Source organism: Ochotona curzoniae, unplaced genomic scaffold (assembly GCF_017591425.1).
Source record: "Ochotona curzoniae isolate NIBS_2020 unplaced genomic scaffold, NIBS_Ocur_1.0 scaffold_4505, whole genome shotgun sequence".
NCBI classification, from domain to species: Eukaryota; Metazoa; Chordata; class Mammalia; order Lagomorpha; family Ochotonidae; genus Ochotona; species Ochotona curzoniae.
This window is the reverse complement of record NW_024467118.1, coordinates 42,553,174-42,841,531: the sequence shown is the minus strand read 5'-3', so window position 1 is coordinate 42,841,531 and position 288,358 is coordinate 42,553,174. Positions and strand designations below refer to the sequence as shown.

The 288,358-nt window shown below is 35.5% G+C and overlaps 1 pseudogene; it reads right to left on the bottom strand.

Moving 5' to 3' along the window:
* Positions 1-55,302: 55,302 nt before the first annotated feature.
* On the bottom strand, positions 55,303-178,843 carry LOC121146389 (annotated as a pseudogene).
* Between the last annotated feature and the right edge of the window lie 109,515 nt (positions 178,844-288,358).

Genomic DNA, 288,358 nt, shown 5'->3' with positions numbered 1-288,358 from the left:
AATACATATATGCAGTTTCTTCTGTTACTGTTAAGCATGCAAATATTCTATATCCTTATCTTCATTCCTTGTAAGAATTATGTAACAGAAATAAAGGGGAATATGCTAATTTTCAGTCACAGAAATGAATGTATCATTTATGTTTCATTTCAAATTAAATGTTTAATCTTATGTTCTTTCATACTTTTTATTATTTTTCTGGCTGTCTATTATCTTGGAGAGTATTGAAATAGAATAGACTTTTTTTTTAAATTGCATTTTGCTAATTTAAACAAGTTTAGCAACTACTAGCTACAACACAGTGAAAAAAAAGTGAAGCTATTTATAGACCACACAGTTTTCATTAGCAATTATTTTCCGTTATTACTCTTTTGTAATACTTTTAAAGTACAATCTTTATAGTTATGACCTCATAATTACATAGGTTTCAACATACCCAGGATATAAGTGTTTGACAAATTATTCATGTTGAGTACTTCAATAATGAGATGCTAAGACTATAGTTCTTCTTATTGAAGCAATTTCCAGAAATGATTGAATCCCTAGTGATAGGACCTCAAAAGCGTTTCATTACCCTCGAGAGTGTGTATGTTACCAACTTCCAGTTATTGGCTCTAATCTTTGTTAAAACATTTCACATACTACACGTGTATGTAACAATGCATTATTCACAATTCAAAATGAAAATAAATGTAGGATTAAACATATATACATAGAACACTTACTAAGTATTCTTTCCTTAAATACCTAAGAGCATATGTATATCACATTTTTTCCATAAAGTCCCTAATTAACTATTGGGGCTGGTAAGTTTCATTTGCTGCATGGTATATTATTTTTCCCAACAGATTTTGTCTGTTTGGTTGCTTCTTTATAGTTAGTAGTTTGGGGGACACTTAAAACATCAGGGGTTATCCACATAACATTTTCATATCTATGAGAGTTTTATTTGACGTCATAATACACTTGGAAAGTATTTATCAGTTTAGGTTCCAAAAGAGAAAAATAGACAACTATACAGAAAAGAAATTTATATGAAAAACAGCAGGCAGAGCATTCTAGAATTATCTGATAGGAGCTGAAGCCAGAGTCCATAAATGGAATTGCTTTCTTAGGGAATGTTCAAAATAAAATCTTACAATCATTGAGTCAATCCGTTTGAAATAATCCCATTTGCTAAAAAAAAGTCACAAGGTGAAAATTTTGATCACATCCTCAAACTAGCTTTATAAAGGGAGCCTGGTGCAATGACTCAAACAGTACATCCTCCCCTTGCAAGTGTCAGGATCCCATATGAGCGCCAGTTCATGTCCCAGCTGCTTCACTTCTGTCAGCTCCCTGCTTGTGGCCTGGGAATGTAGCAGAGAATGGCTTAAAGCCTTGCAACCCTGCACTCACGTGGGAGATCTGGAACAATCTCCTGGTTCCTGGCTTTGTATCAACCCAGCTCAGCTCCAGATGTCGTGGCCAGTTGCGGAATGAACCAACAGATCTTTCTGAATCCTTCTCTCCATAAACCTGCCTTTCCAGTAAAAATAACATAAATCTTTTAAAGAAAAAAACAACAAAAACAAAATAGTTTCATAGCAATAACTGTGTTAGCATTTGAATACCAGGAAATAAATTCAGAAATAAAATAAGGAAAAGGAGAGGGGACATTTGTTTTCTGGTTTTATACAATTAACATTCTTGGGATGGGTGCTGTGGCTAATCCTCTGCTCATGGCACTAGCATCCCATATTGGTGCTGATTTGCATTCCAGCTACTCCGCTTCTGATCCAGCTCCCTGCTTATAGCCTTTGAAAGCAACACAAATTGGCCCAAGTCATTGAGATACTGTCCCATTGTGGCTGACTCAGAAGTTAACTGCCCCTGACTTCCAATTGGCTTCATTGAGACCAATAGAGGAAAGAATTGGTGGATAGAAGATCTTTTTCACTCTGTCTTTGTCTCTCCTTCTGTTTGTAAATCTGGCTTTCAAATAAAAAAAAAATTAACAATTAACACTCCCATGATATTGGAAAGGCGAAAATATGGATGCTTAATTCAACTGCTCCTGAACTTGTATAACTATCTCAGCATATTAGATCTTACATCATTTATACATTCAAATATTTTTGACATGTATTTTGACACTGCACGTAAGTTTCTGTAACATAGGGCTAATTGATGTTTAAAATTGTAATTTCTGAAATGTTATATTTTAAGCAAGATCTGTGTATGATTTTGGTTCTATTATGATGTAACTCTTACTGCATAGCTGTGTTTGTAGGTAGTTCACCACATGCATGCTGTCTGAAAGATCTGAGGAATTTTTCTATGAGGAGCAAGCATTGTGGCACAGTTGGGAAAGTGCCCACTTGTAGTCTCACCATCCCATATGAAAATGCAAGTTAGAGCACAACTGCTCTGCCTCTGATGAAGCTTCCTAGTAATGCACCTGTGAGAACAATAGATGACAGCCCAAGTGTGTGGGTCACTATCATCCATAGAAAATCAGGATAGAATTCCTGACTTCTAAAATTGGCCTCACCTGGACCAGCAGTTGAGGTCATTTGGGAAGTAAAACAGCAGAAGAAATCTCTCTTGGTTGTTTACTGATGCTCTGCCTTTCAAATAAATGTCTTTTTTTTTCAGTATTTTATTATTATTATTGTTCTATTGTTATTGTTATGTTATGATATAGCTCCATAGGCTCTGGAATATTCTTGGCCCCCTCCTCCTCACACTGATTTCTCCCATGTTATTACAATAATATAATTCTTCATCAACAGTCATAAGTCAAATCAATGTCTTTTAAATAGTAACTTTGCTTGTCATATCCTAACAAAAATTTCCACAACATTTGATATTAGTTCAATGATATACATGATTTATTTGCACATAACTTATTTTAACACTGTATTTATGATAGAGTTTTTAGCTATACTGAACACATATCTTTTTGAATGATTTTTTTTTTTAAATTTACTTGAAAGGCAGAGTTACAGAATGAAAAGAGGCAGAAAGAGGAAGAAATCTTTTATCCATTTGTTCACTCCCCCCGTTACCGTAATGGGTAGGGAAGAGCCAGGCCGATGTGAGGAGCCCACAGTTTCTTCCAGTTCTCAGTACTTGGGCCATCTTTCACTGCTTTTCTAGGCTCATTGGCAGGAAGCTTGTTTAGAAGTGGTGTAGTGGGATCTTGAATCGGTGCTCATGTACAATGCCAAAATCAGAGGCAGAGGCTTGCCTCGATTATCTTAAAAATAAAGGTTAACTATTGATCTTGTGATTTACCAGAAAGTCTGTTCAAAGAGAAAAAATAATGCTTGCTTGTGAATTGCAGAAGCTTGCCTTGTGAAAGCCAAGTAATCTGGAATGACCAGAGTGGTGAATTTATTACATGGATGTAAAGGGGATTAACAGAACCAAGGACACAAATACCACAGGCCCTCCACCAAAAGGCCTTCATCTTGTTTAAGAAACGCAAAATTTTCTTAAAAAATACTTCACCTCTTTCACATTCCAGCTTAATGATATTCAATAGCCGTTTGATTGTGCACAAGCAAGTTTCTCAAGGAAGTGTGTTGACTTCCAAGATTGTTATTAGACTGACAACTACTTCCAGCTTGAAATTATCCACAGCTGGCTTGTCAGTGGTCATGCCCCCAGCACCCAGTCTCCCTTTAGCACTCCTTCACTGAATTGAACTGTATTTTTTGAGGTCACAGATCTGCTCCATTGTCATTTGTATGTGGATTAAATTATCTCCTTGCTTTATACTCAAATCCTTTTTGTTGTTGTTGTTTGCTATTGTGATTTAACACTGCTACCAAGATCTTGGCTTTCAGAAGCAGGTTGAATGGGAAATAAAAAGTAGCAACATTTCTAAGATCTAATTGACTATTTTAAAAATCACATTTTGCCACCCACAATGGTTTTGATATGATTTGCCCCCAGTAAACATATGCTTATCTAGTCCCCAGTGTGGTAATGTTGAGACAGTAGAACCTTTGAGAAGTTGGACCTGCTGTGAGATAATTGGGTCATGGAACTGCTACCTTCATGAATTAATTAAAGTCTCTTGAGAAAACAGAGTGTCTGATATAAGTGGGTTATTTCTCTAAGAGAATGTCATTGCAAAAAGGAACATTCCGAGCTGTTTCCCTAGACTGCTGCCCCCTTTCTTGCCATGTACCCTCTGTCTCAGCCTAGGCATGAAACCCTGCCATTGTGGCAAATCACTCTCTGGCATTCTGCCTTCCAAATAAATATGTAAATAAATAATTGTACATACATATATAATATACTCACATGTATATGTGTAAATATAAAATAGACTATTAAAAACTTGCTTTCCAGTGAGAATTGAAAAGAATATAATTTTCAAGTCGATTTTTAAATCTAACACTCTTGGTAGTTTTCAGTAATGCACACATTAATAAATTAAGATTAGCAAAATGTATTCCTATATTCTAAAATTTATCTTATAAAATAAGTCAAAGTTTCATAGATTTTAATTTCTTTGGAGCAGTTACACTTCGGTTAGATGCGATAACACCATCTTATTGTTCTTTTAAATGATTGTGTGTTATTAAAATTTTCAATATAGTTAGACCTGTCTTTATGACATTTATATGCAAACTTTTATTCTGGGATAAATATTTCAGTTTTATGCTACTTTACCCAATATTATATTAATCTATTTTCATTTTGTAATAATCTGATTTCCTTTGATTTATTCAACTGACATTCCTTTTTTGTAAATAATTTACTGATTCCATCTGTTTGATATGCACTATATTTAAAGTGCCTGTGTCGCACATGTTATAGTAACACAAAACAGTTTTATTAGTGGTAAAAAACAATCAATTTACATTATGCAGTAATTGGAAAGGACATTCTAAATTAACATTTTAATTTATATATATATGTTTTTATGAGAAGCATAATTTTAACACTGTTAAAACAGTGTTAAAAACAATAAGTAGATGATCTTCACCAAATTTTCTAGCATTCAAATCATATTTGAATAATTCATTACAAACAGGTAAATATCTTGAATACAAATTATTGGACTCAGAAACACTGCAAAATATTTGCTCATAATGAAACAATTATTATCTTAAAATAATTGGTTTTATTAAAAAAAATTTTACCCCAGTAACTTTAAGAAATACAAGGATATAAAAGTTTTAATATCTTGTGAAATTATTAAAGTTAAATATGCATGACTATAAGTAAGAATTAATGATATATAATATTGATGAAAATCTAGTTATTCATCTTAAAAATGGGCAGGTAGAGTTTACCAAAGCATAGTAATAGAGTGTTGCCATTACTCACTGTTTTAGAATCAAGCTTAGAGTTGAACACTACATTATAAAACAGGTTGCTTTGCAAAATAATATGACATTGAAACACCATATGAGTCTGAGTAGTAAACCTTTGGGAAACGATCTAATGGCACCAATTATACATCACATAATAGAATCAAAGTTCAACCATACGAATATTGAAGGTAATTATCTAATAATTAAATGCATGGTTAATACTGTAAATGCCATAAGAGAATTACATACTTCAGAAGAAATATTGTTTGGCAATATAATTAGAAACAATATTATTAAATGGTGCAATATTATAAATGCATCATTACATAGGAATTTTGATAGTTTAAGAGCAGGTTACACAGTTCATTGGAATGAGAAATGATGCTGTTCTCTGGGGGGGATAGCAGAAGTAACCTGAACACATACAAAACCATTAAGCAGTAGTTCACAGAAGCATAGATCCAAGTACTAATGCTTAAATCAGAATATAAAAATCACACTGAAAAACACTGTTACCTGAAAAAAATAAAAGTCTTGGTTTGTATTATATGAAAATAATTACTAAGTGCCATGTACAAAAGATCTGAAATTCATATTCTCTTTAAATAATCAACATTATTTTGGTTTAAATGTATGGTATCAACCGTAGACACATCTAAATTTTATGAAGTAATTATTATTATATGATTACTGCAATAATCAATGGTTGTATTTTCATTGTTTAAAGGTTATTTTATTCACTGACTATAATTACCAATGTTATAAATTTTGCACAAAGCATTGTATCTGTGTGTTAACTAAGTATTCATTTTTGATACCAATTAAGAATTAAAATATGGAACAATATTTAGTCAATATAACACCATGTTATTTTGGAAAATAATGTTTAAATGACATGAAATATTCCTATAGTGAATTTCTTAATATAATACCTTAGTTTAGTCAACAACAAGCATATGTGGTTAGACGTATTTTATTCAGTGAACAAAATGTGTTGAAAAAGTGTATAAACAAAAAGTAAAAATATATGATATTTGCACTGATGTTAAAGAGTTTTTTTTTAAATATGCTTTCTAAAATTTGGATTGAAACAATGGAAATAAGCTAGTTCAGAATTTTCTTTCTTTCAAAGTATTGTGGCTTGTAAACTCCATACTGAACACTAAAACATAATTAAACGTCATCAATAACAAAAGGCCAAAATATTTATGTTAATAAAGTGTTGCTGAAAACATGCATTTGCCATTCTGAAATGAAATAAAGAGCAAAATTATCCTGTTATCCTCACTGAATTTTGGCTTGATTGAGCTGACATAGTTAGGTTCACATATTCATAGAAAGAAAAATAATAAAACCTCAAAGTGAGGAACAAATATTATTCGCTGTAATGCATCAGTGGTTATTTCCTTAATTGTATAAACAAGTTTACACTGAATCCAAGATGCTTTCTGACATTGTGTCAATTTTGTTTTCTTTCAAGTTGTAATTAGATTCATATATTTCTATGAAATTTCTGTTTGTACGATCAAGACATTTCTGCTCTCTATTATGCTCCTTAACATGCAATTAAAGTCATTATTTAGCTTTTGTTTTGCTAGTTACAATGCTTTTAAACCAGGTAATATCATGCCACTTTGTGATACACAATGGTTTTCATTTTACAGTTGTTAAGAGACTAAAAATTCTTGGCCATTTATTTCCACACAATGATGTGTATAATACTGCTGCAAGGAGATGTTTTTGTTTTGTATTTGAGTCTTGGTTGAAGTATTGGATAGAATGAAAAATACAACCATATGTTTGTGTTAAGACAGAAAAAAAGTGAAATAAAATTATGCAGCCAATGGTGGTTATGACAATGAGGATAGCCAACCTTAACAGATAGCTACCCGTTAACCAGGCAGTAAGCAAATAAAAACCATAATTTTCTCCTTACAATAAATAATACTATGAAATATACATAATTAATATTTCTTATTTTTCAAATATGCAGTATTAGAGAACTCTAAAACTGAATCAAGTCCATTTGCAATAATTGAAACATTTAATCAATACAATAATCATCTATTATTATATTATGTAATTATAGTGACTCATTGCATAATGGAAAAAATTATCTGATAAAACATCTAGATGAGAGAATAATCCCACAGAAATATTCATTAGATTAATAGGAAGGAAATGAACAAAGTAATTAACACTGTTTAAGCAGCAGTTACATGTCTAGAACTATCTTAAAGCTAAAGAATGTATTCTAATTCCCAGTGTTTTAAATACTGGAGAGAAAATAAGTAAATAGGAGCTGCATTGTGAAAAAATATCGACAAAGAAGATGTGTGTGTGTAAAATCAGAAAATATGCCCTTTGGTTTGGTCAGTGGACAGAGAGGTGTATAATATATAATGTGGCATTATATTAAAAGAGATCCATAGGACTAGAACATAAAAATCATAGGGAATAGTGTAACAGAATAATAGTGAAGCAACAGGAATCAAATTGGGTAATATTCTGTTTCATGTGAATAATTCAGTGCTTTTCTCTGGGAGCAAATGCACTTTAGAAAGAATTTTAAACAGTTGGAATATAGCATAATAACAAAAATGGTTAAGGAGGGGATACGTGTTTTGGAAACGAGTGGAAATGAAAAGATGAAAAACATGAAATAGATAAATTAGGGAATGCTTTTGATGTCCTGCCTTAATCCAGGCAGTTGAACTATATCAAGTTCAACACATGGTGAGGGAACACTGTGTATCTGCCTCAGAATATAATGTGTTTTCTTGACAATAGACAATTTTATAACCATTTGTGCAGCAGGTTGAATGAGCGACAGAATTAATGTGCCTGGAACAAATCCTCAGACGGAAGGAAGTTCATAAGAAAGCATACAAATTCTTCTTTTGAAAGGAGGAACAACTTGGAGATGTATATTGTGATCTATGTTGGATTCCTTAGCAAGAACCGAGTCCAAAGTGGCAGTAATCTGCCTGATGGTACAACTTTGTTGTAAAACTCACCCCTCCTTTACTCAGAGCTTCCTGGATTCTTTCCCCTTCCATACTATATGAAATATATATACTTCCAAGTATATGTAAGTATTATATAAATACATGCTTGGAAATACAAGCAAAAATAATAGGATGTTGTCATTCACTAGCCATAGAAGAGCAAGATACTAGTAAAATGTGCCAGTGGTTCTGGTTTACTGTCCTTGCAAATAGGATGAATTTTGCACTTTTCTCAATAAAAAATAATTGGAGAATGCTTATGAGAATTATGCTTTAACATTTTGTGTTTGACTTCCTGAGGGGACAGTCAATGACAACATCAAAGAGTGCAAATGTGTTTCCACGAATATAGGGCAGAGATGTGAAACTTTAGAAGTTCATTATCATACATGTAATGCTAACGTTCTGGATGCAATTGTCCAGAATGTGTTCAGAAAGATGAGGATCTAGCAAATAGTCACAGAATCCTCACATTTCATTAGCAATGGGAAGAGAATGAGTATGAATATGGGAAAGAACAGATTAACTCACATCTGAGAAAATGAGTGTGATAGACAAACAAGAAAAGATTGCTTCCTCCCACGGTGTGAATCTTGTTGTAACTGTCAAGGAGATTTTCAAGGCATATACGGGATTCTTAGGGGAACAATTTGCCAACTTCAGCTTTTTTTTTTTTTTTTTTGGTAGAGAATTGACTGATTACTCAAAATTGTACAAAATGCTACCTTGATACTATATGTAACAGTGCCATGTAAAATAAGGACATCGCTACCATTCTCTACATTTTATGCCTTGTGTGCTGCCTGTAGCTGTAATCTAAAGAAAGGCCCATATAGATACAGCCAAGACTCATTTAAATTACAATTTCCTTGGGTTTCTATTGCAGGCCAATCACAAACAAAAATGGTTGTGTCCTTTCTGTTGAAAAATTACAGCTCTAACTAAAACTTATACCGCTAATGTATCATTAATTGCATTTCTATTTCCTTCTCCAATAGGAAGCTTATTAAAAGAAAGGTTAATGACATTGACCTTAAACACCTGCAGTTATGTTCATTTAATCAATATCACTTGACCAGGAAAGAGTATGACTAATAATGCTATGCCTGCATGGTTTATTACCTTATTAGTCAATCAGTGCTTTTTTTGTATTCACAACATGTCCCATTACTAATATTTGCTAAATATTAAATAATATTCAGAATCAGCTAAGGAATATCTGAGAAACTGTTGAATCAAAACTAAGTTGTGCTCTTCTGAATGGGCTATTACTCAGACTACTGAATCAAATAACTAAAAGAAAAATAATGCATTCTGATTTGGGATGAATACACAGGCAGCTAGGTAGGCCTGCTCAGTTGGCAAATCTTCAGGGAACAAATATAATTCTATTCTTCCTCTCCTCAGCCAAATAACCTTTTCTAGGATGTTTCTGGATGTTGGGTTTCTTGTTCAAATAAAAATTAAATACCAAATATTTTTTTAAAATTTTATCGCAAAAATAAATAACATATAATACTCAAGCTCTGATGACACTATTGCTGAATTGTCCCATATACTTAAATCATTCCTAAACTTGCACAAAAATATGAAATACTAGATATAATTACAGAAAATAGGTATGATTTATTTCTTTATTGTGTAGACATACTTATCAGTTAATTCACCAGGGTTTATGCTTTTATTATGGAATCTTATTATTTTTGAAATATCAGTAGATTATATTGCATATAATGTGAACTGTGTTTCCAAAAACCTAAGCAGGAACAGAAACTATTCTTTTACTTGATTTTTTACACAAAGAATCATGATTCTTCACCCCTATTTGGAACATTACCAGAACTTTTTTCTTATTTTTAAAATTTTATTTGTAATTTTGCATACATAGTTCAGATGGATGCATGCCCATGAAGGTGGGAAAGATCAAATATGGAGAAAGGTGAATGGGACAAACGTTCAGCTTAATTTAACTTAATTTAATTTAATTTAATTTAATTTTTCTTTTGTATCCACCTGGGAGAAAGGGGAGGTGGGCCATTCCTTGCAGCTACAAGTCTAAGAAAAATCTTTACTAAGCATAGTTGTTTCTCTAAAGATTTTCCAGAAAAGTTAAGATGCAAATATGATTTTCCTCTTGGACTAGATTTCAGACATTTATTGAGAAACAAAAAATGATAGGATTTTAAAAGATTTATATTATGAGAAAGGCAGATATGCAGAGAGAAAGAGACAGAGACAGAAAGATCTTCCATTCACTGATTCACTCCCCAAGTGGCTTCAATGGCCACAACTGAATCAATCCAAAGCCAAGAGCCAGGATCTTCCCGGTCTCCTAGACAGGTGCAGAGTCCCTAAAGCTTTGAGCCATCCTCTACTGCTTTCCCAGGCCACAAGCAGTGAGCTGGATGGGAAGTGGGATAGCTCGGACACAAACTAGCACACATATGTCATCCTGGTGCATTCAAGGCAAGTACTTTAGCCACTAGGCTACTGTGCTGGGCCCAAAGGATATTTTAAAATTAAAAAATATATATATTTTAAGTGTAAAAAGATAACAGATGTGAAAAAACAATTTTTTAAAACTTTATTAGCTTTCGGGCCCGGCAGCGTGGCCTAGAAGCTAAAGTCCTCGCCTTGAACGTGCCGGGATCCCATATGGACGCGAGTTCTTTTTTTTTTTTTTCTTATTTTTTATTTTATTTTTTATATTTTGACAATCTTTATATAGTTAATTAGGGTAAAAAGTTTCAAGGGCTACAGGAAAGTGGGTAAGACTAGTATTTTTTCCATATTGTTTCCTTCATGTTTAAAGGGGGTATTAAGGAAGAAGGCCCACCCAATTTCCCACTCACCCTCCCCAGGTCCCGGATGTAGGATGTGCTCCGAGGTTCTTGCTCAAGTGGTTTTGATATTTCAACAGTTATGAATCACTGCCAATCTTGCCACCCCAAGCACTATGAGGTCCTTGAAGAATCCACTGATTGACATAGTCCATCATAGAGTCTCTGTTTGCCCCGTATTTCGTTGCCAAGATACAGCTGATATGGTTGGTTGACCTGTTCTGTCTTCTCTCTTTCCTTGGTTAGGATTCTGAGCCCAGCAATTTGATTGGGGAGATCTCCAAAGAAACTTTGTCTGAGGTGTGCTCAAACCAGATTGTTGTATGTGCTCGCAAGTACAGGACCCAGCACAGTCCATCGCCCTGGTCAGCTGGTAGTTGCAATTGCTGGGTTGGATCTGTTTTCACTCCCGACTTCCACTGGAACCAATGGATGTTGCAGTGCAGCCTGGTTCTGCCCAGCACATACTTGGCCCTCACATAAACCAGTGGGAGCTGCAGCCTAGTTGGAGCGACCCGCAATAACCCCCATCAGGCCCGCTCCTTACCATGGTTTGCCAGTATGTGTAGCAGTAGTCCAGTCTGTCCCACACCCTATTTCACCCCAGCCACTGTCCTAGTTTTATGCCCTCCCGTGGAAGTGGTAACCCAAGAGGGAGAAGCCCACTATTTCCCTCCCAGTCCTCTCCCACTCCCAGATTATGCACTCTCCAGATAGTTCTGTGGTTTGACTTGACAGAACTTGCCCCAGTGCTAGCTTCTGCCAGCTGATGCTGTGGCTAAGCCCAAACAACCCTCACCCACTCGAATTTTGTTTGCACCAGTAGGAATAATCAGTCCAGCCCGGCTTTTCCCTGGTCTAGTCCACATGAGGCGCACAGGTGTTGTAGCCCTGCTTAGTCTGGGCTGCCCCATCCCAGCCCCCGCTCTCCAGCAGGAGTAGCTTGGACGCCATTTCTAATCCTGGCAGCTCCACTTCCCATCAAGCTCCCTGCTTGTGGCCTGGGAAAGCAGTCAAGGATGCCCCAAAGCTTTGGGCCCCTGCACTCGTGTGGGAGACCCGGAAGAAGTTCCTGGCTCCTGGCTTCGGATCGGCATAGCATGGGCCGTTGTGCTTACTTGGGGAGTGAATCATCGGATGGAAGATCTTCCTCTCTGTCTCTCCTCCTCTCTGTGTCTCTGACTTTGTAATAAAAATAAATAAATCTGAAAGAAAGAAAGAAAGAAAATCTATTAGCTTTAAACATATAAAAAATCATAAATATTTAGCTTGCCTTAATCTCAAAGCTAAATAATGAATCTCAAAATCTGCTGAGGTGTAACATAAAAAGCATCAAAGAATTGTTAGATAAATGATGAGTTGTTTAGTCATGTTTTTTCTTGGACATCTAGATTGTCATCTCTTGACTTAGCTTTTGTTGTCTTACAGATGGCTAGTTATTATTTACACTTTTTTTGTAAAAAAAAAAAAAAAGAAAGAAAAAGAAAATCTTGATTGTAACTGTTACTTTCCTAAAAAACTTTAGCATGCTTGATTGTACCGTTATGATAAAAAAAATTGTGTGTATAATTGTAATATGGAATTCTCTTAATTGTCTTGCCTGGAAGACCAGAAGTAGGTAAATTTGCCACTCACTCACTTAGTTGTCTTCTTAAGTATCACTTACTCTCTGCCTTCTATTTGGTTCTTAAAATTGAGTACCTGCACTATCTTGGAAACCACTGATCAGTCTAAAATCACTATTAGCATTTTGAATGTACTTTTAAAAATACTTTCTTAAGTAACTTCAAAAATGCTGGAAAATACCACAAACCATCATACTGTACATGTCAATTTCAATATAATATGTAATATACCATGAAATCATATATATTATTAGTACCATTTAGTATTTAAGCTATAAAAATTTATGACATTTAGATAGTCTACAGATACAGAATCTTGCTTAAAGCAGAGGAAAGCCTGGAAGAAGCATATTCTAAATGCATTTACAGAAGAAAAATAGAATTCAAGTGTATTAGGAAATGTATGGAACTTGAAGGAAAGAGAAGGGGGACAGATAGATGTTTGGCTTGGTAGTTTAAGCCTTTCCTTGAAACTCACTCATTTTGTATGGAAATTCTGGATTCTATTTCTCACTCTGCTCTGCTTCTGATCACAGCTTCCTTCTGAAGCTCATCCTGGCAGGCTGTTGTGATGGCTCAAGCACATGGATCTCTGCTATGCCCTGGAAGCCTGCATTGCATGCCTGTTAAGGATACTTAGGAAGTGGATGGAGTTCCACCTTACATGTATCCTTATTCCTCGATTAAAATAATTAAAACATAAAACAAAATTTATAAAAATCTTTAGAAATAGAGCTTAAAAACTAGGAAATTAATGTAGTTAAAGAAAAGATCATAGTCAAGTAATTGACACACAAAGGAAAATGGTATTTGAGAAAAAGAAAACTTTGATGTACCTAGAGTGTGGAGAAAAAAGGTTGGAATGGAAGCTGAGACAATGGAAATTATTGATCTCAAAGAGCATCTTGCATACACAGGTATTTATAACCATGATGGCAATAAAAGGGGAGGGAGTGGTCTTCTCAGAATGTCATTTCATATATATCAGTTAGTGATACAAAAGCTTTTCAAACATGGCCACAAGGAGGTGAGAACAGAAATCGGATTATAAAACTTGCAAAATGTAAGGAAAAGTACATTTGAAATATGGAGAAACTAAAATCTATAGATTACAGTTTGGGATAGGATCTCTAAGTGTGTTAACTGAGACACAGATTCTGGGTAATGAAGGTTCCTGGTGAATGTCACTGCTTGGGCTTACAGAAGCAGACCTTCTGGTGGGAAAGCAAAAGCAATATTTACAAAATTAGGGTCAAGATAGAAGCTTAGAAATAGTAAGTGAAAATCTGGCGGTATAACTGTTGTTGCACATAAGATAGATGAAATCAGAAATATCAGAAGTAAAAAGGCCAAGAGAACTGCAATAAGGGGAAATTGAGGAGGAAATAACCCAGCCCCAGTTAAAGAGCACTCAGATGAAGAAAAGCCCAAGAAGAAAATTGAAAATGGATATCCAGGGAGTTATGAAAGAACCATAACAGAATCATGTCAATTAGTTACATTTTTTTAACCTTTGTAATGATTATGTTGTTCTTGATGACTAAGATCATTAGTCTAATAATGATAATTAGTTATAATTATGCAAAATGGGAATGTAATTTAATGTGTTCTCTACTTACTGTTCTCAATAGATCTCATTAATAGTGTTTATGAACAAAGTGTTTATCTACATCTTGAACCATCTCTAAGGTCCTTCCAGCTATAAACCTAAGAGGCCCATGAACTTCTGCTATATTTAGCATTAAAGATTATTTACTAGACATGTAAGTGACTGACACAGGACTTTTTAGTTAATAGCTACTAAAAAATTGAAAGGACTTTCCATGCCCTAATACTCATTCAACTCATTTAACACTTAATCAAACCCAAAAAGAATATCAATGGTCAGATTAGGATAACATCAGAGACATACTTGCTTCCTGTGTGATCATTCATGTTTTTTCTCATAATATCGTGCCACCTCCTTTTAGCCAAATGAGGATATTTTCAAATTAATGTGTCTTTTGTGATGAAAGTATTCAATGAAGTGTGACTTTTGTTTATATGATACATTTACACTACCTCAAATGCCATTTTTTTTTAGTAACTTAAGTGTTATTATAGAAACATAGATGACTCTGGCCTTTACAAATAACATAACTCAGTTTTCTTTCTTTGGATAATGTTGTTTTATCTAGTAGCCAATTTACTTTTAAACATACATTTACTATAAATTGGTAAATAGTGATTGTACATAAATGTGGGGTACACTATGACAATTCATGGACACAACATAATTATCATATCAGAGTCATTAGCATATCTTATCACCTCAGAAATTTATTGTTTGCTTGTGCTACAAACATTCAAAATCCTTGATATTAGCTTTTTAAAAATTAAATTGTTGTCAACTCCTATTTACCAAGTTATTCATCCTGTGCAAATGTTTCCCTATATCCGCTAACCACCCTCTCTGCTCCCTGTTCCCTACATGCCTCCCAGGCTTTAGCTGTTGTTGGAAACAGAAGAAAATCTAAGTAAAATGGTTGACCAACAGTGTTAACATTGCATGCTGCTGTGTCCTCTTATCTATGCCTCTATGGCAACTGGGCAGATCCTAGGGAGAGATATGTTTTGTGCTTATCAGTGGGCCCAACAATGCTGATGCATTTTCTGCTAGGTAACTCTTCTGCTAAGGGCCACTGTTGTGTAATCCTCTTCCAAAGCAGGTAGCCCTGTGGGCTACTGTTGCTGTGTTTTGGCCACCTATGCTGCTGTTGCTTTTGTCTGAAAAATAATAATAATAATAAAATGCTTATTGCTTCATTAGTGTTCTTTCAGTTCCAGGCCTGAGTACCACATTGCCCCTGAGACTCAAGCATTAATTTGACAGTCATCAACAGCATTTTCTCTACTTCTATGAGATCTACATTTTAGCTTTCACATATAAGTGAGGACATGTAACATTTCTGTCAAGCAACTTCTTAAGCACTTTGATTATAAGATATTCCTATTACATCCTATGGATTGAGTTATGTGCCTGTTTTCCATTTTGATTGTGTCTAACAGCAATGAGAAATTCAACTTTGAATACAGGAAGAATGAGGGTATAGGAACCCTAGGATGGGGAAAAACCAAAAGTCAATCCAACCAGAACTCCATGCCAATCTACCAGTTAGGTCTCCATCTTGTTGCCTTGGTTGATTCCACACACACTCTACAGACTCTACTTGATATATGATTTTTTTTAAAGATTTATTTACTTTTATTACAAAGTCAGATATACAGAGAGGAGGAGAGACAGAGAGAAATATCTTCTGTCCGATGATTCACTCCCCAAGTGACCACAAAGGCTGGTACCGCACCAATCCAAAACCAGGAGCCAGGAACATCCTCCAGGTCTCCCACATGTATGCAGGGCCCCAAGGCTTTGTTGCTGTCCTTACTGCTTTCCCAGGCCACAAGCCTGGAGCTGGATGGGAAGTGAAGCTGTTGGGATTAGAACTGGCGCCCATATGGGATCCTGGCAGATTCAAGGCGAGGATTTTAGCCGCTAGGCCACACCGCTGGGCCTGATATATAACTTTTAAGTGGAGATTTTTTATGGGGGGATGGGGATTATATGGCTATTTATGGCTTAGAAAGTATATCTAATTAAAGAAACAAGGGTTGCCTTAGAAGCATCTAATAAAACTAAGGAGTGGTTCTCTATCTTTCCCGCTTCAGATATACTTTCAAAACACACGAGATTAAGGATATATCAACCCCACAGGATAATCTATTTTATTATATTTATTAAATCATTGCTTGGACCAAATTTTCAATAAAGTAGTTGAAGTTACAACACAAAATAGTATTCCATATTTGTTTGAGTTCCTGCTTCTCTGCTTCTAATTTAGCTTCCTGCTAATTTAGTAAGGGCAAAAGATACTCCAAGTTATTTGGCTTCTTGATACACATGGGGGTGATCCTGATTGATTTCCTGGCTTATTGGCTTGATCTGGCTCAACACTGGCTGTTATCAACATTTGATTAGTAAGCCAGTAGATGGAAGATCAATTGATTATGTCCCCTCCACTATTTCTCACTCCCGTTCTCCTCTCTCCCCCATTTGTGTCTCCCTCTAACTCTGCCATTAAAATGAAATAAAGCAAAAATCCTCATCCAAGGTTTGTAAATAATAATGAAATGACATAATTATTGCAAATACCATTTAAACAATTAAGTAGTAAATATTTTACAATATTTTAAATATCTTGATGCTTAAAACATTCTTTCTTTAAGATTTATTTATTTGTATTGGAAAGACAGATTTTTCAGAGAGGAAGAGACAGAGAGAAACATCTTCCATCTGCTGATTCACTCCCCAAGTGGCTGCAATGGCCAGAGCTGAAACAGTCTGGAGCCAGGAGTCAGGAGACTCCTCTGGGTCTCCCACACAGGTGCAGGGTCCCAAGGCTTTGGGCCATCCTTAACTGCTTTCCCAGGCCACAAACGGGGAGCTGGATGGGAAGCAGAGCCAGCAGAATTAGAACGCACTCATTTGGGTCCTGGGCACATGCAAGGTGAGGATTTTAGCCACTAGGCTACCACACTGGGTGCTAAAACATTCTTTTAAATCGTTAATTATTGATAGAGAAAAAGAACATAGGTAACGAGTGGAAGTCATGTTACTAAATTATAATGGCATAGTGGGAAGCAGAAATGTTTGATTTATCTATCTTCTTAAGTAGTCAATTATTTTTACAGATACTAAAGATGCAGTTTTGCAATAGTCATCTTTTATTAAATCTTCTCTAAAGATAATTTTTATTGAAAATATAAGCTTGCTATAGAAAATATGCAACCATAAAGATATTTATAAAATGATAAAAATAAGCATCAGGGTTCTTTAAACATCCTTGTTTTATAAAAATTAAATTTACAGTGTATTAAAGTATATTTACTTATACATAGCTAAAGAAAATATGTAATTTTTACACTAATGCTGAAAGCATTTTTGTAAGCAGTGTTTTGTGTGTTCTGTATGCTTGTTCTGAGGAGCTTTACAAATCTCCAAAATGTTTGATTGCATTGTCTAATAAAAATTGATATTACAAAAGGGAGTATTGAGTAGGAGTACCCTGAAACTGCTTTTGCTGCATATATCAGATATAAATCTGCATTGTATACACATTTGACTAGATCATCTTTATAATCAAAGAGGAAATATATCACATCCAATGTGCTTCTCTTCGTAAAAGTCTCTAAAAAGCTTTCATGATTTTATGTGATCATTTATATGGCTGAAGAAAATAAGGGTGACTATTGAAAAGTAATATAACGTCCTATTTCATGTTAATAATCCTCGTAGTAAAACAGCTAATAAATCCTAAAGTATTTTAGGTTGTAAATCAAGTTTATTTTCATACAGTTAATATAGTTTGTTTGGGAGGAGGTTGTCCAAAGAAAAAATGGGGAAAATGATTCAAATTGATATTTAAAATCAGTAAATCTCAGATAGGAATTCTGTGAAAATTATACATGCAAATACATCGATACCATGTCCTTTTATTTTTATCATCCTTTGAAGCTGAGATCAAAGATAGTACCCATGAAAAAATTATATATTAAAAATGTATGTTACTCATATTTTTCTTATGACTCGGTATTTATGCTTCTGAGTTTGGTGCATCCTCATGAAATTATTGTTTCTAATACTCTTACAAAATAAAATTATCACAATCTTCAGTTGCTTTCAAATTATGTTTACTTTATAAATAAACTTCTACTCTCCATATGTAACATATGCTGTAAAAGGTCATGATTTGGGGTCTGAAAACGTTTTCTGCCATCTAGAAAAAAAGTTTCTGCCATTTAAACAGGAATGTGATTTTGCAATGAAATATTTCTCACTATTTAATAGAAAATATACTTAGATTTTACGATTTTGACTTGCTCTCTGTAGTCAGATGCTGTCATACATCAAGATATCCTTATATACTTCTCAATTTGCTTCCTTGGTAATAATTGGACAGTGTTTCTATGATCTTGGGTACCAAAGAGCATCTTATTGCATAGGAGGCTAAAAATCTGCTTTTACTCCTCCTCCCCAGTGCTTGTGTGTCTGTTATAATAAACTAACAACATCTTAAATGAAAGAAAAATATCAGAATTAAAGATATGTTTTGTTAGAAATGCAAATTGCTTTCCTTGCTATTTGGTAGCAATTGTGTTATTTGGGAAAGAGCAGCAAATTAAGGTAACAAGCATGATCTCAAATTAAGGTAACAACCATGAAATATGCTTAAATATCTCATCCTATTAATATGAAATGGTGGGCCTGGCGCCATGCCCTAGCGGCTAAAGTCCTCGCCTTGAATGCGTTGGGATCCCGTATGGATGCCAGTTCTAATCCCAGCAGCTTGACTTCCCATCCAGCTCCCTGCTTGTGGCCTGGGAAAGCAGTCAAGGACAGCCCAAAGCCTTGAGACAGTGCACACCTTTGTGGGAGACTTGGAGGATGTTCCTGGCTCCTGGTTTCGGATTGGTGCATCACCAGCCTTTGTGGTCACTTGGGGAGTGAATCATGGGACGGAAGATATTTCTCTCTATCTCTATATATCTGACTTTGCAATGAAAATAAATAAATCTTTAAAAAAATTTAAAAACACAGGAAATGGTTAAATAGGATCAGTTTTGTTAATTTTTGTTCTGAATGTGTGTTAAGGAAAATAATTTATGTACATGGTAGAATTCATGCTTTCTACTCTATTTTTGAATTCATTTTAACATATTCAATGTGATTGCTAGAAACAGCTCTAAGAATGTAGTGATATTCGTTTTTAAAGATTTATTTATTTTTGTTGGAAAGTCTGACATACAAAGAGGAGGAGAGACAGAGAGGAATATCTTCCGTTCACTGATTCACTCCCCAGGTGGCTACAATGGCCGGAGCTGAGCTGATCCGAAGCCATGATCCAGGAGTTTCTTCTGGATCTCTCACAAAGGTGCATGGTTCCAAGACTTTGAGCCATCCTCAACTACTTTTCCAGGTCATAAGCAGGGGAGTGGATGGGAAACAGGGCTGCCAGGATTAGAATCAGTGCCCTGCATGGTGAGGACTTTAGCTGCTAGGCTACTCCATCATATATATATTTTTTAAGTAAAAATCACCATGGTAAAAAAAAAATGCACTGATTTCTCAAACATGAGGCAACATGACACTGTGAAGATTTTTTTCTTACCTTCTAAAATGCACAAAAGTTTTGTCCTGTGTTCTATCAGTACTTGTAAACTTAAGGTGTCATAGGTAAAATTCAAGGGATGAACATATTCAACAAAAAGGATGTTTTTTTTTTTTTCATTTCTTAGATTTCCTTCAATAAAACAGAAAATGTATTTAGATATAAAAATAATCATGTTATCTACTTCATTTCCCCCAAATAAATACAGTTGAGTTCAATGTAAAAGTGTGAAAGTGCTCCATTTGTAATGGACTTTTGGTTGTTTGTTTTGAGCATACAAGTCCATTTATTTGAACATAATTAAATCAAAGGGTGAAAACTCACCATCGTGAAAATTCCAAGTTTTTTACTCTTATTTTTAAATAGTTAAAATTGTCAGATTAATTCTTGGTAGATTCTTGTACATTGTTTTCATGGTGAGTTTCACGGTTTTGAGTTCATTGTGTCAGACTGAGTATATAACAGAACTCCTTTGCTGGACTTTTAATAATATCAAGCAAATTGTCTAAGCTCAGTGATATACGCCTGTGTATTCACAGTAGCTGTAATGGTTCAAATTCTGTTTGTGTTCTGCCTTATAATTCAGACATTTGAGTGTGACATTTAATTGTGCAATTAGCCTAAGCTTCATTCTGGCGATATAAATGTGTTACTGAATGCAGCACATTTAGAAAATAGCTTTATTGGAGTTAATCTTCAAAACAGGGAACTGTATAGCTAATACTGTTCACATTGAGGTAAAAACTTCTTTTCCTCAGTGATTTTTTTTTTTTCAGAGAACAAATATGGTAACATGGGATAGAGAATTTTGGAGAACTTAAAAAAATTAGTCATAATTTTACTACTCATAAATAACTGATTTTATTATTTAATAAATAATTTTCACAAATCCTTTAAAAATTCAGATTAAAATCATGAAGGCATTATTCACTTTATTGGGATGTTATATTTTGTAATCTGTCTTTGGTACTTAGACTATTTTCTCATACTCCTACAAATTTTGCATATATTGCAATGCCAATTTAATTCATTATGATCATGCATAATTTATTGGATGATAAAATGTTTAACTGCAAATTCAGTGATAGACTCAGATCTTGACTTTTGTCCCCATAAGCATTTATAGGCAGGGACAAATTAGAGTCATCCTTACACTTAAACCTCCTTCTCCTCTTGTCTTCTCTCTTCTCTCTCTACTACTTTTCCGAAATTGGTTTCCTATTACACACTACTATTCATTTTACTAACTGTCTTATAAGTCTTCAGAGAGGAATACCTAAGAGAAAAAAAAAAACAGTATGTTTGTATACAGATTGTACTGAAAGCACCTTATTAGTACATCATCAAAGATTGCAAATGTATCAATAATATACCTCACACATATATATGTAGTTTTGATATATGAATCCTGATTTACTATTTTATTAGAGACATTTTCTCAAATAGAAGGTGATGTTTATGAAGCTACAATGTTGTGATTTTAATAGATCTTAACTTTTTTTCTGTTAAACACATCATAGATGTCATGGTTTCACATTGTCATAAAGCAACCTATTTAAATAATGTTATTTAAGAATTTAAGCTATTGATTTGCCATTTATAGATAATGCAATGCAAATTATATTATCTTTCAATGGTGTCAATTTCCAGATGTGAGAAATTAAATTTTAAAAATTCTCTATAAATCTTAAATCAAGATTCCATGCAACCAATAAGAAGCTTTAATTTATAGCAAAGATTGATTGGTTATATTCTGTTTGCCACCTCCTGAATTTCTTTTCTGCTCTGCTTTGTGACCTAGAAGTTAATTAGCAAGAGTGTGATCACATCTTCTTTGCTTCCTGCCTTTGGTTTCTGGTTGAGATTGGGAAACTGAGTAGGAGGTTGGAAGGTGACAATATAATACCATGGGATTTATTCATACTTACCACAACCTCACTGTTTGCATTCCTAGCAATAACTGTTGTGGAAACCACCCCATTCAAAACTTGAACATTATCTGGTATTTAAAAGTCAAAATTAATCAGTGGCAACACTCTTTTGCTTAGCCTGATGCCAGGAAGATGTGCTAATTATAAACTCAAAAACGGGAGCTCAAACCATCCTATAAGTCCTTGTGATGTCTATTCATTCACTGACTCAAGCACAATGACCCTTTTATATCATGTAAGTTAATGAACAATGCCACCAAGTAACAAGAAAAAATTCAAGTGGGATATACTAAGCTTAAGCAAAAGTTTCATCAATTTGCCACAAACTTGCAGTATGTATAATATTTTAGTTGTTATACCACCAATTTTGGTTCTCCCTTTCCTTCATTTAGTCTTCCTAGATTGACATAATTCGCCATTGACATTTAGGGTCATAAACAATCTCTCATACATGGGGGTGTTGCAGTGGCATTTAATTTTCAGCAGTGAACATGCAAATTACTAACAACAAGTAGGAGTGGATATTGTAGCACAGTGGGTTAAGCTGTGACTTGGGGTGTCCACCCCCAGACTGGAGTACCTGTTTGAGTTTTGGCTACATTAGATGATGGCTCAAGTGTTTGATCTCCCATACACATCTACCATTACTAAAATCAGATACAACCCAATTCCACTGTGTTATTTTACTCTCTGTGTGTTTTAGTCCATCTGTGCTTTGTAACAAAATCTTTAGTCTGGATATTAATAAATAACATGACTTTGTCATTGACATCTGTGAAGGGTAAGATTCAGCTGGGTCAAAACACTGCTTGGTTCAGTAACAGGAAAGGATCATGTCTTAACTCCCAAGATGTTTTGAACACTGCTTCCTTTGGAAACGGAAAAATTCTGGGTTCTCAGATGAATTTTGGATGAAAGGATGAACGGCCACCAATATCCTCCCTTATTCATTACACAGCAGCAATCCCATAATGAAACCAAAGTTCTCATGGCCTAATCACTTCATAACATATAACATTGTAGTTATATGTTATGTTATATGAGTTAACTTCTTAACTCATAACATTGTAGTTTTTCGGATTAAGTTTCTACATGAATTTTTGGAGGGGACACAAACTTCCAAACTATATATTTAAATGCAGAAATCTTTTAGAGCTAGGAATCTCATGAATGATGCCATTTCTACAATAATTTTATTATAAAATAAATGCCCTCTTCACTGGCAATGCTGAGAAAAATGCCATGGTGATGAATAATATATTAAATAATGATATGAATAGTGATGGCAGATTTTACACAGGTTAAGAATACGTATTAGGAATAAGTATCTATTTTACTGAGGACAAATTGCTTCTCTTGTCATGAAGAATTCCAATGCGATCAATCTTAATTTGCCACTGGTTGACTTTTCTTCACTCAAGGGAATGGTGCCTTACCAAGAAGACAACGGTAGTCTCTGTTGTTGACATATTGGATACACAGTAGTAATCTTGGCTGTGCAAGTGCTGCTAGGACACAGAGCATGCAATCATTCTATCCTTGCTGCCACAGATATGTTTTCCATGTACTAATTTAGTGAGACCAGGTCAGTTGGGCAGGAGCCAGACTGCCCTTCATTAAATACATCATCTTGTCTACCTGATCACTGAAAACTTGATCTGTAGAAGATGCACTTTGATAATCAATCTTATTGCAATTAAAATTGTTAGATTCAGTTTTTGTATTGAGAGTTAGTTCATATATCTTATACTCTAATGGTATTCCTTCCAAATCTGTGACAACCAGAGAAGCCATTAGCTACTGTCCATGTATCAGTGTAGCTGCAAAACTTCAGTTATCTAAGGGAAATAACTTGAGTTATTTCAGGGAAAGTAGACATATTTATTGTCCAACACTTTCTCCACGGGCAATATTTCTTTACTCACTGTCATTTAGAGACATCCCCTTAAGGAACTGTGAAAGCACCCAGTATTATTCTAGACTGTATACGTGTAACAATCATAAGTAAATCATAAATAAAGCCCCAGGATTTCTATCCCTCATTTAATTATTCCTAAGTAATTATATGTGAAATTGTAGGTTTAGTTAACATAGAGGTAGTCATAGCAAAATAGATCGTGTTGCGTAAAGAGCCATTGTTCATGAGATTTTGTTTCTTCATTTTTTTCTTGGGAAAGAGCTCATTTCTGATTTTTATATCATAGTCATATTTGGTAATGGGATATTTGACCTTGTGGCATTGTAGATAAAATTATGCACATTTTCTGACAGAGAGATCAATCAAAAGGTCACATTGTGACTCAGGGTCAAACAATCTGCTGCTTTCAGTGCCCAACATTTTGCCAGAAGCTGTTGTCAAAAAGAAAACTTGCTTTTTTTTTTCTTTTGAGGAATAGAACATGTCTTCCTGAACCTGAACAATGTTTGACTTAACACGACTTATGAGGTGCTGCATACACTAACCATATGTCACATGCATTTGGGGTATCATTGATCTGGTTCATAAAGCAGAAGTGACTTAACAGTTTTCAATCTCCTGGACCTGCTCTTGGATGCAGAAAAATTAAAAACCTTATACTTCATTCAGTGAATGGCTTAATTTGATGCATTATACTAAATCATGTATAATGTTTCTAAATTGTAGAGTCATGGATTATTGTTTTTCTAAATACTTATCTATTTGAAACTAAGAGTGACAAAGGGTAAAGCAGAAGGAAGGGATGATAAGGGGAAGAGATAGAGGGAAAGGGAGGGGAAGAGAATTTCTATTCACTGGTTCACTTTCTAAATTAGCTGGATTAGCCCAAACCAAATGCAGGCTCTATGAAATCTATCCAGATCTGCCATGTGGACGGTGGGAGCCCAAGTACTTGGACCATCTTGCCTTTCCAACTGCAGTAGAAGAAAGCTGGATGAGAATTAGAGCAAATTAGTGCTCCAAAATAAGATGCCTGTGATGCAAGTGATGGTTTACCCACTATTTCACAACTCTGGCCCCAGTTTGTACCTAATTTTTACTTCCTTACTCCTGCGTGCATGGATATGTCTATTTTTTATCAAATGCTTTTCCTTAGAGACAGCCTCAGGTTAAAACAGCTAGATGTATAGATTCTTTCCTAAATTGGTTGAGGGGTAGGGAAAGGGAGATCATATGTTGCAGGTTCATGCCCCTAATACCTGCGTGGGCAGATGCTGGGCCATCTGAGTCTTCCATGTGGGTGACAGACTGAAGTTACCAGCTGCTTCCGACGGTGTAAGTCAGTAGGAGGCAGAGCTGAGATTGAACCTGTGCACTTTGACATGGAATCCTGACACTGCTCCAAGTGCCTGCCTAGGATCTGATGTTTTAATTCCTGCTTGCAATGTCTAAAATTTTGGTATTAAGTTTTATCTTGGTAAATTGTGGCCCATTGTCTTTTCATACATCAGTTTCGAATCTTCTTTTCCGAACTACACATATGTTGGTCCATTTATTTGACTTGGACTCTTTTTTGATGCTGTTTCCCCACCATGTTGTAGGTTAAACAAGTTCTATTAACATATATTTAAACTTATTCACTTTTAGTAGATTTCTACAACTTTAAAATTTTTCCTGGGACTGACATGGTATAACAGGCTATTCTTCTGCCTTCGCTGCCCACATCCCATATGTGCTCCTTTGAGTCTCAGCTGCTCCGTTTCCTAATCAGTTTCCTGTTGTTCCCCTGAGAAAGCGGCAGAGATGGCCTAAAGCTGGGCCCCAGAACCCACATGGGAGACCTGAAAGAAACCCCTAGCTGCAAGCTTTGGACCAGCTCAACTCTGGCCATTGCAGCCTTCTCATGCATAAATCATAGGACAATAGAGCAATTTCTTTCACTGTAACTCTTACATTAATATATATCTTTGAAAAAAAGGAAAGTTGTTCCTGAAAATATTGTAGAAAGTTTCCATTATTTGTTTTTGTTTCACTTCTACCATTTCATTTCCTTTTTTTGTTTGTTTTGTTTTCTCTGCTGAAATTTCACATCTGTTTAATCATTAGATCCTTTAACATATTAATCATTATCTTATACATCTGAACCATTTCTTCAGCTGATTATACATTACTTCAGTTTGTGTCAACACACATACTCCTGACTTATCCAACTTTATTTTATGGTTTATAATTTTTATTGAATGCATGATATTCAGGTTACAAGCCTTTGTTTAGTTAGTTGTTTTTATTCTTGTTTCATTTGCTTCTGTCCAATGGAAAGTTAGTTCTTTGCTTTTATCTTCCCAGCAGTTGCAGTTACTTTACCTGGTTCCTGGAGACAAGAAGGAGAGCTTTTTACCCATGCTCCAGTTACAGGTTTTGTGTTCAGTGCTCATCTAGTGGTCCCAGGGTTGAGAGAATTTGCCTTCTGCCCCACTGTGCCTTAAAATGTATGCCTCCTGTGAGACACACCTTTGAGGGACTGTTCTGTTCAGATATTCAGTGGCAACTGATTATACCCTTTCCTCCTTATTACCAAGGTGACTCCCTCACGTGCCCTGTCCTACACCCAGTCACAGTTACATAAGTTAGTAAACCATGCCCAACTGTGGGGAAAAGCATTCAATGAGTAGGAAAAAATGTTGATTACATATATGGGACTTCTAAATTCTGCTTTAAACTGACACACGTACAGTATACAATATAACTTTTAACTGTTTAATAGGTATCTGCTTCTAAAGCAGCTGCCTTTTCTTCTCATTTTGCTCAAAGGAAAGCAACTCATTTTTCTGTTTGTTCTAGCGGAAGTGTCTCTCTTTGCTATTCCGTTTTCTTCGTTACCTGTGGCTTCACTATCTCTGATACATTCTACGAAACTTAGGCCTTTGATAATGATTTTCCCACTAAATGTTAGAATTGTTTTTTCTTTGTTGCTCCATACTACCAATAAAACTTAATTTTCTTTTTAATTTCATTATTGTTTTACTCAAATGAGAGTTTTACCCATGGACTCACTCCCCAAATGCTCAGAATGATTGATGAGTAGGACAGGCTGAAAGTAGGAGCCTGAAACTCAATCCAGGTCTCCCGGATGGATGGCAGGGTCCCCAAAACTACTACCATCACCTCCTTCCTCCCATAGGGTTCATGACCTGAATGCTGATTGGACATAAGGGCAGCACATGAACCAAGGCATTTCAATATGGAATATGGGCATCCCCAGCCGGTGCCTGCACTGCTAAGCCAAATGCTGCACTTCAGAAGGACTTTTGACACAGGAAATTAGGGGCTAACAAAGCCACTGGAAAATTTGGAAAGTGAAAATACTGGAAACTCAAGGATTATAAGCATAATGTCCCTAATAGTGTTATCTGTGATTACACTGTAGTAGATTTTCAGTGGCACATCCAAAGCCTATAGGCTTCTCACCAACTTAACAAGTTGGTAATGGCTGTGTATGTACATGCAGTTGCTACTTAATAATAATCTATTTCACATTGTTTAAGTCTTATGAGAAAATCTTGGCAAAATCGGACCATAGCTTTGCTGACAAGAAAGCCATGAGTGTGGTGTTCTCAAAATCTTTGTTTCTGTGCATAGCAAAGATCTTTGGAACACGTTAGACAAACTATTATTAAACTGCACTTTCTGGTCAAATTAAATAATTTAATCACTAAACACACATTTACATAATCTAATCACACTTTTGAATAAATTTTACATGTGTTATAATCCCTAATTTATATTTAGAGTGAGCTGTAACAGCACTGCAAATATCAAAGGGCAAATCATTTTATATTTTAAAAGTACAAAATTAATTTTCCAAAGAAAACTAATACTAAACAATTATTAAAATTAATCTTTGCTTGATGTGCACCATTAACATTGAATATTTTCCATAACTTGTTAGCCGTGGATACCTATCCTTTTTCTTAAAAAGTAGTTAAATGTATTATGAAATTTTTCATTTTAGTTGTAATAATTGTTAATATATAGTTTTTTTTAAAGTAAGATATAGTTTTCCAGAAACTTTTTTTAATCTCTGAGTCAGTGCTATGAAATCTAACATACCATTCTCATTAATGTAATCCAGGCTCTTCAAAATATACCTAAGGATGAAACACCAGTAGACAATAAAAATGAATTTCCTTTGATGCATGCAACAACATACATCTAAAATATTTACTGGTGTGAAAGAGAGAGACAAGAATATGTTCTATGTGATTATAATCATATTAAATCTCAGATGTGACTACTTTCCTACTACAGAGCAGATCAGTATCAATGGTTGCTTAGGACCAAAGATTGAGGCAACTGACAAGAAAGAAAAGGAAGGGATTTTTGAGTTGATGGAAATATTCTGTCTTATTTTGGTTGTATTAATATCAGTGTATACATTTATCAAGGCATTAAGAATACATATACATGAATGTGTTTGTGTTAACTTATATTTGAAGGAAATACATTAAAAACAGGTAAACAATAAAAAAACTATTATCATATTGGCATAAGGAGGTAAAAATTAGTCTTGTGGAGAAAAGATTTATAGATAATTAAAGTCAAAGTCATCAGTGATAGACAAAATTATGCAGTTTTAAGAACAATTCTGATAGAAACTGTTCCTTATAGTGAAGTATCTTTGGATGATTTTAATCCTAATAAATTCTAGAAGAGACTTTAAAAATTTCATTGAGACTTAGAGAAATAAAAAGATAAATTCTTTCATTGATTGCTTTTCTCTTTTTTTCTTTCTTTCTTTCTTTCTTTTTTTTTTTAAGGTTTATTAAGGAGTCTTTTTATTAGCCGAGCTTGGTGATAACAGGGCCCACTAGAATTAACAAAACACAAGTCCAGATGGTAATACAATCAATTGTAACCCTGAGAACAAATGGTCATTACCCTGAAATCCCTCCACTAAGCTGACAATATAAATTATCCCAAGAGACAGGCAGCACATCACCTGTACACACTTACAAAGCAGCAGAGAGTCACCTTTCCTTGACTTCTCTACCTACATTCCACTACTGCTAGGCCTCACCTCTCCTGCAACTCTCGATAGTACACAAATTAAAAATATAAAGCATTGCAATCTTCATTGTCCCATCCAAGCAGTAAAGAGAGGGTGAGGAATACAGACACATAGGGGCCATGCTCAGGGGATACTTGTCCTCAGGGGGACTGGGGAGGTCATGAGTCGGAGTGCCAGAGCAACAAGAAGCATGCAGCCAAAAGAGCGAGCCCCTCCTTACCATGAGCCTTTACAGGGGCTGGTGAGGGGAGCGGTTACACAGTAATGCAATACCGCCCCCTCTCAGATGATAGGTGAGAGTCACAGTTGGGCAGGAGGGAACACCTAATGGTGGGAGAGTGGCTTCCAAGCTTATGAGCCTGAACTAGCTGCCCCTGTCACGCCACATTTCCCCATCAGAGACTTCCCAACTCTTGCTGAAGGACAAATTACTTTTCATTCATTTATTTATAAAGTTTATCATTTATATTTGAAAGTTGGCAAGAGAAACACACATATGGAGAGTGTCTTCATTCACTGGTTCTTTCTCCAAATATGTAATAATCAGGGCTGGGGCAGTTCAAAACCAGGATCCTGGGGTTGTGGCTACTGAAGCACTTCAGCCATCATCTGCTATTTCCCAAGGTGCACATTAGCTGGGAGCTAGAAAAATAAAACGACCCAAAACTCCCATCCAGATACTTCTGTATGGTATGAAGACAACTCAAGCCGCACCCAAAGTACTAGGTCAAAAGCCTGTGCTAATCTTTATAGCCAGCATTTACTCACGTTCTGAGCATCAATTGAACTAGGACAGGAACAGAAGTTTAGTGTTGGTTTTTTTTAGTTAGTGATCTTTATAGTATTTGTCATACCTTCCATGTTATCAAGCATTAAGATACAATATACATTGAATAGCATTCCATTATGGGATACTGGCATCAGACATGGCAACTTCACCTGCCATAGCACAATGCTGGACACAGAGACAAGTGTATTTATATCTTGAGGATATGACATGCAAAAGAGACAAAAACAGGCAGTCATGATAGGACTTGTGCCTGGTTTACTATTGACTAGAGGTGTCTATATTCTAACATCTGGAACCTGTGAATAAACCATCTTACATTTGTAGTTGGCATTAAGATTCTTGAGGCAAGCAAATTAGCCAATTTATCCAAGCAGGTCACTGCAAATATAGCAGACTTCATAAGAGTGGTAATGTGATGTGTGATGATGCCATCATGAGGTTTGTGTGATGTGAAGAATGATTCCTTATTTACAAAGAATGCATCCCTGGCAGCTTCGTGATTTTACACTTCTAACCTTCAAATCTGTTATACAGTTAATTTGGGCTGTTTTATGCCACTGTGTTTTTGCTCATTTCTTTTTTCTTATGATTTACTTATTTTTATTGGAAAGGCAGATATACAAAGACGAGGAGAGACAAGAGAGGAAGATCTTCTGTCCGATGAGCTGCACTGATCTGAAGTGAGGAACCCAGAGCCTCCTCCAGGCTCCCATGTGGGTATAGGGTCCCAAGGTTTTGGGCCATCCTCGACTGCTTTTCTAGGCCATAGGCAGGGAGCTGGATGGGAAGCAGGTCAGGATTAGAACCAGCACCCACATGGGATTCCGGAGCATTCAAGGCGAGGACTTGGGCCGCTAGGCCAACACACTGGGCCTTTTGATCATTTCTTGTAGCAGCGATAGGAAACTGCTCCTGGAATGCTAAAAAGCCGAGTTAAGAGACTCTATTTCCTTCTTAGAGATCCCTTGACTCACCAGCAAGCTAAAAACAGCAATCCTGATCCAATCTCCACGAGACCATCCCTGTTACAGATCTCTATTCTCGGGTTCCTTTGACATTCATCAGTCATCTGTATCCAAATGCCATCTCTCACCAAAGTGTGGCAGAGAATCTCTTTTTTTTTTCTACTGTAAAAATTAGTAGTTTAAAAGTTGGCTGTCTTTAGCCATTCATCTGTTAAATATGTGCTGTGGATTACAAGATTCTGGCTGAGCTAGCCAACAAATGACCTAGCTCATCAATGCTAATGGAATAAACATGAGGTTTTCCAGCTTAAACTGCAGCTAAAAAACAGGAAAGCTATCTATTTGTAGATGTATAAATCTCTGTTATATACTTTCCCCAGCCCCAGAAGTAGATTATAAATATGCTCACTTAGGATTTAAGAAAGGGTAGGATGGTTTGTTTATGAAAATGATACTTAAAATGAACACAGTTCTGATTCATTCTTGGAAGTGTAAATTTATAGTAACAACTACCATTTAGGATGATCAGTTCAAAGAATAGTGGTAGTTTTTTTCTGCCTTGCAAAGTGAGGGATCTCAGTATGTTCTTTAGATGAACAATTTTGAAGAGTGCTGCAGGTTGAATTGCTTTAGTGATAATGAAACATGCAATTAAAACAAAAACTATAATGACTATAATTACAAAGGAATGATTTATAAAGGAAAAATGCTATATTTGAGGAAATCTATTTTGAGATTCGTTTGTAACTTTAGATATAATAGTAGAGACAGTCAATATTCAATATTTCTCTGTGTTTGTGACTGCGGATGAAAATTCTCAGAAGTACTTATTTTAAGCACTTTGAATTGGATAACTCTCTCCAAAAAAAGATGTAATCGAGTTTTACAACGATGGGAGGTGTTATGATGTGAACATGATTTGGCTCCTGAAGTCACATATATTTTTTAGATTTATGTGTTTATTTGTTTGAAAGGCAGTCTTACCGAGAGAAAGAGAAACAGAGATCTTACTTCTGCTGGTTTGCTTCCCAAATGGCTGCAATGCCCTGTGCTGGGCCAATATGAAGCCAGGAGCTTCTTCCAAATCTTCCATATTGGTGCAGGGCCCAAGACTTGATCCATCCTCTACTGCTTTCCCAGGCGATAAACAGGAAGTTAGATTACCAGTGGGGCAGCTGGAACATGAACCAATGTCTGTATGGGATTCCAATGCTGCAGAGGGAAGATTAGCCACTCTTTCCCACAGAATTTTAAATGCCTAAGTAATTCATGATTGTGTTAAGAAGGTGCAAATGTAATACAATTGTGATTGGGCGGTCCACCTGGGGGATATTAAGCCCTGTGGACATGCCCTTATAATTAGCACTCAGGAGGGTGGTGATTATAAAAGCCTACATCAGCGCAGCCGTTCTCTATGTGGCCTGGATTGCCATGGACTCCTCACTGCGCACAAGCTCTACCAGGACGTCTATGCTTGTCTGATGCTGAAGCAAAGGTCTGTCCTATCTTGGGCTTGAGCTACTAAAACTGTGAGAAAAATACATCTTTCTATTTTCTTTTTTAAGTTAGTTGATTCAGATATTTGCTTGTAGTAGTGAAAATGCTGACTAATAGAAGCTGAGGTGAGAATTCAATCTCTTGTATAAAGTATAAAATTATACTGAAAACCCTGTTTTCTTGATGTACTAGATTAAGGATTTAAATCCCAACTCAGCATCTTCATCTAGAGTAGTTTTTCACTCTTGGCTGAAATTGAGGGTTATAGCCTTAAGATATTTCAAAATTTGTGGACACTAGATTCCTGCCAGAAAATACTGACTTAATTGGTTTAGGTGTGGCTTTACTGGTTTGAAACTTCCCACAGGTTGTGGTAATTTTAGCCTGTCTTGCCAACTCACCTGTATTCCTTACTGGGGTCTAGGGAAACTTTTGGATACCTTCTTAGTCTGTGGCTATGCTACCTTCCAATTAAAGCAAAAACTTTATTTGTCTGAGCCTTGGGAGCTTTAGTTGTCAAGATGACATTATTCCCTCTGAGAAAGACAAGTAACTAAGCTGAAGCCTACTACCCTGAAAATAGCTGTCACAATGATTTTATAAACCAAACATTATCAAAACACTCAAGATTCCTGCCACCAATTTTCTCTCCCCATCACAGAATACTTTAACAATTGTGATTTACACATTGAGTGAATGGGTGGCAGCACTTTCTTGGGGGAAGCCTCTTAATATTACAGATTCTGTCATTTATCATGAGAAATTTTGTTACCGCTTTGCACTTGTCCCTTGTTTATAGTAGTCTCTGACTTGTAACTAAAGTCTAGAAACCTGATGTACAAAGTGTTCCAAACCAATTAGCTGAGAAGGGAAATATATGCAGATATGTGAACGTTACAAGAAACCCCACTTTAACAGAATGTATGTTTTCCCTCAGGATTTGAAGCCTTGCTTAGTATAATACTAGTTTAAGAATCTGATATAAGATTTGTTAGTTTTTAAATGCAGTGAAACTGATACTAGCTTTCATCTGTTCTATAGTATACAGTCTGTACTTTTACTAATATAAAAGTTGAGTATAGAAAAATTGTTTTGAGGAGTTACTTGGTTTGGACTTCTCATGGAAGAATTTAGTGTGTGTGTGTGTGTGTGTGTTTAAAGAATAATTAAATGGTATGTGTATAACCTTCAAAATTTTAAAAAACAGAAAATTGTAATACAATAGTTTAGGTCTTTTCCTCTACTAGAGTATCTGGAATTGTCAGAGTCAGGACTGGCTGGCTGTAAAATTTTCATGTTTTTCTTTTTCTTTTTTTGTTTTCTTCTCCCATCTGTATAGATAAAATATGTAACATTGTCACATATAAATATACACAGAGCTATGATCAAAAAGACCACTGGTCCTAGAGAAATGCTTGTTATTGAACACAGGTGAAACTACTGAAGAGTGAATTGGTAGCACATGAGGAATGCTGAAATCTTGTGAACAAGAACTTCACTAGAGATAGTGGACTGATCAGAGGAATTTATACCTAGAGGTGACTCCACAAGCAGGAAAGGCTGAGGAGCACCAACCAGGGAGATTGCGTTAGTCCCTGCAGAGAGACCAGTCAGGCTGCTTGGTCATGGCATATTCCCTTCATCCCTGTCAGCTGCGGCATTTAGATGGGATGTCTAGTAACAGTGGGAACAGTACTGAGCACAGAATGAGCCAATGTTGCTGTGAGTGGGAGGTTACAGCAAGCAGGGAAGACTGTGGGCTGCTGAGCACTGGCAAGGCACATTTTTGCCTAGTTGAGCAGTAGGGAATGAATGCATGGTTAGGGAGGTGGCATCTTCCTCTGGACACAGTTCATGGTCTTAATAAGTGATGTATAAATAGGAATAGTTTCTGGGAGCAATTATTCATAATGGCTGTTGTGAACAATTCATGCATGAACACATAATTGCTGTGAATAAATAAAAAAACCTTCAAAAATGAACAAAGGAAATTCATTGAGAGGAAAATGAAATAACCAGTTCATATGAAATATCACTCAAATATCTAAAAACTTAGGAACATTGAAGCATGATTTCTTGACAGAATTTTGGAAAATCTTTTTATATCCGTAGAGGCAAAGAAGGAAATGTGCTTTCATATATTATTGATAGTAATAAAAATTGTTGTAGATGCAAAACATGGAAAAATTTAGTAAAATTAAAAATATATAGAATCTGTGATCCAGCTACTTATATTGCACTTCTAAAACCTAAAAGAATATATTGTTAATAAAACTATGTGTACAATGACATTCACTTTGCCAGTAATTTTAGAAGTAAGTGAAGACTTATCTTTTAATTCCACTTTTCTATGAGCTTTTTGAAGCACCGTCAAATCTTTTCTTTCTTTTACTGTGATTTTTTCTTTTTTTTTTTTTTTTTTTTTGCACTGGCTAAAATGCCCACTTTAGTGTTAAATGGAATCATTGAGAGAATACTTGCCTTTTTTCTGATTTTAGGATGAAAGCACACTGACTGTCACCATTAATTATGGTAACAATGATAGGTATATTGTAGATATCCTTTATTGTGTTCAGAAAGTCCATTTTTTAGTTCTACTTTGCTGAAAGTTTTACTCAGGAATACATATATGTGTGTGTGTGTGTGTGTGTGTGTGTGTGTGTATGATTAAATACTTTTCAGAGATTGAAGTTACTATTTGTTAGTATGGTAAAAAGTTTCTTTTTAAAGGACAAATCAACTGTATTTCTCAGCATAATGCATATATTTTTGAAGATTGTTCATTGGGAAGGGAGAGTGAGTGACATATGAAGAAAGAGAGAAACAAAACAAAGGAATCTACCATCCATTGGTTTACTTGACAAATGACTATTAACAGTTAGGTCTGGGGCAGGCCAAACTCGGGAGCCAGGCCCTCTAAAGTGGTCTCCCATGTGGGTGGCTGGAACTCAGGCACTTGAACAGTTACTCACTCGCTTCCTCGGTGTTTTAGCAGGGAGGTGAATGAGAAAGGGGAATAATTAGGATTCAAACTACCATTCTCATATGGGCAGTCCCCCAAGCAGCAGCTTAGTTGTATGCTCCAGGCTGCCATTCCCAATACGATGTATGTGTTAAGATACATGTACTGCTAAAGGTTTTAAAAGAAATTTTGCCTCTGTTGGGGAGGACATGTCAGTAGTTTCCTTGGAAATACCTATATTTGGTGTCAGGATAATTTTCATTTCAATAGATAGTGCTGAAAAATGTTTCATATTCTTATGTTTGAAATTCACTATGGAAGACAAATGGGCACATGATTTTTGCTGCTGAGTAGATTTTAAATTAATTTCCCTTAAAATTATTTTTCTCTATTTGAAAGAGAATTTCCATTTGCTGATTTATTGGCTGAGCTAGGGGAATGTCATGCCTCTCCGATGCAAGTGGCAGGGAGTTGGTTACTTGAGTCATCACCTACTACCTCCCACCAAGGGTATTAACAGGAACCTGGAATGGACAGTGAACATGGGCATTTAACCTGGGTAGTTTGATCCAAGATGCAGCATCCCATACAATTTCTTAAACTGTGTGTCGAACTTCTACCTGGAAATTTCCTTTCTTTAATAGAAGCAGACTTTTTCTTTTTTTAACATTAGGTATCTTTTGTGTTTGAAATAATTTTGCATGGTTCATCACATTGGAATTTATGTTTTGAATGTTGGTACAAAATTAGTTTATTGTCTTATATGTAGAATACAGCTTCTAGTTATATTTATTTTATCTCTTATTTGGGATATATTTAGCATGGATCTTAACATCTTTTATCCCTTGTCAGCTTGGTGAGAGGGTTATCAAAAGTGCTATCATTTCTTCTCTAGGTTGGCAATCTATTTTTCATTTTCCTATTACATATATTTACACTTTCATTTCTCTTGATTTCATAGGGCCTAATTTGTTATTTGTTTGTTGGTTGGTTGGTTTTGCTCTTATATTTTTAGTTCCTTGATTTACAGTACATGGTCATGAATATGTGCCTTTCTTTTGTCTAATATAGATTCCTGCCTAAATATATGTATGCATATATATGCAAATTAGTGGCTTTCACTTATTCTGTTATTTTGTGCACTCATTTACATAAAGTTGTAAATACTTTCATTTTCCATTTTTGATAGCTGCTTTTATACATGCTATTTAGAATTATTTATTTTGTAATTTGGGGGATTTTTTAAGAGATGTTTTCAATTAAATCAATAAAAATATTTCTATTAATTTCACTTCAAAATGGTGGAAATAATTTGTATGATTTGAAGCTTTTCAAATCTAGAATCTTGTATTATGACACTAAATGTGATCTGTTTCAATAGTCATGTTATGTAGATAGTCTGAAACTGATTAAATAACTTTAAGAATATCCATTGGTGGCATTTCCATTGCAGTATTATTAAAGTCTTCCATACACTTACCAATGCTTTTTTTCTTTTATGAATTTGAGAGAGCAGTATTGAAATCATCAATAGTAACTGTGGATGTATATTTCTCCTAAAACTTAATCCAATTCATTTATGTATATTTTTCCTAAAACTCAATCCAGTTTTCATCCATATATTTTGAAATTGTTATTATATCCATAATCTTTAGGATTATATTTTTTAATGAATTAACCTTTGCTATAATAAAAATATTATACAGCAGTATTCCTTATTCTGTTAACCTAACTTTGTCTTTTATTACATAATGCCTTTATTTTATTATTTTAGTAGGGCCTATTTTTTTTTTTTTTTTACTTTTTAAGCTACTTTTGACTTTATATTAAATACATTTATTTCAAGCAGAAATCAGTTGGAGCTTCATTTTAATTTGAAAAACTTTTAATTAGAATATTTATATCACTTGTACTTAATATTATCGGTATGGATGAATTTAAGTCTCATTTGAAGATGGCAGTGCAGTTTATAATTGCGCATCCTCAACTTTAACATTAATGAGGACATATTTAAATACATATAGATTTATTTTTCAAAACAATTTGTTGATTTATTTGACAGGCAGAGCTACAGTGAGGTTGAGTGAGAATGTGTAAGAGTGTGTTTGTTGGTGTGTGTATGTGGGGGCAGAAAGAGAAGAAGAATTAGGGAGAAAGAACTTTCCTCTGCTTTCTCACTGCAAATGACTACAAGAGCTGGAGTTTGTTGAGGTGGAATCCAGGAGCCAGATTGTCCATCATGGTCATTCATGTGGTAGCATGGCCCAATTACTTGAATCATCTTTCCAGGTCCCTGGGTGTGTATTAGCTGGAATCTGGATTAGAAGCAAAGAAGGCACTTCAATATGAGAGGGCATCCTCATGAGTGCTGGCTTGAGGCTAACTTGCTGAGACTTGATTCTGGCTCCTGGGTTTACAGCTTTCTAAGATAGCATCTACTTTTGCAGATGTTTCTAACATTTAAAGGCAATGATGGAGTTAGAAGAGCTCAGACAAATTACTTCAAGAAATGAAAGTGTTTAGTGCCATTATGACATGCTTAACATCCAAGTCAATGTTCTGCTTTTATAATATTATTATAATCTAATCTTTTCACTTATGAGGAACTACTTTAAATGTCCATCATTAAATTGTAATTTTCTCCATTGTCATATCAGAGTGCCTATTTGAGTTCTTGTTGCTCCACTTCCAATCCACATTCTTGCAAATGCCTACTTCAGAAAGTAAGAGAGAATGGTTCAATTACTTGGGCTGCTGCTGCTGTCCATCTGGGAGATCAGGATGGGCTTCATGGATTCTTTGACCTCTCCCAGACTAGGACATTGAGTTCGTGTGGGAGGGAATCTATAAGTTTCTCTCTCTCTCTGTTCTATTCTTACTTCCAAGCAGATAAATATTAAGTATTTTAAATACCATCAAAAGATAACAAGTGGGGTGATAAAACTGAAAGTGAAATTGTAACAAAAATCAATATAGTGATAAATTTTGTTTTTACCTTTACAAGTCTTGCTGACAAAATTAACTCCTACACTGATTCATATTGTACTTTTGGTTTCTAAGAAATTTTGAACAGGTATTATTATACCGTGTAGACACACTCTTAAATCTGAGTGATATGGTTTTGATATATTTCTCTCAGGTATCAACTAGTAAGGATAGATAGAAGTCTATTTCTATAAAAAATATCATTCATTATTATTGGAAAGGCAGAGTAACAAAGAGGCAAAAACAGAGAGACTTCCCATCTGCTGGCTTACTCTGCAGTTGGCTAAAGCTGAGCCTATCTGAAGCCAGGAGACCAGTAGTCTCTTCTGTGTCTCCCATGTGGGTACAGGAGCCCAGCAACTTGAACCGCTTTCTGCTGCTTCCCCAGGCCATAAGCAGAGAGCTGCAAGGGAGTTGGAGCAGCAGAGACAAGAAGCAATGCCATTATGGGATTCCAGTGCTACAGGTGTAAGATCAGCATGTTGAGCCACTGTACTGGCCCCAGACAGCAAATTTAATAGCTGTCTGTGTTGTGAAGATAAATCACCTGACAGTGTCTTTCTTTTTAATTCAGTCTGGTAGTTGTAACTATTTTGAGCCAGATATGTATACTTATATAGAAGTGATCTTTAAAAACATAAAATATTGAGTAGTGTGGTAATAATATTATCTAGAGGCCTATTAAGTTGTTAAAAACCTTAGGTCATAGAACAGTTTCACAGAGAAAACTAATACCAGCTGTGAAATCATTATTACTGAGCCATATAATTATCTTTCTGACACGAAGATATGGTACTTGTAAAGTGATTGTGTCAGCATATAGAACTGTGAAGTACATTCTGATATTTATTTGCCTATGATGCCTGAGTCTGACAGAGTAAGAACAAATATTATGAGCATTACTGCAGATAGAAGGGTTTTGTATTCAGTTATCAATATGGAGAAGCATGGTTGCTTCCGTAAGGGGAAAAGAGTGGTTTATAGGTCTCCCATGACCACATTCTGTTTCAGCAATAATTAGTCCTTAAACTCTCAGAATTTTCATCTGCAGCTTCTCATTTTTTAAGAAGGTGATTATGTGTTGAATAATTTCCTGAGGTTCTGTTGGAATGCATAATTTAGAAATTGGAAATTTTGTGGTACAGGTCAGAAATTTAAATCTTAGTAAGCCTTCCCCTGTGATTAAATGCAATTCTGATTTTTCTGGGGATTTGGAGGTGGAAAAATAAGGGAGAACAGCCAATAAAACAGTGTTCATATGGGGTTATTTTGCAGTACAAGTTCAGAAAGTGTTGTCAGCAAATGATAAGGAAATCTTCTGGCAACCCCATTCTCTGATAGAAACAATGTTATCACTGGCATCTGATTTCAGGCCTTCTCAGAGAAGCTTCTGAGTAAAATGGTACTGTTCTTAAATTTCTGAAGATGTAGGGATAATGCTATTGAAATTAATTAGTTACTACTTATAATATCCCACACAATTAAAAAAGGATTTCAAGATTTAAATACGAAAAAGTTCAGTATTATACCTACTTTTTTTTTTTTAAAGATTTATTTTTATTTATTGGAAAGTCAGATATACAGAGAGGAGGAGAGAGAGAAAGGAAGATCTTCCGTCCGATGATTCACTCCCCAAGTGACCACAACGGCCGATGCCATGCTGATCCAAAGCCAGGATCCAGGAACTTCTTCTGGGTATTCCACACAGGTGCAGGGTCCCAAGGCTTTGGGCTGTCCTTGACTGGTTTCCCAGGCCACAAGCAGGGAGCTGGATGGGAAGTGGAGCTGCTGGGATTAAACCGGCGCCCACATGGAATCCAGGTGCGTTCAAGGCGAGGACTTTAGCTGCTAGGCCACGCCAACGGGCCCCTATACCTACTTTTTGTGGAAGACTTTGTTCTTTAAAGATGGCTATTCACATACATACACACATATTTCATCCTGTGTACTAGACCTTTAATGTGATGCAAACATACTCCATTAAAAGATGTGATCAAGGACACCTGGCTGACTGCATTTACAACCAGAGATGTGAGTGAATGGGCTTTCCAACATTTCTAGGTCTGGGTTTTGAGTGTGCCACCTGCGTCCAGATGTTGGGGAGCAGAGATAACCATCCTACTGTGTCCTTTCAGTATTTTCCTGACTGATTTGCCTGTCTACACATATGTTTGTTGCTATGTCATTTGTAAGTATAACTTATCTCCACTGAAAGAATTAACCCTTCAGAACCTAATACCTAGTTCCCCTATTTCTGGTCCTAGAAATACAAAGTATATGACTTATCTATAGTGTTGTATTCACTATCATTAGTTAATAAGTGGATAAATACATTTCTGTGAGAAGGACAAATATTGTACTTAAATCTTTAAGCCTGGATTTCAAATGAGTAGAAATCAAAACAGTGACATAGTAGGAATTAAATACTGAACATTACCTTTGAACTTTTAATTTCTGAAAATATGATTAGAAATGAGATTATTTATAGTTGACTACTTACATAAAGCCAGCAGTAAGAAAAGAATGTTCAGTTTAATTGTGCTGTAAGAACTAAGTAAATGGATTTCAGGTATTTCTATGATAACTTTTATTTTCTTCCATTTTGATAAAATTTTCCTTCAAGTCTTGATTTTCTGAATTTCCAGAGACACATCATTTGGTCTTTAGAAATACAGGTTGTTGTTATTAGACTTTAATATATCAGTGTGATCACTATTTTTCCTTTTTGTTTTTGTTATTCTCCATATGTTTATTTTGAGGGTATTAGTTCTACCATCTCCTGCCTCAAAATGAACCTACCTCTAGGTGCACAAAATAGCTGAATAAATAATTTCAGCAGAATAATTTCACAATATGTAGCTAATTATTTATTCTAATTTCCAGTTTCACTTCTCCATAGTGGACATTTGTTCTTTTATTTTCTTAAAAAAAAAAAAAAGATTGATTCATTATTACTGGTAAGGCAAATATCCAGAAAAAGAAGAAAGTCAGAAAAACATCTTTCATTTGCTGGTCCAGACCAAAGCCATAACCAGGAACTTCTTCAGGTCTCCTATGTGGGTGCAGGATCCCAAAGTTCTGGTCCATCCTGCTGCTGTCTTAGGCCACAAGCAGGGTTCCTGATGGGAAATGGAGCAGCCAAGATGCAAACCAATGCCCATATTAATCCTGGTGCTTGCAGGGAGAAGATTACTTCATTGAGTCATTGAACCAGGCTTGAGATTTGTTTTTTGCTTTGTTTTGTTTTGTTTTCTACCAGAATCAATTCTTTATCCTCTGGCAACAGAAAATTGGGTTTTTAATTTGGAAGCCAAATCACCCATGCTTTTAAGTTCCTATGTCTCAATGAGACAGAATTTCTAAAGAAATCAATGAGTCAGGTATAAACCAATTAACATGTACAATCTCCTGCATGGATTGGTTTCTTAGAAATGAGTGGATGATTACCTTTACATGAACAAGAGATAAACATTAATAGTGTAATCTTGTGTAGATATTTTTGTAGAGTTTTTCTGAAAGGCATAATTACTGAGAAGCAGGGGGTGAGAGAGACAAGAGAATCAGAGAGCAAGAGTGAGGGATATCCTCCATCCACTGATCCACTTCCCAGATGGCTAAAAGGATCTACCTAGCACTTGGATTATGTTCTAATGTTTTTCCAGGCATCTCAACAGCAAACTGGATTGAAAGTAGAGCAGCAAAAACTTGAACTGAAAACCCATAAGGGATGCAGCATAGCAGGTGATAGCTTAATTTGCTGTACTACCAGGTCAGTTCCCTGCCTGTGGTTTTCAATCTCTCAGTCCAGGGAGTGGATTTTTTTTTTTTTTTTTTTTTAGGGTTTGTTTATTTTTCACTTGAAGTCAGGTTTTACAGAGGAGAGATAGACAGTGAAGATTTTCTATCTCCTGGCTCACTCCCCCAGTGGCAACAATGGCCAGCTGAGCTGATAAAAAGCCAGAATTCAGGAGCTTCTTCCAGGTCTCCTGCATGTCAGCAGGAGGGTACAAGGTCCTAAGGATTTGAGTCATTCTTCATTGTCTTCTCAAACCATTAGTAGAGATTTGACTCAGAACTGGAGTAACCAGAAGATGAACTGGTGCCCGTATGGTATGCCAGCACCACAGCACAGAGGATTAACTTGCTACGCGGCTGCAAGGACCCCACTTCTGTACTTCCAAGAGCAGCTGTTATTGTTTCATGCATTACTTGGGCTTGTCCAGTTTTGTTTTCCTTTTTTCATTCCATCTGTAAGTACTTAAGAAGTTACTAGAAAAATTCATAGATGAGAGTGCTCCATGATAGAGTGCTCTGAAAAAAAAATTCTAAAGAAGTAATTGAAAGATGGGTAACAACACAGTTTTATTAAATGAAAAAGGTATCATATTTGGTAATGAGAAAAATCTGGCATAAATATTGGAAGCTTAAATTGTGACCTACTATAGGGAAGGAGTTTAGTATTAAGTTGTGGTTATAAATAACAGGAAAAATAGGCTGGCTGTATATTTTTAAAGTTTGGGCCTTGTTTATAGTGAATACAGTGTGCATAGCTATAATAAATTGAAGTTTGCAAATGAGAGTGTAGTATTTAGGTAAGAAATAATAATGTATTAATGTGATTTATGATTTATAATTAACTTAATACAGTATTAATTATAAAAACAGAATAGTCATTTTTGACCTGTATTTTTTTGAGTCCTTTGTTTCCAGTTACAAATAAATACATTAAATATGTGTGGTAATCTAAATTTGATTTAAATGCATAAAATGACATAGAATAATAAAAGTAAGAACTTTTAAAAATTCCGAGTTTATCTTATGATTTATGGGAATGGAACATTGAAACAGGAAACCACAAAATGATAAAGTATCTACAAATAGGTATATTTTTGGCAAACCAAAAAAACTGGTGTAGAACTTTTGTTCATAAAGGAAAAAAAATCCGATCTAAATTACTTCCTCATATACAATTGCTCTGACACATAATCAATGCAATTCAATAATGAAAATTTGTGCCTAAAATATCCACAGTGATTTCTATGCAAAATTAGCAAGATGAATTATACCATATCATTTTATTGTTATTGTTGATCTAGAGTAAAAGTTGCAATCAATCATTAAAATGTATTTTGACATTTTGTTGTAGCAAAACATCTGGAATTTGTTTTCTTTGTTTTCATTATCTGCGCACAGTTTCATTCAGCAGCTTCCTACTTTAGCTATGTAGAGAATGCTATACTTACCTCTTTTCAATATCCGCTAAGTATTTATGATAAATAATGGAGTTTATACATTATATCATGCTGATTCTTGTGTTCTCTGAAATGGTAGCCATTGTTCTTGCTTTGTTATAAAGCATTACTTGTGTCTAGATTGAGATGGGAGTCGTTTTCATTGGTAGGTACACTCTGGCTTTGGAAAGCTTCATATGAAAAAGAAACACAATTATACATATATATGTATATTAAGCATGCATTACTAAATCTTTCTTAATATTTTCTGCTTTTACTATGACCATCAGAAACTTAAAATGATATTTGGGTTTTCATTGTGTTTATCATACAGTACTGATATAGAACTTAAAGCATGAAACCATTGTAACTGTGGGAAAATAAAACTGTTTCTTCTCAAATTCTCTGATCAAATACCCTGTACCCTAATCATGGAAACAAGTAATTATTTTACCAAGCATGTGCATAGCTTGCTGGAATTGATTCTCTAAATACGTCTGGCTGCTACATGTGCAGTGAGGGCTTTTCAGTGGGAGTTGGATAACCCAGAATATGGACCAGTATTGAAAGAGGAATTTCCTTCCTTACTCCTCATCTGTACAGTACAGCGAGGAAATAGTGGATTTGGTTCAAAGGCAGTGACACTCCCTAGTGGGTGTACAGGAACTGCCAGGCCTCCAAGATCAGGAGAGTGAGATTTATCTTTATTTCTATGGTCTATTGAATACTAGATCGAAGAGCTTGCTGAATGCACTGAGTTGCTTTTAGTTAAATGTCCTTTTCAGGAACAAATATGTTTTAATATGAATATTTAGGATTTTTAATTTCAAAACATCAAATAAAATTTTAAACAGTGGTTTGTGTTTTTTTTTCTAGAGGTGGTTGAAGATGACCCATGTCACCATATGTACAAAAAATACTATTTCAGAGATAGTGGATTCCTAAGGAACATTAATAAAAATTTATAATGCCGGAAGCCAGCTCCAGCCAAGTTTGGAACTTGAGGAGGGTGCATGGAGTAGGCATAAAGAGAGAAAAAAAAAAGAAAGAAATGGATCAAATTGATCACTATCATTTAATTTCAGGATCATAATGGACAATACGAGAAAGCTGTCCCCTTTATTTAAAAAGAAGCAGTTGCAACCTCTGGCCCAGATTTTTAAAATCATGGTCAAGTGGGTGCTTCCAAAGATAATGTTGCCATTTGTTTCACTTTAAAGCAGGACATTATCCATCCTGACCCTGCGGTTAGGCAGTTCTCAATAGCCAAATCAATCAGTAACACATTCCTACTACAATCCTCATCCTACAACTTAATCTTGAATCAGTTAAGGGAGGAAATACATCACAGAAGGAGGGACCAAAAGATCCAGGATGGTCAATGGAGGCAGCAGAGACAGCATGAATTGTAAAAGACCCTTTTGCAAGACATTACCAGCAACATCAATTTTGCAGCTCACATTGATAGTAAAAACCAACTCCACAGAGGCAAACAGCAATGCCTTAATAGATTACAGAATTCTGAATGGGTTGGTGAGGTGTCCATGCAAAGGGGAGTGGAACTGCCTTGAGGTGGCTGCAGAGACATCCATCCCAGCCTTGCCTAGCAGCAGAGAGCTCCTTGTGGCCCTGCCTGCAGGGGAGCAGCTCTTCTCACACTTTGTGTCCTCCACACCTACTGTATTACAAGATTGTTTTCTATTGTGCTTTGCCTGTTGCTGATCTGTTCTTGATAATTCCTTTATATACTACAGCAAAAATGACCCGTGGTACATTCTGTTGATGATATTATTTGAATATAAATTAGACTTATAATGAATGCCACTATGTCAAAGTACTTAACTGAGAGGAAACATTGTTAGAATGCAACATTTCCATTTGGCACACGTTGATAATGAGTGGACATTCCACTCCAGCGAGAGAGCAGGAACTTTGCCCTAATGCCCACATATTTAAAAACTAGGCGATGAATTTGGAAATTTTTCATTTTTAAATATTGTAGAACAAATGATTTTCCAAAGAGTTCTCCAAAAGGTTAAGCCTATATAGCAAGCAGTTTTTAAAAATCATTTTGTTGAAGGTAAATCGCTCTACATTGTACATTTTTGAATGTGGTTAATCTTTGCATTACCTGTTTGTGAAATTGAAAATTGCATATATGGGAATGGAATCCTCGCATTCATAGTTTAGGTGGTAATTGTCAGTTACCAAAAAGTTTAATAAAGCAATACATGTGCTATGAATCATTCTGATTTAGTTATATATACTATACCATTAAATATACCATAAGAAATATATGGAAGTGTTATAGTAAGCTATTCTAATATTTTATGCCAAATTAAGTGAAATTTGTAAGTATGTAAGACACTCTCAAGCTGCTATTGAAAGAGAAAAATATTCTTTTCAACTAATTTTACTATTACATCTATTTGTACTACAAAAATTGAGTATGCCTATACTGTGTTAAAATGTAGACCAAGTATGGCAATATTGTACAATTGGGTAGGGTATGTTTTATAATGTTCTCCATAAGCTATATGCATCAAATAAGAGTAGCTTAATACAAGTTAATATTCTTTTTACAAGTCACTTTATAAGGTACTTCCGGTTAAAATGTGTCTTTAACCTAAATCATGTAATTCCAAACTTTATGTGTTTGGGAAAGATTTCTAGTGTAAAAATAGAAATTAATTAAAAAATGTGTTTTGATTTTGGTCTGTTTGGAAAGATTGAAAAGATAAAATAATTCAGCCCCAAATTCACATCTTGTTCTGACAACATGACATTTCCTTTTCTATAATTTTCTTCCTTGTTTTGACTGCTTTTCCAGTAAAAACAATGTATCCAAATAATATTACAATCAATAGTATTATTTGTATTGTCACATTAATGTTTCAGAAAACATATTTTAATTTTCCTGGGTTATTTATTAGTTCTCATATTAATCTTCTGGTTTTAATACCATAATCATCTCTTTTGCCAGATGAAGAAAATAGACTAAAACCAAAAAAATTCATATAGATTGCAATAAATGAAGTCAGATCTTGGCCCATGAACTGAGTCCAGCTAATGCTATGCCTTTTAAGTGCTGATTTTGTATTGCTACTCCCTGCCTCTCCATGGATAAATACTTAATTCACCTTAATTTTCTTCTTGAAGTCTTGTTGTCATTATCTTTCACTTATTTGCTTACTACTTATTGTTTTCTTAATCCCTGTAGTTTAATTCTAATTTCATTTTGAGAAGTTGGCTGAAGCTGTATACCTTCCAGATTTCTGCTTTATCATTACCCACTTAGCTTCATTCTTCTTGACTTTGTTCTGACATCTGATACATTTAACTAGGTCATCCTTTCAAACATTTTTTCTTGATTTGATAGCAGCGTATTATACTACATCCTGCCTATTCCTCCTTAATAGTGCTTTTTTCCTTCTCATTTACTCCCACCACAAGTATTTCTTGAACTCTTTATCTTTTGTCCTCTTTCTTTAGCACTCATTTCTGAAGTTTCAATTCTTGTTTCTAGAATGATAATGCTTTATTATTTTTTTTAAAACACATGTCCTGGATTCTCAATTGATGTTTCTTCTAATCTTTTGAGTTCTCCAATGTTTGCTTTCACTGGGTCATTTGTCTATTCCAAGTGAAAGCTTGTATAATAAATTAGGCAATTGTTCCAGCACCTTGCTTTCAGAATAAGCAATATAAAACAGCATTTTCATCAATGTATTCCCCTCTTAAAATAAGAGCAAAACCATATAGTTAATATATATGCTTTTCTGTATATATTCATCTTGATTTCCAGATCTGTTTTTATTTGGTATTATAATTAATTCCTCTCTGCAGTAATTTTTACCCTATGTTTTTATTTGTTCTTCTATTCTAAATTCCCCACTTACTGCATTCTTATCCCATTTTCTTTTATTTCCATGTACAAAAATTAGTTTCATGCATTGTCCATAATATAATTGATATTTGCCTCTTTGCCTGCCGTGATGTTTTTCATTCTTTCGAACTGTCCAGATTTAGTAAATTGTGATGTTGAAATGAAAGCCAATATCCATTGAGGGAATAATTCTACTTGTTCCTCTTCATTTGTATCTTTTTTATATACTTGCTCTTTTATCCTGGCATAATTTTTTAAAACTTTAATGTCTTTATGTTACATTTTATAATTTTATGATTGCTATTTGTTAACTTTTTGATCTTTAATATTCCTTGCTATCTCCCACATAATGCAACACTGCTAAGAACGTAATACTTATTAAAGTACTCATTTTGATGGGCAAATTCTTCATCACAGATGAGCTTTGTGTTTCAGAGAAAACTATGTGATGAATTAGCTCCTTTTATATGTGACATGACAAGAATTATCTTTTCCAAACTATTATATTGGTTACATAATTGCTGAAGCTACTTCAACTAATTCTAATGACTTAAAAAAATAAAATATTAGACTTACTAATCAAGAACTAGAGAAGAAAATATTCTTTATATAATTTATTTCTCAGCGTTCAATGAAAGCATGCATTCATGTAAACTTGAATGATACCTGCTAAACTTTAATGATGGAAAACACCACATTAGACTTTCAGTACATTGGTGGCATCAGCTTCCAGGCACCTGCCATGCAGTGTATGTTGCCGTTTACCCTTTCTCTCCCCTTGATTATCCAGCACAGAGACTTAGCGTTGTATAGCTCCAGCAATTTATTCATGGAACTCTTTTGTATTAATTCATGCTTTTGTCAACAGGAAGATCATGTCAGACAAAGGTGAAAGTCCTATGCGTACACTGTGACCCATCAAAAGATGGTTCTGATTGTAGAACCACATTTACAGAATAAAATCTCGGCCCGACAGCGAAAGAGTGTTTTCACCATGTACAAGAGGCCATTTGTCAAAACTGACCTTTTCTGTGAAACAGCTACAATTATTAGTTGATTCAAGTGTCAAAGCCTCATCATAAGATAAGGAAGTCGGCTGGGAAATTTTTTTTCTCATCTGATAATAGGTTTCAGAAAAAGTTATAGATGGATTTGATGTTTCTGTCTAAGGTTGGAAATTTAGCTTGAAATGTGCCTGAAACAATTGAAATAGTCACCTTTGCTGAACCGAGTTATTTATGACAACTTTGGTTTCCTTGTAGATTGCTCATAAATTCATAATAACTGAACAATATCTCATTATATGTTTGAACTTTAACACATAAAGCACATTTGTAGACTTTTAATGATACATATTTTTATAGGATGTATAAATATGAATAAGTAATAGATAATAATGGAATTTTTACTTAAAAACTATAATACAGGTCATATAGCATGGATGCCTTAATGACACCATATAATTGACAATAAAATGTGATAATTTTGTAAATAATATATATAACACAAATAAAATTCCAGAATCATGAGAAATACAAAACTCATAACAAAAGCTGCATTGCTGTGAGTGTTCAGTTCAGTCATTGAATTGCTGCTTTGGATTTCCAGATTCTGTTTCAGAATGATGAGTTGAGTACTATGGTATTCCATTTCTGACCCAGCTTGTTGCTTATGTACATCTTGGAAGGCAGCAGGTCCTGGCTCAGGTATTTGGGTCCCAGGCACTCATATTGAAGACCCAGGCTGAGTTCTGAGCTTCTGGCTTCTCTAGGACTCACCATTGATTTTGTGTGAATTTTGTGAGAGACCCAATAAAGAAGTGTCTTTCTTTCCTTTCCTTGCTTTCTCTTCACCTTTTAATTATATACTTAATTTCTTTTCTTAAAGAAAATCTCTATCAGGGTTACTTTAGATGAGAATAAAGTAAAAGCTTCTCAATATAACAGGCTGTCAATACCGTACATATCAATTCAATACAGATTTTTAATTTTAGAGGGGATATCAACACTATAATGACTTACATAGATATTTATATAAATAAATTTGTAATAGTATAAATAGAAGTGTTAAGAAAAGCACTTTGATTAAAAAATAGAGGATAACAAATACACCCATCAATGAGATATAGGGCAGTGAGAAAAATAAAGAAGCTCCAGGGAAGAAATTTTTAAAAGGCCAAATAGATAATTTTTAACATTAAAATAATAGGGTATAATAGACCTCAAGCCTGCTTCTGCAATAAAAATGCCCTGGCAAAAACAACAAAAACAACAAAAACTAATGCACATTGCGATGACTAGAGGAACATTAAAGCAAATAAATGGAAAAAATTGCTCTTCTAAATCCAACTTTGGGGTAAGGAATGTCACCTTGATAGCAAGAAGTGGAAAGATGACCTCTATAAAAATGCATGCTAATTAGGTTTGTCTACATGAGGACACCAAAGTGCTACAGGAATAAGAAAATTGTAGCAAAAATAGTAAAAGAAAGTTTAAATGTCTGAAAATTCTAGATCTAAGTTCTCACTTCATGGCTTTATTATTATTAAATACAAATTAAACTTTTCCACTCAGTGGACTGGCTGGTACTGTAAACAATGAAAATTACCATGCAAACCATAACTGCAAAGAATGCTCTTAGCAATCAACAACAACAACCAAATAATGATGGTTCTAAGATTTAGAGATTTTGGTGAAATATCACTCTGTTCTTGTCATTTATAAGTATATAGTAAAGTGGAAAATAATAAAGGTGTTACATAACACAAAGAAATTTGAAAAATTAAAAACATTGAAAATTTAGTATTTTACTTCTTACGTAAAACCTGCCAATATCAATTTTAAATACTTGCTACTTGTCTTGTAGTTTATTGTTTACAATACGGAACAAGCATTTTTTATGCCTATAGTAATTATTACACTTTTAAGTTTTCAATTATGTTCAATAGTCTGTTTTTTGGATCTTGAATGTTGCATAATATCTGAATTCTTTTTTGAAAGATTTATTTATTGTTATTGAAAAGGTGGATATATAGAGAGGAGGAGAGACAGAGGGAAAGATCTTCCATCCAATGATTCACTCCCCAAGTGACCACAATGGCTGGAGCTGAGCCAATCCAAAGCCAGGAGCCAGGAGCTTCTTCCAGGTCTCCCACACAGGTGCAGGCCCCAAGACTTTGGGCGTCCTCAGCTGCTTTCCCATGCCACAGGCAGGGAGCTGGATGGGAAGCAGGGCTGCTGGGATTAGAACCTGCAACTATATGGGATCCTGGGTGTACAAGGTGAGGACCTTAACCACTATGCTATTGCACCAGGCCCTAAAAGAGATTTATTTCTTTAAAAAAAAAAGATTTATTAATTTTAAGTTGAAAATCAGATTTTACAGAGATAGAAGTAGACACAGAGAGAGGGATCTTCCATCTACTGGATCACTTTTAAAATGGCTACAACAGATACAGGTGAGCCAATCCAAAGCCAGGAGCCAGACACTTCCTCTGGTTCTTCCATGTAGGTGCGGGAGCCCAAGGCTTTAATCCATCCTCCTGTACTTTCCCAGGCCACCAAAAGGGAGCTGGATCAGATGTAGAGCAGCCAATATAGGAACTGGTCCTCAAATTGAATTCCTGTGTTGAAGGCAAAGGATTAGCTTGTTATGCTATTGTGTCAGCCTCTTGACTTCATTTTTAAAAAATATCAAATATTCACAAAGGAAGAATTCCTAGGCTGCTGCCTCTAGTATCATAGAATTATACCACTTTAGGAAATTGTGTAGTTAGATTGCAACCCTTTCATTTTGTATGTGAGAAAACAAGGTTCAAAGAAGATAAGAAATAAGAAATTATGTTTTCTCAAATAACCTATTGGAGTAAAAATATATCTTGTTTATAATTTGGAAAATGTTTTATATCTATTATTGCATTTAATTCTCACCAGAGTTTTCTGAAGTCGCACAGGCAGAAATTATTTAGGCAACTGTACCAATAAAAAATAGATTTAAAGAAGTCAAAGGTGTTTCTAAGATGTTTCTTCTGAGGTGACGCAGATGGTGAGTGTAGAGCTTCTTATGACCTCATCTCCTTCTCCTGGATATAAGGCTGTATTTCATACCCACCTTATGGCCTTTGTGTAATTGGAAATGGTGTCCATGAGTATGTGTAAAATCTTATTTATAAAAACAACTGAATAAAGCATTGAGTGATATTCTGCAGACGTCCTTGGCAACCCTGATCTCTTTATTCATAGTTTGGCAAGTGTTATCACTTTAATCTGCAAAATATAATTCTCTAGAAATACTTTTAATTCAGAATCAAGCTTTTTACTCTCATACACAGAATGGAAATGATTAAATGATTTATTTCAGCAGCGCAAACTGTATCATTTTAAGTCAGCCAAGGCCTATTATTGTTTGCATGCAGAAGGGCTCAATTGGGTTTGGAATTCAGTTCTCTGATTATCCTATTCAGTTCTATATCTCTCATCACTTCTTTCCCACTTGGGTCAGAATAACTTCAGTAATTTGTCATCTCTGATAGACTTTTAATGTTTTCAGATAAGTTTTTTAATTGTCTGCTAATATTCAGAATTCATTTTCTAATAAAACATGTTTTATAGGAAAAGATAAAGATACATTGGCACAAGTGTGTAAAGAAGTTACAATTTTAAAGAAGTTTTAAGTGTAACATACTTTGTTATTCAAAACTCATATTTCCAGTTTTGTCTGTCAATGCTATGTGTAAAGCAATCATCCTATGTAAAGCTTATTATGACGTATTGGTGACGTTTTATTCTAGATACAACTGATATCTAAATATAGACCTATTATTTCTTTCATATATTTTCATGCTCAACTGTTAATCTTCACAAAAATTATGTTCTTCAAAGCATTCTTGATATGATAAATGGAGCATAAGAATAGTTCTGAATTCTTTTGTCAAGATAAAGAAGAGTGATAAACTAAATGAAGTCAACTTTTGTGTGCTATTGTGGTTAGTCGTCTGTGGATCTGGGCCTTCCTGGCCTATGACAGATGTAATGAAGCCACTGCAAACTGTGCCCCAGGGAGACGGGCAGGGGTCCTGGCAACCTGGAGCCCTTCTATGACATGATGGCTGGCAGGTGGCCTGGGAGTTTTCCTCTCTTTGGAAAGTCCTCACCTTGCAGTGGAGAGATGAGGGAACCCATCAGAGGCCATTGTGGTCAGGTCAGGCTTGCAGATTGTTCTCATCAGGAAGGATTGTACTTACAACTGACCTCTAAGTTGATTCATGGCTATGGCCGTGGGAGGACCAATCAGGTTACTGGTTACTAATGCTCTGGGCTTCTTCTTTACCACCCTTATAGAAGCTTCACCATTGGACTCAATAAATGAATGGATTGGTTGACTCCTGGTCGTCTCTTTCTCTGGTGGTCTTCCATAGGTCCTCTGTTGGAGGACTGTAGAAAGCAGCCTCATGGGTACATTAAAACGATTTCAATAAGAATGCTGCTGATACTCCCTGCTTACAGCCTGGGAAAGCAGTAGAGGATGGTCTGGGTCCTTGGGATTCTTCTGCATCGGTGAACCAGAAGAAGTTCTTGGTTCCTGACTTGGGATCGGCTCAGCTCCAGCCATTGTGGCCACTTGGGGAGTGAATCAGCAAATGGAAAATCAGCAAATGGAAAATCTTATCTCTGTAAATCTCCCTTTCCAATAAAAATAAATAAATCTTTAAAATATGTTGTTGATTGTAATGACTTAGATAGAATTTTTTCAATGATAATGTATAACTGACAATTTTCTTTTTGTCTATCATGTATCTTTTTGTCACTAAGAGGTCAATTAACTAGACTTTCTCTGTAAATAATGGCTGATTTTGAAGAATTTTATTAGAACGTGTGTTTTTATAAATGTAAAATGTAAACTAGTATGAAAGATTCACAATTTAAAAACTCTTCACTTAAATTTACTTAGAAACTAAGTTTGAAAAATCAAGATTTATAAAACAGTTCAGTGTAATGATACACATTTAATAGCTTGAGATTCCATTTGGAGTTAGCTGTATGTAACAAGCAATTTACTTCAGGTAAAGTTCTTAAATAAATGTGAGGTTTGCGTGCTTCCTGGAGACTCATATTAAATCTACCCAACAATATAATGACCTTGCCACCAGCTTTCTCCCAGAAAACTGCATTTACATTTGTAAGGTTAAATAAAACATATAATGGGAAAACATAAATCAAAAATTATGTTGAGTCAAATCAATAAAGCATAAGCATTCATGTCTTTACTGACAATTTAAAATTTTGTACAGTGATTATGTGAAAAACATTTAGTCATGTATATTGTCTATAATGTAAGACTGATCATAGGATTTCACTAAATGATGAATCAAAACAGTTGTTTCATGTATCATTCCTTTAAAAATTAGATTTAGATTTTCCTGGTTAATAATCTCAAGATGACTACTCCTGTCATCAGGATTTCCTCAGTGTATGATAAAGTGTGCTGTTAGTAGTGGTGTTAAATCTGCCTGGTAAGAGTTTCATAATATATTTGCAATATTTTATACAAAAATATTCCCAGGTCATAGCAGAGAGCTGGATTGGAAATGGAGCATCCAGGACACAAACCAGAGTCCATGTTGGATGCTGGCTCTTGCAGACAGAAAATTATCCAGTTGAGCCATCAGAAGTTTCAGATTTCTAATTTCTCAAAATTTTCTTGGAATATATTAAGTAATTAACTTTTTTCTTGGAATCTTTCAGTGCCATTCTGATACCTACATCATAAATAGCTTGGTTCCAGAGCACATGGTTTTACAACTTTGTTTCACTAAGATTGTGTTAATTTTGTTTAAGCCATTGGGAATTTGTAAAAGATCTTCATCTGTTCTGAATGTCATTAATTTGCATATGGTACTTTCTTTATTCTCTTTTGAATAATTTAGTTCCTCTTTCTGAGAGAAATATATATTTATTATGCTATATCTTATTTTACTTTCCTATAGTATAATCTGAAATTCATTGCACTTTTTCACTATCTTGTCTTTATCTGCCTTTATAAGAGGTTTTTTTTTTTAGAACTTATTAGCTTTCTAGACACTTGAAATTAGTATTAGATTAGGATATATCATTATACCATACTATAATGTGTGGTTTGTTGAACTACATTGGTTCCATCCTCCCCTCTGGTGCTAAGTATCCTGAAATCAGATAAGATGTTGTCACATGATAGTAATAGTGTTAAGTTGATTTATTTCTTTCCAAAATAAAGCATTCTAGCCTAAGTAATTGAATTTAAATGATAGTTAATATTAACAGAATGATACCATGGACTCTCAAAAGGATTCATAAAATTAAATCTGTTCATGGAGAACAGATGCCTTTGGTATTAACAATAAGCTCATATTCCTTTTACTAGGAGTTGTATTTTGAGAGTATTACATCCTACAACCTTAAAATGGGTAAAATGCTTTTGGAAATTAAGCACAATCCAAGATATAGCAATGTCCCACAATGATTCTGCTCTCTTCAATGGCATTCATAATTTTCAATTACAATTTTTTTTTCTCTTTAGCTATTTACTCATACGGCTTAGACTTTTCATCATAATTTTTTTCTTAAAGTGATTTCTTAAAATCCATAGGTTATCTTCCTCAGTTGTTTATTTACAAAAAAAATATTTTTATGTATGATTTAAAGGTGAATAAATTGGTTCATTATTCAGAAGCCTATACCTAGAGCTATTCCAGACTGGAGTCAGAAATCAGGAATTCAGTGCTGTTGCCCTGTGTGTGGCAGACATCCAGCTATGTGAGCCATCACTGCAGCCTCCAGAAGTGCACATTAAGAGGAAGCTGGAATTGGAAGCAGAACTGGGACTCAGACCACAAATTTTTATAATAAATTTGGGCAGCTGTAACCTCTAAACATCCATTTGATTTTTCTCCTTTTAATTTTAGAAAAAAATATTTCTAAAGCATATTTAATTCTTAAAAAATATTTTTCTTCCTCCCTCCCTCCCTTCCTTCCTTCCTTTCTTTTTCTTTCTTTGTTTAAACAGCTAGCAGTTGATTTTTAACAAATTGTCAAGTTTGGCTTAGGCATCTGTAGTGGTAACTTTAACTTCTACTCCTGGTTCAATGCTGATGGAAATAATTGCTTAACAGCCTCAGAAGGACTGTGCAGGTCAATAAGCCACCTATGGATGCTCATTAGGAACCCATCCCAGGTATTTGAACCTTTGCCACAAGGAGTTTTTCTTGCAGTGATTCACAGTGTTTTGGTAGGCATTCAAACTGATCCTTTTGATTTTAGATTCTTTTCCTCTGATCAAGTCAACACACACCTTCTCCAGGAACTTGATTGGGGTTGGCCAGGGTGATCCTAACCCAGTGAATGGTTATCAGTGGTTCCACAAGTGTTTTTCTTTAACAACCATTGCTGCAATGCAACATCCTGGCCAACGTGTTCCTCAGCGAGAGGCAGCACCAGTGGTCAGGAGCAGTTGAGTAAAAACATGCTCTGTAGCTGGTGCTAACATGTCTGCCTTAGGGGGAAAAAACATAGTTTTCTAAAACCATAGAAACTTCCAATATTCTGTAGATTAATTATAGCCAAGAGAACATTTTCTTTGATCAAAATAAAAAGATAGGAATGCATGAGATGATATGTATGGGTCTTAAAGTTGCCTAGGTTTGGTGGAGTGTGAAGTTGGAAGTTCAAGTCTAGCTCAGTGTAAGGAGCCTTACTGAGACTTACATGACAATTGGTTTCTTTACCTATGCAATGACATTGTTTACAGTAACAGTGAAGCATGTTCTCAAAGAATATTTGAGGTACTTCTATTCCTCACTATCATGAGAGATTGATTCCAGCCCCTGCAGATACCAAAGTCCTCAGATGGGCCAGTCCCGTATGTGAAACTGTGTAGTACTTGCATGCAACATAAGCAGATCCTCCTGTGTACATTCATGTCTAGACTACTTACAAAACTAAATACAACATAACTTCTGTGTAAATAATTGTTATCTTAAATCCCTAAACAACACAGGATAAGAAAAATCTGTATGTACAGATGTAACTTTTTTCCCAGTAGTTTTTTTTTCACATTTTATTATTATTGCTATCATTTTATGATACAGTTCCATATTCCCCTATCCCCTCCCCAATTCCCTCCCCCCCCCAGTTCCTTTATATCATTATTAACATATAGTTCTTCATACTTGGTCATATGTTCATCATTGCGGGCATGGACAATGGCAGAGAGTCCAGAATCCTATTGTCAAAATATAACATAAACAGTTTCACTGTAAGTCCATCTTTGTCTGGAAACAGAGATGCCGACCACACTGCATCCTCACATCTGGTTGTTAGTCTCCATTACATAACTACTGTACATTCCCTTAAATGAAAAGTCATGATACAGAATCAACAATAGGAGGAAAAATAGAAATTTACAATGCCATGAAGTTAAATGGCATGTTACTAGATATGACAATTTCCATTACACAACTACTTTACCTTCCCTTAAATGAAGAGCCACAAAACAAAATCAACTTCCGGAAGAAAAAAGAAATGAACGCCAAGAAGTTAAACAACATGCTATTAAATGTCCAACGTGTAGCTGAAGAAGTGAAAATCAAGAACCTGCTTGAGGAAAATGATGCCACTGCATGATCTACGAGTCATTGAATGATTTAATCAGAAGAAAGTTTTTTGAAGAGATGAAACCAACAGAAAACAACAAAACCCATGTGATAGAGTTTCCACTGATCTTTGTTGGAGTGTGTCTCCTCCTGACAATAAACAGATGGGTTTTGTTTTTTAATCCAGTCTACTAATCTATGATGTTTGATTGAGCTTAAGCAATTTTTAATCCTATGTTGATTGAATTCATGGCCGCAGAACCTAAAAAATAATACCCGGATATAGTTGTTACGGAAGTATCAAGAACTTGCTGCTATAATGATAAACTACCCTACATTGTCCAATCATGAGGGCTATCAACTGTATTACCTATGAAAATAATATTAAATTGCATAAAATAGAATAATACTAATTATATGATAAAATATGACATGGGTGCAAATATAATCTTTGGGGGAAACATTGTGACAACAGCAGGTCTGCCACAATCTGATATTAGAATTCCTGGATTTAAATCTTGCCCCAGCTACCAATCTAGTTTATTGATAATATGCACTCAGGAAGGCAACATGTTGTGGCTAAGGTGTTTAGGTTCCTACCACCAATGTGAGAAATATGGATGAAGGTTGTTGTTTTCTATCTACAGCCTACCCTGCTTTGAATGTTTTCACCTTTAGGGAATGAGTCACAGGTGGAAGATAGAGGATCTTTTTGTTTCCTCCTTTCTATCTCTCTGGCTTTGTGTTTCGAAAAAAAAAAAAAAGCAAACAAAAGGAAATAATAAATGGCATTTTAAGGGTTAATGGGCTTACTTAATGAAATGCTCCGATAAAATGTATTAATATATATTATCCACAGTTCCTCTTGTTAAGAAAAAAGCAATTGAAACTAAAGTGCAGCTGCTTTATCCTTGTGTTATCACTGGATAGGATATTTTCTGTAAATGTACCACAATTTTTTCAATTTGAAAATTGGGATAATGTTGTTTTCTACACATGTTGTGAATTCAAGGTGGGATCATATCTGTAAAGAGTAAAAAGTAGTAGAACATGAGCACACAATTGTCAAATAATATTTATTTGGTTTTGCTTTGTTTTTCTTTTATTTTTATTATTGTCATTTTATGATACTGTTCCATAGATCATGGAATTTCCCTTATCCCCTCCCTAATGCCCTCCCCGCTCACTGAATTCCCTTATATAATAGTATAGTATAGTGGTAGTATAGTATAGTTCTTCATATACAATCATATGTCCATCACTGTGGGCATAGACAATGCAGAGAGACCAGTTTCCATTGTCAAGATTGGGATTCCATCTTTGTCTGAAAGTAGAGATGCATACTGCATTGTATCCTCACATCTGGATATGATAGTCTACATTACACAGTTACTATACATCCCCTTAAATGAAAAGCCACAAAACAAAGTGAACAACAGGAAGAAAAATAGAAATTTACAATGCCATGAAGTTACACAACATGCTACTGAATGACTAATGTGTTGCTGAAGAAATGAAAAAGTCAAGGACCTTCTTGAAGAAAATAATAACTGCATGATCTATGAGTCACTGAAGAATTTAATCAGAAGAAAGTGTTTTGAAGAGATGAAACTAACAAAAAAATCAAAATCAATGAGATATAGTTTCTGCTGATCTTTGTTGGTGAGATATGTCTCCTGTAGGCAACAAATAGATGGGTTTGTGTTTAAATCCAATCCACTAATCTATGATGTTTGATTGATGGGATTAATTCATTTACATTCAGGGTTAATACAAATAGGTGGTAATTTGGTTCTGTCATTTTAGCAATGGGTTGTTCATTGATTTAGTTTTCTGTTGTTATTTTACTAGGATGTTCTTCGCATTTGCCTTTGGTTTTGGTGGTTGTTATTACTTTTCTCTGTCAAGAGAACATCTGTAAGTACCATTTCTAGGGCAGGTTTGGAAAGGGAAATTCTTTCAAATTTTCTTTACTGTGGAAGAATTTTATTTCATTTTCAAAGACAAAGGAAAGTTTTGCTGTGTATGTTATCCTGAGCCGACAATTTTTTGCCATTAGAATCTGGAATATGTCACTGTATTCTCTTCTGGCCTGTAGAGTTTCCTGTGAGAGGTCTGTTGGGAGTTTAATTGGCATTCTTTTATATGTCAGCTGATTTTTTTTCACGTGCACATTTAAGCATCTTTTCCATGTGTTTGGTTGAAGAGAGCTTGATTATCACGTATTGTAGTGAAGATCACTTTGGTCAACTCTTCTTGGGAGTTCTGTGCCCCTCCTGGATGTTGTTTCCCAATTCTTTCTCTAGATTAGGGAAATTTTCCCTTATTATTCATTAAATATGTTTTTTAAAAGAGATTTATTTATTTATTTTGCAAAGTCAGATATACAGAGAGGAGGAGAGACAGAAAGATCTTTGGTCTGATGATTCACTCCCCAAGTGATCACAACTGCTGGTGCTGTGCTGATCCGAAGGCAGGAGTCAGGAATCTCCTTTTGGGTCTCCTACGTGGATGCAGAGTCCCAAGGCTTTGGGCCGTCCTCAACTTCTTTTCCAGGCCACAAGCAGGGAGCTGGATGTGAAGTGCAGCCACCTGAACTAGAACCTGCACCCATATGGGATCTCAGCACATTCAAGGTGAGGATTTTAGCCATTAGGCAACTGCACCGGGCCCTCATTAAATAAGTTTTTAAACCCAGCTTCTCTTTCTGTGTCTTCTGGGACTCCCATAACTCTTATATTTGGCTTTTTAATAGTGTCTTTCAATTCTTGAATGCTTTTTTTGGCCTGATCCAGCTCTGCTTCCAGCTTTTTGTTTGTTTCCCACTGGTAACAGGAAATATCTTCTAATTTTGAGATTCTTTGTTCTGCCTCCTTTATTCTATTTTGGAGACTCCGCAATGTACTTTCAATTTGCTCCACTGTATTCTTCATTTCTGATGTATCAGCTTTCATTTGATTCATTTCCTGTGTCACATATTCCTTGAATTCTTTGAATGCTTGCTTTACATGCTTCTCATTACTCATAAGAAGTTTTATAAGAAGTGTTTTGAATTCTGTATCTCCCATTTTCTTGATGTCTTCCTCAGTGAACTCTGAGTTTGCCAAAGGGTTTTGCTCCTTTGCAGGAGAATCTTCAATAATATTCATTATGCCTCTGTCTCTTCTTTTGCTCTTGGTCATTTTACTCCTGGTTATTAGATTCTCCTTGGGGCAGGTTTCTAAGCTGTGTTACTTGCAGGTCTACAGTTGAATTTTACTTATTGCAGTTGGTACACTGCTGTTTGTTTGCAATCACTTGCGTCACTTGCACTACTCCCTCCACTGAGTTTCAAGTCTGGGTTCTTATTTCACATTTCCACTATGGTCTCCATAGCCCCAGCTCCTGCCTCACCACTTTCCACCTGCTGTGACAATGTGCCATTGTCTGTACAACCTTTCTTTCACTTCCAGTTGGAGCAGGTCCCAGGATTGGAGAGACACCAGGTGTCCTATATAACTAGGTTGTTTATGATGCTGATCTTGACGAAACCTATTGGCCATTAGGTCTGAGTACCACATGGACATTTTTTGACCCATACAATGCCATAGTAATTATTATTTTCCTGTAGGACCAGTGCAATACACTGAGCTCAGTGAGTTCTTGCCAATCTCAGCACATGTGCAGCTCGCTGTTGTTCCTGCAGTCTTAAATTCTTTTCCACACTGTAAGAAATGGTGCCTGATGTGACACTATTAGAGTTCTTGATCTGCTGGCCATCAGGTCTGAGGGTTACCAGGACCTGTCTTGGGTGGAACCTACAGGATGCCACATAGTTGCAGTTTACCGAATCAGAAATGAGTTCACTCTCAGCTCAGTGCATGTGCAGTCTTGCGCCATAGCCCTTGCCTCCTTAACAAAATGGTACCCGATATGGCTGTATGGGACGGACTGGGCTATGAAGCCCACCTTGTTCTCCAGCTGCCTGTCTGGGACCTGCTTCTCTGTCTCTGCTCCTGGTCAAATCAAACAGGCCAGCATGACGAGCTGTTCTGTGTCTAGGTTCACCTCTGGAGCTTCTGGTAAAGGTCCCTTCCCACCTTGTTGCTAGTGGACTTTTGGCTGCTGTTGGAGTTCAGATCGCCATTTGCTGAATGCTGCTGGGGTATCAGTTGCTGCAAAACTACACCGTTGTTTTCGCAATTTTCCTGTGTCTGTCAGTCTCCAGGTACCCCTCTGCTGTTGTTCCATTTCTTCCATTTCTTGGAATATGCCCTCTCTGGTTCACACTGGCTAATATTTTTCTGTCTGTTAAAATGTGTCCTTACCCTATTCTGCCATCATGATTGTCCAAATAATATTTATTTCTGCTGTGTACAAATATCTGGGGAATCCAAAGTTGAAAATACCAAAACAAATCTCCTTTCAAAAATTGCACTCAGCCTCTTACACAAGGGGCTATGAATAGAAAGAACATGACTTGTAGTGACTAAAATCTGAAATCCATGTTTGGATGTTATATAGTAGATATACCCATGATCAAAAGCTCTCAGATTAGAACTTCACAGATTTATTTTCAGTTTGCATATTTAATATTACTTGAAGCAGTTGTTTTTATGATTCATCAAATGCTGAAATTATTATTTTGTATCAACGTGTACTGATTAATCCTCTTCTTTACGTGTTTGTTCTGTAGTATTTGAGATCATTTGCCTTCTATTTTTTTTGAAAGGCATATTTTTTTTTTTCAGAGAGAAGGACACAGATCTTTGATTTGCAGGTTTCATACCCCAAGTGGCCTAATGACTGGAGCTGAGCCAATAGGAAGTTGGAAGACAGGAGTTTCTTCTGATCTTCCACAAGGTTGCAGAGGGACAGGTCTTCAGTCATTCTTTGCTGCCATAAATAGGAAACTGGCTCAGAAGTGGAGCAGCTGGGACATTAACCAGCATCCATATGGCATTGAAAACTGAGGATTAGCTTGCTATGCCACCATGCAGCCCCAGATCATTTACTTTTTAACACACATAATACAAACATTCTGTGAGTGGCTTTAACTGTTCTCTTGCCTTTCAGAGTATTTGCCACTAGGACCTGATCCAGTTGCCATACACTATGTTATCATGCAGCTCTGTGGAATAAAATGCCCATTCCCTGTAGACTATTTGAAGGAGCATGCATTAACATAATATTAAGGCAAGACTTGGAATGTATGTTGTTGCTTTTCCATAAAAAATGTAATCTGGTTTTTTGAAGATTAAACAGATTGTATTCATTGTGTCAATAGCCATATACTGAGAGTACAGGAGTTATGTTTATTTATTTCAACAAATGTATCGCTTTCAGTATAGTGGTAAATAAGGATTTCTGATCCATCAAATTTCTGCTAATAATCTCTAATCTTCCATAATAGCCCCACTCCAACCCAGTTTATACAGGGTTTGTTATGATGAATTCAATGAGGATATACTAATAACAGCTTGTATGTATTTTAAATCTGAGGATGTCATAAAGATATAAAAATCCACCAGATGCAGTTTTACTTCTGATTTGTTACTTAATCTGGAGTGTGCAATTTTAGGCACTTCTACATGACATTTTCTAACATAGTTTCTCTTAATCCGTAATAATGATGACCAAGTATATCTAACCCTGTTTCAGGCAGTGTAATTATCAACTCAGACACTGCAACCTTAAGCCGTTTGGAAGGTTTGAGCATTTCTCCTACAGTACAGGTACTCAGAGTAAGTGGCTGTAGGTCCCATTGGAGAAGAGTTTATCTTACTATTTATGTTTGGAAGACCAATTCACTGGTAACATCTTTCATTAGCTAGCATAAGAAAGTCATATATATTCTGAAAACATTATTACCCCTTTTGTTAGTGTGATTCTGCGCTTCTGTATAACTAACAGGATAAAAATATCTTAGGGGAGCAGTTAATATTAATGGAACACGAATGATTTTATAATTTTTATATTTTATATAGTAGAATGGTAAACTGAAAGAAAGGAGTGATTTTATTTACACACAAATATCTACATATATATGATATATTTATTTGAAAGGTTGACTTATAGAGTGGAAGAGACAGAAAGATCTCCCATCACTGATTTACTATCCAGAAGGGCACAACAGCTGGATCTGGGTCAGTCCAAACTCAGGAGGTTAAGGCTTCATCAGGGTCTCCCCATGTGGGCTTAGGGGCTTAAGGACAGGGGTCTTCTATTACTGTTTAACCAGGAAAATCAGCAGGGATCTGGATTGGAAGTGTAACAGTCACATTTCAAACAAGCATCCGCATGAGATACCAGCGCTGCAGGAGAAGGTTTAAGCTACTGTGCTATGATGTTAGCCCTCATATATGTACCTCTTCAGCTGTGTGATACTGAGCAACTTATTTTCCTTCCTAGAGTGTGAAGTGGATCCTTCGCATTCTAGTAGTCCATAGTACTACCATGAACAATGTTTTATTTTAAGTTCTTGTATGCGCCTAATGTTAATTTTTGAGTTTATCTCTTGTGTGAAAGCGGATTTCTATTAAAGCCAAAAGGATTGACTTACAATTATGAAATATTTAACTCCAATAAGGATATTTCAATTGCATCCATGTACTTTCCTAGATCTTGTATGCCTAAGAGATCTATTTATTTATATCTGTTATCTGTCTATGTGACTACATACTTACCTATCTGTGGTGTATGGAGCTACAATGAGTGTGATGCATGTGAGATGGGCCCTAAAGAATTGCACAGAACAGGGCCCAGCTCAGTGGCCTAGCGGCTGAAGTCCTAGCCTTGTACATGCTGGGTTCTGATATAGGTGCTGATTCTAATCCTGGTGGCCTGCTTCCCATCCAGCTCCCCCCACTTGGGAGACCCGGAAGCGGCTGTGGTTCCTAGCTTCAAATCAGAGCAGCACCGACCGCAGCGGCCACTTGGGGAGAGAATCAATAGACAGAGGATATTCCTTTTTGTCTCTCTTCCTCTCTGTATATCTGACTTTCTAATAAAAAGAAAAGAATTGTAAAGAGCAGAAGCTCCAATCATCATAAGTTGTCATGGATTCTGTATCTTATGAAGTCTGGACACTGGGATTTAGTGAACTATTGAGAAAGAGGAAGAATCTGTGTACTTTTGACAGAAAACTAAGAATAACATTTTACCTGATAATGCATTTATCCAGAGACTGTTGATTGAAAAGATATCATTATATGTTCACATTTAACTTTAGATTTGCAGAAAACAAAATTATTTACATCTAAAGAAGTCAAGTATTGGTAAGCTGTATTCTGGACCTAAAAATGAAGATTCTCAATCATATAGCTCTGACAAGTTGTTCAGGAGAATATGAGACCACAATTAATATAGACAAGGTTACAGGTTTTGTTTAGCACATGGATAGAGTCTGTCCCAGATTGGAACAGCAATAGTCATTCAAGGGATCATGAACTATTCCAGGAAAATTCACACACACACACAAAATATTTAAGTAACAGACACTGAGTAAGAAGTCAAGATTCCTTTGTTGATGGTTAATTGAGTCTCTCTGAGACTATAATGAGTATGTTAGAAACATCTTACCTTGTGTAACAACCCTTTCCCATTTCTGCTGTTTCCTTTAATTAAAGATGCTATCAATTTTATGTTGTGAGCATTAATTTTTATTTCCAAGCTGTGCCCTTTGGCTTGGTAATTCGGTTTCTTATGTCAAATAGTACAATATTCGTTTTGATTAAGTTACTACGATTACTCTTGCTTGAAATGCAAATACTACATGCAAGTTTTATTAACACCAAAAATCATCAGAGACTGGAGCTATGCTCAGAACCTCCATCTAAATTACACGTTTTTATAATACTGTGATGCCCTTTTGTGGTGTCAAGTCCTGGCCTTTCTAATTCCTATGGGTTTGTAACTTTATATATCTTACATAGTTCATTCTTCACCATTGACATTGCACTGAGCACTTTTCTGGTCCTGGCTGATCTTTTTGCCTGCAGCTCTATTAGGTTATTTTGGCTGGCAGTAATCCAATTTCCTTTGTGGTTTCTTTTACATTCCAGAAGTTCCAAGTAATGTACTGAGCCCAGCTGATATCTCATATGGATTTAGTGACATTTTTGCCATCTCAGGGTACAGAAGGCAGAATTACAATATTTAAGTTTCTTCCCTGATGTGTGAGATTTTAGGAAATGGAACATTTTGAATTTTACAATTGGAAACTGTAAACTCAAATGGCATGTTCAAAGAATTAGAATCATAATCATCATTTTCTTTGGTTGGGGTCCATACTTCTTTTGCCTCTAGTAAAATCTTTTAATTGTGCATTTTTCTCCTTAAGTGTTGAAAATGTGTGAATCATTATCAGATTGAGATGGAATAGCAGATTTCTTCTATGGCAAAATGTATAGCATAAAAAGCATGAAATTGGAAACAGCTGGATTTAATTTGGACAGTGGCATATTCTGATAGTTGATATTGAACATTTAGATTTATTTATTTTTCTTTATTTATATAATAAACTAGTATGCATGATGACTAGTGAATGAATCCTGTTGTGCACTTGGTTGATTGGATATTGCCTTCGTCACGGTGGAGACTCTGCAATGGTTAGTTTTCTACCCTCTCCAACACAACTCACTCCTGGGAAAACTGGTAACTGATGTTGCTATGAAATATTTGTAATGTGTGTTCTACATGTACAAGTACTTGTGAGATATTGCAGGTAGCAATCTAATCGGCTCAGTTTCAGATTTTGTGCTGATACTTGATCACAAACCTCAGTCCTGTTAATATATTTAGCCTTCACATTTTTGTTTCTGCTTTGCTTTTAAACATTCTGAGTATTTTGTAAAAATGGACTAATTTAGAAACCAGCTTGAGTGATTAACTACTTTCCATGTGTGAGAAATTAGTAGACAGCCACCAAGAGACCCAGTACTTAAGCTCTCCAAGTATATTTGAGATTATAGTGCTCCCTTGGTCCAACCGATACATTAATACCTTCAGGTCCTGTCCAGATTCATGAATTAAAAAAATTTATATTGGCAAATATGCCAAGCTTTAGCTCTTATAAAAGTTATGAAGATCACTTAATTAGCTGCAATATACTGGGCAACCAGCTGATTAATGTACAATCAAGCATGGTTTCTCAACTTAAGAAATACTTAAGAACAGGAGTCTGGAAGCAAGAGCTGTGTGACTTGTTTTAAATTTGTGATTGCTTACCAATCTCACTGTAATATTTATGATTTATGTTTGCGTGTTATGATGAATATAGATTACAACTTTCAGAACCAATGATATCAAGTGGTTCCTTATTCTGTTTGTCTTAACATTGTTCTGTGTTGTGTAGGTTTAGTTCTTGTAGAGCAGCAGTTGTGGTGATTTTCATCCACATAGATCTTATTTTGTGGATCAAAGTAAGCTGAATGATGTGTTTTGTAGTGCTAGACAGATTCTTGAAAGCACTTGCTGTTGTGTTCTCTTTGCTGTTTGATGGTAATTAAGGTGACTATCATTGAGTATCATGTTTTCTTTGAGTTCTGTTTAATCTTAGGAAGTATTTTAATTTTATTGTTTATTTTTTAATTCTGACTGGCCGAAAGGATATTTTACAAGGCAAATAATGAAACTGTTTTTAAAATTTAGTTTCTAAAGTGATATCCCCTATTTATCATAAGCATTTCATATGCACTTTTGTTGTTCATTTATGAATTTATGAATACATATCACTCCATATCTATGGGAGAAATTAATTTATTTTCAGAAATTATTACTTTTTATACTTTGATCATTTATTTTCTAAGTGTTAAAATTCTGTTAATCCACTTTTTTTTAAAGATTTATTTATTTTATTGGAAAGTCAGATATACACAGAGGAGGAGAGACAGAGAGGGAAGATCTTCCGTCCTATAATTCACTCCCCAAGTGAGTGCAACGGCCGATGCTATGTCGATCCAAAGCCAGGATCCAGGAACTTCTTCCGGGTCTCCCACATGGGTGCAGGGTCCCAAAGCTTTGGACCGTCTTTGACTGCTTTCCCAGGCCACAAGCAGGGAGCTGGATGGGAAGTAGAGCTGCTGGGATTAGAACCAGCACCCATATGGGATCCCAGCACGTTCAAGGAGAGGACTTTAGCTGCTAGGCCATGCCGCCGGGCCCAATCCACTTTTTTAAATGTCACATTTCATGCCGAGTTGGAATACTATACAACACTAGCTCTACAAACACCCTATAGGTTCATCGCTGCTTCTTATTGGACTCTGGTCAATATCTTTGTATTAAAACCTTTCATTGTACTTTCACTTTGGTGTTTTTATATCTTTTATTTGCTCTGTTAGCTTCATAGTCTAGTTACTTTTTTATCAAGCAGTTTATCATATATTATTTCAAGTATAAAAGTTCAGCATGTAAAAGATTCATAACTTTAGCTCTTAATGAGTTTCTACTATTGTGTGTTTCCTGTGCATTCCGTTTTTAAAATAGCAAATGAAATATGCAGTTGATATAATTTATATCTTTTGCAGACCCACCTTGGACAGAAACAAGTCCATAACAGTGTAGTTATTACCACAAAACTATGATATAAACATAGGGTTTGGAAAAGAATGGATATGATGGCAGTTGTGAAAGAAAAAATTTTAAAGCCATCTTTATAGCCATTACAATTTCTCCTCTTTTCCTTCTAGAAGATGGTGTGTTTCTTGTCAATATATGTTTTCAGCACTTTTGATAGGGAGTGAATATGAATTGCTCTTTCCTGCAAATACATGTTTTTGTTAGTCTACAGTGTTTTTTTTTCTTGAATGCATTAGAAAAAACATTAGTAGACTGAATATCTCCACAAACTAAGTTAAACATGAGTTTAGGCATAATTTAATAACTGTATTCAGACTATATCTCCTGGAAGTATTCAGTATTCCTGGTTTCAGGCTCATATATGTAAAACAATCCAGACCTTCAGGACAACCAAATGATGTGCTGAATTCATGGGGTTGGTTAAGCTTTCTTAGCTTACTTTAAAGGATGATCATTCCTGGGGCCAGTGCAGTAGCCTAGCAGCTAAAATCCTCCCCTAACTTGTGCTAGGATCCCATATGGGCACCAGGTCTAATCCTGGGAACTTCATTTTCCATCCCTGCTTGTGGCCTTGGAAAGCAATCAAGGACAGCCAAAAGCCTTAGGACCCTACACCTGCGTGGGAGATCCAGATGAGGCTGCTGGCTCCTGGCTTTGGATCAGCTCAGATCTGGCCATTGTGGCCAGTTGGGGAGTGAATCAAGAGACAGAAGATCATGCTTGCTGTCTCTCCTCCTCTCTGTATATCTGCTTTTCCAATAAAAATAAAATAATTCTAAAGAAAAGGGATGGTAATTCCCACTGCTGTGCTATCTCTTGAAGTGAAATGACTCCAATATAGCGACCAAATATTTGGCCTGCGTATGAACGTGTCTTTATTGTATTGCTTGTTGCAGAGGTTCCATTCTTCAAGCTGCATATTGAGTATCTGCCAGATAAAAGTGCTGTTTTTTAAAAAATATTCCATAACTCCGATTTTGTTATAGGGCCATATATTCAACATATATGCATCTAATGAAAGTATTTTTTTATTGAATGCTGAAAAACATCAAATAGTAGTGTTTAGCTTTACACAAAATTACGCAAAGCTTATTGCGTGTGCGTAGTTAAGACATCTCTGGATGCGTTTCAACGGGAGATACTTAAGCTATCTTCTGATTATATCTATGTTTACAGTTAAGAAATGTAGAAAAATAGAGTGGAGTTGAGCTTTTTCCAACTCTTTCTTTGTTTGTCTAAAGAATATAGGAGTGTGAAGCAGCAAGCATGATTTTATAGACACAGTTATCTCTGTGGAGAAGAGGATTGGACAATACTCTGATAGAATGCCAAAGTAGTTTAAACCCTGTGGTATTCCAAATAACAAGGTTTCTGTGTGAGTGGTGGATTACTAAGGAAAAGAAGTAAAGAGAAATATGAGAGTCGTGGAGAATATTTAATTATAGACTATACCATATGAAAAAGCTCGGCCTTTACAAATGTAAATGCAATGTTACAGAAATAAAATTCATTTCCTTTCTCCACATAGATGCTTTTAATGTAGATAGATTATATTTCTTGTTTCATTCAAATATATATATTCATGTATTGATATATATTAATATATTAAATATATTTGTGTATCAATAGATGAATGTATCAAATATAGGTATATATTTATCAAATATGCATATATATCATTGTTTAAGTAGATATATATATATCATTGAATTGTTCCACTGTGGTTAATATCCTACATTTTGAGAACACCTCTCTTGTGACATATGAGTGGACACATACATGCTTAATTATGCAATTTCTCTTAATATTTAATATTCAATTTTTCCAATCCCCTTGTCTCTGGCCTAATTCGGCCTGGTCAGTCAGTCGCGTTGGGAACGGAAACAGTGGTTAGAAGATCTTCACTCAACATCTCACTATCTCTATCACTGCGCCCTTTAAGTGAATACATTTTTAAAAAAGAAAACCTGGCTAGGAAAGAATGGAATGTTCATATTATTCACACTTTATTCTTTCTGTTTTTAACATTTTCACCTTCTTGAAAGGTAGTGCATGAAACAGAGAAAGAGAGGAGAGAGAGAATATTAGAATATGAATGGTTTTCATCCACGGCTTCACTTTCAAAACACCTTTAACTGTCAGGAGCCAGAAATTCCATGCTGGTCTCCAGCAGAGGAGTAAGAGGCCCAAGTACTTGAGGCAACACCTGAGGCCTCCCACGACTCACTAACAAGGAGCTGGATCAGAGCTGGCATGGCTGGATCAGAGGTGGCATAGCTGGGACCAAACCAGAACTCCAACATTGGATGCAGGTGCAGATCCCCCAGCAGTGCCCAATTCCCTGGGCCATAGCTCCCACTCCTGAGGTTTTTCTAAAAAGACTTCTATAAAATGAAACAATGTTGCAACAAATTAAAGTAGTTAGCAAATAAAACTATAGCCTTCCCTTGCAACGATGCAATAAAGTTAAAACATAAATGACCAGTAAATTTTCCTTCAAAGCATAATGATTACTAAGTGTCTTTAACAAGATGAATTTTCTTAACTGAATCATTTATGTTATCCTAATTTTTAGTGTCATGTACAGTTTGTCTGTGTTTGTAACAAATATTCTTAACAGACTACTGCCATTGAATGCTTCTTAAAAGAACTGATAGGGCCTGGCTCAGTGGCCTAGCAGCTAAAGTCCTCTCCTTGAACGTGCCGGGATCCTATATGTGCACCGGTTCTAATCCCAGCAGCTCCACTTCCCATCCAGCTCCCTGCTTGTGGCCCGGGAAAGCAGTGGAGGTCGGCCCAAAGCCTTGGGACTCTGCACCCGCATGGGAAACCCAGAAGAGGTTCCTGGTTCTCGGCTTCAGATCTGCGCAGCACCGACCATGGTGGTCTCTTGGGGAGTGAATCATCGTATGGAAGATCTTCCTCTCTGTCTCTCCTCCTCTCTGTATATCTGACTTCATAATAAAAATAAATAAATCTTTTAAAAAAAAGAACTGATAGAATTTCATAATTTTTGAGCCACATGAACTGTATTACCTGCCATTTAAAGTCAGAATCATGGCAGAACTTTTGTTTGAATAGAATCAGTCAAATGGATGTAGGCTCTTAAATGAAAAATATCTTCTCTTTTCTCACTCTGAAAAATACACATTCCTTTTAAAATATAACTAAACAATTAACAGAGATTTCAGGAGCACTGAGTCAATTTCTCCATCTATTCTTCATTGTTGCTTTTGGAGCTCAATAAATCAGAGGCGGGATAAAAGAATTGCAAAAAGCATTCAGGCAGCAAGGACTTACTGAAAGCCTTCAATGCAAAGAACACTAGTCAACATAAAGATAAAAGACACATCAAAGGCAGACTCTAGTCTCAGACACATACATGATAGGTGATTCAATGCTCCAGCAAAGCATTTCTTCCTGTAAAACAGTATTAAGTCTATCTCCCCCAAATTGGACTGCATAAAAATAGATCACAGATCATTTTTTTAATAACATCACTACCTATAATTGTCCATTGTAAAATTGGAAGCATTTTCAGCCTCTTCACAAAGATTTTCCTGATGCAGTCTATACTGTCCATAATTATTAAATGTACATCATTCCTCCCAATTTAAGATTTCACAGAATATAATTCCAATGTATGCTTTTAATGCAAACTTCTCATTATTCTATCCTAATGACATTGCTAATAATTGCAAGCTCCATTTTCTCAAAATTCACTGAACTCTAGCTTCTATGACTTAAAAAGACACAAACAGATAAGCAGGCTTCACTGTCTATGCCACCATTTTAATAAAAATTCATGCTCATTGGATTTAGTTAGACTGTGCTTTTAGCATTTTGTTTGAAAATAATTGCAAATGTGCAAGAGATACATTGATGGTCCAGAGTTCACGAAGCTAATTCTAATACTTTCATCTTAGAAAGCCCTGGTTAATTATCAAAATAAGTTAACATTGGTATGAGGTTCCTAACAACGTGGACAATTTCAGAAAGCAAGTGTCTAGTTCTTCTCCAGTGTAAATTTTCTCTGTTCTTGTCCCTTACTCTAATCATTAAAAGGACGTTACTGAGTATGATGATGAAAGTTTGTGGACAATTATTACAATTATGAAACAATTAGTAAGTAATTATTTTGTAAATAAATCATGTGGTTATTAGCGGGTCTTAATTACATCCTTTACTGTTGTGGTGTTACTAGAAGCAGTAATAATCCAATAGCAAATTAATTTTTTAAAAAAAGCCATGATCTTGACTTTCAAATATCATTCTGCAGTAAAAACAAATTGATTGGAGACATGACTTATTATAAGACTAGAGCAGGAAATGTGTAAGATATACCTGTGATACCATACTTTGAGGTGGGTATTGGTTTCAGTTATGTCAGCTCCACTTCCTATCCAGCTCCCTGCTTATGTGCCTAGAAAAGCACTGGAAGATGGCCCAGGTGTTGGGGCTTCTGCCTGTAGGTAGGTGCAGCAGAACCAGAACAGTCTGGCTCTTGGCGTTGGCCTGCCCAAACCATCTGGTGAGTGAACTATTACACAGAAGAGCTCTCTCACTCTCAGCAAACTCTGACTTTCAAAAAAATCATTTTTTTTTAATTAATGAAAACTTTTGCTTTTATATTTGTGATCATTTTTGTACTATTTCTATTTTCACATTGTTCGAATTATTATATGGATATTGGAGATATCAAGGATATTTATTGACTTTATTTGAGCAAATAATAAAAAGCCAAAATGATTTTAAATAATTTTAACATTATGTAATTTCAATAGTGAACAACTTTATAGTAGCAATATAATATGCTAAGAAGCTATGCAGGCTGAATATTTTCTTGGTAATTTTAAGCTATTAAGAAAACCACCGAAGTTTCTTAGAAAGATGGAATCAACAGCTAATACATATTTTCCATATGCTTTTTGTAAATCCTTCCTAAAACTTGAGAAAACAATGCTGTAATTATATAATCATTCATTCACCAGGTAAGACCAATAATTCAACTTTAATGAAGTACCACAGGCTTGGATATGTTCTACTGTATTCTCTGCCAGAACGGAAAAAATAAACTTTTTACTCTTGATGCTTTTTAATTTATGTAAAGGGAACAAATTTCTTATGTTCCATGTTTATAGTTTTGAGAGCATAATGATACTTCTGGTGTTATGTCCCTTCCCTCCAACAGTCCTATACTTCCTTCTTGCTTCTTTTAATTTTCACAGTGACATATTCAGTTTGCTTTGCAATCAATAGCTTGAGATATATATATATATATATATATATATAATTGAAACACCACAGAAAATAGAGGGTATTTTAAGTTATCTTGCCAAACTGCAAAAAAAAAAAAAATGCAAAAATTAAGTCAAGAAACACATTTTGTTATGTTAATTTCTCTTGTCAGCAAAAATTTAAAAATCATCCATCTGTTTAATTTGAATTGAAAATTGTTTGTCAAGCATTTTTGATTTAATTTTTATGTATTTTAATAGAAATAAAATCCATTACTTAGCTATTTTTGTAGATTCATTAAAAATGAAAAAAAAGTTCAAGTTTATAGCATTTCCTTTTTGTTTAGCTTTATTTGTTTGAAAGATGAAGTTACAGAGAGAGATAGAAAGGGAGAGAAAAAGAATGATCTTTTTATCCACTATTTCACCCTCCTAATGACTGCAAAGGTTAAGCAGAACTGATTCAAAGCCAGGAGGAGCCAAGAAATTCTTCAGAATCACCTTTTGGGGTGCAGGGACCCAAGGTCTTGGGCCCTTTTATACTGTTTTCCCATGCACATTAGCAAGGAGCTGGACAGGAAGTGGAGCAGCCAGAAATGAACCACTACCTATACGGAATGCTGGCACTATAGGTGGCAGCCTTACCTACTATTCCAGAGTGCCAGCCCCTCAACCTCTCCTTAACTAACAGTTGTAGGGTCAAAATTGTAAGTATAAAATGTTGTTAAAATATAAAACAAGTATAGTTACATGGATTATGTTTTTTATCATTTTGATTAACTTCTTTTTTGATATTTGATAAAATATGGACTAGTATGTTGTGTTAGGGATGGCATTAACCTGTAAAAATTTAATGCTTTCTCATGGTGTCTGCCATCAGGTTGTTCACACTCCAGTGATAAAAAGAGATAATGTGATTATAGACTTGAGCATTGTATTAAGAGAACATATGAAAAGGATGATCTGATTTCTTATTTTTCTGATGAAATGTAAGAAGATAATCTGCATGACTAAAATAAAGGCATTTTTGATTTTTGGCTCAAAATCTGAACTGATTAATCATCCTTGTAATCTCTTCTAGTCCAAGTACATACACATGAAAGTAAACTGAAAACATGATCGTAAATCTGATTCAACCAAATGATCATGGGCTAGTTGATGTTTGTGGGATAATCTGGAATAAGAAATAATGACAGCTAACATCCTATAGGCTACTTGTATGTATGCTCTATCGCATTAATCTGTAATACTGATAATCCTAATGACAGCACCCAGAAGCAGCTATGTTTTTTTGCCCATTCTGTAAGTGCAGAAGCTGAGGCAAGTCCTTGAATCATATAATCTGATTTCATGCTATATACACTTAATCTTTATGCTTCACCAACTTTTAGAATGGTATTGATGAGATTAAGTTAGAAACCTGAGGCAGTAATACATCCTGGATTGTACTCTTTCCTCAGAAGAGTGCCTGGAGTAAAAAAGAAAAAAAAATCTTTCTTGTCACAATGCTGGAAGGTGAAGTGTATTTGTTAAGTTGTCATTAGGAGTATATGATGCACAAAAGGCTGTCTTTATACAGTCTGAAACACTTTGCATGTGGTGTCAGATCTTCACATCATGTGGTGTAACACTATACCTGTTCTTTCAATCTGCGTAGCTTTCTAGGTATTGCAGTCAATGAAACAAGAAACAGAAAACAAATGGACCTATAGCACAAAGGGCATGCTAACTGGAATATACCTGCTTGAAACTAATAGCAAAAAATAAACAAGTACAGAGACAGAAAGTCATCCATCTGTTGAATTTGCAATGAAAATGTTTTGCCATTTTTTTTTAAACTTGCAATGTTGATAAATGACATGCTTAGAAAAGATCTATGTCTTTTAAGTTTTCTACTGCTGTGGTTAGTTTAAGAAACTAGAAATGATATTCAGATAAAGACGCAAGCTGTAGAATGGGTTAATTTTTTAAATTTGTTTTTCAGACATGACAAATGTGTAACAAAATGATGAAACTATAACTTTTTAAAAAATACATGCACCTGAAAAAGATAAAAAGACAATGAAAGCAATATCCACACAAAAAAACCAAAACTCTTCATAAGAAACGTTAGTCCTGTTATTTATTTTGCAAAATTAAATTTGAAAAGGTAATATAGGATTAGAGATTTTAAAACATTTTTTAATTTATTTTTATTATTTTTTATTGGAAAGGTGGATATACAGAGAGGAGATACAGAGAGGAAGATCTTCCGTCCGATGATTCACTCCCCAAGTGAGCACAACGGGCCGATACTATGCCAGTCCGAAGCCAGGAGCCTCTTCCGGGTCTCCCACGTAGGTGCAGGGTCCCAAAGCTTTGGGCCGTGCTTGACTGCTTTCCCAGGCCACAGGCAGGGAGCTGGAAAGGAAGCAGGACTGCAGGGATAGAACCGGCGCCCATATGGGATCCCGGGCGTGCAAGGAGAGGACCTTAACCACTGTGGCACCGCGCCAGGCCCGGATTAAAGATTTTAAAGGAAAAAAGAGAATGTATGAAAAATATTGTATAAGTAATATGTAAAGTGCAGCAAAAAAAGACTCAAAAAATAGACCAAGTTTTAATTGAAGAACTCAGAAAATAGAAGTGAACTTAAAATTAAACTATTTCTTTTTTTAAAACTTAATGTAGTGTTTATTACATAAAATGCACTTTGAGTGGTGTAACACGGTAAACAAACGTGTCCCCAATCTTTCACCCAAACCCTGCTAATTGTTATTTAAAATAACTAATGACATACAATATTCTTCTGGGAAACATTCTACTAAAATCAAAACAATGCTTAAAATATCTGAATTACTAAAAAAGATAAACATAAGCCAAGTGTAACTTAATGAAATTGTACCACATAAAACAACAGATGAACAAAGTGAAAATTGCGTGACACTCCAAAAGCATAAATTACAGAATATGTACACTTTTTATGAAATCCAATTGAAGTGCCTCAAGACTGTTTATTAAAGCAAAGACATTGAATTAAAATAAAGTCTGCTATTTATTTGAGGCCTCAGAAGCAGAATTAGTTGTTACTTAATCTCTGATTGCTAGATTTTATAATTTATTAAGCAATAAAAGTAAATCTTAGTTGGCCATATTAATCTTATATGAAGTTGAATTTAGAGAAAAAAAAAAGTCCATTACAGTACTTTATTTCTATATATTAGAAGTTAAAATCACAATGAAGATAAAATGGATCTCAATTTTTAAATATATGATGAAGAGAATAACAATATAGACTTAAGAAGATCTTAACTTGCGATTTGAAAAAAAAGTTAATTAAAAATCTAGAAAAATGAATGAAAAAGAAAATCTGCTTAATATGTGGTAGAGACCTACAGGCCAATTCTGTTGAGTCCTTGTAGTTAATCTTTTTTTTGAAAGATTAACCAAATGGGCCTGGCACAGTAGCCTAGCGGCTAAAGTCCTTGCCTAGCACATGCTAGGATCCCATATGGGAGCTGGTTCTAAACCTGGCAGCCCAGCTTTCCGTCCAACTTCCTACTTGTGGTCTGTGAAAGCATTCAAGGACAGCCCAAAGCCTTGGGACCCTGCACTCGAGTGGGAGACCTGCAAGTGGCTCTGGGCTCCTGGCTTCAGTTGGGCTGCATGGGGAGCGAATCAATGGATGGAAGAACTTTCCAATAAAAATAAAATAAATCTTTTTAAAACAGATTAATCAATTAAATATGAGATTCTCAGATTGCTGATTCTCTATGAAATATGTTTTTGATAACAGAATTCTGATAGTGTATTTTTTTTAACAAAAATAACTAAATGTTACATTTCTGAACTTGTGTTGCAGCTTCTGTGAACATAGAATTAGGTTCCCAACAATGAGATATGTGTACAATGCCATAGGTCTACTTCAAAATGCAGTGTTCTAGGACAATTCCTCAAGGCAGATGGCTCAGTGAGGACATATGTTTCCATTGCTTTTTTCTCTTCTTCCAGCTACCTGGACACAAATGTGTAACTGAAAATTCAGTAGCCATTTTGGACTAGGAGGCAGTCATGAGTAGAAAACCATGCACTAAATTTATAGAGGAAATGATACAAGAAATTTGATTTATTAAGGACAATGTAGCTTCCAGGCCTAATTTCTATGAGAGAAAACAAATTCTCATTCAAGTTCATTCTTTGTTATTTTAAGTTTTCCATGTATTAAAGGAAATCTTGTACAGAGATATTTTTAAAATTCAAATTAATTTATCCAGCAATGTCTAGATGTCTTTTTCAGGTACCCATGGGAAACTTAGTTTAAAAAGTTGATACTTGGGTACAAGAAATTATTTTTATTCATGAAAATTCTAAAGGCAGAAAATAAGCAGAATGAAACACTGAATAATATTTAAAAGCTTATAATGAGTCCTAAACTAAACTTCATTAAATTGTATCTATTTAGCAAAAGAAATGGAAAAAATAAAAATATTATAGTAAATATGAACAGAAGGGAAATTGTACCTATGTTAATGAGCACAAACTTCCAGGTATAAGACCACTATCTATTTTGATCCCATCCCCTAGGGTGCCAGGGGTTCAAGACACTCTACCTTCATAACCTCCTGCAGATAGGTCAGGATCAACTCTAATTATGTGTGGAGTCACAATTTTAGAGTTACTTATAGCCTATGGCATAATAATTCCACTTAAAGATTTAGAATGTTAAGAAATAATGCAAAATGAAGGCTTAGGCAAACAAATATTTTTGTGTATCCCATAAAAAAGTTAATAAAACACAGAAAATTAAATGTCTAACAATAGGAAAATAAACTGTGGTAAGTATTCTATCATGCAACGATGATAGGATAATAGATTAACAAGCTGCTTTAACAATGTGCTCTAGAAAGGATAGTTTATAAACAACAGAGTTATTTCTCTGGAGTTGGTGCTGTGGTATAGCTGGTCAAGTTATAACCTGCAGTGTTAGATCCCATTTAGGTGCCAGCTTGAGTCCTGGGCACACCAGCTCCGTGCTAATATGGCTGGGAAAGCAGTGGAGGTTGGCCCAGCTGCCTGGGGGAAACTTAAGAAAATCCTGGCTTCACCCTGGACCAGTTCCAGCTATTGCAGACATTTTGGGAAATTAAATTACAGATGGAGATTCTCTCTCTCTCTCTCTCTCTCTCATCCAATGAGTATATCTTTTTTTTAAAAAAAATGTTTTTTCATTCTGGAGGCTGAAGAATTCAAGAGCAAGGCATTACAAAAGTGATTTTTGTGGGTCCATGTTCTCTGAAAAATTGCACCTGGTTACTGTGTTGGCCTGTGGTGGAGAGTTGAGGAGTCTTTCTGAGCTTACCTTCATAAGCACACTTAAACATTCCTGAAAACCTCAGTCACACGAGCAAATAACTCTCAAGGGCCTTACCTTTCAACACCCTCTCCTTACAGGTTATTTCAATATATAGATAGGGACACATAAATATTAAAATAGAAATTTTAATGAAGAATACTAATAGCATTGACACTTTAAACAATTTTAATGTTTAATGATTTATATGTAAAAGCTAATGAGAAAGTTATTTCTCAAAAGAATATATGAAAATATCAATGATGTCAATTTGTAAGAAAATAGATGATTCTGCTTCTATAAAATTGTCTCTTTCCTAGTTTTTTTTTGTGTACATGGCTTTTCACTTTTGTAGATAAGCAGATTTTTATTAGTAGAGCAACATATAAAATGAAATTAAGATTAAATTACTCCTTCAATTAGTTCAGGTAGAAAAAAATGTGATTTTACATGTAGTTGCCCATCAAAACAACTCATCAAAAGAGGAATGTATAAAGAAACATGGTGTATCTACTCCATTAGCTACTACTTGGCCATCAAAAGATTGAAATTCTATCATTTGTAAATAATGATCTCAACTAGAAACCATTGTGCTCAGTAAAATAGGCCAATCCCAAAAGGACAAAAATTGTACATTCTCTCTGATATAAGGTAATCTTCATGAAAATTCAAAATAAATACATAGGTAAACATGTATTTACATATATTGTCACAGATGAATTGAAGAATGGAGACTAGCATACTAAAAGATGTATTGCAGTATGCATGTCTACTGCTAAATAAAAGGAGGACTCCCAACGAAGCTGTGAAATACACCTTGACAACAGAATTCTCAACTTTCTATCATTACTATACCTACAATGCCATGATACACTTAAGCAGCAGAATGTTGGACTTCTGACTGTTGAAGGATTATACCATTGCTATAATATGGAGGAAATGGGAAAGTGGATGGGGGAATCTCTGTGCTTATGTAAGAGTTTCATGACAAATTTTTAAAAAATAAAAACTACACATAAAAATGCATAAGCATGAGCTTTATCCTAATTGATGAAACATTGTAATCTATTGATAATTTTTCTCTTGGAAATGGCAATAATTTAATTCCTAGAAACCAAGGTAGCAGATTTGCAGTATTCATTCTTGCAAAGCTATTATCTATGTTTCCTACTCTGGACAAAACGATGTGTACAGTTTCATTTAATATGTGTGCATGTGCACAGTCACACAGACCCCGACACACTAACTGCATTTGATCCTTCATTCCCTTTTGTAGCATTTCCAAGTTTTCAGCATAAGTTTCAACACAAACCTTTACTTCAGTCAGCTGTGGGGCAGTTGCCATTCTGGTGCAACTTTAAAGGCTCGTGCACATTCAGGAATCTTTCAGGGTTAGAAGCAAAGAAGATGAGAAGTGAGCTCATGGCATCCTGTTAAGGTTTTCAGAAGGGATGAGGTTACCAGTCTTCCTCTAAGGGGAACCCGTAGAGGTTCAGTAGGCATCCACTTCAGCAGAGCAAGAATATGATGTAGAAAGATGTGGAATTCACCAAAAGTTTTTTATTATTATTATTAGCTATTCTCAGGACCCAGCCTTATAAATAAGATTATGGCCTCTGAGTAAAGGGTCTTTGCATTACCAATCCAAATAGCACAGAAAACAAAATACTTTTTTCCTTCAATTTAACCATTCATGCAAACAGCAGAATAAAGGGAAATAGGCCCATGTTTCTCTTCAGTCAGACCTCCTTGAAAAACACAACTATTCTTTCTCTGCGACATTGTGGAACAGCACATATTGGGATATTTGCTCTTTCTCAAACTATATATGAGGACAAATGTTTCCAGGAGCCATCTTCACATTTCTTCATGAATTGGTCAGAGCAATCTAATATCCTTGCTCCTGCTAGGGTTGGGGAGAAAAGAATCCATTTGATTGGTTTTCTCAGAAGACAGAAGACTTAAAGCAGGTCCCAGCAGGCTTGTTGGCCAAGACTCTTCTCTCAGCAGTACTTTATCATATCTCAGGCAGATAATGTTTTGTAGCTTCTTTGTAGAACAATATCCTGCTGTACCTTCCTCATGATAAAGCCAAACCAACAATGCGATTTCCCAGGGAACTGTTCTGGTGTTCTCCTGAACACTATCTTTATACTTATCTTTATCCTTTTCTCAGCCCCACATCTGGTTCCACAGCACTAGGCTAGGCAGCCCATCCTGTACCGCAGCCTTCATAAACACCCCAATTCCTACTCACTACACAGGGTAACTCTTTATATGCCTAACTGCTTAGGCTCTTCATTTAATCAATTGACTAAACTTCGCCTTTCTTTCACCTTCAAACTTTGTCCTCATTTTGATTCACCATCAACAATAGCAACCTTAGGTTCTGTTAGTTGTTTGAATAAAAATCATGTTCAATCTCAATTTTTTTGTATATTTGAAATTATTTGACTATAATACAACCCACAAAAATGATGAAAGCAGTTTCCCTGTTTGAGAAAATGTAGTGGGGCAATATAGCTTGAGTTTAATAGTTTGCCTTGTCAGAGTTATGGGTACAGGAGTATAAATAAGCCTTTTGCTTATTTCAGTGAATTAAAGTGAATGGAGTTTTGGTTACATCTATAAGTCAGTTGGATTTTGAGTGTTAGAATTTATCTTACTTGGGGATATCACAATTGCTAAGGAAAGGAAAATTGTTAAGTTTCTCCTGTCACCATGTATTGGGATATTATCTTGATTTATTGACCAGTGGGTTTTTTTTTTTCTTGTGCTTCCTGTTATTTTTGGTACCTCTCCAATTTCAGCTTCAGAACATGAACATCTCAGCTCGACAGAGATTTACTATAGCAGAATACAAAAAATAATAGGATCAAAATTCTGGATTTTTGGATTTTAAAAAGTTAAAGTATAAGAAGTTAAGGGATTTGGAGTGCTGTATAAACACAGCGGAAAAAGTTGCTAGCCTAAGTCAGGGCGAGGATCAGGAGGAGAAATGGAATTCCAAAAGAAGTGATCCTAGTGGGTCCCATTTTTAGAATTCGAAAGGACTTAGAATAAAATATTGGAGGATTTTGGAGCAGAGATGACCTGTTGTTTTCCAGCATTTGGATTGTCTTAGGAATGACAAGGTCCCATTCTCTGTATTGAAAAATGCAGAACAGCAGAAGGACTGCATTACATTTTGAGGTAGTGGAGATTTGAAACAACCCCACAGTATTTGTTTAGTATTTTGCAAAAGCATCTGATTTTTTTCTTGTTCCCCTAAAAGAATCCCATAAGTGTCTGGTACATGCAGAATATAAGGGAAAAATTCTCATGGAAAGATAAGGACTGTTACTTGTTGGCAATAGATAATGAAATGCCTTCAGACTAATACAACATTTCAACAAATACAACCTGCGCCAAAAAGGATTAGTAGTCATCCCTGCGGGGGTCTCATAGCCCTCTCTGAAACCAGTCAGCCTCCTAAAGCAAGTTGCTTTCTCAGGTAAATATATCAGACATTTTGGATATATTTTGAGAAGTAGGATTGCTGGGTCAATATGGTAGGTGAATTTTCGGTTGCCTGAGGGCTCTCCATACCAACCTCCATAGTGGATGCACCAGCCTGCAATCCCACTAGGAGTGGAGTAGGGTTTCTTTATCCCCCCATCTTTGCCCGCAGTGTTGTTGGTAGTTTTCTGCATGTGGGTCATTGTCTCTGAATTTAAGTGGCATTTCAGTGTTTTTATTTGAATTTCCCATATTGCTAGGGAGCTTGAGCATTTATATATATATATTATTTATATATATATATATATATATATATGTTAGCCATTTGGAATTGTTCCTTTAAAAATTGTCTGCCCATTTACTTCACCCATTTCTTACTGGTTGTTTGTTTTGTTGTTATGGTTTTTCTGGAATTCTTTCTATAGTCTGGATATTAACCCACTGTCTATTGTGTAGTGTGTAAAGATTTTCTCTTATCCTCTTGTTTGCTTTTTTACTTTGTTGATTGTTTACTTTGCTGTGCAGCAGCTTCTTTGAAGTATTCCCATTTGCTTGCTTTCATCTTGGCTGCCTGTGCTTTTGGTGGTTTTTCTAGGAAGTCTGTCTGTTCCTATGTCTTGTAGAGTATTGCCTATGTGTTCTTCTGATAATTTGATGGTGCTGGTGTAGGTTAAGATTGTTTATCCATTTGAATTTGATTTTTGTGTATAGTGAAAGGTGGGTGTTTTGTTTCTTACCTTTGCATGCTGCTAGTCCCCAAAGTATTTGTTGAAGAGACCTTCTTTCTTCCGTGGGTTGTTTTCTGTTCTCTTGCAAAGATTAGATGTCTGTACATATATGAACTCACTTCAGAGATTTCTATTCTGCTCCATTGATCTTTCTCTCTTTTGATTACTACTGCCCTATAATATGTCCTAAGGTCTGGGATTGTGATCCCACCAGCCTAGCTCTTATTTGCCATGATAGTTTGGGCTATTTGTATTTCCAGATGAAATCATGTATCATTTTTTTTCCAGCTTGCTGAAGCTTGTTCTTGGTATTTTCATTGGAATCACATAGAATTTGTATGTTGCTTTTGGTAATATGGACATTTTGATGATATCGACTCTGCCCATCTAAGAACATGGTATATTTCTCCACTTTTTAAAAAATCTCCTATTTCTTTTCTCAATGTTTTGTGATTTTCCTCATAGACATCTTCTACATCTTCAGTTATGTTTATTCCAAACTATTTAAGTGTCTTCTCTGTTATTTTGAAAGGTATACTACTGAGTAGTTCTTTTTCAGCCTTGTAGTTGTTTGGGTGCAACTAGGGCTATTGATTTGTGTTAGTTTATTTTGTACCCTGCCATGGTACCAAATTTTCTTTAAGTTCTATCAGTCTATTTATTGAGGCTTTTGGTTCTCCTATGTACAGAATTAAGTCATCTACAAGCAGATAGTTTAACATCCTCTTTTCAATTTGAATTGCTTTAGTTTCTTTTTCTCATTAATAGTTCTTGTAATTCCAGTACTATCTTAAATAGCAGTGGTGATAGAGGACATCGTTTTCTAGCTAATTTTAAGTGGTTGTTCTCTCATGATGCTTTATTAATGTGGCTAAGGGGCTGATTTGCTTTTCTTATGAAATGGCTGTTATTTAAATTTGTAGGGTATTTTTGTTTTGAATCAATTATTTTTGCTGTGGATTTTAGTTTTTTGCACCTCCTATTCATTTGTGTCTTTTTCAATAAGTCCTTGCGATTCATTAATAAATCATGCTCATGAGACATTTTGACTGTAAGCAAAATCATGATTTTTGCTACATCTCAGGGGTATTAATATTTTTGCTTTTATTGTCATTCTCCTTTTTATTGTCATTTCTTCAGCACCAATGGGCCATGCAGTAGTATCATATTCTACAAGAAGGTTTTTTGTTTTCTTTTTCATCACTTTAGTGATGCATTGTGTATTCTGTAGCCTTTTGTTTAGCTTCTTATTGATGTAAATTTTCTGTTTTCTCCCTGTTGTGGATTCTTTTTTCTTGGTCTGTGTTTAAGGGGATGTATAATAGAAGTTAACAGACACTCAGCTCTAAATGTGGAGACACAGTATGGATAGTATAGTATGGCATAAATATGAGTCCATATGCTATGCAGTATGCATCTCTCTATCCAGACCAAAGATGGACTCCTGGTGAAACTTTTGAATAAATCTAACTGTAGGATGTTGGGATCCGACATTATCCATGCCTACAATTTCTGGAAATACTTCAATGCTGAATGATGGACTTACGAATGTTCATCAAGGACTATACTATTGTAATGACATAGGGGAATTCAGTGGGGGTAAGGTTTGGTGAAGGGGGAAGGGAAATCCCAGATCCTATGGAATTCTATCATAAAATAATAAAATAAATCTTTAAAATGTTAAAATGAGAGGCATAATTCACTAACATCCTGATAACTTTGGCAACATTGTCATCCTAACCTTATTTCTGATCATTTTCCAACATATTTCCTGAATTTTCTATATTTTACAAAATTTTTAACTGCTAAAAGTGAACACTTTGCATGTCTATATACAGTTCAGAGAGTGTAAGGTTACTGACTACCCTACTGTACCTCTCTCATCCTCATTCTCCCTCCTCATTCCTTTCTTACTTTTCATTTCATTTTAATAATGATGTACTTTTAATTTACTTCATATTCACAAGCTTCACCTTCTACCAACTAAAACATTCAACAAATAGTAAGTCAAAAAACCACTGTTGTGCAGGAGTATGGACCAACACTATGAAGAATCAAACCTCAAAATGTCAATTCACTAACATATACTGCATTTTTTTGTATTTTGCATATCAGTTACCACAAGTATGGGAAAACATGATATTGCATTTTGGGTACTAAGATATTTCACTAATGGTGAATACGTCCATTATGATACAAAAGAAAAATATTTCATCCCTTTGTATGGCTGAGGAGTATTCCATAGTGATACATGCCACAGTCAATAGTTGTTGGATGTCTGGGTTGATTATCTTAGATACTGTGAATTGTGCTTCTCTGAACATGGGGTACAGGTAACGCTGATGTACTCTTTCCATTTTCTTTTGGTTAATCCCCAGGAGTGTAATGGTTGACTCACATGGGATATCCATCTTCAGATTTCTGAAAAATCTCCATTCTGTCTGCAATGAGAGTAATTCAGGTGCCATTCTTTTCACAACTGAACCATCATTTGTTACTATTTAAAACAAAATTTTTGGGTGAAAGCTTTTCTAATTGTGATGAGGTGAAAACTGATTGTACTTTTTATTTTCATTTCTTTTATGGCTAAGGATCCTAAACATCTTTTTATGTGTCTCCTGGCCACTTACATTTTATATTTTGAAAAAAAAATCTGTTCATATTTTTAGCTAATTCCTATCTGGGTTTTTTGATGTGCTGTGAGTTGACTTCTGGTGGGTGTGATACAGAGGTTTGCTTCATACTTCTGCGTACAGAGATCCACCTTTTACCAACACCAGTAAAGATATTGTCCTTTATTCACGAAATCATTTTAGCTTGTTCTTATAAATATTAATTGGTTGGAGATGTTTGGATTAATCTCTTGGTTCTCAAATATGTCCCATTGGTTCACATGTTTGTCATATGCCACTATCAAGCTGTTTTAATAATAACTGCCCTATAACATATCTTGAAATCAGAATTATGCTGTCTCTGGTTTTGCTTTGACTGTTTAGATTATTTTAATTAGTCAGGATCTCTTGTGATTCTATATAAATTTCAGGATCACTTTGTTTTATCCTAGATCTGAAAACATCTTCAATATTTTAGTTAGAGTTGTACTGAATTTGTAAATTGCTTTAAGTACTATGGATAATTTAATATTCTTCCAGTCCTTGAAGATGGAAGGATTTTCCATGTTTCTGTGTCTCCTTTTTCTTTCCATAATGTTTTATAATTTTCTTTGCAGAGATCTTTCACAGCGTTAGTTAAATTTATCCCAATGTACTTACATTTTTTTTTTGTAGCTTTTTGTGAATGGGACTGATCTTACAAGTTCTTTCTCAGGTATAGAAATGCTATTGATTTTTGTGTATTGATTTTATATTCTGCAAATTGGCCAACATTCCAAATGAATTTCAATAATCTCTTGGTGGAGTATTTTGGTTTTCCTGTGGATAGAATCATGATATTTTCACACAGTGAGAATTTGACTATCCCCTATCCCACTGGCATTTCTTTGGTTTCTTTTTCTTGTCTATTGGCTATGGCTAAACCTTCAAAAACTGTATTGAATAGTGGTGTTGTGAGTGAACACCCTTTTCTGGTTGTTGTCGTTAGGGTAAATGCTTCCAGTGTTGTCCCATTGAGCATGATGCTATTTGTGGGTTTCTATTGTTGTTCCCTGATTGTGTTGAGGTATTGAGGTGTGTTCCTCTTATATCCAATTTGATTAAGATTTTTATCATAAGAAGTTATTGCATTTTATCAAATTCCTTCATGGAGTTTTTATTCTTCAGTTTATTTATGTTATATATCACATTTATTCAATTGTGTAAGTTGAACCATCCCTGAATATCTTAGGTAAATTCTACTTGGTATGGGTGATGATGATATTTTTATATGTATTTTGGTTTGACTAACTAGTATTTTGTTGATGATTTTCACATCTATGTTCAACAGAGTTATTGGTATATAGTTTTTTTTTTTTTCATTTTATCTTTGTTTTTGAGATCAAGTTGATGCTGACCTCATTAAAGGAGTTTGGGAGGATTTCCTCATTTTCAAATTTTTGATAGTTTAAGAATTATTGTGATTAACTCTGCTAAAAGTTTGCTAGAATTATTTGAAATCATTTAATCATGTGCTTTTCTTGTTGAGAGGGTCATTGTTACTGATTCAATCTCTGTCTTGATTATTGGCCTATTAAGTATCTTCATGCCTCAATTTTGGTCAGTTGTACTTTCTAGAAACCCATCCCTTCCTTTTAGAATTTCTAATCTGTGAGCATATAACTGTTTATAGGAATTCCTGATGATTCTTTTAATTTCTGTGGAATTATTGTAACATCTCCTTTTTCATCTTTGACTTTAACATTTGGGATCTTTTTTCTTTTCGTAGAAACATAAGCTCTTGTGAAAGCATTAAAATAGATTTTTTACAATATATAATTCTAGCAGAAACAGAATGCATATATTAAAATATATTTCAAAATTTTACAGAAACCTTACAAGTAATATACTATAAAATATCCAATAAAAATCAAGCTAATAGAAAGGCATAATTCCATTGGTAAATTCTATACAAGCCAAGTAATTTACTTTGTTTTTATAGCCTGTATTTTACTAGGTGTTGTTTATTTGTTCTCCTAAATATGTCTCCACTATCTTTTCTTTTTCATTGCTTCTGTAACTATCAAAATTTGAAAAGCATGCTTTGTTTCCACATGTTATGCTTTAAATTAATGCTGATTAGGAAATTACAGTGTGACAAGGTCAGGGAATTACAAGGTGCTGTAACAGATCTAACTTGTGGTTTCAGGGAAGAACTCTTTAGAAAAGATAACTTGTGACTGTACGTGTTTTCTGGGAAGAGTGCCTACAAAATGAGAATGGAAATGGGAGAGAACATTAAGTATACTGAAAGCACATTGTATAGTATGGGAAATGAAAGGTGAGAGAGTGTCTAAAGATGGCCAGTGGGTGAAGTCAAAATGTGGGCAGAAAAGTAACATGATATAAAGCTGTTTGAAATAGAAGGGCCGAAGAATTGGACAACTGAAGAATTTATATTCAACTCAAGGGAAAGTTATCAAAGAATATAAAATGGAAAATTTCTGTAACTGAATCTTTACTTTTAAATTAAATGTCTGTGCCTGTTGTAAGGAATGGAAAGAGAAGGAGAGTGAGGAGGAAGCAAAGCAAGATGGTTGGCGTCATACACAACATGCATAGAAATGTGTATCTACGCAGAAACATCTTTTCACATTGCAACATTTGATTTCACGTATGTGCTAAATACAAGATGATCATATATCAGCATTTTTCAAAAAATACAAATATTGGCAGTTATTCTAACAAGGTAGACATTAACTAAAGTCTGTCTTTTGAAAAATTATATTTTAAGATACTCATTTATCTCCATAGACTAGGAAAAAAGATGAAATTTTCAGTACTAGTCAAAAGAGCATTATTAATCCCATTTCCAACTGTCCTAGGTGTTTGCTGAAATGTCAGCAAGGTGTTGCCTGCTTCACTAATTGAAATGGCAGGACATTTCCTGAAAGCATGTGAGTCACTGGAGTCTACTGCATGAAAAATCCTTAGTGATGTGTAAAAAGTCTGTCACTGTGTCAAGACCTTCAGTGTCAGCATAGACACACATCATGTATTTACAGGCAGAAAGATTGGACACATTATCTGCCTCAGTACATACATAGTGAGAGTATAAACAGCAGTAGAAGTTGTAGGTTAAAGGATTAACGTTGGAGGCATTTTGTAAATTAGCAACCTTTAAGTAATTATTGTTTGAAATGAACATCCTATAAATAATAAGATAGCAAAGTTGAATGCATTGTTGAAAAACTATTACACCTCTAGTTAAATCCAAGTAGAGAAAATAAGAAAATAGCAATTGGAAAACTTATAAGAATGTTGCTCTCTATTTCAAAAGAAGACTATTGAAAGCATTATTATAAAATCAGAATGTTACTTAATTGTTTATGTGCAATAGTAAGTTGGGTGGATATGACATTAAGCCTATTGTTAATATGTATTTTTGGTGAAAGTGATATTGGAAAAATAAGTCTACAATTTGATTAACTTATCGAAGAATTTAAAATCAAACTTCAGTAGCATGTATAAAGTTTATACAAAGTGACTTGTGAAGCCTATATAGAGAATTCTTTAATAACTTCTTTTACCTACATAAAATGAACAAATTTCACATATTTCACAGTGCAGATTTAGGAACTTAGTAATTCTGCCTATCCTACCTTCTCTCTTACTTGCATTCCCCACCCACTCTCCTACTTTCTTTTTTGTTTAAAGTTTTAGATACAAAGTAGAGAAAAAAACCCCTGCTATTCCTCAAGAGCATAAAGACTGTAAACAATAATCAAATCTCAAATGTTATTTTTTTTATCTACAAATACCACAACAGCAAGGTAGCTTTTTTGTATCACATCATGTCTAAAAAAATGTATTTGAAATGTGCAAAGAACTAGCTGAACCAAAACATATACATATTATGTTTAATTTTTTATAATTAAAGATCTTTAAGCTATACAAGTCTGTGAACATTAAACCAAATTATCAGAAAAAAAGTAAAATTTGAAATTGGCTTTTTAAAGTTTATTTTTAAAATATTTAAGCTATGCATGAAATGCATTTTTTAAAATTTATTTTTAAGATGTGTGGGATTGGCATGGTGGCTCCTCAGACTAATCCTTCACCTGAAAGTGTCAACATTGAATATAGGCACCAATTCATACCTCCACTGCTCCACTTCCAATGCAGCTCTCTGCTTATGGCATAAGAAAGCATTGAAGGATCATCCAAGTCATTTGGTATCTGCACTCATGTGGAAGTCCAGGAGGAAGCACTGCTCTAGGCTTCAGATCAGCTCAGTTTTGGCTATTGTAGCCAGCTGGAAGTGAATCTGCAGAAGGAATATCATTCTCTCTCTGTCTCTCCTTTCTGTAAATCTGCCTTTCAACTAAAAAGAAATACATCCTTCAACAAAGGTTTCTTTCTTTCTTTGAAAGGCAAAGAGAGAGAGAGACCAGTAGAGAACCTCTACCTGTTGTTTCAACTGTCCAGATGATCACATTAGTCAAGATTTATCTAGGCTGAAGCCAGGAATCAGGAATGTCATCCAGATATCTCAAATGGTTGCAAAGGAGCTAGGTACCTGAGTCATCTTCTGCTTTGCTAGGAAAATGAGCAGGGAGCCTGACTGGTAGTGGGGCAGATGGAACTTCAACCAGCACTTCCATGTAGGATACTGACAGCCCAAGAGACAGACTAATCTTTTGTACCACAATGTTTAGCCCCAAGCCCCCAAGCTTTATCCATTTTCACATTCACATGATACACAAACAAGTATCTTTTCTTTAGAATTACATGCCTCCACTATGTCTTTGCAAACAGGCTCCATTCAAACTATAATGCTCGCCAGATTGCTAGAGTTTTTTCTGGGCCCATAAAGAGGCAATTTTATCCCTTATTGTTTTCTTATCTAGCCTCTTACAACCTCTGTGTTTAACTTTTAGCTTCATCTTCTAGCACCAAATTTGACTTTAGATTATTTTTAAAGAACCCAATTTTCTTGGTTCAAATATGTCATGATTAAGTATTTCTGTTCTGAATAGTCTGCTTACAGTCTTGTTCCCAGAATGAGTCATGTAGGAATAAACCAAATGATACCCCAATTTCAGTTACTCAGTTATTGGTACTTTGGGTATCAGTTCTGTAATGCAACATCTTCAACGCACGTGTGTTCTGACTTCTACAAATTAGCAAACCGCTCTCTGCTGTTAGCTTACCTGGAGGAAACTCCACACACTTAAGCATTCTTAGGTAGCACCATTGCCTGCTACAACATAGTGAACTATTCAACTGCTTTGAGTCAAAGAAATGAGCATTTTTTTCCAAGGACAGATCAGAAAAAATGCCTAGAATCTTAGAAGCTACATGCCAACTGGGGAGAGATGTATTTGAGGTGATGCAAATGCAATACAGTGGGTACACCATCTCTTTTAAGTGGTTCCCAAGTGTGTTGAGCAGAAATTTTTTCAGTATTTTACTATATAGTTTGAATGTAAAGAGGTAGAAACCCAAAGCTTTTTCAGCACATGTTGATTTCAAACTTCACAGGTAAACCCTGCTGAATGGATGAAAAAGGAGAAATGTATTACAAAAATGAATAGTAATAATAAGGGAACTAATGCAGGGGATATAAGGGAATACATGTTTGCAGACCAGATATTATTTCAGAATTATTCGTTGCTCCACTTTAACATTGCACCCTATTAGTAAATCTCCATTATAACTTTTTTACATGGTTATTTTATTAGAATTGATTATGTATGTCCAGTTATTTCCTAAATTATGAGTTTCTGATTAGAAAGATATATGTTTTCCTTATGCAGCCAGCATTACCTAAGTCACTATTGTGTGAAACAGCCATTGGGTAAGTTTGAATAATCCCAAAATAAAGGATTTAGTAATTTTGTTTTCCTAAACTGTTTCATTTCTTCATTGAACATATTCTCATGATGATACAAACTGCCCCAAGCTCCTGAAAATCTGTTCTACTCTGACAAATGTGTACAAGACAGCCGTGTGCTTCTGTAAACAGCAACTTCAAGCTGCATTGTTCTAGCACATTTGGACTTATAATTATAAGCATGTGTTAAAAATATTCTTGGATAAAATCCTTATAAATGCTTAAAACATTAGCAGCTCTCAGTGATGTGCATAAATATACACATTAGTAAAATGTCACACATTAGAGTCCTTAAAAATGCTTGAAACATAACAGTTCAAACAGCAGTATGCATAAATACACAAATTAGAAAAACATCACAGGATGCAATTGTGTAAAACTGTTTATAACATTAGCAGTTCTTAACATGAAGTGTAGGTAATAAAACATTGTCGAAGGAGCAGAGACATTCATGTACTAAACTTAGTCACAAGTAATGTTGCAATTTAAATCAATAGACCTATTCAGAGAACTCAATGGGATCACAAACACTTACATTCTTTTCCATGAAATTAAACTATCTTACCTAAAACTGAAATTCAAAAGTGATCTCAATTTTTTATTTGTTATTATTATGTACTTTGCCTTTGTGTTCTATATTTATTGAATTCTGTAGCTGGTTTTTAAGGAGTTCAGCGTATTTTCTGTTGAAGATTTTCTGTCTGTTGTGTCTGAAGTTCTGGTACATAGCAGGATGTCAATGTGCATAAATATCCACACTAACATCTAGGCCATAGAGGACCTCAGAATGATTCTTGACACTTGACCTTGGCTTGCCTCTGTCCTGGCTTTCATGAACATGTTTGGAATCAAGCAACAAAATGAGGATCTTTGTCTTCTTCCACCTTTTCTCAATCTACTTTTATAGCGGATGAAAATAAATAAACATTTATAAAACTTGGAACTCAATATTTCCTGAAGTAGAATGACATGGCCAGCATTCAGTCATATCCCAAGGGTTTGCATAAAAAACTGTTTTGCTTGCCACCAGTATGTCATGTTTTCAAGCTGACCTGAGACAGGCTATTGCTAGGAATGCCTCATGCCAGGTCCTATGCTCTTCATTTGGTATGTTATATATATTTTTTAAATTGGAGAAAGTTTCTTCTTATATTAATTTTTATAATAAATATTTCTGTTTATTCATCATGAACATGTAGTAAATTATTATAAGTTCTTCCTAGCACAAGAGGGACTAATGTAGTATGATAGAAACAAGGATATAAAATACTGGGATTGGACTTTAGATATTATCAAAATCATTTCAGATGAATTGGAAATAGGTCACCTACCACAAAGAAGAAGGCAATATAATAAAGCCTCAGTGCAAGTAACAAAGGAAAATTAGGACAGAAAGTGGTCAGTGTCTGGTCTTTATAGATAGCCCCATGAGCACAGTATATTGCATTCAAGCACAGGAATTCAGCAGGAAGGAAATGGCAGCCCTCACCACACAGTGAGTTGTTCAGTCTGATAGAGTCTTCTTTTATTTTGTACCCAGGTAAATGATATTACATTCAAAGATTGATAATGGGATACCTACCATCAGAAATCTCTGATTTTTTTTTCTCGTATTATCTGTAGAAAAAATTGAGAATCCAGCATGATGCGCCTGTCACAATCTGAAGATATTCTCTGCTATGATTTGCCTCCAGCATCTGTCCTCTGTCTGGCTTCCATGTTTTTAAGCCCTGATTCTATGCTGATTCATTCCTGTTGCCAGTAATGTCTTCTACTTAATGTGAACTCCTGCTTATCCTTCTAGACACTTTGATCTTCCTTTCAGCTTTCTCAGTTCATCATTACAGATACAGACTGCTTCAGAATGTTGTAGTTACCTCGAGGAGCCATTGGGCTTATGGTTCTTTGAGGAAAGTGCCTCTTGTAGAATAATGAAGAAAGAAATGTGCTATTTATCACCATCACTATCTCCCTAGAGAAATAAGTCATGGTACACATTGAAGAACAATTTTCTCCTTTGTAATATACGTGTCAGATTTTTTTTAAGATTTTTTTTTTTAATTGAAAGCCTCAATAACAAAGAAGAGACAGCAACAGAAAAAGATCTTCCATTTGTGATCCTCTCTCTAAATGTTTACAATGGTTAAGGCTGGGCCAGGTCTAAGCTAGGAGCCTACAACTCCATCCAGGTGCCTCACATAGGTGATAAGAACCTATTTGGGAACATCTTTTGCTGCTTTTCCAGGACAGAGCAGAGACCTACATTAGAATGTAAACAGCGGGGACTCAAACCAACACTCCAATATAGGATACTGGCATCATAAGCAGCAGATTGAGTAGAAATGGATGACACATGAGAAGATGAAATTATTTAATTATATGAGGACATTTCTGTCAAGCATTAAATGTTTCTAGAATCATATTCTAAATTTTATTTTTTAAATAGTTACATTGACAGCTAGATTTCCACTGTGAATTTAAATACTAACACAAAAAGTTATAACAATAATTAGATGGTTGTTGAAATTATGAGACCAAATTTCTGATCTAAAAGAATTTGATGGCATTCAAGAACATTCATTAAATATAGAGTTTTATGTGTAGGAACTCTTAGTAAATAAATCAATGGGTAACTTCTAAAAGAGTATTATTGCCATTTATATTTTTATAATTTAAAATATAGTCACATGTTCGGTGAGTCTCTGTGGCAGACTCTTTGTTCTGAAGGATGGATGATTAAGTTAATTATTTGGTTTCACTACATTTAAGGTTTATCAAAAACCTGCATTGTGAAACTCAGATAGAAGGTCTTTATTCACAACCTCAAAGTTCCAATATTGTAATTAATACATGACTATTGTCCCCAAAGCAAGACTGTTTCTGTTAATGTGTCTAATAGACAAAATTTGGCTTAAGCATAGGCATACATTGCTTTGTTTGTCCCTGGGATGAGTTGGACAGAATCACAAAATAATGACGGATTTCATTACAGTCTCAAAGTCAGTGTGAACAAAGAACAGGCTGACAGTGCTTATGTGTGAACCTCACAGAGAATTGAAGGATAGTAAGGGTAGGACAGTGACAAGAATTCTACTAGTAAATAAACTCTGATGTGTTCAGCAAACACATATTTCACTCTCATTCATGGGTTTTTAGGGGCATAACCATAAAAATAATAGTTGGATTAGTACGTTTTGCTCTTAGCACAATTTTTCCCCAGTAGATGGGAAGGTACATAACTACAAATTTTGGCTTTAAGAGATATACCCAGAAATCTTTCGTTATATATTATGCTGTGTTATTTGTATTGTTATCTATGGTATGCATCATAAAAGTTTCTTTAAGATATTATTCTATCCTAGAATATAGTCAGCAACTTTTCAAAAAATAGCATATTCTTTGGAAATATTTGCCATTGCTTCAATTTTTTTTACTTCTATAACTGGTGGAATTTTTGTCTAGATCTCATTTAGGTTCAGATTTTAATTATCCACTTTCATGTGTGAGTCGGCTTTTATCAACCGCCTAATTCCTGCTTCCCTTCCAGCCAAAGTTTGATTTTAAAATTTCAGTTTTAAATATTTTTCCCTGAGACATATTTTCCTTTTATGAAGACTTAGAAACATTCTTCTCACTAATTTTTGGACATGAAATGTAATGTGTTCTACAATTATCCTAATAAAAACATTTAATTACTTTTCCAGTTTTGAGGAAAAATCTGAACATTAAATATTAAATTAAAAATCTTTTTCATTCTTATTTCAAACTATTTTACTTTCTTCAGAAAATACTGCACAATTTGACTGTTTTCAAATTTATTATTTCATATTGTTACAGTTAATTATAATATTCATGTTAGCCATGTTCTCTAAAATTGCTGTCAACAAAAATTGAACAGCGGACAGTTTGCTCTGCAGGGAAATACTGAGTTAACATCATATAAGCCTGTGGTCATAACATACTTATTCACCTACAAATGCATGAATTTATCCAATGAATGCTTTTTAAAGATTAACATTACACTCAGAAAAAGTTAAACTATAACATAAACTTTAATAATGTTTATGTAACAGCATATTTTCTCTGTAAAGTAGATCCTATCCTTTTTGTTGTTATGGTTTATGAAGAATACTGGTGTTACTTAAAAATCAATTCTATCAACCAAAACTACATAAGCGATAAAAACGTGACCGCTAAAATTGAGGCACTGAGAAAAGGCAATTTCTTGACAATATGAGACCTGAAACAAGGCAGTGTCATTTGACTTGATCTCAAATGGGGATGTGCAGGTAATATTTTTTTCCATTTTGCCCATGTTGGCAAATGACTATGAAAGTATTGTTAATATTGCTTTCTGGATTTGACTAAATTTTAACAATTATGTAAGTTTCAACCATCGCATTTACAAATAATGGAAATTCTTTCCTATAGGAGGGATGTAGTCAGCAAGTTGCAAGTGAATTAAAAAGAGACTATGGTGATAACTATGAAATTCTTCTCTAGTACAGCATTAAAATATTCCAACTCCTCGAATAGGGATAATAATAATGGTAACATTGAATTCATACATATATATGTATATGTGTGTGTATATATATATATATGCACAACCATATATATGAAGCAAGCCTTGCACCAAGAACCTTCATGAGTATCAATTTGTTGAAACTTAACCCAACTATGAGTTGTGCAAAGGAAGATGTGTTATATTGCCTGAGGTAATTTGTGTATAGGGAAAATAAAATAATCTGTCAGCCAAGCAGCCATCATGTCATGAGCTAAAGTGGACTGTGTAACCATAACATGATTAACAGGAAACAAGTGATTGAAGTGCACACTCAGATAATGAACATTAGGAGTAAAAAAACTTACAAATAACCAGTTAACAAAACCAAACATATGTATGTATTTTACAAAATTGCAACTAAAGTCTTGACTTGGACATGACGAAAATCATACCTTCTTTGCAAAAAAGAATCACATGCTCTGAGCTTCAGGAAAAAATTTGATCATTATGAAATCCTCATAATATATGTGAAAAACAAGCTCTACCAAACTAAAAGCTAGTATTTTGAGAGTTTTAGTTACCTATGATTTGTACATTTTTCTTCCATTTTCTAAAGAATTATTTTGGTATGACATGTGTGTTTACCATGTTGAGAGGTTGAACTGGGAGTCATTGACCTATGTGGAACAAAATGAATTTAAAACCTTGAATTATGTCTTGAATAAAATTTGCCTGGAAGCTTTATAAAAGTGTAGACCTAGTGTCATATCCTTCACCCAGCAATCAAGAAAAAAATAAATATTAAAAAGATTAGTAGTGTTTTTAAATCATGACCTTTTAAAGGCAACTCAAAGAATGTTTTAAATCTATCAACTAGTTATAGTCAAATAGTTAGGAACATTTCACTTATTTGGTTTTTACTGCTATAACGTGATCTCTCTTCAACCTCTGACATGTAATAGTCTCATATCTTAAAACTCCCACTCAGATCAAATTCTTATTATGAGCTATTTCATCTTCACATCATTGCTACTTCCCTTAAAGAGAGTCATTAAACTCTTGACTTTATTTTGTCAGGTGAGCTGTTATAAACCAACTATTTCCAATTCCTAATCTTTGACTAACGGGGTGAGGAGGCCAGTTATTTTAATTAGCAAGTCACTTTCTTACCACAAAATAATGCTACTATCTTGAAAGCAAATTTAAATTGATGCTTCTCAGACAGCTAACTGTATAATGCTTGTACACCAAGAGCAAAAGAAAGAAATAGTCAAACAAGAAAAAAATATGAGTATCTTCTTCAAAGGAAGGCTCTATGTACACCTAACACTTTGTAATGAAACTCTTTTGGTAACTAGAAAATCTTATCAAGCACAGCAAATCTAGGCAATGTTTTTAAGGAGCAGCAGATAATAGAAACAATAACCAAGAAGTATTATAAAGATACTGAATCATGGTTCATTTCTGCCCCATAACAGCTTCACTCTGTAACTTGGTGTTATTTTACCCAATAGTCTCATATTTTCCCTACTCTGCATTTTGAGTTTTTTCCTTCACATCATATGCAGCAATTTTTTGAAATGAGCTGTTTCCATTCAGAGTTAAGTATGTCCTCCAAATCTTTTTTTTTTTTTTTTTAGATTTTATTTTTATTATTTTTTATTGGAAAGGCGGATATACAGAGAGGAGAGACAGAGAGGAAGATCTTCCGTCCGATGATTCACTCCCCAAGTGAGCCGCAACGGGCCGATACTATGCCGATCCGAAGCCAGGAGCCTCTTCTGGGTCTCCCACGCGGGTGCAGGGTCCCAAAGCTTTGGGCTGTCCTCGACTGCTTTCCCAGGCCACAGGCAGGGAGCTGGAAGGGAAGCGGGGCTGCCGGGATTAGAACCGGCGCCCATATGGGATCCCGGGCGTGCAAGGCGAGGACTTAACCACTTGCGCCACCGCGCCGGGCCCGATGTCCTCCAAATCTTAATTGTTGTATTCTCTTCATTCAATTGATATGATGTCTGATTTCAAAGTTCTAGTTCAGGTTTTTCCTAAATTTTTAATTTCACAGTAGTTTTAAATTTACAAAGCAAAAATTGTGAATCAATACAGTTTCAATTTCAATTAGCAGAATAACATATACTTTATTAACTTAAAAATCAACCAATCTCAGCCTATGTCTGTATTACACATTTGTCAGTAAATATTTAAGAAGTACTTATGATGCTGCAACAACTTTTAGGTTCTGATCAAGCACCAGTAAGAAAATAAAACAGACCAAGTGCCCAGCTTTTTGATGCCTTCTGTCTAGCAAAGGAGACAAATGTAAAACAGCTACATAAGTAAAAATGTAATTACAAACCAAGCAAAATGCTGTGGAGGAAGCAATCCCGTTGCACAAGCACAAAAATCACAATGAAAAATCCTGTAGTCAGAATAGTTTCCCTGAAGAAGTAAAACTTGAGCTGAAATCTAATCAAAGGGAGAGGATGTGTTCGGTTTCACATCCTAATGAAGCACATGAAGTGACTTATGAAAGGAATGAATGAAGGAATGAATGTTAAGGAATCAAGAAATGAAGAGACTCAAGGGGTTTGGCATAAAATGGTCCCCACAGATACGACAGGAGTAGATGGTGGGAGTGTTTGCCTTTTGAGAAACATACTTTTACCCAAACGAATGAGTCTTAATGCATGAAGTATGTTTTGTGTAATGAAAATAGGTTTGTTCTTCTTATCCTAATGAATGGATTTCAGTAGATCATTTAAGACTCCTTTGTTCCCTAAGTAATCACTATTAATAGTGGCAGATTTGTTTAACATCTCATGGCTAGCATATTGTTTTAATTAAAATAACATAAGCAAAATAAGTCCTCCCTTCATAGTATAAAACAAGAAGTTTCATTTGTATATATTTAAAAATTCTATAAATTGTTACCTTTGCAGAACAAGGTGCTCAGCTTACATAAGTTTATGATAATCTGCTGTCTCTGATCTAAAAGGAATAAAGCATTACTTCATCCAAAAAATTACTCCTGTATGGTATATTACCCAGGAATTTTCCCAAAAAGGTTTGGACCCCTAGAGTGTTGGAAGTTGTTATCTTAGTGCATCTGGTGGTTAACCTTGGTTATCATAGAAAAGATGACTTGTTTGCTGTGGTTTCTGGTTTGTTCTGCTAACTCCCTGTATTGGTCAGCCTACTCTATGACTCCCTTCAGCACTTTTGAAAGATGATACCATTGCATATGAATGTTATGCAGTTGTTAATTGTACCTTGGAACTCCTCTGCCCTGAAACAACTGCACTTTGTTATTATTAAGATCCTGATTTGAACACTGTGAGCTATTTTATGTGATACATATGACTGTGAAAAAATATTTGGGAAAATAAATTATTGATAGCAGAATAAGCAATATGGTACTTTATTCATTGCTTTATATTTCTTAAGTAGTCATTTGAATTTGTGGCCCAGATGTGGCTAATACTGGTGCAGATTTGGTTATCTTTGGAACAATTTGCAAATAAAAACCCATAAACAAGACTTTATCCCAGTTTCCTTTTTCCATGATTATCTTTGTTCATATATTTGAATCCTAATTAAACTTAGTACTCCAATTTGTTTATTATTCTTCTGTTCCTTTAATAATTAATTATGTATTAATATGCTAACAAATAGCACTGTTGTAATTGTTAAGATACAAAAAAAAAAGACAAAACTTATGCCACAGATTTCACTGGAATGGGAAACTTACATAAAAACAGGTTGCTGTTTCAGTTTTGTAAATCCCTTGTTAGAGTTGTGTTCAAAATGTCACATTAGTTCAGAAATTAAAACATTTATTGGGAGAGAGAGGGGGAATTATAAATTACTTCAACTTGCTGAAATATATCACCTCTTCCTATTCTTACGTGTTTCCAGAAGTAATCTGTAATCTGATCCAACTTTTGTAAAATAGGTAATGGTTTAAATACACTCAAAGATTATACCAGCTAATTTGAATTTCTATTGTATTATTGTAATTTATACATTTTTCATGTCAGCATAAACCCCTATTTTAAGAAAATATTCAGTAATTTACTCTAGTTGCTCCACAACAAGTCATCCTCGGAGTCCATATACTTGGTTTCTCATCACTGGGCATAGTATGTTCAATAAAGATGCAAGATGAATAATGTGAAGATTTTTTTTTAAACCATCACATCACTTACAGCTTGATTTTCTTATCAAAATACATACTGATAAGACATCTGTGTTCTACTTTTGTTTTACCAAACCTAGCAAGCATTTTGTTTGCAGAAAAGAAACTGAAGGGCCGTCAAAGCAGTACAGAGCCATCTGCTTCAGAAATTAGTCTCATGCAGATTTAATCCTCAGTAATTGTCACCTACTTATGATCCTGGAAATGCATTGTGTGTGAGTGTGTGTGTGTGTGAGTGTGTGTGTGTGTGTGTGTGTGTGTGTGTGTGTGTTTGTAAGCCTACAGTTAGCTACAAACATCTTATTCCATTCAAACACTTTGTATCAAGTATATTGGTATAGTTTTCCAAATGATAAAGACACAGTAAATAACCCAGGACTTGTATGATTATGAATCATATCACAGGGCGCTCTCTGTCCAAAAGAGTACTTAAAAATCTCCATGCCTGCTAAGAAGCATATGGAGAAACATGACATATGATTCAGTTTATAAAAGCACAACTTAAAAATTTAATGTGGTTGAGAACAGGTGGGAATTCTTTAAATAATGAGTAAGACTTGATTTTGTCAACATCTCAATTGAGATTGAGCCATGCATTACCATTGCTTAACTTTTCTCAGCTTCTTGGACTGTGGAATAGCCTGTTAATCATATTTTATTCATTTATGTGTTCCTGTAGGTATATTTGACCATTATTTTTTCACAAATAATAAGTAATTTGTGTAGAAGAATAAGAATTACAGCCAAACCTGTTTTAGTACATTTGAATAAAGTTAAATTCATTGCAATAGGAAAACTCTGTTAAAAGACATTCTTCCATACCTCAAGAAAAATCAATATTGTTTATTTTATCTGTAAAATCTATTCATAAAATCTATTGTCTCTCAAAAATAGTTGGCAGACTTCAGTCGTGGTCTGCTCCTAAGTCTGTAAGTGCTGCCACATATTACTAACTCTAAGGCTTCTCTGTAAATCAGTACTCACCATACTTTTCTTTATTACTAATAAGATAACTATGGTAATTTAAATAGTATACCAAATAATGTATTGACCCCAGAATAATTTTAAGCATAATTATTTTTAAAAAATTTATTTCTATTGGATAGTCAGATTTGGAGAGGGAAGGAGATACAGAAAAATAAATCATCCATCTGCTTTTTCACTCCTCAAGTTGCCACATTGGCCAGAGCGGATCTGATCTGAATCAGGAGTCAGGAGTTTCTTCCAGGTTTCCCACACGGTGCAGGTTTCCCACATGGTCCAAGGCATTGGGCCATCCTCCACTGCTTTCCCAGGCCACAAGCAAAGTGGAGCCCCCAGGATAATAACCAGCACCCATATGGGATCCCAGGTGTTCAGGTGAGGATTTTAGCCACTAGGCCACTGTATCAAGCCCACACACAATTATTATTATTATTTTTTAAAGAATAGCATGAATATGTTCCTTTGTTTCATCTTTTAATTAAATTGCCGTCAAAGAATTCAATGGAGGAAATGCGTAAACGTAATATTTACAACATAATATATTTAAGCCATAGCACTTCAGATTTAATCTATGAAACAACAGCTAGAAAGGCAAAAAATCATATGGTCATTTCACTAAATGCAGAAAAGGCATTTGATGATATTCAAACCCATTCATTTAAGAAATCTGAGCAAATTAGGTACGAGAAGAATGCACCTCACCCTAAAAAAGACCACATAAAGATAGCCAACAGCTAATATCATACTGACAAGAGGGAAACTTTGAAGGCTTTCTGAAATCTGTAGCCAGACAGGGATGCCTATTTCCATACTATCTCTTGACATAAAATTAGAAGTCCAAGTCAGAGCAATTAGGCCAGAAAGACAAATGAAAGAGAAGCAAGATAGAAAGAAGTCAAGTTGTCATTGTTTACAAAAGACAAGCTCTTATATCTCTAAAGTCCTAGAGGACTCTTCCAAAAAGCTAATAGGATTAATAAATCCAGTGTTAGTGCATGCTGCAAAGTAAACATACAGAAAAATCAATGGTGCTGTTTTATGCCAGAACTGAATTATCTAAAAACAGAAATGAAGAAAACATACTCATTTTTGGTAACTACAAAAATTTTCTGGGAATCAATTTAATAAAAATTGGTGGAAGAGTTACACGATGAAGAAAGAGGATACAAAGAAATAGAAGAGCACTCTGTGTTTATTAATTGGAAGACTAAATGTAATTAAAATTTCTCCACTGCCCAAAGTTATGTACAAATTCAATATAATCTTTACCATGACAACTGTGACACTTTTTGCTGAACTTAGAAAAAACTACCAAAATTTGTTTATAACCACAAAATATCTCTAATAGACAAAGACATCTTGAATCAAAAGTTAAAAAACAAAACAAAGCATGGTTCATTATATGACTTGACTTTAAAGCTCAGTGCAATGCTACAATAGTTAAAAACAACATGGTATTGACGTACGTGTAAAAACAGATAAGTGCATTAAAAACATATAAATAGGAAAACATATAAATAGGAGAACCTAGGAATAACCCACATACTTATAGTCAACTGATAATTGACTAAAATGCTAAGATCATGTGCTGGAAGAAGGACAGCTCAAATAAAGAGAGCTGTGAAAATAGAATATTGATAGAAGAATGAAATTTAACTATCTCATTATAAACAAAAATCATTTAAAAATTAAAACAGTTTACAATCTACAAATTTAAAAACACACTGGATAAAGATAAAGAAATGTTTCAGGGTGTTGCAGAAGAATATTTCTTCATTTAAAAATTTATTTTACATTTATGGTGAACAAATTTCACACATACGGTTTTAAAGCATAATGATGCTTTCCAGCCTACCCTACCTCTTTCATTCACTTACTCCCACTCTTGGAGTGAGATTTTTTTTAGTGCTAAAATTCAAATGCATGAAAAAGAAAAATTAGACAAGGAAATTTCATCAATTGCAGCAAAGGAACCAATCAATTCTGCTAGCAATCAACATAATGGAATAAAAGTTTGGTAGTTATACATCTGACAAAGGACTAATAACAAGAACATATGAAGAAGCAGACATGACAATCGAACAATTCCAATTAATGCAGACAGAAGATCTAGATAGACATGTTTCAAAGGAGGACAGACATTTAGGTAACAAAGTTTAAAATGTTGGACATTACTGATCTTCAGAGAAATGCAAATGAAAACTATTCCAGTTAGGGTAAATATGGCAAAAAAAAAAGAAGAAGAAGAAAAACAATAAACATAGTAAGTTTGTATAGGAATGTAGGAAAAAGAGAATGTGATTTAGTACTGCCTTGGTAGAGAACTCTATGGCAATTTATCAGAAAACTAAAAACACAGCTGCAATCCAACTGTTGAATATATGTGATCCAGCAATGATCCAGCAATCTGACTACTGGATATATTCAAGGCAAGTGAATCCAGTCTTTTGACTAGACATCTACCTCCTTGCTTATTGCAACACTGTTATGGTGGCTAAGATATGTAAACAACCCAAATAGTCATACACTTACGAATGATTGAAAAATGTATTATATTTACACACAGTGAAATAAGAATGAAATCTGGCCATATACAATATGGGTAAAAATGGAAGTCATTATGTGAACTGAGCCAAGCACAGAAAAACAAATACTGTCATTTAAATCCTATATGCAGCCTGGAGGAAAAAAGTATTGATTCAAGGAATTGGAAACAATATCAAGAATAAGAGCACTCCTGGGTTGGGTATATGACCCAAGAGTTGAATGGTTTTGAAGATGCCATTGAGATGCAGCTGAGTATGAATCTCTGCCACTTACACAGGAGACCTGGATACAGTTCCCAGTGTCCTGATTTGAATCCAACTTAGCCCTTGTCTACTGTGGATATTTGAGGGTTGGACGTGAGCCAACCAAAAGAGCTTGCTGACTCTGTATCTTCTTTTCAAATAAAGGAATGAAAACTAAAATAAATAATCTTATATTTCTCGTATGCAAGATAACCAAGTTGGGGGAACAACCTCTTTGTCAACAGATGAACAAACACCAAAATATCTTAGATGAACATGTAGGATATTATGCAAGGGAAATAAGCCAGTTACAAAAAGTTATATAAAATGGCTACTAAGAACAAATTCAAAGAAATGGATTATACAACTTGCCCTAAGAGCTGGAAGAGGAGCAACTTGGGAGTGATGAACCAAGCAGGATTAATTTCCAGTCAAGCAAGATTTACAAGCTCTGAAAAACTGTTATACAAATGTATACCTATTGTCAACAATAATGTACAAAAATAATATTGTGTTAACAAGTCAGAACTATGTTCCTCTTAGATCTCTGTCCTCATGAAGAGATTTAAAACAGGTTTGCAGAAATGAAGTGTATGGTATGTAGTGACAGAAAAAGTTCATTATTGAAACTAATTTTTGTAATTCGTAAGTTAGAGAATGAAGCAGAATTTCAAAAATCCCACAACTACAATTTCACTGTCACTATTAAGTCATTTCCTTAGTATATTAATACTTAGTGTCATTCTTAAAATTTTCATGAATCCCTTATCACAGTTTTAAAAACCATGTTGGGGCCCGGCGCGGTGGCGCAAGTGGTTAAAGGTCCTCACCTTGCCGCCCGGGATCCCATATGGGCGTCGGTTCTAATCCCTGCAGCCCCGCTTCCCTTCCAGCTCCCTGCCTGTGGCCTGGGAAAGCAGTCGAGGACAGCCCAAAGCTTTGGGAACCTGCACCCGCGTGGGAGACCCAGAAGAGGCTCCTGGCTTCGGATCGGCATAGTATCGGCCCGTTGCGCTCACTTGGGGAGTGAATCATCGGACGGAAGATCTTCCTCTCTGTCTCTCCTCTCTGTATATCTGCCTTTCCAATGAAAAAATAATAAAAATAAATCTTTAAAAAACCATGTTGGTAGTACACTATAATTATATAAAATTTAGAGATTAAAACTTGAGGATGTAGTAAAACTTTATCTCATTTTAAAACATACAGTGTTAAAGTTTTCCTTGAATATGGCAATTCTCTTGATTCAGATTGCTCTTTGGGGAAAATTAAATATCAAAACAAATTAGGCAATAGAATATCCTGCTTTAAAACTTCCCTAGGAATTTTTGACTCTTGGGAAATTTTCTACCTTTGTAGAAGAGTCAAAATTGGAGAAAAGGAAGATAAGAGAATAGAAGCTATTCTGATCCAAGCAACCAAAAGTACTGTAACCTAGGAATGAGTATCTTCAGAGATAATTTATAATGCTCTGTCAACTTCTAGCAACGTTTGATACAGATGTCATCTCACTGATGTCATCTCACTGATGTAATTTTTTATCAATAGAAATACACTTTTTAATGTACAAGTTTGTTGTAGGGAGAGTTAAGTTTAGAAAATTTGGGTAAGCTATAATTATCAGTAACTTGTACTTTTGGGTTTGTGGATTTTATGGAAATTATTATGTTTTATTATCTGCTGTTTTCATATTATTGCTTAGGAATGAAATAGCCTTCAGTTTCAACTTATGTTCTAACACAGTGATAGTGAAATTAAAAAGGGAAAAGATACATTTTCCTTCTTATATTTTGGTAAAGAACAACTTAAAAATTATATGGGGAACAATGAAGTAAAATGACCAAGATTACCAGAATATTTCATTTTTTTAGATCCTCATTAATATTTTTATGGACCATTTGATGACTCTTAGTGCAACAGGCTGTAAGTAGAGTGTGTATATGTGGGGATGTGTGTGGATACTTTTTTGGCACAAAATCATACATTTTCAGTCTTTACCATAGTGGGAACAATAAAGTAACACACCCGCAATGCATTAACATCATAAAGAAAATGTAATAAATGGCTTTATAACTGTCGTAAAAGTTGATTGAGCCCCAGTAGCTGTACCAGAGCTGTTGCTATAGCAGAGCTTTATGACCTAATTGCACTCAGTGGGCTGATAATATTATGTGGGTGTGTGGGTATGATGCCAACAGTTTCAAAGGCCTAGATTTCAATTTGGAAAATAATAACTTTTAGATCTTTGCATGAAATGTTTAATAAGAGATCAAATCCTACCTCCCAATAGTAGAAAATTAAATAGTTTTTATGGGAGTACTTTATGATGAAATTCTAACAAGTAACTATGGGAAAAGTGGTGTTTTTCAACAGCAATTGAAAATAAAGAGTGCTTCAGAGAGTTTGTATTGGGTTGAGTTTAATTAGCAATTTCCTAGAAGTAAAATTTTCTTCTTCATTTTAGTTTCTGGCTTGTGGACTCTGTAGCCTGACAGTGAAAGCAAGATTTATTGAAATAAATAGAGTATAACACATACACAAACAGGATTTGGAGCCTGGGATGCAAAGGGCTAGGTCTACTTCACTAAGTCAGTAGTCTGGAAATGGCAGAATGGCTAATTCTGTATTACAATGTACAGTCCACCATGGGCTCTTTATGTTGTTACAAGGAAGAAAACATGAAAATGATTTTTTTTTCTCTTATTAAGAACAGATGAGTTGAGAAATAAGTTCTCTGAGTGGATGAAAATTTGATATGCTGTGCGATATGGGAGGATGGAATTTTATGTAACATAGAAAAAATGTAAAGGTTTTTCCCTAAAGTATATTTTAATGGTAATTTCTATGAACACATATAGCATTTTTCTCTTCTTCATAAAAGGCAATTTGTAGCTTAAATACCTTCAGTCTTCTCCTTTATTTCGCCATTCAGAATCAAAAAGAATCAGTGATATACATTGATTTACAGTGATATACTTCAAATGAAGTGGGTTACTGACCAAATATCACAAACACGGTTTGTCAATTCTTCCTTATTTCCCATATTCTTAGTTTGTCAAATATATGTCATTATTAGACTGTCATCTTAATGTAGCATGAAAAGAAAAAGCTACATAAAACTAATGTAGAGATGTCTAAAATTCTCTCTTGAAAACAATATAAAATGTTCAAAACAGTAAGAGGGAAAACATATTTTATGTAAATGATTATAGCATATTTACTAAACGTAACCTCCTCAGTTTCCCAGTCTTTCCTTACTCTGATTCTGTTAATAAATGAGAGGCTGGAGTAATTGCCACTGAACGAGTTATAACCTTCCACATAATAGAATAAAGCCAAAAGAAAGACAAAAGAATTTGTCTCAGATAGAACCTTCTAAGTTATTTGTCCCATTAGGCTTAAAATCATTTATTTGCTTTTGTGGTAGACTGTACTCTGAGAAAACTATAGCTTTTAATATTTGTTGTTAACATGAAAAGCATAAATGAAAAAAACATATTCTTGTCTATATGCCTTAATAAAAATGAGTATACACTGGTTCTAACTTCTGCACCAAATAATAGAAATCAAGACTCTGGGTTTGAATATTCCCTCTGCATGCCACACAGTAGTTATATCATTAAAGAAAAATTCTGTTGGTCAAGTGTTTGAAGTACCTAACAATGGAACTAAGTGATGCTATGGGTATTATTGAAAAGATAGCACCTAGCTTAAGAAAAGGTGAATTCAAGTCTGTCAAATGATTTTTTGCAGTTCAATTTGTTCTCCTTCTTTTGCTGTCTTTATTTCTCTTTGTCTAAAAGCTCACTGGGATTCAAAATTCCCGAAGTTTGAAATGACATTTTTATTGGCGCTCAGTTCTTGAGCATCTCTATTTTGCCTATGTTTGCCCATCTCTATTGTGTAAATTTCAATATCATCATGTATGCCACAGCACATTTTCTCTTGTATAGACATGACAGAATGGCTGTTTGAAGAAAAAAAATCTATAATTCTGCCAACAGTGCCTGGGTGAGGACACTTGGTGTCACAGGGCACAGAGGTCTTTCATTCCATCCTGCCCAAAACTCCTGTGGCTGCTACTCTTGCTCCACACTCTGTGTCAGGATTTGAAGGGTTTATAAATCAATATTCTCTTCATCGCCCATGTTTATAACCAATAAAGAAATGGAAACATAAGTTGGACAGAAGAAAGTGTTACCTGTGTGACTTGGTAAGAATAGGTTGAAACAGATTGGTGATATTGGAAAACCTAACAAGGGAGATCAGAATGAATCAGACTTTCCCAACTTTGCAGCGGTTATGAAGGACAAACACAAAATGTCTCTATCACAACGAAACCTGTAAGTATACAACGTAATGCAAGGAAGGTCAGTACATGTCCTCATCTTCTCCTAACACAAAATAAAAGGGGGAGATTGACACCCATATATTCTGGGCCATGGCCAAATGAATCATTCTTCCTTTTAGAGTCAAAGGAAATGACAAATTCAAAGAGACCTTCCTCTACCTTCCAGACATGGATAATATTCTCTCTTTCTTTCTCTCTGTATATGTGTGTGTGTATATATATATTTTTTTTCACTTTCCTTACTCAGCCCCCAAGTGCTCTCCTCCTGAACAGAGGAACTGTTCAGCCTATATTCTTGTTTCCAAACTTTAGAAGGTGACCATTTTACTACCAGACATTTCTCCAGCAGTTGATTGTTCTCGACAGCACTCCAGTGCAGACTACTTTATTGGGAGACCCTTCTGTGTTACAAGGCCTTGTAACTGATCTCACAGACTACTTGATATCTAACTCTGAAAACTAACCAAGTGCATTGTTTTCTACCTACCTTTTTTTTTTTTAACCAATATTTCCTAGCAGGCTCATCACCTCTCTGATGATATGCAAGTAAATGTCAATATCAGAAGATCAAAGAAATCAAAATTCAATGAGAATTTTCTTGTTTTTGTGATGACATGACTTACTGTCCAAAGCCTAAAGACTAGAATAAACTCCCTCTGTCCTGAAATCCCAGCCTTGTATTTAGCCAAGTCTTACCTGAAAGAATAAGTGTAAGTTTGGGTCTTCCTACAACTAAAACCAGACCTGAATTTTAGGTCAAGGTCAATTATCTCTTCATCTCCAATTAAGGAGGATGAAGAATTAGTGAGTCAAAATATAACCAAAATACTTCCCAATCAAAACATATTTGAAAACAAAGTAAGTTTTCTAAAATAAAGTAATTAGAATCTTGGAAGATCATAGCAAAAACTCAGTTCATGAGGCTGAGATGTTGGTCATTCTGGGCAATATGTCCATTGACCTATGAAATGAAAACTTCATAGAAATGCTCATTAAATGTTTCCTTTTTTATTATAGGCTTATTATACCTCAAATGAAACCCAAACATTGCATATTTCTTTTTTAAAAAAGATTTACTTATTTTTATTGCAAAGGCAGATATATAGAGAGAGGAGGAGACACAGAGAGGAAGATCTTCAATCAGATTATTCACTCCCCAAGCAGCCGCAATGGCTGGAGCTGCACTGATACAAAGACAGAAACCAGGAGCTCTTCTGGGTCTCCCACGCAGATGCAGGGTTCCAAGGCTTTGGGTGACCCTGACTGCTTTCTTAGGCCACAAACATGGAGCTAGAATGGAATTGGGGCTGCCAGGATTAGAACTGGTGCCCATACGGGATCCCAGTGTGTTCAAGGAAAGGACTTTAGCTGCTAGGCCACTGCGCTGGGCCCCATTGCATATTTCTCAGAAATGTAATTTTGATATCCCATTCTTGTGGTAAAGCTTATAAAACTGAGATTCTGGCAGCCCAAACCTGGGTTTTGTATCAATCTCCCTTATGTGCAAAACAATTTTATTTTCCCAAAGGAGATGATTCCTTTATGGCCTTGTGCCATAATAATAATAATCTATCAATAGATCTCATCAGCATTCTTAATTAGATTGGATTTGTCAGTTATTAGCCCAACTTCTACTCACCCAAGGCTTTGCATTTTAAAAATTTTCAATATTTAAGTAGAGATGGGTTTACTGTTTCAGATATTTTTTACTCTTAGGTTTTATTCTGAAAGAACTCCTAAATTCAACGATTGTGAGATTCATCTCATCATTTCTCTGAAACATTTTTTTTCTTTCTCTTACTGCTTTCTTGTGCTAATTTCAGTTGTGTGCATGTGTGTCTCTCCGTCTTGCTTTTGAGTTTTTATTACTGATGTCAATCCACCCTGTTGTCTCAGTTTCTTCCACATCTTGAGAGACTTCATCTTGTCAATTATAGGTATGTCCATTCGTCGAAATGCACATACACCCACAGGAATGAAAAAGTCCTTGGATTTCTTTTTATAAAAAAATATTCCTTCTAGAATTTAGTGTATCCAATTTATGTCTGTATCCCTCCCTTAATTAGTAGTATGATTGTATAAATTTTATGTTGTATAGGTGTTTAGTTTTTGGCAAATGGAAATCACATTTTAAGAAGTACATATGAAGCTTAACTAAAACTTTGTAGCTTTGATATAGTTCTGTCGCACTAATAAAATTTCTTTTCCTTGGATTAATGTGCATTTGGGCCTTGAAATTTTGGCAAGTATACAGGACTTGCAAAATTAACAAATGAAATTTAACTTGAGACCTTATGTACAAAGGACAACATATTTGAATTCCAAGTTTGTCCTTGGATGATGCTGTCTAGCATTCCTCAAGACGCTTTTGATTTCATGAAATTATGACAGTACTGCCTTATAACTCTGAAACTGTATTATTTTTCTAAACATGAACAGCATAAAGAAGAACTCTGCTATTTCTTTCCAGTAAATAATAGGTAGCAATGATTAAGGCTTCCCTATTTATAAGACACGTTTTTAGTGTATGGTTAGCTGACTTCGCTTCTTGAGGCCCTAAAAAGCATTTGGTATTGTTGTCACTAAGTTGATGCAGAAATAAGGAGATGAAGAAAGTAAAATACAGAAGTCTTATTTAGTTACTCCAACTATGACTCAAATTGATAGGATGAAAATTGGAATGTAGGCTGTTTTGCTACGTAGTCTGTTATTTAAACTACTCTGCTACACTATTGTAACAATATGGGAATATTCTGACATGGATCGGAGTTTGGCGGGGGTGGGGGAGAATCCTGACCTATACAAAACTGTAACATCATCATCATCATCATCATCATCAACTACTCTGCTCCACTCACCCCAGAATTTGCCTGCCTCAATGTAAATAGTACCATAAGCTGCTAAGCATCCTTTTTTCCCAGGGAAAACCTTTTATGGGACCAATGTATAATCCTTCTAAAACTACACATTTGCTTAGATGTAGAGTAGATACTGCACACCAGCTGTACTTAAGTTGACAGAGTTTAGTTTTTGTTAGGTGTCAAGGCCTTCATCCCTGTTTATATGAAAGAACCATTCACCTATAAAAACAGTTTTCCCTTAGGGAATGTGGATTCATGCTGACGTGATTTAAAATTAAAATGCTTGAGGGTTTTGCAGCTAAACCTGTTGTGACCAGTTATGGACCCATTAAAAGCATCTCTTTAGATTTTTTTGATCCCAGTTTTTCACTCATTATCTAACAGGTCCCAGCATAAGCCAGAGATGTGCGGTTCTCACAGTCATCTTTCTTACCCAGAGCAGCTAAGAACACAACATTACAGTTAGAGTCTTGGTTAAAAAAAAAAAGATTTTTATGTATTTGTAATAAATGGAATTCCTAATCCTAGCCACAGTAATGCAAACAGTTGCCACTGTAATCTTGGGCTCAATGTGATGTCTCAATTAGCAAACCCTCCACTTCCAAACACTGACATTCCATATGGGCACTAGTTCATGTCCTGGACACTCTCTAGATCTGCTGATTCACTCACCTAGTAGCCCAAATTATCAGAACTGGGCCATTCTGAAGTAAGGAACCAGGAGCTTCCTTGGAATCACCCACATGTGTGCAGGGACTCAAGGACCTGAGTGATTCTATGTTGCTTTTCCAGGAGCATTAGCAGGGAGCTGTATCAGAAATGAACCAGCCAGAACATAAACTTGTACCCATATGGAATACCAGGGTGCTACAGGTAGAGACTTAATCTACTGCACCATGGTGCTTGCCCCGTATTAGACAGATTTACAGATAGGAGGAGAGACAAAGATTCCCCAATCCGTTGTTTCAGTTCCCAAATAGACACAACAAAACAGAGCTGAGTTGATTTGAAGCTAGGAGCTGGGCAGTTCTCGGTCTGCTGCATGGGTGCAGTCTGCCAAGGCTTTGGGGCATATTCGGCTTCTTTCCCAGGCTATAAGCAGGTAGGTGCATGAGAAATGAATCAGCTACAATATAAACTGATGTCCATGGGGATATTGGCACTTGTAAGCAGAGGATAAGCTAGTTGAACCATCACACTGAGCCTCCTTATTCTGAATTTTAAAAGTGGTGAATCAGCAAATTACACTAATTTGAAATTTAACCTAAGAAATAAGGAATGGTGGGTTTTTCTCGACATTTTTCTGCTTTGCCCTCTCATAATTTGCTTTAACATCACATAATGCACATGTAAGGAAACTCATAAGGCATTTTTCCTTCTATCTCTGATGTCTCAAGTTTTGGGGATTTATCAATATTTCAATGCAATGCTGCTAGGATTACATTTTAAAAGGATTAATTTTTAATAGAATCCTTTGTTGGATATAGTAATGTAATTTTTAGTCAATCCTATTTATCTACTTACAGGATCTAACCCAATATATACATTTCTAGAAATTAAAATATTTTCAACTCTTTGTATTTTCCCATTAAAAAAAAATAAGTGGCCCGTCAAAAAAGGCTGTCTGAGTGTATTTGTATGTATTACTGTTGTTTCATGTGTTTTGTAAGAATGTTTGTGTTAAGAATACCTTTGTTCTTTCTGTAAAGACTCTTTGAGTAATTACTTCATCTATGTATAAATGAACTTGTCTTGGTAGAAAAGATGTAATCTATTTTGGCTATGTGCTTTTCATAATATCATAATATTTAAATCTGTAGGTATTGCTTAAATATTGCAGTGCAGGTGGGCATTTGGTGTAGCAGTAAAACCACTGCTCAGTCTAGCTCCGTCACATATCAGAATGTCTGGGTTCAGCTCCCAGGTTTGCTCATGACTCCAGCTGACCACTAACATACAATGCAGGTGGCTTTCTGTCAGCTATATAGGAAGTTTGAATTGAGTTCCTAACTCCTGGCTTCGTCATGCACAGTCCTGGTTTGTGCAGTCATTTGGGGTGTTAACTACCAGATGCAAGATCTCTCTGTCTCTGCCTTTTAGATAAATTTTTTAAAAAATTAAATATCTATTCTATTAAAGGTCGGTGCATGGTCCTATTTAGCATTTTCTATGAGTATTTTATGTGTATTTTTAGACTTTTTACATGAAATCTGTTTAATTTCATTATTTAAATGACCGATATTATTGGTTTAATCAACATACCATTGTTGTATATTACCTTCCAATTTTTGAAGATGAAATAAAAATTTTATAAAATGTGAAAAGAAAATGCAACATTTCATTTCTGATAATGATTGTTTTTAAAATTTCTAATAACTTGTGAGGTTATTAGCAGTAAACACAATGACACAATTCAGAACATACAGTTAACTGTGTGGAAGAATAGCTCATTTTGTTGCTACTAAATCTTGATATCTGTAAACTTAGGTCAGTCAATATATCTCATAGATAATTATATGTGGCCCTTGAAAAAATGATTTTCTGTCCCTGGCTGAAAGATCTATCTGGCTCCAAAAACATGCAATGGGTTTGATGTAAAAAGAACTATTATAACTTCACTCTGACGCTTAACCTCCTTCCGTACCATTCATTATTAAAGTTTTCCTTTTGTCCCAACTGTATCTCAAATGACTCTGTAGTCTCCATTTGTAAGGACATGTGTTTATATTTTTGAATAATTTTTTATCACTAGATTTATTTTTCAAAAGGCACTTCAGGCAAGTCCACATGATGATTGTTTTCGACTTCAGCATTTCAATTTTCAAGGTCTGTGGATTTCATGTTGATGTTTCTACAAAACTACATAGATTTGTACAGAGAACCTTTTCTACTCTGAGCCTCTGAATAAACCAGAGGAGGCTTTGTCCAGTTGTCAAGCTTCTCCTATGTCCTTGCCCTAAAGTACTGATGGTATTTAAAACATCCCTTCCATTGCTTTGTTTCCTAGGAGATAGACTAAATAAAAATGTAAAATATTTCCAAACAACTCAGAAGCAATTAAATGGGAAATAATGAGCTAAAAACATAAGCATATTAAATTCTGTGACTCCTTGACCTTAATTTTTGTTGAAGTTCATAAAGCTTGACATAATCATAAACATAAAAGCATCATCTCTTTTTTTCGTTACATATTTACCGAAAGAATTAAGGATGGGTGAGATGTGAAGAGTTTCACATTTAGAATTCTTTCTTTAGATTTACAGACAACATTTATTTTCTTGCGTTTTAAAAAAAATTATTTTCTTGTGGTTTTTATTTTTTTCTCTTAAAGATTCATAATTTTATATAATCTTATAATTCACTATGCTTCTTGGGAAATTATGTTGTGAAAACAAATTATGCATATATAATCAATTTATTAGGTTGGAAAAGAATTTTAATTAAAAATATAAAGGTAGGATAAATCAGAATAGCATTAAATACCATAGCAAATCTGAAATATATGTGTGTGTACATATATGTATAAATATATATCACATAGAATAAGAAATGCTTAGTACATTTGCTTTTCAGTTATATGTGTTTATGCAAACTCATGTATAAATAAGGTTTTAGTGGTACGATCTATTTGTACTTTATATGTTACAATTCTAAATAAATATTTTTATTTGTGAAGTAGGGTAAGAAATGTTACAAAATTGCTGATTTATTGCCCAACAAGACATTATTACATTATTTATTCAACCAGCAGTTCAATTTGTAAAGTTTGTATAGATACCACCTAGTTCCCTGCTCATGGCCTGGGAAAGTAGTGGAGGATGGCCCAAGGCCTTGGGACCCTGCACCAATGTGGGAGACCGAGAAGAAACTCCTGGCTCTTGGCTTTGGATCGGCTCAGCTTTGGCCATTGCAACCACTTGAGAAGTGTACCTTTCTCTCTATATCTCCTTCTTTCTGTGAATCAGCCTTTCCAAGAAAATAAAAAAAAAAATCTTCAAAAATAAAAGTATATATTAGGGACACTGTTGTGGTGAAGCAAACTAAGCCTAATTTACACCAGCATCCTATATGGGTATAAACTTTTGTATGCTAGCTGCTCCATTTCCAATCCAACTCCCTGCTTATGGCCAGGGAAAGCAGCATTGGGTACCTAAATTCTTGGACCCTGGCACTCAGGTAGGAGACATGGAAGAGGCTCATGACTCCTGCTTTGGAACGGTTCAGCTGCTGCCATTGTGGCCATATGGGAAGTGAATTAACAGACAGACAATCCCGTTCGCTCTCACTCTTTCTCTGTTAACTGCATTTCAAATAAGAATAAAATAAATCTCTTTAAAAAACAGATCAGATCTTACATATAATGTATATGTATGCATTTCAATGTCTGAATTAAGTATAATAATAAATATGTACATGCTGTGATTTGATGTTTACAGTACATATAGTAGCAATATCAGAATTATTACCCATAGTAGCAAAAGTGCATCAAGCTTGATAGAACATATCAATCAATGTCTTTGGTGCTAACACTAAAGTGCAACCAACATTAGCCAGGCTGTGACTTTAAATCTTGCTACCTGGATGTCTACCAGAATCTCTGAAAAAGCCCAAGCTTGTTTCAATATTCCTTTCAGCATCACTGATTAAAAATATCCTTTGTACCACATATCAATTTATACAGTGGAGATATAGCTGTGAGAAAATTTTTATTTTTACTTAGTTTACATTCCAATGGAGAAGACAGAAATAATTGACACCATCATGAAAAAGGTTAATTTTATATGTGCAGTAATATAACATAAAGAACAAAGAAATAAATGATTTGTGAAAAAAAGAGAAACTTTTGTTAATGAAAATGAAACCCATGCATAGCTTTTTCATAATATTAATTATCCATGGATTTTTCAAGACTACTCCTACAAATAGATTTATTTTACTGATAGTTTATTTAACAGTGACATAGATAGACAAATGAAAACAGGTTGTTCCTGTTTAATCCTGAAATGCCCATGAAGGTTAGGATTATATTTCTTTAAAAAAATTTACACCAAAAAAAACTGTATCTTTTAATTCCACTTTCCATAAAGAATATTTAATATGACTTATAGATGTTCAGAATTACAGAAAAAGGAAACCAGCAATGCATGGCAAGAATTTTAGCTAGGTAAACATCTTTGAAGAGGTTAAGGTAGGAAAGAGTTACAGTACGATATAGTATCATACAGAAGAAGCCAAATAGTCTGTATTGTGGAATGAACTTGGATTTTGTGAGGGACAATGAAAAAGCCAAGGTGGCTAAAAAGTTGGAAAATGTTGCCAAATCAGAGCAAGGACTGTTACCAGCAAAACATAGTGGTTTCTTCCCTCAAATTAGTATAGAAATAAAAAGTCAGGAATGGGTTGCAGACAGAGAAGTTTTATTTGCAAAGTGACCAGTTGAATGGGATAAAAAGAAGGAAAGGAAAATTACCTCCTTGGAGGGATCCAGGAGATAGGATGCCTCTTGAAAGGAGAGAGGGAGAGATATGGTTTTTTGTAAGTGTCCTGAGTTTTGAAGCATTCCCTGACAGCTTTGGGTGGGAACCCTCAGGGAAGACATGCCCCATTGGTGGTCTCTCAACCAATTACGAAATGGCTGGGCAATTCCTGTGCTGTCCACTAGAAAATAAGATTTTCCTGGCCACCTGGTGAAGGATAAATCATAACTCCCAGCCAAATGGCAAGTTTTCCTTCTCACTGGAGTGTCAGGCTTCTTAGGGTTTTAAACTATCTGGTTTGCCAATATTTATGGTACGTGCAAACGTGGGGCAGGGAGATGGTGGCCCAGGGAAAATGGCTTCATAAAGCTTGCCCTAAACCTCACACAAGATTTTGGCAGGCTTGGGTGGTCTCAAGCTCTAATTTTTCTAATGTGACAACAGTTTTGGATGTTGGTCTTCAAGGAATCAGAAGATTTTAGAGAGTTGAATGCAGACAGTGATGTTGCTTACAAATTTAAAAAAAGATGCGCTCAGATTCCACATCCATTTTTCAGGTTGACCTAATAACCTTTGTCAATTTCAATAAGATAAATAAAAAGTTATTCTATACATACGTATAGAATATGGAATACGTGTGTGGATGCATACATATATTGGGGTGACTTGATGATGGTGCCATTTAATAAGAAGCAGCATATAAGTGGGAGAAATTTAACTTTTTTTCCTAGTAACTGGATTTAGGAGCTCTATTTTAAACTTGATAAGTTGGGCCTATCTGTTATGCTTGTAACTAGAGATGTAAAATAGACAGTTTCATACAAGGGTAGGATTATTTAAAGCTTGAAGACTCAAGACTATATGTACAAGATCATTTGACTCTTGTGCTTCTAACTTCTATTTCTGAATTATTCATCCAGATCTTTTTAATCCAGCCTTTCTCCTTAAAATTTAACCTCTGGCAAAGACATATAAGTGGCTTTTTGATTAATTAAGCCATAACTTTATATTAATTTGTTCACTCATTCATTCATCAAATATTCACTGAAATGATATTTTTAACTGTGGAGTTCAAAATGATAAACTGTGAATGAGGAGACAGGGAGAACAGTAAGTACTGAAACCCAGAATACTCTCATATTTAAAGTTTCCAAACATCAGAAGAATCAGGCCATCACAGAGAAAAGCAAAACCAGACTTATAGGCAGATAGCCAGAATAATAATGTAGAAAGTATTTTAAGAAAGAGTAGTGATTACTTAAACATGCAGTTGAGGGGAGGATGTGGGGACTTCTGGTTTAATAGCTGTGTTTCATTCTGTCTAGGAGTGTTGCTATGAACTAGTTGAAATCAGGTTTCAGGATTATCAACAGCAAGCTATCTCACAAGATTGATTTTTTAAAAAATCGCACATTTTTTAATATTCCTACAAGTATTTTAGTAGTTGACAGAACTCAAATCTTGAAAAATCACTCAACATGTTTCCTTGCTTTTCTTCAGCTGCTTTTGGTTCATGGATGAAAGAAACTAGGACTCAAGCATAGCTGGGTATTGTCAGGAAACTGGCACTGAAAAGGGGCGTAAAATGTTGGGAAAGAAACACTGAAATGAGAAAAGGTGGGGGTGAACTCATAGTCAAACTGAATTCGTATGGTAGTACTAGCCTTTCTGCATTTCCTTCGACCTTCCCAGTAGCAAAACAAAACAAAGCAAACAAACAAAACTATCAAGTTTGAAAGTGCCCTGGAAAAGCTATTCTAACCACCCACTTCCCATTTCTCTGAACTTTTCCACCCCTCAGAACATCCCAAGACCTGAAAACTGCTAAAGCCCAACCTGCTGAAAAGTTGAGCATAATGCCATGTGTTTTCTCTGTTTGCATGTAGGTAGGTGGTCACCTCTTTTATTGTACTTCTCTGATATTGAATTCCATGTGGCTGTGAGTCTCCTCGCCATCTCTTTTTCCTGTGACTCTTTGCCTTTTGTGCTTCTGATATTACCAGCAATGATTAAAGGAATGGTGCTGAGGAAGAATGGTGAGATCTTTGTTTTTCTTTTTAGGAAATGAGGCTCTCTGCCATTGACTTCAGGAGAAGCAGTGAATGTACTGTACCAAGCAGGTGTTGAGATTGTTCATTTTTCTCTCTTAAGGAATTTTGTTTTTCTGCAAATTAGGAAAGTATCACTATGATTTTGGAGAAGGAAAAAATAGAACAAAAATCAACCATATATTCCAAACAACCACAAAAACTAAAACTAAAACAAAAGCTAGCTACTCTGTGAAATGGTTTCAGGAGAGTAGCATCCCCAGGGAAATCCAGGTGGAATTAGACAGAAGCAAGAAGATTAGGAACACACTGGAGGTTTTGTTGATGGAGAGCATAAATTTCCTAGGGTCTGGAGGAATGGTCTTTGACATTCTCATAGTGTGGGGCACTCAGTCAGAAAAGAGTCCCACACAAACAACTTAGCAAATGATAAAAGGAAGAGAATGGGGAGGTTAGAAAGGGACATAGAGAGGGAATCCCTGTATCTGCAAAAACCGTATCAAGGAAAATAATGAATTTTTTAAAAAAAGATGTTGTCCTAGAAGTGTGAATATTTGGGCCTGGCGGCGTGGCCTACCGTCTAAAGTCCTTGCCTTGAACACGCCAGGATCCCATATGGGCGCCGGTTCTAATCCCAGCAGCTCCACTTCCCATCCAGCTCCCTGCTTGTGGCCTGGGAAAGCAGTCAAGGATGGCCCAAAGCTTTGGGACCCTGCACCCATGTGGGATGCCTGGAAGAAGTTCCTGCATCCTAGCTTTGGATCGGCATCGCATCAGCCGCCCGTTGTGCTCACTTGGGGAGTGAATCAGTGGATGGAAGATCTCCCTCTCTGTCTTTCCTCCTCTCTGTATATCTGACTTTGTAATAAAAATAAATAAATCTTTAAAAAAAAAAAGAAGTGTGAATATTTGGTAAGAATTGAAATTGTGAGTCATGAGATTAATCCCCAACACTTTTGAGGGTGAAGTGAACTCATCAGTTATAATTGTAGCTTTTTGTGAAGCAGGGGGTTAAACTATTGTCATCTATAGTGGCATCACAGAGGTGTCAAGCTTGACAGGAGACTGTCTTAGTGGGAGAATATTAATGATAAATAGAAAATGGAGGGAATTTAATTATGCTTCCACATTTTACTGGCAAAAATAACACAAAGATTTTTGTTTTTCTAATCAGTGCAGTAAATTTGATTTTAGGATTTAGAATAATTCTCCATTGATGTGCTTTTTGTGTAAAATTGTGTAAAACTTTTGAGGAATCTGTCTGATTCCCAAACATTGCAGCTGCTAGAGCTATTTTGCGCTTTTTATGTAATCCATTTTTTAAAACCCAAGTTGTTCATTTCTTAACAGTGAAACTTACACTCCTTAGTGGTTAATATGATCAATTTTTCATTTCTATGAAGCATAAAATGTATATGAGAACTTCTGCATCCTGATAAAGCTATTATTAATAATACACTGTGATTTGGGCAGCAATTATTCAGTTCTCAACTAGACTTGACATTGTATTAGAATTACATGAGTTTTGTTTGTTTTGAAGGCTGGATTAAGTTTTTAGTTTTTATTTACTTCTATTTTATTTCAAAGATAAAAGATGAGATAGAGAAAGATACAAATCTTTTTAAATGTAGTTTTTTCATTTATTTAATTTTAATTTGATGGATACATAGTTGATGAGGGTGGGAAGGGTCAAGGATTAGAGAAAAGTGTGTGAGATCATTGTTTCCAGGTTTTGTATTCCTTCTTCCTGTATCTGGGGGAAGAGGGGAGATAAAGAGAGAAGCTGCACCTAGCCTCCCAAACACCTCATTATGTGTGGATGGTCAACGGCCATACCATGTCATTCCAGTGGGTTCTGCTCAGGTGGTTTCAATAGATCTGAAATGCGGCTGATCTCACCACACCAAGGAAGAGGAAATTCTTCCAAGGTCCACTGGCTGACATAGCCCAACGTAGGTTTTCTGTTGGCCCAGATATTTGCTGTCAAGGCTTGGCTGGGATAGTTGACCAATTTGTTTTGCCCTCCATCCTCTGCTATGATACTAGATGTCCTCTGCAGGCTCCAGTGGACTGTCATTTACTCCTTTGTGGCATCTACTGCTCCATCTTTTACCAGAAAGCCTGGTGGGTTCTTTCCTCAGCTTAATACAGAAATAAAAAGCTGGGAACCGGTTGGAGACAGTGAAGTTTATTTAGGTGAACAGGGAGAAGAGAAGTTACTAGGTGAACAGGGAGAAGAGGGAAGGAAAAGTACCTTCTGAGACAAAGCCAGGAGGTGCAGTGCCTCTCTAAAGGAGAGAGGGAGAGACAAGAAGGGTTTGAAGAAGGGTTGTTGGATTTTAAGCCTTCCCTGAACCCTCCTTCTTGGGTGAAAACCTGCAGCTAAGATATTTCCCATTATTGGTATCTTAGGCAGTTAGGAACTGGGTGAGCTATAGTTGTGCCACCTGCTTGAAGTATGGTCAAGATTTCAGCAGGCTTGGAGTGTTTCACATCTAAGCCACTGAGGAGACCCAGTTCTGAAATATGAATTCCATGGTCAGACTACAGCTCCTGCAATTCTCCCCATAGTTGGAGCAGTTCAGTTAGAGTGATCCCCAAAAAAACCTTGCTTGAAGTGATTCCAGACCTGACTCTTGTGTGTGTTTGCCAATATGAGGTCTGGCTCTGTCAATCACCCACTTCAGCTTACACACACTGGTAGCTGTAATTGCTGTGTCAGTTCTGTCTCCAGCCCTGCCTCTTATGTAAACCAGAGGTTGCTGTGACCCAGCCCAACAATGCCCACCACACACTTGGCCCTCAAAAATGCCAGCAGGATCCCTATAACACCCATTAGATACTCCCCCAGCCTTGGCTCCTTTGCTTGCCCCCAGACTGGTTTAGTCTGTTGTGTATCCCAGTAAGTTCTCATACACATCAGTGAGTGTTGAAGCCTTGCTTAACCCAGCTTGCTCCACTATCCAGCCCACACTCATGCTTGGGATTGTCACTGTCTGTCTAGTCACCTCTGTCTCAAGCCCTGGTTTTCATGTTCAGCCATGGGAGTTGCTACCCATCAAAGAGATTCCCACAGTTTCCCTATTGGGCCCACTCCTAGTCTCAGATCTTGCACTTTTGGGAGCGTTTTGAAGTCTAGCTTGACAGGATTTGCTCCCCATCTTAGCACTTGCCAGCTTATACTATAGCAAAAACCAACCAACCAGCACTTTACTCTGACTCATGCATGCACCAGTAAATAGAGTCTATTAGCTTAGCTTGGCTCTCCCGCTTACCCAGTTCCCATGTAAGTCAACAGATGTTGTAGCCCTGTCCAGCCTGTTCTGTCCCTGGTCTCCATTCTCAGGCTTACTAATGTGGGCAGTGACTCAGAAGAGTCCCCTGGAGCCAACCCACCCCCATCAGTTTCACACCTACATCACCTTCCCCTCACCCTGCACCCCTGGTTTCACGTGTGCTGGTGAGTGTTTTGGCCCAGTTTGGTGTAACCAACCACACCTCAGCCTTGGCATTTGTCAGTGGGTGCTGTAGCCTGATATGACCCGGTATGCCCCCAGTTCTAATTCATTCTGGTGGGTTCTGCAGCCTAACCTAGCCTAACAACCCTGCCAGTTCCCACTCCCAGCCCTGATGTTAACTGGCTGGTGTTGTGGCCACAATTGCCTGTTCTGCACCCTGTCCTAGTTCTCAGATTTGCCAGTGAGTGTTATGAACTGGTGCAGCCTGGCCTGCCCTAGACTAGTCTCCAATGCATGCTGGTGGGTAGTATAACCCGGTCTGGTATGGACTATTCCCAGCCTTGGTTCTTGCATTCACCTGAAAGGACTGCATGATGACAAAGGAGTTCCCCATACTTCACTATCAGGTCTCCTCCCAGTTGTAGCTCTCATGCACACTGCTGGGTCCTTGGTCCAGGCTGACTTAGTCCATCTCTTCTAATAGTGGCCTTGCTTAACCAGTCCATACCCATTCTGGTTCTTACTATTGCATGCTACAGCCCAGCCATACCTGGTCTGATCTACCAGCATACCAGGTCAACATGCTAACCGGGAGCTCTCCCCTTCTCTCCCATCCCCAACCAAGTATCAAGCATGTGGGGAAATCCCAAGGCTCATTCTGCTTGCCTGGATGTGAAACCTCAGGTCCCCGCGTGCCCCTACTGGCACTCTACCCCAAGGACCCCTGCAATCCTGCACCTCCAGACCCCATGCTGAGGCTGAGGCAGGCCAGGCCCTATACCAATGATGGCACCCGTAGGGTCATGCCCCAAGATAAATCTGTTAGTTGATTTGCTCCCCAAATATCTATAGCTGGGCCAGGCAAAACCAGGAGGAAGACTTCATTGGGTCTGGCATATGGGTGGTAGGGTTTCAATTGCTTAAAACACCACTTGTCATTACTTGATGACTTTCAAATTATGTATTTGTAAGGAATTGCTACCGCAGGTAAAGCTAGGATTGGAATATACGTACTCTAATATGGGATGTGGCATTCTAAGCAGTGTCATAACTGCTGAACCCTCCTCCAATTTTAAATTATCTTGTTTGACGTGCATAAAGACACAACATACACACACTGCTCCCATCTGCTGGCCCATCCATCCACTCAATCTGTAGCCTAAGCAGTGAGCCAGGAACTCCATTCGAGTTTCCCATGTGGGTAGCAAATGTCCATCTCTTTGATCTCTTATAGTTCCCTCCCAATCAACAGACTAACAGAAACTATTATCAGAAATAGAAATGGGCACGAGACCTGAAATCCCTGATATGGCATGTGGATAACTTACATAGTAGGCCAAATATCAACAAATTCATGAGTGATTTTTAAAATTTTATGTATGTCCTACCCATCCCTGTCTCAAATAATTGAATCTGCCTGATAAAAGATACTTTTTTAAAAAAATTAGGTGACTCTGTTATGGAATCAGTGTTCAGAACTCTTAATAGGCTATTAGAGTTACAAGGAAATAAGCAAACATAGCAAGTTGAATGACAACCTCCTTTTTATTTAATAATGATATTAAATAACTCATAAACTTAGGAAATTCAGTTGCCTATTATAGCAGTCTGTGAATTAAGCAAGTTATTCAAGGAAAAAGTTTTAAAGTCAGTGATGGCTCTTCTGCTACTTTGGAATAAAAATCAACAGGACTTGCACTGAGCTTGCTTCACTGGCCTAACGCAGCTTCACTGGGCTCCAGTCCTCTTGTGAAGGATCCAGGTCCCTTTAGCTGATTACCCTGGACTCCATACAGGAATTAATTACTGTTATCCCTTCATTGTTCACTTGCTGAGGGGATATTCAGGCATGAAAATACTGAGGAAAGTTCCTCTAATCTATTGAGCTTCAAAGTACATGTAGCCACAGTTCATTCAGATATAAAAAAATCCCCAAAGTAAACTATGCTGCATTTTCATCTCTTCTCAATTACAGTTGCATAATTTCCTATGCTTTCTTGGGTGATGCTGGTAGTTGGTAATAGGAACAGTGTAGTGTGAAGTTTCCTAGTCATGGATGTCCAGTTCCACCATCAAATCTCACATGGTAAAAGCAAACATGGAGATATAACTATATAGCAAGATCCTGAGAATATGGACTTCAGATAACTTGATTTAAATGGTTTTTTGCATGTTTGTTTGCTTGTTTATATTCACAATATTGTGAATCAAAATGCATTCAGTAGAAAGTATACTTGAAATTTTGTATTTTGCTCTTTCCCTGAGATCGAATTATATGGTATGATATACTTCTAATGCTGCTTGGCATTACAACGGCCACAACTTCTCATCAGCCCACAGTCACAAGGGGAAATTACCCACCTGCTGCAGTGTGTTGTGTGGTTAAAAAATGATGTCTGGTCGTTTAGACAGAATAAATTTGTTTTCACTTTATGATATTTTCAACTTAAAATTGTTTTATCTGGGTGTAAGCCAGGAGAATCTATGTTATTTTCTCTAAGGATAAGGATTTAACCAAACATTGTACTACTTCACAACTGAGATGTTCAGACAGGAATGCACGGATGGATTACAAAGTACCATTCTTTCCTAGGTAGTACATAAAACCTAAAACACAGGTTATCTCTTTAGCACACCCAGGGGACACACCAATGGCTAAGTGCTGGCAATAATGTTATCAAGTATTCTTTGTCACAAAAAATAAGTACAGTGGTTTGATATAAATGTGCCCCAATGTGACGTAAAGCAAGATGAAGTGAGACAAAAATCCCATCCATCAGGCCCAGGATTTACTTCTCGTGTCTGATACTGATGGTTCAGGTACAAGATATTTCTCCAGGTCATCTTCAACCTTCTGCTGACCTGTCAAGATCTTCCTGTGGAAGCCCAATTCTCCATTGCTTTCTTCTCTCCTTCAGCAGTCTCTCTAATATATCAACTTTCTTTCCTTCTCTCCTTAGCTTTTCTTAATCCTGTCTTTCTTTTAGGATGTTAATGCTACATGTTGTCAATGAGTGCTACTTTTATTAACTACTTGTATATACACAGTCCCCTCAGCCTTCATTGTGGAAATATATATATATATTATTTAATATATACATTTATATATTATTTATATATTTAATTTGACAGAGATTTTATTTTGCTTTGAAGCTCACCAGCTGTTGGACCTCACCCCTTGAATATGCCTCAATCTGCCCCATTCTAGATCTTTTTTCATTTTGAATTCTCTGAAGCAGTAACTGCTTATGTTGCTAATGTCTCCAGTAATGTCCGAGTAGTTTGACAGTCACTTTCAACTTTTATTAATTAGATGCTTTTAACAATTTTTTCTGTACTCCAATTCACTGTTTTGGTCCTCTCTGTTAAGGCCCATTTCTTTCTATTCAAATGTACATCAGTTGAATTGATAGCCAGATTTTACAGAGGGGATTACTTCTATCCAGCTTTCTATTTTTTTTTTAAGACAACAGTACTGGTGTGCTTACAACCATAGGATCAGAACCACAATGCTTATGGTCTCCGTAGCATTGTGAGGGTCCCCACTCAGTATGAGACAGAAGACTTTGGTTTTCAGAGGACAACATGATAATTCTAGAAACTGGTAATCATTCAGCTTTGAAAACAGGCAACAATTTAAAACAGTCTTCACATACATCCTCCATATTATTATCATCTGTCTTCAAGTGAGATTCACATAGTTTTGGTAATTTTAGTCAGAGATCTGGTACAACTTTTATCAAAGAGCTAAGCAAATAAAAATAGGCACAAAATACTTTTTCAGTTGTGAAGCTGAAATCCTTCCTTCAGCATCACTACCCTTTCACCAACAAACAGAAACCACATTATTTTTTACTCTGTGTATACTTTTAGAAAATATGAACTTGATTTTTGTCTCTATGAAAAGCTGTTGCTCATACAATCAGCTTTAAGATGTGGCTTTATAAATTATAACCTTCTAAATTAAATAACATGATAGGTTTTAGCTTTTTAATTTCTAAGTGTTCAAACTATGTTCCTTTCTTACCATAAGACAAATACTAATTAAGTCCATTAAAAACAGATATTTAGCCCTGTGCTGAATAGAGACTTATCTAATAGTAACTGACTTGGTGCCCTTGTGAACACAGTTTTGTAATATGCCACCGGGGAGTAAATTCAACTTTGTGATAATTTGGTTTATTAGGTATTTAAAAATAAAACCTCAGCTAAAATTGCACTTTTAATACAAATAGCATTCCATTATGTTGTCAGCTCCCTAAGGAGAGTTACTCTTTCTTTACTGGAAGTACCTTTTCCATCTACACAATTGCTGTTCATAAAAAGAAAATTCAAATAATAATGATAATAATGTCTAAAAAGGAGAGGTTAATGTTTACATGTCTATAAAAATAAAATGAGAGGCATATTTTGGAGAGAATGAAGACTGAAGCTGTGATTCCTTTGAATGGAATATTATTTAATTGTTTTCTTTTATATTTGTTGTGACTGTGATTGAGTATTTCTGTAAGCACGCAGATGCATAGAAATAGCTTCATCTAGATAAGAGTCTATTTAAATTAGAGGTTTGTTTTTATTTTTATATTATCATTGCAGGTATTCAGCTAAGTGCAAGGTCTAGTAATAAAGACAGTATGGGATGATAGAAAAATTATCTCTTACTATCTTATCATCTTTTGTATAAGGAGACATACATAAAGTGCAGTTTTATGTAAGTAAAGAAAATTGACCTTTCACATTTTTCATTCTGTACCTAAACTGCGTCACAAAGGAAACTCCTTCTCATGATGTTTGACATCCATTTGCAATTCTTAATTAATGACAGTTTTATTATTTTTAATTTTTGTATTTCTGACTATATTACAGGAAAAATGTCCTTTTTCAGAGAAACATGCATGCCTTGATTAAGTTTTAATTATTTTTATCTGTACAATGAAGAAAAGCATAAAATGATGAAAGCTATTGTTACTTTAGTCATCTGATTTTCTTAACTTTCTGCAATCTTGTTTTTTTAATTGTTACTTTTTTGTATTATTTACATAGTTGAGAAGGATGCACACACATGTGGGCCTCCAATTAGGGTGCTGCCGATTAGGTTTTGAAGATTTTTTTTCTTCTGTATCCACAGGCGAGAAGGGGCAGGGGGTCACTCCTTGCTGTCAAACTACATAAGTACATAGGGATGGGAGATAATCCAATTCTTTGATGGTGCCTTAGAGGTCATTAATGTTCTGAGGGGGTTACTTGGATGGATTTGATACCTCTCAGAAGTTGTTGGTTTCATTGCTACAGGGTTGAAAATTTTTCCAAAGTCTACTGACTGACAAAGTCCACCTCAGTGCATCCACAGAACCAGAAACATGCTGCTAGACTGGATAGGAGAATTATCCAACCAGTTCTGCTTTCCACCCTCTGACAAGGCAGTTGATATCCCCTGCTAACCTAGTTAAGCTGGTCATCATGCCCAGCGTGTGCATCTGGGCATGCTATCCACTGCATAGGCATCAGCAACTGAGGAGGCCTGACTTCAGTACAAACAATCCAAGCTCAGTCCACATATCTGGTGAATTTCTGGAATGGCCAAGGTCTGAGTCTAGCGATCTAGTTGGGAAGTCTTCCAAGAAACTTAGCCTGAGGTGATCTTGTACTTGACTCTTGTGTTTGCCAATCAGTGCAAGGTCAGGTCCTGCATTAGCCAATGCAAATATCAATAGACACAGATGCCTGGTTAGTGCTGTCCCAGCCCCCAAATCTTGCAGGAGTGCTGAAGCCCAGTCCAGCCAGCTTGCCACATGCTAAGTCTTATGCATACTGGTGGGTCTGTGGCTAGTCAGAGCAATCACCAACAGCCCACATCAGGCCCACCCCAGCCCCAGGATTTTCTGAGTGTCAGCCTACATCCCATCCAGCTCTCAGGCAGACCTATGGGTGCTGCTGTTTAGCTCAGCTTGTTCCACTCCACCTCTGCTCTGACCCAGCCCACAGCTGTGCCAACAGGTAAGACTACTTTGTCCAGCCTGGCCCACTGCCAGACCTGATTCTTGTGCACAGTTCCCTTGCTTGGCCCTGCTTGGCCCTGCTTGGCCCTGCTTGGCCTTCTCCTAGCCCCAACTCCCATGAGTGTTAAGTGGGTTCCTGTGAGATGAGATCTGTAGTGCAGCCTGACTCAGCCCCTCGCCATCCCCAGATCTCTGAGCAAACACACAGAGAGAAGCCCAAAAATTCCCTGCAGAATTTTTCAATAGATCTGGTTCTCTTACATTTTGGGGGGTGCTGCTGCCCAGCTTGATGTGGCCCACCCCTTGCTCCTACTCTCTTGAGCAGGTACTGCAGCCTAGACCAGCCCCAGGCATGACCACAGCCTCAGATTTTGCACGCATCAGTGGGTGGTGGAAGATGCTATTTAGCTCAACCTAGATCTCCCATGTAGGTGTGTGCCTTGGCCTGATCCTCATATCTCCCCCACCCCCTGAAACTGCTCAATCTCAGCTCCTTTGGCTACCCGTCAGTGCAGTGAGCTGGTCCATAGAAGCTTCCAAAGCCATTCTTTCCCTGTCAAACATGCCCTCAGCCACTCCCACTCCAATGTGTCCCCAGACTTCTTCCCTGGTAATCTGCAGCACTCACCTTGCCCATAGGGTCCACTCAGCATGTCCTAATCTGGCATTCCCCACCTTCTGCACAGCCCCACATATCTTCAAAAAAAAAAAAAAAACAACAGTTTGCATTGGCACATTGGTATATTTAATACAAATTTGACATGATGGCATTAACATTTACCAGGCCCAGAGAGTCTGCCAGATATCGGCTGCTTTTCAACTGACACTGTAACAGTTGCCTAGGTACAAGGCAACATAGGCAGTTAGCTACAGTGGGGGTTGTATTCTGTAAACTTAAAGACTCCGAAAGGAAAAAGAAAAGGAAGACTTCAACAAATACATCTTTTATATTTGAAGGAGAATGAAAACTCATAAGATAAGTGAATATTGAGAGTATTCTTAAAATAATGTACAAACATTCACATATTCTGGGCTCTAGTTTTCATATGAGCTTTTCTGTATGAATTTCAGTAAATCCCGACACAGATCCTGTGAAGTAATGAGAGAAAGCATTAGGGTTTACCTAACGATTTCTACAGTAGAAAATGAAGTTCAGAAGCTTTGGGATGAGTTTTCTTCAGGTCATATAGATGGTATGTGGCAAACAATCTAAGTCTTCTGATTCCCGAATGACATGCCCTTTTTAAAACCATAGCTGCCACCTCACCATCAATATTTAGCAAAATAATTGGAAATAATTGGGATTACTATTAGTGTATTATGCATATAGTTGATACTCTGATTTTTCATGTTTCTCCACCATTAAAACCAAATAAGGTATTTCCCTTCCTGGGGATATTTTTGGATTAAGTAACTTTAAGCAAACAGGTAACCTAAAAATATGATAATAAAAATTGCTGGTAGACTTTTACTCTTGCCACAGGCAGCTAATTGGCAGGTGCACAGAAGTTTTGATGAGGCTGTCTTATTAAAGTATAAGCCCAATTAGTGCATCTGGATATATTTTGATTGGTTTCATACTTGTGGCAACTGTAAATTATAATTGACTGGTGATGGTTGTGATGATCATATGTTACATTGTAATAAATATTAGAAATAATTATAACCCCAAAATAATATTTTTGGTAGGTGCTAATCTCTTATAAATTCCATTGAGATTTTAATGACCTTGAGTCATTCAATGTGATGTTGGTTATAAACTGTTCAAGAAAATGCATAATTTTTATTATTGTTTTCAGGGTGCCAAAACAAGTTAATACTTTCAATTCATGATATTTGGAGGTAAAGATTTAGTTGTTGAATGTATTGTGTTATCACTATTAAAGCAGATGTTAGAAGTTAAATAAATATGCTAATTCCTGATAAATAGACAAATCATCTATCTTAAGAAAAGTGGTGCCTAATTTTGTGATACTGGTTCAATAGTCTTCTTTGGTTATGCACAGCTGGTTTTTCCAAAGATAATGAATATTAACAAAAGAGACATTTGTAAGTGATAATATTAGATTATCCAGTAGATGAGTTATTTTTATATGTATTTTCAGCAATACAATATATGGCTTTCTGATTATCTCCAGCTTACAACTTTCAGGATTACTGTCTCTCACTCTTTAAAAGTCTTGTTTTTGTTTTCTTCATTGAAGATAATTTGCATTTTAAGAATTTGCATAGATATATTAGAGAAGTAGTTTCTCCAACAGTAACATCCAACAGTAGTACCTGCCATATTTGTTGGAACAGTTATCTGCAACTTCCTCTTAGAGTTACTGTTAGTGGATGTCTGATAATTTACATTTTGATGAAATTTTTTAGTTATATCTATTATTCCGGCCCAGAGTCCACACTTTGATAAACACCAGTTGGAGTTAACAGCAGGATCAGTAGAATCAGATTATCTATACAATATTTGTTTCCATAAGTTAATGACTAGTCTACAAGCAGTTTTTTTAAATCCAACTTGTTTATCATGAGCTATTTTTAACTGACTTGTTCAGCTTTTTCATTTATACAATGCATATACTTCTAATGTCTAATCCATAGAATTATTTTAAGGTAGTATTATATACATTCAGCAAAAGATACTTATGATTATTTTTTATTTATTATTTTATGAACAGTTCCATGGGCTCTGGGATTTTCCTGCCCCGCGCCAAGCTTCTATCCCTTCTCTGACTTCCCCTATATCATTACAATAGTATAGTCCTTCATAATCAGTCGTAAATCCATCATTCTGCTATTTGGGGATATCAGAATCCAGCATTCTGTTGTCAAGATGTATTTGACAATTTCATTGGGAGTCCTCAGTAACCTGAAAGTAGAGATGCATACTATGTTGTATCTTCACATTGAGATATGATAGTCTCTATTTCACAGTTACTATTCATCTGCTTAAATGAAAATCCATAAAGCAAAATCAACAACTGGAAGAAAAAATATAAAATTAACAATAACATGAAGTGAAATAACATGCTACCAAAAAACAAAGGTGTCACTGAATAAATTTAAAAAAAATCAAAAACCTTGTTGAAGCAAGCAATGCCCTATGAGTCAGTGAAGAAATTAATTTATTTAAAAAAGCCTTTTTCTAAATAAATGAAAATTTTAAAAAATCAACCTACCTGAAATATAGCAAAAACAGTTTTGAAAGAGCCATTGATCTTGTACTTTACATGCAGGTTGCTTATACTAGAGAGAACATATGATATTTGTCCCTTTGGGATTGACTTATTTCACTGAGCATAATGGCCTAAAACTTGGACCATTTGGTTACAAATAGTAGAATTTCATTCTTTTTAATGGCTGAGTAGTATTCCATGTAGTACTTTCACCATAGTTTCTTTATCCACTCCTCTTTGAATGGGCATCTGATTTGTTTCCATGTCTTTGCTATTGTAGACTGCGCTGCTTTGAATATAATTCTACGGATCACTTTCTCATATGCATATTTGACTTCCTTTGGATATATTCCTAGGAGCAGGATAGCTGGGTCATGCTACAGATGGATTTTCAGTTCTCATAGTTCTGTCCATATTGACTTCCATAATGGTTATACTAGCCTACACTCCCACGAACAGTGAGGAAGAGTACATTTCTCCCCACATCCATGCCAGCAGGTGTTGTTACTAGAGTCCTGAATTTAAGTCAGATTCACTGGAATTAGGTGGAATCTCAACGTGGTTTTCATTTGTATTTCCCTGACGGCTAGGGAGCCTGAGCATTTTTCATATGTCTATCTTTAGAGGATCATTTCAGTTCAAGCTCAGAATACACAGTAAAAATATATCTTCTATTTTATTAATGGCTACATTGTGTTCATAAGAAGTTTCATTAAATCTGTGTTACATGAAGTTTTATCTTTAAAATTGAGTGAATATAGTCTAAGAGATACTTTTATAAATTGCAGCAAGTCCAGATAAGATAAATAAATTTAAACTTGTTGTCTGAGGATTTGCTAGAGAAGCTGATTCATATTAGTGATATACTAAATGTGTTATAATATTCAAATATTTACCAGAGAACACAGATTCCCTCTTTTCTATATTCCAATATTTTCAAACCTGAAGATTATATCATATCAAAATTCTTAATAAAGGAATAGATTACTCTTCATATTTATAGATTCCTTGTTTTAAGTTGTAAAAAATAAGTGAATAATTCTTTCCTAAGAGTTTAGAAAGCAGCTTCCTATCTTGAATTAAATGGTTGGATAAGGCATGCTTTTAGAAATTACCATAAAATTCAAAATTGAAAATTAAAATGAAAAAATTGCCAATATCTTAAATGCTGAGTCACTGGTCTTGTGAACTTACTTTTTGCCTTTTCCCCTATAAATCATGTTTCCAAATGACAGACTATATTTGACGTTTAAGCAATTATGATGGAATTAGATATGACACAAAATTTGTTGATCTTATTCAGTAAATTATGCATACTTGCCTCTACAAAAAGTAGAATCTTAATTATGACAGTCCTGCTGCTTAAACACAGTCTGGGACCATTGTACTGAGCTGTGACAAATTGGACTGTCCATAATTTTCAATCATGCCTCATTCTACTATTGTTGTATAGACATGAGCTGCATTATCTCAGTGCAACCACCTGGCTCACCACAATGCAAAGCTGCTGTGACAGCAAGAAGGCCTGCTGGTCAACAGTTTTTGCTTTTTGTTTTTGTTTTTTGAGACAGGAAGGAGAGAAGCAAGGAGCAATGATTATTAAGGTGATCATCCTCAGGGATATTAGCTCTCACCAACCATTGCTGTTACAACTTAAATTTCCATCTGTAAAATATTTATGAGTGAATAATTCATTGTTGTAAAGATCACTGTTTATTTCATAATTTTGTCAAATGCTGCATTCATTTATCTCTCTCCAGATAAGTTTGCACATGTCAAATAACAACACGTGTAGCGTGGATAGATAGGCAAGAAGAAGGAAAAGATTGCACATAGCCTTCAACAAGTGTTTTGATGTTAAAGAAATGGCATGGAGTCAAGTAGATCTAGTTTAATGCCATTTCTGGAATTGCTGTTTGAGCCTTCACTTGTCATTCATGGTGAATAATAACGTCTTCGGTTTATCACTATTTGTTTATGAATGGTTTCCATGAACAATGAATTGAGGTATCTTTTATTTATTTATTTATTTATTTATTGGAAAGGCAGATATACAGAGAGGAGAGACAGAGAGGAAGATCTTCCGTCCAATGATTCACTCCCCAAGTGAGCACAACGGCCCGATGCTATGCTGGTCCGAAGCCAGGAGCCTCTTCCGGGTCTCCCACGCGGGTGCAGGTTCCCAAAGCTTTGGGCCGTCCTCGACTGCTTTCCCAGGCCACAGGCAGGGAGCTGGAAGGGAAGTGGGGCTGCCGGGATAGAACCAGCGCCCATATGTGATCCCGGGCGTGCAAGGTGAGGACCTGAACCACTTGCGCCACCGCGCTGGGCCCGAGGTATCTTTTTGATAGGAAGGATTTATACAGTGAAGAAAAGGTTCCTGTAATTTCACAAATGTTTGCAGAGACAGAAAGGCTTCCACACTTGTAAGTTTTACTTGCTGTCTAAATGAATGAATTGGTACCCAGGCAGAGAAGATTTATTTCCCCCCCCCAAAAAAATATTAAGTAAGAAAAGAACACTCAGAAAGATATACATTCAGGTATTGTTTGCAAACCAGGAGGTAAGGTATAGGCCAACATTAAATATTGTGCTTTTTGTGGGCATAGTTTTAAATATTTGAAGTATTCTGGTGTTTTATTTTAATTGGATGTTTAGAAACAATTATCTAATTAAAATTATTTTTTCCATATAGTTTTACTTACATAAGTGATCTAATATCTATAATATTGGTTATATTGGTTATTGGTTATACTTGTTCAAATCAGTGGATTTGGCTATTTAAAAGCAACCTGAGAGTCTAATTCCCTGGCGGTAAGCTATTGAGAGATTGCTGACCCTTCAAGGATGAGAGCTAAACACGATCCATTTAGCCACATGATCCACTCAATTGTATGAGCTCCCCCGGGGGGAGGGTCCACCAGGGTATTTTGAAGGAAATGCCCCTGAGCATTAGCTTTCCTGGGGGGAAGATTCTGAAGTATCTTTGGGTACCTTCCATGAACTTTTAAAGTATCACTTTATATAACATTGTTAGAGTATTTTTAAAGATTTATTTATTTATTTATTTATTTATTATTGGAAAATCAGATTTACAGAGCGCGGAGAGACAGAGAGAAAGAATTCCCATCTGCTGCTTCACCACCCAAGTGGCCACAATGCTCAGGAGCTTCTGTCATATCTCCGACATGTGTGCAGGGTCCCAAGACTTTGGGCCATCCTCAACTGCTTTCCCAGGCCACAAGCAGGGAGCTGGAAGGGAAATGGAGCAGCCTGGACATGAACTAGAGCCCATGTGGGATCCCAGAACTTGCAAGGTGAGGACTTTAGTCACCAGGCTAACCAAGCTGGGTCCAGAATTTTATTTATCTTATTATGTAATTTTTCTTTTATTTTATTTTGTATTTTGAGAGATTAAGGAGAAGGAGAGAGAGAGGTGCCATTCATTGGATCACTTTCCAAATACCCACAGTTGTCTTGTGTGGGCTGAGCTATGAAATACAGCCAGGTGGAAACCTGATGACTTACCCATCGCCACTCCTTCTAAAGAGATACATTGGCTCGGGGCTTGAATCAGAAGGCTGAGCTGGGAGTCAGACTCGTGTACAGGAGCCTTGACTTCTAGGTCAACCACCTATCCCTGCATAGGACTGTTCAATCCTCAAACCTATTGAGGTTAATTATCTTAGTCTTCCCATAAGATAATTAGGTCATAGTAAGGTGAAAATGACTCAGACTATTTTCATAACTGATAACTACTTTTTCCTCAGAGTCTGGCAGAAACTCCATTCTGTAAATACTCTAGAATACTTTGGTATGCTAGGGGCAGAAGTTGCAATTTACTTTCTCAACATCTGACTTGTGCTATGAAGACATCTGTGTTACTGAAATATAAAATGCAGAGCTAAATAAAAGACAATTTTGTGATCTCTTTGTCTCCATAGATTAAAAAGATAAAATTTTTCTTCTTAGGTATGACTAAACTTTGACCAATAATTGCCTACTTTATAAAATTGAAGTTCAAGAATGAGATGCTAAATGGGAAATAATTGTATGTATATAAGCTATTGTTCCTTGTTCTTATTTTCCTCTTGGCAATAGGGCAAATATGAAGGCTAGAGAGCTAGCAGTTATTTTGGATGTTGGAATAATAACAGTGTGAAAACCACATACTACTAAGATTAATAAAAATTTATCTTTGATGAAATGAAAATTGTAACATGAAATCCTTTTATTGGTAGATCCCTTTTATTTGGTAGAATCAACGCCAGTGTATTTTTGGCCAAAAGCTCTTTTGATATCCATACACACTTTTTTTCATAACATGTACTTTTAAGAAATTTTTGAGGATCCCTCCTAAGTATAAAATTCAATTTGTGTTCTAAATGTCCCGTCTTCTAATTCCATTTTCTGTGATTTCTCTTATAAAGTCCTGGCAGTTAAGAGGAGAGAAAATTAAATCAAATTTCCATTACAAATAGATACAAAGGAGACAATGGCAATTTTTCATACTCCTGTACTTTTCATCTTTTCTATAGTCTGTATTTTAAAAGCACTTGTGAGCATGTCACCAGTAGGATTCACCTCTTGCGGGGCTTAAATAAACACAATATCCCCAAACTGGAAAACTTGTGAAAATGAAAGGAGTGTCTGTAAGGAATGGTGTATAAAGGACTTAAACTGCTTGTGCCCTGGATAAACCTGGAATGAGGTTAGCACTGGCTTTTCTTAAAAAGGACAGAGGGAAAGACTGTGTAGAAGAAATAAACATGTAGCATAGAGAATGACTGGCTTTTGGTATAGCTAATTTCTGTTCCATAGAGCCTTGCAGTTCTAAGAAGTATACAGTAGCAGTAGATCAGTTGCTGTTAATAGTGTTCACTGCCCTTGGTATTATTATTATAATGATGATCCAAATTATCTATGAACCCTTGTTTTAATGAGCACCAATTTTCAACAGGAGCTTATGGAAAGCAGATTATAAAGGGAATCACAGTGTTCTGAAAATCCTTTGCTGAAACGAAGCAAAAGTACTCAGCAATGAGGAAACATGCTAGGTATTTTTCCTTTTCTAAAACGGCATGGGGTCTAGGTAAGCTTTAAACAGACAAGCAATTCTAGCTGATGTCCGTATGTTCCGTTACTATTAGAATTCTGAGCTTCAGTGTTTTGTGGTATGAATATGGAAATTTCTCGGTGGTTTATAATATCATATACTCAGGCAACAAAATGAGCAAACTTGTAATTTTCTCTAGAGGCACCTAAATTAATGCTAAGTGAAGACCAATAAAGCAAGATTCTTAGAGAATTACCAGAATGTGGTGATTCAGCATTTTCTTCAAATTGAACTTATGCTAATTAAAGCAAAACAACAACAACAACAAAAAACTTATACAAACAAATATAGCCAAACAGATCCACAATAGGAAGACCAAATTGGGGCTGGGGGAAGGGGAGTAGAATGTTTCCTCTCTGACACAAACTGAAAATGAAAAAAAAATCAATACGTTTCTTTGTTTATTGATAATTCAGAGAAGGAATAAGATAAACTAGCTTTCTAATTGACTTTGTGCATTATGATTTCACAATAAAATCCCTAAAGAATTAAGAGAGGAATAAATAATGTGTACTTAAAAATAACAGAATAACAGGTAGTCCAACATAACTGAAAAAAATGATGTTTTCAGGATAAAAACCTGCCCAAAATTTTAATTTCCAATGAGGAAAAAAAAATTGCAGTAAATGTGTCCAAGAAGTCACAGCACACAACATTCAGCATGTCTAGCATTCTGGGGAGATTGACCATAGATGAAGTAAAAGTTAAACTTTTGTTTTTATTCCTGTTACAATATGTTTCAAGCTTATTTTTGTTTTACTTAAAGTGAGGCAGAGGTTTCCTACCATGTCAAGTGATTAAACTTTTACAAGGGCATATGTATTGCCCAAAGAATTGAATCATGAGCAACACTTGTGAAAGCATGAAGTAAATTTACTCTATCTTCTTTTTAAGGTTTTTATTCTTTACCCTTTCAATTAGAATGAACATAACTTAGAAAATAATGTCCTTATCAATTTAATTTAAAATGCTTTAAGATCTTTTCAGTGATGAGATTATTACCTCGTTATTTCTGTCACTCTTACAAATGTCAGTTCTCTATAAATCTATGATTCAACAACTCCTCTAACAGTCACATTTGCTTTTATTTATTTTCTAATTGTTTTTGATATGCTATTGAGAAAATGCATATGTTATTAATGGTAATAGAACTGATGGAATAGAATTAATGGTAAGTTTGCAACTGAAATCTGAAAACATCATTATCCCAGTGAAGAGACTGTTTCATCCTCATGTGCTTCATTCAATCAATGACTTACTCCCTGCATTGTAATAGTATATGGCTTCTGAATGATATTATTTTACTGAATATATATGCATACAGATACTACATAGGTTATTCATTTTGCTGGCTTTTTGTCTAAATAAAAATTGTTTCACACTTTGGCTTGCATGAGATTCTTTTGCTCTATATGTCACACCAAAAGACATGTATTCTTTGTATTAGCTCTAGAGTATTTGTTTTCACTCCTGAGAAATATCACCACTGGCATGGAGGCTTTTATGAAAGAAATTATGGTTGTTTCTGTTGAGATTCAGGAGTTCCACAGACTTGGAGCAAATGTCATCTGCTTAATTTGTAGGCTGTCTAAAATGGGAGTTAAGAATTATAGGGGTCAGTCACCCCAACTTGTCACATGGATAACCTCTGTTTAGCACTTGTTGAATCCACTTTTGTCTTTAAGTTGATGGCTTCAGCTTGTTTGGTTTTCCTAGTGCTAGCTTATTAATTGTTTGTGGTTTGTTCTTGTTTTTTCTCTAGCAGATTTTCTTCCCTTTCCAACCTAAGATGACTGTATCAAAAACATAATCATTAATTTTTATTCTCAAGTTCAGTGTTGCAGAATATCTCAGAGTGTATGTACCTACGTAATGCCAGAATCATTGTGGCAATTTGGGGAGTGAACCAGTGGATAGAAGATCTTTATCTCTTTTTCTCTTTGTAAAATCTATTTTTCCAATAAAAATAAATAATTCTTTTAAAAATTTGTATTTGCTATATTCTATATGCCTACCACTTACTTGATCTTTGTATTAATCAACATGTTTAATTACATCTTGTAGAATTGATTCATGACATCTCCAGACTTAATAGACTGATCAATTCAGTTGCTTAATATTATTATTATTTATTATTATTATTATTTTTTATTGGAAAGGTGGATATACAGAGAGGAGAGACAAAGAGGAAGATCTTCCGTCCAATGATTCACTCCCCAAGTGAGCGCAACGGCCGATGCTATGCCGATCCAAAGCCAGGAGCCTCTTCCAGGTCTCCCACGCGGGTGCAGGGTCCCAAAGCTTTGGGCCGTCCTCGACTGCTTTCCCAGGCCACAGGCAGGGAGCTGGAAGGGAAGTGGGGCTGCCGGGATTAGAACCAGCGCCCATATGTGATCCCGGGTGTGCAAAGCGAGGACCTTAACCACTTGCGCCACTGCACCGGGCCCCAGTTGCTTAATATTATTAAAAAACCCAGTTTCTTTTTAAATTTTCTGAATCATGCTCAGTGTTATACAGGTTTACCTATTCATTGTAATAACACAGTTGCTAGATCACCATGCAAACACAATGAAGTTCTTGCCTAATACTAATCTTTTTATTTATCAGCAAGGAAGATCTTCCTTACATATTTCCACACACGCTTGCTCTGAGGCCCACAAAGTGTTGTGTTTTCTAAACCAGTTGCCAGCTGAGAGAGTACCATTGCCATGATTAATACAGAAGTCAGATTTCTGCTGTAATAATGGTATGAAACAAATATTCCTAATATTTCAATGGCTTGCACTGTGAGATATTCCTCCTTCACAGGTCTGCAGGTCACAGGACTTAGCTTTTATTTCAGAACGCGGGTCAGGTCAGGTTCAGGCCCTTGCCACCTTGTCTCACTTGGGCCCTAAGGCTAACAGCGGTATCCTTTTCTCACAGGGGTAGACCACTACAAGAGGGCAACACAAACTACACACACACATGTAAGACCCTGGGTAGGTTTTGATATATGTCATACCTTCTCTCCTTCATTGGTTAAACATCGTTACAAGAACACGTTCTGTATCTGAATGAGGAAAGGAGATCTTTACTGCCAGTTACACTCAATGTATTGCTATATAATTATATTATAGGAAGGAATAAAAGAGTGAGCATAATAATCCAGTCTTTATAAGTTATCTCAGATGACTCATTTTTTAGCTCTCAAATTAGAAATTAAATCTCCAAATATCAATGTTTTATATGAACGCAAAATAAGATTTGTTTTTAAATCGAGAAAAAAAGAATGGATATTAATTTATTTTACATTCCACTAGCTAGTGTAATAATTTCAACTGGTAGAACTCAAAATATGGGTTAATAATGTCATAAATATAAGTAGTCTTAGAATAAGAAAACTTTAGGTGAAAAATACTAAAAATTTTTTGGAACAAAACTCATAACGAAACTACCTTAAATATGTTATGTCATTGTTTTCTAAATAAACCGAAGAAATCTGCAGCATTGATCTTGTTCTTATTTTTTGTCCCTTAAAGTTAGTGAAGTCTTTTCCAATCAAAATAGAGGCTCTTCTATCTGCTTAATGCCATCTTCATTCATATGTAAAAGCTGCTCCCACTCATTCTCCTTATTTATAACAGTTTAAAGCACTAATTACTTCTTCTAATAAACTATACTCTTCACCAGTGATGTAAAAATTCTTTTGCATCAGTTATTCTTATTGCTAATTATTGTCCTGACATATTCAGAAGTAGAATGAAATTATCTTTGTGATACAGAACACTGAGGACACATTGGTTAACCTCCTACCTATAGAAAGAAATTTCATTTCATCAAATTTGTTTAATGCATTTTAGAGTGTCACTCAGGTGAAATGTTTTTAAAGCTATTTCTCCAATCACACAGCTATAGAAGGCCTTTTCCCCAACTGTATCTTACTAAGAACCACATTGGGTATGTGCGTGTCCTAATTACCAGTGGGCAGCTGGCCACAGGAACTGGTGGAAAGGCTAGCAGTGCTCACAGTGGGCTGCAGGCCAGTGAGGCATGTCGTGGTGGTGGAGGCACCAGGGTGGGACAGAAGGAAGAGGGTTTTATGGAGCAGACTATAAGGCTCCAGGGAGCAATGATAAGCTACAAAACGGCACTAAAGGACAGTACATATAAAATTACCAGGGAAAGACAGATGGATGGGATGTCCAATAACCAAGAAGAAGTCTGTAAAATTGCTAGTCTGAGACAGTCTGTCTGTAATAGTCCTTGAGGAAACAAATAAATAAATAAACTGTGTCTGCGGGAGTTGCAGCACAGCTAGAAATCAGTGTCAAATGGTAGACAAGTCCCTCGGCAGCTGAGAGTGGAGCACAGCTGCCGTCGAAGGGCAAATTCAAGTTTCCAACCTGGGTAATCACGGTTTAGTCGCTCTGCTGCAGGGTCAAGAGAAACACTTGCCAGGGGTGGGAAAGGGAATATCACTTTTTATTTTTATCAGGGTATTAACGTATGTTGTGTAGGTGAATTCATTGTAGAAGCATCGGTGAGAGAAGAAATAGCAATGATATTCTGTTGTAATTGACTAAGAACTTCAAATGTTTAACCTTTTAAAGCTATTCTCACCTTCACTCTGTTTTTGTTAATACAACTTCTGCTTGCCACTGAAATTCAAATGCATCTTATTTTCTCTGAGGTCTTTTGACAACGACAGAATTCAAGTTATGCCTCATCAACTAGCCACAATAGGCCTGCTGAGAAATCATGATTGAATTCTCCCAAAGGATCTGAAGGAAAATCAGCAAAGAGGAAGAGTACAGAGAAAGTGTAGAAAGTTCATTCCAGGGTCCAAGTCTTCCTCAATACTAACTTACGTCAGAATTACAAGACAGATGATGTCAGAGCTTTTCATCTGGTTTAGAGTGTAAACAAGTTTCCTGAGGCTGCTATGAGAAAACTGAATGGCTGAAACAACAAACAAAAGACCCTTATTTCTGCAGGTCCAGGTCCTTCTGATTGCCTTGGGTAAGAACCTTAACTTTCCCTCATCTGTAGCTTCTGATGGCTTGCTCACAATATTTGTTAGACTTTCCTCAGCTTGTATTTGTGTCACCTCTACACCTTCACATCATGGTATCACTATGTGGCTGCCTCTGTGTACAAATTTCCCCTTTGTATAAGGTTACCTATCATATTAGATTAGGGCTTACCTTAATGGCCTCATTTTAACTGGATTACTTCCATAAAACACTGTTTCTGACTTGGGCCACATGCTGTGATCCCAAGAGTTAGAATTTTAACATATGTTTCTGAGGGACAAAATTCAACTCCTAATGGGTATAAAAGGCCAAGAAGTAAGTCAAATAGAATTAACAACATGTCTTTTTATAATCACCTCCACTGTCCATGTTTTAATCGTGAGAAAATTGAGGTCAAGAAGAGAGGAATTACTTGCCCAAGAAGAATCATTAGAGTGGTAGTAGATGGGTGTAAGCCAGAGGAGGGTCTCTTGATTTCTAGTAGGATACTTTTGAAGCTTCATTGTAAATGTCACCAGGCATTATTTACCCTTTAGATTAGTATCATGAAATTTTGGGTCACATAGTCCCTTTGAGACTAGGAAGCCAACTTTGAATGCTCTCCTCAGAAAATATCTGTGAATAGAAAATACCAGCATTGCACTGATTTCAAGAGTTTGTGTAAATCTTGTTTCTAATACTCCTTCTCAAGGTCTTTTTTATTCACATAATTTCAGGTATGTTTTGATTGCTTATCAAGCTGTTTAAGATGTTAAGATTATGCAAAATAGCAACAAGATCGTGTTGCCTTTAGGTTAGGAGATTCAGCCTGTTCACACAGAACAGAAATTCTGAAGGAGGCTGTTTTCAACAACATGGTTTCAGTTAGTTGTCAGATTTTTCAGTGTTCTGTTGACCATTTAGGGAGGCTGGCTTGCATATGGTTGGCACTGATATATTATAGACTTACTAATATCTAGTTACCAATCTATAGGAGGATAAAAGGATGTTGAAAATAACATTAAAAAGACTCTTTCCAATTTGCACTGATATTATTTTGCTCATAGGATTTACATTTTCAAATGGTTCAACAGTATGAAAACAAACATTTCACCTGAAAGTGTGAAAAAACATCATTGCAGCTTTTAGATGCATGGGTGTTGCATCTGGAATTTTACAAAATTTCTAAATTTTGTCTGTGCTCTTCTGTCTGTACATTGTCCTCATTCTGATATAATAGCTCTCATCTGACTTGTTCCATAGTAGGAACTCTCTCGCTTTGGAGGCCTGCGGTGTATAACCTAGGTACTCCTGAAAGCTATATTCTGTGCTAAAATTCCTTCCAAGTCCTAACATGTTAATTTTCTTTGAAGAAGGTTGCTGTATCACAATTTGCATTTGTATTCTGGCAACAATGATGATAATTAAGATCAATTTTGACAAAGGTTTGCTCTTTCCAGCATTTTTTTAAATCCAAATCACCCTTTCCAATGAGTGAAAAGAAACTGAAAGCTCTATTCCATAAAGCCTCTTTTGTGTTGGAATAAATTACTGTCACACAAGCAAGAGTTTCTGTAAACTTTTAGCTCTTTTTGAGTAGAAATTAGGTAGAGTGAATTTGGATTATGACTTTTTTTTTTTCAGATACAGTGTTAGTGATTGGTTTTAGAAATAAAATTCCCTGAATATATTTCAATTCTCATCTCCTATCTAACCTCTGACACATCTCAATTCAGAATATTGAAATAATTTTGCTGATGGAACATATGCTTTCAGTACTAAATTTGGAAACACGTGCTTTAGGTAAAACTTCCAAGTCCATCAGTAATTAACTTTAAATAGATATTGGCAAGATGGCAATGATCGTTTGAACTCAGATAAGGAAGCTAATTTGATGGTTAGTTTGGCACAGGAAAATTTTCTAAACAATCAAATTTAAGAAAGTAATTAAAATTAATAGTTCATATTTCTTAGCGTGTTTCCCCTTAAGGCCTTTATAATTTGAATCTGACTTTTAAATTTTATGCTGTAGTCCTGCACACTCCCCAGACCAGTACATTCTGTATTACACTCTGAGTACCTTGTACACTTGTAGATATTGAACATGACATTAGTAATGCTCAGGTAATAAATGAAAGTATAACAGACAGTAATTTTAATAATGGCAGCATGAGAGACAAATTACCACTTCTTTAGCAATTGGCAACCCTTAGGATGGACTTTGTGAGGAGTTGATTTTTGTGGTCCCTGTAACTTAGCATGTGTCAGAGAAAGCTAACTATGTTCTCCAACGCAAAGCAACAGGGCTTCCCATGCACGCAGTAGGTTTAGTGGTTTCTTTTGCCTTTTGCTTATTTTTTTCTTGGTGTGTTGTATTCTCCTAATCCAAAATGTGAAGTGAAATAACAATCATTCTTATTTCTGATCTATTCTTGTCAATAACTTTTATGGAATTACATTATAGATAATCTATATGTGCTTCTTAAATATATTTTTTAATGATTACCTTTCCAGGGATTTAGAAACGTTTCTTAGTTTTTCCATTTGTAATATTCTCATTTTCCCACAGCTGGAGTAAAATTACTTTTATTGCACGTAATTTGAACACTTAAAGCGGCTGATCATCATCTTTAGTTTTGTTGTTACACATGCATGTTGACCCCTCTCATTTCATTCTAGCTTCATGACTTTTACCTAAATTTAATGTTTACTTTTGTTGCCACATTGACCTGGTAAAGGTTTCTTCCATCATTGATTGATTTTTAAGTTTGGGTGGGTACCATTGGACAGTGTTTCTAACATTTATTTTAATATGACCCCCAACCATCTTGCACTGATGAATCTTATTGAAAAATGAATATTCTAAGTTAGGAGATCTATATTAGGTTGACATTCTGAATGTCTCCAAATCTTGTTGGATCACAGAAAACACTTTGAGTACCAATATTTAAATTGTGTTTTCCAAATCTGGCAGATTATTTAAAAATCATTAAGGTATCATATTATTAATATTATTGTTTCTAAGAATGCCAATTAAAATTTTGTAATATACAGTTTACATTGCATATTTAAAACTGATTTCAGAAAATAAATTTCAAAATTCTATTACATTGGTTGTGAAAGTGTTTTTTTGTTTTTAAGAAATCAGTACTTTATTTCATTTTATTAGGATTTTGAGGAACTAAGAAAACTTTAGTACTTTAAAAATCCAAATATTAAAGAGTTGAGCTTAAGTAATTATGGTAAAAGAGAACAAGAAAATTGTGAAATTGGGCCTAATGTGATAACCTAGCAGCTAAAGACCTTACCTTGAACATGCCAGGATCCCATATGGGCACCGGTTCTAATCCCAGCAACCCTGCTTCCCATCCAGCTCCCTGCTTGTGGCCTGGGAAAGCAGCCGAGGAAAGCCTTGAGACCCAGAACCCATGTGGGAGACCTGGAAGAGGCTCTGGGCTACTGGCTTCGGATTGGCTTAGCTCCAGCCAGCTGTTGTGGCCACTTGGTGAGTGAATCATTGGATGAAAGATCTTCCTCTCTGTATATCTGACTTTACAATAAAAATAAATATTTAAAAAAAAAGAAAATTGTGAAAATCGTGTTTACAGGTAAAAGTCGCAATAAAATTTCATTTTATCCCTGTTAGAATAGCTATCATCCTGAATCAAAAAATAATAAATTGTGGTGAGTATGTGGGAGGAAAGTTACCCTAATACACTGTTGGTATTATTATAAATTGGTATAACCATTGTGAAATATGGCATGTTGATTCTTCAGAGACCTGAAAATGTATCCACCATATTAACTAGCTATCCCAATAACCCAAATAAGATGAAATCGGCTTGTAAAAGAGTTATTTGTATCCCAATGGTCATTGCAGCACAGTTCAAAATAGCTAAGACATAGTATAAATACAGATGATCATCAGCTGATGATTAGATAAGAAAAAATGTGGTCTATATAAATGCTATGGAATACTATCCATAAAATGGGATGGAATTCTGTCTTTTGCAACAAAATAGATGTAACTAAAAACCATTTTACTTAGCAAAGTAACCCAGTTCCCCAAAGACAAATGTGATATATTTTCTTTGATACATGATAGTTAATATAGAATATAAAAACGTATAGGAATGAAGATATTCTGATTTACTTTTTGTCTCTAGCTTTTATTCATACTGCTGTAGAACTCTAATTTTCCTACTTTTTGCCTACTGAATATTATGGCTAGCAATGCATGAAACTTGTGACTATAAGTTGGACTGAAATTGTAATCTTGCAAAAAATGAAAAAGGAAGGAAGGAAAAGGAAAAAAAGGGTGTATGTTTCTCTCCTTATGAAATGCATAGGGTTCGTTGTCTTATTATTAATAACAATTAAAAAATTGAATCACTTTAATAAAATTAATTCCCAAACTCAATGATATGAAATTTGATTATAGTAAAAAGATAAGTGATACCCTCTAATTTACAAATTAGAAAAGAAATTGATAATTCCTTGTCTACTAAATTTATTTAAGGAAACTAGTAATGAAAATGCAAAGACCCAGGGACTGGCACAGTCACCTAGTGGCTAAAGTCCTTTCTTGTTTAATCTTAACTTGTAAAAGGAAAGAAATATCTGAATTTGAATACTTAGTTCATTATTTCAATTTCTGAGTGAATTTATGGGCTGTGTCTGACCAATGCTGTTATCAAATCCACTTTCTTGAAATATAGCGATTTTTCACATGAGAACATATATGTAATGTCCCTGCTTAGTTGTATAAAGGGATGACATTCCTTTCTGTTTTTGCTGTTTCTTAGAGGATTACCCACAAAGCACATTTTTTTCTGGTTTACTTCTTATTCAATTACAGGGTTATTTCCTTTTCCATCTGCCTTTGCACACAGGTTTTCTGAGTGGGAATAGAATTTTGTTTTTAATTATATATCCTCCAACATTTCATTCTCATATTTCTTTATGCTAGCTTCTAAATTTTATCTACAGTCAAGACTTTTCTGAGTCATACATTCTACATATTTCTTCTTAGATATTCTATAAACATTTTCATTTTCTAAAACATCCAAATAACTGTGTTCCTCCTGTTACCATATCCTCATAATGCTTCTGACTCATCAGTATGATGCACAACTACAAGGGATCACTATAAAATCCTAAAGTCCTATTTTTTTATGGCATACAATATTTTTCTTCCTTTCCTTTTTTTTTGTTTCCATTATGTCAGCAAAATCTCTTGACTTCAAATCAAGCTCAATGTACTTCTAATGTAGGTCTTGACTCTGTTACCCTTTTGACCAAACCAGTCAAATCTGCTGTAATCTATGATAGAAGCATTGGAACATTGCCACCTTTGTCTTTTTCCTTCACTTTTGTCCCTCCCTAAGTAATTCTTTACATCATAACAAGACTGTTTGTCTTAAGTATATAGTAATGTGAATTTTTACCTCCTCTTACATGGCATCCAATTGTAAAAATATTTGATATGATTTATATTTAATTATTACATGTATATTATCAACTCAATTCACTCATTAATTCATTGCAAAACTATTATGAATGCACTCTGTATTAGGGAGGATACTGGCTTTACTCATTTACTTAAATGCAAACTAATAAACGTAACACTAAGATGCACAAATAATTTTCTTTGTGATTTTGATAAAATTAGAATTATTTACTAGCTACATTTACAATTGTAATCCTATAATGAAAGGCAGTGCACTACACATAATATGCACTTGTTTATTAATAATTGATCACAATTATGGCAGATGTGGCCAGGAGGATGCCCTGTACTAGACCACTTACTGGGTAATTAAATGTTCTTCTCTCACAATGCTCTCTAAATACCACAAAGGTTCTTTTCTCTCTAATGAGAATAATTATTTTTTATGGTTTGTATTCTGTCAGTAAACATTCTGTGATATTCTCAGAAAGCACATGTTGCAAAAACAAACAAAAAAAAAATAGAGGCTGAATCAGAAATGTGCAATAGTCCATGAGCAGAATTTAAGAATTCCTGGATTTGTTGATGCCAATGTGTTGGAGGCTATTAAATTACTTCCTGGGTTAAAAGTTAAAAAGTGAAGAAGTTGAAATCAGAGAGATAAAGAGAAATGTGTGTATAAGAAAAAGTCATATTGGTAAATACTGTTGTTCTGAAGTGCTTTATGCATTTGTGTAATCAGTGTGCGCATGTATTGCACTGGTGCACTTTAGGCGCTGCTCCGGGCATCTCTTAATCCTGTGATACCTCAGTGAGCAAAATGTGCTGTGTGAGCCTTGTGTGCCTCACATTTCTGGACATGAGAATATCTTTATTATTTTCTATTGCTATTATAGGTCTAATGAGACTGTGGATTTTTTTTTTTTTTTTAAGATGAAAGGTCATTGAGATTATGGTCCCAGAAGCTTTAGATCCAAGATTTAGTAGTCAAATCTAGCCAATGCCGTTTGGTATGTCATACATTGGTAGCAAGAAGAATGGTGATTGAGCCCCAGCAGAGCATTCAGACCCCAAGCTTCATTAAGTGCCTCTTCTCACATTAACTCATCTGTTTCTGCCAGGATGACAGCTCTTGACTTAAATCCCTCGAAATTCCTACACCCTTTCAGTGTTGTTATATTAAGAAAAGCATTTCAACCTGTATATCAGAGGTAACAAACTACGTTTAAGTTACAACAGGGAGGCAGATAATTTAAAAAGTCATAATAAGTAAATCGTCATGTTACAATATGGAAACATGGACAATAGAATAAAGAAGTGGAGAAACATGTTGGGTGGGGTGCCGGGTAGTGGCAAATAACACGATTAAATAGTTTGTTCAGAGTAAGTTTTGTGACAAGAAGATAATTTTTTTGAGAGCCAGAGACTATATAGATGGCTCCCATCTGCTAGTTTATTTTCCCAAGACTCACAGCAGCTAGGCAGAACCTACCCAAAGCTGGAAGCCGGGAATGTCACTCTCAAGTGGGTAACTGGAGCTCAGTTAGTTGAACGTTACTTTTGTCCTCAAGAGTCTGAAGTAGCAGAGATACCAGAATCATGTACACAGGTGGCACTTGAACCCAAGTTCCATGAGAGGAAATGTAAGCATTTTTTAGAAGCTTTGTAACTGCTAACCCAAACCCTAGCTTCTGATGCAAAAAGAGTTGAAGAAAAGATTGTGTATAGAGAGTTTTAACTCAAGGAATATCTGGGAAAGAGTGTGCTTCGCAGAGGGACTAGTTAGAACAAACCAATAGAGTAGGAACCTTATCAATATGCTGGAGGTATGGCATGGGAACTGATCAGTATATATATATATATAGAGAGAGAGAAGCAGAGTGAATAGGGGAGAGCAGCAGTAAGAAGGAGGAAGTGAAATGGTAGTGAGGAGACCAGATTTATTATAACCGTATCTTTAATCAGTTCATTGTTAAGATTTTGTTCCTTTGGGCCCGGCAGCATGGCCTAGCAGCTAAAGTCCTCGCCTTGAACTCACCAGGATCCCTTATGGGCGCCAGTTCTAATCCCAGCAGCTCCATTTCCCATCCAGCTCCCTGCTTGTGGCCTGGGAAAGCAGTCAAGGATGGCCCAAAGCCTTGGGACCCTGCACCCATGTGGGAGACCCAGTAGAAGTTCCTGGATCCTGGCTTGGGATCAGCATAGCATCAGCCGTTGCACTCACTTGGGGAGTGAATCATCAGATGGAAGATCTTCCTCTCTGTCTCTCCTCCTCTCTGTATATATGACTTTCCAATAAATAAATAAATCTTTAAAAAAAAAAAGATTTTGTTCCTTAGACAGAATAGACTCATTATATAGTTTTGAGCAGAGCAGTACATAATCTGATTTACATGAAATGATGATTTTGGCTGTAGCAGTGACTATACAGATGAAAGGACAAAACAAGGCTTATTTGTTTTAAAAAGGATAGGCAGGATGTTGTGAATGGACTTCATGAGCATAATTGATATGTAGATATCTTATAAAAATCAAATCAGTGTCTTTCTGTTACATGAGATGTAGATTATTATAGAAACTGAAAGACCCAAGGTATTAGTTTATGTAATTGGAATATTTAAGTTGCTGTCTACTACATGTGAAACTATAGCTGGCATAGAATTGGTTTCATTTAATTCTGGTGGGACAAGGGTTCAGTTCATTCCATATGTCCAAGACATTCCATACTTCTTATATTAGATACCGATCAGATGTTTATTCTAATGTCAAAAACAGATAAGAAAATGTTAGGTCTGGGTAATAGATGCAAATTTCTGGTGAGGTTTTGATTTCATTGAGCATATATAGAGAAGATTCCCCTGCCAAGTATTCTAATATCTGAGAGAGCTTCAAAAAGTTCATGGAAAATTAATTAAAAGATAAATTGATTTTGGTTGTGAAAACAGTTTGAAATCTACAGATCAATTTTTTTCATAATGCTTTTTTTCATAAATTTCATGATTTTTTCCCAAGTATCCTTTTTTAGAGTTTTATGCCAAAGTGTGAAAATAACAAAGATGGGTATAAAAAATGTAGGAGAAAATAATATTTTTTGTTCTCAACAGCATGTGTTTGCATTGATAAATATAAGGGAAGATGCTAGGAGTGTGCCAGACTGATGGAGTTGGGGTGAGGCAGGCTGGACTTTCAGACTTGATGGCTGTGCAGTCATCAAAGGCGTTATTCTCAAGCACTCAGAAGGGTATTTGGCTGTCCTTATTTCTCTTATTGGTGTCTTAAACTTCTTAAAAATTTTTCAGATGCCACAGCTATTTTAAATTTCATAGTGGACTTCACACATATCTAATTCTGTGGGTTTAAGATAATTGGTTCAAGGAAATGTGGGATAAGTATTTTGTTATATTTTTAGATGATGTTATGAGTATGTGGCAAATAATATAGAAACAATTTACTTACACGTATTTAAAAATGACAAGTTTTCTTTTTAATTAGATTTGCCCTGCTCCCTGCTATACTCTACACTCATTTTCTTTTCATATAAAAAGAAAATTCTTGCTTGCTGAAATACCTTAAGATATGTGTTTAGTTCACTTAATTGCTTTCTGAGTGTAGCTATGTCTAATTTGATAACTTCAGTTTTATAAATATGTATATGTACGTGTGTGTGATTAAAATTCTGCCTCTGGTTTTCTTAAATATTCATAAAATAGTTACACAAAATAATTGCACGATATTTTTTAGTTTCATTGGTTTCATTTAAGTAGTAAGATTTATACCTTTGTCTAAAGAGTATAAAAGCCAATTTAAGCTCTTGGGATACATGAAGTGGCAACAGGAAAAACAAAACAAAACAAAAACATAGTGGCTAGTCAAAGACAGTGTACTATTCTCATCAAGAATGAGATTTCAAATAATATTGAACTTTTCTAAGAACTGAGATGATTCTGATAATTAGCAATGAATAACTGCCAGATCCAAAGAAGGTGACTCTGGTTCATTAAACCGAAAGAGTTGTTGTCTGCTTTTTCTTTCATACGTATTTGATTTTGAAGAGATAAAAATTAGTGATTAACAAAATTGTAAATGTGTAATAATCAGACAAGAGGAGCAGCCAAATAAATAAATAAAAACATGAAGTCCTCATCTTCAAAGAGCTTAGCAGTAACTTTGATATGAATCTGCCCATTGAAGTTCATGTGCTGGCATCTCCAATCCTAATGTAATAGTGTTAAGAGGTGAGGCTTCCTTCAGTATTTAGATCATGAGAGCTCTACCCCTATGTTTGAATTAATACTATTCTTGCTACAGTGGGTTAGTTATCACAGGAGAAAGTCTCTCATCAAGAGAGTGAATTTGTGATGAAAGAGTTTGATCTTCCATGCTGGTGCTTGCTGTCCTTGTTCTTTGCCATGGAATAACACATTCAGAAGACCCCTCTCCAGATATGGAACATTTCATCTTGGACTTTTTGAAATATCAAAAAATAAATTAATTTTTTATAAACTATCTAGTCATTGGGATACCATTATAGAAACATAAAAAAGACCAAGGCAGCTGTCAAAGCTTTGAGGGGAGAGAATCGTTGTAACTTTAAACTAAGTTTATTGTTTTTCTTTGGCTGAATTGTGTTTTTCCACACTTGTATTCTTCCTCCCCTCAAAAAAATACATGTTGAATTTCTGATACTCAGTATCTGAGAATGCTATTTTATTTGGCAGTAGGCTCTTCAAAACATAATTAAGGTCAAATATGGTCATTAGAGTGGAATCTAAAGCAATGTGACTGATTTTCTTACAAAAAGAATAGGTCACAGGTACAGGAGAGAATGACCATAAAACAAAACAAGATAAAATAAAACAACAAAAACAAAAACATGAGCAGAGGCCTTTAGCTGCATAATTAAATGTTGGTTAAGACCCCCTGAGACCCACATCACAATACTAGGATTCAACTTTCAGATCCAGCCCCCGAGTCTAGTTTGCTGCTGCCTACCTGGTAGTAGTAGTAGTAATAATGGCTGACAAAACTGGGACCCTGGCACTCACACTGGAGATCTGGATTACATGCATGCTTCCTAGATCCAGACCCAGTTCAGCCTTGTCTATTGAGGGCTTTTAGGGAGAGAATCAATGACAGGAGCTCATTCTCTTTTTAAAAGTATTATTTATTATTATTGGAAATGCAGATCAGATTTATGGAGGAGAGACAGAAAGAATGATCCTCTATCTGCTAGTTCACCCTGCAAATGGCTGCAACAGCCACAGCTGGCCCAATCCAAATCCAGGAGCCTGGAAATTCTTCCAGGTGTTCCACAATGGCTACAGGGTCTCAAGGTTTTGGGCCATCTTCTATTGCTTTTCCAGGTGACAAGCAGGGAGCTGGAAGGGAAATGGAGCTGCAAGGACACGAACTGGTACCCATATGGGATCCAGGTGCTTACAAGGCAAGGATTTAGCCACTGCATCATTATGCCATTGCACAGGGCCCATCCTCCTCTCTCTCTTCCTCTCAAATAAGAGATATGCAGATGGAGTGAGAGGAAGAGACAGAAAAAGAGAAAAAAGAGAAAGGGACAGAGATCTGTAAGTTAAGGAATGATGCCTCAGGAGACATCAAATCTTTGAACATATTAATTTTGTACTATTAGCTTCTGATTTGTGAGAAAATACATTTCTGCCATTTGAACTACCCATGCTATAGTATTATATTACGGCTGTCTTGCATACTTATATGGTTATTATCATAGAAAAACATACTGATAACTAAGATATGGATAGTGGTATGTTTTGTTCAGAGTGATGAGAAAATTGAAGATATGAATTTCAAAGGCATAGGAAATAACTAACATATACAATTGTTTTTAAAAGATGTATTTATTTTTAATAGAAAGGCAGAGTTACAGAGAGAGGAAGAGACTTTGAGAAAAATCTTCCATCTGTTGGTTCACTCCCCAGACGACTGCTATACCTGGAGTTATACCAGTCTGAAACTGGGAACCACAAGCTACTCCCTCATAGTTGAAGGGACTTCTGCTGCTTTGTCAGGTCATTAATATGGAGTTGGATCAGAAATGGTTCAGCCAGGACTTGAGCCAACACTCATATAAGATGCTGTTGCCAGAGACAGAAATTCGATTTGCTTTGCCACTGTGCTGGCCCCAAAATACAGATTTAAAAAGAAAATAAGAGATGAAACAGCAAAGGTGCTTCAAAATTATGTCTTGAAAATCTTAGCTATTCAAAGCATCCCTCACACATGGTCTCACTTTGGGACGGTTGAATATTTTACAATTTAGACTTCCAAGATATGACGTTTATTGTCATTATTTCAAGGCCTTTTTATATGTCTCACTGATATAAAAATGTTTTTATCTTGAAGCAAGAATTTGGCCGAGTGGTTAAGATGTCCACATCCCGTACTAAAATGTATACGGTCAGTGGTTATTCTTAGTAGGAAATGGGAGTTCTGTCTTTCAAGAAAGTAGAAATTTTTAAAAAAAATGATTTCTATATAGATTCTTGCTCATTGAAACTTTATTTTCAATATATTGGTTATTTATAAATGGATGCTTTTGGAATTTTTATTTTTAAAAAATTATTTTCACTTTACCTGAAAAATATAGATAGCTGTCTACCATTTATTGGTTCTGTCATAAAAAATTTGCAATATCCAGAGCTGATCAGACTGAGGCCAGCAGGTGTTGATAAGATGGCAGGGCTCCAGGGATGTAGTAGACATCATCTGTCGCCATGTCTGATTGCACATTTTAGGCTGGAACTGGAGAAGGGAATGAATGTTGCCAGAATAGAGGACTAGTTATTTTGTCCATGTTGTTGGAATATTCTCAACTTGGAATAAACATAATAAAACATGCAGGACTTGATTCAGCTTTTCACCTCCAAAGTGTGCTTGAAGCACCACCTCAGAAACAAACAGTAATGAGATAATGCTACTTTACTTAGAGGAACTGGCCTGAAAGTAGAAAATAAAACACTGAGTGGGACAGGAAGAAAGTCTCTAATTACCTGTGCTGAGACAGTATGGTCTGGAACCTTGTTTCAGGTGAGTAAGACTTGCCCTTGTCCCTAAATGTCCATATGTCACAAGCTGTTTGTGAAAAATACCAGCATGAGAAAGCTCAAGATGGACTGTGCCTGGAATCTTGAGTTCCCAGGCTGCTGACACCAGAGGCTAAGCTCTAAACCTGATGGCAACCATCCACGTGTGGGCAAAAGTCCAAGATCAAGGCCCAGGCTTGCAGCTGGGGGTTCTACTTGGGCAATGGTCCAAGACCACAGGACTGTGTGCTTTAAGGATATCCTTGACAGTTGCATAATGAATTCTGTGCTTAGGTCACATTGTTGCTTCCTGATCATCAGACATTGGCTGGTTAATATCAGTATGGGTTGTAACTATCAAAGTTTGTGACACAGCAATTCTTGTTATTTGAATCGCCAGACAGTTCAACAAAAGGTTGACGCAGCGATCCTTAAGAATTGAACTTTCCTCCACTGATCTTCTCTCAGCCACCTACCTTCCCCGCCCACCTCCCCACGGGCTTTCAGAATCTTTTTCTTGTGTTTATTTCATTTTTTATTTTCTCAACTGTACATCACTCTCTCTCTCCATCCCTGTCCATGCCATGTAGCGAGCAGCCACCATGTACTAGAAGGTTAGATTTCTGTGTCCTGAGTTTGGGAGATGGTGCATAAGAGGCCGGGGCATAATGAAAATAAACTAGGGCATTATGAGCCTCACTCAGAACAAAATTAATGCAATTTTCTTTATCGAGGTTAGTTTCCAAGAAATTGGATTGTATACAAACAGCAGGCTTGGCCAAGACTATTTCTGTCTTCTTGTTTTGTTATGTAATCCATCTTGCATGGACTCCTCCCCTGACATCTCCTGTGGTGTTGTGATGCAGTCATGGAGGCCCTCACCAGGATGCCAACATCATTGTTCTGATCTTTGAGAAGTATGAGCTAAATAAACCTCTGTTCTTGATGAAGCACCAATCCTCTGACATTTTGTTAAAAATGCCACCCTATGGCTGAACGCTGATTGTCCAGTCTTGAATGGTGTTGTGAGTGTTCAGGGATGAGCATTACTAACAAGACCTTTCTTGCCTAACACCTTATGTTGATCAGTTGTTCCACGTGAACACACAGAGTATTTGACTAAAGACATCTCTAAAAGGCCATGCCAGCTGAGCAGGGTATCTGCCATGGCTTTTGATGAAATTTATAGTCTATCCCTTCCAGTCTTGTGTCTATCTTTTTCTGACAAAGTTTTCTTTCTTTTTTTCAAGATTTATTTATTTTTATTAGAAAATGCAGATTAGATTTAGGGAGAGAAGAGACAAAGATCTTCCATCTAATGGTTCACTCCAAAATTGGCCACAATGGCCAGAGCTGAGATGATTCTGCCAGGAGCCAGGAGCTAGGAGACTCATCTAGATCTTGCAGGTGGGTCCAGGGTCCCAAGGCTTTGGGACATCAAATGGCACCTAAATGAGATCCTGGTGTTTACCAAGGTGAGAATTTATCCTTTGAGCCCCCAACTATAGCTGTCACAGGACTGTCAAATAAACCACTTACAAACCAATCTCAGATTCATTTCCCTAAGAAAACAGCCCATGGTAGTGTCCTATATGTTCAGAAGTTCACAATATTTTTGATCCCAATGCTTGATACCAATCAACTCTATATTAACATTATATCCAGTAAATGACTTAAAATATACATTAAATGTACAGGTAGAACATATAGTATGTTATCCACTAAAGTAATCTGCTACAAGCTATAAATCAGGTCAGTTAAGGAGTGGCTGTGTACTTGACCTAGTGGAGCAATGTGGAAGATGGAAAGCAGAATTCATCGTATCTACTAAATCTAATAGTACAGTTTCCTTTCAGGCTGCAATGTGGGGAAAAGGTCAGTAATTTAGATATCTGAAGAGACACTCCACTATTAGAAAGGGAAAGAGATCATTAACTCATGTTTCAAAGACCTTTTTTTAGACAGTATCTGCCAAGGTCATGATCAAAGTCATGTCTAAAACTTGAGTAATATGTCTCATTGCCAGTGCTTGACATGTGTAATTTTTAGGGCTAAATCACACTTTTCAGAGGGTTTTATGCTATAATAATTTTCTCTTTTAAACATCATTGTACTTGAAGGAACTGTATTTCTCTGAATACATAGTAAATTTTAAAATATAAGAAAAAAATGAAAGCTATAAATTGGGAAATATCATTATGCATCTAAATCTGTACTATGAAATACATAATTGTTTTAATCTTATATAAATAAAAAAGGGAAAACCAGAGGTCGATTCTATAATAAGAGCAGATAATTTACACTAAGAGACCTGTTCAACTACAGAGCATATTTAGGCCCTTTGCAATTGTTTCTCATATATTATTTGATTTAATTTGTTGATATGTTTTTGTAAATTAAACAAAGTGAGTTTTATGTGAGATAAAACATTCTGTAAAAATGATTTCACCAATTTTAAGTCTGGTTTTTGATGAACATAACTATTCTTAATGCCCATAAACATAATGTGATTTTATGAGCATTTGAAATAATTTATAGATGTATTATATTTAAATGGTGCTGTTTATACTAGTATTAAAAGTCTGTAAATATTGAAAGCAGAAAATTTATTTTTATTTCCTTATTGTAGTACAAGAATGACAATTCAAAATTAAGTGCTACAGATTCACACAGTAAAAGTATTCCAGATATTTTCACATGCATAAATTTCAAAAATAAATTATTTTATATGTATAATTTTTATACTAACATATTACATTCCTTGTTGTATTCAAACAGTTGTTTCACACAATATCTTAGAAAAAGAAAGCAAGTATTGTCTAAGAAATAAGCAAGCAATATCTAAGGGGATATGTAACTTAGAAAAAAGTAGCCAGCAAAGTTGAGTTACCTTTTGGGGATATATAAACAACTATCCTTAAGGGAATTGATCTGAAAATAACATTTTTTATGATAGACAAAGCCTAGAGACATCAAGTGTTTGTACATATGACCCAATAGACATGAAAGGAGCACCAAAATAACATGTAAATGAGTGTGTTTTCTTTTATGTAAATGAGTATTTTCTTTTATACTCTGTAACTTTTTAAAAATTATACTATATTAAAATCTCATTGAACTTTGTTACTAATTATATTCTTATATTTTTAACATTTTAAAATTTATTTTGTCCATTTTCATATTTCCTTTTTCAGTGGATAATATTCTCCCTAACTACTTGTATTTAGTATGATGGTTGCAATAAAATGTTGGACATCTGTATTCATTATCTTTGAGCAGAGTTACAAATGAGCACACAGAATGTTCAAGCACTTTCTTAGTAACTGATCATTCTTTTTTTCACTCTCTATTTAAACGGCAGACATTGACTGACAGCCAGATGTTAATATGCTTTTCTTATGGTCTTTCCTTAAACTTATTGTGAAATTATCAAATTCATGAGCAATTGGGTTTTCATTTAAAATTTTTATTAACATAAAGAGAAAAATTCCATTTATTTCATAGATCAGTTCCAAGAAAATAACTATATTTCCCATCTGCCTCTCCCTCAATCAGTGTTACTTCTACCTTCCTTTCTTTTGTTTCCAATTTGTGTGATGACATATTGTCAGTCCACTCAATAATTACAGGCTAGATTCACAGATAACCACATGTTCAACAAAAATATAGGAAGACTACAGTTCCACAAGAATATGAACAAAGGAACTAAAACCAATAGTCATATCAGAAGATACTTGTTTGATTCCTATAAATGTTTTGTATTCTAGATTAACCAACACAAAGCATGTTTGTTTTGTAATGCAAAAGCTTCTTAGTTTGATATAATCCCGTTGATCTTTAATTTTTATTCCTTGAGTCTGGGGTCTTTTCCAAAAAAGTCTTTATCTATACCAATATTTGGAATTTCTCTTATGTTTTCTGTGTTTTCCTGTAGTCATTGTTGGTATCAGACCTTAGATTTAGATCCTTGAGCTATTATTGGGAGATGACTTTCATATAAGACGTATGGTTGAATTCTTGTTTCATGCTTTTGCATGCATGGATCCAACTGTTCCAACTCCTTTTGTTAAAAACAGTGTGCTTATTCCAGATATTGAATTTAGCTCATTTGCCAAAGATGGGATGGTTCTAGCTGTAGCTGTTGCATTGATTTCTGTGGTTTTTAGTCTGTTACATTGGTCTGCATATCAGCTTTTCTTCTACAACCAGGTTGTTTTGACTATAACTGTACTATAGCATGCTTTGAAATTTGGCACTGTGATGCTCCTCGGCTTTGTTTTGTTGCCTAAGGTTGCTTTTACTATTTGGCATCCCTTATGATTCCATTTAACATTTAGCAATGTTTTTCTAGATCTGAGAAGAAATAACTTCTTTTAGGTGGTATGTATATTTTGGTGAAATTTATTCTTCGAGTCCATAAACATGAAAGATTCCATTTTTTTTTGTTGTGTTCTGTTTATTGTTTAATGGTTTGTAATTTTCACTGCAATGATTTTTTACATCCTTGGTTAAATGTATTCCAAGTTACTCATTTATTTATTTTTCTGTTGTGAGTGTTACTGATCTTATACATTTTTCTTAGTCACAGTGTTTGTGTATATAAAGGTTATTGATTTTTGTTTGTTGATTTTGTATCCTGTAATTTTACTAAACATATTAGTGCTAACAGACTCTGGTGGAGTGCTTTAATTTCCATATATGTGTGATCATGTTATCTGCAAACAGAGATAATTTGACTTCTTCCTTCTCAATTTGCATCTCTTTGATTAATTTTTCCTGCCTAATGACTCTGATTAAAGCCTCCAGAACTGTATTGAATAGCAATGGGGATAGTGTGCATCCTTGTCTGTTTCCAGAATTTAGTGGAAGTGCTTCTAACTTATCCCCATCTGGTGTGATACAGGCTGTTCATTTGTCATATATTCCCTCTATTGTATTAAGGAGTGGTCCCCTACATCCAATGTTCTTCAAGTATTTATCATGAAAAAATGGCATACTTTATGAAATGAAGAAATATTACATATGGAATTTTAAAGACTCATAAGAATTAGGATAGGTTTCCAGGAAACTCATAACATGTTGTGTCACCCAGAGATCAACAACACTACTGCAAAGTCATACAAGTTTTGAGCCTCAAGAGACACAGAGGTGAAAGTATTTTGCTAGAATGCCCATGAAAGAAGGAGCTGAGAAGCCCCAATCACATATCTGAGCTGATGAGGGACCACATGCCTGCCTCTATGTACTGGTAATGATTGTTATGAGAGACTTGGGTCAAAAGCTATAGGAACATGGGGAAAATAGCTCTATGTCTCATTCCTGTGGCCTCAAAATAAGTAGATAGATATATTGGCTTTTACAGCACTCAAGGATTAGGCCCTTGAGTCACACAGGAGAAAAAGAACAATTCAGATTGGATGGGGTACGCCACTTAGATTTTCATACAAAATACTGCAAGTTGTAGCTTATGAGCTATCATTTTAAGTGTTTCTTCCACATCATTGATTTTATCTTTCTATTATATTTTGTCTCTCTTTAAATTATTTGATTTACTAAAAAATGAATTTATTCCATCTATCTCATAGGATTGCTTTGGAGATCATAAATAGCTCTTATTTTGTCGCATCATGCAGAGTATTTTTTCCTATTGGAAGCATGATTGGTGTTCATATGAAATATCCTTATCCTTCCATATACTAATATCTAACATCATTCATTTTGTTGTATGACCTTCTAAGAAATATATTAAATTAATTGAAGGCAAGGGAAAGGACTACAATCTCTAAGCAAATACATCAAATTGGAATAATGTAAGAAAGTAGTAGAGTAATTAGTGCTTGCTGCACAGCTGTGACAGACTTGCTATATGAAGTCGATAATCATACATGTGGAATACTGATTAATGATCAATAGCTAAAGTTTATTAACAGCATCAGACTTTTAAAGACAGAGGATCTTGGGCTCAATGTGGTGGCCTAGTGGTTTATGTCCTCATCTTGAACATACTGGGATCCCATATGGTTGCCGGTTCTAATCCCATCCAGCTCCACTTCCCATCCAGCTCCCTGCTTGTAGCTTGGGGAAACAATTGAGGAAGGGCCAAGCCTTGGGACCCTGCATGCACGTGGGAGATGCAGAGGCATCCTGGCTTCGGGTTGGTGAAGCAGCGGCCTTTGTGATCACTTGGGGAAGGAAGATCTTCCTCTCTCTGTATTTGATTTTGCAATAAAAAGAAATCTTAAAAAAAAAAAAAAAAGAGGATCTTATAGGCAAGAGGAAGGAGGGTTTGACGCAGGAATTGAGTTAAATGTTAAGGGGAAGAGGGGGTTTACTGGTAATTTGTTCACCTTTCCTTGGTCTGTTATCTGGACTTGAGAGAGTTCCTGCACCTGGGCCTGTGAGAGGCACCACCTCTTTTTGATCTGTTACCCAAACCTGAGGATTAGGGAGTGCTGGCCTGTTCATTTCCATACCAGCTGCTCCTGGAGTGTTCTCAACAGGAATGCAGCTGGCAATGGCTTTATATTGGCAAAGCTTCCTGAAGTCCTTTTTCAATCCATCATCTTCCTACAAGGTTGTACTTACAAAGAGCATTAGTAAGAGGAAGTTATCAAGTTTACATATAGCAGAAAATCACTATTTTATAGATGCGGAATAAAAGTAGATCAAGGCAGTTTCCTAACTGGTTGAAAAAGCAGGATAGTATGTTTTGCCTTTATACAGCAAGTCATGGCTGATGCAGGAGAAAAATTTTTACATATATGCATTGGTTCAATGTGAATAATTTTAAAAAGTATAGGAGTCTACATTTTTTGCATAGCTTCTATATACTGAGCTTTGTTAATGCACTTTTTGTGTGTTTTTTTAAGTTAGATGATTAGTGAAAAAGTAGTTTAAGTCTTACATGAATAGTTTCAATAAAAAAGAGCATGAATTTACAGTAAACAGGCAGTGAACTTACAAAGTTGTTCAGGAAAACTGGAACTAAAGGAGTTTTGCATAGGCACAGAAGGTATATATATATATTCAGGCATTGTTAGAGAGCCACCATTTCACTTGCAGAAGCAGCAAGGTACATAATGAACATCTATTTCTGCTTTCTTATTTTCTGGATCCCACAGATAGGAAAAGAGGACTATATTTTATTTCTAACAGAACAATTCATAGTTATTGCCAACCTAACTATTATTACCATTGAAGCATTTTTTAATCACTTTGTAATTTTTAGGATTATTATTAAAAATTACTGCAAAATCATTATAGGAATTTTCTTGTAATGAGTTCCTAGAATGCTCATGTCTAAGCTTCAGATAGGCTTTACTTGACATCTGTTCACACATATCTTGACAGAAAATAAATCCTACTTTGCAAAGACTGGGTATTGTGTTATAAACTTTGACTCTTTCTCATTGTACATAAAGACTTGTGTCTGACTGGAGCATCTCTTCCATTCTTTCATTTTACATTTCCCAACTGTATTCTTTTTGAGAGGGCTAGTTCATTTAAAAATTGTGTTTCTCAATTTCATATTGTTAGTATGTCCTTTGAAAGTCTATTGGATACATTATTGGAAATGAGATTAAAATTTAATGAACTAAAAGTCATGCAACTGAAATACCGTGTCCTCATTCTAGCTTTGCATACGTGTTAATTCTTCCTGAGTTCAGGGGACTGCGTAATCACAAACAGTCTAGAAACCAGCAGACCAGGGATTAGGTAAATACTGTAAGCACTTATTAATTTTCTCATGAATAATCAATTTATGGTTTCATAAACACTTTAAAATCATACTATAATTTTGAAAGTAATTACATTTATTCAACAACACTATGTTCTTATTCTAGAACATGAAACTTAGATGTCATGATTCCTTCAAAATTGGCTTATATAATTTATTCCCCTCCCCTGCAAAAAGGTTTCATTTTTTCTGCTTATAGTTATACCTGTAAGGGGGAGTCTAATAACGTGTATGAGACACTTTTAATATCTTTAAAATGAGTTTGTAATGTATTGTCTCTTTAGACCTTTTTAAGTCTATATTTCTAAGGATCAGTCTTTAACTGTATTTCTTTTAAGGACTCAAGTAGCAATTTTTAAAGCATACAGCATGTAAAGGATTTCATGCTTGACACTTTTCAGAATAATGCTAACAATTAGCATTTTAAAATTATAATTAGAACATATATTGAATATCCATGGGGTACAGGGATCAACATGCAATTAAGACTTTAACACGTTAATCACTTCTTTTTGTGTTTCTGTGGAAGTTTCTTTACAGTTATGGTCACAGTTTATAAATGTTCTTTGCCATGCAGGTTGTTACTCAATATTTAAACTCTCTTCTGACAGGACTGAAAAGTGCTTATGAGTTTTATTATAGTCATTCATGCTGTCACTTTCAGAGACAATAAATTTACCCTCTCTATATGGTGATTTTTAGAAAATAGCAGCTTATATATAATTACTAAAATGTTTTCAGAGAAAGGATGGTATTTCTCTTAACATTTCTTTTATGATTTCCTCTTAAAATTTTTTCTTTTCATTAAGGCTTTTATATCTTTTTTTTTCTTCTCAAATACTCCTTTATATATGTCTATTTTTTATTTCATTCCTGAAAAACTGAACATACGAGCACAAATAACAACGTGATGGATGGAGACTTGAACATAGAATTTCTTCCTCCAAAACACAATGGGATGAATACAAAATATAAAATGTCAGTAAACTAATGACAAGGACAAAAGATCCAAGTCTACCAACAAAATAAGAAAAGGTTAAACCCAACAACACCATTTTTATAATTGAAGATTTATTTTTATTATTTTTTATTGGAAAGGCGGATATACAGAGAGGAGAGACAGAGAGGAAGATCTTTCGTCCAATGATTCACTCCCCAAGGGAGCGCAACGGGCCGATGCTATGCCGATCCGAAGCCAGGAGTCTCTTCTGGGTCTCCCACGCAGGTGCAGGTTCCCAAAGCTTTGGGCCGTCCTCGACTGCTTTCCCGGGCCACAGGCAGGGAGCTGGAAGGGAAGCGGGACTGCGGGGACAGAACCGGCGCCTATATAGGATCCTGGGCATGCAAGGCGAGGAACTTAACCACTTGCGCCACCGCGCCGGGCCCAACACCATTTTTAAAAGCCAAATGTTTGAAAGCCAAATGTTGAAAAATAGTATTTATTTCATTAACTCTGATATCAAAAATTAAAGGGAATTAGTTCTTCAGCTTACTTTATCTCATAAAAAGCCATCCTATTATACAGGAAAGTTTGAGAAATTAACATTAACATCCCCAAATATTTTCTATTTTTCTTAGTAATTTGCTTTTTCCAATCCCCAGTCTTACTGAGGAATAGAAATTATGGATTTTATAGCTGCAAATTGATAAAGTGAATTTAACAATGCTGGTTCCAACCAACAAATATTATAGACCTACAGATTGGATTAAAAGGGATGAGCTGATATACAATAGTATCCTTCTGTGTGTTTGATGTTATATATCTAAATTGAGTGAAACTGATTCTACTAACAGAAATTTCATAAAAGAATGTATTCTGATAATGACTGCATATGGTCTAAAGTTAAGCTATAGAAATGAAGGACAGAGATGATTTTTTTTTTTACTATTAGACAAATATAAATAAAGGCAGTAAAAATTAGGTTGGTCTCTGACTTCTTCGTTTTGACAGTTAAAATCGTGTGATAATGGAGTACTCTCTCAAAGTACTAAGAGAATGAAAATGTGACCCAAGAATGAATGACAGATGTTATATTTGTTCAGTACAAGCATGACAATTAGAGATATATACAATACCGGGCACTATCCTTGCATCTGGTGAGCATAGAAACCATTTATGAGTAAAAACAATAGTGACAAAATATCTTTCGGCTACCTGTTATCAGTTGCTACTGGTAAGTTTTTCTTCCATTAATCCCCTGAAGACCTTATAATGTAGATGTTATTATTATCTGTTATAGATGGGTAAGGAAAACAAAAGTGGAAGGTGGTCAAAGTAATTAGTTTGAAAGCATGGGAGGCAAAGGAAGGCAAAGTCTGCGATTGGAACACAGGGAGATGAGCGGGGACGCTCAGTCTCTTCAGAGCTGTCCATGACTGTCCCGGTGACCTCCACCCCTGCACACACAGCCATTTAAGTTACACAACACACAGTTCCTGCCATAAGCCTGGACCAGGATTATTAAGGAAGTGATTTTGCCTTTGCGTATGGTGTGTTTTAGTTCCTCTTACTGTAAAACTCTTCCAATGAGGAAGTTACCAGTATATTTATATGTGTTTCAGTTCACCCTTTTTCCATTTGTTGTAGTTCTTACCTCCCTTATTCTTTCCTATCATTTGGACTAATAATAATGTATTTATTATATTGATTCAGTTTTCTCCACTTTTAGCTCGTTAATGAAAATATGCCTGATATTGTATTTAATGGTTAACTTTCAGGTTACCGCAGGCATCCTGAGCGTGGCTATTTTATTATTGACATTTAGTATAATATGATATTTTTGTGTTCTTCCAGACAAAAATCGTTAATTTCCCTCTGTTTTCAGAACTGGACCTTTACAGACAGAGAGTATAATCTATATACAGATACAGGTATAATTTATGTATGGATAAGTATGATGCTTAATACAATTTCACAAAACAAAAACATGCAGATGAACAATATGAAGAATAAAACATAAAATATTGCTAGTATGATAGAAATTCAGGGCCCAGCACGGTGGCCTAGTGGCTAAAGTCCTCGCCTTAAACGTGCCAGGATCCAATATGGGCGCCGGTTCTAATCTCAGCAGCCCTGCTTCCCATCCAGCTCCCTGCTTGTGGCCTGGGAAAGCAGTCAAGGACGGCCCAAAGCCTTGGGATCCTGCACCCGTGTGGGAGACCCGGAAGAGCTCCTGGCTCCTGGCTTTGGATTGGCACAGTACCAGGCATTGTGGTCACTTGGGGAGTGATCATTGAACGGAAAATCTTTCTCTGTCTCTCCTTCTTTCTGTATATCTGACTTTGCAATAAAAATAAATAAATCTTTTTTTAAAAAAGAAATTCATCTAATGTACCTATACTTTCTATCAATTCATGAACCATTATTAATGAATCAAAAATTGAAATAGAATTTTTGTCTACTTTTAAAGTCTTACACATTAATATATTATTTACATATTTGTATGTTATATTATTTATATATTAATATAGTATAATATATTCTTTGTCAGATTTTCAAGATTCATTGATGACCTTTCTTGTATCTATCATGTTCTTCATCTTACTGCTGTGTATTATTACTTTGCATAAATGCAACATAATGCTCTGGTATTGTTTCATTAGATATGAATATTACTGTACCATGAACTACTGTATAAGGCATAGTAGTGACTTCAAAGAATATACATTTGTATATACAGTTTTTATATGTGATACAGAAGGAACACACAAATAAAATGGAAGGATAAGTAGTTAAATAGTTAGATAAAAACCCATGCCATAAGAGCTTCTTTGCCTTATTCTCTTTTGAAGTTTAGTGATGAACAGGTTTTTTAAGATTCTTTTTTTTTAAGATTTATTTATTTTTATTGGAAAGTCAGATAAACAGGAGGAGAGATAGAGAGGAAGATCTTTTGGTCCAATGATTCACTCCCCAAGTGACCACCATGGCCAATGCTGCGCCAATCTGAAGCCAGGAACCTGAAACCACCTCCAGGTCTGCCACACGGATGCAGGGTCCCAAACCTTGGGCCATTCTGGACTGCTTTCCTAGGCCACAAGCAGGGAGCTGGATGGGAAGCAGGGCTGCTGGGATTAGAACCGGCGCCCATATGGGATCCTGGCACGTTTAAGGCGAGGACTTTAGCCCCTAGGCCACCATGCCGGGCCCAAGATTTTTAAGATTCTAAGAAGCCCTAAGTTAAACTCTGTTGTTTCATGGGGAGACTTGAAAGTCTTTCCCTGAGAATATTTTTAAGACTGTATTTTTTCTCTTTGAAAGATTTTCTGGAGTCTTAACAAAATATATTATAGACTTGAGCTTCAGTTTTGTGTAATTTGAAAATAATTCGCCATGAGCATTGGCTAGAAATGAGAAACCATTTTATTCTATCACTATGTTCTATCTTCTTTACAGTTTAAACGCTGCTTTATGCCATATCCTTCCTCTCATATTTGACCTTGCACAGGAAGATGATGTCAGATGGTACTCCAAATTTCCTGCCTGAAAATTTTCTTAGCTAGGTCATCAAATTCAATGACCACTTTTCCCATTTTCTACATTTCTGAAGACAAGATTGTTGCCCACAATTCTATGTCTATATGGCCCCTTATTCCTGGATGAAATGAAATTTGCCATCTTTTATGTCTTCATTAACAGCTTCTACGGGCCCTTTTCGTCATCCTACTCTAAATATTCTAAGGACAGATTTTAGGCTTTTACCTGTGTACTTTCCCTAAAACCAGTATCTCAGATTTTAGACACTACATTCTTGTCATTTTTTCTGCATAAAAAGCACCTCAGCATATAGTGATTTAAATGAATGGCATTCATTTATTTCAGTCACAAACGGGCACAGGAATAACCTGGACCAGCTTTTCTTAGTTCTACCTGGTATCAGCTAGACTCAGATACATGAGGGACTTCAGGATTAATTTCCCATGTATCTATTTCACGAGTTGTTGGTACAAGCTGGCAGCTGCAGGCTCATCCAGCATCTAGTTCCTTTACAGGCTAATATCTGAGAGGCCTTCTTGCGCAACCTAATTGTTTAGTTCTGAAATTTTATGAACAGGCTTCTTGAGACCAATGAACAAAAACTTTATGACACTTCATGACTAAGCTTCAGAAGTCAGATATGGTCACTTTACAACTAATCATGAGTGTTCCCAGATTCAAGGGAAAATGGCTCAGCCACATTCTACCTCTAGACAATAAAATTATAAAACATGTGTTAAGAGCATGGTGATTATGAGACTATTCTTTTGCGTTGCACATTGTTTAGCCATTTTACTTATTTTTGCCATTTACTTTTAAAGGTTGTGGCTGTATTTTTTTATTTGGTTGTAAACAGCACTGCAATTATCATATGTATTGTGTGTTTTTAAGAACAAAGACTTGCAGTTATAAATGTTTATTATCATGATGATGCATATAACTATTATGCCTTGGTGTAGCATAAGGTTAGATTTCGAGGGTATTGCCAAATCAATTTCAAAACTATACACGCCATTATGTACTCTCACCCACAGCATATAGACCCTTTCTGTGATGCTTGTATTTGTTTAGGTTAAAACAGTAATGATTGTTTGCTCATTTTCTTGATGAACACTTGGGGCTAATTCTTTTCATTAAATCAGGGGTAATCTTCTTCATGATTTACTTAAACAATATGTGACTGAAGTGAAATGAAAGGTTTTATAGCTTCTCTTTGAGTCTCTTGGAAGCCCCTCATTTCCACTTGTCAGCCGCCAAATAAGCAGTCTGATCTCTGAGAATCCATCATGCTAGAGATGTCTAGTTTACATAACCAGTGAATTCCTATCTTAAAGCAAATCCTTTAGAAGCTAGTCACAAGTATGAAGTTATCTTTAGTATCTCTTACAAGCCAAAATACTAGGCTAGTCTGTTTTAAAAAGTTTTATTTTGTTTATTTGAAAGGTAGAGTGACAAAGACAGTGGAAAACACAGTTAGAAAAGAGACCTTAGATTTGCTAGTTAACTCACCAAATGACGTCAGTAGCCAGTGCAGGGTCAGGCCACAGCAAGGCATCTGAAACTCCATCTGTGTCTCCCATTTGTGTGGCACATGCATTCCATCATGAGCTGCTTCTGGGAACATCAATAGGAAGCTGGGCACAAGTAGAGCAGCCAATATTAAAACCTGTGCTCAAATATGGAATGTTGACAAAATAAGAGGTGGCTTAACACATTGTACCACATTGCAGGTCCACAGGCTAGTTTTAAATTGATTTATGTTTATTGGAAAGGCAGATCTGAAGAAAGAAGCAGAGATAAGAAAGATCCTCCATCTGCTGGCCACTCCCCAAGTAGCTGCAATGGCCAGAGCCGAGGCGAAGTAAGGACAGGAGCCTGAAGCTTCTTCCAGGTCACCCAGGTAGCAGTAGGGTCCCAAGGCTTTGGGGCATCCTCTAATTACTTTCTTAGCCACAAGCAGGGATCTGGATGGGAAGTAGAGCGGCTGGTACAGAAACTAGTTCCCATATGGAACCCCAGTGAATATAAGGTGAGGATTTTGCTACTGAGCCATTGCACCAGGCTCCACAGACTGTTTTAGATAGTACTGATGATTTCTTTCTATGACACACTGGAAAATCACCAAAATAAACCTAATGGAGTCTTCAAAAAATAACATTGTGCTGGAGTCCTCCTCCAGCTGAGTTTGGAACTCGAGAAGGGTGCGTGGATGAGGCACAGAGAAGAATGAAACAGACCATTACGATTCCAGGATCATAATGGACAATCTGGAAAAACTGTCCACTTTATTAATACAGAAACAGTCAAACAGTCAAACTCTGGCTCAGACATTTTACATCATGGTCAAGTGGGTGTTTCCAAGGATATTTCTGCCATTTGTTTCACCTTAAAGCGAGGTGTTATCCATCCTGACACTGTGGTCAGGAAGTTCTCAAAAGATGGTGCATATCAATCAGTAACACATTCGTACTACAATCCTCATTCTACAAATTCATCTTGAATCAGTTAAGGGATGAAATGCATCACAGATGGAGGGAGTGAAAGATCAAGAAAAGGAGGAAGAATAGATTCCTACTATACCTGGGGACTTAATACTCTTGATTAGCATATGGTCAGTGGGGGCAGCCCAGACAGCAATAATAAAAAGCTCTTTTGCTAAACTGGTATTGGCAACATCAGCTTCCAAGCTCACATTGGTAGGAAACACCAACTACGCAGCGGCAGATAATGCCTAAATAGATTACAGAATTCCCAGTGGGGTTGTCCGGTGCCATGCATAGGGAGGTGAAAATGCCTTCAAGTGGATATAGAGACAGCTGCCGGGTCCTGCCATGCAGTGGGAAATTCCTTGCGGCCCTGCCTGCAAAGGAACAGTACTCTTCACACCTTCATGTCTTCCACACCCACCGCACAGACACCAGTAACATTGATATAAAACAACAGCAATTCAATGAGAAATAATTAATAAGATAGAAATTTGTGGTTTTCAGTTAAGTTTGGAGATAGTTAATTCAGTTGTGACACATAACTAGAAGACTTATTTATATCTTCATCTTTAATAGTGCACATGCAATAGCATCGCATCATGCTTTTAGTTTTCATTTTCCTGAAAAATTCCATGCTGAGTAACTTCCCATTTGTTCTGAATAATATTTAATGAAGTTCCAATTTAGTTTCTTTTTGTTTATCCATTTCATATTTAGTCTCATTTGGTCAGTGGTTCTTGATCTTTTAAATTAGGTTGAAACACATATAATATTAAATTTGGTTTACCATGGCTTTGTCCTGCTTCCATTTTGAATATGGACTTTATTGACTACTTGTTATCAGGTATCTTTCTGGAATGATTCTCTTGCAAGATTAACTACTCTAACTTAGTGGCTCCAAACAAAACACTAGTTTTCATTACTTAGCCATAAGGATGGGGCAAAATTTGGTCAAGTCTAGATGCATTGATTTGTCTGTAAGTTTTGGCAGTCACCTTGACAGTTAAGCTGATTTGGGCTCAAATCCCTCATAAATTGCATGAAAACTTCTTTCATCTTTAAGGTCTCTCAATGGTCACAAGTGTCTTCTATACTTTATCTGATTAGGTTTCTTGGAATATTTTAATGATGGTTACAGGGAAACGGAGAAATTGCAAGATGGCATCCTCCTTCAAGCATTTGCTTTCAAGAAATATGCACTATTCTGGTAGCCCACGTGAGTTTTTCAGTCTGTCAAATGAGGAGAAAGAAATATTATAGCTTGGAAGCTTGCATTTTGGTGCAACAGTAAAGTTGCTTCTTGTATTGGGTGCTGCTGTGCTAACTGGTCAAGGTAGTAGAAGTTACTACAAGTACTTTGGCCCTTGTCACCCATGTGATAGCTGAAGATAAGGTTCCAATCTTCTGGCAACCCAGTGGTTGCATACATTTAGGGAGTGAACCATCAGATGGAACACACACTCTATGTTGTAATAAATATCTTGAATGAAATGCCATAGTCATTAAAATAGAGATATAATGTAAATTGTTATGAAATTATGTTAGGGAAGAAACCTGCAGACTTAACTAATGGATACCCCCAGGATAATGAGATATTCCACAAAAGAAGAGAACGTAAGGTTGGTGGTAAGAACAGTCTAAGAGGACAGAGAACTGCAGTGAACACGTAGAGGAAGCCCCATTACTGTTGTGTGCTGGAAGCCTGAAGCACATTGTTTCCATGGAAACAATCCTCCAAGCCTGGACCCTCGGATACTGCAGAGGACGTCTATGAGTATCTAAGAGTACATGATTTTCACATGAGAAAAGCAGTAAAAAATAACACTCTATTGTCTGGCTAAGGAAAGGCCCAAAGGATTTCAGTTGCCCCCTGAAAGCTTGGAACACATGTCTGCATGGGGGGAACCCTGAGAATTCAATGGGTGCAACACAGAGCTGTAGAAGCACCTAAAGATTGCTACTTGGGATGTATAGCCCGAGCAGCAACCTACTAAATGTCCCTATCCTCATTACCAGAAATAAAGCAAAGACAGGAAACCATCAAAATTTAGAATACTCAAGTTGAGAGGAGAAATTCCATTTCTTCCTGCCTTGTCTTCCCAGTGGATTTTGCTAATAAAGCACCATGATAATTGCAAAGCTAAAATAATGAAAAGATGTAGTTTATTATTGCAGAGCAACCACTGAGGTTGAATTTGGAGTTGAGAGACAATAAATTAATTACTAGCATAAAGAATCAAATGACAAGGAATCTAATCAAAGGATGCAGAAACTAATTCTTTGCATGGTAAGACAAATGCAAAGGTGTTAGACAAGTACATGCACAAGCTGAGGTTTTGAGCCAATCAGTGAAGTCATCCTCATATCATTTCTGGGCCATAGTTATTTGTAAATCTTCCATGTTAAAAAACCAAAACAAAACAAGAAGCTGATTGCTCTCCTAGGTTCTACTAAAGCTTCATTTAGTCACAAGATCAAGTGTACAACCTAGTATCTATCTCAAATGTGATCTATCTCAAATGTGGTTGGTCATTTTCTGATTTTTTTTTTCCTTGCTATAGAAAGAATGATCTGGTTACCCACCATTTTGCTAATGACTCAAAAGAAATGTTAATTATATGTTGTAGCATATTAAATATTGTAGTATATTAAATTGTAGATATGTAGTTATTGTAGTATATTAAACTCTTCTAATATCCTGTTTTAAAATTGTGAGTAGGCATGTAGCAGTCATTATTTCAATGATATTCTGAAATCCAGGTTGGAAGACATTAACAAATATCTCAGCTTGAATATAAAATGCTTTTTATTTGACTTCAAGTATATGTGGTAGTGACTTTATTAACTTTTCCATCTTTTTTCCTGCCTCTAGCAAGATATGACAGATATTTTCTTCTTGTTCATTTTTTGCATTTTGAACATTTTTCCATTTTGTTCCAAATAAACTCCTTTGCAAACATCATAGGCTTCCTGTAACGTGACTGTATCACACACCATTTGCCAAACTCATTCCTACAATTTATTTAGAAATCTGTCGCTTCCTGGGCCATGATCATTTTAAACATGAAAAGCTGTTTTTATCACTTTAGATGATCAAACGCCCTTTTTCTACATACTGCCTTAATGATTTTAAAAGAAAGAGTGGAAATAAAATTTTTCTTTATTCCTTTCTTCCAAAAAAAATTCTGGTTTATGTTTTCTTGTTGAGCTTATCATATGTCACTGTTAAGAGTCATCTGTGACTTCAGCAGTTTAGAAGTAAAATTTTAATCTTTTTAAAACCTGTTACCATACATTACATTTTCAGTTCTCCAATTTAGCACAGATGATAGTTTCATGATTGTTTTGTCACTGTTTTGAGTCTCCTCCAGTAAGTTACCACATTGCAACTAACTGTTCATTACCTTTTAATGACAGTTTCCCATTTTTGGCATCTATTCGTTTTATCAGCTACCTATTTTATACAACAATCTTAGATGAAACAAAAAATCACTCACAAAGATAGTGGTTGAAAAGGAAAACATTGTTATTTTGTTCTTTGTCTACAAATAGACTGATGATTGCAATCTTTTCTCAGTCCACTTGCTCAGTGACAGATTGGCTGGGCTACTCTATTGGCTTTTCCTTCCTCCAGCCCTTTGCATTCTGGCTGAGGAGGTACAAATGTATTGCTCTTTGATGACCTTGATTGAGACATCTCAGCACTTTTACAGGCTTTCTTTTATCAAAGTTTCTCAAAAGTGCTTCCAAGAGGATCATTTCAACATGGTCTCAAAACTATTACAGATAAATAAGACAGAAAGCCAAACCTCATCTGTGTATTTACAAGCTTCTATTTATGTTAAAACTGCTAACTTTAAAAATATATATTTTGGTCAAAGCATGTAATAGCAACAAGCCCAAATTTAAGGAATGAGAAAAAATATAATGCAGCTATTTTGTTAAATGGATAGCAAACTCACATCACAGCGAAAGGAGACCAAGATGATGACACAACTGAGGCTGTCAATAAAATCAGTCAATGAAGCATGCCTGCCCTGATGAAATGGATAGCTCATTCTCCAGTATAATGCCTTCTTTTTGTTTTATAGCAAAGCTGTAATTTTATATTACTATTGGTCAACTTATTTTGGTTAATATCTTAATGTTACCTTCTTTCTCACCCCCTTCAACCTGAGTGCAAACATCCAAACTTTTTAAAAGAATATTATTTGTGTGTTTCCATTTGTTTTCAAGTTCAACAACTTCATAGTTTCATATGGCATAGTGTTTTTTTTTTCATTTTTGCTTATTGGTAGTTATCATATCTCTTGTTCTACTGTTTTACTTTTACTTTTAACTATTTCTGTTCCTTCTTCCATGTTTGCTTTTTATTTGGTCAACAAAATATGTATTTTGTAAAGATTTATTTATTTTTATTGCAATGTCAGATATATATAGAGAGAAGGAGAGACAGAGAGGAAGATCTTCCATTTGATGATTCACTCCCCAAGTGACTGCAATGGCCAGAGTTGCACTGATCTGAAGCCAGGAGCTCTTCCGGGTCTCCCACGTGGGTGCAGATACCAAGACTTTGGGCCACCCTCAATTGCCTTTCTAAACCACAAACAAGGAGCTAGCTAGGAAGTGGGGCTGCCGGGATTAGAACCGGCATATGGGATCTGGTGTGTGCATGCGAGTACTATAGCCACTAGGCTACCGCGCCAGGCCCAACAAGATATACTTGCTTTCTTTTTTATCTTTCATAAGCCCACTCTTTATTGGTTTTTTTTTTTTTTACTAATTTTTACATCTTATCCTAAAAAATCAAGGCATGTATTTTGATGTATTATCAAGTTGGAATATTATTTTTACCATTGCCCTGACACTATTAACACACTAAAACCAATGGCTCTATCATCTCTTTTTCTGCATATTTTATTACCGTAATTGTGAGCAGCACACAGTTTGTTGAACACAGTAGGAAACTATGTTGTTGAATAAAGCCAACATCAACTTAGAGTTTTCTATATAGTAATCCCCTCCATGTTTTTATACACTTTCACATTTCTGCATTTTCCTGCAGAATCATTTTCTTTTTGTTTCAAGCACATGCTTTAGTGTTTTCCTTGTCATGTAACTCTGTTGGCAAAAAATGGAACTTTTTGAAATATAGTTGTTTTCCTTATGTATAATTATTGAACCTATTTTTTTATTGCTGCACACTGTGTATTTTCATTTACTCTGTTTTCAGCTATGTCCTTCATATTAAACATGTGTTAATTTAGGGTCTTCCATGGAATCTCTTAATAAAACCTTAAAAAGGATACAAAACAGAAATAGAATCAAGTCTATTTAATTTTTAAAAATGGAAATATTTTACTAAACATAGGGCAAAGTTGTAACATCATTATATGATTTTGAAATATTTTTATTCTCAAAAGACGCTTAAATAAAAAGATATAGACTTTGGATGTTTCTTATACTTTAGGATAGTAATTTACATTTGTTTTTCTGTTGAGTTGTATTTGATTTGCTTATAAGCTATGTGGATATTTGACTGAAGATGGTTCTGTAAGAAATCAAAATTTGCATGTCTATGGAGAAAATCATGTAAAGGATGTCACTGATTTCACTCACTCAAATATGTTATATCTCAATAAAACCAGAGCTTTGGCAATTAAATTCTTTCAAGTAATATCCTACAATTTTTTGGCATGTTTTTTGCAATAACCATATATAGACATCATCCATACACATAAAACAACCATAAATCTCCCCTCAAGATTGATCTTATCTGCAGGAGTTTTGCTGATTTCAAAAGGCTCAACATTTTTTTATGCAAAATTTGTTGTAAAACATGTACTTAATTTTTCCCACTTTTGCACCCATTGATGGCTTCTTTGTATCACATTGTTGCTGTGTGTTCTGTTCCATCATCCACACTAACATCATGTTCTAGAGTCATAGTCTGTTTCGTTAACTTTCCATATCTAATGCTCTCCTCTAATGCTCCCACAAAAGTAACAGCGGCAGTAAAATCTAAAATCGCTGTGTTTTGTGAAAAAAAAAAATTCCTTTTCTTAAAAACTTCTGTAAACTACATATTGAATAAGGAAAGGACCGTATGTCTTTTGTTTGCTCTTGTATTCCCAAAGTTCAGAGCAGTAGCTAATAATGTGGCAGTCCCTCAATACATGTTTGCTGAAAAAATAACAGGCATACAAGTGATATATCAGATCTTATTACAAGTGATATATCAACTATAGTACATATGCGTAATTATGTAAATAAACCTTTAGGATGCAGTATCTTTACATTCAAGATTGTTCGCAACAGCTCTGTCAATGAGACTAAAATACAATTTGCATTAAGTCATATACTTTCATAAGAAGAGTCTAGGATAACCCCTCTGAAAAACATCTACTAAGTGGATACTATGTCCATTATACTATTTAAAAGATATAGCTTTTTTTGATAATACAGAAAAACAAAACACTTGGTCATGTTTGTTCATCTCTGTATTCATGCAATAGATATGAAGATTCGGGTATTGCAAATAAAAGAGCTTAAATGATTATTCATTTAATGTTAAAGGTCAAGAAGATCTGCTTGCTAAACCAATTCAGAATGCTATTGTGTTAAAATTTAAAAAATAGTTTTCATAGCAGCAAAAATTCATATTCTAGCTATGATAACTTCCTCTTTATTGCTGCAGTGCAGGTATAATGAATTTTGTGTGATGATATCCTTACTGTCTGATAATCGTTATCTTAACATGGAACTTTAGGCATTTTCTGACAAAAGTTCTTGGTGTTTCAAATTACACACTAAGATTTTGTTGAGACAGGTATCTTAAGTGTATGCAAATATCTGCAAATAGGCTTTTAGTACTCTAATTTTGTATCTGAAGTTTTCCAAATGACGTGATTTTGTACATCACAATAGTACAATGACTCTATAGTATAATAATAGTCTTTTAAATATTTAAAATAATATCCTGCTGTGATCACTGTAATGAACATGTTTAAGCTTTTGCTTCATGAATCTGGTTCATTATTTTGCTTAATGATTTGGCCTTGTGTGTATTTAAGTACTGTGAACTCAAAACAATTTGTAGTTTATTTCTTGTTGAATGCATCTGATTTCCCACTGTGGTTTTAGGACTAAGCCTCCATTATCATTGTATGTATGTCTGTGACAGAATGGAGTTTTCTATAAACAATATAATACAGTTCTTTCAATTTACCAAAATCATAATCTCCTTATATTAAGAATACAACACTGACAGCTATTCTGGATAAAGGCTACAGTTGTACAAAATATAACATAGGGTATATTAGAAATGTCAAAAAATTAAAGAAAATGAAACCTTTATCAACTTAGTTGCCAATTACAAGAAGGATACAGAGTGAAGTGTATATCAGACAGCTCTTCCTGAAATGGCTTTGGAAGATTGGGCTTAACCAATCGCAAGTATTTCAACATGTAAAAATTTAGTTTGCATAAACGAAGGGACATTTATGATTTAACCATAAATCTCTGTAAATCAGAGTTCATAAAACTTTAGTAGGAAATTGCTATTGTCACTACAATGTGTTGTTAGGATCTTAATGTAGAGCAGATTGTTATAAAAATTTTACATTTCCTCATAGGAACAATGTTATGATTCGGTGTTATATGGTAGATCAAGCACCAAATAAATCATAGACATGACTGAAAATATGTCATAAAGCAAGACATACACCTGTAAATTTATACAATAATTCTAAATGATAAAACTATGTTCCAGGTTTTACTCAATGGGCATAAATGAACCATTTATTCTGATATTTCACAGACCCCAGTGAACTATAAAAATGAAAGTAGGATTAGTAAAAATATAAAACTACTTGCTTCCACTAGTGAGCCTAATGTGAGAGCTAGAGCTGGGGGTGGGTCAGACTTGGGGAGGGGGCTAGATTGGGCTAGGCTGCTGCACACACTGGCATGTCTGAGAACCAGAATGGGTATGGGCCAGCCATGGAAGTTGCAGCACCACCTGGCAAGTGCCTGCACTGGGTGCAAGTTGTGTCAAGCTGAACCAGAGTATTACCTGATAGGTGTAAGATCTGGAGCTGGGAGCATGTGTGGTTGAGAACTGTGCACACACACACACCCACCAGCTGGGCTATACCTGTCACTGGTGAGAACAAGAATTAGGGTCGGGGCAGCCAGACTAAACAAGGCAGCGATACCTGTCTGCATACATGAGGACCACTATGGTGTTGGGAGGTTTAGGCTGAACTAAGCCCTGTCACTCTTGGTTGTGCACAAGAGCCAGATAGGATGTGGGATGGGCCAGTCTAGGCCACAGCAAATTCTGACATGTATGAAAACAGGGTCTGTGGGTGGGCCTAGTGGTGGTTATTGGAGATTGCTCCAAATAGGTTGTGACACTTGATGATAAGCCTGAGGATCAGGTCTGTGGCAGCCTGGCTGGGGTGGGCTGCAGTACCCATCAGTTCATATAAGATAGGGGACCGAGGTAGAACTGACCAGGCAGCTGCATTCACCTGTATGTGCATTGGCTGTTGCAAGTGACAGAGTGAACCTAACCCTCCACTAGCTGGCACACACAGGAGTCAAATCTGAGGTCACCTCAGATGAGGTTTCTTAGAGGACTTCTTGACTAGACTGCTGAACTCAGACCCTGGCTACAGAGAAAAATCACAGGATGTGTAATCCAACCTTGGAGTACATGTATCTGGACTGGGCCTTCTCGGTTGCTGATGCCTTTGCAATAGCACACAGAAGACATGAGAGCCAGCCCATCTAGGGCAATAGGGGTTGTCAACTGCCACATCAGAGAAAGCAAAGCAAAACAGGATGGACAATTCTCCGAGTCAGGCTTTGCAGTATGTTCCTTGATCTGATGATGCACTAAGGTAGACTTTGTTAATTGGTAGACCTTGCAAAGATTTTCTTAACCCCGGAGAAGCAAAACCAACAATGTCTCAGGGCTATTGAAGATACCCAAGTTAACAGCCTCAGAGCATTCCTCCCTCTGCTAGGGTCTTTAAATGTCATGAAAGGACCATCTCCTATTCCCAGGTGCTGATGTATTTTGATAGCAAGGAGTGGTCTTCTTCCCCTTCTCCACTGGGGACACAGACTAAACATTTATCCCACCCCCATACCTCCATGTGTGATCCTCTGGCTCCCTAATCAGGGGCCCAACATGGACAGGTATTCTTCTCAACTGTGTAAACAATATTAAAAATTAAATTTAAAAATGAGGAAATGGGTATATAGCTCTATTTCTTTGATGTGTTGAAGTAGGTGTCATTGTCACAAGTAGGTGGGAAGAATAGGCCAATTTAGGAACTGTTAATTTAAAATATAACAAAGAGGTAGAATCTGTTAAGCAAATATAAAATTCAAAAAATAGACTTGGACAGAATATCTAATATATATGTTAAAAAGATAGAGCTAAAAGTAGTCAAGGAGCTAGCCAAACAAATTTATGATCCAGAAGATCAGAAAATTTGTAAAAATGTTAAAACTCAGTTTTCTCCTAAGGAAACTTTTTATTCCAGCCTTTGTTTTGCTGTATTTGTGCCTAACTATGTCTTTTTTTAAAAAAGGATAAAGTTGCCTAGGGACATGGCATAATTTCAGTGGAAGTATTTGGAAAGTTGATAAGTATTGTAGAAGAAATTACATAGGGAAAATAAAATAAAGTGATTAAGAATTAGTTTTCTCTTTGTGGTCATATGCAAAAAGTATGGAAGATATTTTTCTGCATGATATAGCACAGGATCCTTTCTGTTTTGAAGACTTAGGATTCTCTTGACCTGAAATTAGATTTAAAATAACTTCATTTTTAAATGCTAGATAATCCAAGAAATTGCACATTGATGATTTGATTAAATGGAAGATGTTTCATGGTGTAGAATGGAACAGAATGATCAAGTTCCAACACAAGGAGTAATCTGTGGAGACAGAATTGTACAAGACGTGATAGATGTTGCCAATGAGAGGAAACTAAACACTCTCCCAAGAAATGTTTTAGAAAAGGGGCTACGTCTAGCCAAATTACCACTGTTTTTCATTGATAAATCAATTTTCCTCAATGATAGTTTTCTCATCTCTACTTCACTCTCAGAAAGTCTTCATCATTCTGTTTAACATTGAGTGGAGTGATCTCAGTAATCTGTTCAAAGCTAAAGTATATATATATATATAGTCTAACGAAGGTTATATTTGTATTTCCAAAGTTTCTCATGTATCAAATTGTCATCAATTTAGCAATTAATTAAGTTAAAATAATTTTTACTGTACAGAAACATAATAACTAATATATCCTAAACATACCAAAATATACTAATTCTAATATGTAATAGTTTAAACTGATTCCTGAATATGTAGGACTTATTCAATATATGGCAGCCAATGTAATCATTCCAAGTTGACGTAGGGACACTTCAGTTTCTTCTTACTTTTGGTCAATATACTGTTATTTTTTTCTAATTTTAATGTTCTATGATTTCTACCTCTAGTAATTAAAAGAGTAAGTAAATTCAATATTTTCTACTATCTGTTATTCTTATTAATTTTTTTCCATTTCCCAACACACTGCGTACATTCCACACTGAGGGGCAGGGGAGAATGGGAGAGAGGAAAAGAGAGGGCTGGAAGATAATTTTAAGAACTTTTACTTTTTCCCAGACACCAATTTTTGTGTTTACTGCAAACCATCAAAGCACAAGTGTGTATATGCTGGCCGTGCCCTCAATTCTCTCAAGAGTAGAACTCACCTCCTTCTACTTTGCTGCTTTCTCACTTTGTCAGATGTGTTTTTGAAAACGTTGTCATTGACAAAGTCAATCACTGTTTCACGTTTCTCCTCTTGCTCTTCTCTGGAGCGTTTGACATGGGGAGTATTCTTTGAAATTCTTTGAGCTCCATGCTTCTCTTGTTTCCCATGCCGTCTTCTCAACTTCTCTCTCACTAACGTGGGTATTCCCCACATACTCTACATTCATTTATCTTTCAGTGCAGTAATTCTGGGTAATCTTTCCTATGTACAATTGTTTTTTAGTCTCTTCACAGAGATAGATCCCATATATGCATTCTTGGCATGACTTCTATAAGATTCATTTTGCCTGACACCTGCTGGGAAATTCTGTGTGGTTATCTAGAAGAAGTTTTCTTCCCTAGAAAGATAAACTTGCTTTCTCACATCTTTGTCTTACCTGTCCTCAAAGGCTCACATGAGATACCAATCCCACTATGAAATCCTCCTCTTTGAATGAATTATCTTTCAATTTTGGTGCTTTGTATCTCTTTTTAGAATGTCATATCTCCCCTTTAATATGTTTATAATATTATAAGAATTTTATGTGACAAAATATGAGACTATGCTCATTTCTAGTATATCAATTTTTATCTTCATTTTCTGATATCACTTTATTATGAAAAAAACAAAAAGAAACCATATCCTATTCATTATTCAGATTTCTTTATCTGGTTTCTAATTCTAATATAACATGATGATTAATTAATTCAACATGGCAACCTACAAATATATATATATATGTTGTAAAAATTTTCATTTACAAATCAGAACAAAATAAAAAATGCCCATAAATTCAGCATATTAATTGAATCCTTTACTTGTTTTTTTCCCATTTTTTTCTTTAACACATAAAAGAATTATGATAATCTCTTTTCGTATGCTTGTATCTTGATGCAGACAAAGGAATTACTAAATAAGATACATTTTATTTAATCCTCTTGAAGTTCAGTTCTTATATCAAGTCTAAAGTTAGAAAAGCTAACCTTTGGGAAACCAGAAAAGCTGACTTGTTTGTGTTCTTTCCTCCTCATCTCCAAACTCGATACTTCACTCTTTCTTTTTGTTGAAAGAGAAAAATAGTCAAATTATTTTGATTGGCCTTCATTATTCAGGCATTATCTATATTTTTCAACTCTGTTTTGTTTTTGTGAACAGATTTTACAAGTCAACTTTGTGTAAGAAATCCCAAACATTACTTTGTAAAATTGCCTTTTCTTTGAAATTACATTGTTTATCATACCTGACCCTCATATCATGGAATTCCCAGAATCCATGACATATCTTTTGAGACTCTTCAAACATATTTTCTTTTCTTTTTCCTTATGATTTCATGCTCAAGGACACTTATCACACACTATTTGTGGTCAGAGTTACTGCTGCACAGGGCATCTTTAGGTCAAGTTTGAGGCCTGAAGCAATCTTAAAAGAGGTCTTAGATGATGTGTTTTACCATGTATCACACAGGAGAAGCTAATTAGCTTTCATAATGAAAAAAACGTATTACTGTCTTAAAATTTGCCAGCCCACGGCAGGGTTATATATTAAACTCTAGCAATGTGACCATAACTTATTTTGTCATTTCTAATATTGTTTTCTTCTCACACTTGAATTGGCTCCTGCTTATTTACTTTTCCTTAAAAACTGGTTTACTTCTTAATTTCTTTTTCATTATTGGGATAGATCTTATATGCATCTATCTATGTATATATGATATATGTCATATGTAATATGTATTTAGACAATTAAATGAAGTCAAGTCAGTAATAATCGAGACATATTAAATTACAGTATGACAAGCAATATATTACTAAATAACATCCAAGTTAATACTACCCTACTTTTTTTCACTTTTTTTTTTTTACAAATAGTTACTAGTCCAGGTCATATCGTCAAATCACGGTACTCACTCACGTTTGCTGTTCCCTTAATATTTCACAGACTGTACTCAGTTACAGCAAAATCATTTTCACCAAACAACATATTTATAAAAGGTACAGTGTCGCCAATCCCCAAAACAGGAAATCATGTGCTAAATATGCCAACAAATCATGGAAAAATGATGGCTGGAAAAGTTATATTATCCTTAGTTATTACATACATTTCATAATATAAGGAAAGTACTTTACATTAAATTACTCTTTGCAAAACAAATATTAATTTTTGAAAATACAAAGATTTTTCTAATACAATTCTTTTTTAGCCTTGGGAATCTGTAAACTCAGGCAAATGGATGAAATTGAGGCAGTTTCTCTAAGGAGTTCACAGAAGCACACCCTTTCAGGAAGTTTTGGCCTTTCTATGAAATCTTCACCTACCATTATTCCTAGAATATTTTTGAGGATAGTCTGGAATCAGATACATTATAGCAAGAAACTATTTATCTCACTTTCCACAAGGACATCTTATCACTTATTTTTTAATTAAGTGTTATAAACTAATGACACCAAGTATCCGAAGTAAAAGTAGCTTCCAGTTGCAAGGACCTTACTACAGAGTTGCCACCAAACAACAAAACATTACCAGTCTTGCTCATACCTGGAAAGTTTTCGTTGCCATTTCTCAGGTGTATATTCATTGTTCAGTTACTTCTTAGGTGCCTGCTTTGTGCCAGGCATTACTTGGGCAGTCAGGATATGTCAGTTACCAAAATAAATAAACAAATGAATAAATAAAAAAGTGGAAAATGAACAAGTAAAGATACATTTGAAGAGAAAATGAGAAAACATTTTACTGAAGGATACATCCTCTAAACAAGTATATATTTAATTGCCAGGAAACCTCTGCTGGTACTGTGAAACTCTTGTGTGCGTGTGTGTGTGTGTGTGTGTGTGTGTGTGTGTGTGTGTGTGTGTGTGAGAAACAGTGACAATTCCTTTTGTAGTTCATTATCAACTTTCAGGTTTGTAAATAATTCAATTTTTCAGCAAGGCAAACATCATTGACCTAGATACAAAGATTTGTACTACAATATTTTGTATTAATTACATGAAATGAATTTATATAGTCACTGACCATGCTGATGACTTTCCATTTTAAATGTTGGTTGTCTTTATTGTTATTGCATATATGATGATTTTCTCTCTGATTTTGATGTATGCTAACAAAAACACAAACTTTTAATTTTCAGGGGAAAAAATCCTTTATTTTTCAGTAACATATTTTCCTTAGAAGCAGAGCCTGATTCTTGACTTTATATGTAGTTTTTGTTGATTTCAATTGTTGTAGGTTAGCAGTTCTTCCCTTCTTAAAACGCATCAAAGCATTTGTAATTGGTGACTTCTGAAATTTGCTTTATATTCCTGCCAAATTTTGACAACAAAGTAAGTGGAGCAAAGGGCTGAAACAACCACAGTTCTGTGGAGCTCAGATGACACTTTTGCACAATTAAATTCAATTCAGTTACATTTCATGAGTAAGGATTAGTTTTCTGGCCTTTGGCTCCAGATGATGGACTCACATAATTAGACTTTAAAGTTCTGCCCGTGATTAAATCTGCAATCCTTTGATTCCCTCATCAAAGCACATTATACACGTTTTTTAACCTCTCTATTCGCCTTCAAGCTTTTCTGCTTTCTACTTAAGAAATCTCAAAAACAGTTTAATAAGATGTCTATTTCAGTCCCATAAATATAAATACCTCTGGGATTTTAAAAAATAAATTAAGAAAGAATTAGGGTGATAACTCCCCTTATTTTAAAAAATCATCTGTTGAAGATATTTTGAAAAGCTGTTAAGGTTTATAGAGAAGGTATAGAAGAGGAAAACTTCAGAGAAATCTCACATCTGAAAAGCTTGTTGGCATCAGCAGATATGAAAGCACACAATCCTGCCAGAATTAGAACGTGACAAAGCCAATAAAATAAAATCTTTTCATCCTCTATAGCCCCTGGCATATTGCAGTTTCTTAGGAGATCTACATTTAGTTGTAATTAGAGTCACATGATATTATAATTATGCTTATATAATGATTACATCATTTATTATGATAATGAAAATGCCTAAGAGGTGCTGAACAAGTAGTCAATGGGATTAACACAATCCTAGAATTGTCTACATTTCTAATATTATCTTAGCGAAATATTACTTGCATAAGGATGTGTGTTTAATAAAAGCAAATGTAAATTAAAATTGTGCATTGTCGTCTTGGACTTGCTATATGTTTGTCTTTTGCTGTGGTTAATTCTAATATGAAACCTGCCATTTCAGTCATTTTTAAGTGTACATCTGATTGACAAAGTTCAGTCACTCTGTTGTGTGACCTTCACTAATATCCAAAGCCAGAACTGTTTCATCTTGTAAATCTATAATTCTGCACATACTAAATGATAGTGTCCAATTCTCTCCAACTGAAGACCATAATAAGTATCTTTTACTTTCTGACTTTGTGAGTTCTGCAATTCTAGATAACACATAGAAATGGACTCATACAATATTTGTCCTTTTGTGATTCCTTTTCATGTAGCTTAATGGCTTTTAAGTTTAATTCGTGCTATATGACTCATCAAATCTCCCTCACTTAAAAAAATATTTAATTGAAAGGCAGAGTTACTAGAGAGAGTGAGAGAAAGAACCATCTACTAGTTCACTCCTCAACCAATCAAAAGGTCCAAGAGTGGGACATGCCGAAACAAAGTGCCCCGCAGTGTCTCCTGCAGTGGTGGGAGCATCAGAGTCTCCCGCAGTGGTGCAGGTGCGCAAATACTTGGGACAACTTCTGCTTTGTCCCCAAATGCATTTGCAGGTAACTGGAAAGAAAGTGGAACAGATAGAACTCTGTGTCCAGATGGGATGCTGCCATTGCAAGTAGAGGCTTTATTTGTTATACCAAACGCTGGTTCCAAATATTCTTCATTTTAACTGCTGATATATATATATACTATATACACGATATATAGTTTATATCGTGTATATATAGTTTATATATATCGTGTATATATATCGATACACTATATATACCGTATATATAGTGTATATATATTGTATATATATAGTATATATAATCGTGTATATATATAGTTTGATTTATCTAGTTATTTATTAGTGCACACTTGGTATATGTTAGATATTATAAGTAATGTTTCTATGAATATAGGCATGCATATACCTATTTTGAAACATTTGCTTGTTATTCTATTTTAAACAAGCACATACATGAGAGATTCTTCTGTTCATTCTTTTTTTTTTTAATTGTTTTATTTTATTCAAGAAGAAGCAAAGGATTGGTGACCTTATTCAAATTCATGCTGTTCTTAATCATAAGAAGTAGAATTTGAATCCACTATTTATGTATTTTTAACTCGTCAAATTCCCACAACAGTTGGAGAAAGACCAGGCTAAAGACAGCAGCTAGAAATTCCGTACATGTCTTCCATATGGGTGGCAGAAAGCTAAGTTCTCGGGCCGTAATGCTGCCTTGCAGGTACGTGAGCAGGAAGCTGGACTGGAAACTGAGGTAAAGCTAGGACACAGGCATTCTGATGTGGAATGTGGGCATTTAACGTGTCTGCCTAATATAAATGTTAAATTTAATTTTCATTGGCTCAAGATACTTTCTAATTTCCCTGTGATTTTTTCCTTGATTAATTTGTTTTTCAGGAAAGTGTTTCATATACATTATTTTCCTGTTTTCATTCTTGTACTGATTCTTCAGTATCACTTCATTGTGATTAAAAAAGATACTCTATATATACATTTTCTAAATTTTTAAATATATTGAGACTTATGGCCTAGCACAAGGTTATTTAAAGAGAATATTTTATGTGTGTTTAAGGCAAATGTTAGATTCTGTTGAGTGTGGTGTTCTGTGTATGCCTGATATACACATTTGCTCTATAGGGTTCTGGTTCTCTAATCTTTATCATCTCATTTGATTATTCCATTTGTTATTGAGGGTGAACATTGAATTCTTCTACTATTATTTTACACAAATATGTTTCTCCTTCCAACTTGATTGGTATGTATTTTCTGTATTTAGGATTTCTGATTTATGATTCATGTATATTATAATCATACCTTCATGATGAATAAACCTTTTAATAATTGTGAAATTCCCCATGCATATATTAATACAGTATATCACATGAAATTCAATGTAAGAACAGCCATCCCTATTCCAATTGGGCATTATTTGTAAGCAAAATCTATTTTTCTCATCATTCTTCTGTTAATGTAGGTGTGTATTTAAACCTATACTTAGATGACTAATGATTTTTTTTCATTTTATAAGTGAATTTATTTTGGGTGAGGGATTCATTTGATTAATACTCAAAGTCATTACCAGAAGGAAAACTTCAGCTGTTGTTGCTGTTCATCGTATTGCTTCTTTGCTCATTTCTTCTCTTACTGTCTAATATTTTCTTTCTTTTTTGTAAAGACTTAAAAAATTATCTTTATTGGAGAGGTAGATCAGATTTATGGAAAGAAGGAGAGATTGGGATAAAGATCTTCCATTCACTGGTTCACTTCCCAAATCACTGCAATGGCTGCTGGGTGGCCAATCTGAAGCCAGGAGCCAGGAGCTTCTTTTGGGACTCCCACATGGGTGCAGGGTCCGAAAGCTTTGAGCCAACCCTACTGCTTTTCCAGGCCATAAACACAGAGCTCAATGGGAAGCAAAATAGCTGCAACATGAATTGGTGCCCATATGAGATCTAGACAGTTGCAAGGTGAGGGTTTAACCATTAAGCCTTCCTGCTGGGCCCTGCTGTTTCTTTTTCAAATGATACACTTTGGTTCTATAAAACCATTTTGGTTATATGGAAATTTTAACAATATTAGTTATTGCAATATATGAATATTGAGTGCGTCTGTCCACTTCAATATCTTTATTTGGAACTTTGTGATTTTTAATGTAGATATAATTCATTTCCTTGCTTTAATTTATTTCTGAGTGTTTTCATAATAATTTATGGAAGACTTTTTGTTGTAAGTTTTCAAAGTCATGTGGCTAGCCTCTACTATTTCACATTATGATGCTGATGATGAATTTATTTTAATTAGACATAGGAATTTGAAGGAAAAAAAGCAGAAAAGACTCAGACTATTAGGATTTATGTCTTTTAATTAGGTCTTCTACCAAAACAAAAGTGCAGGACATAACTCCCAAGGTAGTTTTTTTTTTTTAACTTGAGAGCAAAGTATAAAATAATAAATCATGATACATTATGATTGATTATTCAACTGAATTATAAAACAAAATCAATGCAGTTTTAAAGTATAATGAAATATAGAAAATAGGATCAGCTGATTCTGTAGAAATACAGCGGTGAGCATGTGAAAACCATGCTCCAATTGATGATTTCACAGGAAAAAAAATTGTACCATTTTGAAATTGGTATAAAAGATCATGAAATAAAAGACTACATGAAAAGACCCACAAGAAGTTATTCTTATAAGAGGTTTTACTAACTTGGCATAATTGTTTAAATTATTAGAGAAATGCTAGCCATTTTAATAATAACAAAATCTTCATCTAAAAATTCAAAACCAATTCAACTGATGATACAATAAGTTAATCATAAAAATTATACTAGTACACAATGGAATTATTAAAGACACTGCTTGTGCCTAATAAAACATGCTTCCTACCTTATGTGACAACCAGACAGATTTCTTTTTTAAAAAATAATATATCTTTGTGATACATTGATTTTTGTGAGCAAGAATAGGAGAGAAAAGGGTGAGAGAGAACAGAACAGTCCACAGGTGATACTGATTTGGGAAAAAGACAGCCTTCTTCAGATGGAGTTCCTTGAAGAAAAAATATTCAAGACAAATATAAGGAATAGAATTCAAATAATGCAGATTAGAGTGAGCTATGGTTTGAAATCGGGACAAATAATGTTTTAATTTGTAAGTGGTAGAAAAAATGGATTATTTGTATTTTTCAAGCAATTATTTCAAGTGGCATGAAGAAATTAGTTTTACAGGTAGAGGGCTATTTTAAAGGAAAATGATATAACTCTGAATGTTATTGAAGTTCATATATTCTTTCACAGTGAATCTTGTGTCTTGATCTATTTCTTTACTTTTATTTTTATTGGAAAGTCAGATATATAGAGAGAAGAGACAGAGAGGAAGATTTTCTGTCCATTAATTCATTCCCCAAGTGGCCACAACGGCCAGAGCCATGTGGGTCTGGAGCCAGGAACCTGGAGCCTCTTCCAGGTCTCCCACACAGGCACAAGATCTCAAGGCTTTGGGCCGTCCTCAACTGCTTTCCCAGGCCACAGGCAGGGCACTGGATGGGAAGTGGGGCTGCCGGGATTAGAACTGTCATCCATATGGGATCACAGGGCTTTCAAGGCAAGGACTTTAGCCACTAGGCTACTGTGTCAGGTCCTTGTGTTTTGATGTTACTTATATTTGACTTAACAATAAAAAATTAAGTTAGTAGGGACAAATTATTCCATTTTAAGTCCTGGGCACTTGTAGTTACACATTTTGGAAATTTTATCTGCCTGTGACAATATAAATTGATAAATATTGCAGACAGAAATTTTCTTTCATCACTTTCAGTATTGTAACTCTTGAAAAATTCCTTATAGGAGGTTCAGTTGTATATATTTTGCTTTGTGATTCTATTAATAATAATAATATCATTTGCCTATATCAGTTGAGTATGCCTTTTCTACAATGTTTAGCCACAGAAATGTTCCAGATTTTATTAAATTTGGAAATTTTGCTGCCACATAATAAGCTATCTTGGAGAAGGGGCCAGCCTAAATCTGGAATCCATGTTTGTTTTACATAAACTTTATATACAAAGCAAAAAATGTACTGATGCACAATTATTTTTAGCACATCTACATTTTGATTGTGACTCCTTACATGTGGTCAGATGTGTAATTTCAACTTGGACATTGTAATGATATTTAAAAGTTTCAGATGTTGGGGCAGTTAAGATTTCTCTTTTTTGATTTTTAGGTTTTTAATTTTTATTTATACAATTCCTTAATTGCAGGTATTTGCCCTTCCATAGTCCTCATAGAGATTTCATATTTTTTAAATTAGAGAAGTTCAATATATAGAAACAGTTATGGAGCCTTGAAAAGCAGATTTTTATTGCAATGACTTATAAATAGCTACTTATACATAATAGCTAAAGTTTTCTAAAGCTCTCTTTTCCATAGGGGAATATCAGGGGTATACATTCGCTTTTATATGTATAATTTTTTTCCCTTCTTGTGTCTCCAACTATTTGGCAGAAGTGATTATAAAAGTGCTGGGCATTGCAGAATTTTTATGAGGCTAGAATAATATTGAAGTGTAACTCCCATGTAACATAGTGAAGTATAAAAAGTTCAACAAAACTAAAGGATTAGAGCAAAACAAGCCTTTATGACATTGACACGACGCATTGCCCCTGTGTCTCAGGTTGGGAGAAAAAGTCACTGAAAATGCTTAAAAAATAAATGTCACACTACATTTGTGGAATTTTCAACTTGTTTTTCATCATGCAGAATTATGTTATATGTGGGAATTTTCCATAATATTGTGTTAATTTGTGTAAAGATATGAAAACCACGCATTTATCATATATTTGTACAAAATAGCTCAAAGGAATAATAGAAAATATTCAATAAATCATGTATTTTTGTGCTTTCTGTAAAATGAAGATTCAATTTTGGTTCAAAGCTATTTTTTTTGTTTGTTTCAAGTAAATCAAAGTCAAGTTCTTTGTTTTTGACATAACCAAGCAATACTTGGAAACATAAGTAATTACAAAACAAAACAAAGCATTTTTTTTGCATTTGCAGATTTAGAATTGAGTCACCCCAGCATATTTTTTATTCACTATCTTAGGTACAATGTTGAACTTTGCTCTATACATGATTTGAAGAGTTGGATCTTAATTTATAATAGTTTTATAAAGGTCTGGACAGATCTGACTGAATTGGACAAATTTATGAAGTGAAAATGCCCATTAATTCAGTATTACTTTTTTATTTGTAAGGCATTGGAAGGCACATTTGCAGAGAGATTTTCCTTGTTTCTTCTCACTCCCCAGGTGGCCACAATGGCCAGAGCTAAGCTGATCTGAAGCCAGGAACCAGGAGCTTCTTCTATGTCTCCCACATGGGTGCAGGGTCCCAAGGCTTCGAGCCATCCCCCACTGCTTTCCCAGGCCACAAGAGGGGTGCTGGATGGGAAGTGGAGCAGTTGGGACACAAGCCACTGCCCAAATGAGATTCAGGTGCTTACAACATGAGGATTTAGCCATTGAGTCATTGTGACAGGCCTCTTTCAAATAAAACTTAATAAATCTTTTTAAAAAATGCCAAGTGATATAATCTTTGCTATGAAAAAGCTTTCTAAAGCATGTAATGTAATAAAAGGTAGTTTTAGTAACATCAATAAATATAAAATTAGTTATTTTGAAAGTTATACATAAGTTTCATCATTGAAACCAATGATCACAACGGACATTTTACATTTATATAAATAGAAAACGTTCAGTTTGTTGTGTTGTCTTTTGCAGAGAGTAGCAAAGCCAACTTTCATTGCTGGGTAAGGATTTTAGCATTGGTAATAACAAGCGTCTTGTGAACATTGAACACTGAAGTGCTATTCCCAAAGGACCTCTGCGACTGTGAATGGAAGGATGAAGGCAGTTCAGGTAATTTAATTTAAAATGTATTTATAGTGGTATTATTTCCAACAGACCATTTACTCAGCATAATGTTAAAATAGTTTTTTGTTTGTTTGTTTGTTTTGGATACAAAGAATTGACCTTTAATTATAGCCTATATTACAGAATAAGTGAAAAAAAAAAAAAGATGGGAAGAAAAGAACTCAGAAAATACCTACATAACCTAGGTGTAATTCAGGAACCAATATTTAATTTGGCTAGCCATAACACTTTCTTTTCTTTGATAAGTCTCTGCTTCCTGTTTGCCATTATATACCTATCAGGAGTGATGGGAGCCAGAATTAATGTAAGGATAATCTACATTCATTATCTATCTTATGCTCAACAGGAAAGGGACAAAAGGGAGAAAGTAGATTTAAAATTTCTGTGGGTTATGGAATTCTACGACTTCCAGAAAATTGGCTTTTAATTATTTGTGAGAATTAGAAGTCTCAATCCTCAAAATTAGAGAAGGATGCGGGCTGTGAACCTCTTTCCTAAACTGCTTTGGTTCAGAAGTGTTTCAAATGTTAAGAGTTTTTCAAATTTTGAAATATTTGCATAGACTTTACCAATTTAGCCTCTCTGATTTTTAAAACAATTTCAGTTTCAAATTTTTGAATGATTTATATTCACCCTTGAAGTACAATGATCACTACATAAAAGAAACAGTTGAACTGTTTTCTGCCTCTATAAAATGTTTTAATTGAGAGGTTATTAATATCATCTCAAATACTGAATTTTCGGTGAGGCTTCTGTAGAAAAACTGCGAGTTTGCATTTTGTTTCCTGCTTGCGTCAATCCTCAGATGGCAATTATTTCATTTTGTATACACGAGACATTATAGTAACGAGTTAGCCCATTAAAATGTGTGTCTTCGTATGAGAGCTTTTACATTGCCATAAATGTTCAGCTGAGAAAGTGTCTCTGTGCAGGACACTGCCTGGGTGGAACATGTTGGCGACTGCTATGTTAATTGGACACTTCCTGGGAGAACTCCGATTATGGCTTTTCACTAGAAAGAAAACATTCTCTTTCAGTGTCATCAGCTGGCTGCGTGTGGCTTGGTGGGAAGAAAGAGAATGTTAGGAAAGATCGCAATAACTTAACTTGCAGCCTGCTGTTACAGACCTGACAGCTGAATAGATGCTTTTTCTCTGTGGGAGACTGTTAACCTGTTACCAGCAAGTCTGATTCTTGCTGACCCCAGTGCAATATTAATGAAAAGCCCCAGGAAAAGGAGGCAAGGTGTGTCCCAGGCCGTGCCAGGTTGTTACCACTCCAGTTAATCACTGCAAGTTTCTCTTGTTAGAAGTTTCTGTTCCCAGACTCTTTGAATTAAATAAAATTGGACTTTTCCAGGATTGACCATCAAGAAGCATTTTAAAAGTTTCCAAGGAGAAGGTTGTATCAAAAAAAAAAAAAGTTATTTCATCAATTTCAGAAGATTTGTTTTTAGAACATCTGGATGGTGAGTCAGATAAACTTCTGGTAATTGGCATGGAAGATATTTGATAAATGATAGTAATATCACATAAAACAATGGTAGGAGGAAAAATCCTGGCTCTGAATTTTTTTTTCTTTTTCTTTAAAAAGAGGAAAAATGTAGGGAGAGACACAGAGAAGAGAGATCTCCAGCTCCATAGTTGACCCCAGGTGCCTCCAACAATTAGAGGACATCAAACTGAGTTTCAGAAATCCAGCCATAACTCACGCCGGAGTAGAAGGAACTCAGTTACTTCGGCCATCACTGTTGGTCCCTCAGTCTACAGCAGACGGAAACTGTAATCAAGAGTCAGATCTAAGATTCAAACCTAGGTAGTCCAGTGTGGAACATGGGTATCCTAACTGACATCTTAACTGCTAGGACAAATGCCCACAGAAGAAACACATTTTTAAAATAGAAGCTCTAAAAGTTAAATTTGTTTGAAATATGACTAGAATACTGAGTAACATATGGTCTTCGCTTACTTTCTGTGGTACAATCATAAAACTAACATAATTGAGAATCTATTTTGCTTTCAGAAACTTCCAAAGTTAATATCTATCACATTTCATCCTTAAATTTGAATTTTTCCCTGTGTCAGGGCATATTTTGTCTTTTTCTCCCTGACTTATCCCTGCTCTGCCGTCCATTTATTTTGTCTGCATTTGCCTGGCAGCAGGGTGACAGCTGAGATGCAACAGGGAGACAAAAGCATGATCCCTGATCCTGTGACACTTACCACATAGTTGAGCAAGGCATCACAGATTAATTGTACAAAAAAAAAAATATATATATATATATATATATATAATTTTCACTGTGACCAGGGCTACCAGTGATTCGAAGAGCCTTTTTATAAGGTCGTAAACAGAATGCTATAGACACAATGTGCTGACATTTCTGACTATCAAGCAGTTAATGAGAAAGCTGATAGTGTAAGCCAGACTCCCTTGCAAGAATGAAGCACTCTGTCTTAGACTTTAAACTAAGAGAAGACAAGTACTTTGATAATTTTTTACCACATAACTATGGTTATCAAATAGTAAAATTTTATTTTGATGGAAATTAGATATATGTTTAGATGCTCAAGTTAAAAATTCTCTTTCATATTGACAATGGGATAGCATATGAAAGTGAACTCATTATTAGGATATGAAGTAATGCTATTTATTTTTTATTTGAGCTTTAAAATTTTAAACTACTCCCAGCTGTAGACAACTGCCTAGGTTATCTTGTACCAAGCCAAGAGTTATACTGCTGGGAAAAAAGCAGCCACTAGCTGGTGCGCATTCTGGGCCTGGTTAATGCAAATTTGTGCTAACTATACCAGTGTGCCAACATAACTGCCAGTTCTTTTAGTCTTAGTCTTAGTTTTTAAGATAAATGGGGAATGTAGAGAACTCTGAGAGAGGACATACAACCCCAGCACCTAGGTGGGGTGTGGAGCCTGCAGACTGCTCAGGGAGGATACATATCAGAGTGGAAGGACCTGAGGGCATGCTTGACAGGGAATGAATGGCTTCTGCAGTCTTACATGGAAGAGGCCACTGCACTGACAGTTGGGTGAGGGAGCTGAAATGAAGTGGTTTAGTGAAGGAAACCATAGGGCATGTCTGGGTCAGGCCGAGGCACTGGCCCACATGGGAGACCTAGGATGGGCTAAACACCAGTGCCCACTGCCGGCTTTCACTCACAACTAGGGTATTGTGACCTATGCCTGGCTGGCGTGGGTCACAGTACTCACCTATGAGTGCCAGAGCTGGCTAGGTTACTTTAGGCTGGGCCATAGGTGACGGAATACACTTAACCCTGCAGTGGCTGACACATACAAGAGCCAAATCTGAGGTTACACCCATCAAGGTCTCCCTAACTAGACCGCTGGGCTCAGAACCTAGCCACATGGAAATCCACAGGATGTGTGGTCCAACCTTTGAGTTCATGTATCAGGAATGAGCCTCCTCAGTTGCTGGTGCCTGTGCAGTAGACAGCATACCCAGATGCATACAGGGTACATGACAGTCGGCTCATCTAGAAATCAACTCATCAGAGAATGGAAAGCTGAGCCGTTTGGACAATTCTGGTCAAGCTTTGCAGAATGTTCCTGGGTTAGTGGATGCACTAAGATGGACTCTGTCCATCAGTAGAACTTGGAAAGATTTTCTCAACCCTGGTGCAGTAAAATCAACAACTTGTCAGAACTATCAAAACCACTTCAATAACATCCCCAGAACACTCTTTCCTACATTGAAATCTCTAAAACATCACCAAATGACTGTCCCCTAACCCTGGGTGCTGATGTAGTTTTACAACAAGGATCAGTCCTCTCCTCTTCTCCTGCAGACAGGGGAGAAAAAACATCTCACCCACCTTGCTGTGTGCCTGAACCTTCCCACCCTAATCAGAGATCCATACGGGTATTTAGCCCTCTCACCTATGTGAACGACATTACAAAGAAATTTAAAAAGCTTTAAAAAATAAAAGTTAAACTATGGTAAAAAATACAAATTTATTATAATTTTGTACTATAGAAAATAATAATTAGAAATCCTGAGGGTTTTTTTTTTTTGTTAGAAGTCAGACAGCCTTACTTTTCATTAGTCATTCCTCACAGGTCACTGCAGATACCATCTATAAAGCCTCAAGTGAATTGCTAACTATTGGAACAACCATGAGTACATGGTGATCTAGTCTAAATCCAACATAATCAGATATTAAATATTTGTAAATTTAATTTTATGATACAGGCTATACATTGGATAAATTTCTTGTTTTATCACAGGACATGCTTTAGCTAAATCACTCATTGATGTAGAGTTTTCCTTTTAGAAGCCAAGATAAATCAATGTGGAAAAATTCAGATTATAAATATATACAGATAGTAATAATAAAATAAAGCTTTATTTAATCTGTATATTAAAGCATACAAATACATTTTGCATTTGTAAGTAATGTTAATTAAAATTTGTAGAAAGGGACTAAATTTATTCTATAGATTCACATCAATTCAAATTATTCATTTATTCACTTCTGTGTATTTGAAAGGAAGAGAGAAATTAAATTCTAAGATATAAGAAAGATAATCCATCTGCTGTTTCATTCCCCAAATGCCTGTGAATGTTGGGGATGGGCATGGCTGAAGTGACTTCAGAACCTTCTCCAAATCTCCAACAGGAGAAGCAGGAACTTGTATGCATGGGCCAACCCTGTTGCCTCCCAGGGTGCTCATCAGCAGGAACATAGAATTGGGAAAGAAACCAATGTTTAAACTTAAGCACTTCACCAATATGGGATAAGGGTATCCAAGTAGTATCTTAATTGCTCTGCCTTATACCCACCACCATAAATAATTTACATGATACTCAGTTTGTATTCATGTGTATTATCTCTCTCATTCACTGTTCAAGTACATTTAAAAATTGTTATAATCTTACTCAGTGTTTCTGCAAAATACAGCAGAATTTTTCATTCTTTCTCTATGGCATGCTTAGAAACCCTCTAGTAGTACAAAGGTGAATACTCAACCTTGTAGAGTTAACTTCAGTTCTTAAACTTGTAGTTAAAGTTGGCCTTAACTGAAGACTGTTATACAAATGAGATGTATTCCAAGAAACTTTCTTTGTGTTGAGAACTGCACATGAGCCCTAAAAAGTGTTTGCATGAATAAGTGGTGCCCATGTCATTAAAATATCAGAATATACAACATATAAGAAAGCTTCAAATATGTTGGTAACACTGTTATCATGTCATGTTTCTTAAGCTTGTTAATAATTTTGTTTTCATTTTATGTTAACATTCTGTTCAGTGTGTGAAAAGACAATAATTATTGAACTGTTTCAATATTTTAGCCATTTTCTTGCCAGGGCATACTGAAAAATATTGAACATCTATGTGACATATTTAATGGCTCCAATTATTATAGATTAATTTATACAGCTTGATTCTACTCAACATATATAAGTATGTTTATATTGAGTTCATAGAGCCGTTGAAAGTATTCTATACTTTTATCATGACTAGTATGTGGTAGTGGCACCATCCATTTACATTAATAATTTATCTTGCCTCTTTATTATAGCATTCTGCACAATATTAAAAAAACTGACATTTTCCCTTTTTCTAATTTTTAGTAATATAAAGAAAACAGATTTCATGTATTTCTTAGAGTTCTAAAAAGATAACAATATTTCATTCCCTTCCTCATTCCTCTCTACCCCTTCCTGATTCTATCCTCCTTACTTTCCTTTTCTTATTTTAATTATTGAAACACTATAATTTCAATTTAGTTTATTTTCATTGTAGGGTTTGGGATTATTCAGTGCTCTATTTTGTGTAGAAAGCATGTGGCTTTATCAGACTATCCAGCTCTGCTTTGCTTGTCTGTGTATTTTTCGTCTTCTTTTGGTCTTAGATTGATATGGAAAGACAATGAAACTATAAATACTTCCCCAGACCGTGCCTTTAGAAAAATTCAACAATTTTGGATATGTGAGAATTCATTGACACACTCAAGACCCAATATAGATTTCTATGTCTGCTCACTCATGTGGAGAGTCGTGGTTCATTCAAAAAAAATCTTAATATATGCTTTATTTTACAAATAGAGAGTTTACTAACAGAAATAATGTTTCAAGGACACATAAAATTGTTGGGAAATATAGCTCTTAGGATCCTGATCTGGAGATGGTTACTGAAATATGAGTACAGGAATAGTAAAGAAATGTAGAAAACATTAAAACAAATCCGTGGTGAGCTTTTATAATCTTTTGTGGAAAGAATTTTTAATTTCTGAATTATCTTTTGTAGATTTCTGAATTCTGCTTAGGGATATGTTAGGAAGTTCTGAGATCCAACAGTTAATGGCATATTTTCATCTAGAATTACTTGAACCTTATGTTCAAAGTATATATTTCCTTCTAAAATAAATTTATTTCTTTATTTGAAAAGTCAGAGTTACAGATCAAAAGTGACAGACAGAAGGGAAAGTGATCTTCAGTTTACTGGTTAACTCCTCAGATGGCCACAATTGCCAGGGCTTGGACAGGTCAAAGCCAGATGCTTCATATGAGTATTCCATATGGATGACAAGATCCCCAATGCTTAGGCCGTCTTCCATTGCTTTCCCCAGGACATTATCAGAGGCTGAGTAGCTAGAACTTGAACAAGCATCCATATGGCCTGCTGTCATCACACACAATAGCTATGCCCACTATTCTACAACACTATCCCTGAAATATACTTCCTAAAAATGAAATGAAGTTAGTTTTTCATCTTTACATAAAAGTCATTTCTGAATATCTGGGCAGGGTTCTTCACCTTATGGTAGTATAGAAATGTGTTTTCACTTCCATCATTTACAAGGTTCATGTCTTAGAACAAAAAAAAGCAGCGTGTTTAAAGTTGGTCTATAATAAAATATTATCCAGATGTCAATTTAAAATTCTTACTGTTAAGGGAATTGTTTAAGTGTTTAGTGGTTCAGCTAGCAGAAAGTCCTTCAAGATTTGAAAGCTAATTATAATCTCTACTTTAAAACTCTAGAGGAATGTGCCAGTAAAATGGTAATTCATTTAGTTATTCTGGATCCTTTTGGAGTTCTTGTTTGGAAAAAAAATCTTTAGAGTCCATTATTCCCTTTTAATAGCTTCCTTGACCAATTTGACTGTGTAAATCTATTACTAGAAGAGTTAGAAGATAGCTGTTGATAAATTCTGGTCATTAATCTTTAAAAACTACTAGACAATATACGCAAAGGAGAGATAGTACATTTGTATTCTATATGCTAATTGCATTTTTAGCATTTTATTGTGAAACTTCCAAAGAAATGTGAGAATAATGTAACAAGCCTCTATTTACCTGTAGCCCAAGCTTCAGCAACTTCCGTACTTTGACTCATGGGCAGCATTTATCTTTTTTGTTGCAGCATTATTAATGGTTGTAAGAATTAAAACATTCTTAACTACGTGAATTTTAAATACATGAATTATTGTGTGAATTCATGCACTTGAGTGAATAAAGTATTACAGCTCAGCAGTGTGGCACATGTCTAAATCTATATAATTTCATCAGGGTTGAGTCCTACAATGTTGTTACCATTTGGACTCTTCAGGTTCCTTCCTAACCATATCCTGCCAGCCCTTCTCTATTGAATCAATATCCTAAGTTTCTTGGTAGTCACTTTGCTTTAGCTTATACTTATATTTCACCTTTTAAAATATTTCAAAGCACTTGTATTTAATTGAAAGGCAGAGTAAACATAGAGAGAGAGAGAAATCTTCGATGTATTTCACTCCCTAAAATGCCACAATGGTTTCAATTGGGCCAAATTGAAGCCAGGAGCCAGGAGCGCCATCAAGGTCTTCTACCTGGATGGCAGGGAGGAAAACATGTGTGTCCTGTTGTTTTCTGAGGTGTGTTAGCAAGAAGCTGGATCGTAAGTAGAGTAGTCAGGATTTTGAACCAGCAATCTGGTGTGGTATTGTAAATGGTGGCTTAACTAACCGCTCCAAAATACAAGCATTGGTTTACACTTTTATTCTAAAAATATATGTTTCAAAGGAAATATCAATTATGTCTAACTAAATCAACATGATTAATCATATTGTTTAACCAGTGTTCTGCTGCTTTCCCAAACGCATTAACAAGAAGTTTTATTGGAAGTAGAACGGCAGAACCTCGAACCAATATTCTAATATGGAATACCAGTGTCCAAAATACTGGCTTAATGTGTTACACTGCAATTCCAGTTCCTTCTCTATGCTTGATGAAACTAAATCTTGGGTTACTTTTAGAAGTGTGTGTGTGTGAGTGTGTGTGTGTGTGTGTGAGTGTGTGTTTAAGCATGAGATTCTATTGACAAATCAAAACCATTATGTAAATGTTCATTGAACATTATTCATCATATAACATTTCAGGGATATTTTTAGTGAATTGACAGAATCTACTGTTGCTAATCTTTGGTGGAAAAAAACATTTTCAATAAAACTCACTTGGACAGTTTAATTTTATAAAATCATTTTCATGATAGATTTTGCAGGTATTTCCACAGTTTTTCAGGTGAATTCTAAAGTACTTTTCTTTAAAAACCTTTCTTAGTTGTCTTCCCAGTTGATTGTTTTTCAGGTTTATGCATTAAAACCTTGAATTTAATTCTTGTTATGTCACAATGATTGCTTTTCAGGTAAGCACAGTTTTACCAAATGTTACCAACTCAATAGATGATTCTCTAAGTAGCTTCCCATAGATACTTACTAGATGATGTATTTAATAAAAACTACTCCAGGAAACTAATGAATGGCCATATTATTAAATAAAAAAGATCTTGTTTTTGAAAATCAGGGAACCAGTTACTTAGCAAGGACTTTAAATTTGTAGTATAGTACCTTAACAATATTAAAACATTTACCACAACCACACCTTGAAATCATTATGCCAATTTAATGAACAGGAAATTGAGGCACAATGAGTTTGACAGACTTTTCAGAGTCAAACAGTAGGCAAAAGATTTTATGCTGCACCGGGCACAATGGCTTAACATCTACATCCCCACTTTGTCAGCACCAGGATTGCATATGGGAGTGGCTTTGTGTCCTGGCTTCTCCACTTCCCATCCTGCTCCTTGCTTACAGCCTTGGGGCCCTGCACACATCTGAGAGACAAAAGCTCCTGGCTTCAAATTGACTTGGCTCAGAGAATTGTAACCATCTAGGGGATGAACCAACAGATGGAAGCTCTTTCTCTCTTTCTTTCTTTCTATAAATCTGATCTGCCTTTCCAATAAAAATAAATAAATAAATATATTTTTAAAGATTTCATGGTGAGATTTGTCTCAGGGGTCATACTGTATGTTTCTAGCCTTGTTGTACAACTTGCTGACAATTTGCCCCTAATTGCCTTGCAGTGGAAGGTCATTCAGATTTTTCAACCATCGCATGCCCTGGTTATCTCCCCTGTAAGATAAAATTAATAATACTTTGAAATATTTGCATAAAGCAAAATGATATCTTCCATCCGTTATCATCTATTAAGCAATTGTTTCAAGTTACAACATAAAAGGCAGCAGAATTTTTGAAAATGTTGAATTACATTTTGCCATAACAAGATTATTATTCTCACATTATTGAGGTTCAAGCATGTCCTGGAGAAATGGACAAATTCCATCATATAAATGGCACTTTGTATTCTGTTGCACCTTTAATATTAGACTTTCCCAACAGAGGTAAGAATAAATCCTGGAAATTATACAGTATATCTTAATGGTCTTCATTAAATCCATTGTTGAAATTTTTCTTATATATATATATGAAGATCAATATCGATTTCAGTATTTAGACAAGAAATACATTTAAAAGCTTTTGGGCTATTTGTAACAAACACCCTTTCCTATTTGTGTCATTGTGCAATATATGATGGGAAGCCATCTAATTGTGTATATTCCATTAGCCCGTTTAATTCTTTTTGTAGTAGCTAAAGCTAGTAGTAAAAGAGTGTAAAATCTGCTTTGATCTGCAGTTATAGAGAGTACTCCTAATTTGGATTTAAAGCTGTATATCGTGTAAAGCTAGTGTCCAATGAAAATTCTCAATTACTTTAAGAGCTTACCTTCGCCATGCTTTTACATTTACAGGGCTTTCTCCTTTTACGAAATTTCAGCTTCCATAGTGCTGAGATGATTTAAGCAATTATTTATGATGGCATTACCTCATACTCATTTTCTCCACAGCAAAGTTGCATCTATGTCAAGACCAAGTGGTGTGAGCCAATTGAACTTGCTCCCTCTTCTTTACTATAATCAATAAAATTCATTCCCTTGAGATCACACTTATTTTTCTCCTTGGCTTAGATGCAGCATCCTTTTACCCTGCAGATAGAAGAAAAATAATCAAAGGAAACCTAAATGGCATTCCAGGTTTCTGTTTTCATGTTATTAAATTGTGTATTACTGAATCCAGATAAGATTATTGGCTAAGTGCAGTTAGACTCTCATCTTCAGAAATGGTTGTTTAGTTGATTCTGGCATGTATGAATTCAGGCAATATTGAAAGACAAAGTGAAAAATAGCCCACGTGGCTCTTCAGATTTGACCTTAAAACCTCAATGGTTTAATATTGGGCTACTTTTGTGAAGAGGTTACTCATATTTTAATCTATCCTTAAGCAGAAACCACATTAATTGTGCATAGTATATGAAGTTCAAATATTAAAATTCAGATACTACTATACATTTTAAAATTCTGTGTGTTTGGATATATTTCCTTGTAAAAGTTTATAGAAATTGAAAATGAAAGAAGTTTAGTATTATAGAGATTTTTTTCAAAACTATTTGAAATATTTTAATAATTTTTTACAATTGAAAATTATTTTTCAAGCAGTAACAATGTGCTAATTGTGGCATTTGATGAAATAATCACTATTTGACAAATTTTATTCTCCCTGCCCCAAAAAAGAGTACCTTAAAATTTTTCTTGTGTATGCTGTCTTGTTTCAGTTTAGCTTACACTTTTTCTGTTGTAAAACTGCATTAAAGGCTTGGAGAAAGGCTATAAAGAGAGTAGAAATGTGTAGCTAAAAGTCACACTGGATCCTTGGATGCCAAGAACTGTGGAGTTGATTAAATACCTGAAATGTGGCAGAACATGCATCATACATAGAAAGCTAGGAGTTTTAAATGGAGATGGGTCATTATAAAACAAAATCAAAAGGGTAGTTATATCAAACTTTGTTTTCTGTGGAGAACAAAATGAATACAGCAGACCGAGATTCCAACTAGAAAGCCAATTATTTTCTGTCTACTAATGAGTATTGTTTTTATTGCAATTTAGAAATGTTTTATTAAAGAGAACAAATTTCATGCATTCTGTAGGTAAAGTTCCAAGGATACAGCCACACTTCCCTTATGACCCCATCCTTCAATATTCCTCTCTCACTCACCTTTTTTCACCAGTTTTTGCTAACAGATCATTGTAATGCATTCTGTATTCACAGGCTCACTTCAACACTAGTCAAAATATTCAACAATTAAAAAGTAAGAAAACCACAGTTCTACAAGGGTGTCAATCAAAGGCTAAAAACAACAGACATCATAAAATGTCCATTTCATTCCTCTACATTTTTTAGTATATTTTTTATTTCGTATTTTTTGTATTTTATATTTGTATTCTGTTAATTTCCATGTATCAGAGAACATCAATATTTGTCTTTTTACTTAAGACAATTTTCAGACTCAAAATAGAGATAATATTGGTGGTCTTACCAACAAATATTGTTCAAATGAAAGTAAATCATAATACAATGGATTGTAAGAATTGTTACATTGTTTTCATTTTCATTATTCATCAGCTTTGCTATATAATTCTGCACTTATGTTTGCATATAAATGTACACATATATACTGCCAGTCAATGACATGAAAACTGAGACTGGGTACTTGGCTCTGCTAAGAATTGTTAAAAGTGCTAACTGGTAACATTTGCTCCCAACATTTAGTAATGAGTGTTATAGCCAGTTTAGAACATGCTTCAATTTAAATTTTTCCTCTAATTCTCCTACTCTTATAATTTATAAAATAAGTATGTTGAGTGCCAATATTTTTTCTAAGATCTACAGAAAAGCATTAATAGAAACACATTTTTTTCTTGACGATATCATATATGTAATCATTATTTAAGAAATGCCTTGAAAATTACTTTTTGAAGGAATATTTCTTTTTCTACCATTATATCAAATTTCTTTCATTTTCTGTCACTTGTATCTTTCTATCTTGTCTTTCTTTTTTTTATTCTTTATTTTTAAAAATATTTATTTGAAAGGCAAAATGACAGAGAGGCCAAAACAGAGTGAAGAAATCTTCTATCCATTAGTTAACTTCCCTAATTCCCACTTAATCATCTAGATCTCTGTGTGGATAACAGAAACCCACACTTGATCATCATCCATTAGTTCCTTGGTGCATTAGTTGCAAGTTTGATCAGAATCAATGACAAGATTTAAATTCAGGAACTGTGACACAAAATGCTTTCACCCTAAGAGATGGCTTAAATCATCTTGCAATCACCATGCCCCTGTTTGGGGCTTCAAGTGTCACCATGGTAAGATTCAGAGTTCAAGAACTTTTCAACAGGACTGGCAATGTAGCAAGCACAGGGGCTTCAGCTGCCTCCTGCAGCATGGGACATCCCATTTTGCAGAACAAGTTCGAGTCCTGACCACTGCACTTCTGATCCAGCTCTCTGCTAAAGTGCCTGGGCAAACAGGAAATGCCCCAAGTACTTCAGATGCTAGCACTCAAATGGTAGACTGGGAATGAGTTCATGTTCCTGGCTTCCTTCTGGCCCTGCCTTGACCATTGCCATCATTTGGAAAGTGCACCACCAGATGAAAGACCTTTTTCTATCCCTCCTCTCTCTGTCATTCTACTTTTCAAAAAAATAAAATCAATCTTAAGAATTTTTCCCTATTGTTACACTATGAGGCAATGAAACTAGCCTGTTCTTTAGCTAAACTTTTTATAAACTCTATTTGAAAGGTGGAAAACCAGATTGTTTGGTGCCCGTATCGAGACCAGGAAGAAGCTCCTGGTTCCTGGCTTCAGAATATCAGTCGAGGATGAACCAAAGTCATCCTCAGCTGCCATCCCAGGCCACAAGCCTGGAGCTGGATGGGAAATGGGGCAGCCAGAGTCAGAACCTGTATCCATATGGGATCCTAGAGCATGCAAGGTGAGAACTTTAGGTGCTAAGCCACAGTGGCGGACCCAATCCTGGATCTTTTAAAATCCAAGTTCCGTTAGAATAATAATTTTGGTATATTACAACCATGTATGTCTACATGGGTTTTGTTGTTTTGTTTTTGTTTTTGCTTTTATTGGAAAGGCAAATTATAGATAGGAGAGACAGAGAGAGAAAGGTCTTCCAATCACTAGTTAACTTCCAAGTAGACACAATGATCAAAACTGATCAGATACAAAGCCAGGAAGCAGGAGATTCTTCTGTGTCTCCCATGTATGTATGGGGTCCCAATACTTTGGGCCATCCTCCACTGCCTTCTCAGACCATAACTCAGAATTTGGATAGGAAGTGGAGTAGCTGGGACATGAAGTGGCACCTGAATTGGATGCCGATACTTGCAGGTGGAAGGTTAGGCAGTTGAACCATCATGCCAGTATCTTCATCCTTTTTTCTTTTTCCTCTTTTGTAAATGTAATTTTTAAAAATGTACTAATTAAAAATATCTTCATGCACATATTTTTTCAAAAAAATAATGCATTTTCTCCTAAAGGATAAATTTGGACCCTTTCCCCAGAAATATGTGTTATATACTTTAAGAAATGACATTAAAAGATTAACATGACTGAGTCATGAATAAAATGTTTAACAATCATCCCTTCAAGTGATGCAAAAGTCAGTTAATTCACCTATTTCAAAATGTAATATTTTTCTAAAAAATTTATTTTTTTTATTGGCAAGTTCAATATACAAAGAGAAGGATAGAAAGAGGAAGTTCTTCTGTCTGATGATTCACTCCCCAAACGTCTGCAATGGCTGGAAGCCAGGAGCCAGGAGCTTCTTCCGGGTCTCTCATGAAGGTGTAGGGTCCCAAGGCGTTGGGCCGTCCTCAACTGCTTTCCCAGGCCACCAGCAGGGAGCTGGATAGGAAGCAGGGCTGTGGCAATATGAACCTGTGCTTATATGGGATTCTGGAGCCTATGCAACGCAAGGACTTTAGTCACTAAGCTACTGGGTCAGATCCTCAAAATGTAATCTTAACATAGATTATTTTTCAGCTCCAGAAATTTAACATATATATTGTTAAAGTACTTGTTTTTGCTGGTTTGCACAGGTATTTGATTAACCATGCTGTGTGCTAGATTTCACTGCAAATACTATTCAGTTCTCAATCAGTTTGTCTCTGTGTTAACAGTTTCACAGAAGCCCAGCTGTGTTTAGTAGTGAGAATGAGTATAATTTCACTCCAGAGGATTCTTTCCACTTGACTAATAGTGCCTGAGCAGAGCATCCTTCCTAACCTAAGCCAACAGGATGACTGATAGAATAATTTACTCTTTAGTGGCAGAAGAATAATAGTGAGAACACACCCCTCATTGTAATTTGTATGCTATATGAAAATAAATGTTTTATTAGGCAGCAAATACATGAAGTACGATGATTGTGGGGCAGCAGTAATCCCTCTGTCATGCACACAAATTAACATCACTTTATTGTTGCATGGATTCTCAAAACTGATAGTCTAGGCTTCTTGGTTTTTAAAATACTTCCTCATCTTTACATTATTATAACATCAAATTTAACATGAATTGCGATAGCTAAAAAAGTGGAAGTGAAGAACATATAGAAATGTAAATGTTTATCCTTTAGGGATTCATAACAAAATTCTAAGATCAATGTAGCCTGGTGCATTCCTTTACCCAGTTTGATTTTTATATGTGACACTGATTACTGTGTGATTTTTAATCTAGATTTTCCAGTTCTCTTGTTTGCTGTGTTTGACAGAAGAAGATAAGCTCTCAAGGACAGCAACCTGCTCTCTTTTGTCTTTGCTGTATACACAGCAAGCAGAACAGTGCCTGGATACTTGATAAATGAACTAAGCCACGTAGTTAGTCTCAGAGTAGCCATTAAAAAAGTTGTGTGCAGGGAAGTTCAGGGTTATGAAATCCAGACTTTCCTCTTTATGGAGCTTTGTCATCTTAAGACAAGTGTCATAAATGATCATGTCTTTGGAAATATCTTCAGTAAACTATATTCATATCAATATGTATTTAAAGACATAACTGTATCAGTAAATTGATGTCTCTGCCCCATATTTTGTGTAGTTAAACAAAAGATGCCTCTAGTGTGCAAGTCCGATTGGTCCATTTCCTCTAATGCATGTATATACATTCTTTGTGACTCTTGGTATAATTGGTGTTGTGTTTAGGAAAATAGTTGTATTCAGGATAAACTTTAAAAAAAAAGTGAGTTCCTTATTCTTTAGGGTCTCCTTTAATGCCAAATAAATTGTAAGTCAAAGGTTAATTTAGTGGATTTAGAAGAAAAGGAGTAATGCTGACACTTGGCATTCCACCTTTAAGAGTTAGTATTTTAGGATGGACTAGCAAGAAGGTATCGAGTACCAATTAATGACATGGCAATTTCAACAGCGTTCTCTTAAACAATGCTCGTTCTTATTTAGGTAGAACATTTTAATCTGATTGTATGTCTTTAAGAAAATGATATGTTGTCATTCTATACTTCAGAAATTTGGCATCAAATTTTAAACTGAAAAAAGGTGTAGTAATTGTATGTTGCTATTGAATGTGCTGTATACAGTATATTTATGGCAAATTATAATTTTATTTACTTTTACCTATGAAAGCAACGGAGCTTAAGGACAATATTTCTGCAAGAATAAAAATGCCTTTTTAAACATCTTTTTTTATACTCAACAAAACCGGTCTAATAGTCTGGCAAAATTAATAGATGTTCATTTCCCAACTGGCAGTAGCTACACCAAATGTTTACCAAAAACATTTCATGTTTAATGAGGTTCTTTCAGCCTTGCTGTTTAAGTGCCAGAATGTGGAACTTTACATTTGGTTGACACTGACTAAATACTTGGTAGGACAATTTGGTTATACACAACTTTTTGGGCTAGATTGGATGTTCATTTAAAACATAAGTAATTGTACAGTCTAAAATTTGATTTATGATAAAATTATTTCATTTAAAATATAATTGGGTATTCTGCTTTCATTCTCCTAACAACAGTGACAGTCAGAAATCATTTGTTCTAAATCTACATTCAGCTCTACATTGTAATAATCCAAGTCACTTCACAGTCTGTGATTTTAGCCAAGTTTATAGTCTTGGCTTTTTTTTTTTAATGGTCGATGACAGGTATTTCAAAATTTAACCGTAATGAAATTATATTAGATATATTTTAAATATAACAAATTTCATTATTATCTCTCAGCAAATTTTTTCAGTTTATTGTCTTTCATTGTATTTTTCATTTGACCAGCAACTTCATTTTCTGAATCTCAGTTCCATCTTTTATAAAAATGTGAAGATATTTAGGGGGAAACTGAAAAGTAAAAACATATTGCTCTCTAGATTTAGTTGTGTTTATTTTGTGATCACAGACGTACAGTTTTGAACAAAAGCTCACAATCATGAGATTTAAGTTCAAAATACCAATTTTCAGGTTCGTCCAGAAGTTTGGAAGTTACAGACCAGTGACGTAAGATGGAAGTAGTACTGCAGAAGTTCATGGTATTTCATCTCACCTCCACACAAAACCACGTATGTCCATTTTTATTGTATTTTGATAATTCATTTACTCATTTTTAAAATTTAATTTTAAATATGTAATATTTTCTTATGTATTCAACTAAAGGAAATATAAAAGTTAAACTGGACCAGGTATTGGAGTGTGTGAGTTCAATCTGTAGTTCTGATTCTCAACTCTGGCTACTTGCTAACAGCATGCACGAGGCCATCATTGGTGCTGTGTTCGCAAGTAACTGAGTTCTCCCCACCATATGGGACACTGAAATCAAATTCCCAGACTTTTTAAAAAAAGATTTGTTTATTTTTATTGGGAAAGAATACTCACAGAGAGAAGGAGATACCGAGAGAAAAATCTTCCGTGGCCTTGTTCAATCCCCAAGAGGCCTCAATGGTTAGAGCTGAGCCAATCTGAAGCCAGGAGCCAAGAGCTTCTTCGGGATTTCCCACATGGGTGCAGGATACTAGGGCTTTTGTATCGTCCTCTACTGCCTTCCAAAGCCACAAGCATGAAGCTTGATTGGATGTGGAGCATCCAAGACATGCATCGGTGCCCATTTGGGATCCCAGTGCATGTAAGGTGAGAATTTAGCCACTCAGCCAACCCATCATGCCCAGAATGCTTCCTTTTTATAGATATATCCAAGGCAGTCACTTGAAATATAAATTGTTTTACACAAAAATTGTGTTTGAAAATACCTTAGTTTGTATCTGTTTTCTAACCAAACTAAGTGATAATAAGTATTTTTGCTGTTAAAGATATTTAAAATTCTATGCCACATAATGTGAAAGCACAAAAACTGCAAAACCAAAGGTCAGCCTTACATTTTAGTACAGAAGAAAAGAATATCAGATTTATGTTTTCCAACACAAAGAAAAAGTGTTTTGCAAGAATGGAAGATAATTCCATCTTCTGTTTTTTCAGTCTTTCAAGTTCATGTTTGAAATATATCAGATAGAATAATTGTTTTGTTGCAATATTCTTGCAAATATACTCATGTTTTGAAAGATGACCTATTTTATGGTCAATCTACTTCAATGGCTGCTTTACCCATCACTCCTAAATCCACCTCTATATCTAAGTTTAAGTGAATTAATTTCTCCAAAGCTAGTGATCAGAGGAGGAATTTGGAAAAAATACTGTTTCTTAATGTAACCATAAGCATAATGATATCCATCTAGCTATCTGTATCTAGGTATCTACATATATCTGAGGGTGTTTGCTCACCTGGTATGATGCTCATGTCTTATTGAAGTGCTTGGGTTTGATTCCTGCCTCATGATTCCAGCTTCCTGCTCATGTGTGGCATTGATAGTTCAACGGATGGGGTTCCTTCTGGTGAGGCAGAGCAGTTTCCAACTCTCCTCATTGGCTTGGCTCGAGTCGAGATGTTTGCATGCACTTAGAGAATAAACTGATAGATGGAAACTCCTTCTCTCTGTCTCTGTCATAGTCTCTCTGATTCTCTTATTAAGGATGAAACAATTATAGAAACAGGCATCTATGTTGCTAGCAGAAAATCAGTAATTTTTCAGTACAACCCCAAATTGTAATGTCTGTGTTCAATGAATACATACATATAGAACATCTCTCTATTGTAATTTTATCAAGTATTAGCTGAATGTTACATCAATGTAAAACAGAGATGTGTTATGTCTAAAGCATAGTCTAAGAAAAAAGTACAGATAATTTTTCATAAAATACACTAAAATAAGACATTAATTTTTCACAAAGTTGCCATTTGTGGGTCAAAATACCTTTATTGGCTCTGGAGGAGCCAACCCTCTTGATAAAAAGGGTTATGAAATTGTATTTGTTGCAATTATTTTAGAGGTATGACAATATAATAGCCCTTACATGTGAAAATAATTTTCATTAGATTTCCTTAATGTATAGGGCACATTTGAATATGACATTCATTTAATTAAACTATTTATATAGAGTTTCCTTGAATGACTTTCTGCACAACTTGACTTAAACAGATAATTGCCAGTTCTGTGCATCCTTTTACAGAACTGCCTTCTAAATATATTTAATTAGCAGGCTTTGAAAAACTCCCACATCTCAAGGATATTTTTACAAAAAGGCAAAGTTAGTGATTTCAAGTCTTAATTTATATTAAATCAAGTGATTCCCCACTGTGTGCAAGAAGAACTAGCTTGCATAAAAATTGTAGAAACACAAAATACAGTCACCCAAGAAATGCTTCACCAGTAACCTTTATGCTTAATGACCTATTGTGCTCCTTAGGGTCATGATCCTTTATTTTAATCTTAAATTAAGAGTTGATTGTTGTTATTTACAGAAACATCTGTTTTCAGAGCCGAATGTTCTTCTATTGGTGTTCTATCTAAATATTAATGTACAAGGCTCTAGTGTTTGAAAGTAAAGTGATGATGCATTGCCTGGAATAGAGAATATTATTCATAATTAGAACTCAGGACTTTTTTTTAAGTTTCCCTTTGACACCATGTGTCAACCATACCATCTTTGTGTCTAGATCAAAAAAGGAAATATGTTAAGTTAGATCCATGTGTAAAGACATCTGAAGAATGACTTAGAGAATTTCCGCATTTCTCCTAACTATAGCAGTAGAAAGGCACAATATGACACTAATGTCAGGTTATTTTGAAAAAGAAATTGTCTTCCAGACTCTTCCCCTTTCTCTGATTTTGATGATCCCCTAGAATTTGCTGTTTTCTTCGCTCTACATGCTGTTAGTGATGTGCCTTCAAGTCATTCTGGTGCTAGGCAGTTCTCCAGCATTGAGTAGACAACATCCAAGGACAAAGCTTACTGTCATCAGTGCTTTTGTTTTTGTTGTCGTTTGTTTTGTTTTATCTGGACAAACACTTCAGAAAAATAAAAAAGCTGACTTATTTATAATTAACAAAACCTTATTGATATGACTTAATTTCATTGCACTATTTTCCCCCCCTCTGAAAATTGGTTCTCTCTTTTTTCTCCCATTGTCCTTAACTTACAATCAAGTTTATCCTTCTTTCCTTTTCTGTGGTTTGTCAAAGACAACATTTTTAGCCAGAACGATGCAGGGGAAATGAATAAATAAAAAGAAATACAATAAAACAGAATAAAGTTCTTTAAATTCCAGTGGGAAAATAAAAATGATCTGTGTTAAAGGTTAAATAGTCCCTAAACCATAACGTTTCAAATTGTGTAAGAATGATGTCTCTATGTTTTTGTGCAGTACGTCATCAGTACACAGCCAAATAACACTGACCTTGTATTTTTAATCTCTACAGAAAAATATTTGGGTATCACGTACTTATGAGGCAGTTCTTTTGGAAACTATAAATATATTTCTTTCTGGGGACAAATGAATGCCCATCAAGATGAAAGATGAAGCATGGAATCTGAATTCACAGCTGCTTTATGCAATATGGAAGAAATGCAGATTTCCTCATTTCAGTTCTCATATTTTAATGTTTTTTCTTATTCTCTTGTGTAGCTGCATAAATTATTTCAATCAAATCAGATTTTCTTTTGTTCAAGAAGAATCATGAAATGACAATATGAAAATTTTTCTCATGTAATTTTGGTTATACAGTGGCAAATGAATGACAGCTTAGCAATGTCTTACTATGGCAAGAATATGATGATATTTACTGGCAAACAGTAATACTCAAGAAAAGTAAAGCTGCAATAAGTTGATTTTTCAGTTTCCTTGAATAATAATTCCAAATACCACAAATCTATATGAGGCCTATTACATCTAATAAATTAATAATTATTTAACTACATAATTAGGATTATTAAAACTAATTGGTAAATTGGTAACAAATATAAAAATCAGTAACAAAACATAAGACTATTTTGTGGCTTTATGGAGATATTACTCAAATTCCAAAAAGTTCAATTAATTCCAAAATGACTTTTAAATGCTACAAAAATCCTAAGGTGGAGTGGATTACAATCAAACTTTGAAACATATTTTTATCACTAGAAATAAAATTTGGCCATTACTAAAGGTTTTTGCAAACATTCAATGATTGAAAATTCAAAGACTTCTTCAATTCTAAGATGTAATTCTAAAATATTTAATTTCAATTGGAGATTCTGCTGAAAACTTTATCTTCCAATCAAGAGTTTGTAATTCTCTTCTTCCTCACCTTCTCCTCAATTTAAGTACTTTCTTTTATGAATCATAATTATTAAAAACATCTAGATCATTAGTAACTTAACACATAAATACAAAATTATGTATTTTCAGGACACTTACAGTGGTAGAAAATAAGTTATTTTGCTTTTACTAATCAAAATTTAACACATCAAGCATGTATGTCACAGTATTTTGGATGGTTTATCATTTTTCAAGTATGGGATATGAGTTTACCATGAGTAGGAAGCATAGCTGTTTATAGACTTGCATGGATTTCTGCTGTCTGGCTATGGCTGGCGTGTCTATGAATGAGATGCAATTACAATTATGGGGAGTGCTACTTAGGAAACATTGTTGGAAGAAGAAATGGAGGATATCGGAAGGAACCAATATTTACAAGGGGTTGTATTTGAAGAGATGGCCTTTTAACAAGACATTTGGGTCATGAATAGAAGCTAGCTATATAAAAAAGAAGAAAGAATTTCAGGTAATGGACAAACAGCATGGTTATTACCTAAAACAGGAGAGTGCTTGCTTGTGTTCAGTTATGTAAAATTCACACTGTCTAATGGATATAGAGGTTTATGATCTATAGCTCAGCCAGACAGAATTTTCAGTTCAGGTTTGGATTTTAGATTCTTTAATGTATACATTGGGAGCTATTGACAGACTTTAAGCAAATTATTATATTTGAATCTTAAAAGCATTCTATTTACACTAGCTCAAGAAAGCTAAATAATTTATACTTTGTAGATTTTTAACAGAAGTGTTGTGCAATCTAGACAAAAATCATAAAAGCATGAAGTCTAATAAAATGGAAGCACAGGTTTGACATAAAAAATTGTCTTTATTTCCTTGTTTATATTTAATAAACAAGTTTCAGCTACCAGTATTTGTACCATTATGCTCTAATTTAACCTGCCAGAAGTTTAGAGGAAATCTAAGTTTGACATGTGTTAGCTACATTAAGAAGCACAGAAATAGCAATTTTATAGGAATTGTGTTTCCTTTATTCATTTAAAGGAATCTAAAAAGATTATCTGTAGAAGTAATCATTTAGTCTTTTTGAACTTATATCGATGAATTTGACCAAGCAATCTGAGCTGTAAAGTTGTAGGGATGTCTGCATAGTGAGATACCTGAAACCACTTGAGGAAGTTTGCAGGAAGCTGTGGTTTACTTAGCCAATGTCAAAAGACCAAGAAAGGAGAGGACAATAAATCATGGTTTGATTTTGGATACACCAAGTAGGTTGTGGCTTTTACCATGAGCAATCTCAGTGGAAAATAGGAATAAAAGCTATACTGGAAATATATATATATATAAGAGTAAATTTGAGGCAGAAAAAGAAAAGTAGCATGTGTTTGGACAAAGGAAGCAACAAAAGAACAACAGCAGCAAAACCAAAACTAATGTTTTCAACGATGCCTCATCCTAATCCTTTCTCTTTTTCACTGTTGTAGTTACAACCAAAAGGAACAGAATTTGATCAGATTACCTCCCTTGTAAAGACAGAAATCAAAGGAAATTATGAATGATGCAAAGCTAGACATTCTGGCATATTACTGTTTAGTTGGCAAGATTTTGAAATAATTTCGGCAGTTTGGAAAAATACAAATGTAAGTTAGTTTTTTATGTCAATTTTGCAGTTTCCTCCCCTGATATGTTATTTTAGAAATTTGGAATGCTGAAAATATTCCAAAAATGTAATTCTAGTCTTTCTGAACCCTGATTCATTTAAGAAGGAATCAGCATACGGAAGAGTTATTTGTACCCCCATGTTTATTCAGCTCAGTTAATAATACCTACAATTTGAGATCAGCCCCATTGTCCGTCAGTTGATAACTAAATAAATATAATCTGATATATATGGTATATGTGTATATGTAAATAAATAATATTTATATATATAAAATGCAGGATAGATATACAGTATATATTTATGTGGTATATGTATGTATATCCCTTCTTATGAAAGCAGTTTTCCTTCCAGGTAGTCCTGTGATGCTCTTCTTTTAAGATTTTTGTTTTTCAAAACAAACTCCTCTGAGAAGTCTGCCCTGGAAATGCTAAATTAATAATCTTATATAACTGTCACTCTTACCTGTTACCACCTCATATATTACAAGTTTACCTAAGTTTAATTGTTTTCATCAGTTTATTTAACAGGATAATGAAACTGTATAAGTTCAAATTGCAAGAGATTTTGAGCATTTCTGAGTAAGATAAGGGGTACGCTACTTATTCAACTAGACAATGAAACCAATGCTGGAGTGAGGCAGCATTTTCTCTTTCTTGCCTAATCGAGTTCCTGGCAGCAGTACCGAGACCCCAGCCACCAAAATCCCAGGATATGTCCTAGTTTTTAGTGCTTGTGTATGCATCATTCTACAGACATTGATACAATTTTCTCAACTGCAATATTTTCCCTAATTTTATTTACAAGGTGTTCACTAATATGAGAACAACCCTGATGGAAATAGAGCTTTCATCCTATATATTATTTTTCAATATCTGATCTGGTTTATTTCATTATTCCATGTAGTTAGGGCAAATTTCATTTAATATGAACTGACTGTAGTCAACCAATTATATTACACAATATTTTTCAAGTTCAATTCCTATTTTCCAAAAGAGTTTTCCTGATGCAGTATGACTTGAAGATTGAAATGAAGTGCTGTCAAGTTGACTACGAGTAAGTCTAATAATAATAGTGATACACTTTTTTTTCGGTGAATGAGAATGCTTTGGATAATTTTATTCATTAGACATTGAAACTTATATTAGTACTAAGCATCTGCTGTATTTTTTCCCAAATAAAATGGACTTTATAAGATTTTGTTAAGTATTAAATGGAAAAGAATAGGTTATAAGCCTTGTTATTAGTTTTTCTTTGTAAAATATTTCTTGGTTAATTAGAATTTTTGTCATTTATAAATATTTTATTGGAAACTTATTAAATAAGCTTTTAGCCTTGTCACAGAGGTAAGTGGTGATTGTATAATTTGCCTGAATTTTTTTATGTAATAGTTCCTTTGTCTGGTGACATGATTTTTCATTAACTTAATGAGAGTAAATTTGGATTTTCCATGTCTCTTTGTTGAATTTTCATGGCAATGTTTCACAAAGAAATATTTTCTCTTTTATGTCACCTTTAGTAACATATGAAATGACTTTCTCTATTAATTAACACATTGATCCCATGTGCGTTGAAGTGTGTTACCACAAAAGCTTAAAAAAATAAAAATCATTCATGTTTAGCTAGTGTATATTTACTGTCTGTATGACATATAAAAAGAAGTTTTTAGGATTGCAGTAACTACCAGTCTAAAAAAATCTCTAATGTGTACTAAGAGACACTATTATAAAAACTTGAATATTGATATTATATATAATATGCAATATAATATATATAAAATTTTGAATATTTATGACACACAACTTCCCCCCTTTACTTTGATACAAGTTATAGTGTTTACTTTTATAAAAAAAAAGTTTACTAAAGCAGCATAGCATGTTTTCCTCTCAAATGAAAGCATCATACTCAGCTTGAAGTGTGATGAAAGGAAAACATTAAGAGGCGATAAGTGATCCAGTATAACTTTGGTCATGGCTGATAGTATTTTCAGTAGGATCTTACTAATGTGGCTGTTACTCAAATAGTCTTACTTTTCACATTCTTAGAGGCACATATTGAGAGTGAGCATTCTACAGTAGTATGTGAAGTTTAATATATAGTATATATCTTTTAAGTGGATTTTTTTTATTGTAAAGGCAGATTTACAGAGAGAAGTGGGGACAAAAAGAAGAAGGTTCCATCTGCTGCTTCACTCTCCAAATGACTGCAGTGGCTAAAACTGAGCCGATCTGAAGCTGGGATTCAGAAGCTTCTTCTGGATCTGCCACATGGACACAGGATCCCAAGGACTTGGCTATACCCCTCTGCTTTCCCAGGCCATAACCAGGGAGTTGGATGTGTAGTGTAGCAACCGGGACACAAATGAGCACCTATGTGCAATACTGGTACTTGTGAGTGAAGGATTAGCTAATTGAACCATCTTGCCAGCTCCTAGTAAATGAATTCTTTTTCATAGTAATTTAATTTTTCAGGGGTTATTATACAGATAAAAAGTTTAAGTGATAAGCTATAGCTTCATATGGAATTTTATTTAGATAGCCCTGAACTTTTTTTAAAATCTTATTTTAAAAAATCATACCATACACTGGGAAGGTATGTCACAAATTTGCAGAATATATAATTGAAAGGTAAATTTTTATTGGTGCAAAACATTTTAAAAAGTTGAAACCTGGTCCCAGAGTGGCAGCCTAACTGCTAAAATCCTCACCTTGCATGCACCTAGATCCCTTATGGGCTGCGGTTCCAACCCCTGCAGCCCCATTTCCCATCCAGCTCTTTGCTTGTGGCCTGGGGAAAGCAGTTGATGATGGCCCAAAGCCTAGGGAACCTGCACCTGTGTGGTAGACCCCCAAGAGGCTATGGGCTCTTGGCTTCAGATCGGCTCAGTTCCAGCTGCTGTGGCTGCCTGGGGAATGAATCATTGAACAGAAGATCTTTTCTGTCTCTCCTCCCCTCTGTATATCTTTTTCAAAAAAATAAATAAATCTTCTTTTTAATAAAAAAGTTGAAATCCATGCATAGTTTTTCCCGTTAATGCACTTTTTAAAAAGATTTATTTATGTTTATTGGGAAAACAGATATACAGAGAGGACAAGAGAAAGAGAGGAAGATGTTCCATCTGATGGTTCAATCCCCAAGTGTCCCCAATGGCTGGAGCTGAGCCAATCCGAAGCCAGGAGCCAGGAGCTCTTCCAGATCTCCCATGTGGGTGCAGGGTCCCAAGGCTTTGGGTCATCCTCAACTGCTTTCCCAGGCCACAGGCAGGGAACTGGATGGGAAGTGGAGCTGCTGGGATTAAAACCAGCGCCCATATGGGATCCTGACACGTTAGAGGTGAGGGCTTTAACCACTATGCTATCGTGTCGTTTTTCATGAACTTTTTTTGAAGAACAATTTATGGAAAAGGACTGATGTTGTGATATAATATATTACGCTGCAGCTTGGATTGCTGGCATCCTGTATCACCGTACCCATTTAAGTATTAGCTGCTTTGACTCTAAATTGACTTGCTGATAATGTTCCTAGCAAGGCAGCAATGATGCCTCAAACACTTGGGCCCCAATTCCTTTGTGGAAAGCCAGGATGGAGTTCTTGACTCCTAGCCCAACCTTGCCTGGTTTTACCTTCCTGCAGTTCCCACAAGTTTGCGTGAGGACTGAGTATGAAGAGGGTAGGCTCAAGTTGGACTACAACACCCATTGGTTCAAGTGGAAGACAGGGCTGGAAACAACTGACCCAGCAATTGCAACTACCAGCATGTGCATAAGCTGGGGCGACAGACCACCAGACCCTGTACTGGCAAACTCAGGCAAGAATCAGGTCTGGGATCACCTCAGATAAAGTTTCTTTGGCGATCCCTCCAACTGAACTGCTGATCTCAGAACCCCAACCATGAAGAGACTGTCAGCCAGTGTATTCTGAATAGGTTTCATTGTGATTGGAACAGCGAGATTGGTAGCAAATCAGACCTGTTGAACTATCAAAACTGCTTCAGCAGGACCCTCAGAGTGTGCCGCACATCGGGGACCTGGGATGGGTGGGAGGCTGGATGAGGCTTTTCTCTTTGTTTCTTCCCCTACCCCAGATACAGGGAAAAAATGATGATAACAGTGTGGAAACAATTGTATTACCCACTTTCCTGTAGCCCTTGACCCTTTGTAACCTAATCAAGTAAGTAAGATTATTTTAAAAAAATTTAAATAAAATAAGTAAATAAAAAAAGAAAATAATCTAATTTTCAACACTCCTCTATTCTATCAGCTCTTCCTAACTACACTTAGCCAAGACATAGCATTTTGTCTTGAAAAGCATGATTTTAAAAGACTTAAGCAAAATGAAATATGTGGGAATTTGATTGCAAATCAAGATTTCTATATGTGGTCTGATTTTGTAGACCAATATTTTGCATAGCGGGATGGGACAGGTGCACAGTCCTAGAAAACATTTAGCAGTGTCCAGCAGTATTTTTGGTTGTTACATGGGGGAGCCAGAATCTAATCAGTAGAGGGTGGATGCTACTGAAAATCTACAGCACAGGACAGCCCCCATAACAAACTAGCTTGTGATGTCAATAGTACCAAGACACAGAATCCCTGTGTTAGACCACTCATTTTATTTAGAAGTAAAGGGTGATCGAAATGCACTGTTTTTCTGGTGACACTCGGAGGAAAAGTAAAGCTCTTCCCAACCATTTTATATTTCTGACATCTGTGTTGAACATGATTGGAGATTCTCTATCTTCTAAACATCTATTGTGTATTTCAATGATGCCTGGGATAAGAGCTACTTGTTTCTAGAATAATTGTCACAGGATGATTGCCAGATGGTGATACTGAGAAGGGAAGCATTAAGAAAAGATTCTTTTAGTTCTCTCCCTCTCTGTGTAGGCTAGAGCTGATCTAATGCTTAAAATATGTTGTGTACTACTCTGAGTGGAAGGCACTATGTTAGTTTTATACAATTTGTCCCTAGATATTAACACAGACTGACTCATAGCCTCCTTTAATATACCTATTTATTATTTGTACCTAGTACACTTTCAACATTACTAAATGAGGGATGATATCCTTTTGCTGCTAAAGTAAACTTTGAGTGGGACTTATGAATCTTCAATTTGAGAAATCTGTGATGACTTTAATTCAAGTACACATTCAGAAATTAGAACCTACAGTGCCCACAGCTTTATAATATTCATAACTGTGAGTTTGATTTCAATATCTGTTGTGAAATGTAAGACTGGCTTTAGGCTGATTGCCTGATGTCTGGAAATAGGAATGACCAACTACGTGTCTCTTTTCTCTTTGATGTCTCTCAAAGTCTCTAAAGTTGAAATACAACAGAGTGGTAAAAGCAGTTAAGTTTTTATGCAGGGTTTTCACCTAAATGACACTGTTTTAGAATCATTTTTGTTGTCTTGTTCTGGCAGATAGTTACTACCGACATTTGCTACTTAGTCACTTCATTTAGGTTTTCATGGTGACACTGAAGCTTCTTTGCCTGGACTGTCTACTGTGACCTGAGCTGTGGCCATCTTCCTCTGAAATTACTCCCTGTAAAGCCCTGCTTATCTGAGCATCTCTCATGGAAAATACCTTGTTGAGTCCGTTGTATTCAAATGAAAATCCTCTCATGAGAAAGTGATTCAAGGGTCGCTTTCTCTATATCAAACTAACATGCCTGATACACAGGAAAGACTTACCTGAATCACCTTGAAAAATTCCTGCAGTGAAGGCTGTATAAGCCAAAGAATTTTAGCTGTATGTTTCTCTAGACTGGATTATGAGAAGCAACTTGACCTAAAATTGAGAACCAACCCACAGAGGATTCTTTTACCTTCTAAACACCATGGGACACATATCGAGAAGCTATGAAATGATTTACTGGATAAACCTTCTCTCCTAAAAGGGGGTATCACCTTCACACCTGCCCCATCTGTGTGAAATGTGACAGAACACAAAATTCTCTGCAATGGAATCTCTTTCAGTATTCATTCTTGTGAAGTTACTGAGATGGCCAGATACTTTGAAAAGCTGCACTTTTGGCTGATATGAATAGTGAGTCGGGCCATAATGAAAATTTCTAAGTCACCAATTTGGATTACCAAAGTAATCCATGTCACATTTGCCATGATCCAAACTGTCATGATATTTGGATAGATAATAGAATGAAAACATATTGGTACCATTTTCCTCGTGCACGTTTCTAGCAACTAAATAATTTAGACAATGCAAAGATAGCCCCGAGACTTTCAGAAATATCATCATATATTTGATTAAGTTTTGCCTGGATGTTGCAAATGTGACCCGAATCATGCTACACATGAAGCAAACAAACAAATGAAGATTATATAGAATTTCATGGGTTTTAACTCAAAATTATACCTCTATGTAGTGTTTTATTGTTACATATCTTTGATAGTTTTAAATCTTGTGTGAAAATATTAAGTAATCAGCGTTAAGGCAAAGAAGAAATCCAGGTAAGCTGTTCTAAACAGTAATAGTTAGGCAATGTAAAGCTCTCTAGCAATATTGCTCAGACAATACACAGCATGCTCAACTCATATTTATCCTGCTGCTCTGGAAGATAAAACTGATACTTCACTGCAGGGGCCGTACATGCTGGAATGAGACATTGTGTTTGCGGAACCTCTGATCTTCCTTACACAGAAAAGCAATTCATAAAGCCAGAAAAGAGCACCATGAAAAAAAAAAAAAAAAAAACAACTTTACCTCAGCTTCTGTAGAAACAGTGTAAGGATTTCTGAGGGAAGAAAGTAAAACTCCGTAATGGCAATAACCAGGCCAAAACGAAACAAACACCACCGCTCTCCCTCGCTGTTCTCTCCCCTAAGCTTATAAAATGGAGAAAATATGACCGAGAAAATACAGTGTGTCTTGAGGGACAGTCAACCTTGTGCAATTTTTATTCAAATAAGCATTTTAACTTTTCTCACATTGTATTTACATATTGTAAACATCTGTTTGTTTTTTTAACTCATAGTTATCTTACTTTTACAGTCTGCTGTATAACAAGAGGCCCATACCAAGGCTTGCTCATTAGCTGTTGTAATTTTGTTTTGCAGATTATTTTTAAATGCTTCATAACATATGTAAATATTATAGTGAGAAAATGTTTTGAATTTGCCTGTTTTCCTTCATTTTCTTTTTCTTAATCTTTTAGCCTTATGAGATTGACTTACTTTTGTTTTAAGTATATTTAAATTGAAGGGCAGAGTTAAAGAGGGAAAGAGAAAGAGACATTTTTCACCCACTGATTCACTTCCCAAATGATTGCAGTGGCCAGGGCTTGGCCAGACGGAAACCAGGAGTGAGAAGTTTTAGGTGGGTTTCCCACATGGGTGCAGGGGCCCAAGTAGTTGGGATACCATCCATTGCTTTCCCAGGTGCATTAGCAGAGACCTGGATTGAAATGAAGCAGGGAGAACTTGAACTGGTTTCCATGTGAAATGTTGGGATTTGCAACTGGCAGCTTCACCCACAATGCCACAGTCCCGCCCCCATGAAATCACTTTATGTCTTTATGGACTATTTGTTCATTGGTTGCTTCAGTAGAGTTGTATTTGCTGAGGTGATTAACCAGCTTTTATTTGACTTAAAGAGCATTTATTTCTATTTTAGGCTTAAATAATTGCTTTTCTAGATAATAAGCAAACAACCTGAATTGTCTTAATTTGCAGAAATCAATTTTTTTTTTCCTTTGGAGATGCACAAAAAAATTGTGTCTCAATTCATCAGAGACCTGTGAAAAACTACCAACCTATTATCACTTTGGTTTTCTCTGAGAGATCCGATTAGAAGGTATATGACCTACTGGTAAGACATCATGCGGGAAACAGCTATACGGTATCAAAGTGCCGTGTTTCAAATTTCAGCTTTACTTTGGCCACAGCTTCTTGAGCTAACACCCGGGAAGAGAAAGGGGGACACCCAAGTAAGTAGACTGTGGAAGACTCATTTTGATTTTCAGCATCTGTCTTTTGGCCTGTCTCAAATGTAGTTGTTGTGGGCATATGAAAATCAAATCAGTGTCTCTTTTGAATAAATGAACAAATAGCAGTTTTGCTATAATAAACCTGGTTAGTTCAGCAGCTTCACAGTTATCCTGCCATCAGCCATGTGCAAGTTAATATCAGTGATGCTTTCCTTTTCAGAGAAAGATTTAACAATGATTTTTAGAGAGTATTCACAAAAAAACATTTTCAGATTTTATTCAGTCTTGATTTTGATAGTATATTTAAAAGTACTCAGAGAATATTTTGACAAATTTTCTAACTTGCAAAATATGAAATAATAATGACCCAGCAAAAAACAGGTAGAATAGTTATCATAAAGTATTTTGAATTGCCTCATTTGCATGACTTTGAGTGATAGATATGTTAAGTGGTGAAATGAAATAAATCTTGTGTGTAAAGCACACAAATTACTCAAAATATAAAGAACAAAAGTACTATATAAAATAACTGCACTTAAATAACTAATGTACAGTTGTTTAACTTTCAGTCAGGAGAAGCAAGGATGATTTTGAGATGCAATAAGGTACCATAGGTTTGATAGTTACAGTAGAACCCACCTACTGTACTCTTGACTGGATGCTAATTTTAAATTACTCTCTCTAGATTTCTTATATATATGAAGTCTTACTCAAAGTTACATAGTTTAACTCAAATGGTTGTTAATTTCACTAACATAAAATCAGGTTACAGTTAACATACACAGTGTTACTAAGCTAGATCTCATGTATGGGTTCTGACTCTCCCACTGCTGCCCATCCTCACTGCTGGCTTACTCAAGATGGTGTCATAGAATGTGGATGCAGCATCTTATGTGAATCTTTCCAGCTTAGAATTCTTCACATTTATCCCAAATCAAACACAGTGAGCTGAGATTCTTCATTTGGTGTTTTGGGCCTTTATATATAATCTTGTAGAACTGTGGCTTTCTTTTTTTATACTTGTTTAATTACCAGTGAATAATTAATAATAATCAATAATTAATAGTGGTGAATTAATCCTGTGCTTATAGATTAAACTTATGTCTCTGCAGAAATTAGTGAAAAAAGAGGAATGAAAGAGTATTGTGGGAGGGAATTATAATTATCTCCTTAGAAATATATTATGAAATACATGTAATCTATTTATTTTAATACAAACAAAAAAAGGAAACAGAAGTTATCATTTATCTGAAAAACTATCACAATCTGTAAAATTCTTAATATTTAATTTTAAATTAACATTGAAATTGTATTTTATGCAAATATTGGGTTAAAATCTATTCTCAAAAGGTAAACCTTATAAATAACACACAATAATAGTTAAATATACATATTTCATTATGACATTTATTATGGCTATCTTGGTGAGAATTATGCATATTATAAAATATCATAAAAGCCCAAAACTCTTTTACATGTTTTAAATAAAGGATATTTTGCAGGGAAATAAATAAAAGTGTTTCAGGTCTATATTATTTTGAAAAAGCATATATTAAAATATATTTCATACAAACCTAAACATGTTTTAAAAATCAGAATAGTAGTAACTTTATTGGTTTAAAGTAAGGAAAGCAGATATTAAGTCTCAAATTTAAAAGGTTTTGGTTTTGAGAGATGTATATTTATTTACAAATGCATCAACATAAGAAAATTCTCCCAAGTTTTCAATCATTTTGATGCTTTGTATTAGTAGGATGGCATGAAGCCATTACTTCCATAAAAGTTCATACTAACAAGCACAGCACCAGCATTGTGGCTTAGTAGGGTAAGCCTAGACTGGTGGTGCCAGCAACCCATGTGAGTGCTGGTTCAAGTCTATATTGCTGCATTTCCAATCCAGCTCCCAACTGCTGTGCCTGAAAAGGCAGCAGAAGATGGCTGAAGTTTCTGAGCCTTTACACCCAGGAGGGAGAATCAGAGGAAGCTCTTTCTTGGTTCCTTGCTTTGGATAGGCTCAGCTCCAGTTGTTATAGTGGTTTGAGGCGTGAGGCACATGAAGTATAAATCTCTCTCTTTCTTTGTCCCTCCATCCTCTCTCTGTAAATCTGCCTTTCAAAAAACAAACAAAAAAAAAAAAACTCTTAAAAAACTATTAAAAAAAAAAACACTCTTTAAATTCTTTTGAAGAGGTACTGACCATGCATAATTTCTTAAATTGCTTGTTTTTTAAATCTAGCTACTTAATATTCATCAGCTGTATGTTAACAATTTTTTGTTGTTTGTTTATTTGAAAGACAAAAAAAAACGTGATTTCTCATCTACTGGTTAACTCCCTAAATGCTGACAGGAACAAAGGCTAAGCCAGGGCAAACCCAGTGGCTGAGAACTTCAATTTTCCGCTATGGCGGTAGAGAACCAGCTACCTGAGTGGTTAACAGGGTGTTGGAGCAGAAGAAGAGGACCTGGGTCATATCCAAATGGATGCAGGTGTCCTAGGCAGTGACATTACCCATTATGCCACAATGCCAGCCCCACTCTGTGATCATTGTACAATTTATTGTATATCCTTCAAATCAAAATATATTCTTCTGATTACTGTTTATAGTGATAGCTTTTGTTCCTGTTATCCTCTGTTGTTTTTACTTGTAGAACTTCTTTTTGGAGTATTTAGCCTTTAAATATAATACAAATTTTAAAGAGGTCATTTCAACAGTTTAAGAGATACAGAGAGATGGAAAGAGGCAGACAGCAAGGAGTGTGTCTATTTTCAAAATTTTGTAAAAGGACTACGTTGAATCTGTTCTCTTTGTATTAATCCCACCTTAACATGAGAGTTGTGTTGTAGTGATTGTCAAGCATTTTCTGTGACCCTGGAAGTTTAATGCATTAATAAATTTCTTTGCAAACACTTTTTTTTCAGCCTTTCTACTGATTCAACCCATAAAATGCAGGATGCCATTGACTCACTTGCTCCCGTTTTCTACAACATGTGCAGGGATAATGGCAGCGATCAACATGCACTGGGCATGCCACATTTGGTTGCTGCGTAAGTAAATCATTAAATGCACATGGTGTATCAAGTCTGGGCATTACTCACCTGTTATTCAGTTCAAAACTATGACTTTATTTGTACTGTTTATTTTTCTTCTTAGCCTTTTCTAACATCTAACTTTTATAGGATACCTTGGTTAGTATGTAGGTTGCATGTAACCTGGTGAATATTTTTGTTAGAAATATGGATGAATCTGTTTTTAAAAAGTCATTCAAACCATTAAAATTTTTAGCTTTTTTAAACATATATTTATGTACATTGAAAATTTTAAGCAGACTTTGAAGCCAACAAGTGAAAGACCACTAGTCATAAAAGAATTATTTGCTGTAGACTTTTATCATCTCCTCCATGCCATTGCAAATAAAGAGGAGAAAGTTAGCATGTTACAATGCTTATGCTGAATTTTCTCATATATTTGTAAATGAAATTTTAAAAATGTAAGAGCGAAGAAAGTGTTGTTGGATCATCACTTGTTTATGTTTGGGAAAGTTTAAACATACCCTTGATAGGTTCTGTTTACTGCCTGGGAAAGTGACAGCAAAGCAGCTTCAAAACGATATTTGTGATTTTCTCTCTCTGCTTCCACTTTCCCATTTTTTGATCTCATAATCAGTAGTTACCAGAAATGTAGAGTGTAAGTGTTCTACAAAGTCAACTAACTTACTTCTTAACCTTTATGCATAGTGTATTTAAAATCAGTCAATACTGTGGCTCTGAAGCCAGCAACTCTAAAATTCACTAAGCTAAGTCATCAAGTTGAATAAATATCAACACTGAGATAAACACCTGCCTGCATTTAAAGTAAAAGAAAAATACAAGGAAAAATGAACTCACAGAAAAGCCCACATAGAGATTATTCATAGCTTCCAGTAGAATGCTTGATGCTTTCACGTGTGAGTGAGGAATTCTGATTTCATCGTGCTCCGTGTTGTTCTTCAGGATAAGCAGGGCAAATCTTTTGGAATACTGTGCATTTCTTCTAGAGCAGGTTTAGGACCTAATGCCGTAGTTTGTCTTCGTGTAAGAGGAAGCGTTCAAGTCATTTAGCATGAGGGATTGTTATCACTGGGCACAGGAGGGTATTGAACAAGTGAATGTTTTACCCAGCCTAGAATATGTGTGTGATTTTTCTGAGGGTTTTGTTTTGTTTTTGTTAAATACTACTTTTTATAAATGTGAAGTTTAGATAATTGTAGTTCAATAAATATTAGTAATTACCATGCTTTATAATCCTCTTGTATGCTAGACGGATACCCTTGTATGCTCTAAAGTGTTATACTAGTTGAGTCTAAGACATATTAGTTGTTGTCTAAAATAGCACAACCTGCCATGCTTATTACCTAGTAGCTAAGATGTAAATTGCATCCCTGGAACTGATAGAGCTATAGAGACTATTTACACTATGTTGTATGTTGTATGTGAAGACTTCACTTTTTAATATATTTAATTTGGCACAGTGGGTACATCCACTTTATGAACTGTTAATCTTTTCAACCAATACAACAAAATGCCACAGTCTTTCACTTACAGGGTATAATAAGCTTATATCCTAAAACAATAAAGTTGTAATAGCTGATCTGTTCTCGATGGAGCTTTACAGATTCAGCATGGGTCAGTTGCCACATGCCCTACTCTGCTCAAGGTTCTTTACCCATGTCCTTCCTTTTTTGTCAGGACTTTGCCATGTATCATATTTTTATATAGTGGGTATTTCCACTGTTGGCATAATTGTCTTTAACTTTCCATTATGAATATAATTAGCAATGCAGAAAAATTGTATTTGTTATATTAAGTGAAAATTAACCTGAATAATATCCTCTGGACTGATTATACTTTCAAATATATTACATTTGAAATATACAATATGTTTCAAAATATTTGCAAGTGTCTCAATCTTCCAGTATAAATACATATATATGATATATATATATATATATCATATAGAAGGGTCCAGCACTGTAGCCTAGTAGTTAAAGTCCTCGCCTTGTACATGCGAGTATCCCTTATGGCACCTGTTCTTTTTTTAAATTAATTAATTTATTTTGATAATCTTTACATATTTAGGGGAAAAAATGTTCAACTGCTACAGGAAAATGGGTAAGACAATTAGTTCCATATTGTTTCCTTCATATATCTGAGGTCAAAGGGGATTTTAAGAGAGCAGCCCCACCCAGTCTCCCACCTGCCCCAGGTCCCTGATATGGGGCATGCTCTGAGGGTCTTGCTCAAGTGGTTTTGATAGTTCAACAATTCTGAATTGTTACCAATCTCGCCACTCCAAGTACGATGAGGTCTTTGAAAAATCCACTCATTGACATAGTCCATCATAGATTCTCCGTTTGCCCAGTATTTCACTGCCAACATGTAGCTGAGATGGTTGATTGACTTGTTCTGTCCTCTGTCTTTTCATGTTTAGGGTTCTGAGTCGGGCAGTTCGACTGGGGGGATCCCCAAAGAAATTTTGTCTGAGGTGTTCCCAGACCAGGTTCTTGTATGCACTAGCAAGTACAGGGCCCGGCATAGTCCATTGCCCTGATCAGCTTGTGGCTGCAATTGTTGGGTCGGTTCTGTTTCCAGCCCCGACTTGCCCTGGAACCAATGGGTGCCGCAGTCCAACCTGGTTCTGCCCAGCACATACTTGGCCCTCACACAAACTGCTGTGGGCTGTAGCCTAGTTGGAGCAACCTGCAATAACCCCCACCAGGCCTGCCCCCTACCCTGGTTTGCCAGAATGTGCAGCAGACTAGTCCAGTCTGTCCCACATCCCTTTGGCTCTCATACATGTCAATGGGTACTAAACCCTAGCTCCATCTAACCAGCTCAACTATCCAGCCCTCACGGATGATGTTGGGTGTCTGTCTAGCCACCCCAGCCCTAGCTCCATCTAACCAGCTCAACTATCCAGCCCTCACGGATGATGTTGGGTGTCTGTCTAGCCACCCCAGCCCCTGTCCTAGTTTTCATGCCCTCCCGTGGGAGTGGCAACTCAAGAGGGAGGAGCCCATTATTACCCTCCCAGGCCACTCCCACTCCCGGATTATGCACTCTCCAGGTGGTTCTGTGATTTCACCTGACAGAACTAGCCCCCAGTGCCAGCTTCTGCCAGCTGATGCTGTGGCTAAGCCCAAACAACCTTCACCCACTCTAGTTATAATTGGCACCAGTAGGATCAATCAGCCCAGCCTGGCTTTTCCCTGATCTTGTCCACATGAGGCCCACAGGTTTTGTAGCCCTGCCTAGTCTGGTCTACAGACTGATGCTCTCCAGTGGGAGTAGCTGTCCAGCAAGGTAACCCCTCCTTATTCCCCCTACTGGCTCTGCTCCCTCCCTTCCTGGTTTTCACATGTGCTGTTGGACGCTCCAGTCACATCTGGCACAGGCAACCTCACCTTGGCATCACGTATTGTGTACTGCTTTTGTCGCGACTGAACCTGGCTCAGCCTGCACTCTGTTCCGGTGCTCAGATTTGCCAGTGGATGACGTGAACTGATTCAGCCTGGTCTGCTCCCGACCCATGCCAAATGTGTGCCAGTGGAACACTTTTCCTCTCATGCTTCTTTTTTTTTTTTTTTTATTATTATTTTTTCATTGGAAAGGCGGATATACAGAGAGGAGAGACAGAGAGGAAGATCTTCCGTCCGATGATTCACTCCCCAAGTGAGCGCAACGGGCCGATACTATGCCGATCCGAAGCCAGGAGCCTCTTCCGGGTCTCCCACGCGGGTGCAGGGTCCCAAAGCCTTGGTCTGTCCTTGACTGCTTTCCCGGGCCACAGGCAGGGAGCTGGAAGGGAAGTGGGTCTGCCGGGATTAGAACCGGCGCCCATATGGGATCCCGGGCGTGTAAGGCGAGGACCTTTAACCACTTGCGCCACCGCGCCGGGCCCTCCTCTCATGCTTCTTGTGATTACCTGCAGGGTCTGTGTTCTGTCCAAGGAGTTGCCCAGGCTCCTCCATCAGAACCTCTCCCAATGCCAGATTTTGCGCATACCAGTGTGTCCATGAGCCAGCCCTACTCAGTTCACCTCCTGTCCTAGCAGGAACAGTGGCTTTTTCTAACTGGCCTTCAACCCAATCTGGTTCTTGCTGTTGGATGTTTCAGCCCTGCCACGGATCATCCATACCCATATATAGTTCTTACATTGCTCAGTAGGGGTTGAGACCTAGTCTAGTCTGTCCCACATCTACTCTGGTCCTGCAGAACACCAGAAAGTGTTGCAATCTGGCCCAACTTGGTGCATTCAGTCCCAGTCCACACTTGTGCCAAGAGACTACAACTGTATTCTGATCAGAACGCAGCCTCCATTCCAGCCCATGTGGCCCTTAGTGGGAACTTCCACCCTGCTAGGGTGTCCCCTTAGCTCCCCAACCAGGCCTATTCCCAACAAGTGGTCAGCATGCCAGTGGTTGCTCTGACTCAGCTTGGCACAGCCCCTTACCTGTCCTGACCCCTGCCATAGACACTGTGGCTTAGCGTCCCTAGCTCACGCAGAGCAGTAGGTCCAATAACCTAGCTGGGCATGTCCTGTGCTCCATCCTGGTTTCTAATTTTACTTATGGGCTAAGGTTTGCTCAGTTCTGCCCAGTATGCCCATCCCATTGCCATTTCACAGATTGACCAGCTGTTGGAGCTACTTTACCCAGCTTGTCCGACCCCCAGGTCTGGACCACATGTTCACCAGCAGGAGCTATGACTCACCAGGGAAGTTTCCCAAGTTTGTCCACTTGATCCCCTCTCAGACCTAGTTCTCATACATGCCATTGGGTTTTAGGCCAGTGCCTGGTGTAGTCTGGTCTTCCTTTTGGCCTTGCATGAGCTGGTGAACGTTGCAGCCCAGCCCACCCCACACCCTATTTAGGATGCACATGCGGGTGCTGCTGCCTTGACCAGTCCAGACTGTTGTCAGTTCCTTTAATATGTGATTGATAGCAGGCTCCTTGGTCACACCCCATCTCTTGAATTAACCCATGGGGTCCGAATTTCCACAGGGTTTGGCCCACACATCTGCCACAGAATCTTACCCTGGATATGGTTCTCTAGTGTGCTTGTTAATGTCATGGCCCTGCTTAATGTGACTGATCTCCGCTGGGTCAGATCTATTTCCAGCCCTGTCATCCACTCGAACCAATGGGTGTTGTAGTCCAGCTTGATCCTACCCATTTCATACTTGGCCCTCACTCAAACCAGTGGGAACTGCAGCCTAGTTGTGGTGACTCCCCATTACCCCCCCCCCCCAGGTCTGCTTCCTTCCCTAGTTCCCATGCTTGCCAGTATGTACCGCAGGCTTGTTGAGTCTGTCCCACATCCCATTTATCTCTCGTACTTGTCAATGGGCATTGAAGCCTAGTTCAACCCAACCAATCTACTATCCAGCCCACACACATACTGGCAGGTGCCTTTCTGTCTAGTCACTCCTGCCCCTGCCCCTGTCTTCATGCTCTCCATTGGGAGTGGTTACCAATGTGGGAGGTGCCCACTGTCTCCCTACTAGGCCACTCCAACTTCTGGATTGTGCACTCTCCAGGTAGTTCTGGCATTTAACTTAACAGAATTTGCCCCCGGTGCCAGTCTCTGCCATTTGATGACGTGGCAAAGCCGAACCAACCTTTACCTACTCTAATTTTGCTTGCACCAGCTGGAACAGTCACCCCAACCTGGCCCTTCTCCAATCTAGCTCACATGAGGCCCATAGATTTTCCCCTCACCTGTCTCAGCCTTTGCCTCCAATGCTGTGGCATAGTATCCGTCTCCTGTAGACCACTTGGTGTAAGAGCGTAGGTTGAAATGATATGTGCTCCATCCTGATTTTTATTCTTTTTTTGTGAGTTGAAGTTTGCTTGGCCCTGCCCAGTCCTCCCCCTTCCAGTTGCAGCTTGGCCCAGGAACCTTCTCTGGGTCTTCCAAGTGGGTGCAGGGTGCAGGGTCCCAAGGCCTTTATCCATCCTTCACTGCTTCCCCAGGCCCACAAGCAGAGAGCTGGATGGGAAGTGGAGCAGCTGGGACACAAATGACATCCATATGGGATCCCAGCACAGCAAGGCTAGGACTTTAGACTATAATAGGCTATTGTACCAGGCCCTGCCTTGGAAATCTTAAGACATTCTCTTTTGTTTCACTTTTTCTAAGTTTGATTATACTGTTATGTTGTATATTTTCTGATCATGCCCTTCTGGGGTTCTATGTTCCTCCTATGTTTGAACGTCCATATATTTCTCTAAACTGGGTAAATTTTCAACTATTATTTTACTAACTGGGTTTGCCAAAGCATTTTTCTTTCCCATACTTTTAAGAATTCTTAAATATATATCCTGTAGATTCCAAACCCTGTTTTGATCTATTTTTTATGGTGTGTTTGTGTGTGTTTGTCTAGTTCAAAGAACCTATCCTCTATCTGAATACTTTTTCTTTTGCCCCCTCAAAGAATTTTGTTAGAGATTTCCACTGTTTTTTTTTTTTAACCTATTGAGTACTTTCCCCATCTCTATATTCATGGTGTGTACTTATTTCCTTCTCTTACTTAACTCTTTATGCTTTTGGGTGACCTTACAAAATCATTATTTGAATTTCTTTTCAGGTATTTCATCAATTTCCCCTTCTTCATAGTGTGGTATTAATTCATATGATGTTCATTTTGAAAAATCATGTTACCTTTCTTTCTTTTTTTTTTCTTGTGCTTCTATGTGATTTTTGTGGATCTGGCAAACCTGTGATTACTATCTCCTCTAGAGAATGGTATTATTATTACTGATTGAATGCTTTATTCATGGAAATATGCTCTATTGCTGGGTGGAATGCCTAAAGTTTGCACTTGAATTCCAAGGGTGTGCTGTGTTGGAACAGAGAAGTCTAGCCACTGTTTGTAGAAGGAACAAGAGCCCAGAATGATACTCAAATCAAGTGTGATGAAACACTATGATCATAGTCAAGACAGTCAAGGCAGGGCAACAGGCGATATTGGAGGTGGCTAGTGTGTTCATGGTCCCTGCCCTTTTGTGTGCTAGGAAGAACCACCTCATTCACAGCGTAGCGTTAGCTCACAGTGTCAGCACAGCTCACTCACCTGAGTGTGTGCAGCATCCAGAGGACTGACCCACTCTGCAGTGGATCCCTGACCACTCTCTGAGATCTATCCCAAGTAGGCAACTCTGAGTCTCCGCCATCACATGTCTAAGATCACAGGAAGCCAGCCACAACTTGCAGTCCTTTAAGCTCTGTTTCTTGTGCCCAGGACTGCTGCAGTACTAGGCTTTAGGAAGATCTGCTCTGTGCCCCGCAAGCTGCCCTATCTCCTCCAGCAGTAGAACACTGCCCAGTGCTCCCCAACTCAGAACAGAGTTCATGACCAGGGAAGGGGAAGCATAGGAGAATAATATGCACCCAAATTCTGATACTGCGGGCTCCTTTTTTCCAAACTGATAATGGCCTTCCTATCTTAGGTACTCTGCCTTTACTGTTCACCAAGCAGTGAAGAACACTGTGTGAGTTTGGGCCTTGTGCTGCTGCTGCCATGTTGGACTCAGCTGTGATTATGGGGCTCAGTTCTCCTTTCTAGAGTTCAGGAATGTCTTTCTAGGCTAGATGTAAATCACGTAAGCTGTGGCATTCTCTTGCAGCCAGGGCTGGGGATCATATTGCTTTCTTGGAGTGCAGCTGTATTCTTGCTGGGGAACAGACAAGGTAATGGCTGCAGCCAAAATGGAAGCTGCTGTGATGTATCTGCCTTCTTTCTCCTCTGGTTTATGGTGTTTCTGCGTTAGTTTGTGTCTATTTTACTGGGATCTTAGCTCCAGTGAAGGTGGCTTGATTTGGGAATAACTATTCAAATTGTTCTCTATGGGAAGACAAAGAGGCACCGTTTTTCCATCAACCACAAGAACTTTTATTTATAATTCTTTCCTAAACAGTATAATTCAACAAGTTTGTATTTGCCATTTACCCTCTACCAGGGTCCCTTAAATGGTTTGAAGAATATGAAAGGTTATATGCAAATACAATGTGATTTTTACAGATTTTTGTGACTACTGAGGTCTCAGAACCTCATGAATACTAAGATATATATTCTACTACCATAGCCACACTTGATTTTCAACACACCTAAATTTTCATCTCTCCTCTACTCCCTTTATTCAGATTTCTAAAATATAGTCATGTGTCTCTTGCTTCATTATCATTTTGCATTTATCCTAGCTTCTGCATTCATTACTCTAATTGTAAGAAGCAATGTAATTGCGTCTGAGGAACTACAGGCCTTGGATTGTGCAGTTCAAGGTTGAACAACAATGGGGAAAGAACTAGGAATTGACCCTATTTGACCAAGTGTTCAGTGTATCAGTCAAGCAGTCCCACATATTGATCTAGTATGATCCTTATTTTATGATTCTATGCTAATTATCTGGTCTGAAACACTCCATTTTGAATCATTCAAAAGCAATTCACATTACAATCATGAAACATTTCTTAATCATCCCAGTTACAATAAATAAATAATAAAATTTGCCTCTTTAACTCCACCTTATTGTTTTTGTTCCTTTTTGACATTTGTCTTCCTAATCACATATTGTCTATGTATAGATTTAGTTTATTACATTATAAAGTAGCTTAGAATTCCATGAGGAAAATAACAGCCTTTATTTTGTCACTTTATATTTCTGTACTGCCCTCCCACCCCAAATTCATAGCTCTTTCACAATAATTAGAGTTCAGTGAATGTTTGCCAGTTTTCATTTACTACATGTGTCCTTTTGTAATTTTATATGTTTTTATACTTTTGTCCAAACAATTTATAGAGTATTGTGAAATCATTACCTTGGCTGATATGACAAGTTAACTGGTTAACAGTTAACTGGTCTCTTGATTGCTCTTAAACGTGTGTGGCTGCCCATTGAATAAGCTGATGAGAAAAGTTTAAGGCACTAAAAATAATGTAGAGAAATAAGATACTATAATTATTAAAGACAAAAAATCCCTCTGTTCTATGAGGCCGATTGACTTTGCAGCAGATAAGTAGAAATTAATAGTCTTTTCTGAGTTCATAGACCCACTTAAAATTTAAGATTTTAATGTGCTATAAGCTTTATACTTTTTAAGGTCTTCTGTAGTGCAATTTTACAAATATTAATTATTCTGAACTTATTCTTTTAATTTGTATTTTTACATCTGCTATATGCTTCTGATTTATTGCTTTGATCTTATTTTAGGCTCAGCAATCAATTTTGGTTGAGGTCCTGATCATTCCAGTTAATTTCATGAACTACAAGATATAAAATTATTGTAAGTAAAATCTCCTCACATTTTCACAGTGGTAGAGGTCAGGGAGAGTTCTTACATGAAATATTTAAGAAACATCTGACTATAACCCAACCAGCATGTGGGAAAATTACATTATTTCTTAGACTATTTTAACATCAAAGGTAGCTCTGAAGTGAAGGATAGTCATTAAAAGCTGAATTACTGAAAGTATATCTGGTTAGTGCACTTAAACACATTTCAGCAGCCTAAAATAATTTAAAATCTGAAGTGTGATCCAGAATCACATATGTCAATTACCATGTTGTCTGTGCTATTAAAAATGCATGCAGCTGGAGGCTTTAATTATGTGAGTTTTCTCTGTCTTAGAAATGCTTTGGCTTTTATTTTTTGAGAAAGTCACCTTTTCAGAAATCAAAGGGAAAACATTTGTAAAATGCATTGTGTTTTCTCCAATTACCTATTATTGAAAGACAAAACAACACTAGAGAGTTATAAAAATGAACTGAAAATCTAGTTTTTAGGCAGTTTGATTAGTGTTTGTTGAAACTGATTGTCTGGGAAAGTAAATTTTTACATAGGATTACTCTGGCACACATCCCAATCCCTTTAAAACAAATGCTATGAATTATATTTTTGTTTAGTGTCACCAAAATAAACCAAGGCTTCTATAATTACATGTTCAAGTAAACTTTTGACCTACCTTTCACACAGGTAATATTTTTCCAGCCATAAATGAGAGCTAGAAAAATTTAAATTATACATCTTTATAAATATATATATATGAATGCTACCATTTTTTATCCTACAATGTGTGTCACAAAATGATTTAATATATCATAGTTTTCATTACTACAAGCAAATATGTATATATATATATCCTTTAAATATTTGACTAGTAAATAAGGATTATAGTTATCTAATTGCTCAAGCACGGACTTTTGTAAATTGAGTTTGTCTCCACTTAAATTCATATGTTGAAACTTAATCGTCCCATCATGAATTTATAAAGGAGAGGATATCCTGAAGGTAGTGATGAAGTCTGGAGGAAACAGCCCTCTAGGTGCCTTTATCATAGTGCCTGATGAAATAGATTCACCCCCTTTTCCCTCTTTCCACCATGTAAAGATACTGCATTGGTCTCCATCTGTGAATACAGTAAAAGGCTGTCGCCTTGGTACAGAGACCCAACACTCCCCAGGCAGTCTCTTGCACTTTCCAGCCTCTGAGGTTGAATTAGCCAATAGATAATATTACTTATAGCAGCATAAAATGAACTCACACAGAGATATTGGAGAAATAGTTAAATCTTTAAACATTTTCATTATTCAAGGGGCAGAGAATATTTAAGAAGCATTTTGCAGTAGATTTTAAATCGAGATTTTAAGATTGAGATCTTAGATGCAGGTAAGGAACAATAAATTTTTGAAATGAATGCTTTTTTATTTGTAAATATTTAGCTCCTCTCATTTCTGTTTGCTGAGATCCCCTACCTTCTGAGCCTGCCTACCTTCCTCCCAACTTCCAGTTGCAATGTAATTCTTTCCATTTCCTGAGGAAGGAGGTGCGAAGTGACTCAAGGATATCTGAGTATGTTCAAGTGTTCCCCAATACAATGGTCTCTTTTAAATGGGATTTTTTATCTCTAAAAATGAGTTTTTAGCTCAGAAAGAGTTGACTTTTGTTTCAAAATCAAGCAGGATGTTGGAACAAATCTATTGTTCAAGTAGCAAGAGAAAATTAAATATATTTTTCATTCAGTAAAAATGTCCATTTGAGCATTAAAATCTTTCCTATTACTTATATCACATCTCCTACGAGATACAGAATAAAGGTAGGAAAAATAACCCAAATTTTGAAAGTATTTATCTATTAGTAAACACATATTAGAATGCCATTGAAAAGGATCTGTAGAGTAGATAGGCTACTGATATTCTATAAGTAACCATGAAATTATTTCTGTTTATAACTAATAAATGAAGTTATATATAGGGCTTAGCCAAAATGCTTCTTATTAGTTTTAGTCTTCACTTTTTATTATAGCAAGTGAGGACTTGAAGTAATTTTTATTTTGATGTTGACTTTATGTATTATGCATTATCATTTTGCTCATAAGGTTATGCATAGTTCTTAGATTGTAAGAAATATATATATATTTGCAGATATGTCAAGATTAGGATTTTAAGGTTTCAAATTAGAATGAAGCTCCTTTCAGGTGAATTGTGGTTACAATGACCCCTACTCTCTACTGCCACTGCCTTTTTCCATAAATGAACTGGATGTTTTATGATCCATTTATTAGTTAATTAAAACTGCTGCTCTCCAGAGACTTTAAAAACAAATCTCTATTTGCAAATGATTTAATAATTGTCTCTATCTTCCTGCCTAGGCAGAAAATGGGGACAGTTAGCCACATGGGTGTTCCATCTTCAGTCCAATGATTATACCAATGAATAAGTTAGGCATGATTGCGAACAGAGGTGTACCTGGGAAGGCAACAGCAGGAGTACTGTGCTTCCTGCAGACCCAGAGTAAGTTTATTATGCAAATGCCATAAAGCACAACACTAAAGCACCGTGGCATCCTCAAAAATCCTGAAGGAAAGAATATATCCTGAGCTATCAGTTAACTAAAAGTAACTTAAAGATGTCTCAGAATTAACCTTTTTCTAAACCTTCTCAGCTGAAGCCACATCAATTGAAAAATGCCCCAGGAGTATTCAGCATGCTGTTGGCCCATCTAGAGTTGTCTTCGGTTCTAGTCCAATATTCTTTCTCTTGCATTAAGTTGTATACTTAATAACTCAAGAGAGAAAATGGGGAACTGCTTTGGAGAAATCTCTGAAATATCAATAATGAATAAAATCTTGACTACTCTTTTCACCAATCTTAATACACATTGGCCAATTCTAATCACATTCATGTTTTCTTATTAGTGGGTATGGGAAAAGAAGGCTAGGGCTGCATCTTCCTTATTAGAACATGACATTGCACACTGTAAAGCTGACATAACTTGGACTCAGGACATCTGTCTGAACACCTGAAATCAAACAATTGATCTTTTTGCAAATAGTATTTATGTTTAGTCTCATTAATTATGCAAAATGAAAGCAGTGTCTCTTTCCTGCTTAATAGGACAGTAGTTAAATAATATTTGAAGAATATTATATGGAAATAAACTTAAAGAAAAAATGTGAAATATTAAATTATGTTAAATAGTTGTTATTCCTAGCAAACATATAATAATTTAATGTGAAATTACTTTCCATACACTATATAAAACCCTACCCTTTTATTTCTTGATTGAAATTTCAAAGACAATTGAATATACAAACCTTATAATAGCACTTCTTTCCAATATTCAGTTTTTGGCAAATGATAATGCTCTGTTAAAACATTTTCGAGCCCGAGTAAACTAGCCAAAGCATTAAGGTCCTCTCAAAAGCAAATTTATCTCTGTTTTGTTGTCAATCCATTGCTTATATTTTGATGATAAGTAACCAGTGAAATAAACTTTCCTCAAAATATTTTCTGTTCCAATTTATTACATGCTCTAATGTGGTGCCTATCATTTACTGGTTTTATTATCAGTATTATCTGGTTATAATTGCTAATACTTTTGTACATTTTAATAGAAGCATTGGCGAGTATCTGGTCTTTATCACCAAGTCGAAAAAGGCATATGCATCTGAAGGAATATTCATTGTTTCTAATGAATCTAATCTCCATTGATATCACAGAGCCATTTCTCCGAGTTTATGTAAAACCCTTTTTACCATGTTTTCATAGCACTTATTTTTGGCCTATGTTTCTCCAGGTTGTAATTACTTCACATACTAATTTGCTATGCATACATATACACATACTCATAATTTGCCCATGCATGTACTTATATGGAAGGTGTCACTGCTTTTTCTTTTAAATCATGTGAACATTCACTTAATTCATGCACTAGATGGTAAGCCATTGCTTTTTCATAGGTCTCACATTTGCATTTGTCTGTTTCAAGGAACATGATTCAGTTACAGGTACATTCAAGCACACTCTGACTTCTAAATCCTTAAGAGTTCTTGATACGAGACAGAGCTGCACAGTTTTACTGCATAGGTCCTTAGAAGATTTTAGGTCAATATTTTTTAGAGATATAAATTCATATGATTACTATGTGATACTGCATCTTAGGGTAAAGGCCATAAAAATGTTGAACCATCAGATCAGATAACGTGATATGCTTCCAGATTTAAGGATACTTTATTATCTTTTGAAGCTCTCACAAACTGTAAGCAGTAACTATGTTAACAAAGGCACTGATATGAACACATCACATTAAATGAGACTCCCAGGTCTTTATGCATACATAATAAATTCAAATATATACTTCATATATCTTACATTAATATTTGTGCAAAAACAAACACAGGTAGAGTCTGTGTAGCTTTAAAATAAAAAAAAACTGTTTTTAGGTAATACTTAACAATCAGTTGTGAAAATAATTTCAATATAATGTTATTTGGGATTAGAGATTAGTAGCTATTACCATTTCTACTTTTATTTTTGCTGTACTGTTTATCACATCCTGACATTTTAATATTTTCTAATTTTTAGTTTCTTGTCCAAGCCCTTGTAGAATATAAGTTCCAGAAGAGGATGGACATTGTATTTCCTGTCCTTAATCTAGAGGAAAAAAGAAAAATTCAAAATAATGGCATATGGCATTAGGTAAATATTAAATGATGATAGTAGGATCAATTATAAAATTATTATTTTATAATATTTCATAGGTACGTATCATTTTTCTTTTTAATACTAAAATATTTCATCTTATCTTTTAGTAATTTTAAAGTTTTATCTATGTATATGTATGTTTGTAAATCACGTTCTTATATTTTGAAGAAATATTAGAAAATTTAAAGAAGCTTCAGAAATACGTACTGTTTCTCAGATGGTATAAACAGATGATGCACAGTGAGAATATTAAAGAATACTCAACAGAGAATGCAGCATTTTTATTCCTGGGAAAGAGAGATACAGTAAGAATTATGATCTAGTTAGCTGGTTGTTTTCCTTTTCTCTATAAATCTGTCACAAAGAAGGACAAGAAGAATATATGAAAAATGTCTGATATTTTATGAAAAATATCTGGCAAGTAAATATGTAACAAATGAATGGGCCAAGCTGTGAGTTCGATAAAAATGTTGAGCTGATAATGCCTTGTCCCCGAACTAAGTACTCATATGACAGTTTTGCTCGTACAACTTAGAAGAATGTGGAAGATATCAAAAATACACACAAACACACAAATAATTGTTCAAATTCAGAAGAAAGAAAGTTATTGTTTCAAATTATGCAATAACTTGCCAGCAAGCTCTCAGATTAGGATATCTAACACAAAAGGATTCAGAAAAATCTCTGGCTATACCAAATCCAGTTGGGATACAGAGACACAAATCCAGGAATGTAGGAATGTGAAGTGCTATAGTCACTTTTGAACATAGTTTGGAGGCTTTGTACAAAGTTGGAAATAGTTTAGTCTTACCAAATGACCTAACAACTAAATTCTCATGTATCTGGCCAACTTTTATAAACTTGCATCTAAACAAAAACCTGCATGCAAATTATTATAACTGCTGTGTCAATAATTGTTAAAATGTTGGAAACAATCAGGATGTGAACTATTGGTCAAATCATATTGGTGGAGTAAAATAGCTTGTATGGATAATGCCACATATTGTATTTAATTGTTTAGCAAAACATTTACCATTAAGGCCTCATGGGAGAAATTTAAATTTTGGAGTCATCACCCTTGGAAGAGATTACTGTAGTTCTCCTGGACCTACAAAAGTTAGGTTACCATAAAGAGCAGCCTTGCCCTTGAATCCTCTAGCTTCCTTCTTTGACCTACAATCTTGCCCACACATTATTCTGCCATTGTTAAATCACATATCATGATACCCTCATCAGAAGCCAAAAGGACAGGATTACTAGATGTAGGATTTGAAAAATAAAAATTGTGGGCTAAATAAATCCTATTTCTTCAAGCATTTCATTATAGAAACCAAAATAGGTTTGGTTCCAGTCTTTATGGCTATCTGGCAAGTGAAATGGGAGTTGGGAGAGCTGTGTCTATCCGTATGCCTTTATTAACTCCTTTAAATAAACAAATAAATCTTAAACAAACAAAAAGATGCGGGCCTTAATTCTCTTCACTCCGAATGTGGGCTGAACATTTTGATTTAATTTTTTGCAGGTGACATTTCCATATGGCAGAAGCAATACTATATGTTTTCCAAAATTTGATATAAAAAGGCATTACTGCATTATAAAACTCATCTCCATTACTAGGTATATGGCCAAAGGATTGGAAATCTGTACATTGAAGAGATATTTACCTCTCATGTTTGCTGCAGAACTAAATACTGTTGCATATTGAATCACCAGAATTGTTTATCAGTGGATGAAAGAATTAAGAAAAATTCCATGAATATTTACACAATGAAATTCTATTCAGAGTTATAGAAGAAAATTCTGTCATGGGTGGGATTAAAAATGTTATGCTAAATACAGAATGGCAAATCAAAGACACTCTCCCATGAAAAACTAAAACATACTGTTAAAAGTAGAAAGAATTGTGGTCACCAAGGAATAGAACATGGTGAGAAGGGAATTGCAGGAAGAAATTCCTATGCCTCATATACATCAACAGCATTGTACATTGTGGTGACAATGAAAACAATTTAGTGTATACACTCCTTGAAAATTAGTGAGGGTGGTGCTAAAATGTTCTCCCTATAAGAATGCTCACAAAGCATGTTAACTAGCTTGCTTTTCCCATTCCACAATGTATACTGATTTTATAACGTCAAATTGTGTATCATGCACATAAACAATTCTGATTAGTTTGTTAAAATAGTTTAAATATATATGGAGAAAATAACTTCTATTTAAAAACTTGTGTTTAAAAATTGTCAGCCACATATACATTGGTGATTTAAGCTGAGATAAAATAAGGTAAGCATGTACAGTTTTTCTTGCTTTATAAGTAACTTGTCATAAATTTGAAAGTTACCATGTGCAAAAAGGAAGTTGGTTAAATTTTTAAGCTTTTGTACCTGCTACTCTTTCTAAAAGATCTTGAGTATAGCCGTAGTCTTGCATTCACTTATGGTGTAAGTCGTTTGCCATTGTGATAATTCAACAATGTCTCACTTAAATTTTTCAGTATACAATTTAAAAATTTTATTATCATAAAATTATCATTCTCCATACTTTTAGCTCAGTGCTTTCAGGCAAATCTCTTCTATTTCATTTCTTCCTCTTCTGTATCAAGTTAGTAGACTGTTCATGATGGTTACTGAGTGAATTGGGAAAGAGAAATAGACAAAGTTCTAACTTGAGATATTAATATTAGAATAGCAATAACTTCTTTGAATTGAATTTTCATATGCTGTAACTCCCACAAAGTTCATTTCTTGCTTTTTACCTGAGCTCTTGCTATTCTCCTGCAAATCTTACTTGAAGAACCTAATTGCTGATGTTTCCTTGCCTGAGAAAGTTCCACTCTTGGCTGCTTGTATTTATTACCCTCACCCTGCCATCCTTCATGTGTCCAAGCAAGGGCACTCGGTATTTTATAGCAACCCTTTCCATGCACTGGCTGTGGGGAATGTTTCCTTTGGGATTCTGCAGGAAAAACCCAGCCACCAGTTTCTGTGAATGTGCTCACCGCATCAATGTCCTGAGAACAACCCCGTTTTACAAAAAGTCTCTTGTAACATCTAATCTCAGTGCCAGCTGGTATTAAGAATTCATAAAATCTTAACTTTTCCATACAAGCAGGTAATGGGGTGCTGGTATTTCTCTGTGTACAGGTAATCTGCATTTTTTAGCACTTTTGTTGTAAATGACCTTATTTTGATTCAGAAATATATTTTCAGTCCCAAATTCTTTCTGTGGCACTGAGCCAAAATTTCACTACTGTGTTCAGTTCCTTTCCAATTTGTTCAGTGTTGCTTTGCATATTATTTCCAAATACAGATAATTGTGAGAATTGGACTGTGGTATAGTGTTTTGTTTTATTTTGGAAAACTGTAAACTATACATTTAGCAGAAAATTTGACCCCTCTATTGCAGGGTGATTACCTTATAATGTTTTGTATTTAATTATCTATCACATTAAATTTGGGACCTTAAATTCTAACAAAATTGGGGAGACAAAACATTGCTGAAAAGTCACAGCAACAACAAATAGATGAGTGAAGATGTCTCCCCTTGATCTTTCTTTGTTGAATACTCTGCTTTATATTAAGGACCAGATAATCAAAGGAAAGTTCAGCATTCTTCCTGAACTTGGATATCGCATAAAAACATCCCAGTAAGTCCCTGGACTTCAAAATAAGCCATAGATTGTGCCATTGCTTACAAAAAAAGGAAAGAAAGAAAGAAAAAAACACCCTGTCTAAAAGGTACAGTTACAGAGGGGGTGCCAGCCTTTTAAATCCCTTTCTTCGCTTTTAGCTGGTTCTGTTTTTCTAACTTAAAATACTTTTATATCCCCAATTAAGTATTTACTGTTACTTAGTCTCCTGCTTCTTTATCATTGGTCTCTTTAATATTACTGGTGAACACAATTTTAAAAGCCAATGAAAGCATCACTAATCAATGTATTTCCTATGAACTATGCAATGTAAGAAAAACAGCGTACTATAGTTAAACTTTGAATAATCAGAGAAAAGTTAAATGGTTTTGCAGACTCTCAGTCATATTTATGTTGGAATTTCAAATGTTTTCCTTTTTAATTATGTATGTATCTACTTGAGAGGTAGAGACAGAGAAAGACACAGGGAGAACTCCCATACACCTACTCATTCCACACATCTCACAGCTGACTGGCTGAAGCTGGAGCCACATAGCCATGCCAGGTCTCCTATACAATTGGCAGACACTCAAGTACAAGTACATTAACAACCACCTCTGAGGGTACAAGTACATTAACAACCACCTCTGAGGGTAACAGGACCAGGAAACTGGAATCGGCAGCAGAGCAAGGACTTGAATCTAAGCACGCCAATTTAGGACACAAAAATCCCAGTGTCTTAGCCCCAAGGCCCAATTCCTTCCTAAATTAGTTTGTTTTGTTAACAATTCAAGTAATATTCTTTTTCTTCCTGACAGCTCTAGCATGGGTATTTTGAAAAATGAGCTACCATGTGTTCAGAGACTTCAATGTACTAATTCAGTAGAACTTAGTAACACTGTAACAGCAACATTTCAAAGCTCCTAATACACTTTATAAAAATTTTAATTCTTGGGCCCAGAGCTAGTGGCTAAAGTCCTTGCCTTGCACGTATCTGGATCCCATATGGATACCAGTTAGCGTCCCGGCAGCCCCACTTCCCATCCAGCTCCCTACTTGTGGCCTGGGAAACAGTGGAGGACAGCCCAAAGCCTTGGGACCCTGCACTCACATGGGAGACCCTAAGAAGCTCCAGGCTCATAGCTTTGGATCTGCTCAGGTCTGACTGTGCGGCCAACTTAGTGAGTCAGCAGATGGAGAATCTTCCTCCCTGTCTCTCCTCTTCTCTGTATATCTCACTTTCCAATAAAAATAAATCTTTCATAAAAAAAATTCTTACATAAAATGTCAGAGCTTCCTACATTAAACACTTTCACAAAATCTTGAAAAACGAAAACAATTTAAGGATTATTGGGGTAGTGAGCAGAAGTTGGAAAGAAGAAATGATGGCAAAACAATAGGAATTGATTCCAACAGTAACAGGTCTTCACATCACAAAATTACATAGAGATGCCTTTTGGGTCTGCATAAAAATGCTTTGAATGTTTATAAATTGTTGGATCCGCACAGAGTTACTAAAATTGTGTTTTCTGTATTGTGCTGTCAGATATTTGATACAATCTGAACTTCTTTAAAAATGAAGACGTAAATAGGCTACCAGGAAATCATAGAATGCATTCACCATGAAAGTGCTAATCACAGTCAAGCTGACATGTATAATATGTTAGCATCAGATAAAGCTGACTTCAGACAAAAGAATGTTACCGATAGTGAAAGCTAACATACAAACCATGAAGATATTCACAACTCAAGATGAAAAACAGTACCACATATAATAAAAAGATGTTAGTATTCAATAACACTAATATATCAATGCTAGGTTTTGCCTCTGTCCATTGAAATAGTTCTTCTAAAGATAGGGTTTCAAACATGATTGTGAGTTGTTAAACGTGTGTCTGGAAAGAGTTTATTAGTTCAGTTACGTTTGAAAATATTTCAAATCCTTACAAAAATATGGAAATGTTTGGAGAATGACAGATAATTCTTTCATCATGCAATTTGATTTTTTTGAACATTTAATTTTTGTGTATTTTGATGAGATATGTATTTAAACCTGTCTGGAAACTCAGCACAGCATTTGTCTTCCATGCTGTTTATAACTGGTGTTTACAACAGCAGTATTACTATAAAATAAACCTTCTAGGAAAATACTAATATTCAACAGCTATATATTGAACAACTAATATCCAACCTTATAATCTACTCTTTAAAGTAACTTCAGTTTTAACAGTTTTGTTTCATTTGACAGGCATCTTATTTTTCTCTTAACCATAAAGATATGTCTGCCTTGCCACAAGACATCATTGTCATGTAAAACTTTGAGTCCACAATCCTTCATCAAATTTGGTTTTATTCTGACCTGCATGAAAATTTGAGAATTTGAATTTGGTTTCCTTCATGATGCTAGAATGCTTAAAAAGTATAAAATGATAGAATATATTCATTATCTTGTGTAATTCATGAGATATATTTGATCAAATAGATTAATATTTTTGAAACACACACAATCCACTTTATTCCTATACTTTTAAAGAATGAGTCCCTTGATCATTTTATACTGAATTTTTATGTGAACATTTCTTCAAAGTAATGCAAAATATAGTATATAAAAATTAATAGCGGGTAGCTTTTATCCTTTCCATATTTAGATCTAATCATCTATAATGAACTTAATGTTTGTTTAAAACAAAAGATAAAAGCATATTTCATTCCTGACAGGTGATTATTGTGGGAAAAACACAGAATTGCCTTTGTAAAATTGGTGATAAACATTCAAAGTTTTCCAAGAATATAGAACTTTAAAAGTACATGTTTTGAATCAGAATGATTGCAATTTAGATACTGAGTGATTTTGGATAAATACTGCAAAAAAGGACCTTAGGACATTAATGTGAGATGTAAGTGGAAGGATATAAGGAGAAATCCACAGCATAGGGCCTGTTCCAAAGTATTCGTTGTCACTTCGTTATTAACAATAGTGCAATTAGTTATTATCATAACTAATACTGAATTACTCATCACCATACTCTAATTTAAGATTTTATAATTGCTGTGTACATCGTAACCTTTAGGAATTCTCGTATACCTAAAGGACATGAGTTTAGATAAATGATGGCACTGATCAAAATGGAAATTGCAAGTTTGACACTGCTCGATGAGACCGAGGCACAGTTAGCACTGCATTGGACTGTCATTGCATATTCAATTTTTCTGGTCTGAAAAATCAGGAAATTGGAAAATACACCCATGAGGGAATCCAAAATCCAAGAAATAAGCAAATTGGAAAGACAATCCCCAAATCATGTTCTCAGATATCCAAGTGTCCCCAGAACCAATCAGATACAGCCCACAACGGACACATTCAGGTACAGATAAATTATCAAAACTAAGACCATGAGGGACTCCTCAAAAAAGAAAAACTGTGTTTATTTTGAACGTAAAGCACAATGATTGTAAGAACAATAGAAGTAACACTTATACAGGAACAAGAAATAAATTTAAATTTGATGTGATATGCATTCTATTTGTGTTATACTCCCAACTTAAAATTTTCTTCCCCCCAGAGTATCAGGTGGGTTTATTACGTGGTTAAGGCATCACTTAGGACATTTGCTTACAATATCAGCGTGTCTGGGTTTCAGCCTTGCCTCTTGTCTCCATTCCCGCTTCTTGCTATTGCATAGCATGGGAGGAAACAGGTTATAGATCAGGTCCTTGGTGTCCTGCTACATGCTTCAGAGAAGCAGATGGAGAGCTGGGCTCCTGCCTTTGCCCTGGCCATTGATATCTGTGTCTTCTCTTTTTTTTTAGTCAGAAGAATTTTATTATCTTTATTGCACCTTTCAAAGACTCTTTTATTTGGCTTACTCACTTGTTTGAATTATTTTCTACTTTTAGAAAAGTATAAACTGATTGAATTTATTGATTTATTCCTTCTCTAAATTTATTATATTTTTAGATCATTAAATTTTTCTGGGTTGGCTATTTCAGGAAGATAGATAATTGATAACCCCTATATATCCTAATAAAATTAGCTAAAGGGGGCCAGCATTGTGGCTCAATAGGCTAATCTTTCACTTGTTAGTTCCAGCATCCCATATGAATGACAGTTATTATCCCAGATGCTCCATCTCTCATCCAGTTCCCTGTTTGTGGTCTGGGAAAGAAGCAGAGGATGGCCAAAGCCCTTGGGCCCCTACAGCCAGCCACATGGGAGACCCAGAGGAGGCTTCTGGCTCATGGGTTCAGATTAACTCACATCTGGCCTTTCCTGCAATTTAAGGACTGAACGTGTAGATGGAGGACCTCTCTCTCTCTCTCTGTGGATTTGCCTTTTCAATAAAAAAATAAATAAATCTTTAAGTAATTAATTAAAGTCAGAAGTCTATCATACAGCAATTGAGGTGTCTCCCAACAATGTAGGAGATTATCTGCTATGAGTCTGTGCTTGTACTACAAGCAAAGGGGCATACTTCTCACTAAAGACAACTATTGTAAGACTGAAAGGGGAAAACAATGGGGAGAAAGGGAGGGGAGACCCCAGTGTCTATTAAACTGTGTTATAAAATAAACAATAAATAAAATAAAATATATTACTAATGGCTGATTTATCATGGAATATTGCATATATGTAATAAAATGCCATACTGTAAGTCATACTACTCCATAAATATTATAGTTATTATAGACATTCAAAATATTTTTAAAAAGAAACGATACATGCACAAAAATAGATGTTCGCTATACTCCATATAATTTGATATGGTATGTTGACTTTCTATTTAAAATATGTTTTTAGTTCCTCTGATTTCTCAAACTGTGATTTAAATGAATTTTTTTTCAATTTAAAATTTATTTATTTTACTTGAAAGTTAGAGTTACAGAGCCCAACACAATGGCTCAGTGGTTGAATCCTTGCAATGCAAGCACCGGGATCCAATAAGTCCTCCAGTTTAGTCTGTTCCACTTCCCTTCTGGCTCCCTGCTTGTGGCCCAGGAAATCAATAGAGGATGGCCCAAGACCTTGGGATCTTGCACTCACTTGAGAGATCCAGAAGGAGCTCTTGGCTCCTAGCTCCACACTTCCAGTAGGTTCAGCTCCGGCTTTTGTGGCCACTGAAGGAGTGAATCAGTGAACAGAAGATCTTTGTATTAGCCTTTCCTTCTCTCTGTAAATCTGACTTTCAATAAAAATAAACAAATCTTAAAAAAAAAAAAAAGAGGTACAGAGAGAAGGAAAGAGAATGAGAGAGAGACAGAGAATTCATTTACTGGTTCACTTCTCAAATGACCAAAAACAGCCAGAGCTGGGTCAGTCCAAAACAGGGAGCCAAGAGATTTTTCCAGGTATCCCAAGTAGTAAAGGGGACCCTGGCCTTGAGCTGTCTCCACTGCTTTCCAAATGGCAAGCAGGCAGCTGGAACTAAAGTGGAGCATCTGAGACTCAAACTGATACCCATATGGGAGAGAATTAGGGTGAATGCTACTCTGCCAGCTCCTCTCTGTAATATTTTGTTTAATTTTAAAATGCATGGAAATCTTGAGTGTTTGTTTTATTGGTTGTAATTATAATTATATTAGGAAATTTAATGTATTTTGATTTGATAATATAGGTCCAAGCATAAATGTATATATATATATATATATAGAGAGAGAGAGAGAGAGAGAGAGAGAGAGAGAGAGATGGGTAGATACTTGAACTTTTCAACCAAAATTTCAAAATGCATGTTTTTTTATAATAGTAAACTTCATGAACCTATTCAAATGTGCCGCCCTCCCCCCTCACACATCTTTTTAAACGTGTATTTATTTTCATTTGAAAGGCAGGTTTTACAGAGAGGGAAGGAGAAATGGGGAAGGTTTTCCATCTAATGTTTCAATCTCCATATGGCCAGAAAGTCTAGAGCTGAGCCAATTTGAAACTGGGCAGCAGCAGGATCTTCTTCCTGGTCTTCCACATGAATGCAGGGTTACAAAGCCTTGGGCCGTCCTCTACTGCTTTCACAGGCCCTAAGTAGGGAGCTGGATGGAAAGTGGAGTATCTGGAACATAAACAGGTGCTATATTGGAGGCTGATGCTACAGGATTAGCCCTATGCCAACCACACCAGCCCATCAAATTTCCCTTTTATCTACTTCTCTATGGTGTCAGCAGAGGGGAAGGCTTAAGTGTGCAGGGTCTGGATATGCAGAATCTAATGTCGTTTCTAATCTGGCCTGTTTACCATGCGGACTTTGGGAATTTATGCAACACTATGTACGTCATTTTTATCATTTTATGAAATAAAAGCAAGAGAGAATCAATGAATAATTTTGCTGTGACGATTAAATCAATTATTTTGCATGAGGACTTAGAGTAGCACTCGCTCAAGTCTGAGAACACAATAAACACAGCTATAATTAAATATCCCTAGCAATCCATATGTTTTGCTTATGTAACTTCCTAACATCAGTGAGTAACGCATGAATAGTATATATTTCATTAATGCAAATCAGTTACATTTTAGTTTGTACTATTGATTTCCTTAATAGAGTTAGTAAAGTTTTAGGCCAATAAAAGTCCTACAAAATTTCACGTTACTCAAAATATAAAAACCGAATCAGGTGACTGTGCCTGTCTTCTTTCTGACATTGGTGAATCATACACTACCAGCCAAGAATATATTTCATAAGGAAAAATTTAAAATGACATTTAAAAAGGAATAAAAGGAATTGCACAAATAATTGGGAATGTCTGTATTGTATTTCAATATTAAGCTTGATATTCCAATGAATGAATTTGTCTATAAATATAATACATTCCACATAAGTCTCTAATATTTATATAAATTAAAAACAATTTGTTATACTAATAATCATTTTATGCACTTATAATGATGTTAAACAGAAGAATTGTAGCTGAAGACATACTTAAAAATTACTTTCTGAAATACTCCAAATAGATTACTCATGTTATGGTCATAAAAACAGAATAGCAAAGCATTGGCATGGTAGGGATCTAAACCCACATGATGAGTGAATATTATGGTTTTCATTTGAAAAACATCAGCTTCCAAAATACTTTTATCTTAAAGCACCAGTTACTTGTCTTTAATAATTTTATAATTTAGCAAATTGGTTTAATTGAGCCCTGGGTAATTCATTTTGATTACAATTGCAATGGATTAAATATGAGTCATTTTAATTAGAGACTTACCAGGTGTAGTTAGTATTTTCTGTTTTTTAATTTTTAATTTTTAGGATTACATATAACTTAGTGGAAGATGAAATTTCAGTGCTGATATGAAATTATGACTCTTTAAACAATAGGAGTACAAATTGTTTCCATTGCAAGTGTGTTTATGCACCTGGAGTACACAGGTGATAGTGTCACAGATGTTTAGATTTCATATAGTCCACAAATTTGATATCCAACTTTGAGAATCTGTGCTGCTTCTTCAGGAGGTTGCAATATGTAGACAGACCCATTTCTCTTAGTGATCAATTTCTATACTTTACAAGTCAGCTGACAATGCTAGATATGTGCCTTTGTCATGTAGTGATTTGTGCGTATATGGGTATGCCATATTCACATACATTACAATGTAACTTCCTGGTGGGAGAAATTACCCAAGACAAGTGCTCTTACACTATACAAGTATGCTATATTTTTATGGAATATCAATATATATTTATTTCTGAAAATAAGACTTTTCCAATTATAGAATGAGTTCATGGGAGAAATTGACTCCATTCTAGAACTATGGGAGTAGACATCAAAGATCAGTTTTCTGGTTCCTGGATGAAGGATTGTTGCTGCAGTAAATGTGCTGCTGTGTTATATGTGATTACACTTCAGGTCTCACTGTACTAGAAAAATGTTGTCATTCAGGTTCATATTTTCATGTCATGCTATATTATAAGTGCATATTTTACAATACATAATCATATATGAATATATAATATATATGTTATATAAAATATATCATGTTTTATGAACAAGAATAGATTGAATATATAGTTATATATTATACAGTTGCATTTTAGGAGAAATCTCAGGTTTTTAAATTTGTTTGATCACACAATTTATTTTTGCTTTTAATTTTTTTTTTTGCTTTCCCATATTATTACTATAGAATAGTTCTTCATACACAGTCATATGTCCATCACTGTGGGCATGGACAATGGAAGAGAGTCCAGCATCCTATTGTCAAGATTTAGTAAACAGTTTCACTGGGAGTCCATCTTCGATTTGGAAGTACAGATGCATACTGCATTGTACACTCATATCTGCATCTGACAGTCTCTATTACACAGTTATTTTACATTCCCTTAAAGTCCACACTACAAGCAACAGGAAGAAAAATAGACATTTACAATGTCATGAAGTTAAATATCATGCTGCTGGATATGATAATCCCCATTGCAGTCACTGTACATCACCTTAAATGAAAAGCCACAAAGCGAAATTGACAACAGGAAGAAAAGACAAAATTTAAATGCCATGAATTTAAATAACATGCTACTGAATAGATAATGTGTCATTGAAGAAATGAAAAAGAAAATGAAGAATCTTCTTAAAATGATGCTACTGTAGGATCTATGAGTCAGTGAAGAATTTAATAAGGAAAAAAGTTTAGTTTCACATGAAACTAAACTTAAAAAAAATCAAAATCTATGATATATAGTTTCTGTTCACTGTTGTTGGTGAGATATTTCTTCTGTAGGCAACAAATAGATTTTTTTTAAAACCAATCTACTGATCTATGATGTTTGATTGATTAGTGTAAGCCATTTACATTCAGGGTTAATATGAATAGGTGGGAATTTCATCCTGTCATTTTAGCAATGGTTTGTTCATTGATTTAGTCGTCTGATTTTATTTTACTGGGATATTTTTAACATTTGCCTTTAGTTACGGTGGGTGCTATTCACCTTCTCTGTCAAGAGAACATCTTTAATTATCATTGTAGGACAGGTTTGGAAGAGGCATATTCTTTTAACTTTTCTTTATTATGTAAGAATTTTATTTCATTTTCAAAGACAAAGGAGAATTTTGCTGGGTATGTTGCCCTGAGCCGACATTTTTTCTTGCCTTTAGAATTTGGGATATGTCTCTCCATTCTCTTCTGGCCTGTAGAGTTTCCTATGAGAGGTCTCATGTGAGTCTAATTGGCATTCCTTTATATGTCAGTTGATTTTTGTCAAATGTACAATTAAGGATCGTTTTCTTGTGTTCTATTGAAGAGAGCTTGATTATCATGTGTTATGGTGAAGATCACTTTTGGTCAACCCTGTTGGGAGTTCTGTGCCCCTCCTGGATATTGTTTCCCAATTCTTTCTCTAGATTAGGAACTGGGGTATCAGTCGCTGCAACAACACACCACTGTGTCTGCTGCTTTCCTGTGTCTGTCAGTCTCCAGGTGCTACTGTGCTGTCGTTCTGTCCATTCCTATTAGCTTAAATGTGCCCTCTCTGCTTCACACTGGCTAATGTTTCTCTGTCTGTTTAAATGTGTACTTAACCTATACTGCAATCTTGATTCTCCATCCCACAATTTTCTAAGAGTGAAAAACATCTTATGATTTTATAAATTCTTTAAAGTGAGTTTTTCCTGTCTCCTTTTATTACAATTTAGTTTTGTTCTTTGAAAATAATGTCAATTGTGCCAAAAACAGATTTTTAATTCTCCACAGTTAACATCCTTTTGTCATTCTAGAATCTACTGGAATATTGTTAAGTGCTCTAGTAGCAATAAATTCTGCTATTGTTATGCCTTTGTAGATGAGATTTCCAACAGTTAGATAAAAATAACATATATATGCATATATATATCTACACACACATATATGTATTATAATTCTAAAATTCTGGGTATAATTTCATCATTATATTATTCTTTAAACAACATTTATCCTAGCATTCCATATATAGAACATTATACATGGATTGATAATATAGGGATTTGTTCGCATTTTACTTAATGACAGAACCCAGTTACAGTTGCTCTTGTTTAGTGGTGTATTTTCAGCACTGGCTTAAAATGATCTCTTCTGGTTCCTCTGCTAATTTAGCTATTGATTCAGAACACAGCAAAGTGTCTATCTCTTATTCACAACAAGACCTCAGTTAAAAAAAAAAAGTTTCTCATTCCAGCTCTTCATATGAATGAGCTCCTGAGAGTTCTCTGAAGTGATGGTCCATCTTCCCTAGTGGTTCAAATACTAATATTACAAACTTTGGATTTTTTTAGAGTCTATTTAGTTAGGTTATAAAAAAAAGAGTTACAAAAAGAAAAACACACACATAGAAAGAGAAAATGTTCCTGGACCTGCTGTTTCACTCCCCAATTAGCTACAATATCTAGAAAAGTATAGGGCAGAATCCAGGAGGCAGAATCTCTTCCCTGGTATCCTTTGTACGTAGCAGGGGCTCTAAGCACTTAGGTCACCTTTGGATGCACTCCCAGGCATATTGGCAAGGAGCTGGGTTGGTGACTCAAGAACCAGGACTTGAACCAGTGCTCATATGGCATGCTGACATCTCAGTCAGCCGTTTAACATGCCGCATCCTAATGCCTCGCCCTATATTACCATAATATGCTTGATATATCCTGTGAGCCTTGAAGTTTTGCATTCTCTCTTTATTAGCTTCTCCAACAGTAAGGCATTGTAAAGTGCAAGTTGAAAAATTGGAAGAAAGCTATTTGTTTCATTTTAACAATCATATTAGCTTGAGGTTTAATGATAAATCAACTGATAATTAGGTAAGAATTTTTTGTTTTTCCATTATGTGAATATTGGAATTTGAATGAGTATTATATTCAAATTTAAAACGTCATATTCAAGAGCATTAATAAAGGGAATATAATTATTTGAAAATATATTTAGATGTCTTTTGCTTGATTTATGAATTTAGCTAATCTTTATCATCTGTAAACTTGAGCTTGAGGGAAAAAGAAATGAACTACTGAAAATTAAGCAGTATAAATGTGATTTTTCAATGCTGTCTTCATATTCACTAATGTGAAAAAGTGAGTAAGGAAAAGTTTCATTAACATCTGATATTTTAGGGAGACAATTAGGTGCTATCCATCAAAAGAAAGTTTTTTAAAATAATGTTTACATTTACTAAGGAGGCTATAAGCGAGTATTTTGAGGGTACAGGTTAATCTGTATTTGTATTTAATCTAAATATTAAGAAAATAGGGGTTTAATAAATTTTAGTTAATTACCAGCACCCATTCTCCTGGTGAATTTCTTGGCAAAAGCTATTATTTTACAATTGACCGAATCATCTTTTATCATTGTTTCACCTCATTTCTGTCACTTTGAATCCCATAAGCCTCCTCTACTAAGATACATTAATATTTGAGAATGTGAACACACTTAATTTTTAATCAATTAAGTCCATTTGAAGTAACCTAAGAGAAAAAATTAAGTTCATTACTGTTACCTGCTCATGTTTTCAGGAAATGGAGATCTATTGGTCAATTGTCTACAGTAACTTCAGGCACATTCTTGCAAACATGTAAGAGAAGGCAACCTAGGCAAAATCGGTTTTGTGTGTATCAGTAAAACAGCTAGAAAAACCAGCTCAAGCATAATTGAGTCACAAGAGCTGTTTTTTTTCCCAGTGTAGTTGACAATTGCCAAGTATTTTGATGACAGTTTTCATGAACTTTTTGGATACTTCTGCTATGGATGGATTTCAAAATATTTTTGCACCAAGAAAAACTAAATGTTAACTCAATCTTCCACATGTTTCTTCAAATACATGGAGAGACAGATGTGCTTCTATCTGTTGGTTTACCTCAGACATCTGTATCCACAACTGATGGGAATGATACAAGTACCAGAAACCCAATCCACGTGGACCATGTGGATGGCTGTCACCACTGCCCTCCTTGGTCTGCATGACAAAGCACCTGGAATCAGACAACAAAGTCAGATATTGAACCCAATCACTCCAATGTGCAAAATAGGTGTCCTAACCACTAGGGAAGATGGACCATCACTTCAGAGAATTCTCAGGAGCTCATTCATATGAAGAGCTGGGATGAGAAACTTTTTTTTAACTGAGGTCTTGTTGTGAATAAGAGACAGACACTTTGCTGTGTTCTGAATCAATAGCCAAGTTAGCAGAGAAACCAGAAGAGATCTTTTTAAGCCAGTGCTGAAAATACACCACTAAACAAGAGCAACTATAACTATATTCTGTCATTAAGCTAAAATGGGAGCAAATTCCTATATTATACCGTAATTGCCCTTTTCAATGAGCCCAAGCTTTAAAAACTGATGAAAACAAAAGCTCATTTCAGTTTTTCCCAGGTATGAATTATTATTTTGGCAGACATACTGGTGATTTGAGTTTATGGTTTTGGTGAGCAATCTATTTTTTTGTCTTTGTATTTAAGTGTTTATTGCTGTGCTTTACTATATATGTATATATATTTGAATCATTTCTTAGTATTGTACATTCAGTAGCTCATGGGCTTTCAAGGGTATGGAACACCACTTATTTTTAATAACTCCCAAGCCTCCCATCATTACTGTCATATTCAAAATTCAAGCACTCAAGCAAGAAGTGAAACATTAAATCAGAACTTCTTGTTGTGATTTTTTTTTAAAGATTGTGCAGTTCTTTAATGAAAGTGAGATTAAACTTAAAGCAGGTAAAAAGGTTAAAGACAGGAGAAGCAAAGATCCCAAAAGCCACACATTATTCTGTTCTCCTGGACACAAGACCTTTTGATCCTTAAATGCATTTTTCCTGTGCCATGTGGGAAGGTGAATGTGTAGGACAGAGGGGAATGAATCGTGGCATGGACATACTGCTTCCTCATAAACTTGCTTCATTGAGCAACTCTTGCTGAAATGATTGGGTCTTAATGAACATCTTGAAAAACCCCCACATGCCTGTCTTCACTGTCTCTATTGAGACTTCATCTGCAATTATTTGAAGCACCTACGAGAAATAGGCAGATTTCTCATTTTCTGTAACTTCATAGTTTTCCTCCAACATTTAATCATTCAGTACTTTAACCTCATATTCATTTTAAGTTTCTGCTTTCTTTAAATTTCATTTACACTATCTGGACAACGTTATGGATCTCACTACTATATCATTGTGTTCCTGCTCTTAAACCCACATCATCCAAAACCGCAACACTTTTATGTAAAACTTAAGAAGTTATCTAAGTCTAGTGTTTGGTTACTAAGTCATAGGTTTGTTTGCTTGTTGTTCTTTTTTGTTTTACATGTTTTTGTCTTTCCTTTAAGATTTAGTCATTTTTATTGGAAAGGCAGATTTAAAGGGAGAGAGAAAGAGTGGGAAAGATCATACCCCAGAAAACCATAACGGCTGGGGCTGAGCTCATCTGAAACCAGGAACTTCTTACAGGTCTCCCGTGTGGGTGCAGGGTCCCAAAGATTGCACCATCCTTGACTGCTTTCCCAGGCCATAAGCAGGGAGCTGGGTCAGAAGTGAAGCAGCTGAGACATGAATCAATGCCCATATGGAATGCTGGCACTTGAAGGTGGAGGCCCCATGTTTTTGTTTGTTTTTGTTTGTTTTAATTACATTCAGGAATATACAGTATTGCATTAAAGCAATTTATTGTTTGGCCACTTACACTCATTTTCTTTTTGTAAAATTTGCTTCATTTTGTTCCATGTTTGGTTACCAATTGTACCATATTTCATTGTAAAGTATCCTGACTTACTAATCCATTTTAGTTTTGTGGACAATTGTACTTCTTCTAGTTTGGACATTTTTGGAAAATACAAAAAAAAAAAAAAAAACCAGACCCAGCCATGAAACTACGGAATCCTAGAGTGTTGGTAGTTACCCTCAGTGGATAAAGCCATCCAGATTTCTACGACACTGACTTCCGCTGCCTCGTCCACAGTAGACATTGTAAGTGCATTCAATGTTAGCTGTTTGTGATGCGCTTTGGTTTCTCTCTTTGCTCTTATTTTTACTTCACTTACTTGTGGAATGAGATTGAACAATTTTTCAGTCTAGATTATTAAAGTATTACTTTTCTGATGCATTTTATTTATTCTTATGTTAAAATATTATTTAAGTTGCAGGGCACATTTTAGCACTTCTTTAAATACTTTACACATGGCCATAAAGTAACAAATTATGAATACCAAACGTATCAAGATCTAGGAAAAAATGTATAAAATGAATGTATGAAATTGCAATATGTGAAATGAAGCATGACAAGTGTTACTAATAGTCTAATCCTGCTAATATTGGTTGAAAACATAGTCTTACAGAAAGCATGTTTCTGCATGTGGAGAAAATCAACCAAAAAAACAAGTTCCAGAATATAATTTATGCAGTATTTTGTAATTGATTAGGAAATAGTTTTATATATATATATATATATACATATACATATATATATGTTTGTATGTGTGTATATGTGTAAAATAGCTGTGTGAAGACAGATAAACTAGGTGACCTAATAGAATCCTCTTTAAATCGAACAACTCTAAGGTTCTATGAAAAATTATCCATCAAAAACACAGGCTCAGGTGGCTTTAATGCGTTTTTGTTCAAGAGATTGAAAGTAATGAAGAAGAGTGTGCACTCAAATGACAAAGATGGAGAGGAGTTCTGCCAGGAGGGTTTCTTCCCCAATAAGCAGGCAAAGGAAAGGGTGATATGGTGATAAAGGGTGTTAAAGGGAACGGCTTCTAAAATCATCACAAAAGAACAGAGTGTTGGCTTTTTCTCTTGACCTCTCCAATGTTGGCTAGTGATTTACAGTATTGGGAAGTATTGTGGACCTAGGCGTGATAACTTTGCTCTGATTTTTCCTATTGTTTTAGAATGAACATGATTAAAGCTCAGTAGTGCTTCAGTTAAAACATGTAAAATGTGAATTAGAACATAAAGCTCTCAGTTTACTTGTTTATAGTTTTATAATACATCTTTTTTCTACTCTGAAAATAAATTGATACACTCATACATATTTTTTCATAAGTCACCTTCCTCAAAATGAAATTGAGAGCATTTTTTTTCTGATGCTTTAAAGCTACACTGTGCTCATATTCTATACCTAACAGTGAAGCAGTAAAAAATGAAGTTGTATTAATAATCACTTCAGGTTGTTATTAATCTGTAGATTTTTTTTATAACAAGCAGAAAATTCAAATTTTCAATCCTTATATGAGAAGATTTATTTAAGAAAAGGAAAGAATAGAATCTTAATGAATTATGGGGATACCATACAGCAGGCTAAACTTGCCTTTTCCTTGATTTTGTCAAGGAACACAGTAGTGACTACAGTAAAGAACATTTTCCTCCAGAATGTATTTATTTAATTATTTGAAAGGCAGAATTACACAGGAGAGACAGAAGGAGAAGTCTGTTGGTAATGGTCAGGACTGGGCTGGACCAAAGCAAGAGCTAACAGCTTCATCTGCGTCATCCCATGCTGGTGTCAGGGCACAAGCACTTGGTGTGTGTGTGTGTGTGTGTGTGTGCTGTTTTACCAAAGAGCTCAATCAGAATTAGAATTATCAGAATACTTTAGGTTATTAGAATTTTCATGAAACAAACTTGCATTTTTTTCCAAATGTTGTTACTTTAAAATATAATTAAACTAATTTAGGTTTTTTGAAATGTAGAGTTGCCAATGTTAAGCGTAAACTCTGACATTTCTTTACAGGAAATAAGTAGGATTTCTATCAAAACTGAAAATTCTTTAAAAGTAAAGCATTTTAATGTGAACTTGCTTTATTTAACATGTCAAGAATTTTTTGCTTCATTTTTTCTTTATTTATACATGTAAAAAATATATAGAATCTACCTTAAGTGGCTAATACAGTGTTGTCAAAGGAAAATGTTTCAACCAAAAAAAGAATACACTTAATTTCAAGAAAATAAAAATCGCGATGAAAACATACTCACTTATGCAGTAGAGGTTTAATTTTTAATGTGTTTTTATCATAATGTCTGTGTTTATTTAGTATTTCATACCTATTTAGTACTATAGTATCATTTGGATTCTAACAAAATATAAATATTACTGCTAATAATAATTCTTTGATGGTTAGAGGTTTTTGACAGACTTTATCACTCTTATATTACAAAAAATGTTGTAAAGAATGTACATATCTTCCAAATACAGCAATATAAATTAGGTAGTTATTTTCAGACATTTTCTCATTGATAACTCAGACAATGCATTTATAGAAAACTTTAATAATTTGTTCACAGTTAGATACACAGGTTACTATGTAGCCATATCTGAAACCTTATCCTATATATTTAGTAATTATATCATAGTGCTTTATTTTATCCCAATACTTATGCTACATACACTTATTTATAATGATCAGTTTTATTACTGTAATTTTAGGAATAAAAATCCTTTGAAATCCTAGTCATTTTGTATGTTTGTATGTTTTCTTTCAAGAAATTTAAATAATTCCTGCTTTTACAACTGAATTTTGCTCACCTTTTCTTGCTTTTAGAATTCACTTGCAAGAATTTGATTGCAAAACTTTCTTGTACCAACGTAAACGGCTTTCTCCATTCCTTTCTTTTTTTCAGAAATTATTCTTAGCGCCTTCATGTTACAATTCAAAAAATTTAAAAAATCAGAATACACCTGGGTTCCCTTTGAGCATACAAAGGAGAACTGAGAAGTTGACACTTTCCACAGATGTCAGCAATTTGGCCCTGAGACACCTGCATAGTGTGGAAACCGTCAAAGAGCTTACTCCTACCCTGACAGAGCTAAAGAAAAAAAAAAATAGGGGGCCCTGTCCCTGGCAAATTCTAGTTTGTAATGATTTGTCTAATAAACTAAAATTTCTTTCTTATATCACCAGTCAATAACCCAAATTAATATTGGTATAGAAAAGCTTGAGCCAAAAATACCTTACAGTCAAAGGCAGGTCATATTTCTGGGGTGCTTAGAGGCATAAATATAGAATGCAATGAGAAGCACTGTTTCACATGGGGATTTACCATAAAAAGTACTATCTGGGGCAGCAGGAGCATGACATTTTACAGAAACTTAATATGATCAACTTACTGTTGCAACAACCTTTCTTTGTAATCAGCCAACTCTACAGATTGATTATAAAATCATCTCCTACTATGCAATGCTCTATTTTGATTTACCCTCCCCAGGAATCTATTAAAACATTTTTTTAATCAGTTCATTAGAATTTTCTTTCAGTTATAGGATAAATTAACCTAGGATATGTTTCTCTTATTATTCAAAATTTTCCCTCCTCTGTGCCAATACGTCGATAGACTGATTGCAAAAGGTGTGTTTCCAAGGAAATAAGTATATGATAAAATCTCAAAGTTGGAACAGCAGGGCTGTGTTATTAAAGTTTGGCAAAACCCAAATGATAGTCTGTAACCTGGCTGTGGAGTAGGTCTAATTATAGAAAACCTTTCTGATCCAGCGATTTCACAGTGTGATCTTTCTTCCCCTGCAGAAAGCTAGAGAAAGGACAGCTTATTTAGAAGATCAAGTAAACCTGAGTAGAATGTATGCGAGATAAAAGAGTGTAAATTTCAAAAGTTACAAGTCTTTTAAGAAACTTTTCTTGATGTTAAAACCATGCTTTGAGCTTTCACTATTCCAATTAAATTCTTTAGCTTTTGAATTTTTATTGCTGTGACCTCTAATTCTTATAGACGCCCTACTCAACATATGATTATTTATAGTTCATATTAGAAGATCCTCCCATAATTGTTACTGTTACTTTTATGTTAATTTTGTTGCTGATCATTAACTCAGGGAAATGGTAGGAATACAATGAGAGTTTAAGAAGAAAAGAATTCCTTTTTCAGAGGTTGATATTTAAACAAAAACTGATTCCTGAGAAGTTAGTAAGCAAGGGCACTCTGACCCGTGTGCTTAAAGTTGCCTTGGAGGTCCCGTACAAGCGGATAATAGGAAAGCTCACATTTTCACATTTGACAGGACAGGTTGTGTGCTCAGGAAGGTCGTAAGTCTTCGGGAAAAGCCAGACTCATGCCATTCAAACCTGGCAGACTGTCCAGTGGACTTCTGAGTTCTCAGATCAGGCTGGGATTGGAATGGAGATTTCCTGGGACATTGTCTCTCCCTCTTATTTATAAAAGACTTCTTTATGTATTAAAAAAAAAAAACACCTTTTAAAGCAAGGACAAAATCAAATCCCCATAGGTACAAAACTTAGAACATATCAACAAATAAAAGCAAAACACAGCAAAAAGAAGACTAAGTCGTTAATAACAAATAGCTGTATACTTTCAAACCAAAACTTCACTGAATTTATATGAAAGTCATTGTCTAGTAGTCTTTAAAAAAAAAGATTTCTGTATATGCAATTCCATGTTTAACATTTTCATATGAATATCTGGGTTTGCTGATATTATACAGAAATCATGTTTGGTTACCAGTTTTAGAGAAACAAATTTCTTAACAGGAAAGCTGCAGGACTGTTTCAGCTTGCAAGTTTATAAAGGCTGCCTCACCTGACAGCAAATCTAAAGCAGAAGGGAAGTTCTCGCATTAGTCCTCTAGCTAACACACTGTTGGCCTGAAAGCCTTTGAATTAGTGCCACCTGCGGCTCTTCAGAACCAATCTGGTATTTCTAAAATGACCATTCCGTATCTGAAACAAAAAGAGTATTATGAGTTGATTTCTCATTAGGGGAAAGCCAGACTCAGTATTTATGGACACTCTTGTAAAGGATTTTTTTTTTAATTGTGGGGACAGTGATGGTGACAGTTTTTCAGAAGCTAATGTGTGTCAACATTATTGGAAGAAATGTGGTCACAAAAGTGATGTGCTATTTGCTTGGCACCCAAAGCTTGTTTTGGGGATGCCTGTCAGGAGTGCTATTTCCAGAAGCCCTGCTCAACTACAAATGAACTTGCACACTGAAGGATTTACTGAGTTGTCAATAGTTGAGCAGATTATAACAGTCTCTCTGCTGGGTTTGTTTGTTTGTTTATTTATTTGCTGTTTGGGCATCAACTTTTAGGTCTGGCTCATGTAGTGGCTTCAAACCTAATACACCCTGTCACCGTTGGGCTGGTTTGAAAGCTCCCTTCCCAGCGTGGTTGTTTGCAGTACGTTCTGTTAGTTCCTGATTGTAATGATCCACAGCTACAGGGTATCATCAAACCTAATGATCCACACCAGACTCATTAAATGACCTCCCCCTTTTCACATGAGTTTCCTTTAAATTAGCCAATGGATAGCTCAGGTGGGAAAGTCTCTGCGAGGTAATCTCGTGGCTCTTAATGAAGGCGTAATCCCATAAATCTGCTCTCTCTGCAGTTGGGTTTTTGCTTCCTTTGGACTTCCTGCTAGGCTCCAGCCCGGACTCAACCTCTCCACAAACTGTAAGTAATATGCTTCTTCTGTTCCATTCATTTAGGTTTCACTTGTCATTATATGTTATCCAACGTAGACACACATTTGTTCGTTAAGGTCATTTTCAAACTGGGCACTTCCAGATGCTTAGATTAGAAAAGAGTTTGACTGTTAGAAATCACAACACTGAACCAGGATGAATTCAGATAAGTGATATTGAGACTTTATGAAATGGAACAGAAAGCCTAAACTGCCGAACTACTGAGATTGTGAGGAAAAATTAGAACAATGTAACAATGTACAAGTTTTATTGTACTTATTTGGTGATGAAATTAAGTTTCTCAGTTTTTTTAATAGAACAGATTTTGGCATTTTTAGAGGCATATCATAATTTTGGAATGCGAGCACATGTTTTACTAATAATTATCAAATATCCTTGTTTTCCATTTTGGAATAATTTCTTAATCATTTAAAAATTTCCATTCTTTTAAAGTACAGAAATCTAGAAACAAAGTAATCTTTAGTTTTAAAACTATTCCCTATACCAACCTACTGCTTAATATTTACATTTCTGAGACTTTAGTTGGGGTTTCATCTTCATATGCTAATTTCATCATGTTCCTTGAAAATTACGCAGCTAATGTTGCCAGTGGATTGCATCTATATTTAAGCACCATCTTCCCTGCATGTAGTTTTTCTTTCTGTTTTTATCTTTTCTGTGGCTTATCATAGTTTTTAAAACTATTACTTTGCGTCCAAAGTGTTTTGAAAGAAGACGGAGGTTATCCTGAAGTTTTTCCTCCCATTAGGCCTCTTTTGTGAAAAGATACTCCTCCTCAAAGATCAGGAATTGAGACAGAAATTTTGGCCCATTCTAAAGACTTGTTTTGCCTATTTTAGCTTTCACTCTTAGAAGGTTAGAAACACACCTTTTGCAATCAGTCTATAGATATATAGAAAAGCTTGAGCCAAAGTCTCATCCCAATAAACACACCTGCATAGGGGCTTCGGCAAAAGGTCAGTAGTATCAAGACTTCTCCCCTCGGCCACTACGTGCTTCGTTACAGGCTTTGCAATAGCTTCCCTTGAGGTTATTACTTTCGTCTTGCATATCAAGTAAATGATCTACACCTGCTAAATTTCGTTGTTTTTAGTCCCTAAATGTCATACAGGTTTGTGATTCTGAGGGTATAGGTTTAGCTGCCATAATAATAATTCCAAATAATATTGTGCTTCTATCAAACAAGGTCAAAATGTGAGTTTTGCTGACATGGATTTAAAGTGAGATCTCTCTTATTACTCTATAAGCGTCTGTGAAATAATCTCTTATGCCATTTCACTTTCTAGGATCCTGCTTCAGTGAATCATAAGCAAGAATTGGAAAGCAACAATTCCTTAAAGTGATTAACGCAACATACACTTGCAAACATACTCACAGAGTTGTTTAGGCAGATGTCACAGCAGCTTAATTGGGCTGTTATGTGGTGAGTAAAATAATATTGTGGAACTGTGGATTTGACAGAGAAAATAATCCTCAAAATTATTTATGTATCAACAAAATGTAAATTCTTCTGGGGTGGAAGGGCATGCAAAATCTAACATTGAAATTTTGAAACAGCAGCAGAGTGAGTGGATTTTATTTTTTGTTTATTGTTGGTGGTTAAAGAAATTTCCCCCCATGTAGTTGTGAACACCTTGCTTTGTGTCACTGTAGCATTTGGGGTGGAGGGTTGGGATAGGGAAGGAAGAAACTAATCCACATATCCCTGGCATGTGTTCAGAGCAGTGTGCAGAATGTAATGCTCTTTTGTAAGAAATGTTTTATGATTTTTAAAATAAATTTAATGAACCTAAAAAAAATGTAAATCTTCTGCTAAGGTACAACAGCAAAGTATTCATAGTCCCTAATAATTGCTATTCAAGTTAATAGTGGTGAAAAAAATCAGAGCTAGGCGGTAGAATCATGCTTTGAGTTTTGACCTTTTCCCTGGGGTATTAATGTGTATTATAATACTCTGAGAGTGGCCCCTGTGGTCATCTGCATCTGTCAGGTGATTGTGAAAGTAATCAACAAACTCCACAATATGCTGTGTTGCCAGCATTTTTTGGACATTGTGTCTTGTAAGTTCTCATCATGTCTACAAAATAGCAATGTCTTTGTATACATGAGCTTTGCAACACTTTCTTACCAGCTGGGCTTTGTTGCAGGTGGTCTTGCCCAATGTAGGCTATTCCAAGTGTCGGGAGCCTGTTTCATAGAGCTCAAGCTAAGCCAACATGTTAGGTAGATTAACTACATTAAATTCACCTTTGGACTAATTGGTACTAACGCCATCTTAGGAGTACCTGTCATGTTACAGTGGATGTAAATGCAATTGCATGAAGAAAGCATCATGGTTAGAGATCATGGTGAATGTATGACCAAGAATTCAAGTTTAACTCTTGTTAAGGCAACTGATAGTTATTCAAATTAAATTTAAAAAGAATCATTGCATTAAACTGAAATCTAAGCAATTTCTTGGCATGATATACAAGAATAAATCTGAGGAAATGAAGATTGGTGTATTTTTGCTTATACCACTGCAACTGCCCTATTCTGTGGCCCCCAAATGATCATACCTTTACTGTGGTGTTTAAAGCTGACCAATGATAGAGTTAGAGCATGGCTGACCACAGAGTAAGTGACTGTCTTGTAATTGGCTACGTCACTTCAAAGTGATCCCAATCATTTTTTTTTTAATTAACCAAGTCTAGGATCTTAGATTTTCTATTGTTTTCTATTTTAGTTTCATTACATTCTTCATTTACCATTTTGATGAACTGCTTATTCAGTGACACCTTTTGCTCATTTTGAATTTATGAGTGTATTAAATTTATATTCTACAAAACCTAAAAAATGATCAAATACACTGAAAGTAGTTTTCATAATTTTTATTCTATCTTAACTTACTAATTTTGCATAGATTCATTCAGAAATGCTATAGGTTTTTAAGAATTTACCTTTGTTCTATGTTTTTTTGTTTATACCTGAATGAGTATCACTCATTATTCTAAAATATAGTAGTATTTGAGATATAATTTTTTATGATTTTTGGAGTAAAACTAAAATTTTTTAAATTTCTCTGACATTTTTATTTAAAAAACAAACAAAACCAAACCCTTAGGGCCTGGTGTAGTAGCCTATAGGCTTAAGTCAGGTGCAATAGCCTTGCATGTAGTGGGATCCCATACAGTCACCTTATATTAATCATTGCTGATGTTAATGGATTTTTAAAATATGTGCTTTCAGAATGTAAATTATTGATTTTTGCCTACTTTTCTCCTGAAACCTGCTTCAATGGAGTAGAAAAGGACTTGTGTTTTCCAAATACACATCATCTGAAAAAAGTAGTTTCTTGCTGTAATTTGTTTTGACAAAATACGTGAATCAGTGTAAACAAATGAATTGTGACCAAATACGTTGTGACTTTATTGAGAACATATCTAGTGTTAATTTTTTAAATGGAGTTTTGAATCTGTTTCATAAATGGTCTTATAAAGGGCCCAGCATGATGACCTAGTGGCTGAGTCCTTGCCTTGCATGCACTGGGATCCCAAATGGATGTCGGTTTGTGTCCCAGCTGCTCCACTTCCCATCCAGATCCCTGCTTGTGGTGTGGGAGAGCAGCAGAGGATAGCCCCAAGCTTTGGGACCATGCATGCATGGGAGGGCCAGAACAAGGGCCTGGCTTCAGAACAACTTAGCTCTGGCTGCTGAGTGAATCAGCAGTTGGAGGCGCTTTCTGTTTCTCCTCTCTGTAAACCTGACTTTCCAATTTTAAAAAATCATTTAAAAATTATTCATATAAAGTTAAACATTATCATTCATTAAGAAAAATCATTTAGGAAATACTAATCAATTTTTTAAAATAATTTATTTTAAAGACTTAAGATAAAAGAATGGGAGGTAGAGGATTTTTTTTTTTTTTAAGCACAATTCAGGGCAATTGCAAAACCACCGGAAGTGCAATCCTACATTTCCAGCTCCAAGGTAACAGATGACTTTTCCTAGGGTACTGGCACAGTGGGGAAGCTGGATATGGCCTTTCCGCTAATATTTCCCCTAATCTCTCCCCTAACCCTGGAAATGGGTAGAAGAAATAGAAAGCTTAAACACTGATCACATTCACTTCATTCTAAGTCTAGACCCTTCCCACCCTTATCTACTATGTAAACATCATCTAAAATGCAATGAAGTAAAGTAAGAATCCATCAAAAGTGTGGGATAGGTAACTGTCTATTATAATGAAACTAGAAACCCAGAGGAGTAGGCGTGACACTTTGGCCTTGCTAAAAGATAGCTTCCAGGCAGAAGTAGGCTTCTTGTCTGCTCTGAAAGGTATTTATCTTTTTCCAACAGATATCTGATCTAATTGCCTACAATACATCTACCTTCTCAAATTCTACCTACCCCATTCTGGTAGACCACACTTCTGTTGAGGATATGCAGTGGAGGGAGGGGATAAGAGAGGACCACTGTGGCTGCTGCTTGTAGGCTGTCACTGAGACACAGCAACCAGAATTCCTCTAAGAGCCATTCTGGGATGTCTGATGGAGTGAAGATTTCTTCTGGGGCATTATCTGTAATACCTCCTAGAGCTTGATTGCTTGCAAAACTAAAGAATTAAAAGCTCATAGGACAGTTACTATCTTTCAATTGAGACCCTTATATTTTTAGGGAGGTCCAATGGTCCAGCAAGAATCCTCAGGGTCAGAGTTTTCGTTTCAAGACTGCAGATTAAAAGAATTATTAGGGATTTAAACCATTTGATCAAGAAATGTTCAAATTGAGTATGTAACTAAAGCTGTGAACCTGAAGATCAACATTAACTCTTTTAAGACTCTATTTTTTTAAACAGTTGAACTCAGTAAAGACAACAAAGTGAAAATTTCCCTGAGATGCACATGTTTGTTACCACCTTTCTTATTAAATTCTTCACTGACTCATAGATCATATAGTAACATCACTTTCTTCAAGAGCATTCTTGATTTTCTTTAATTTCTTCAATGATACATTAGTCATTCAGTAGCATGTTAAATTCATGACATTTCTAATTTTTCTTCCTGTTGATTTTTTTTTTTTATTTTGTTTTGTGGCTTTTCATTTAAGGGGATGTAAAATAACTGTAATGGAGACTATCATATCCAGATGTGAGGATACAGTGCAGTACAAAACACAGGAAAACCTAATTGAAAAGATTGACATCTGATATCAGCATATAAATCCATCACTTAGGACTTTTAAATATGTCATGAAACAAAGAGGTAGAAACTTAGAGAATCCTTAAATTTAAAATTTCTAATTTCATCCTAACCTAACTCAACCTTTACTTTCCACAAGCCTTCTACAACAAGCTTATACCTTTAATTCTACTTTGTCAAAAAAAATCTATCCAAAATATGCTTAATCTCATTAACCAAGAATGCATTCTTGTGATTTTAGCTTTTTCTGTAACTATTTTATTTTCTCCAAATAACAACATAAAATTCTTTGACATCTAAATTTTTAAAAATCTGTTTTTTAAAAAGAGAAAAATTTAAAAGAACATAGAGATTTTTTTTTTTTTAAGATTTATTTTTATTATTTTTTATTGGAAAGGCGGATATACAGAGAGGAGAGACAGAGAGGAAGATCTTCCATCCGATGATTCACTCCCCAAGTGAGCCGCAACGGGCCGATACTATGCCGATCCGAAGCCAGGAGCCTCTTCCGGGTCTCCCACGCGGGTGCAGGGTCCCAAAGCCTTGGGCCGTCCTCGACTGCTTTCCCAGGCCACAGGCAGGGAGCTGGAAGGGAAGCGGGGCTGCCGGGATTAGAACCGGCGCCCATATGGGATCCCGGGCGTGCAAGGCGAGGACTTAACCACTTGCGCCACCGCGCCGGGCCCGAACATAGAGATTTTTAACCCCCTAGTTACTGGAAACAGTTTAGAATTTTGGAAACTAAGATTTGAATCCAGTAATTTGACAGATACTACCGAGTGATAAACACTCTGAACAGTGGGCAGATATGACTCCATTTTGGTACGATCTTAACAACTGTCATTTCTTGTAAATGTGTTAATGTGTTCCTTTGCAAACTGGTTGGCTGAAAGTGTGGTCTGAACTTAAGTTGACATTGACTGGAAGCTTTGTACTGAGCGCCACTTAGGTCAATTGAATTGGTTATTGTGTGCCAACAAGTATGTGACTTTGCTGCCTGGATTGTTTTGAATGTGCCCTGGCTGTTACATGCCAATGCAAGCTTAAAAAGCCCTGATCAGCCACACAGCATGATAGTTCCTGGAGAGTAGCTGGAGTTGCCATCAGACTTCTTACATCCTACATTGTTTCAGGCATGATCTATCTCACTACCCATAAACATAGCAAAGAAAAATGATTTTAATGCGGCTGTAACTTATATACAATTATAAAGTACCAGAGTATAACTTACCTGTGGATGGTAAACCCTTGAACAGTCATGATCTCGATAACATTTTCACCCTATCATCATCAACTGCAGGGCACCATAGTCTGACAAGAGATATATTGACAATTAGAGAACAGAAGACTCTTAAATAGGTGGACAGAAGCTTCCATAAGTTAGTGAGAAAATGTGAACTCTAACAGTGGCCAGACTCTCTTGTGAATCTAGGGAAAAGGGTAAGATGCTTAGAAAAATATGGCCCTGTTGGGAAATCTAGTCAGAAGCTTAAAAAATAAACAACCCTGTTACCTTGTTATTGCTATTGTGATTTCAAAATGATGACTAAAAGAAGTAGGTAAAAATGATGTGGCATCCTTTAGTGGAAAGTGCCAATTGAACCCAGGTATTGAGCCTTGGTGTCTAAGCAGGCACAATGTTACTCACTGCCATACACGAAACTGATTGAATATATATATATATTCAATTGGGATGATGGCAAAAGGAAACTGAATGGAATAGTGAATAGACCCTGGTAGATCAGGCAAAGCAAAGTCAGAAGTGCCTAGGTAAGAGAATTTGAGAAAGTTGGCCTGTGCCTCTTTTAAAATATTCTCCCTTCGTGAATGTGACCAAGAGACTGGCTGAAAGAAAATTCTTGCCTTTGCCAAAGAATGAAGGTTTTAAATCTGTTGGTTTACTCCCCATGTGCCCACAGTGGTCAGGGGCTGATCAGGGTCAAAGCCAGCATCCAGGAATTTCATCTGATTCTCCCATATAAGTAGCAGGAGGCCAAGAACTTGGACCATTTTCCAATGCTTTCCCTAGGCCAACAATAGCAGGAAGCTGGATCAGAAAAGAAGTTGCTAGGAAACAATCTATTTCCCTTTTGGATGCTGACACAACAGGTAGCAGCTTTACCCACTATGTCACAATGTCAGTCAATATTTAAAAATGTTAATGTTCTCTAGCCTGGTTTTCCTCTATAAACAGATTTAAATTGATTTCAATATTGATTTTGAATGATCTTTGTATCTTTGAAAAAAACTCAACTTTATTCAGGGACTATTTTGTAAAGATATATTTTGATTACATTTTAACATTTAATAAGATTTTTTACATGTATACATAGTTAGTTTTCAATCGGCAAATTAAGCACCAATCCTATCTTGCAAGGTTTGAGGTTTGGGGGGGTTATTTCAAGGAGATAAATGTGAACATTTTATCTTGAACTAATTGTATTAAAATGGCTTAAATAACCAGGGCAAAGTGTGTCTTGGTTAATTGATACATTTTTTTCAATGAAAAAAACTGGGAATAATAAAACAATCTGGGATTAGCATAGTTATATGTTGCAATTCTCCCAAAAATAAACTCAGGACTTTATGTACTGCATTTTTTCTGTTTTCATTTTTAACCAGTTTCCTCAGTACAGATGAAAGTTTATCTTTTTGTTTCCATTTTTTAGACTATCAGTTTCTATTTGCTTACTTATGTCACTTATGATATGAAGAGCTTAACCCAGAAAGAAATTTGGTATACAAGTTTACACTAAGGGGATGCAGTGATTCATGGTTATTCTACAGAATCAAGAATTCACTCCATATTCTTCGCTATATGAAGACAACAGAGAAGCTGTGATATAGTTTAGCCTGACAATTATTGATCCTTAAAAAGAACTCGTATGGTCAGTTGCTGCCAAACTTCCAGAAGTGTACATATTTCATATCTAAAATATCTGTTCAATCTTTACTAAAATTAACAGTAATGAATACTAATTTCCTTAATGTTTCACTCTTAAATTTATCTTACTTTCACTCTTGGCATAATAGTATCAAGAATGCTTTTCCACCATGGTGTTGTCAATTTCAATAAGTAGAATTTCTGAGTCAGGGAATAAAATCTTTTAATCTACTAGGTAAAATGTATAAGAAAGCAGTGTTCTGAACTTGGTGTATTGCTTTTATGTTTAGTGCTGGTGCAACTGTTTGCTACTTTTGTACTTTGTGGTCATTTCAGTTATATTTTCACTACTTTGAATTAGTGAAATTAAGTGCTATTTTCATAATGTATTACAATCAATAATAGTGAAAGTGACATGTTAAACAAAGGGTGATAGTTTAAAAATTGTCAGATTGCATGTAAATATTTAAGAGGAAAGATTTAGCTCTATGCAACAAGAAAGAAAATATTCACATATCTTGGGAATGTAGACTTGGTAAGATGACAGGATGAAAGTACTTAGAAGGCAGTTTTATCTTTTTTTTTTGTTGAAGATTTATTTTTATTATTATTTTTTTATTGGAAAGGCGGATATACAGAGAGGAGAGACAGAGAGGAAGATCTTCCGTCCGATGATTCACTCCCCAAGTGAGCGCAATGGGCCCATACTATGCCGATCCAAAGCCAGGAGCCTCTTCTGGGTCTCCCACACGGGTGCAGGGTCCCAAAGCTTTGGGCCGTCCTCGACTGCTTTCCCAGGCCACAGGCAGGGAGCTGGAAGGGAAGCGGGGCCACCGGGATTAGAACCGGCACCCATATGGGATCCCGGGCGTGCAAGGCGAGGACCTTTAACCACTTGCGCCACCGCGCCGGGCCTGGCAGTTTTATCTTTAATGAAGGAAAAAATTTAGATAACTATGACTGTCCACTAATGGGACAGGTTTCATTCTGAACATTGCGATTTCACTTTTATAACTCACCTGTAGCTAAAATTGGATGACCACCTGCCAGAAGTGAGATTTCTCTGAGGAATAATTCCCAAAGTCACTTCTTTAATTTATTGTTTAAGTTTCGGATTGGTACACAATACTTCAGATAAATATTACATTTTGTGAATATTGATGTTAAGCAATAGTCTTTGTCTTAATGTTACTGTTCTGTTTTGTGTAGAGACCAGCTTAAAACTGTACATTTTGATTCAGTCAATGAGCAGTTTTTTTTAATCATTCAGAAGCTGTCTTTCCTGGTATTTTAGGAGCAGCTCACAATTGGTTTCATGAGAAAACACAATATGTAAATAAGGTGTATTCACTGGGTTGGGAAATAAGTATGTACAATCCAAAGCCAAATGATGACTTTTAATCTGTGCAGTGATTTTGTGCAATTCAGTGTTCAGGATATGTTCTTGTCCATTTATCGCACATCTGTTACATATTAACCAAGCATCTGCCATTGTAAAGCTTTGTCCTGGTAGGATAGACAATCAGCACTTGCCCTCCTGTGCTGTATTCCAGGTGATGTGTAGTGATGCCAAACTCAATCTATTAAGTTTGCTTTTGTATCTCCACTGCTAATAAACTGAGAAATTTCCTATCTTACCAGGGTAGAGTCCTTATCAGACTTCCAGCTTGAAGGATACATCCCCAAAAGATACCACTTCCTTCCCTTCTCTATGCTTGCTATCCCTTACTACTTACATATCCCAAGATGCAAATATTTTACTAATGGAATCTCCCACTTCTCTCCCAAATTCAGTGATCTGTGCCAAAGTGCTTGCTCTTTTCTCTATTACATTGTTTACTCAAACTTCTAATATTTGATTTATACGTTTATGGTCAGTCATCTTTACATGAAGATAAATTTTTTAAAGTATATCCTTGCTACATCTGTACCTATAATTTCTGCTACTTTGTATTAGTATGATTGTTTACTGACTAGCCAAACACATTCTAAAAAAATGATTTGGGTATTGGTTTTGTGATTATTCCATTACAAATATATGCCTTCGGAAATTTAACTCTGAATACCTTGTGTTAACATTGAAGATGTTCTTGCATTGAATGACCTGCATATCAGGTTTCTGACAGTATAAAGGTTCAGAAAGGCATATGTAGTGGTCAGCAGAGGATTGGATTCCAAGGAGCAAGGAAAATTCCATACTTGGCTAAATAAAAAAAAAAATTAAGTCAACATAATGACTTTCAGAAATATTAAAGTACTGAAGATTGAGAAAGTAAATTGAACTTGGTAATATGCCATAAATATAAACTGTATATTTGGTATCAGCTTTCACATCAGTAAATATCTTCTTACAGATCAAAACACCTTGGCTTTTCTCTCCTGATTGGTATGAAAAATAAAGGAGAGTTATTTGGCTCTCAATAAGGAATAATAATTATTTTCCTGTTTTTTATAATCATTGTCATGTTTCTTTTCCAATTAAATATAAAATCTATCTATTTCATTTTGACAATATTTTAAAATTTATTTATGAAATATAGGTTATATTCGGCAATTCAAACGTTATATATTGCCGCAAGCACCTTTGGAAACTTTGGTAAGAAACAAAGCTAGCTGTCAAACATTTCAGTAATTGAATTTCTTTCAGGACTGCCTTGGGTTGTCAGCTCTGACTTTACTGTCAAAATAAAATGACTTGGGAATTCATCTGAGATAACAGCAAAGATATTTTGATAAAGCCAAGGCAAGACCACTAAGTGTTTTCTCAGAAGCTCTTTGTACTAGATCATTCAACCTGTCTGTGCATTAGTTCATTTGAGCTTTGTGTTTCTATTATCTTATGCTGAGGTCTGAGACTAACTAATGACTTGTCAATTGGCAATACATAAGCCTTTCTTCCGGTATTAGGATGCACACCATCATTGCTAAAAATGCCCAACATACTCTTTGTCAATTACTTCGTAAGTGCAATTCATCTTTTACTGCTTCCGCACTTATATTGCATGTAAAATGTTTAGTGGTTAATTAGCCTGGAAGGAAGTCCAACTTATGAAAAACCAAGTAGAAGAAAAAATGTCATAAAATTAATGACTTGCTCTCTGGTGCTTATTTGATAGAATGATGTTCATGGAATCCCTTTGGAAATTCACCTTTCACTACCATTCAGGCTTCTCTTAATATCAGCTTCAGAAATCTCCCACTCTGAATTTTCCTCTTTGGCCTCTGTTTTTTTCCAAAGGGCTCAAATTTATTATGAAGAGATTGGCACTCCTCTAGCAACTGCAGATCATGCTAACATTAAGCTAAGCATGAACTTGAAACTTTCTGTACTGAAGTCTGAATTTATCAATTAATGAAACTGGTAATTGCTATGTATAAATAGATTAGTCTTAAGATCTCACTAACCAACTAGAAAAATATACAGAAAATGCCTAAGTGATAAATTGTTTCTTAGAGGGAAATTCTTTGTAACATACACTTTAGTGAAATCAGTTTATGCTATATTTTACATACAGATAAAGACATCCTGAAATTAGTTTCTGACACTTTCATTAACACCTATTAACCTCTATTAACACCTCTGTTTCATTAATGTTGTTAGTATCTCTATAAAGACCAAATAATTCAGATTCTACACCTGTTTTGTAAGTGGTTTTCACTTTTTTTTTTCTTCCTAAGCACTTCACTAAGGATTGAGACACTGAATTTTTTTTATAACCCTTAAGAATGAGGATGAGCTCTTTAAGATTCAGATAATTTAGTTACACGCTTCTTGGGTTTCTGAGAAAGCACACTTTTTTAGATGGTCTTGAAAAAAATCAATGTTGAAATAAGCAGATAGAGCTTTATATTCCTGTTCTTCAACTCACAGTAGGAAAGCCTGCAGCTGAAATGCACACCGACAAGGTCTGTGAATTCATTTGGTTGTTCTTATCCTATATATGGCTTCACTTAGTTGATGGAACAGTTGCTTTTCAGTATTTAAAAAACTCTAATGTCATGTACCTGCCAGATTTCTCAACTCTTCTATTGAGATAACACATTGGAGAAAGCATTAGTTTAAGTAGCACATCTCCAAGAAGTTTCAAGTTTTATCCAATATTAAGCTGTATATTGCTTTCAGAATTAATCAAACATTGAGTTTCATTCTGTAAGAACAGGATAAATTTCTGGCAAGATTTATATCCTTAATTTCAGAAGACATTTTTGATTAAAGTACAATTCTATAATAGAAGAAATGATAGATGACTTATTAAGACATATGTATACTTTAATGTCCTTAGTAAAAATTTAAAAGTAACAGTGTAGCACTTTATTAAGTTTGGTTTAAATTGGATTTAAAATGGCCTTTGGTTTTGTACACTGATGAAAAATCAAAATAATTATTTTGACAAATGTCAGCATTCTCCCTATGTGTAACTGTAACAACAAAGTGCTACTACAATTTTCTAATTATAGTCATCATAAATCATTTGTGTTAAAGATTCGTAAAATTAAAAATAATATCTACCCATAATATTAAAACACCTTTCAGTGTGCCAATGTAAATTTTATGTACTATGGAACACAAATTGTACTTTCACCTTAGTTTTAGATTCTAAGAGAAAAGGTTTGGGAATATCATTTGACTTTTGGTTTAGTCCAAATACAATTCTTTGGAGGCTTAAAATAGTAGATCAGTGTGACTTGGATGTATGTCTTAAGGTTCTTGGAAGTTCTGTGACTAAACATTGAACTTTGACTACTTGGAATATTCCCTGTGGAGAACTCTGTTGAATCTTTTCAAGTTTGTTGAGCAAGCACACACTTAGAAGACTTTCATGCTAGAGAGTAAGAGTTGTCAGGTTATTTTGGATTTTTGTTTCTCTACTGATATTTATTCAAGTTCTTCAAAGAAATACCTCATGCAATAATACCCCCAAGGTGAGACTGTTGTTTCAAACAACACCCTACTTATTCAGGAGCTCTTAACTCACAGTATTGCTTTTTCTCTGAATAAAGTTAAACCCTTGGAGTTATACTGTTTGCCATGTAAAGTCTTATCATTTTATCCATTTCTAGCTCACATATAATAAAATGCATTAATACTTTATTTGATCTCATTTATAAATATTGAAAAAGAAATACTTAGTTGTGAGAATAACCAGAGGGCAATGAAATCACTTCCCTGCTTTAGTAGTATATACATATTTCCTTCTCCATCCCTCATGATAGGAGACTGGTTTGATATTAAAATCAGTCTTGGTGAAATACTGGAACTCTTAGGTAACGTAGTTCATTTTGACTGAACACATTCCTGTGAGAATCAATAAGCAGAAGGAAGCAAGGTTCTTGGAAATAAGAATATATGGAGTGAAAATTTACTAAATGCTTTACAATTTAAGACAGTCTTATTTTCAGTTAATTGAAAGAGGGAGAGGAAAAGAAATACCATTCATCCACTGCTTCAACCAAAGTTGGCTACAATAGCCAGGTCTGCAACAAGCCAAAGCCAGGAGCCACGAACACCCTGTGAGTCATCCACGTGGGGAACTAGGACCATAGTACTTCCCAGGTACCTTAGAAGGGAGATGGATTGAAAATAGAGTAGCTAGGACCCAAATCAACACTTAGAGATGGGATGCCTATGTCATAAGCAGTTGAGTAACCAGCAGCTCCACATTGGCCCCCAAGATTATAATTTATATACTAGTATTGTGTGTATGTCACTATTCACATTTAATAGATGGTAAAAATTAGGCTTAAATTATGTAGGAAATAAAGGCTAGATTAAAATCTGGCTCTTTATGTCAAGCAGCATTCCAAAGTTTTCACTTTAAAATTTACATCCTTGGTTATTAACTTGAAGTCCCATTATAGAATCTTGTAACATTTAATTTTATTACAACAAGTCCATAACAACATGAAATAAAAGGAAAGAAAGTCTCTTCTGGGAAAAAAAAGCATCAGTGTATTCTATGGTATTTAATTATTGGGTACCGAATAGTTATATCTGTTGGTTCTCTTGGCAGATAAACATCAGAGAGTTGAAAATCAATATGTTGATTTCCTTCCCTGCTCATGCACTTCAGTAGAATTATTTTTATCTGAATGACCTGTTGGATTAATGGGAATACATTAAGTTTTGGAATTGATGTGAAATGGATTTTGACCTAGCAAGGCTTTTATTGGACAAAGATAATCAAGTTGTTTTCTCTGAAGAGATAAAATATTTATTCATGGACCCAGCGTGATGGTCTAGTGGCTAAATCCTTTCGTTGCAATTGTTGGGGTCCCATATAGGCACCAGTTCATATCCTGGCTGCTCCACTTCCCTTCCATCTTCCTGCTTGTGGCCTGCATGGGAGACCTGGAAAGAAGTATCTGTTCCCTGGCTTCAGACTGGTTCAGCTCTGACCATTGTGGTCACATGGGCAGTAAATTAACAGAAAATTTTTCTCTGTAACCCCTTCTCTTTGTATATCTATCTGCCTTTCCAATTTAAAAAAATCAATTAACATATGTATAACATGAAAGATAATGAAACAGAATATGTATTCAATACATCAGTATTGCTGCTGTTCATCTTATTAATTCTTGGAATGGTGATATCTCTTACTCTATCTTACATAAAATTTGAGAAAATTGGCCAGGGTTTTTAACTATTTCTAAAATTAAAAAGGAATGTGTGTGAACACATAGACAGTAAAAAATAACAATTTCATAAAGTTTGGCTTGCCACTATTTCCTTGAGCTATAAATCTACAGATTCAACCAACCATAGAATGCAAGTACCAAAAATGTCTGTCGCTCCATGTATTGCATAAGAGAAGTCACCTAGAGATTATTTAAAGTTTATAGAAGAATGTGCATAAGTTATATGTACATGCTACAACAACTTATGTAAGGGACACAATAAGATTTAGTATTCCTGGGTTTCCTGGAACAAATCCTCCATGGATGACTGTGGGGGAATTTATTCCTAAACAGGACATGTATTTATATTGTTACTTTTTGTGTGTGTTTGGAAAATGCAAAGTGAAAAAATTATAGCCACTTCCACATCTGTTCAGAAAAATAGATTTTCTGAATATCCTGATCATCTTTTGCTTCATTTGTCCTCAAATAATTTTTTCTAGCATAAATCAGTAATTTTCCTTGACTACTTGCCCCTAAGCATGAACGAGAAATATACCTGTTTCCCTCCAAGGATATTGTCATTGCTAGCCAAAAGCCAATTATTCCAAGGAAGCTTGTAAACACATAGAAATTAAAAAACTACTTTTGCTTTGTATATGCTTCTTTTGTAAAACTTTTCAGATTCCAAACCTTATATCTTTTTGTTTAAGTGACGGCAAATTATAAATAAAAAGTATTGCCTTATAGGAAGCACAAGAGCTTAGGTTGATATGTCTTGAATGCACCACATTAAAAATGTACAAACCCTGTAGTTCCCACCTGGGTAGTCTTTAGGTACTACCCGCAATGATGTTTTCTGAAATGTTATCTCCTTACTTCCCTAACTTCAGCCCCATTCTGCCTTCCATATTGGTATATGGTGCATCTTCATTCAAACTTGAGATTTTTCTCTCATTACATGTTTTATCTATGGAAAGTTACTAATCTCCTTACCAAACCATCATCAAAAGATTAGTTTTTCATTTAGATGGATTAGCTGCAGTCCTGCATTTTACTGGTACTCTAACCGTGCAGCAAGTAAGTCCATCTGAGTTTTTCAGATTGCATCCCCTACAAATGACCACTTGCACATTATTGTCTATGCAGAGGAACTTTTTGGGAAGAAAAGGAACATTGTTTATATGGAAAAAAATAGAACATGGCAAGCTGAATCATTTGATTTCATAGTTTTAATATCATTGACATTTAAATTATCTGTATACAGGCAATTTACAGTCTGGGGACAATAGCTGTAATTAAATGTGTGAACATCAGACTTTACACATTTTCCTGATGGCTAAGGGTGACGTATACATGGATCTTTCTTGAGACAATAAATAAATCGCATGCAATTTCTGGATGCAAGACGAAGCATAGTGAAAAAATGGGGAACTGATACTCTGATCAACCTATGGTAGATATATAATTAAAGGTCCAGTTACGATTGTATTTGTGAAGAAAGAACAAATATGAAAATACTGGAGCTTCAACATTGTTTAGAACTAGAGAATGATGATGTAGGAGAAAATTAGAAGCAAAATTCTTGCAATCATGATTCTGTCATGAGGAATTAGCTTGGATTATGGTTCCTGAAAATGAGATATGGAATTTGGAGAAGAGAAAAATGCAGTTATATAGGTAGAAAAAAGTGTGGGACTACACAAACGCTAATGTGTCTGCATTGTAATCTTAGATGGACACATTTCATCATGGTGTAAAGCAGACAAATTTCTGGCCTTTCTCTTTGCAGTATTCTGTTTGTGGAAAATAAATCCTACTACCATGCTGTAAAATACTCTTCACCACTGTCAGAGAAGTTGCATACTCGACTCCTATCAAGAAGTGTAAATTTGTAGTTATTTCTCTTCATATAAAGGAGAAGACTGATATTCAACAAAGAGAACCTAAGCATTAGGCTTTTGCATCCATCACTTCCCAAATTAGTGTAAATTTTAAAGATGAATTATCAGGATGCTTCTATGGAAAGCTGAGACACTGTTGAAATTCCTATAGAAACACCTTCATCATTGTTTTTAATGTTATGCCCTTGGTTTATATTCAGGGTAAATTCAATAAGAGCATATGCTTTTAGCCATGCAAAGGATGCCGTTGAAAACATTCCCCACTGTCCTACTCATTAGCACTCATGTGGATATCCAGAAAACACATTACTTTCAGAAGTTACTATAGGAAAACTTCAGTTCCTCTAAATACTTAAGTTTCATTTGATAGAAGCACTAAAAGTGTGTAACTTAACTCAGAATTTCCATAAAATCTAAGTATCTACTGAATACAATAACCATATGTAGATTACATTTGGCAAAATACCTAAATGCATGATCTCTATTTTATTTGATTTTTATTACTCTGCTTATAAAAATTAATTCTAAAGTAACTATTCTACTCATAATGAAATATTTCAAAGTGTTTTTTTAATGAATGGTCAGACTTTAATAAAAACATTGTGGTCATATGTTTGGTGTAATCATATTTTTATGGTAGTATTTTTTGTCCAGATTTTAAAGATAATTTTCACTAAGTAGATTGAAATACTTTTCATTCAAAATTTTATTAGAAAAGTTTTAGTTTTGAATGATTCTTGCTGTTATGATAGCTATTTTTCTACTATAATTCTTTCATTGGCATATCTGTAATAAGTAACTTTTTAAAAGTTCTAATGATAGTTTTATAATACCTATATATGGGGTTATAATATAATTATGTTTACATTAACTTTCATTTTAACCTAGGTACATTTGCTTTTTTTTTTTTTTTAACTAGCTGTCTTAAACCCTTAGGGATATTAGATGATATCTACTTTTCATATAATTCAAATCTTTTAATTTTGCCTATGAAACTTAGTGAGATTGACTTTGTGCTTGAGGCTTATTACTACAGCATCTCAATATATCTAGCTCTTCTAGAGATTTTGAAGCTTAATTTTGGACCCTAAGTTATGGAAAAGTACTAAGAAAAATATTAGGAATATTGCCTAATGGAATGATAATGGTAATAATCAAAGAGGAAGAAACTTTTGAAAATGCTTCATTTATAGAAGAACACGTACTTGTATGATTTAGCAAGGAATAACATAAGCGTTAGGGTGGCATATTAGTCGCTTGGGCTGTCATGATACATCAAGTTAGACTTAGTTGCTGAAACATCGAAAATCTATTTTCTCACACTTAGAACGTAAAGCCTGCACTCTAGGTGCCAACAAGGTTAATTTGGTGAGACCCATCTTCCTGGCTTTTAGATAGGCATCCTCCTGTTGTACCCTCCTGTGGAGGGAGAAAAAGAATTGGGTTCCAGTGTCCCCGCTCTTGTAAGGACACCACTCCTGTTGGATTAAGGTTCAATTCCTATGACCTCAGTTCTCCTCCGTTATCTCCGTGAGAACTCTGACCATACAGTGAGAATAGGTGGAAGAACTTCAAGCTGTGAATTTTAGGGGAATACAAATCAACTCATCAGTGAAGGTAAAATGAGAGGAAATGCGCATGACCTCATCCTGCCACTTGGAATTTCATGCCCCATTTGTGCTGTCCAACTCTAAGTCGCGTTTCCTCGGAGGGAAGAAAGCAAGCAGTAGGAGATCATGCCCATTAAGGGATACGAATGCCCTTTCTGCATTATTTGAGTGTGAAGCTGTTTTGAATTCCTCATTTTACCTGTATTTCCATTCTGATCCTGTGGCGCTGATTATGCATGCGAACATAAAATCACACTGTTACCAAACTGATGAAACTCGCTGTGTATTGAAAATTTGCATGCCGGTTTTCATTTTTCACTTCACTTTAATTCTATTTTGTTTCCAATAGTCCCATTTTAATGTTCCCAAGTAACTTATTTTTATTGGAAAAATTTGACCAAGACAAATGAATTTCGTGAAAATGTCAAATGTTTAGTTTGGTATTTTTTCTTCAGAACATATAATATTATGTATGCTTTTTTTAGGTAAACCATGTGAAATTACTGTTGGTGGAAATTTCCCATCTACTTTTAGATTTGAGTTTAGTCCTATTAATATTTTAGTTAATAAAAAGTGTAGTGTATGCTAATTCAGCCATTACTATTTTGCTATTGATTTCATTAATTCTAGCTTTCGTAAGTCTTCTAAAATTTTTAAATTACACTGTTATCAGAAGATACATTTAACTTAGTTGTTTCATATAAAGAACTTATTGCTTCTTCTCTGTCAAGGTCAAAAAGGTTAAGTCTAACTTTATGTTAGCACAACGAAAATTGTTAGTGATTTTGATTATATAAACAGGAATAGAATCAGATTAAAAATTCCACAGTTTAAATAAACAAGATTCTGTCATTATTTAGTTGCATATGTAAAACTGGAAAGATTTAAAAATGCAATTTGGTTACCTTCATTTAAAGTAAATGCTATATAACTCTAATTTCTAGAAATTTCTATAAATACAATGCATCAGTAGGTGAAAATATATATTCAACGTTACTTTAAAAGTATAAATAACAAAATAATTGACTTAATTGAAATACAGGGAGAAAGGCAGCAGAAAAGGAACAAAGGAAGGGGTGGGGAGAGAGATCTTTGGGTCACTCCCAAAATGCCTGGGATGACTTGGGCTGGGCCAGACCATATCCTGCGGCAGAAATTCAATTCATATGAATGTCAGGAACCAGAATACTTAGGCCTTCAAATTTACCGTGTGTACCAAATATCTGCCTAGAGAAATAATTTAAATACCTGTCATCTAAGAAAATAGGATCAGTTATCTTATATACTTTTCAGAGAAGCAAGCAAGGAACTCAAATTGTTTGGAACTTCTGTGTTGATGGTTGAAAGGCATTTCTCTGTTGCCACGTTGCTTTAACGTTAGAATCCATGGGAGTCATGCTTACCAATGCAACAACTAATATCTGTTCAACGCTGTTATGTACTAGGTCTTTACATCTGCTTTATCAAAAGGTTTTAATTCAGTATGTCAGTAGCTGATATGCGTAAAAATTAAGTGGAGTGTTAGTCAAAGTACTTTGCATGCACCGATTCATAAATTCTCTCAACCCTCAAAAACAGGTGCCATTAATATCTCCACAAAGCAACTCGGGTATGGAAATACTATCTAAAATCATATAATTGTTAATAGATTCAAATCCAGGCAGTCTGAATTCAGAGACCTTCAGAAACAGTATGCTGCATTGCTTTATAAATAATGGTGTGAAAAAAATGCAACAAAAACGTTATTAGCAGCCTTGTATTCAAGGCAGGAAAGAGTAAGTACAGTCGTGACAAAGAATGCAGTGGAAACAAAGGAGTTCTGTGATTCTGTCCTTTTGATGTACTAAGATGTGTTTGGGGTGACGTAAGAGCCCCAACCACTGAGTGAGAGATTTCGCTGCTTCATGATAGTGTGGCCTGAGAAAAGGTTACGGACATAAACCATTAGTTCGATTTTGTGGAAAGAAAATGGAATTGTATTTATTATACAACGAATTTAAACTAACATCTTATGAGGTAGTTCAATATCTAATGACTTTCTTGGATCTGTTCTAATGTAATGTTTTTTTTTTTTTTAAAGATTTATTTTTATTATTTTTTTTTCATTGGAAAGGCAGATATACAGAGAGGAGAGACAGAGAGGAAGATCTTCCGTCCGATGATTCACTCCCCAAGTGAGCGCAACGGGCCGATACTATGCCGATCCGAAGCCAGGAGCCTCTTCCGGGTCTCCCACGCGGGTGCAGGTTCCCAAAGCTTTGGGCCGTCCTCTGCTGCTTTCCCAGGCCACAGGCAGGGAGCTGGAAGGGAAGCGGGGCTGCCGGGATTAGAACCGGCGCCCATATGGGATCCCGGGCGGCAAGGTGAGGACCTTTAACCACTTGCGCCACCGCGCCGGGCCCCTAATGTAATGTTTAAGCATTCTATTATGGAAGGTAGCAGAATTGAAAAAAATTGATATTAAAATATGGAACTAAAGTGTCATCGTGGAGATAACATTCTAAAAGTGAAAAAAGGATGAAATCTGGCCTACTTTTACTTACCCTGTATCTAGTAGTGTTGAATGAAAAAAGTGGATGCAAACAAGTTCACTGGAAAATGAAATGCTAAGGGAATCATACACTGCAGACAGCAAGCTCTGTTCTCATCTATAAGGTTTCTATAGATCTTGGAATGAAAATACTAGCGTCACAGTAACATACAGATTCTGAATAGGAATAAGTAATTACTCTGATTCTACTTAATGGATTTTCTTACAAATTATTCAATATCATATTTGTATATTGAGTGACCATATACATTTTCCATAAGGTTCATTTTAAAGTCATTGAACAACTGTATCCAATTAAAATTGCAAAAGCATCTGTTAATACTAGGGATTGGTGGAATATAGATTAAGAATCTGCTAACAGAAAATTATCACTGGCTTATGTTTATTGAACATTTTACTAGAAGTTGATATACATTTAACTTTTCTTTCAAGAAATTTCTCTAGTGAACTAGCTAATTACATATACGTATATATATATATAGTGTACTCACATCTGATACTACAGTATAATCAAATAATCTATACTTCAATGTATTTCATGCTCATATGTTGATTTAACTTAATTATCAGTAGCCAGAAAACAATTTTCGTATAAGGAAAATCTTCAGCTTTGTAGGGCTGTAAATTATGATTTGTATAACACTAAATTCCAAGGGAATTAGAAATTCATTAGGTATTGACCTTTTTTCTGGTCTGTTTTCCATATTTAATATAACAGTGCAGACTTGAAGCCAGGTTCCAAACAACTTACATGCTACACATACGTATTAATGTAACATCTCTATTTTCTAAGAGCAAAGCCTCTATAATCCTGTGCAGTCTAGATTTCTGAAGTGTCTGAGTACCTTTGCTGTCCACTCTGAACTGTTTTTCCCATTCTGACCTCCTTGCCATTCTTCCAACATTCCAGAATCCCAATGTACATATAGATTTCTATAGTTTCTGCTTTATTTGTTAAGAGTTAATGTTGTTTATATCCAAGGTCAGTGGAGAAGGGAAATAGGGGGATACTGGCCAAAGAGCACAAACTCAAGCAGGGAGCTGGATGGGAAGCAGGGCTGTCTGGATTAGAACCGGTGCCCATTTGGGATTCCAGCTGCTAGGCTACCATGCTGGGCACTATGGCTGCTTTTTTTACTGTGATAATTTCATATAAAAAAATGACTCTTAAGTCCTAGTCTACCAACTTCTTATGCTTTTAGTAGCAATCCATGCTTTTTTAAAGTTTTAACATGTTAAAACAAACTGCTTTATTTTTTCCTCAAATTTCAAGACAATAAAATGAGTATGGTGCTATTTAGGCAGTGAAGAAAGAAACATAATGTTGAGCTACACCCTGAAGACATTTCTTTTGTATTATAATGCTTTTTATCCACAGATGTTAGTAGAAAATTGATATAATGGTGTTTCTTGTAAGTCTACTAGAAACAAAACAAAAACATTTTAAAAGTAGAATTGATGTAATTGTATGTGATAAATGAGCATGTTGGAATTGTACTAGAAACCCATAGGGAATAATTATCTGTCATGGCACCTGCAGAGGAATTATAAACAGCTGCAGAATTCGATTTTAGAATGAGAAAATAGAGAAAATAACTCAGATATTGGAATTAAAAATTGAGATTAAGAACCAGAATATAGAATGAAAAGAGCAGAATATAAGCATGATTCTAATGCGGAGATAATAAGTTGAAACACAATTAAAAATGCATTTTTAATTACTGTGGGAAAATGCAGAGGTCCAGTTAAGGGAGAGGCTGCAAAAAGAATAAGTAAAAATTTCCCTCCCCAAATGTGCCTCACATATAAAATTGTATGTGGATCTAAATTTAGAAACTGATATCTTAAAATGCTTTAATAAAACTATATAAGCTCTGAAAATGTTCAAAAACATGTATAATCCCTGCTGTACTGTTATATAATCCTGGAGAGTTTCTTGATGTTTAGGTAATTAGCATCTGTGATCTTGTCACGTAGAATTTGAGTTTGCATTTCTCTTAGTATTTGTACAAAATTTGGTGCATAGTACTTAGAGAAATTTTTCATTTTCCCATTTTCATTTTAGATTTTTTTCGAACTTTAAGTGTGCATATATACACATTTGTCTCTTAATTTTCACTTGTTAGTCTATGAACTGGCTATGATCGATGGACTGGGAAATACCAGGGCATTTCTCTAGGGAAAACACAGTTAGATTTTTGTGGCTCTCTGACATTTCCACTAACAATCAATATATAAACTTGTTCATATTTGTTTCTATTTAGTCACCTTATGTAATACATATTATTGATTCATTAAGCCCAAGTCAGCAGAGTTCTAATTTGTGTTTGGAGAAAGCTGTATATTACTATTTTTATTCTTTGTTTTACTCCATGAAGCACAAGTCATAAACTTCTGCTTTGTTGAATACGAGACAGAAATTTGCCACCACATTTAGGGTGCATTTTAATTTTTGAAAAAGCGACAAATGTATCTGAAAAGAGTCAAAATTTACAATATGAGAGAAGAAACAAAAATCAAGAAGTGTCTTTTTTGATCTCAGATGGGACTGGACTCATTTGAGTTTTTTTTCACTGTTTTACAGTCTGGATACTTGTGCCATCCCAAATGCATATTGTGCAATCCTTACTCCAGAGGTGATGGAATGTGTGAAACTTTGGGCAGTTCATGACGTCAGAGTCCTAGTGTGGGATGTTGAGTGCATGAAAAGATGCACTAGAGAGGCCACTTTTCCGCTTGACCACATGAAACCATGGGAAAGCTCTGAGCCTGGAGGGGAGTCCATACGAGACCTTGATCTTAGAGGTCTTAAATTTCCAGAACTCCTGAAAATAAAATCCCAGCGTTTATGAACTATAAAGTTAGGTGGTTCTTTTTTTCTTTTCTTTTTTGGTATAACCCAAGTGGATTAAGACAGCATATGCTTTCCCATGAATAAAAAAGTGGTGTGTGTACTGATTCTCGGATCACAAATTCAGTAGTTTGAGAAATTCAAAAATACAGATTCTATAGATAATAAGAATGATGTATTTTACTTTGCAGATGTAAAAATCCAAAAGTATATTAGGTGCTGTAAGTTTTAAATACACTTACAGTTCTTGCAGCAGTATAGATGTTTTAAGAATACTGATTCTTGGGCCCAGTGCTGTGACCTAGCAGCTAAAGTTCTCACCTTGAATGTGCCAGGATCCCATATGGGCGCCAGTTCTAATCCCAGCAGCTCCACTTCCCATACAGCTCCCTGCTTGTGGCCTGGGAGAGCAGTCGAGGACGGCCCAAAGCCTTGGGACCCTGCACCCGTGTGGGAGACCCGGAAGAAGTTCCTGGATCCTGGCTTGGGATCGGCATAGCAATGGCCGTTGCACTCACTTGGGAAGTGAATCATTGAATGAAAGATCTTCCTTTCTGTGTGTCCTCCTCTCTGTATATCTGACTTTGTAATAATAATAATAATAATAAAAAAGAATACTGATTCTTCCAAGTCATGAACATGGATGTTTTTCTGGGATTACTTTCTTGAATTCTTTATTCAGATAGCTCATCATTATTGTACCTAACAATTATTTTTTTTAAAGACTTATTTAAAAGTTAGAGAGTTGGAGATGGAGAGTTAGAGAAGTAGAGAGAGATTTTGATCTGTGCCTCAGTCTTCCAGGATACAACAACTGCTAGGGTTGGGGCAGACTGCAGCCAGGAGCTAGGGCATCCATTGGAATCTCCCATGTCAATGTATTAGTGACTGCGGTACTTGCACCTTGTCTGCTATTTGTCAAGCACAGTAACAGGGAGCTGGATTGGGAATGCAACAGCCTAGACTTGAACGAGATCTCTTATACGGCATGCTGACATCACAAGTGGTTGGCCAAAGCCCTATATTACTAATGCCAGCCCCACTACTGTTTTATTTTTTGTTGCTGTTTGTTTTGTTTTGTAAAAGTTGATTTTGTATCTGATAATTTACTTAGTTTCTCTACTGGTTTTAAATTTTTTTTTGAACACACTTCAGATTTTCTGAATGTGAAATACTGATTATCTACAAATAGTGATGTTTTAGATTCTTCCTTTCCAAATGGGATGCCCCATGCATTTTTCTCTTACTGTTTGCACTTGTTATTTCTTACCATCCTGTGACAATCAAAGTGGTGGAAGTCTGCATCTTGTCTGGCTCCAGAGCGGTTCAGTGGTAGAATTCTCACCTGCCAGAGATCTTAGAAATAGTTTTCACTTACTTTCAATTTAGTAAAATGTTAACTGTTGGCTTCTTACATATGATCTTCATACTGTGTCAAGCTATATTCTCAGATTTGTGGGGCTTTGCCATAAGGAGGTGCTGAAATTTATCAAATTGGCCTTTGTTGCATCTATGGAGATTATATGTTCTACAACCTGTTGCATGTCTTGGTGTTTCCCCTTTGCTTTCTTCCAACAACTTTGTAGTTTCAAGTCTTGGGATTTTAATTCAGTTTGGGATGGAACTTTTGTATTGTGAGATATATATGGTTTTGGTACTCTTTGAAAGAGATTATCATTACTCCACTGAGAACTTTCATCAAAAAAGTTGGATTCATTTAGTTTTTTCTTAATTTTGTTCTATTGATCTATGTACTGATTTTTATGCCAATATCGGGCTGTTTTTATTAAAATAGTTTTGAGGGGCCCGGCGCGGTGGCGCAAGTGGTTAAAGGTCCTCGCCTTGCACGCCCGGGATCCCATATGGGCGCCGGTTCTAATCCCGGCAGCCCCGCTTCCCTTCCAGCTCCCTGCCTGTGGCCTGGGAAAGCAGTCGAGGACAGCCCAAAGCTTTGGGAACCTGCACCCGCGCGGGAGACCCGGAAGAGGCTCCTGGCTTCGGATCGGCATAGCATCGGCCGTTGCGCTCACTTGGGGAGTGAATCATCGGACGGAAGATCTTCCTCTCTGTCTCTCCTCTCTGTATATCCGCCTTTCCAATGAAAAAATAATAAAAATAAATCTTAAAAAAAAAAAAAAAAAAAAATAGTTTTGAGGTATGCCTGGAAGTCAGGTATTGTGATACCTCCAGCTTGGTTTATCCTGCTCAGGATCAGTTGGGCTATTCAGAGTTTTCTGTGGTTGCGTATGAATTTTGGGATTACTTTCTCTAATTCTGTAAAGAATGCCGTTGGTCTTTTAACAGGCATTGCCTGGCATCAGTGAATCTGCAGATAGCTTTAGTTGATACATATACGTTGATTCTTCCAAGCCATGGGAAAGGAATTTTTCCCCATGACCTTGATGAATTCATTCATTGTTTGATCATTTTAATTGTAGAGATCTTTTACTTTGGTTAAATTTATTTCTAAACATTGTGTGTGTAGTGATTGGAATTTCTTGATTTTTTTTTCTTAATTTTAGTTCATCATTATTACAAAACCCATTGCTTTTGTGTGTGTTTTGTAACCTGCAACCTTACTAAATTGCTTCTCAATTCCAACATGTTGTGGTAGAGTGTGTAGGTTTTCCTATATATAACATCATGGCATATGCAAGCATGGATGGCTTGAGAATCCTTGTGAATTTGGATGTCCTTAATCTTTTCCTCTTCTGTAACTGCTCTTGATAAACTTCAAGTACTATATTGAATAAGAATAGTGAACGTGGATATCCTTGTGTTTTACTAGATGGTAGGGGAAAAGCTTTTGCTTTCTTACATTCAGTATGATATTGGTTGTTGGTTCGTGATAAAAAGTCATTGTGATTTTGAGGGATATTTCTTCTATATGTAAGTTAAGAAGGATTTTTTTTATCACAAGGGGTGTTCAGTCTTATCACACTTTTTCTGCATCTATTAATGATCATATGGTTGGTACTGTTAATTCTAATGATGTGATTAATGCATGATGTTTATTGATTCACAAATGTTGAACTACTTACATTTCTGGGATTAAATCCCACTTGATCATGATGCCTGATATTTTCGATGTGGTTTTTTAAAGATTCAATTGGCTAATACTTTGTGGAGTATCTTGGCATGTACGTTCAATAGGGATATGTCTCTATAGTATTTGTTTTGGCTTTGGTATCAAAGTAATGTTGGCCTCATAAAGAGCTTGGCAGAATTCCATCCTGTTCAGTATTATAGAAAATTTTGATGAATACTGACATTACTTTTTTGAATTCCTTTTCTAGAATTTAGTAGTAAAGCAACGGGATTCTGTACTTTCCTCTGAGGGAAGAGTTTTGTGTACTGCTTTGATTTTTCTAGTTGCTATGTGTCTATTTAGATTTTATTTATCTTAATTTAATCTTGGTATATTATATGAACCCAGGAAGTTCTATGCATTTACTTGAGGTTTTACAATTTGCTGACATGTAGTTTTTTTGTACTAATTTTTTCTTTTTTTTTTGTAAGATTTTATTTTTATTACAAAGTCAGATATACAGATACAAGGAGAGACAGAAAGGAAGTTCTTCCATCTGATGATTCACTCCCAAGTGACTGCAATGGCTGGTGATGTGCCCATCTGAAGCCAGGAGCCAGGAACTTCTACTGGGCCTCCCACACAGGTGCAGGGTCCCAAGGCTTTGGGCCGTCCTTGACTGCTTTCCCAGGCCACAAGCAGGGAGCTGTATGGGAAGTGGAGCTGCTGGAATTAGAACCAGTGCCCATATGGGATCCTGGTGCATTCAAGATGAGGACTTCAGTCACTAGGCCATGCCGCCAGGCCTGGTACTAATTTGTTATGATAATTTTATTGCATTTCCATACTTTTGGCTGGAATGTCCTCATTTTAATTTCTTTTTCCTGTTTTTTGTTAGTCTAGATAGATTTATCTATATTTATCTTGCGGAAAACAACTGTTTTAGTTTCAACTTCATTTATTTATGTTCTGATTTTTGTTTCTCACTTCCTGATTTTGCATTTGGTTAGCTTCATTTTGTTAAATTTTCAAGATATATCATTATATATTTCATTTGAAACATCTTTTTAATGTAAGCACTTAATAGTATAAATTTCCTTCTTAAAACTGCTTTTGTCATATGCCACAGGTTTTGATTTATGTTTTCATTTTTATTTCAAGATTTTTTAAATTTTCATTAATTTTTTTAAGATTTGTTTTTATTGGAAAGTCAGGCATACAGAGAGGAGAGACAGAGAGGAAGATCTTCCATCCATGATTCACTTCCCAAGTGGCTAAAAGAACCAGAGCTGAGCCAATCCAGAGCCAGGAGCCAGGAGCCTCTTCTCAGTCTCCCACACGGCTGCAGAGTCCCAAGGCTTTGGGCAGTCCTCAACTGCTTTCCTAGGCCACAAGCAGGGAGCTGGATGGGAAGTGGAGCTTCTGGAATTAGAACTGGTGCCCATATGGGATACCAGCATGTGCAAGGAGAGGAGCTTAGCCACTAGGTTGCTGTGCCAGGCCCTGAATTTCCATTAATTTCTTCAGTAACTCACCACTGATCATTCCTAGCATATTAACAAGTGTTTACAAATGCTCTTCTCTTATTTCTAGTTTTATCCTATATCATCTGAAAAGATACGTGCTATCATTTTCATTATTTTTACATTTGCCGAGACTTGATTTGTGGCCTAATATGTCTCTATCCTAGCAAATGTTCCATAAAGTGATGGGAAGAATATCTACTATGTAGATCATTGAGTGAAACATCCTGTAAACCTCTGTTAAGTCCATTTGCTCAATAGTATGTTTCTGCTCCAATGTATATTGAATTTTATTTCTGGATGGTCCATCTGTTAAGATTGGAGGGTTAAAGTCACTCGCTATTCTTGTATTGGAGTTTATCTTTCCTCTGTCTCCTGAGCCCCTATATTGACATCTGT